General features: G+C 40.3%; 2 protein-coding genes and 1 non-coding gene across 9 annotated transcripts; 1 reads left to right on the forward strand and 2 right to left on the reverse strand.

Moving 5' to 3' along the window:
• Nucleotides 1–12,855: 12,855 nt before the first annotated feature.
• LOC132824423 (serine/threonine-protein phosphatase 6 regulatory subunit 3-like) lies at nucleotides 12,856–156,266 on the reverse strand. 6 transcript variants are annotated; one of them, XM_060838892.1, is made up of 24 exons: nucleotides 154,399–154,615; nucleotides 124,772–125,004; nucleotides 119,066–119,252; nucleotides 115,190–115,327; nucleotides 114,654–114,719; nucleotides 107,974–108,086; nucleotides 94,167–94,280; nucleotides 91,834–91,963; nucleotides 88,393–88,545; nucleotides 84,426–84,584; nucleotides 83,267–83,331; nucleotides 76,145–76,260; nucleotides 72,882–72,967; nucleotides 72,035–72,121; nucleotides 66,105–66,184; nucleotides 53,822–53,876; nucleotides 50,915–51,045; nucleotides 49,678–49,802; nucleotides 47,842–47,992; nucleotides 44,996–45,090; nucleotides 33,301–33,496; nucleotides 26,357–26,455; nucleotides 25,113–25,202; nucleotides 12,856–14,979 (listed from the first exon to the last, which is right to left on the reverse strand). In XM_060838892.1, the coding sequence occupies exons 2-24, from the start codon at nucleotides 124,996–124,998 to the stop codon at nucleotides 14,928–14,930; spliced, it is 2,715 nt and encodes a 904-aa protein (XP_060694875.1). In that variant the 5' UTR covers nucleotides 124,999–125,004; nucleotides 154,399–154,615; the 3' UTR covers nucleotides 12,856–14,927. The 6 variants fall into 6 exon arrangements, with proteins under 6 accessions (XP_060694875.1, XP_060694874.1, XP_060694873.1 ...); XM_060838891.1 differs by lacking the exon at nucleotides 154,399–154,615 and adding an exon at nucleotides 156,250–156,266 and having other exon boundaries at nucleotides 12,857–14,979; nucleotides 66,105–66,202; XM_060838890.1 differs by having other exon boundaries at nucleotides 12,857–14,979; nucleotides 66,105–66,202; nucleotides 154,561–154,644.
• On the reverse strand, nucleotides 134,640–134,712 carry trnav-aac (transfer RNA valine (anticodon AAC)). Its single transcript has one exon. It is a non-coding gene; the product is annotated as a tRNA-Val (tRNA).
• Nucleotides 156,267–195,278: 39,012 nt separating the features above from the next.
• On the forward strand, nucleotides 195,279–273,316 carry syt19 (synaptotagmin XIX). 2 transcript variants are annotated; one of them, XM_060838483.1, is made up of 7 exons: nucleotides 195,279–195,453; nucleotides 226,410–226,597; nucleotides 229,533–229,672; nucleotides 229,775–230,170; nucleotides 234,007–234,123; nucleotides 243,712–243,823; nucleotides 272,548–273,316. In XM_060838483.1, exons 2-7 carry the CDS (start codon nucleotides 226,462–226,464, stop codon nucleotides 272,853–272,855), a joined length of 1,209 nt encoding a protein of 402 aa, XP_060694466.1. In that variant the 5' UTR covers nucleotides 195,279–195,453; nucleotides 226,410–226,461; the 3' UTR covers nucleotides 272,856–273,316. The 2 variants fall into 2 exon arrangements, with proteins under 2 accessions (XP_060694466.1, XP_060694465.1); XM_060838482.1 differs by lacking the exon at nucleotides 195,279–195,453 and adding an exon at nucleotides 199,726–199,768.
• Nucleotides 273,317–288,358: the final 15,042 nt, after the last annotated feature.

Genomic DNA, 288,358 nt, shown 5'->3' on the forward strand with positions numbered 1-288,358 from the left:
TCTTCTCCTGAATCATCCTCACAATACTTTCCTCTACTTCTCTCGGACTATTAGGAGGCCTGTAGAAAACTCCTAACAGGGTGACCTCACCTTTCCTATTTCTAACCTCAGCCCAAACTACCTCAAATGGCAAGTCTTCCTCCATCGTCCTTTCCACCGCTGTAATACTATCCTTGACAAGCAATGCCACACCTCCCCCTCTTTTACCCCCATCTCTGACCCTGTTAAAACATTTAAACCCTGGAACCTGCAACAGCCATTCCTGTCCCTGTTCTACTCACGTCTCTGTAATGGCCACAACATCGAAGTCCCAGGTACCAACCCACGCCGCAAGTTCACCTACCTTATTTCTTATACTTCTGGCATTGAAGTATACACACTTCAAGCCACCTTCCTGTTTACAGGCACCTTCCTTCGAGATCGATGCCTTGTTCCTAACCTCCCTACACTCAAGGTCCTGTACCCTAAAGCTACAGTCCAGGTTCCCATGCCCCTGCAGAGTTAGTTTAAACCCTCCCAAAGAACACGAGCAAACCTCCCCCCAAGGATACTGGTGCCCCTCAGGTTCAGGTGTAGACCATCCTATTTATAGAGGTCCCACCTTCCCCAGAAAGAACCCCAGTTGTCCAAAAACGGGAATCCCTCCCTCCTGCACCATCCCTGTAGCCACGCATTTAACTGTTCTCTCTCCCTATTCCTCAACTCTCTATCACGTGGCACGGGTAACAAACCAGAGACAATCACTCTGTTCGCTCTAGCTCTGAGCTTCCAACCTAGCTCCCTGAAAGCCTGCCTAACATCCTCACCCCTCTTCCTACCTATGTCGTTGGTTCCAACGTGGACCACGATCTGGGGCTGCTCCCTCTCCACCTTAAGGACCCGGAAAACACGATCAGAGACATCATGTACCCTTGCACCTGGGAGGCAACATACCAATCGTGAGTCTCTGTCGCCCCCGCAAAACCGCCTATCTGTGCCCTTCACTATTGAGTCCCCAATAACTATCGCTCTACCTTTCTCCATCCTTCCCTTCTGAGCAACGGGGACAGGCTCTGTGCCAGAGGCCTGAACCTCGTTGCTTACCCCTGGTAAGTCATCCCCCCCCACAAGTATCCAAAACAGTATACATGTTCTTGAGGGGAATGACCGCAGGGGGTCCCTGCACTGGCTGCTTCCTCCCACTCCCCCTCACTGTCACCCATCTCTCTATAACTTTCGGAGTAACTACTTCCCTAAAGCTCTGATCTATGACCACCTCTGCCTCCCGAATGATCCGCAGTTCATCCAACTCCAGCTCCGGTTCCCTAACATGGTCTTGGAGGAGCTGGAGATGGGTGCACTTCTTGCAAGTGTAATCAGCAGGGACGCTAATGCCTTCCCTCACCTCATACATGTTGCAAGAGGAACATTGCACTGCCTTCGCTGCCATCCCTCTAAAAGGTAAACTTTAAAAAACTAGATCTAAAGAAACAAACAAGCAAAATGCAGCACTTACCTGCTTACCACAACGGGTCTTATTATTAGGTTAGAGGAGGGGGGCGGGTGGGAGACTCTACCCTGTAGTGCCTCGGGTTCTTCGCCTGCGTGCTTATATAAGAATAAAAAACCTTCCCAGGTAAGCTAGCGCGACACCAGCTTCCGGGTCCACTAGGCGCTTAAAAAAAACTAAATTTTAGCCGTTAAAAAACAAAAACTGGACTATACGTGCGACTTAACAAAAACACCACCAGACAGCCATTACCTGCTCCGCCGAGAGTGTGAGCAATATATGTTATTTATTTCTATGAAGGTAGCTTTGCTTAGGTAAGCTGGTGTTTTATCCTGTCCTATCCCAATTAAGTGAATTGTTTTGTTTGTGTGGTAAGGGTAGGTTTATGATGGATATAGCGGCTCCTATGTCTATTAGCATCTCACATTTCCTCCCTCCTATTACTGCAGGTATGTAAATTCTCCCCTCTCCCTTACGCTCATGAATGGGGCAGCTGGTTTTCAGCTCTGCTGACCTCAGGACTTCCAGTGTTCCAGGTGGTGTTTGGGGGTGCCCCATACTTTTCCCACCACATTGCTTGTGTGTGCCCTGTTCTTTTGCAGTGGCTGCAGTATTTTACAGTGTTCCCTGGTCTATCTCCTGCTCGTGGGACCCTACACTCTCTTGCAAAGAGTCCCTGCCAGCCACAGTTGTGGCAGGATTGGTTTATTCTACACTTGCCTCCATTCTGGTAGGCTGCTTTGTCAGGTCTTGCCTTTATTGAGAGAGTTTCTGCATCCTGCACCCTGCTAACCCACTCGACTAGGTCATCATACTCCCAGGACATTATTACTCCCATTTTCAGGATAGCTTTGTGGGCGCTAGAGAGCCCATCTTTAAAAGCTCAGACGAATGCCTGGTCCCCCCGATCTGGGTTTGCTTGTCCTGAGCATTCTTGACAGATTCTAAATCATTATTCCCCATAGTCAAAGGCTCCTTCCCCTTGATCCTGCTCCAGTTTGTGGGAGCATTTTCTAACACCCCCTGGGTTTCTTCTTTAGAGTCAGTGAAGGGGACCTGCTGGGCATCTGTCTCTGCTGTGAGGGCAACGCCATGTGTCTACCATCCTCCTCTAAAGTCTCAGGCTGCTGTGGCATGGGGCCTGCCAGCTGCCTGCCTGCACTTGTCCGCTGGGCAAGTTGCCCAGAGCAGCTGGTGTATGTCCCTCAGGTGCAGTTGGTGCCCTACCCATACATATCCAGCTCTTCCCAGAAGTGGGTGTTTGTAGTGCAGGGCTGTAATTTGCCCAAGGAGGTCATTATCTGCTGCCTCTCCCCTAGGGTGAAGAGTTTATAATTCGCTTTAGATTTCGACTGTGGTGCTAAGTTATACTCCTACCCAGTTTGTCCAACAGAGGGAGGAGTTGGCTCCTGCTGGACAGTTTCATAAGAAGGGAGGCAGTCAATTTCTCTCTCTCCTCTCGCATTTTTTTTAAATCGAGTCCTAGAGTCAGAGAGATGTACAGCGTGGAAACAGACCTTTCAGTCCAACCTGTCCATGCCGACCAGATATCCCCACCCAATCCAGTCCCACCTGCCAGCACCTTGCCCATATCCCTCCAAACCCTTCCTATTCATATACCCATCCAGATGCCTTTTAAAATGTTTCAATTGTACTAGCCACCACCATTTCCTCTGGCAGCTTCCATACATATAGCACTCTGAGTGAAAAAGTTGCCCCTTAGGTCTCCTTTATATCTTTCCCCTCTCCCCCTAAACCTATGTCCTCTAGTTCTGGACTCGCTCACCCCAGGGAAAAAAAACTTTGTCCATTTACCCTATCCATGCCCCTCATGATTTTGTAAACCTCTATAAGGTCACCACTCAGACTTTGATGCTCCAGGGAAAACAGCCACAGCTTGTTCAACCTCTCACTATAGCTCAAATCCTCCAACCCTGGCAACATCCTTACAAATCTTTTCTGAACCCTTTCAAGTTTCACAGCATCTTTCCAATAGGAAGGAGACCAGAACTGCACACAGTATTCCAACAGTGGCCTAACCAATGTCCTGTACAGCTGCAACTCCTGTACTCAATATTCTGACCGATAAAGGAAAGCATACTAAACACCTTCTTCACTATCCTACCTGCGACTCCACTTTCAAGAAGCTATGAACCCTGCTCTCCAAGGTTTCTTTGTTCAGCAACACTAGGACCTTACCATTAAGTGTACAAGTCCTGCTAAGATTTGCTTTCCCAAAATGCAGCACCTCATGTTTATCTAAATTATACTCCCATCTGCCGCTTCTCAGCCCATTGGCCCATCTGGTCAAAATCCCATGGTAATCTGAGATAACCTTCTTCACTGTCTACTACACCTCCAATTTTGGTGTCATCTGCAAACTTACTAACTATACCTCTTATGCTCACATCCAAAACATTTATATAAATATGACTCACCGATCCTTGTGGCACTCCACTAGGGGACTGGTCACAGATCTCCAGTCTGAAAAAGAATCCCCCACCACCATCTGTCTTCTACCTTTGAGCCAGTTCTGTATCCAACTGGCTAGTTCTCCCTGTATTCCACGAGATCTAACTTTGCTCACCAGTCCCCAATGGGGAACCTTGTCTAACACCTTACTGATCACATATAGATCACATCGATCACTCAGACCTCATCAATCCTCTTTGTTACTTTGTCAAAAAACTCAATCAAGTTTGTGAAACATGATTTCCCACACATAAAGCTATATTGACTATGCTTAATCCATAACATATATATCCTGTCCCTCAGGATTCCCTCCAACCTTTTCTAAGGAGAATTCTAAATTTTTTATTCTGCCCTCCAGTTCTCTAACTTGCTCCTGGTCCTTTCTCCACTTACTCATAGAGGTACTCACTTGTTCAATTAGGCCTACTAATTGGTGTATTAACATTATCCCTACCTTTTTAGTTTTATACCATTTCTGCATATCTATCCATTCTCTCTGTTGTACTAATGTCTGGGATGGGTCCCAACCACGTTTCTTCTTTTGCTCTGTCAGCCCTTGCCTGTACTGCTCTATAAGGGAACCTGCAGTATCTCCCTTAGAACTTTGATCTGCCATTTAGCAGATTGTTAGTAGTGTTTGGGGGTATACAAAGTGTTCCTAATCCAGTGGGGACTTCTCTACCCCCAGCACTGTCTGTATGGCTGTAGTAGCCTCCCAGCAACCACTTCTAGTCAGTACCCACCAGTCAGCTGGCAATGCTGATTCAATAGGCTGTGCTCTCTACCGTTGGGACTAGTTATCCTGCTGGCCACCTCTACTGACCCAAAGCCTCCAGATAGGCCTAGAAATCTACCTGCAGCCCAGTGTGCTCTCTACTGGTGGGACTCTTTACCCTCCCAGCCACCACCACTATTCAAGCTCTGTCGTTCTATTATTTACTGACAGGATATCGTGATTATTCAGTGTCCATGCTCCCAACCTCGATTACGTGCGCTCCACTGAGATTTGGCTCTTGGTCAGAGGGATCAGCTCCTCTTCCTCACCACATTGGAAGTTACAAGTACAGACAGCACTCAACTTTTAACTTCAGTTCTAACTGGACTGTGTTGTTCATCCCTACCGCATCCAATATTACCTGACTTTGCCACTTGTGCGTCAGAGCTCCTAGTACCCTTGGCGCCTCAATTCCCACTTCAAAACACAACCTTCGCATTGACGGGGGTGGGGGGAGTTCCCCTCTTAACAACCGGATTAGGGCAGGGCTTTTGAGACAGGCCTTTTGGGAGCACTACCTTGTCCTCTGACTGTTTCAGCACAAGCAGCAGGTTCTTACAGCAGTTAATACAGTTAAACACTTATTTTCCACAAATATGCACTTAAAATTTTTTTAACTCAGTACCTTTTAAACTGCATCCTTGGCCTGGTCTGACTCTTCCCATTTGCACGTACAAATTGGTTCTTACCATGATTTCCCGATCGTGGCCTTTGACCAAGGCACCAGGAATAAGAACCCTGCTCGCAGCACCAATTGTTATGGGGAAAATCAATAGCCTTAGAGTCAGGGCTCAACAACAGAGTTTATTTGAACAAGGAAATACCAGAGCTCTGGGAAGAGAAAGATACTAACACTGGTCAGTTATGAGTCTTCTCTCGACCTGAAGCACGTCAAGAAACTTTCATACATTTTGTGATACAATGGGTCAGTGATGAGATTATTGTCTTTGTAACATGGTTTGTTTATGGCAATCATTGCAGAAGCATTGATAGTTTTGATATAGTCTTTGCCCATTCCAGTGCAACCTTTGTTGATTTCCACGTGGTCACTGTCAATTTCTATGCAGACATAGTTTCAACAACTGCACGGAAATCCATTGGTGATAATTGGCGCTAATCCTGAGAAGGATGACTACTGCAGTCTTGGCTACTAGCATTTCATATTGAGTCTGTATCAAGCTGTTTGCATTTCTATAAGTGCTGGCTGGACCCAGACACTTCGGCAGGCAGCGTTCGTTACTCGTGTGTATTCTCTTCCCCCATCCACCTTCTTCAACTGGGTTGTGAGTGCATTATGCTGGCATTCTGGTGGCCCCAGGCAGTGTCTGTATCTAGGTAACAACAATGACTGCAGATGCTGGAAACCAGATTCTGGATTAGTGGTGCTGGAAGAGCACAGCAGTTCAGGCAGCATCTGAGGATTTTTCTGCTCCTCGGATGCTGCCTGAACTGCTATGCTCTTCCAGCACCACAAATCCAGTGTCTGTATCTATTTTGCGGTTTCTCTCCATATTGTGCTCTGGTGGCCACCTTGTGTCAAGCTGGCCAACTGATGGCTCAGCAGCCACGTTGTGTGCCCATGTACCTAGTGTCACCCTGCCCAGTTTCATCTTCCTCTTCACCACCCTCTGAAATAGTTGCCCCTCATGGTCCCCTTCATAACTTTGTCCTCTCATATTTAAAATATGCCCCCTAATTATGAACTCCCCCACGTTCGGGAAAAGACCTTCGTTATTCACCTTCTTTATATCCCTCACGATTTTATAAACATCAAAAAGGTCACCATTCGCCACCTCTACTCCAGTGAAAAATGTTACAGCCTATCCTTAAAATTCAAACCATCATCCTTCCTAGAGCAGGGCGACCAGAACTATACACTAATCTAATAGTGGCCTTGCCAACATCCTATACAGCTTCATCATGACGCCCAACTCGTATACTCAAAAGGTCTAAGCAATGAAGGCAAGCTGCTAAATGCCTTCTTAATCACCTATGTACCTGTGATGCAACTTTCAAAGAACTATGAATTAACTCTGAACCCCTAAAGGTCTCTGGTTGAGAGCACTACATAGGACGCTACTATTAACGAGTCCAGGGGTTAAGAAGAGGAGGCACTGGACCCAAAATATTTACTTTGTTGGGCCGAAAGGCCTGTTTCCACATTGTAGGGAATCTAATCTAATTTCCACATATTGTGCCACACCTGCTGAGTTTCTTCAGCTATGTGTTTGTTTCTTAAATAATTATTTTGCTTCAGTACTTGACCACAGATCCCTGAAGATGGTTGGACAGATAATAGGATGTAAAAGATTGAGAGGCATGGGAAGTGTGATTAGGAAGCAGCTGTACTCCTTAATTAAAGGGTCAATAACAAGGGGCACTCTTAAAATGGAAATCAGGATATTTAGAAGGGATTTGAACCAAAAAAAAATGGTTTTTACTCAGTGTGGGTAGTTGAGGCAGGTAAATTTTTAACCTTAAATAATAGGATTAACACTTAAAATGTCATAACATTCAAAGCTACAGGCCTAGTATAGTTGTAGTGTACTTCTGGGCAGGTAGGACAGATTCAATGGGCCAAAGGTCCTCTTCTGTACTGTATGATTCTGTAAGTCACCATGAAGATAGAACAGAGACATGACATTGGATAGGTATTGAGATAATTGCATTCAAAAAGGGACAAATTCAATTGGCTAATCAAGATGATTAGAAAGTTCTTGTCCAGACAGGTCACCTCCGTAAACCTTAGAATTTAAGGAAAAGGTAAGAGGGTTACTACTCACATGGTTGATTATGTGTTGGACAAAAAAAAAGTACAATTCTAGGATACTGGTGGATAGTTAATGCAATTAGATTAAGGCTCCCTGAGCTCTCATTTCATTTGAAAAGATGCAAATCTCTTATTGATTACAGAGAACAGGTATGAATGTGTGTCACATCTAACAGGTTTGGTGAACAATATCAAGAGTTTTAATTGATTGTACTAATAACCATACCGACAATTCAACACTCAGGACTGTTCGCCAAACTGTTGCCCAAAAATGCGATTGCACTTCACATGAGGGTGTTTGCGGGTTTGGCAAATGCAGACTGGTTATAATAATCTGTAACAAATCATAGAAGGATCACGCTGTCTGATTTGATCAGCTAATCATTAGCACATACAGCACACTTACCTGGTATTTCTCAGGCCCTGAAATTCACACATCTGCTGTTCAATTGTAGCACACAATTTCATATTGAACTGACGGCAACATCCTGGTTCGTGCAAAATATCACTGTATTGTGACATTGTTTAATGGTTTGCTCAACAGATTTAAATTTCTCAATTGGGTACCACTTAAATAATCCAGAATGTGCTAATCACTACAACAATGTCGGGTAATGGTCAAGATTGTAATATACTTCATTTATGCTATTTCGAACTGACATACATTAACAGGGACACATTCTTTATGAACATCCAAGCCTTGCACTGCTTTTTTGAAATATCTAGGAGTTGGGGAGCTAATTGTTCCCTTCAGTTTTCTGTATGCCAGCATTTCAACCAGAATTGACTTGCAAACCAATCACCAGGCTGTAATACAAATTGTTGTAATTGATTAAAATTTGACATTTCTGATACATGCAATACAAAAAGCTTTAGCAACTCATCTCTCTTTTCAGCAATATTTAAATTTGTTTCCTGTCAACTAATTGGTATAGGTCAGATTGGAGAAGTGATCCCCGTTCAATCTACTTTTTTCTGAGAAAATAGAAGATTGGACTTGGGTCTAGGAAACACAACTGAGGTTTACTGACAATGCACAAGTAAACTGGGCAAACAAGTTTAGAAGGAGTCTAATTAATAGATTGTGGTTGTTCAGTAGCGGTTCAGTGCAATACACAACTTATGTACTTGTTTCTTTCCTTTGACATTTCGGAATCCCTTGACCAAAATTAAAGTGAATGATTAAGCATCTTAAAGAGAAAAGCCATATTGACATTTCATTCTATCAACTTTCAGAACTGCGATTTTGCATTTTCTATTCAGCAACAGGTATTACTTGCAGGTTTCCTTTTCTTTTTGCCATATGAAACCTTTCCTTCGGCTTATCATTACAACATAATCCGGGGAATAGATGACTTTAGTTATCTAACTTGTCTATCTTCTTTTTACTGTTTTGAAGTTTATAATATACTCCCTTCTTATTGCTGACCAAATTCTTTTGGTCTCTGTGCCATTCCCATGATACTGCCAAATGGAACTTTGATCAGTCACCTTACTTCCATCTCATAATATTTGATTCCTCCTGAATATTTAATCTCATGTCTTGCCCGAACCTAAATCTAATTATAAATTATCCTCATGTCATTTTACCCCTCCAGCTCACTAATGCTAATACCTGTACTTTTAATTACAAAGTTAGCAGTTTGCCAACTGTTTTTGTACCTGTTTTTGATCTGTTCTTTATAATTACCCTTCAGCCTTGCTTTGCTTTCTTTTTAGTTTTTGTCTTTCCATTCACTAATTTATTTGATTTATACCTGCCATCACAGCACTAGCCGCTTCACCAGCAATGATACCGATTGTAGCTTATTTGCTTGAAACCTGGAAAGATCACTGCTGTTCGCACTCATCCAACATGCAGTGAATTAGAACACCTCCTGCCAGCCTCAAATTAAATTCATTTGCCAATTGTAATAGGTACGGATGCAATTGAAATACTCCTCAGATTATTATACCCAAAACCTTGCTATCTTTTTCTTGCTGTGCTCCCTTTGAGGGGCCTCCAATATAACTGATTCCAATTTCAACAACTCTTGGCTAGTGCAATTTCCTCTCCAAAATTTATTTTACCCATTCTGTGATATAACTCATTCTTAAACTTGATAAGCAAAACAACCATTGAGGACTCTTGCTGAGGATGTCAGTCTATTCTCAAATTGGGAATTTCTGTTACAACTGTGCCTCTGCACTTCAACAGTCACTAAAGCTTGGCTTTAGCTGATAGTTTAGTTTGTTGTCTGATTGTACAGGACAAAGTAATCAATTTGACTGGCACCCAAACAGTCAGCTTAAATAATCACTTTGTCCACCACTAAAACAGTGACAGCAGTGTGTACCACCTAAAAGATGCACTGCAGCAACTCATCAAACTCCTTTGGTAGCAGCTTCCAAACATGCAACCTCTACTACCTCCAAGGAGAAGGGAATACCATCAAGATCCTATCAGCAAGTCCACAATGACTCTTATCAATTGTTATATAAACACCATAGGAAACATCCTATCCGGATGCAGCACAGCTTGGTATTGCTCTGTTCAAGACTGCAAAAAATTACAGATGATTTGTGAATGTAGCCCATCCATCATGCAAACCAACCTTCCATCCACTGACTCTATCCACACTTCCCACTGCCTGGAGAAAGCAGCCAACATAATCAAAGACCATTCCCACCTCAGTTATGCTCTCTTCCACCAGACAGAAGATACAAGTTTGAAAACACATACGAACAGATTCTTCTCCACTGTTATCAGACATTTGAACAGACATCTCATGTTAAAACTGATCATTCCCTGCAGCTTATCTGTAGCTGTAACACTATATTCTACACCAGTTCCATTACTCTGATGTACTTATGCAAGTTATGATTTGCCTGGATAGCACACAAAACAATACTCTTCACTGCGTGTCAGTACATGTAACAATAATGAATCAAATCAAATCACACCGGCCTGACGTGGAACTACACTGTCGCTAATTCACATTCACAGAGTTAAAACCCTGGAAGAGCCTTCCTGACATCACTGTGGGTCTTCTTAGAGCTCCATGAGCTGTAATGGTTCAAAAGCCATCTCACTAATACTTTCCCAAGAGGAATTAGGAATGGGCACAAAAAGACCAGCGATACCCACATTGTGTGAAAATTTTTTAAAATTGATGTCACATACTCAGTCGAGTATCCTTGCCAAATTAACACTTGAGGGAGCCCCAGATTACTGATTATCTTGTTCCGACATGTTCGACTCAGTACTGTGGGATGATCCATCCCTTGTTACGGTCACCACCAAATTTCCAGGGGCAAGTAGTAATGGGCAACACCCAGACCCCATGAATAAAATGGGTAAATAAAAAACCCTTTAACCTCCAAATGTTATAGAATATCACCAATGCTTACAAACTGCTCAAATTCAAGCATTCAGGAGACAGTAATGGCAGATATCTCTGGCCTTTTTCAAAAACAAATTACAACTAGCCCAGATGCTGGACTGCCTACCATTTCACAAATAAGTTATCAAATGAACTTTAAATCCACTCCTTCCAAGACCAGATTTGCATTGAAGCTGAACTCTAGACTTGCTCCATTTTACATTGGACTGGTCTTTTACAGGAGAGATCTGGGTGTTAAGGTCCATTGTTCTCTGAAGGTGGCAACACAGACCAGTAGAGTGGTCAAGAAAGCATACTGCATGCTTTCCTTCATCAGATGGGGTACTGAGTACAAGAGTTGGCAGGTCATGTTACAGTTGTATAAGACTTTGGTTCGGCAACATTTGGAATACTGCTTACAGTTCTGGTCGTCACATTACCAAAAGGATGTGGATGCTTTGGAGAGGATGCAGAGGTTCACCAGGATGTTGCCTGGTATGGAGAGTGTTACCTATGAGGAGAGGATGAGCAGATTTGGATTATTTTCATTGGAAAGGAGGTTGAGTGGGGAACCTGATTTAGACCTACAAAATCATGACAGGTGTAGACATGTTGGATAGCAAGAAAACTTTTCTCCCAGAATGGAGAACTCAATTACTGGGGGTCACGAGTTCAAAGTGAGAGGGGAAAAGTTCTTCATGCAGAGGATGGTGAGTGCCTGGAATGCATTGCCAGCAGAGGTGGTAGGGGCAGGAACGATACCGCCATTTAAGATGTATCTAGACAAATACATGAATGGGCATGGAGCAAAGGGATACAGATCCTTAGAAAATAGGCAGCAGATTTAGATAGAGGATATGGATAGGCGCAGGCTTGGAGGGCCGAAAGGCCTGTCCCTGTGCTGTAATGTTCTTTGTTCTTTTCTTTTATTCATTCATAAGATGAGGCCAGTATTTATTATCCATCTCTAATTACCCAGTCAACCACATTGCTATGGATCTGGAGTCATATGTATGCCCGACCATGTAAAGATGGTAGTTTCCATCCCTTTTCTTCACAATAGTAAAACCAGATGGGCTTTACCTGACAATGTATTCATGACCATCACTAGATTCTTAATTCCAGATTTTTCTTGAATTCAAATTCTATTTGCCGTGGAAGGTTTCGAACCTGGGTCCTCAGATTAACAGTCCAGCGAAAATACCACAAGGCTATCCTCTCTACTTGCTTAAGAGTAACTTCTAACTATTAAAAATCAAATATGTATGGATTCAAGTTACATTGTCAGTATTTTTAGTATCACACTAAAATAAACTCTTTATCCCACCACTTACGTAACCAATTAATTAGCTTGCTCAAGCATGTAATATCTTACTCTGAAGTACAGGAATTTATAAAGGCAACTGCATGGACCATTCAAGCTGATAATTCTCAGTCTGTGTATGCAAATCAAAGCTCCCCAGATCCCACTGAACAATCAAATCCATTTAATAGTTTTTTTAATTTAGCAACCCAACATTTGTATCAAACCATTATACATCTTATAAAATGTACCAAGTTATTGAAGGTTATTTTTGTTTGTTTTATGCATGAATTTGTTTTAAATAAAACAGGATTGTAGCCACTTCCATAATAAATTTCAAATAATAAGCTCAAGAATGGTGCTAGCATTTCACAAATTCTGAAACAGCATAATCAACTCAAAACATTAAGTGCTTCCCTTTCCACAAAGGCTGCCAGAATCCGAGTATCGCCAGCAGTTACGGTTCTTATTTCAGATGTTCAGATCTGCAATATTTTGTTTCTGCAATTATGGGAGAGTTTGCTTTGGTACATCCAGGCATTATGGAAGTTTTAGGAAGATACTTGCATCACTGAACATCTGTCTAATAACTATTGGACCGCCATGATCATACAACTTAAACAATTCACTGTTGTACAACTTAAGCAATTCACTTTATTGCAAATTTTAACTAATGGCATATTAATTTTAACAAGGTATATTTACATTGTATATTGGATGTACATCTGAAATAGGACAAATGCAAAATGTATCATACAACCAGAATAATCTGACAGTAAGAATCCAATACTTTTTACACTTTGTATTTGCTTGCGTGAGTGGTTAATGTCCATCTTAACGCAGTATTAAAAAAATAGTTGCCATGTTTTCATGCAACTAGACACACAAACATTGCAAGTGAAGATTGTCAAGACAGAACTTGGTTATTTCTTTTTCCTATTTAGCAGCCAAACACCATTACTATTCTCAACGTTTTGGTTCGGAATCATTTCCTCCCCTCCTCCTATCTTTTAAGATACTTAAAATAAAAAGTATACTACAATCCTATCAATTTTAACTGATTGCTACTGATAAAGATATCTCAACATCCCAATCTTCAAGTATCTGTGATCAGCTTTTTCAGAAGTTTAAGTGGTGAATCAAGACTTGGCAGCTGAATGTAATTGTTCCAAAGCAGTTAGTAAGATCACATAAAATTGCATTGCTTCGTTTGGCGATTTCTTTTCTCAAATACAGACGTGTAGAACTAGAAACTCAAACTGTCTTTTTAAAACCAGTGATGAAGTTGACATAAAATATTCCATTGACTCAATGTATTAAGGTGCTTAGAGGGTCCAACAATATATAGTTAGTATAGATGCTGCAAAGAATAAGCACACAAATAGATGAACGGACATCTCATTTTCCTGGAACAGATATTATTTTCTAATGTGAAAGGTATCTTCCACAAATTTATCATGCATCATCACCATAGTCTCTTCTGACTTAAACCAGTACCATAGGCACTTTAATCAAATGACTTCATCAAAATTATCTTAGCTTAAACCAGTACGAGCTGCCACTTCCATTAACAGTACACTAAGGTCCCAATGAATAAGAGTCAACCTGTCATACATAACACTTCAAATCCCTGAATTTAAAAGTTGGAGCTAACTTTAGTTATTGTCATATTCTATCAAAGTATGGCTCTTTGCCATTCTTTAGAGATTCATACCAATACAGCCACCTTTAGCAAACTAATGTTACATTAAGTGCTCAGTTATTAGTTCACCCTGATTAAGTTCTATTGCCCTGTCAACTGAAATAAAGGAGTTATATTAAAAATAAATCAGTTAGTTGGTTCAACTGAAGTTTAAAAAATTAAATTAAGATAGGTTAAATCATTTAGGCAGTGAAGACCTTTAGCAAAGAGGAACACCGAAGCCACATGCAATTCAAGGCTAATCACGTGGTCTTCACCTTTGATTTGAAAACCTGGTCTGAAAATGCAAAATACAGAGGGGCGAACATGCTTATGGCTGTTCAGTGGCACACTAAACAACCGATTAGTCCTCAGTAACAAATATGTTTAAACTCCATATCAAAGAGCTTTCAATACCAATGTTCCAGAATTCAAGAAATGTTTACAAATAAAACCTGAAGCAAAGAGCCACTAGTGAACATTTACAATTAGAATTTTCTCTAGCAATTAGTTTAATATAGGCAACTCAATCAAAATAACACTTTTACATTTGCATTTCACTTCTACAATGTACTCTGCCCACTTGGAAGAAACACAAAGTTAAAATTTTATACAGGATGAAAAAAAGTATGAAAATTTCTAAACACTTTGGTCACACTATGTGTTCCAATTGGTATACTTCAATTACATGTGTCAGATTTAAGTATACACATTTTTATAAAATATTCTACTCTTATAACCATTTAACTATGGCAACAATACTAATTATCACGTGAGTGGCAAGATATTTAATGGACTGATCATCCCGTTTATAAGAACATGTATTTGATACAAATGCACACAAGAGTTCTTTGTATCTGCCAACATGTAATACCCTCTTTTATACATTTCATTCGAACTTTTCTTTGCACATCCATCTTAAAAATCAGATAATATTGCTGGTCCTGATCCCATTTGAAATTAGTGCAGCAGTGACTGGCTTTGATGGCCGAAGCCCAGTGCCTCCAGTGAACCCCACTGATACCCCTGGATAGTAGCTGGTCAGGCCGGAGTAGACAACAGCAGACAGAATTAATCATGCAGGGCCATTAACCGAAGCTTCAGGTGACAGAACTTGCTGATTTGTCCTTTTAAAAAAAAAAGGAAATTTTATCTGAGAAAAAAATTGTCAAGGTACTGTTCAACAGTTTATAAATACTTCAGTAGTTAAAAGAAAAAGAAAAAAGATCCATATAGTTAGAAATCTGTGACATTTCCCCCCACACATGGTGCATTTATTAAAAAGCAGAGGTAGCAGGACTATTCATAACAAATAGAAAATGAAGAATTATACAGCTTTAGAATTGTGCAAGAGATTATTAAATGGTCCAGGCACTGTTAGCTTTTCAACCACAGGTTTTGGAACTCGTTTCACAGAAGGATGAACATTAAACTGAATCCACTTATCTCTAAACACGTGGTCAGTTCTTGTTAGGAGGGACTGAAATGCACTACAGATAAACTCGATTACCTAAACCTCAATTATCCGAAGTTCGGATTATCCAAACAAGATCTCAAGGTCCCGTAAAAACGGCATTAGGCATCGCAGCATTCAGTTATTAGTTAAACGGCATTATGGTATACATTGCCAGATAATCAAGAAATGTTGGATAAACGGCACTCGAATTACTGCTTGTTTATGATCAGATCGATTATCCGAATGATCAATTATCCGAACAAAATACTCCTTGCCAGTCTCATTCGGATATTCGAGGTTCTACTGTATTTGGGCCATCTGATTTGCATACAATTTGTATGACAGAAACAGGTCATTTGGCTGAACTGGTTTATACTGATGCTTATTTTCCATACAATCCTCTTGCCAAGCAAGCTGCCTATTCTAGTCACACTTGCACCTGGAATCATTCTATTCTCTTCTCGCCTTATATGTATGTAAGTGGCAGTTATTTCAGGGATTTGACAGGGCCAACTCTGAGATGCTTTGTCCCTCAGTGAGGAAATCTTGAACAAGGTGGCATAATTTCAGTGGCTGATGACTTAAGGCTGAGATGGCAAAAGTGCTTCATTCAGTGTTGCAAATGTTTTGGAATTTTCTGTCACAAAGTGTTATTAAAGTCATAACATTGAGAATATTCAAGACAGATTTTTTGGCCTTTCAGGGAATCACAGGATATGGAAAGCAGGCAGGAAATGGAGGTGAAGCCTAAGATCAGACACAACCATATTGTGGTGTAGATTTGGACTTACAATTTTCTGTACCTAGTTCTCATGGTCCTTATGAGAAGATTAGCACAGATCTATTTAAGAGTAAGCTTGATACATATATGAAAAGAGGTGGGAATAAAAAGACAGATATGTCGATAGTAAAGATAGGAAGAGGTGCATAAACACAGACACAAACCTCTTAGGCAGAATGGATTGTTTTTGTGTTGTAGAATCTGAGACTTAATGTAGTGATGGTAAAAATCACCAAACTTCCTAATGGATGCTTTCAAAAAGAGAAGCATAATCTATTTGTAAAAATCAAGAAAATAAATTATGCTTTAATTCTTTACTCATTTAACAGACCATTATCCATATGTTGAATTAGGCAGCAAATTTCTTTCAGAGTTATTGCAAAATTATTGTTTAGCACAAACTCCAATTTCCACCTTCCCCTACCGTAGGTTATAAGGAAGGCAAACAGAATTTTGGCATGGAGTGCTAAAAAAAAGGGAATAAAAGGAGGAATGTATTGCTGCAACTGTACAAGGAATTAGTGAGATGGCACTGGAGTACTGCATACAATTTTGGCCCAATTATTTGACGGGGATGTAGTTGCATAGGAGGCAGTTCAGAGGACGTTCACTCGATTGATTTCAGAGATGAGGGTTTTGACTTGAGAGAGATTGAGAAGTTTATGGCCTATACTCTCCAAAGTTTAGAAGAATGAGACAAGATCTAATTGAGGTATATAAGATACTAAAGGGGATTAGCAATATAGATATAGATAGGGTGTTTCCTCATGTGCAGCAATCTAGAACAAGAGTTTTAGGATAAGGGGTAGAAGATTTAAAACACAGAATAGGAGAAATTACTTCCCTCAAAAGGGTCGTGAATCTGTCAAATTCACTACCCCAGAATGAGACGCATGCCAGGGCATTTCAGAAGATAGACAGACAGATTTTTATATAGTAATGCATTGAAGGGTTATGGGCGGCAGTCAAAAAGAAAGGGGAGTTGAGGCCATGATTAAATCAGGCATGATGATATTAAAGTGACAGAGCAGGCTCTAGAGACTGAATTACCCACTTCCACTCCTTGTTCTTATGTTCAGGATCTCCCAGTGGGTATAAACACAGCGCTGTATAGGACGACCAGATTAGTCTGGCCCCTAGGCATCATGGTAGCCCACAAACCTACCATCACACAAACAACTCCTCGAATTTAAAAAGACCCCATACCAACAATCAGCAGAATGAATGTCAAATACAAAATACAAATACAAGGACTGCAACAAACGTTACACTGGACAAATGGGCAGGAATCACAGAATCACTGAATAAAAGCAAATTACTGCGGATGCTGGAATCTGAAACCAAAAGAGACAATGCTGGAAATCTCAGCAGGTCTGGCAGCAGTGGTGAGGAGAGAAAAGAGCTGATGTTGAGTCTAACTGACCCTTTGTCATATACAAAATACCCTGCAGAGACTGCACCAAACCTCCAAACAAAATCACGCCCAAACCCACCTGCTAAACAAAAATAAAAAGCAGGTGTTCTTTGTAATTCATTTCTTGAGAAGATATAATAGGTCACTTGATTGTCAGTCTTTTATTTAAAAAAGCTTTGATCCTCCAAAGAGTAACCCACCCAGACCCACGTCCTTAACCTATTATTCTACATTTACCCATGACAAATGCACCTAACCCACACATCCCTGAACACTTCGGGCAATTTAGCCGATTCACCTAACCTGCACATCTTTGGACTGTGGGAGGAAATCCATGCAAACATGGGGAGAACATGCAAACTCCACATAAACAGTTGCCCAAGACTGGAATTGAACCCAGGTCCCTGGCACTGTGAGGCAGCAGTGTAACTACTGAGCCACTGTGCTGCCAACAGGATACATGAGTACCAACTAGCCACCAAAACTCACGACCAACTTTCAGTGGTATCCATAGACACAGACAAAGAGGGATACCAGTTTGCCTGAGTCAATACGTCCATCCTTGGACAAGCCAAACAGAGACATGCACAAGAACTCCTTTAGGCCTGGCATTCAAACTGGAACTCCATTAACATACATATCAATTTGGACCCCATTTACCAACCTCTCAAAAACAGAACTGGAAATGTATCACCTACCACAACAAACAGAGACAGCTAAGAGCAAATAGGACAGAACACCAACGCTTCACCAGAGGCTCACTGATTATGTTATCGAGCATGGTGACAAAATGTCTAAGAACAAAGCTACCAGCTCAGTGAGCAAACTTACAACCAGAGTGAGTGTGTGGGTTTGCGAGAGTGCGCATGTTTTCTTCTTTTAGAGAATTCCAAATTTTAACCTTTATTTGTTGTGCATATACGCTGATGACTTATATCAAGGAAGCCAGTGGGGTAGTTCCCACTGAGGCTTTGGAGTAGTCCCCTCATGGAATCCATTCCTGAATCTGCAATGTACCTTCAGGTGCTTCATGTAACCTGAACCAGTTGTGTCTCTCCTTCTGGCATTTGCACTCCAGTTATGCTTCCTCTTTCTCTTGGCAGGGTAGGCACATTTGTCACAGGATGACTTCTGCAGATGATATGCCTTGAGAGTAATATTGCCAAAGTGTGTGAGTCTTGCTCTGGCTAGAACCCTAGCTCATTTGAAATATATTCGCTTTTCAATTTGTTCAGCTATGTTGTTACACTGCTCTGGAACATGTGAGACTTAAACTCAGGCCTCCGGGGTTCATAACTAGGGAACTATCACTGCACCACAAGATCTCTCCATTATCAAAGTTCCTTTTTATCTAATATCAAGAATTATCATACAAAACCAAACAAAATTTCCCCTACTGCCTGTGGTACTTCACATTTATTATCAACCAACAATAATCACTAATGTTACTAATGAATCAAATTACATGCAATGTTCAGCAAAGTGCTAACCATAATTAACTTTTTGTAATATTGGGAAGAGCTATCACACATAATCAAATGTTTTTTTCCAATCAAATTAGCCATGAGATTTTTAAAAATCTATTAACCATCACCTGAAATAACCCTAGATCTTTTAAAAAACATCCAAAAGTGCTCTCTCACACAAAACTACCTGAGCTGGTACGGAGTCCATCATTGAGTTGACTTACTCAACCAGGATCCCCTGACCAAGGCCATCTCCCTTGACATGACTGAGGTCTATTGACAACCTCGATAAGTTTCTTGGTTTTGTGTGCGCACTAAATGGCACAGCAATACAATATTAATATGAGACAATGTCTGGAAAGGCAAGTTCAGAATGATGGGAGCATATAGGAAGTGTCGAAGTGTGGGAGTGGTGAGACAGCAAGTGAACAGACACAGATTGGTGTAGTCCATAATTGGGTGCATCCTGCTGATCACAAAATGCCCGTGCTGCAGCATTACAATGGAGCATACCTAGTATCAATCTAGTAAATCTATGCATTGCCATCTCCATGACAAATCTTTAATTCCTCAGATATGGAGGCCGAAACTGCAAGCTCTTTCATTTGCTGTCACCATAGCCAAAGTGAGTTTGTCAGCATCATCCTGTTGTCATAGCTAATCTAACATGAATTACAACCATAAGTGAAATCTTTTATATAAATACTTTTATCAGGAAGCTTTCTGTCTCACAGCGCCTGAGACCCGGGTTCAATTCCCGACTCAGGCGACTGACTGTGTGGAGTTTGCACATTCTCCCCGTGTCTGCATGGGTTTCCTCCGGGTGCTCCGGTTTCCTCCCACAGTCCAAAGATGTGCGGGCCAGGTGAATTGGCCATGCTAAATTGCCCATAGTGTTAGGTAAGGGGTGAATGTAGGGGTATGGGTGGGTTGCGCTTTGGCGGATTGGTGTGGACTTGTTGGGCCGAAGGGCCTGTTTCCACACTGTAAGTAATCTAATCTAATCTTTTCAAATCTTTTACAAAACATCTATATACAAAAAAAGACTAATATCAAAATACAGATAGATGCAGTACAACGTCATGTCAGGATACTATTAATAATGAACTACCATCTATTTTACCAGAATAAACGTATCTACTTAAACTAAATTACAAACAAATTAAATGAAAATTTAATTTAACTGTATGCAAATTAAATTAAATTAAATTAAAATCTCACTACTTTCTTCTATTACACTTATCATACCTCCACTGAAGCTCCCATTCCTGGGAGCACCATTGTACCCCTATTCTCTTCCTCCAGCCTCCCCCTCCCAGGGCCCCACAGGTGCCCAGACTGATTCCCACCGCTATACCACGGCCCTAATTAATATTGCTGATAAGTCTATGTTCATATAATTTAAAAAGGCTGTCATGTCTTGTAAAACTGCTCCATTTTTGTGAGGTAATCTTGGGGGAGATGCTCCATGCCAACCTTAAGACCTGGTGATTTTTCCAACATCCAATTCATTAAAATGCTCTTCCTCACAGTGAGTAAGAATATTACACAATCTCTTCCCGTGTTCCCCCAGTGAGGGCAAATTTGATAACCCCAGAAGAAATACCGGGTCCACTTTAACTTCAATCTCCAGGATGTCCTTCAACTCCCTTACTATAGCTCTCCAGTATGTCTGGATCTTGCATGACCACTAGCAGTGTGAGAGTGAGAGTGCCTATACTAATGTTACATTTGGGACACCCTGGTGACGCTTCTCTCTTGAACTTCGCTAGCTTCTCTGGCGTCATATGAGCCCGGTGTAAAATCTTCAATGGTATGGCCGGCACTCTGTTACATATTGAAATTTTCCTTATATTTTCCCATATATCTTCCCATACCTCCAATGAAATATCCTTTCCTAGGTCTTGATTCCATGCCCTAAAGAGTCCCTCCACGTCTCCTAAGGCACATCCCTTCTGTAAATGATACAAAGTACTAACTGAGAGCATGCCCGTACACTGAAGCACTCTTTTCTCCATGTCTGACTCGTAAAACTGAGCCAGGAGTGTGGTCTTCCTCTGTATATAATCCCTAATCTGAAAGTACCGGAAAAGGTCCCTGTTAGACAATCTGTATTTCCAACTTAGCTGGCTAAATGAAATCAAGACCTGCCCCTCGAATAAATCTCCCAAACAAGAGATTCTCTTATTCTCTCATATCTCACAGCCGGAGTCCATTACCCCAGGTTTAAATCCTTGAGCTCCTACCAACAGGGAAAACAGCAAGGTCTTAAGCCAATTGCCCTTGTCTTGCCTCATTATCCCACAGGCCTTCACCTTATTTAAAATTATTGGACTCTTAACACTGCTTAGTCATGGATTTCATCTTATCCATAAATAATAGATTAACTAGGGGACATCTCGACTGACAGGCTTCAATGTCAAGTCAAATCGACTCCAAATCCCCCTGTACCCAGTCACCCACATATGCCAACAGGGCATTTTTATTAGAAATCTTTTCAAATCCGGAAGATCCAACCCTCCCTCACCCTGCGAAAGCTGCAATTTAGTAAATTTAATTGGGGGGCGCCTGTGGCACCAAATAAAGGACCCTAGCCAACCAATGAGCCTCTGTAACACTTGTCTGGGTAGCAACGGGAGCATTCTCATGGGGTGCAACAGATGAGGAAGAACATTCATTTTGATCAGGGCTACTTGGCCAAACCATGATAACGGTGATCCCTCCCACCATTGTAAATGCTGTTTTATCCTCTCCTGTAGTTGTACATAGTTAACTTTATACAGTGGCGGAAGGCAAGGGTAATAAAAATTCCTAAATACAGAAAACCTGTTGACTTCCATCTAAACGGGAACTGCATGCCATCCTTCAAACCAGGCACCTCCACTACCCCCCACTCTGACCAGCATGGCTTCTAATTTTGTAAAGTTAATCCTGTAGCCTGAAAAACTATCAAATAAATTAATTGTCTGAATCAAATCGAGGAACGGATTCCTTCGGATTGGCCTAGAACAAAAGGACGTCATCAGCATATAGGGTGATCTTATGCTTCCCCCATTCCCACCCCCGGTGCCACTACTTCAGGATCCCTTCTGGTAGCCTCAGTTAACGGCTCAATTGTCAAGGTAAATAACAGCAGTGACAGAGACACCCCCGTCGACTACTTCTCCCAATATTAAAGTTATTTAACTTAATACCGTTTGTGATAACTGCTGCCTTTGGATCATTATACAACATTGCCATCCAGCTAGCAAAGGCTCCCTGAAGACCAAAACACTTTAGGACCCCAAACAGGTACAGCCATCCTACCCAGTCAAAATGTCTTTTCTGTGTCTAGGGAGATCACCAATCCCGGGATCAATCTTTGTTGGCATACTTGCATTATGTTCAGTACCCTTTTGATATTGTTGGAGCAGCTACAGCCCTCGACAAAACCCCATCTGATCATCTTTCACAGATAGGGCAATACCTTTTCCAACCTCAGGGCCAGTACCTTGGATAGAATTTTAAAATCTACATTAAACAGTGAAGTTGGTCTGTACGAAGCACATTCTTTGGGGTCTTTCTCCTTCTTTGAAAGGAGGGTGATATTCGCCTCCCTGAGAGAGGGCAATAGACAATCCTGTGCATATGAATAGCTACACATCCCCAGAAGTGGCTCCACCAACACATTTATGAATTCCTTATAGAATTCACTTGGGAATCCATCTGGCCCTGGTGCTTTGCCACCCTGGAGATGCCTTATTGCTTCCTGCACCATCATAGGCGCATTCAACAGGGAAACGTGCTTTGCGTTTATACTGGGGAAGTCCAGATTCTCAAAAAAGGACTGCATTCTCACTGCACTGTGTTCGCCTCCCTCCGACCGACATAACTCTGCGAAGTATTCCCTAAATCTAACATTGATCTTCTTCAACTCACAGGTAGCAGTGTCAGCCTTCTCTCTAACAGACATAATAGATTGGGAAGCATTTTTCTTTCTAGCCAGAGATGCCAGATATCTACCTGGCTTATCACCAAATTCAAACAGTCTTTGTTTCGTGAAGGAAACCTTTTTTTTGCTACCTGTGTGTGCAATGAATCAAGAGCCACCAGGAGGGCTGTAACCTGCAGTAGCTTGACCAATGAAGGCCTATTGTAATATACTTCCTCAGCTATCTGCAGCCAGGTTTCCAGCATCCATTGTTGCTCTTCCCACTGTCTTCTAGGTCGTTGAATATGAAATAATCAGGCTTCGTAGACATGGCTTTGTGGCCTCCCAAAGTATTGCCAGATCACTGGCCATACCTTAGGTGACATCCAAGAAGGCCCTGAACTCTTGTGATGTACTTAACGAATTTGCTCTCCCTTAACAGAAATGGGTTCATGCGCCAGTGCCATGCATCCATTCCACCACTCTTGATTTTAACATCTAAATACACTGGCGCATGGTCCGAGACAGCCATACTCCTAATGTTGCACATCAATGTTCTGTCCAAACAATCCAATGGCATAAAAAATGTCAATTTGCGTATGGCACTTGTGAGAATTGGAATAGAAACTAAAGTCTCTTCCATTCGGGTGGAGTTGCCTCTACACATCCACTAATCCCAACTTCTCACACAAGTCCACCAACTGCTTAGATTGTGCAGGCATGCCTGCTGGGCCCCATTGCACCCACAGAATCTATTAGGCGATTAAAATCCCCTCCTATGATCATGCGGCGCACCCCAAGACTCATTAATTCAGCAACTGCAACAATTAGAAAGTTAAGAGAAACCAACGAGGTCTTCGCCATCCTCGTGTTCCAGTAGACCCACGAGCCATAAGTTTTTTCTTCTACTTTTATTTTCCAGGTTGTCCACTTGCTCCTGAAGAACCTGAACCTGGTCTTCCAGCGTTTGATCCTTCCTCCCGAGAGCTCCTCCACGGTCTCTGATGTCGTGGTCCTCTCCTCCACTGCCTCTACTCTTCAGTCCAACAATTGAAATTCCTGTTCATGCTTTTTCAGCATGGCAGATAGTGGCTCCACCCCGCTTCAAAAATTTTCTTGTAATTTGGCAAACTCCGAGAGTAATTGCTGATGACCCATTAAATCCAAAGGGGCTGCCCCAGCAGTTTGCGCAATGGCTACAGGCACCCCTGATGCAGGAGGGAAGTGCCCTGCCTGCTGTGCTCCTTTAGGCCCCTTTTCTTTATTTGTTTTCATTCTGGTCTTAAAGCTGTCACATCACAATTTTAGCAGCTCCAGATGTTCAGTAAGTTTATATTAGCATTTCTTTCTCCTTGGGATGGTTGATGAGGGCATTAAAGGTCCACCTTGCCCGGGGGTATGGCACAGAGCCCAGCACAGCAGACCACTCCGACCGCCGCCATTTGGATCTCCTATGGTTGCAATCTTAAGGTGAAGTATAAAACTGGCAACTATGACAAATGTCAGATTAATACTGCAACTTAGAATCAGGCTATTTTTGGCTCAGAGAAAATTAGAAATGCAAATAAGAGAAACAAAATGAGAATATGAAAAGAGATGAACAGTTAACATAAAAAGGCAAACCAAAAGTACTTCACAGGCAAATAAACTGCAAAAGGGTAGTAGTGAAAGGAGGACGGGGTCAATTATCGACAAAACAGGGAGGTGGAGGCATGATTGGCGGGGGGAAGAACTAGAAGCATTGGCCATAATCTTTCAATCTCCCTTAGGTACAAGGACATTATTGGAGGATTGCAGAATTTTACAAAAACTATACAAGTTTTTACAAACAATAACTCAGGACAATACTGCTGTTAGCTTGTTTGTTACAGTAAAGTTTTAAAAACATTCAAATCTTGTCATGTTTACCTGGGAATTCGAAGCTATTTGTCTCTATAGGGATCTTAACAATTTTCTCAAAGGCAGCAATATCATGCTCCAAATGGTTTAGGTTTCAGTATTATCTGTACATAACTGTTGTTGCATAACTCAAGTATTCAAAGTAGTCACCAAAGAATGAAAGTTAAATAGTGCCACAGCAGCCATTTACACATTTACGTAATCTATACAAAATGTGCCACAGCATATTTCAATACAAAATATGCTATCAAACCACTGGAAAAATAAAGTGTGCTAAAGTTAGACACTATACAACACAAAGTGATATAATGCATAGGATCCAACGAAAACTTACTTGACTTCTTCCATTGATGTCACATTATCAACAGGCCCATTCAAGGTATCTTTTGCTTGAGATTTCATATTCCCTTCAGAAGGCTTCAAGCTATTGACAAACATTTTGTGTTAAAGATAGATTACAATTCATACCTCCTTTTAGTTACTGTTATGGACCAGGCCAGGCGACCTCAAAATATTTTAAGAAAATAGCCCAGACCCTAATCTCTTCTTAGTGATGCAGCTGGTCAAACCATTTGGTTTTAAGCAAAACGGAAATTATTTTAAAACTACAGTTGAAACATGAACTGAAAACAGAATTTAGAATAATTTAACTATTTGAAAACCCAACCAACTCGATATAGCAACTTAACTAATGAGCTGTTCCAATGCCTGCAATATCCCATAAACACATCCATTGGTGAAAAGTAAATTCAAACTCAAGAAAACAACTTCCAAAGAGATTTCAGAGGGAAAGACAGCCAGGCACCATCTGCTGAAGCTTAGAACCTGCCATTGTTAAACTAAGCTCTTGCCCAGACATTTCAGCACCTCTGCCTTTACAATCTTTCTTGATTAAAAAATACCCAAAGACAAAATAATTTTGTTAACATCATAGCATCATCACAGTTACCAACTGATATATTTGTATACCTAATCTGAGCTTACCTTTATACATACCAGGTGCAAGAACCATATCAAAGCTAGAATTAAAACAATTATTCCAATAACAAATGTATGGAGCAAAATGTAAACTGGTACAATTCATGGTATAGTATAATCAGTGATTTCTATCTAAAGCAAATCTAATGTTTCGTCTTTGCTGCTGTAGTTATGTCTCTTGTAACTGGTCAGATCAGAAAAACTCTGGATTTAAAACAACAGCACCCACGCCACTCAATGAAGTGCTGTTTGCATATAAAACAAAACCTGTGAGCAGTCAACTGTATTGAAACTATTGCTCCCATGTCAGTGAAGAGGAATTTCATTAGATCAGGGTGGAAATTCTTCTCATAATTCCTGCAGCTGAATTAACTAAAATCTCATGCTTATCATGTGAAATAAGACTTCAATAACAGCTTTAAATCAAAACTGACATTATAGTAGTAACAAAGATAAGTAGCAAATAATCTGAGATTCAAATCTCCATGTACATTCCATTTATAAATATTGCAACTTGTATAATCAAACCAGTACATTACAGGTTAAATCTGAAAGAATACAGAGCACAGTTGAAATCATCATTATGTGAAATGCACATACCCAGGCTGTGATGGTGAAGTCAGTTTTGGAGTTTCCAAGTTTTCTGATAACACATATTTTGAAGAAAGATCTTCAGAGGTAGACAACTTAACTTCCTCACTAAACAGATAAAAAGCAACTTGGTCAAATATCTGTCCAAGTTTTTCAAACAACACAATGTGCCCTTTCACAGAGGTGTTATGGAATTCACTTTCCAGTCATGCAGGATATGAAAACCTTCACATGCAAACGGACACAAAGCATGAATTTATGACAATCAGCTTGCAGGCTCTTTAAATTTTAATGTAATAGTTTGAATACTGTCTCAAAATCATGCCAAAATATGAAGAACAGAAATCTAAAAATCACATAAGGCTGTTTATTCGCGCACACAATATTATAATACATACCAATAGGATTTCAACACTCTGAAGCCACAAGCACGAAAGAAAGAGAAAGGAAGCTTAAATTGTGAAACACTCAACTGAACTAATATGTTCTAGTTTATAATTTTGAAAAGTTTCACAATCAAATTCTATTGAATATTGCTCCATTAAAAGGTCTGTTATAGCATAAGAAATCACTACCTAAATATTTCAAAACACTTTTAACTGGAGTAAACAACAGCAAAAATTAAGATTCTAAACTATAACTGGATCATAAATACAGAAAGATTAATAAGTGACAGATCTTCAAACATTATACAACATCATAGAAAGATCCAACTTCAGTTCATTTTGTGAAGCATGTATGAAACATACATTATTTTAAGTTTATTCAATTAAATACCAACGATATTTAAAAGCTACCAAAGTATGCAGTCATGTGGGTAAGGGACACCTTCTTCTACATCAGAGCAACGATTTGGAGCTATCAATATTTGCTTCAAAAGCATTAGCTTCGGAAATCATATGCAGGAGAAAATTTCAAATGATAAACTTCAAGCTATTCCTTTTCTAAAATATTCAAGTCAATTATATGAAATTGTAAAATCAGCTCTTTATAAAGTGAACAATACTAAATAGGATTTAAAAACCTAACCTCAAATCCAGTCATTTCATAAATGGAGAGGCTGTAGTGGAAATGTAATGAAACAAATTCATATGGAATAAAATGACTATTCTGGGAAGTGACTTGACCTGTTCATTAAGGATGGTGGAACAACCAATGGAACTAAGAGAAACTAAAGTTACGACAGGAACATCCTAGACTGTGTTGTGACCAGATCTATTTCTAAGATCAGGGAGACAATTTGGAAAATGTAGTCAACAAATTCAAATTTTTAAGAATTAACTCAAAAAGATGGGGGCAAAGGGAATGAGGCTGATAACGCTTAGCCCATCCTCTGTAACAAATACCACAAATGGATTTGAAATTGAAGTTATACCATACTGCCTACTCAGAGGCAGAATCAGAAAAAAACACCTGCATGCTAATATTGTGAAGACAGACTCTTAAATGAGGAAATGGGGACCATCCCAATACCTGCTGATGAGGAATACAGAGTAACCCATCAGGTGATAGTACCTGTATTATCTGATCATTGTAAGGAAATTTTATGAGTCTTTCACAAAGTTCCAATGGCAGGTTGCTTAGATATTAGGAAAGCGTAGATGAAAATATGAAAACTTCTTGTTGGGCCAGATTACATTAAGATATTGTCAAATTTTGCCAGCATTTTGGGAAAGCACATCTTAGCAGGACTTGTACACTTACTGGTAAGGTCCTAGGGAGTGCTGCTGAACAAAGAGACCTTGGAGTGCTCCTTGAAAGTGAAGTCACAGGTAGGTAGGATAGTGCAGGTTTGGTATGCTTTCCTTTATTGGTCAGAGTATTGAGTACAGAAATTGGGAGGTCATGTTGCGGCTTTACATGTTTCAATATTGCACACTGTTGGAATATTGCGTGCAATTCTGGCCTCCTTCCTAGCGGAAAGATGTTGTGAAACTTGAAAGGGTTCAGAAAAGATTTACAAGGATGTTGCCAGGGTTGGAGGATCTGAGCTACAGGGCGAGGTTGAACAGGTTGGGGCTATTTTCCCTGGAGCATCGGAGGCTGAGGGGTGATCTTATAGAGGTTAACAAAATTATGAGGGACACAGATAGGATAAATAGGCAAAGTCTTTTCCCTGGGGTCAGGGAGTCCAGAACTAGACAGCATAGGTTTAGGGTGAGAGGGGAAAGATGTAAAAGAGACCTAAGGGGCAACTTTTTCAAGCAGAGGGTGGTACGTGTACGGAATGTGCTGCCAGAGGATGTGGTGGAGGCTGGTACAATTTTAAGAGGCATTTGGACAGGTATATGAATAAGAAGGGTTTGAAGGAATATGGGCCACGTGCTGGCAGGTGGGACTAGATTGGGTTGGGACATCTGGTCGGCATGGATGTGTTGGACTAAAGAGTCTGCTTCCGTGCTGTACATCTCTATGACTCTTTGTGTCACATAGGTCAGCTAGTGGGGAAATCTCAAAGAACTGTTTTGCAGGGTTTAAATAGATTACGAAAGATCCACACTTCAAATCAAAAATGGGATCCAGAATCTTTTAAAACTTTTAGATTACAACTCCTTTTTAGGTAAAATTATTGCAAAAACTATAGTGGAGAAATGAAATCCTTTTTTTTAAAAAACAAGATTATGGATTACTCATTCTGATCAAAGCTCAAATTTTATGCTGCAATATTCAAAGAAATTACTAATCTGGAAATAAAATATCTTCTGCTCATCACCCACATTCTCGAGGTGCATTAGAAAGAGGGCATTAAATTTTGAAGATCTATGATTACAATTCATTGCCACAAACATAGAACATAGAAAAATACAGCGTAGCACAGGCCCTTCGGTCCTCGATGTTGCGCCGATCCAAGCCCACCTAACCTACACTAGCCCACTATCCTCCATATGCCGATCCAATGCCCGTTTAAATGCCCATAAAGAGGGAGAGTCCACCACTGTTACTGGCAGGGCATTCCATGAACTCACAACTTGCTGAGTAAAGAATCTAACATCAGTCCTATACCTACCACCCCTTAATTTAAAGCTATGCCCCCTCGTAATATCTGACTCCATACGTGGAAAAAGGTTCTCCTGGTCAACCCTATCTAAACCCCAAATCATCTTGTACACCTCTATCAAGTCACCCCTAAACCTTATTTTCTCCAATGAAAACAGCCCCAAGTGCCTCAGCCTTTCCTCATATGATCTTCCTACCATACCAGGCAACATCCTGGTAAACCTCCTTTGCACCCATTCCAGTGCCTCCACATCCTTCCTATAGTATGGCGACCAAAACTGCACACAATACTCCAGATGCGGCCGCACCAGAGTCTCATACAACTGCAACATGACCTCAGGACTCCGGAACTCAATTCCTCTACCAATAAAAGCCAGTACGCCATATGCCTTCTTCACAGCACTATTTACCTGGGTGGCAACTTTCAGAGATGAAACGTCCAAATGATTGGGATAAGGCAATTCCTTTGTTACTATTTTCCATTAGTATGTGCCTGATGAGCCCATAGAATATTATATTTTTGAACTAATGAGATGAGAGTACCAATTAAAACTAATTAAAGAGAAACTAATAAGTCAATGTTCTGAAATTATACTTCCAAGCCATGTTTCAACTCTTATAAGGACAATTTACCAATGCCTTTGGGTTGACTGACAAGCATTTAAAGAATGTGCAACAAATGTTGAAAGCTACAGCAGCTACTGTCAAAGTTCCCAATTTTGTTGTCAAAGACAAAATGTTAGTGTTGCTACCAAGGTTTACTGGAGTTTACCACATAAAAAACGGAACTCAATGTAAATTATGCAGTGGATGTTCAAGACAGGGAAAAGAATCAGCGAAAGTGCCATGACAACACACTGTTGAAAAGATAAGAAGTGTACTTACATCATTTGAAGAAATAAGGAGTGAAACAGAAATTGGAAAATGGGGAATCAAACAGATAATTCAAAAGCTGACCCTCCAACAATCAGATCAGAAAACAGAGAAGTTTTACATCAGTTTATCTTTCAAGAGACTATCAAAGCATCATAGAATTTTAAGTCAATTTGTGGGACGTGGCCAGGAACAATGGCTTTGGCTATTTATGACATTCATGTGAGAAATGCGTAGCCTTTAAAACATCTTGATAGACTCAATCCAGACAGTGTCAGAAAAATCAACTTGCTAAAGATTCTGTTCTGAGACAGACAAATAAATATTAGCTTTTTTTAAAAACCAGCTGGACTTCTTCAGTGCAAGTCACACCTCTCAGAATGAAATGTGCACCAGCATCATTTCAGCAATTAACCAATAATATCACTGAAGAACTATGTAACTACACTGTTCACATCTACGATGCTACTGGTTTTCGTCAAACCTGACACGATTGTTTACACCATCTGACTGAACTCCGTACCATTTACAAAAAGGCAATTTGTTATAAGCTTGGCTAGAAGTAACTTTGCCAAAGCAAAGGTAACTTATTTGGGCCAAACTGCATGACCAGACCAAGTTGCACTTAAAAACGTGAACAGATAGGTTATTTTGGAATTTCTAAGATAAAAAAAAAAGAAATTTTATGTTCTGTTGGCATGAATGAATTGTATTGTAAGTTTGTTTTGAACTTCAGAATCATCAGTGCACCTTTAACAGACTTGTCAAAAAATGCAGAAGATTTGAATGGAAACAAAAATGTCAAAGTGCCTTTGAAAACATGAAAGCTTGCTGACAACTGCACCAGTTTGAGCTGCACCTAATAACTGGTTGTAGATACCAGCAACATCAATTTGAAAGTGGTTTTACTGCATGACAACAAGATAGAGATTGTCCAAGAAACTTACCACATGTCAGCAAAAATATTCCACACTGGAAAAATAGACCTTTAGTCTTGAGAGATTATTTGGTTCCATGATATAAGGTGTGCGATTGACACATATCTCAACATGATTTATTTTCTGACTATGAATCAGTGACATATAGGTTTTAAAGTGATTTATGATCTATTTGCAAGAATTTCTGTAGCCATAGCATTACGAAGTTGAAGGCACATACTGTACCTTTAAAAGAGAGAGAAAGCTGTTCAGAACAAAGTGACTACAAGCACCTGTGTATATGACTAGATGGCAGTCCCAGAGTGTACTGGAAAATTAAAAGTACGTAACATTTGACTGTGAAATGGACACCTGACTTTTGATTAAATTCAAATTGTTGTCAAAACAGCAAGCAATCAGTTTAAATTATGCCCCAAGATACTAAAACCCAACAGAGTTTGAATTTATTGTTTTGCCAACATCAAACCAATGAAACAATCTGATATTGAGGGTATAAAATGTAAATACTTTGAAAACCGGTCAGACAGCAGCTGCCGCAGAGAGAGAAACTCATGGAGAGCCAATTATCCATCTAACATCTTACTCTCAAAGATATTTTAAAAACGTTGTCTATCAAAGGTATCTTTTCACGTGAAACATACTTTCAGAAGAGGAGACCCAGATAGATATCTATCCACTCCCCTTGTCCTCTTCCTGAGAAACCCAAAGCAGACTAGGACTGAAAAATTTAAGTTGAAAGACAACAATTTTCTGATTACCACTATAAACTGCCTTTGGGGAATTCAGAGTATGGGCTAACAGAGCTGAAAATGTATTACTGGAAAAGCGCAGGTCAGGCAGCATCCAAAGGAACAGGAGGATCGACGTTTCGGGCATGAGCCCTTCTTCAGGAAGCCCGAAACGTTATGCCCAAAACGTTGATTCTCCTGCTCCTTGGATGATGCCTGACCTGCTGTGCTTTTCCAGCAACACATTTTCAGCTCTGATCTCCAGCATCTGCAGTCCTCACTTTCTCCTATGTGCTAACAAAGGTAAACACAAGATCAGTGTTATCTCAACTCCATAGCTTTGTGCCCATCCCTATCCCCTTGCCTTGTGATCTGTACTTGGGGTCTAGCCTGTCTTTCATAGTTCTGCTTAACCAAGATAGTTAAAAAAAACTCAGATTTGCTGTTAGATATCTCATCAATTATTTGTTAATTTAAATGATACATTATTTCAGATTTTTCAAAAATTTATGCTTACTGTTATGCCAAACCTCACCACACCAGCCCCTCCAGAGCAAGACAAGAATTGAAAGCCTACATTTTTGTCACAGAAATCCGATTCGTTGATAGTTAATGGCAATGTACAGAGGGATCTTGGTGTTCAAGTCAATAGCTCCCTGAAAGAGGCCACACAAATAGATAGGGTGGTAAAGGTGGCGTATGGCATGTTTGCCTTTACTAGTTGGAGAAATGAATACCAAGAGTCAGGGTTTCATCTTGCAGCTTTGATAAGAATTTGGTTAGGCCACACTTAGAGCATTGCGTTCAATTCCCGTTGCCACATTATAGGAAGGACAGGGGGGCTTTAGAGGGGGTGCAGAAAATGTTTATTATAGGATGTTGCCTGGTTTAGAGGGTACAAGCTCCAAGGACAGAATAGAAAAACCCAGATTGTTTGCTCTGGACCATGGAGACTCAAGGGAGACTTGATAGAAATCTATAAAATTAGGAGATGCATAAATAGGATTAATTGTAAACTAGAAGACCTGAAGGAATGAGGACATCAAGAAAATGAAAGACAAACAAACCATGTGTTTAAGAGCTGAAAAACACTATGCATTGAAATATTCTATTATGCCACATGCTTCTGAAACATTACAATCTTTAAATCTTCAAACCTCTCCTCATATAATCTAACTGCTCCCTCATTTTCAGTCAAAATAAAACTAGGAAAGAATTAATTGGCATTATGTCATGCCAGTAACTTTGAGCCCAAATATTATTATCAATGAAGTGCATCAACCATCACTGAGAATCCAAACAAGTCACAAAATACCCCAAACCATAATGCTGGAATGGAATTCAGCTACATTGTTTAAAAAAAGCTAGAAAAAAAAGATTGAACTATCAATTTTCTGATGGAATTTGGTCAACCTACCTTTTAAACACAGCAGTTTCAGTTTTGGCATCTACAGTAAGGCTGACTGTTTCTTTCATAGAGCCATTTGTAACTGTCTCTGTTATTTGGTCTGTAACCACCTCTTCTTCTTCTCCAAACAAGGTGGATTCTACATTTAATGCAGTTGACACTGCTGTTTGCTCCTTGCAGACAAGCTGAGAGGTGGCAACAAAATCTGCAATTTGAAGATGGAATCAGTTAAAAACATTCCACAACTAGGAAAGTTAGGTAGACATCATATTTAAAAACTTAATTGACTTTTATCTCAAGATATTCCAAAACATTGTAAGGTTTCATGTTATTTTTTTTCTAAACAGTATCTACGCTGTCAAATTAGCCAAGCTTTTACTGAAAGAACATGCTGAAGAGTAAATGTATTGAAAAAAAACAGCCTAATAATGCAAATGTTAACATTTGTTTTAAGTTTTAGATTTCCTTCCTCCAAATAATCAAATTTGCTTTCACTTAAAAACAAAAAAAAAATCATGATTAATCAAATTTAAGATAAATGCCATGGTCCAGAAGGATTATAGGCAAGCATAAAAAGTAGTCAGGGAAGAGACTGTAGAGGCACTACTACATTATACAAAAAATACAAATAAAAAAGGGAGTCATGCCAGAGGGATATAGTGTCAAAAGCAGAAATTGCTGGAAACATTCAGCAGGTCTGGCAGCATCTGTGGAAATAAATCAGAGTCAACGTTTTGGGTCCAGTGACCGTTCCTCGGTTCTGCTGAACTTTTCCAGCAATTTTTGTTTTTGTTTCGGATTTCCAGCATCCACAGTTCTTTCAGTTTTTGTTTAGGTAGTTATGATAATTCCCTAACTTAAGGCAGATAAGAGTAATGCAAATATAATGTACTTGGCTTTCTAAAATGGCCTTAAATAATAGATTCACGATGATGAATGACAAGTGAAAGGGGAGGGTGATAAGTCAGAGGTCATTGTATACGATATAGATAGAACGAATGATGGCATATGCATCAAGAACTCTCAGGCAGTCAACTAAAAGACAGGACCTCCAAGGTTGTAACCGCTGGGTTACTCCAGGTGCCATGTGCTAGTGAATACAGAAATAGCAGAATATGGCAGATGCATGGCTTGGTGCAGGAGGGAGAATCTTACATTTTCTGGATTACGGAGTCTATTTCTGGGCAAGGTAGAACCTGTACACACGGGGCAGCCTGCAACTAAATCAAATGGGATAATTATGTTTTCAGATAGATTTGCAAGTGCTGTTGGAAGGAGTTTAAACAAGTTTGGCAATGGGACGGGTCACAGAGCATTAGTACAATAGGGATTTAGCATAATAAAGGTAGAGGAATGGGGCAGACAGAGTTCAGCCATGATGCGATTCAAAGATGGGAAGGTTAGATGGCCTTCCTTTAATGCTAGGTAAAACAGACGAATTAAGGATTTGAATGACACTGTTGCCAGAACAGAGACGTGGCTGAGGGAGGAGCAAGGGTGGCAACTCAACATTCTAGGTGACAGGGTCTTCAGGCGAGACAGGAGGGTGTAAAAGAGGTGGTGTTACAATATTAAGGAGTTAGTAACTACAGTAAAGAGGGATGTAATCCTGAAAAGATCTTTAAAGGAGTAGACATTAGAGAAAGTGGGCTTACTCTCTTTGGAGCAGAGAAGATTTAGAGGTGACCTTGTTGAGGTCTTCAAAATTATTAACAATTTTGATAGGGAGGATTTCCAGTTTCCACGAGTTGGGAGGTCAATAACTAGAGGTCACAATTTCAAGACTGTCAGCAATAGAGCTAAGAGTGAGACAAGGAGAAATTTCTTTACTCAGAATAGTTAGGATTTGGTATGCATTGCCTGGAACAGCGGTACAGGCAATATCATATGAAGTTTCAAAAGAGAGCTAGATATATATCTGAAAGTAATGAATTTAGAAGGCTGCATAGAGTTGCAGAATGGGACTAACTGGGTAGATCTTTGGGAGTTGATACAGACATGATGGTTCGAATGGCCTCCTGTACTGTAAAATTCTATGATTCCATTAAGAATAAAAAGGGGCCAGTCATATTGGTGGGAGTGTATTCTTGATAATGATGACAACAACAATGATATTAAATTAGGAATTTCAACACCCCCAACAATAATTAGGCTAGTCCGTGTAAAAGGTTTAGAGGGGGCAGATTGCTTGAATACATTCAGACCTTTTTACATCAACATGAAGGAAGTCCAACAAGAGGTGCTGCATTTAATTCTGGGGCCAAAGCTGTACAGATGATCAAGGTGACTGTGGGGAATTTGTCAGTGATAACAATCGTAACAGTTCAATTCAAGCTCGATAGGGACTGCAAAAATAAAAAATGGTTACTGGATTGGGGGGAGGCAGATGTTTTTTAGTTAAGGCACCCATGGGAAAATCTACAGAAGAACATTGGCAGGCTATTCAAAACAGAACATACAGGCCCAACACATTCCCTTTAGGGTGACACACAGGAGTGAAAAAGCTGAAAATGTGTTGCTGGTTAAAGCGCAGCAGGTCAGGCAGCATCAACCAGCAACACATTTTCAGCTCTGATCTCCAGCATCTGCAGACCTCACTTTTCACTGACACACAGGAGTCACGAGTACAGAGATCCCTGGCCATACAAAAATATTTAGGCTTGGGTAAGGTAAAAAGAGAGTGCATAGAAAGCAAATCAAGGGAGGCCCTAATGGAATATAGAAAATGTGGGGAGGGAGGTGGGAGGAGCATTGTGGAGGAATCTGTAAGTAGCAAATCAGGAGTGCACTTCACATGCAAAAATGCTCAATCATGTTGAGAACCAGATTATGGCAGTTGAAAAGCTGAATGTGGCCAAAGTGATGCAATAAAGCAGGACAAAACTTCTTGATCCCAAAGACAACACCAAAATTGGGCAAAGAAATAAAATGTTGGTGAGTATAATGAATGAAGAATTCCATGAGAATAGTGAGAACAGTGAGAACAGAAAAAGCAACTGACAATTTATTAACAAGTAAAAGATCGGCTGAATGTACAAAATAAGGGACAGCTGGTAATATCGATGGATTGGCCAAATTGGGTAATACAGAAGAGAAATTATAGATATTTAATATGTGTTAATGCTCTGAATGATGCAGCGAGGGTCTATATTTCTCAGTTAGGCCAGTCTTGCTGAAATTAGGCTGCATTAACTTAAAGTCGAGTGTGGGGTGCTGGAAAAGCACAGGAGGTCAGGCAGCATCTGAGGAGCAGGAGAATTGGTGCTTCTGGCATAAACTGATGAAGGACTTATATCTGAAACATCGATTCTCCTGCTCCTAGGATGCTGCCTGACCTGCTGTGCTTTTCCAGCACCACACTCTCAACTCTGATCTCCACCATCTCCAGTCCTCACTTGCTCTTGCATCAACTTAAAACAGACCAAGCAATGATACCAGGGATAAAAAATTTGCAAGTATCTTTATGATGCACATCAATAATCTTCTGTGAGGAGATTCTATGGCATTTGAACAAGTATAATACAGAAAGAGAAAATTTAAAGATTCAAAGTTAGGCTTCTGTGACCTTTAAACATAGCAGGTTAGACCTTCAGCAGAATAAGTCAGGAGCAAATTTGGACTAATATTTTTAACTGGAAAATGTTAATCACATCCCAATTATTTGGGCCAAGTCCTGAAGGTAAAAAAAACTGACCAGTTAAGAGTTTGTGACAGTTAAACTGATTATGCACTCAGACTTGACCAGATGCCAAGTAAGGATATATTGGTGAAATGCAAGACACCATAGTCCCAGAGGACCAGAGGCTGCTCTCCCTTTAGATTGAAAGAGAACCGGTGATAAGTATAACCTCAGGGTCACCACATCTTACGCAAAGAGAGAGGTTGGACTGTGATGAAACATGCTATCATTGAGGAAGTCTGGACGAAAAGAAATGAAACATCAAAGGAATTAAATACAGAAAAATACAAACAGGTTTTCAGCCTTCAGTGTCCCAAAAGACAATGGTAAAATAGGTTTGTCTCATGTTTCAGATGTCAATCTTCTAGATGGCTATTAGAATATGACAGTTTGTGTCATATTCTGGATGAGAAAGCAAAATGTTTTTCACTAGCCTGGAAGCCAAGAAAATAAAATGGATTGTCAAAAGTATCTTGGCTAATGAAACATTGCGCTATAGGTACAGGGGCATATTTATCCAATATTCCAAAGGAAATCTTTAATAGGCAATCTCAGAAAGGTTTATCTTTCGAATGTAGTGGATAACCACTCTCTTTGGGTCAACATACATTTAACAAAGAGGGTTTCTGATAGAGCTGGTGTAAAGAAAATTGAACCATTGCAGAAGTTATGACACAGAGTGACCACTTAGCCCATCGTATCTATGGTAGTAAGAGTCAAAATCAATTAGCAGCCCATTCTAATCCTAGCTTCTAGCATCTTGCTCATAGACTTGCAGGTTACAGCATTTCAATGCAGATTCAGCTAACGTTTAAGTAAGTTGGAGGTTTCTGCCTCCACTACCAAACCTCACAATAAATTACAGATACTCACCATCTCCAGATGAAAAAGCTTTCCCTGACCTCTTTAATCCTTCTACTTATCACCTTATATATGTACCCCAATAGTTGACCTCTCTGCTAAGGGAAAGAGTCTTTCCTAATTATTCTATTCAGGTCCCCAGTTTTGTGTATCTCAACCAAGTCACCTTTTAGCTTCCTCTGTTCTTAAGAAAGCAGCTTTTGCTTAAGCAATTTTTGTCTTTGTTTCAATTTAGACCAATTATTTCTTTCCAATAATGCAGAACAGTACACAAAATTCCAGCTGTGGCCTATTAAGTGTTTTATACATTTCCAGCATTATATCCCTGCTTTTGGATTCACTATCTTGCTCAACAAAAGAAGGCGTTTCATAAGCTTGCCCGATCACCTTATCTCCTTGTCCTGCTATTAAATGGCGATGGAGTAGCAGCGCAGCAGCAGGCTCCTGCCCAGATCTCATCCGTCTGCCTTTACTTTTTTTCTTCTTTCATTGCTTTTTTCTACCCTTACTTTAAATTTACTTATCTTCTGTGGAGAGTGGGTTTATGCAGGATGGAGAAGATCAAGTCAACATGGTGGCAAGAGAGGTGCCCCAGTATCTGTGGCAGTGGTGAGAACAGGCAGCCTGAGATGGCAGCAAGAACAGGCAAACTGAGGTCTCCCAGAATTTGCAGGGAAGATCAAGCCAGCACAAGGAGAGGGAGCCCATTGCGGTGGAGGAGTCTAGCGTGGAGGAAAATCGAGTCCTTGAGGGGATTGCAAGGCCTGTATGGCTAAGCATTTAACAAGGACTATAATTTTGAACTTGTAACTTTATTTTTGTTTTTCTACTTCTTACCTAAGATTTTGCACCAAGTACCTTTGTACCTAAGATGGTGCCAGAAATGACAACTTTGTACAGTTTGTACTCTTGTATCCCTGTACTTAAGTACATATAACAATAAAACCTAATTCTAACTCTTCAGGGACCTGTAGGCATGCGTCCAAAGTGTCTCACTTTTTCTATCCTCTCTACATCCTCCCTGTGTATCTTGTGAATTCCCTAGCTTAGTTTGCTACGTCCTTATGCATTACATCTCACTTCTCGGGACTGAACTACATTTGTCACCTTTTTCACCTACTCAACAACTGAGATCATTTTATAGCCCAGAGCTGTCCCCTTCCATAATCAATTACAAGCCGATATTTGTGTCATTTGCAAATTTCATGCACCCCATGTTAAGTCCAAACATTAATTCATACAACAGCAAGGAACACAACACTGGAGAATACTATAAGAAACCACTTTTCATTTGTTAAAAAAAATCCATCAATTCTGACACTGTTTCCTATTGCTCAGCTGATTTTAGATTCAAATCGCCACTCACCTGTATCAAATGGGATTTTTTTTTTACGTTTTTGATCATTCTATGCAGATGGTATCTTGACAAATGCCACTACAATACCCTCACTGATCATCCTGATTACCTCCTTTAAGAAAATGCAATTAAAACATGACCTTCCCGCAACAAAACCAAGCTCACTGTCCCGGATTAATCCATGCCTTTCCAAATGAAAGTTCATTCTGTCTCAGAATTGATTCTAATAATTTGTCCATTGAAGTCAGATTGATCAGCCTATAAATTATTCTGTCTATCCTCACACCATTTCTAAACAATGGTACAGCACTCGTTGACCTCTAATCCTTTGGTATCTTACTGGTATTTAGTGAGGATTGGAAAACGATCCTCAGTGCATCCATTACTTTCTCCCTGGTTTCTTTTAACAACCTGGTGTACAATCTATCTGACCCCAGTGATTGATCCACCTTCAAGGATGCCAGTCCTGCTGGCATTTCCTTTTACATTATTGTGTGTATCATTTCACAGGCCTCTAACTAGAAAGTTGATATAATTCTTGTTGGTGAAGATAGTGTACAATTTCAATTACTTATTTCTCCTACTTCTATGCTCACTAAGTGGGAAAGGCAGCAATCCTGACTGCAATTACTCCCAAGGAGGTCCTACAATTCATCTCCTACCTAGCTCCCTAAAACCTGCTTTCAGGATCTCATCCCTATTCCTACCCATCAGTCAATGGAACTAACATTAATCACAATTTCTTGCTGTTCACCCACCACCTGAAGAATGCCTTGCAACTACTCTGATATCCTTGACCCTGGCACTGGAGAGGCAACATTCCATCTTAGAGTTTAAATGGCTGCAGACATGACTCCATCTGTTCTGCTAATTAACAAATTCCCTAACATTACTTTTCTCCTTTGCTGCTTCTTCCTGTATTGCAGAGCAACTTTTGGTGCTACAAATGTGTCACTGCCTGAAAAAGTCAATATCCTCTTCAATACCAAAACTATAAACTGATTAGCAAGCAGCACCACAGAGTAGTCCTGCGCCATCTGTCTGATTCTCTTAGACTGTGCAGCAGTCTCCCATTCTCTTCCTGCTTCCAACGTACTCAAACTGCGGTGTGAACAACTGAGTGCGCGAGTCAACGACCTTCAACCTTGCAGGTATGCCACAGCGACTCCAGCTGTCACTCGAAACTCTAAAACCTGGAACTCAGGTTTCTGCAGTCAATGTCACTTCCTGTATAAGGAGACTTCTAGGTCACTGCTAGAGTTCACAACTTCCCACATATTATAGAACATACAAGTGAGCTACTCAACACATCTTAGTTTTAGTTTACCTATAAGTTTAGATTAGAACACAGAACATTCCAGTGTAGTACAGGCCCTGTGGCCCTCGATGTTGCGCTGATCTGTGGAACCAATCTGAAACCAATTTATCCTGCACTATTCCATTTTCATCCACGTGGTTATCCAATTACCATTTAAATGCCCTTTAAGTTGGCAAGTCTACTACTGTTCCAAGCTCCTACTATTCTCAGAGTGAAAAATTGCCTCCAAATACCTGTCCTACATCTATCACCCCTCAATTTAAAGATATGTCCACTAGTACCAGCCATCACCATCCAAGGAAAAAGGCTCTCACTGTCCAACCTATCCAACCCTCTGATGATCTTCTATGTCTCAAGTCACCTCTCAACCTTCTTCTAACCAAAACAGCCTAAAGTCCCTCAGCCTTTCCTCGTAAGATCTTCCCTCCACACTAGGCGACATCCCAGTAAATCTCCTCTGAACACATTCCAAAGCTTCCACATCCTTCCTATAATGCAGTGACCAAAACTATATGCAATACTAGAAGTGCGGCTGCACCAGAGTTTTGTACAGCTGCAGCATGACCTCTTGGCTCTGAAAATCAATCCCTGTACCAATAAAAGCTAACACACTACATACCTTCTTAAAAATCTTTTCAACCTGGGTGGCAACTTTCAGGGATCGATGTACATGGACAGAGATCTCTCTGCTCATCTACACGACCAAGAATCTTAATATTAGCCAAGTATTCTGCATTCCCGTTGCTCCTTCCGAAGAGAATCACTTCACATTTTTCCACATTAGACCCCATTTGCCATCTTCAGCCCAGCTCTGCAGCTTATCACAAAACTGTGTTGACCATCTCTAATCAACTTATTCCTCCCTCGATGATTATAAATCCTCTCTTGCATCCTTTTCCAACACTTTACCCAAAACTAAAGTAAGGCTCATTGGTTTATAATTACCAGGGTTCTCTCTACTCCCTTCTTGAACAAAGGGACAACATTCGCTATCCTCCAGTCTTCTGGCACTATTCTGATAGACAATGATAACACAAAGATCAAAGTCAAAGGCTTTGCAATCTTCTCCCTGGCTTCCCAGAGAATCCTGGGATAAATCCCATCTGGCCCAGGGGACTTGCCTATCTTCACACACTCCAGAATTACTAACACGTCCTCGTAAACCTCAATCCCATCTTGTCTAATAGCATGTATTGCAGTATTCTCCTCACTATTTTCTTTTTGAGTTAAAAGACCACATAACACAACTACCCTTATTTCTTTTACTCTTATCCAAAATCATCTTTGTGATCCTTTTCTGTACATCGCGAACTATTCGGAGATCTACACAGAACCCCCCAACAGGGTGACCTCTCCTTTCCTGTTTCTAACCTCAGCCCATACAACCTCAGTATTCAAATCCTCAAACGCCCTTTCTGCCACCATAATACTGTCCTTGATTAACAATGCTACACCTCCCCTCTTTTACCATCTTCTCAGTTCTTCCTGAAACATTTAAAATCATTCCTGCCCCTACTCGATCCATGTCTCTGAAATGGCCACAACATTGAAATCCCAGATATCAAACCTTGCTGCAAGTTCGACCACCTTATTCCAGATGCTCCTGGTGTTGAAGTAGACACACTTCAATCCACCTTCCTGCTTGCCGGTGAACTCTTGTGACCTTGAAACCTCATTTCTGACCTTACTACTCAACCTCCTGAACAGTGGAACAACAATTTAGGTTCCAATCTCCCTGCTGAATTAGTTAAAAACCCTCGCGAAGAGCAGTAGCAAATTCCAGCCCAGGATATTCGTACCCTTCTGGTTCAGTTGTAGACCATCCTGTTTATAGAGGTCCCATCTACGCCAGAATGAGTCCCAATTATCCAGGTATCTGAAACACTCCCTCCTGCACCATCCCTATAGCCATGTGTTCAACAGGAGGAAACATCTTTTTCAAATCCACTTTGTCATGATAACTCAGGATCTTGTTGTTTTGATCAAGTCATTTCTTCTAAACTGCAGTAAATACAATAGGCTCGATCAATTGATATAGAAATTGATAAAGAGGTGTATTGGATAGGCTGCCTTGAGTTCAAAGTTGATAAACCACTAAGACTGCAAGAGATAAGCAATCATAGCACAGTTCACTTAATCTTGCTGGTGGGTAATGTTCTTTGTATATACTTTCCTTTAGGAATCTTCACCTTTAAAGACTCCAGGTGCTGCCTATATCCAAGGATGGAACTCTGCCTACCAATCAGGCTGGGTGTGCAGACACCACACCAATGAAAGCAGTTGTTCTGCTGTAGTATTCGTTTTATAACTTATAATATATTTCACTGCTTTAAACATGCTAAGACAACAGTAATGAATTTCCCAAGGAGTGATTGATTCTTAGAACAATATCAACAATATAACAGAGGAGCTTTTAAATGATATTTGGGACAACACTGAAAGTCACATGGAAAATGGAGAAAATCCAGCATGAATTGAGTTAGGGCAAACAATGCTTAATTAATTTGACGAGTCTTTTTATGATATAACAAAGAGTGGATGACAGTTAATTATTTGATCTGCTATATGTGGACTTCCAAAATAAATTTAAATGATGTGCCATAAAGCAGACTTGCTAGTAAAGTTACAGCTCATGGTATTAGGCAGGAATTGGAGTTGATGGAGTGACAGCAAATGAGTGGTGGTGAACATTTGTTTCTCAAAATGAAGGAAGCTGAATGGGGTGAGGGGGGGGTGGGGAATCTCTCAAGAGTCTATTTGGTCAACTGCTTTTCCTGATACACATTACTGATCTGGACCTGTGTGTTCAAGGCACAACGTGCAAATGAGAAATCTGGAAATACCACAAATTGTGAGGAGGACGATGTTAAACTTCAAAAAGGCATATGTGGGATGGACAGACAAGCAGATGAATTTTCAAGAGGGTGAATTAATTTATTTCAGCTGGAAAGATGAAGAGAGGATGTTGTAAAGAGAATTTTTTTTTAAAATTGTAAACTAATTGGGAAAAGGACTGTTTTTAAAAAAAAATCAAGGTTTATATAAAGGATTACTGCATTTTTTAAAAGGTTACTGACACAGACTAAATGCTGTTTGCTCAAGCAGAGGAGGCTTAGTTGCAAATGCACCGAAACCAGGGAGTGAGCATAAAATTAGATTCAACCAGCAAGTAGCAGCTGATTTGTCTGTGCAGTGATGACCAATTCTCAAAGACAATGACCTTCGCCCTGGCAAAAAACTTTGATTCTCTAAGTAGGTAAACACATTGGGGATGTGAATGCTTGGTCAGAAGCTACCGAACCTCTACAAGGTGCTGCCATATAAAAAAAAAGCTGAAAAGAGTGTTGCTGGAAAAGCGCAGCAGGTCAGGCAGCATCAAAGGAGCAGAATTGACGTTTCGGGCATAAGCCCTTCTTATGCCCGAAACGTCGATTCTCCTGCTCCTTGGATGCTGCCTGACCTACTGTGCTTTTCCAGCAACACATTTTTCAGCTCTGATCTCCAGCATCTGCAGTCCTCACTTTCTCCATATAAAAACAAAGCTCAAGAATGAAGAAAACCAGTTAATTTATCATCAGTTGCTGAAGGCAATGGCTTTTGTCCATTAAATCAGAGAATTTCTAAGTGAAAACCAGTCAGTCAATCTGTGAAAGTGAGTTCCAGCACCAGAGAAGGAAGATCAAGGAGCACGGAATCCTGACAAGCCAAAATGATCATTTCAGTAAGCCTCCCCAGTTGTGTTCTCTGCCCATAACATTCCTTTTGTGTACTTTTATAAAATCTTTGCCTTTTATGATGACTCAAAATAGCGAAATCAGATTTCCAGAGGGCTATTCCAAAATAATTTAGAAAAACATGGAGGTACAGATACTGTTGTTGGACTAGTAATTTAGAACTCCAGACTAATGCCATGTTCCAGTACAACCGTGACAACTAGAATTTAAACTCAATTAATAATGATATAGAATGTAAAGCTAGGCCTAGTGATAGTTGGAAAAAAACACGTCTGGTTCAGTAACATCCTTTATGGAAGGAAATTTGCTCTACATTCCTGGTCTGGCCCTACATTTTGATTCTTAACATCCCTCTCAAATGGCCAAGCAAACCATTAATTTCAAATGCAAGTAAGGATGAGCAACAAATGTTGGCCTTGTCAGCAATCCCCAAATTCCAAAGAATCAACAAAATAAAGGATATAACGCAGGAGCAGAGGGACTTGAAATCACTAAAGATGGTGAGGCAGGTTGACTCTGTGGTTAATAAAGCTTACAGGGCCCTAGGCTTTATAAATAAGAACAGAGTATGAAAGCAAATAAATTATGATAAATTTGCAAAAACAATTATGCCTTTATAACACAACCATCTCCAAATCATTCTATGATTACTTACTAACAACACATTTTCAGTTTACTTTATACATAGAATTTTCTCTTATTTTTAAAAATGTTTTAAAATTTCTTAGCAATTCAACACCTGCAAGAAGAATTACCTTCAGGATGTGTTAGATTATTGTGATGGGGATCCACTGGATCTGCACTGGTTTCCATTTCAACAGGGGAACTACTTCTCAAAGGATCCTTTGAGCTGAATCAAAAAAATGTTTAGTTTATTTCAATTTACAGGCATCATAGTGCACTATTTACTCATTGCATACACCTTTACACAACTTGTGATATTACAAACATGAATCTGTATTTGTATATTGGGCTCGACAACATTTGGACTGCATGGTATAGGAATCCATCCTGGCCCCTGTCCTTGAGAATTCTTGGTGCAATTTTCCTTTGGAGGGATGCAGTTTCTAACTTCTCACCTACATGAATGTCTCTAACAGCAAATAAAAATCAAAACACTCCCGTAAAGTAGGATTTGATCAGCAAAGGAATGCAACAGAAGCTGAATCCACACCATCAGTTTTGCAACTCAGGGCATGCGGAGATATTTCCCAATAGCACTACTCTGACTTGCTGTAGCTATATACAAATTGCAGATGGAGGTTCAGAACCCTAGCATTGCCAACCTGGAGAGTGGAGGAGGAATGCTTTTGTTTATTCCTGCTCTTGGAAGAAACATTACTTCCTGGTTATGCACCCAAGAAAACAAAATCATGGGCAGAACTTTGGGGACAGCAGTAGTGACAATATTTACTGCTGATCAAGAACAAAAAAGTTAACAAAGATCAAGTAATCCATTTGCATGGATTTTCCTGATGTGATATTAGTTGGAGTCTGATGCAAAATCAAGGCTGTGCCCAGGTGAAGGAGCCTTTTGAGGTACTTTAGGTACTCTCAAAATGGATAAGTATTAATTATCCTTCAGATGTTAATTAGGAAATTATTTTAATCTCAATAAAACAATTAAGCTAGCAGAAATAAACAAAATTTAACTGTTTATGATTAAAAAACTGTTTACTTTTAAAGAAAATTAACACTATGCAAACATAAAAATATTGTTACAAGATTAGAGTTTTTTTTGACAGTAATCAAACTTATTGCATCACTAAAGCCTCTTTACACCTCTTTAAAGCATATATATTTTTCAATGGATTTACAGTGAGACAAATAGTATAAAATGAACAAGTTCTCAAGTTTAGAGATTTCTAAAGATAGAGCTTTACTGCAAAGAGTTAACATTTGAGAATTATGATGGCTCTCAGGTCTTGAAACGTTAACTCTGTTTCCCTCTGCACAGGTAGTGCCTGACCTGCTGAGTTTCACCAGCAATTTTTGTTTTTGTTTGTTTCGTATCTTCAGCTGTGTTTTATTTTATTGCCTTGGAAGAAACCTGTGACCCCTTAATGGACCAATGAAGCAGAGAGTGAGACCAAAGAAACTCACATATAGTATTTGCTTGGAGCCATTCACCAAGCTCAGAGCTTGAAGAAATGCTGGACTAGTACCAGCTTGTGAAGCTAGCCATATGGAGCCAAGCTGAAATTAAGACTGAGTAGTGGTGGAGTGTAGTCTCCAAAATCCAGGATCACAGTACTGATTAGAAGTGTAAACCACAGTATATGAGCAGTTATTGAGGCACTGCCCCACTGTGGCTTTTGAGACAGTTCTAATGCCAGGTCTTCAAGAGAAATGAACTGGAAAGCCCTTGTAAAATTTTAATGAGATTTAGTGACCCACTGTGCCACCAACACCTTGCTTAGAAATCCAAAAGATCTCTCATGACTACATCTGTTATCTGACATATGTTCCGTGGGGTTTGACACCACAATTTATCTGTTATCCAGGTTTAACATTTAGAATCCGTAGACTGTGGAAACAAGCCATTTGGTCCAGCAAGTCCACACCGACCCTCTGAAGAGTAACCCACCTAGATCCGTTCCCCTTCTACCTACATTTCCCCCGAACCTACACATCCCGGAATACTGTAGGCAATTTAGCATGGCCAATTCACCTAACCTGCACACAGACACAGGGAGAATGTGCAAACTCCATAAAGACAGATTCCATCTGAGGCTGGAATCGAACCCGGGTCCTTGATGCTGTGAGGCAGCAGTGGTAACCACTAAACTACCGTGCTGCCCCCAATTAATCTGAGGTTTATCTCAGATTAATTCTGGATGTTCAAATAAAATGTAAATTGTACTATTGTTCTAAGTTTGCCTAATAGTTTATAATCGTTTGTTCAAACCTGTCAAATCTTGTGGTTTTGTTTTCTTTTAAGATCTAGGCGTCTCACATTCTGACTGCTTTTAACAAAAAATAGAACTGGTCTCATGTCAAACTATAAGATAATTTTGTGGTCTGGTCTGGTCTCGTAAGAGATTGCACTTTTGCTATCATTTTCATTTCATAACCTACCTCCAAAGAGAAACAGTGCAAAATGGTCCCCTGACAACACCTGGATTGTTACATCAATTAAGGGACAGATTCTTTTACAACTGGCCTTGGATTGTAACTGGAGTTTGTAAGTACTTTCAAACATCTGCATCTTCATGTAGTTAATTTAAATAAATTATCTTCTTTTATTCTAACGTTCTCCAGAAACTTTCTGAAATTTTCTCTAACAGTACCAGCAGAGAAATGTAGCACAAATCATGTTTATCACAATGGTACAAGGCAGGTTAGACAGAGTCTTGGCAAATGAAGTTGAATTTCTTTCAATAAATATTACAGCACACAGTAAAGGAGCAGGAATTGGTAAAAGAACAAAACCAAAATCAAAAGTAATTTCAGAAGATTATACAAGCATGCTAGAAGTTTAATTGTAAAATACTACAGAAGGGCCTGACATTTTATGCTTATAACTGACCTCCAAAAGTAGATTGAAGCAAAGCATTAATACAACTCACTGCAGAATTTTTAGATATTCAGAACTAATTACCTTAACGGAGATGAAAAATCAGAAAACATAGCCCATCCAGTTTCTTGTGGCACTGAGTCACCCGAACTCCACAAGGTAGTTTCATTAGAATTTGCTGTAGTTATATTTGCTGTTTCCATAGGCACTTCAAAGTTTGCAGTCCATCCTGGGGCTGTAAAATCAATTCAACATTTACCAATCTTTTGCTTTCAACAATCCAAGGCAATCATTACTTGAATTCATACAAAAAGATGTTTCCAAGACTTTCTAAATAAAGCCTTTGGGTAGCAGTTTTTGGAATTAACAACTACTCAGTTAAAGATATTAAAGTCAAGTCACCATAGTACCAGAGGACCAGGCTGCTCTCTCATTAGAGACAGAGGATTAGTGTCATTGTGCCTCAGGCAAGGGAAGAGGTTGAGGAGGGTTCTTCATGGTAACCCCAGGCAGTACGGGAATTGAACCAGTGTTGATGGCATCACTCTGCATTTCAAACTAGCTAAGTGAGGTAACCAGACCACAATTTTTTTAAAATTCATATAACAAATAATTGGTTTATAATCTAAACCAAATTTCTTAGCTCATATTTTCCACTACTTTCGTTGGACACGCACCATTCGCAACTCAAGCCAGATACTTAACAGAAATAGGAAGATCAACAATTTCAAAGTATTGTTACAAAGACTTGTTTCGGGACTGAGATTTCTTGGGCTTCCAGCAAGATTGTTTCTTCAAATCTCTCCAACAATCTAACAGGTTTAGACTTTGAATTTAATACAGGATTCACCACCATCTCAAGTACAACTATTTCAGGTCAGAACTTTCCTATTTCTAGTATTCTTTAATACTATGGAGTCTTGCATCTACACATCTCTCTATCTTTCTCCACTGCCCTTCAAACTCGTCTCCATATACCACTAACAAAACAAAACAGGTAACTGTGCCGGAGATCTCTTAACAATGCCATGTTGACACAAACAGTCAATTCACTTAGTTCTTTATTTAACGGGGAAAAACAAAGTTTCCAGTATTGTACCTAAGTGTCAAATGCTTATCATGTAATTTAGCAGGTTTATGATTACAGAAAATGATGGAGTCAAATTTAATCTTGTCCTCATTTGTGTGTTTCCAACAAGGGGCATAAGACTCAAAATAGAACTAAAGATTTTTAAAAAACAACTGTACCACCTCTATCATCATCCAAGATTTGCTAATATGGTATAGATTATGCACCAGACCTGGAATGTTTCTAATGAAGAGTGTGTGATATAACATTCAAGCTAATCTGTTCATTGTCACTATTCAACAGTTCAACAGCAACAAATTTGATCCAACATCTCAGTGACACTGGCGTCAGTCCAATCCATGTTTATTTTTCTTCATTATGTTGTTTCCTAGATCTAGAACTTGACAGAAATAAAGCTATGTTCCAGCTCACACAAATTTATGCAATCAGATTGTAAACATGAAAGGCCCATAGGGAGAATAGAAATAAATACTTTCACTTAATATCAACAATGAAGTTATCTAGCATCCCAGAGGTTCCAAAGTATGTATAACTAGTCCACCAGGGAATGGTTGCTACAGATATTGACAAAATAAAACAGTTCCCTCAACTAATAAAACCTTGTCATATGAGTAAAAACAAGAAAACAGTTTTATTTCACAACAAGTTCCTCACACAGTTCAAATTCACTGAGGTAATATTGTATATTAAAGCATCTCCATGGTAAAAAGTAAGAATCTTTATGATTTACCAAAGTGATTTTGTAACCAGAAACGCTAATGTCAAATATTTAAGCTCACAACTCCCAGATCATTTTAAAATCAATCATAATTAAAGTGTTTGTTACTTGCCATCATTTGTGTCCACTTCCATTCTATCGTCTGGACAGGCACCAGGTGCAAATGAATTATTCCGTTTATCCGCATCTTCATCTTCAGAATCTGTACTTTCTTCACTGTCTGTACTTCCTGAACTTCTGCACAAAACAGAAAATGGAGGGATTGTCAATTATAACAACAGTTATAACTACTTCAGTTTTTTTTTGGAAACTAACTTGGGAAAGGTTGGGTAGGGGGAAAATAGAGAAGCAGTAGCTCGGGGAAGGGGAAAAAGCTAGAAATGCAACAGCTGGGGGCTTGAGAGGCAATGGCTACTAGAAAGACAGCGTCTGGTAGTGGGTGTCTGCTATGCTGGTTACAAAGGTATGTTTGGGGTGGGGGTGGGGAGGGATGAAGAGCGAGAACCAGAAAAGCAGTTGGGGCAGTTGTGAAGGGGGCAGTGGCTGTTTTGGGGGGAGACGAGAGGAGAGGCAACATGCAGAAACATGGGAAAGAGCCAGAGAGGCATCAGCCAGGGGAAGCCAGAAGAGCCAGAGAGGCAGCAGCTGGGCGAAGGGGGTAGAGTCCAAGAGCCAGCAGCCGGGGGAGGCAGGAAGAGCCCGAGAGGCAGCAGTCGGGGGAAGTCAGAACAGCCAGCAGCTGGGGGAGGCAGGAAGAGTCCAAGAGGCAGCGTCCGGGGGGAGCGGGAAGAGCCCGAGAGGCAGCAGTCGGGGGGAGCGGGAAGAGCCCGAGAGGCAGTGCAGGTGGCGCGGGGGAACTAGAAAGACAGTAGCTGGAGTTTGAGGGTGGTGATGAACTAGGAAAAACAGCAGCTGAGGGAAGGCAAAAGAGCTAGAAAGACAACAGGTGGGGCTGGTGGGAGAAGGGCTAGAAAGGCAGCGGTTAGGGGCAGGGGAAAAGCTAGAAAAGCAACGGGTTGGGCGGAGGACAAACAGCTAGAAAGGCAGCAGTGAGGGGAAGTGGAAGGTGCTAGAAAGGCAGCAGCTGGGGTTTGGGGATGAAGAGCTAGAAAGGGAGAGGCTGGGTCAGTGGCTACAGGAAGGACAGAGAGAGCTAGAAAAGGCAGCAGTTGGAGAGAAGGAGAAGGAACTAGAAAAGCAGTGGCGAGAGGAAAGGGGAAACAGCTGGAAAGGCACCAGCAGAGGAGAAGGAGGAAGAGCAAGAAAGGCAGTAGCTGGGGTGGGGCAGATATTTGAAAGAGAGGTTGAGCGAGGGAGAAGTGAATCACTGTGTAGCCCTGTTAACATACCTGTGTCGATTTTGTGCATCTTGAGAAAATGTTATATCCTTTTCGTCCCAAATATCTTCTTCATCAGAACCACTATCATCAAATTGTTGAATCCTCTCTTTACAGCATGCCTCAAATAGAGCTACATTTGCCTGGACCAAGATGGCAAAATGTCAAAGGTTTCCAACAAAGACACCAAAATGCTTTCAAGCAACTTCCATTTCTCAGATTGATATTCTCCCATTTCTGTTCTCAAGATAAACTCAAACTGAATTTGTCATAAAAGTATAAAAATGTAGCGACATAACTGGACATTTTGGGGAGGGAGTGGATCTGATGATAAATCATTACTAGAACATAATTGTTTCAGTGGAACTGAAAGTGTCTTTGAAAACTGTGTGGCAGGCACTTGCAAATATTATCACACTCATACGAATTCACAGCTTCCAAAGGGAGTACGTTTAAATTTCAGAAAATATATCAATATAGCGGAATGAAACTGGGTAAGTCATCAAATACAAAATAAACATATATAAATTGTCCTAGTGAACAACCTATGAAGATATTCTAGTGAGTTTAACCTAAGCTTAGCCAAGTAGGAATACAGCTCTATTACAATGAAGGTTTTAGCAAGTTTTCATTTCAAGCACATCACTGAAATATGGCACAATGAACACTTAAAATTTTCAAACTCTATATTTGCAATCTTATAAAAATACCTGCAGCACTGATGCTTTGTGAAGGCCCACACATGCCAGAGATTGTTCATTCTATGGATACCTCAAAGTAATTTCTCCTTGATGACAGATTATTTTTGTTAAATGACTAACTTGCCTATAAAACCCAGTGAAACAATTTCAGAGATTGATTATGTTCATAACTTCTGAAATACTTATTTTGACTAACTGCTTATTGTAGCCAACATAAATTCAAACAATATCCTTTCATTTAGAAACCTAATTTACAACATACCCAACCTCACTTCATGATCGTGGTGAGGAACAAAGAATTTATTCTTGTTTGTTTGTTCTTGAATATACCCAATTTGCTCCAAGACATGGAATCATCTGTCACCGAGTAACTAAATTAGGAATAGCAGTCAAGGTGGCCTCACAACGGAGACACTTCTGTTTAGATTCCATTGAATCTTACAACCAAGATCTCATACCTTACCAGAATGCACTATTTAGTTAAGGATTTAAATACTACCAAACTAATTTACTTAGTCAATTTAAAGACATAGTTAATTATCAGTTATGGGAAGGTAGAAGCTGCAACCAAGAATAAAAATGCCCATTTGGAGTAAGCTAATGACAATAAATTGAAGAGGGATCTGACCTGGGTAAACTGGAGCAAAAGACTTGATGCAAATATAATGGAGCAACTGTTAGCCTTGAAGGAGGAGATGCTATGTAGTCTATGTACATGACCACAAGGGGAGTAGAGGTGGGGATGATGGAGGGAAGCAGAAACGGAGACAAATAGCATGTCAGCTGGACAAATGGAAGATCAGGCTAAATGTAAAAGGTACAGAGAACAATTGAAAAAGGAAATCAGTGGGGAAAATAAAGGAAATTTAAAAGTATTTTATAGACAGTCATTTTCCTGTTAAAATGCCAAAGGAGTGATGAGTGTCAGCCAGCAAGCTGAAGAGCGAGTGCAAACAAGAGAATTATAGTATTGTTGTAAATTGGCACTTGAACATTCTGAATAACAACAGCACAAAGGGCAAGCGGCAGAAATGGGCAAACATTTTCAAATGTGTTAAAGATAATTTTCTATGTTTTTGGTCCAATGAGGAAGCACTACGAGAGCTGATTCTTTGGAATGAGGTGAGTCATAGATTAAGTGTCAGTATGCGAACATCTAGGGGATGGTATCACGATCATAAAAGGTTTAGGTTGAGTATAAAAAATGACAAGGAACAATCCACAGCAAGAATACTTCACTGGAAGAGAAGACAATTTCAATGGAATGCAAATGAATCGGACCCACATAAACTGGAATCCAATGTGCAGACAAACAAAAATTGAACAATGGACTTCCTCTAAACTGAGATGGTTTACATACAACCAAGGTGTATTCCCACAAAGGGAAAGGAAGGGCAAATAATCCAGACCTCAGTGGATGACAAAGGACAAACTGATTAAGAAGAAAAAATGCACTTATGACAAATGTTAAGTATATAGTACATCAGAAATCTATGCTGATTATAGAAGGTTCAGTGGAGAATTGAAAAAGAAAACAAAGGACATGAGAAGTTAACAGGCAGCTAACATGAAAGGGAATCCAAAAATCTTCTAAAAGCTTATAGATTACCAACAAGTGTTAAAAGAGATGGACCTGAATAAGCACAAATTGGAGATCTGAACATGGAATAAAGTAGCATGGCAGAGGTAATGAAATTAACATTGTTCAACTTTTTGACCAAGATATTGCTGCACAGCTCACAGCGAAACAGGAGGTTGTTCAGTCCAACAAAGAACTTAAAGCAAACGTGGATTGGGTAATGCATAGACTGTCTGTACTTAAATTTGGTAAGATATCAGAATTGAAATATGCATCCTCAGATTTGGACAAATGAGTGTGGAAATTGTCCAAGTACTGGCTTTAATTTTTCAGCTGTAATTCAAATGGGGAACTGTGCAGGAGAACTGGAAAATTGCAAATTTTACAACTCAGTTTAAAAAAAAGTCAAAGTTCAGTCACAGGGAGTCAACTTAATCTCAGCATTACTGAACACAGTCATACTGAACATGAAACATTAAAACAAATTTGGGATCTTTCTGGTCTGCATGGGTCTGCTATTCATTGGATAGGAGTTGACACAAATAAATTGATAACTGAATTGCAATTTCTTCATGTCCAACTAATTATAAGTTGATTGTCCACAAACCCTCCCAAATATTAGAAAAATGAAATACTTACACTCTCATTTGTATTCAGTGAGAAGTTGATATCAGCAATTCTTTCAAAGGGAACACTGCAAATGATTCAAAATGTTTTCTATGGTTATAATACTCCAAGTTTCAAATCGACTTTAAGCAATATGAGCTGTAGTTTTATAAAGATATGATTGCCATACACAAATGATCTATTTCACACTATTTGAGAAGTTATTCAAGTTTAAGTTAATCGAGGAAGAAAATCCATAATTGATCCATGTCAATTCATGCAAACATTAAAGTAATTCTTTACCAGAACTTGCATTTTGCATTGTACACAAGAGAAAATTGAAGTAAAATATTTTGCACCCATTTCAAGATTCATCAGATAAAAAAATTAAACAAGTGTTATTTAATAACTGATATTGGAGTTGATGGTGAATAATACAACATCTAAATTAAATTACCTACCTTGTGATCAAGCTTATTCTTTCAATGTACTTTTTCTACCAAATATGATAGGATACCAACTGGCCACAAGTTAGAAGATTAACTGCATTCATCAATGATTTTCTGCCCTGTAGACATCACCTCTTTTCCACTAACAGGTCTACCAGGAGACCAAACCCAAGTTCCTACCAAAGGGAGCCTGCAGTGGAAGTTACCTCCATTTAGTGCCTTTAATTTGGTTAAATATTCCAAGAGACTTCACAGGTGAAGTCAGATCCAAATATGAACACGATGGAGACGAGTCAGAAGTTAAAGCAGTCAAACTAAAGAAGACAAATTTACTCCCAGTCAGAAATGGTGAAGAAGTAGGGCAAGTAGACCTTGAATACGACTTATCTTTTAAGTAGAAAAGGAGAAAGTGGTCAACCTAAGGACATTTTAACAAATAATATTGATGCATGCAGAAAATATGTTCAATCAATGATAGAAGCAATTAGTTCAGGCCTTTCAAAAATCAGGTCCATTGCAGGGATTGACCAAGAAAAGATTTTCCTTTGAAAGGCATGTCCAGTAAAGTATTCAAAAAGGTGTGGGAATTGCTCCACACAACGAAATAAATGCTGATATACCATGGTGAAATAAATATCATAAAATATACAAAACAAGCATGAAACAACCTCTTGCTGACCAATTACCAATTTGCCAAAGAAGATATGCTATGGCTCATTTGGCACAATGTGTAACTGAAATATGGGGTATCATAATGCCTTCAAATATAATTGATACAATTTAAACATTTTAGGTTCACCAAGAAAATTATTTTTTTAAAATTAAACCACTTTTGAGTAAAAGCAACATTAAAGAATGGTTCAATCCAGATGTGACAAAATATGGTGGCTTTAACACTAGAGTTTGAAGCTCAACAATGCAACATGCCGAAACTAAGCAAGCTCTCAGCAGTGCTTGCCATTGAGTGCAGGTGGAAGGTTGTCACTCCAGGATGAATTCCCATGAAGCACATGTTATGACTGTAAGTAAATGAAATTAAAGAAAGAAAGTCACAACAAATGATTATATAGACTCTGTTTGGAAACTACTATGGACACCATTTGTTCACTTGCTTTAAGTGAATATATTTGGTGTGAAAGATATCCACCACTGAAGTTTAAAGAGCTTCAGTTAAAACTCTGCCCCTTGTAAAAGCACCACCATCCATAGAAAGTCATGAAAGAAAGTATATCAATCAATCAAAGGGAGGAGATTCAGCTGTAAAATTATCCAGCTCTAAAAGAGCTGAGAAATTTAATCTTCATTGAGTAGAAGAAATTGCAGTTTTCCTTAGGTACACAAGAATAACAGCCCTTCACAGGTTCTAGATTACTTAATTTTGGACTTGTAAGTCTTCTTTTCTTCTAAAATAAATGCTTTCCCTCAAGATATGATAGAGATACTAATTGTTTGGCTGTCTTTTTAAAGGTTTGGCTGACAGTCAAATCATAAATGCAATGATGCATCACCGCATCAAGGATCATAGTGAAAAAACGTTTTTTTTAATGTAGATCTGCATTTGCAAAATCCACAAGATATACTTCTTTTTATTTAAGTAATGGGACAACAACAGAATTTATGCACTGGATGTCTTGTAAGTAATAATATTGGTTCTTCCTAAATTTATCTTTAACATCAAGTCAGAGTTTACAATGAGCTAAGACTTGAGAAATGTCCATTTCTCAACATTGCCAGAGATATTCTTCCAACCTTACTTAATATGTTGCGTATGTCTATTAGGCTTCCTCTTCCCATCTTAACAAGCGGTATCAGTATTCCCTGAGAAACCCACTCAACACATGGTTTTCATTTTTCCTGAACTTAACAAGTCTCCTCTCCCTTTCGTCTAATGGGTAAGGTCTATTCCGTTCTGGTGCCTATTTCTGGCTACCTGTCTTAATCTTTCGAAAGAATTCCTTTAGAAAGGAAATCCAATTCCCACCTTTCCTCAAGGTCACTTCATTATTCCCCATCAAGTCTCCCTTTAGTGATTCTTTCTCGTCGGGAAAAAAAACCTCTAATCTCACCCTTTCCTCCACCATAATCAAGTTGCATTGTTGAAATAAACCTCATTGATCAGAAACTTACTTGTCTTCACATGCAAAGCAGAATTAATGTAGATTTTTAGCAGCTGTCAATTTTTCAGGCCAGTCAAAGATTTTCAGGTTTGTATATCATTCTTACAGCCAATATCAATATTTGTATGACTATTAAGGAAAATCTCCCCTCAAATTTTTAGTGTTTTCCCTTTCTCTTCAAAAGCATTTCTTGTTTGCTTGGTGTTTAAATGTGCTGTTTTACATTCATGTAGGATGACTCCTTACTCAAATACACCAGTTTTTTCATGAATGGCTTGGATTCAACTGTGCAAGACCCATCAGTAGACAAATAAGAAAATACACCAAACTCCAGGTTGGCACACCAACTTGGACATCATGAGCAAATGAGTTTGCAGCTGCATGTAAATGACGTACCCAGTAATTTAGTTTCTCGCAGGCCTTGACTATCGTATATACTAGAGTAAAAGTCAAGTAAAAGTTCACCCCTATTTTTGACCAAATAATCTGGGATTTTCCATATATTTCGTGTAAAAGTCAACTCTAGTTCTTCTTAGATAATATATCAACATTTGAGAGTCAAGGTATTATGCTGTACATAAATGTTACAATGAGGAAATTAACTTTTCCTGTGCTATTATGCGATTTGATGTATAATTCATATCAATTTGGCAAGAAAGTTTAAGATGCATCAGGCCAGAGTCAGGTGACAACCAACCTCATGTAAAACAGTTACATATCTCGTTGAGGTTTTGAAATTTCTTCACTTCGTGTAAAAACGTCCTCCAGATAAAACAAAAAATATATCAGAATTTAAACTGAAAGTTATTGAAGCTGCAGAGAAGACAAATAACCGCGTAGCAGCAAGAGAATTTTGTGTTTCAGAAACTTGAGAGAGACTGGAGAAAAATATCAAACCAACTTCAGACAATGCTAAAATGAAACCTTGCCAACAGAGGTAAACCTAGCAAGTGACCACAATTGGAGAAAAAAGTTGCTAAGCGGGCAGAGTCATAGAGATGTACAGCACAAAAACAGACACTTCGGTCCAACTAGTCCATGCCGACCAGATACCCCAACCCAATCTAGTTCTATTTGCCAGCACCAGGCCCATATCCCTCTAAACCCTTCCTAATCAAGTGCCCATTGTCAGAGAAATTTGCCAATAAAGTAGAGACCACACAAACCAGATCGGGTGAAATTGGCATGCTGTTTATTACAAGAAATATGGCTGGAAGAGAAACTGACTATGCTGACACAGATCAGGATTTCTCTTCCTCAAGCTGAGGATGAAGTCAATTAACAATCCTGTACAATAAGGCTAATTAGAAACGGGGAAAATGCAATGTGTCTGGAGATGGAGTAACCTAGTTACAATGATGCTAACTGGAAAACAGTTGTTATCAGAGGAATGTCCTAATTCTCTACACAAAGCAACATCCTGACAGTATCAATGCATCCGGAGCTTCCATTCCTCTTCACAGGTAGGTGCTAATGTCTCCTCTGCAGAGCTGAGGTGCTTCCATTGCCTTGGCCTGGGAATAATGCTCTTGCTGATAGCTCTCTGTCTGACCTGCCCTTTGTGTGGTTTTGGTATTGCTGGGTTGTGAAACTGCCCTCGGGGCTGTGGGATAGCTGTGGTGCTCTGCCATTGTTAGTGGTAGCTGGAAGTGTACTCCCTTGTCTGCAAGTATTGTCTGGTTTGCTTGTCAGCCTGTTGGGTCCCTGCTGAGGCATTCTGGGTGTTTTAGTATGTTTTGGCCAATTTTGCTTTTGTGGGCCTATTATGGGTTGGCAAGGTGGCAGATCTTTTCCCACACCCATCCAGATACCTTTTAAATGTTGCAATTGTACCAGTCTCCACCACTTTCTCTGGCAGCACTTTCCATTCGTGCACCACCTCCTGCATGAAAACGTTGCCTCTTAGGTCCCTTTTATATCTTTCCAGTCTCATCCTGAACTGATCCCCTCCAGTTCTGGACTCATCCATCCCAGGGAAATGCCTTTGTCTATTTATCCTATCACCGCCCCTCATGATTTTATAAACCTCTTTGAGCTGACCCCTCAGCCTCCGATGCTCCAGGGAAATCACCACCAGCATGGGCGGCACAGTGGTTAGCACTGTTGCCTCACAGCACCAGGGACCTAGGTTCAATTTGCAGTTTGCACATTCTCGATGTGTCTGCGTGGGTTTCCTCCGGGTGCTCCAGTTCCCTCCACAGTCCAAAGATGTGCAGGTCAGGTGAATTGCCCATAGCGTTATGTGGCTAGGTCAGGGGTAAATATACTGCAAGGAACTGGGTCTAGGTGTGTTACTCTTCGGAAGGGTGATGTGGACTTGTTGGGCTGAAGCGCCTATTTCCGTATTGTAGGGAATCTAATCTATTCAGACTCTCCCTGTAGCTCAAAACCTCCAAACTTGGCAACATCCTTTTAAATCTTTTCTGAGCCCTTTCAAGTTTCACAACATCTTTCCGATAGGAAGAAGACCAGAACTGCACGCAATATTCCAACAGTGGCCTAACCAATGTCCTGTACAGCCACAACATGATCTCGCAACTCCTGTACTCAATGCTCTGACCAATAAAAGAAAGCATACCAAACGCCTTCTTCACTATCCTATCTACCTGCGACTCCACTTTCAAGGGGCTATGAACCTGCACTCCAAGGTCTCTTTGTTTAGCAACACTCCCTAGGACCTTACCATTAAGTGTATACGTCCTGCTAGGATTTGCTTTCCCAAAATGCAGCACCTCGCATTTATCTGAATTAAACTCCATCTCCCATTCCTCAGCCCATTGGTCCATCTGATCAAGATCCCTTTGTAATCTGAAGTAATCTTCTTTGTTGTTCACTACACCTCCAGTTTTGGTGTCATCTGCAAACTTACTAACTGTACCTCTTATGCTCACATGCAAATCGCTTCTATAAATGACAGAAAGTAGTGGACCCAGCATCGATCCCTTGAGGGCACCAATCCATTGATCACAGGCCTCCAGTCTGAAAAACAACCCTCCACCACCACCCTTTGCCTTCTACCTTTGAGCCAGTTCCATATCCAAACGGCTAATTCTCCCTGTATTCCAGGAGATCTAACCTTGCTTACCAGTTTCTGACAGGGAACCTTGTACTTGAAAATCGTCAAAATGGAAAATGTGTTAGCCGTGAAGCCATCCGAATCCATATATGAAACAAATCAAAGAAGGATGGAATTTCAGATTTTAAGGCAAGTGCTGGATGGTGCACAATGTTCATGAGAAGGCATGACGTAGTAGTTCAGCACAGAATTAAGATTTCACAAAAGTTGCCTGCTGAACTAAAGAGAAGATATTACACTTTCATCAGTTTCTAATCAAAAACTGGCAGACGGAAGGCTCCAAGTTATGCACCGGAAACATGGACATAATTGCCTATTACTCTCGACAAGCCAGAGAATCCAACTGTGAAACAATCTGGAGAAACAGCAATTCTGGTGAAAACCACTGGCATAAGAAAAGTAGATTCACTTTAGATTTTTCTTGTATAGCTGATGGGACTAAGTTAAAATCAAAAGGTTGTTTTTAAGAGAAAACTTTGCCAAAGGAGAAATTTTCAAAAGGAACTGTTATCCATATACATTCACAAGGTTGGGTGGATGAAGGTTAATGTAGAAAATGGATAAAGGAAGTTTAGAATTTACAACCTGGTGGACTAAACAAGGAAAAGTTTGCACGTCTGGGACCAGTTTAAATCACATCTACTGAAAAATGTTGTAGATAAAATCTGATCACATAACACTGACGTAGCTGTAATTCTCTGTGGACTTAGAAATGTTTCACAACCAATAGATGTTGGTATCAATAAGCCATTTAAGGACATGATGAGAATGAAGTGGAATAACTGGATGCATGGTGGAGACAAAAAATATTCACAAAAGGAAGCAGTGAGCGGGCTCCATCACTGCCATTGATCTGTGAATGGATCGTTGATTCATGGAAGGAAATAAAAGCTGACACTATTTTCAAATCACTCAAGAGATATGGAATTTTGAATGAATTGGGCGGTACAGAGGATAACTTTCTATGGGATAACAGATGAAAGAAGCAGCTGATGACGTACTAACTCTAACCACAAACAGCGAAGATGAAAGGAATCCATATGATAGAATTATTCATCCTGATGGTTATGAAGCTTTATTTGATGCTGAAGATGTTGAACCATGTGATTTTGCACGATTTTAATGAACTTTTGTATTTGACACGTTATATGCATTAATAAAAGCTCACTAATTAATTTGTTTCTATTATCTTTGTCCAGTAATTACTGTAATGCATTGTGTTTCTTCCTTTATTCATTGGAGATTAATTAGGCTACCCCTAGCGATACAGTAGTTTGGACTGTAGCATGAATTTCAGGCCCTCAGTAGTATCCATATAATAGTCGACCCCATAAATTTAACCTTAAAATTGGTCCAAAAAATTTGACTTTTACACAAGTATATACAAGCATATAAAAGACTCCAGAGTTGCAACTTTGATAAAAATGGAGTAGAAAGGGGCCTGCAAAACTATTATTTGTTTTACTTTGAGGAGTTGGAAATGGATAGTCAGTTGGTCAAATGAAAGAGAGAGAGTGTGAGAGCGCAAGGAGGGGGAAAGGGAGGCCTTTAATCAGAAATGCTTTCAAAATAACAAAATCAACACAATCCAGATTACAGATCTGATTTGAGAAACTGAAGAAATATTATAATGTGCATTGAGTCTAACAGAATTACAGTCAAAAGTGTGAGATGCTGGAAAAGCATAGGCGGTCAGGCAACATCTGAGGAGCAGGAGAATCGATGTTTCAGGTAAAAAGCTGAAATCATTCCTGATGAATGGCTTTTGCCCGAAACATCGGTTCTCCTGCTCCTCGGATGCTGCCTGACCAGCACCACACCCCCGATTCTAAGCTCTGGCATCTGCAGTCCTCACTTTCGTCTAATAGGATTATTGCCTACAGATCTTTCAACGTTTGGCAAATTACTTTCATAAAATTGCATAACATCTTCCGATTTCAGAAGGCACATCAAATCTTTTAACATGCGTAAGTGCATGCATTTTGCTGAATCATTATTAACTCCATTCAAGAATTAATTTGCACCTAATTTTCTTGTTATTCAGTTTTGATATTGTTAAATCAACAGAAAGTCCATCATTAACAGATTAAAGAAAATATGATTTATAAGATATTTTTTCACTAAGGATGAGATCAGTGTTTTCCAAACAGGTTTTAAGGTGAGGTACTTTAATGAGATTGGAAGATTCATAACAAGATATTCCCAAGAACACATGACATCCACGTTGTTCAGATCACTCCAGGCAAAACAGGTAGATCTTGTACTTGTGCTTAAATTCTGATTTGCTGGTTTCATTTTACAAAATTCAGTTGAAGTAGATTTTTGGATTAGGCTATATAAAGTAATTTACAAAACAGAACACAAAATTTATTCAAATTTGTGAATGGAGATGAAAATCTAATTTCAATAATTCAAAATTCAGCAATTTAAATCACATTAATTCAAATTGAAATTGGGCAATAAACGGGTCCTGAGCCAGTTTATTTAAACGGCTGTGTTCAAGTTAAGAAAAATCAATTAGTAATATGCTGCATACACAAATGAAAGTGTAAAGTTATTAAAACTTTGAGTCTTTCAAGCTCTTGCAGATTCAATGAAATGTCAAGTATAGATTTAAACAAACAAAAGAATAATTCCCCAAGCCTGTTAGATGCAGACTTGTGGCAAGATATAGTAACTTGATAAGTTTTTAAAAGATTCTGAATCCAGGTTAAAAACGATAATCTTTTATTCTATTTACTTCATTTTGATAGCTCATACCTGACTTTGCAAATACTTTAGTTTGCAAGCATTTGAGTTTGTGTGGCAATATTCAATTTTCTGAGGCAATAGAAAAAAATCGTAGAACAAGTCCACGTAAAGAGCAATATGGAATTTACCTCAATTGAGCTAATTGTTAGACCCGGGCTGCGTTAAACCTCTGCATGGGCAGAAGACGCAAGATGTACCCTTCCATTCACAGGAAGCACTGTACAACTGTGGGAAAAGAAAATTATACTTTAAAGGCCCGAACTATAACAAGAATCACCAGTACATTGCTGAAATAGTTCACCCAATCATTTATTATCTGTCAACGGAAACATCTTTTCATAAGGGCTTAGATTCTCATCGTCATTGAATATTTTTATGCCCACCTTCTTGTTCCAATTATCCAATTTCCTCTCTGGTATAAGGTCCTTCCCTTTAAAGGGAATATATAATTTCTTTGTAATTGGATCACCATTGAGAAGTCTGCAAAAGTAAAAAGGGCTCTAAATTTTGTCCACTGCTGGAGAATATTTACTTGGGATCCTCTAAACAAAATGTATGGCAAACTGTTGCATAGATGGAAGTTAAAAGATCCTGGAGGTAAATAACTTGAATATCTCCAAGAAAGGCCCAACAACAAATCTTCAGAGACAGTAAGTTAGAAGACACATCCAGAAAGAATGTCATATGAACATTACATTCTTTGAGAATTTGATGCATAATGCAGGAATGCCAAAATGCATATATCATCAGCTTTGCTTTCCCATATTTCATTTAAAATTCAGCAAGGCTCCAGCCAAGTCGGCTGAAAAATACAATAAATTGGTCTGTGTAGTAAAGGTTGTCAGCAAAGGTTGTCAGCAAAGGTTGCGAGCTGGGCACAGACCAAGACTACTCCATAGGCAAACCCAAACCCAATAATTTCTCTAAATTGGGTTAAAATGGTTATGAGTGATGCCAACTGGAAAGACAGCAAGACGATTTCTGACAAGAATAAAGATTTTATTGGGGCCGAGGGGACAGCACCCTTGCTGATGAATCATCCAAAGTCAATTCCAGTTCCTTGCCCTTTGAGAGCTATTATGCAAATTAGTCCTTTAGCCATGGTCCGTGGAAGAATGTTTTCTCTTGCAACTGATGTTTGAGCTTCTATGTAGTCAGGATTTGATGTCAGTCATCAATCAAGCACTCTTGAAAGACCGTGGTCAATTTAATGGAGAGACCACTAATCAAAAACTAAAAATATTAACATTTCCACTTTTTGACTAGTAAAAATTCACCTCATTAATTAGGAAGGGAATTTCCATTGGCACTATCTGACTTTATTTGTTCGTCCTATCGTTTCAGACATTATACTCCTGGCCTTGATAATCATGTGGAAGATCAAAAGAGGACAGAATCACATATAATCTTCTGTTCCAAGATAAGCCATGGAGAACAAATTCCTATATTACTAAACAATGAACCGCATGTCTAATTTTACTTGTCATGAAGGCAAAATATGATTTGTACAAACGATACCTACACTAGATGTACTGACTGGGTTCAGTCATTTTTAAGTAGAAATATTTGAATGGCAAATTTCCCACCTCCCAAAACGATGGATATTTTCAATCAGCTTGTCACATATTGACTCTTCATTTTAGAAACATTTTGGGGCAAGTGAGTAATTGCAAGGAAGAAACCTAGCATACCTGTTGTGACAGGCTCAAGGATAGTAGTGAGAGAATTCTGGAAACGTTAACCTTCCTGGCCAGGAAACAATGCACAGTGCAGGTAAACAAGTCAAGCAAGGTTAAAGTGGCACTGTAAGCTTAGCACTAATACAAGTTATTAAAGTGGGATATGATTGAGATTTAATACATGGATTCACCAACATATAACACAAGAGGATGCCAAGCACAGGTCTGATATTACCCCAATAGGCAAGGGAAAGAAAGTAAAAACTACAGCTACATCCAGCATTTCTGTTGAACAGTCATTAAGCACACATCTACATAAAATAATCATGGACTGAAGTTATAAAATATATTCCAGGCTCTAAACTGGAAAGAAAGAAAGAAGCTATGCATTATGCATTAAATCGTTCACAACTGCATACGAGTACAAAACTCAGACAGGGTCTCATATTCACGGAAGCATTGTGGTTTTATGCCAAGTTAAATTTTGTTTCAATTTTTCCACTCATCTGTCTTAATCATAGAATCTAAGGCACAAAGCAACAGGCAGAGGAAACTCTTCAATAGTTCTTTTGAGTTATCCTACAAAGGTATGGACTTTGACATCTATGACCAGCTGAATAACAGGGAAACAGTTAAAACATTTCAGTACATTTGGAGGGTCAGGTTTTTGATAGGACTAGTAAAAATGCAATACGTTAATACCAGAAGTTACCTTCAACTTAGCAGCCATTATGAGATCAGTCTAAAGAAGTAATGTGGAGGTGCCAGCGCTGGACTGGGTTGGACAAGGTCAAAAGTCACATGGTACCAGGTTCTAGTCCAACAGGTTTATTTAAAAACATAAGCTTTCAGAGCCTCACACCTCCTTCAGGTGCTAGCTAACCTAGTGTCATGTGATTTTTGACCCAATCTTAAGATGGCCTTGGAAGATTGCAACTTAAAATGACAAAATATGGTAACTGAAATGTACAGAATAAATTTTCACAAAGGCATAAAAATCTCAATAAAGAAATCCAGTGACCACAGTGAGAATTAGAAATAATTAAAACAATTAAAAATAAAATCTGCTGTGATGGTCAAGATGTATTTTGATGTACAGAAAGAACAGAGCTGTGTAAAGCTCCATGGTGAAGTGGAGAAAGGGAACATGAAGCCACCTCAAGGTCCAGTTATCAGAGAGGGGCTATGAATTGGACTACGTCCTACACTTAATGGAGAAACTCCTTTGTATTAAAACTATGAAAATGTTAATTATTTTAATGAAAATTAAGGGTTCACTACAGTTACACAGTTGGCTTTATTAGCCAAAAATTATGCAGATTTACATAACTACAAGATATTATGAAAATAGAGGTGGTATCAGTAGTAAAATGGCTAGAATTCATGAATAGTTGAGCAATGTTTCCTTTTGGATGAATTAAGAACAGACTTTAAAATACAACAATTGATAATGATGTAAAAGGGTTATACAGCACACAAATTTCTTTAATTAGCCCACTGCTGATCCATTTCATCTTTATTAGCAATAGTGGTTCCCAATTTCAGCCGAACCCCCCAAACATGGAACATGAGGATCTGCAAAAAGGTCACCAAACCTATCTAAATCAACAAACAACGAACATCATTTTCCAATAACTAGGAAAGATGATTTAAAATCTTGAGCAGAGAAAAAGAGAAGGCACCAGAAATCCCCAGTTTTCAATTTAATGGGAAAGATGGTCTTTCAGTGTGTGGGGTAGAAGGGTAAGAAGGAAATATTATAATTCTGTAAAGGAATGAAATCTTTTCAAATGGAGTGTTCTCATTTTCTGTGCATGGGGGCTCCCTTGTTTGTGAAATCAACACAGCCTAGTTACTGGTTTGAACATGCATTCCAGCTCTGAAAAGCAGTATTCCTCTCACCTTAGTCAATCAAATGCACAGAGATCCAGGATTTAAAATTTCAAGCTGAAGACTAAAATTTCCTTTGCATGATAGACAGAATTAAATTTGATTGCTAAAGGAGAAGAAAAAGACCCAAAGCATCAAAGCAGTTCAAAAACACCATGGGGCAGTTTAACAAAACAATTCAATATACCCACTGAAACATTGCTATTTAAGCAGAAAAATAGGGAAAAAAGGATAGCACCAATCTCACCCAATTAGTAATACAAATTCATTTCAAGAAATTGCATGCTGTGTAAATATCTAGAGATAGCCACCCAAATCAAAGATTTAAACCAGTTTCAGAAAGTTCATACTTACTTCACTATGTCCTCCTGATCAGCAAACTCCTCATCGTTGAAGCCGAACTGGTCAATAAAATTGGACGTCATTTGTTGCATCTGATAATCAGAAAAGGCCTGGCAAACCCAGGACCAATGACAGGGATATAATCTTGATACTCAATCATATAACGAGGTTCACTTAAAGGGGACCCAAACCTTCATTTCAAAAAATTAAATTTTAATAAGTCTCCGTAGCTGTAAATTTGAGAATTACAAAGCATAACATTTAAATTTTGAAAAAAGTACCTCTTGAAGGCAGTGTTTTGAGTCAAATGACTATACTTATTTGAACTTTTAACTTCAATGTGACAAACAATCCAAACTGAGTTGTATTACATTAGGCCTAAGTTATGTCACCATCCTACACCCAATAAAGAAACTGATCTTTTGCTGATTTTTCTCACTCCCATCCGATCTCTTCCAGTTACAGAAGCCAACATTCCATAAAAACAATTCAATTAATGACCCGCTACTGATTCGAGAAATGCTGATTGAGGAAGTAATGCTAAAAACACCAGCAGAAAATTCAAACAGTGCTGTGGAATCTTCAATGTCCACTTGAACAGTGAAAGTAGGTAAAAAGTCTTTGTTTTATATAGATAATTTGGAGACCATTTCTCCACTTTCAACACCTTCAGTGCTACAGTGACAATTACTATTTGCTCAGGATCATGTCTGACTTTATGGTGAGGGGTGATACTGGGCCAAAATGGACATATGAGTGGTTTAGTACTTTAACAATGCAATAGCTAACTCATTTTATTTTTCCACCCATATTGCAAATAAGTTGTTTAAACAATATTTCTCCAACTTTTTTAATTGAAAGATTCCTTTGAAAGTGGATTAGTAAGCATGGACTTCCTACCATGTTAATTATCATTCTCATACTAAACAGATGTTTACCGATTCATTAGATAACCTGTGAATATATAATTTACAATGGTAACTCTAAAAAAGATCATGCACCAAGTATCAACAGAAAGTTAAATCTCAAAACAACGCCTCAAAACAGGATTATCCATTCTACTCTTTTCTTAAACAATGCATTGGGTGGCACTTTAAAGGTTTTTTTAAAATTCGCTCACAACAGGTGGATGCATTTATTGTATGTACCGAGTTGCCTTTCAGAAGGTAGTGGTGAGCTGCTTTCTTGAGCTGCTGCATGCTGTGGGTTGACCCACCTTACTCTTTGGGGAGGGAATTGCAGGATTTTGGAAGGTGCTGTTTCAGCATCTTTGGTGAATTTCTGCAATGCATCTTGTAGACAGTACACTGTTGCTCGTGAGCATCAGGGGGAAGAGAGTGTTGCCAATCAAGCAGACGGCTTTTTCCTGGATGGTGTCAAGCTTCTGAAGTTGTTGGAGCTACACCCACCCAAGTAAGTGGGGGAGTATTCAATCACATTCCAGACTTGTGCCTTGTAGATTGTGGACAGGATTTGGGAAGTCAAGTGGCGAGTTATTCACCGCAGTATTGAGCCTCTGATCTGCTCTCAGAGCCACTGCGTTTATGTAGCAAGTCCAGTTGAGTTTCTGGTCAATGGAAACCCAAAGAATGTTGACAGAGGGGGATTCAGTGGTGGTAACACTGTTGAATATCAAGGGCAGTGGTTAGATTGTTTCTATTCAAAAACCTTTTCTTAGACATTTCCAATATTATTGCAGAGTGCAGTAAACATGAATCAGTAGAGCATGTATCCTATTCCATTGTATTTTGAGCAATGAAATTGAGGAAAGGATGAAAAAACTGAAAGCAGAAGTAATGTTGTATATTATTAAATTTTAATGAAAAATTAAAAAAGAAATGTTTAAAAATAACCTTCTGGCTGCGTCTGAGAACCTTGTAGCTGCGTCTGGGCAAATAGACAATAGAGAAATCCGTTGAAACAGTTACATTCCTAAGACACTCCCTTTGCTTAGCTGCTTCCCGTTGTTTACTATTAACTTGTAATCAGGAAATAACCATGCCAGAATACTGTTTAACACTTGTTCAGACCTTTGAGCAAGGGTGTCACAATGAGGAAGGTATTGTCCTCTGCATGAGATGGTAAAGCAAAAGACTCCTTAGTTGGTCATAAAGTAATCTGATTGCACTGTTTTGAGGATTTTCAAAATGTACCATCAATATCTATCTCCCAAACAAATTATCAAGCAAATAATTTAATCATTTCTCAGATTGTTGTTTGTGGCATCTTGCCATGCAGCAATTAGTTGCCATATCACCTACATCAGAACAATTACTACACTTCCAAAGTACTAAATGCACTGAAAAGCATTTTGAAATATCTTGAGGTTGTGAAAGCTGCTATGCAAGGCCTTCATTTTTGAGTGCATAAGGGGTTTGCAGACTGGACAAAGTAAAATTAAAATCAATTTTGTATTTTCTAATCTACCTGTTCAGCGTTGTTATTGCATATCTCTGGAACAGGTCAGATTTGAACGCAGAAATCCTGGTTCAGGGGAGGGACACTATCACTGCACCAAAACAGTCCCGATTAAATTCATTTGTTAATATCCAGAAGTGCTCTTACATACAACTGAACCATTTTTGTTTTGCCCATCATCAAATCACTTGTGGTATTTTTTCACCTATTAACTATCAGCAATAAATCACCCATATTCTCCAATTGATTAATATATGTGCAAAGGGGCAAGACTGATCATCAAAAGTGAAGGGGATGTAGGGAGAAGGGGGGCCTAATTAAGTTCTTCAAGAATAATTTCAATACTGCTCACCTGGCAATAGTTAGTTCAAGTAGTTGCAGCAGCTTCCATTTCCCATCTGCTGCTTTCTCTTGAATTCTAAGCATTAGCAGTGGTTCCAAGTCAACAGACTTCAAATGCTAACTGTTTTGATCCCCACAGATGCTGCAAGACCTGTTGTTTTTCACCAGTGCTTTGTTTTCATACTCAGATCTCCAGCATTTGTATTTATTTTGCTTTTGCATCAACAGTGTTCATAGCACTTTTACTGAATTGCGTCACAAGGTTCTGTGTTCAAATCCCATGCCAGTACTCAGCACAAAAAGAGTGTTGATGGAATGTTGCCACATTAGAGGTCATTTTTTTCAAAATAAAATGTCAAAATAAGACCCCATCTGTCCATTCAAGTGAATGTGAACCATCCTAAGGCACTTTTTGAAACTGCAAATGAGTTACCCTAATCATTATTCATCCCTCAATCACAACAATAATTACCTGATCATGATCAAATTGCTATGTGCAATTTGGCTGTCTCATTTCCTATATAATTTGCCATTAAACACTTTGAAATCTCTGGTGGTCATGAACAGTATCACGTAAAACGCAAGTTTTTCCTTCTTCTTAAAACGGTTCTTTTGAAGATAAAGGGTCATCTGCTGCAATATTGCAGCACATTCTCTTCGTATCTAGATTGGATTGTGATGATGCAGATAAGATTCAACTTCAATTTAAAGCAGAGGCTTGAGTTGTTGAGGAAAAATTGCTACTGCACAGCTCAGCCAACTGCTGCAATGTGCCAGGTAAGAGGCCCTTTTATTTCATATATTCTTTTATTCATACTTTAATTCACTTCCCCCGCACAAAAGTAATTAGTTTACAATGTGTTCCACAGCAACTAAATGGGACAAGTTTAAGAATTTATATTCTCAACATTTACAGCCACAGATTTCTTTTCTAAAATTGCTTTTGATCAAGTTTGAGCTCTCTTAAGCATTTCTTAAAAAGCACACCAATTGAATCAAGTAAACAAAGCTATTTATCAACAACTAGGACAAAATCAATAACTTAATGTTTCCACACCAACAATGAAAACTAATTAATGAATTGACCAAATTTTCAGCAGTTTGCTGCAAGGTACTACTGCTTTTATTTGCCAAGATGATCTTAAAAAGTACACATCACCTGCTCAACCTATCACCTCAATTTCAAATGGAACATAGAACAAAGAACTGTAAGGAACAGAAACAGCCCCTTCAGTCTGCGATGTTGTGCTGAACATGACGCCAAATTAAATTAATCCCTTCTGCCTGTCCTTGGTCCATATCCCCCAATTCCTTGCATATACATGTGATTATCTAAAATTCTCAAACTCCCTTTTGTAGCTGCCTCCACCACCATTTCTGCCCCTCACATCTCCTTTGAACTTCCCCTCTCACTTTAAGTGCATACCTCCTAGTTTTAGACATTTCAACACTGACCCTATCTATCTACGCATCTCCTAATTTTAAAGACTTCTATCAAGTCTTCCCTCAGCCTCCACCGTTCCAGAATTTTTCTAGCTTCTCTTTAGAGCACATAGCCTCTAACCCAGGCAGCATCCTGAAAAACCTCTTTGCACCCTTTTTAAAGCCTCCACATCCTTCCTGTAATGTGGCAATATTCTAAGTGTAGCCGAACCAAAGTCTTATAAAGCTGCACAATGGCATCACAACTCTTGTACTCCATTCTCCAACCAATAAAAATGTGCACCTTCTTTACCACTGTATCTACTTATATGGCTGCTTTCAGGAAGCTATGGACCTGAACTCCAGGATCCCTTTGTACATCAATGCTGTTCATGGTCCTGTCATAAGTGTATTCATTTCCGTAGCATTTGATCTCCCAAAGTACAGCACCTCAAACTTATCTGGATTAAACTCTGCCATTTCTCCACCCAAATCTGCAACTGATCTATATCCCACTGCATCCTTTGACAACCTTCTACACTAGACACAACTCCACCAATCTCTGTAAAGTATGCAAACTTACTAACCCACACATCTACATTTTCATCTATATCATTTGTAAAGATGTTTATATCACAATCAGCAGAGGTCACAGTATGGAACCCTGTGGAACATCACTAGTCATCGACCTCCAGACTAAAAAATACCTTTCCACCCTACCCTCTGCCTTCTATGGGCAAGCCAATTCTGAATCCACACAGCCAAGCCATGGTGGATCCCAAGCACCTGAATCTTCTGAAGAGCATACCATGAGGGACCTTGTCGAAAGTCTTAGTAAAATCCACGCAGACAACATCCACTGCTCTACACACTTATTGATCACCTTTGTCACCCCCATGAAAGATTCAATCAAGTTAGTAAGACAAGACCTGTCCAGCACAAACTTATGCTGACTGTCCCTAATTAAGCCATGCTTTTCCAAATGCATGTAAAATTCTATCCTTAAGAATTCTCTCCAATAACTTTCCAATCACTGATGCGAGATTCACCAGTCTATAGCACTCTGGATCATCCCTATTTCTTTTCTTGAACAGAGGAAAAGCATTAGCTATATACTAGTCCTCTGGAACCACTCCAGTGGCTAATCAGGATACAAAGAACTTAGTCAAGGCCTCAGAAATCTCCTCTTTTTCTTCTCTCAATAACCTAGAGTAGATACCATCAAACCTGGAGGACCTATCCATCTTAAATGTTCAAGAGACTCAATACCACGTTTTTAAAAAAAATTGACCTCAAAATACCCAAGTATATTAGTATGGTCCACACAAATTTCATTCAGAGTCCTGCATATCCTTTTAGTTGAAGGGATATTATTCGTAACTAACCTCCCAAATTGGGAGTAGCCCTATCATCTTCACACATCACAAACTATATGTGCAAAATCTATAACAAAGGTAAAGCAAAGTATACACACAGGATCTTGGTACACAATGGGTTTAACAGATCCATGATTGTCCTAGATCTACAATGAAGTTCTAACAGTACAGAATATGCTGGAAACTTGAATGAAAACTTATGAGGCACATACTGCACTTAGAAAGGAAAAAATTCTCTTAAGTCTTGATATTTAATATAATCAGATTGGTAAAACACTAATTTTATAATTTCTCATTTTTATTTAAGTTCACATGCAAACCAGGTACTTTATCTGTTAAAACTGAAGTAGCATTAAGTGGTTACTCAGTAAAGAAAATACTTACTTGCTGTAACCCCGAGTCTGGAGCAAATCCTGGTTCTTTAAAATCAACTTCATCATCACTTGATGAATGTATATTGTGCGCGCTAACCTGGAATATAATTTATAGGATAAAGTGATACCACAACAAACCCAATTGATTCCACAGCAGAATATGTACTTTTCACCCTTGGTCTCCCCATCAAACAACCCTGCTCCCTTCAGGAAAAAAAAATTATTTTCAATAAGCTAAGTATTATTTTCAGAGTGTTCCTCCATATTTCAAATTTTAAATTACAACCTCACTTAAGGAAAGCTAAAGTCGTTTTCCCTTCTTTGAAATAAAAGGCACACATAATCCAATTTTAAAGCTGTGTAACAGCCAACAGAATAAACTGAAGACAATATCTTCATACATTCAGAACACTACAAAATAGTCCTAAATGTCCATTCACAATTCAAAGAATGGGATAAATCTGCATAAGCTTCTTAAAAACAATGGGGAAACTGATAAAAATAAACTTTTTGACCATAATTTCAACGTACACATAGCTATTTTTAATGCAACATGCCTGAACCAATATTTTAATCTAAATAGCAATGTAAAACATTATAAGATTGGAATCAGTGCCTTCAAACTTTCTGTAAATGCTGCATGCTTGACACTTACTATTTCATTCCTTGGCTACTGTTTCATACTATAGCCAATTTTTCACAACAGTCGTGCCCGACTGGTTATTCAACTTTCTACCTTCAAAAGGTTGCCTATTTTCATCTCCATAATATCAAAGTTTCATGCTTATTTAAATTTATTTACATTTTTTTCCTTCTAAATATCTTTCAGTATGTGCACCATGTTTTCAGAGACCTACCAGATCGATTGCATTCTTCTTATTCGTTTCTGCCAATGAACCTGTTGTAAATGTCTCCCATCTTTCCCTGTAATCCTCACTAAGATCTGAAAAAGTTGGAAAGACTTCTTTTAAACAAAATCCTGATCATTCTAAAAGCACAATATAATATATTCACTGCCAATAATCAGTCCAACCAAAAAAAAAATTGCTCCTCGTTAATTTATTTGCATAAAATGGCACATGCTTTCAAAGGAAACTAAAATGTTAATGTGTAATTTCAACTTTATATTGGAATTGTTTTTTTAAAAAGAGTATCAAGATGTACAGACATTAAAATTTTGTCCTTAAGTATGGTTTGATTACTACCTCCTACTACATTTGTAGTTTTGTTTTGTTTATTCATTCATGGGATGAGGGCATTTTTGGCTAGGCCAGTGTTTACTGCCATCCCCAATTGCCCAAACAGCAGTTTGGGTCTGGGATCACACATAGACAGACTATGTAAGGATGTCAGTTTCCTTCCATAAAGGACAGATGGGGGTTTTTTCTGACAACCAACAATAGATTCACAGTCATCATTAGACTCTTAATTCCAGATGTTTATCGAATTTGAATTCAACCACCAGCCGTGTTGAGATTCAAACCCAGGTCCTCACAACATCATCTGGGTCTTTGGATTAAGAGTCAAGTGATAATACCATGAGGCCATCACCTCCCTATTTGATAAGATTTGTGCTGTACATGTCTAAGTAAGTTGTCTATGTTAAAGACATTCCATGGCCTTCCTTGGAGTCCTCAATGTTGCACTATATGGAGGATTAATCTAAATTGTCATTTATCTGTAGTGTGAATACTGAATATTGACATCACTACAAACCTTCTGTTTCGGATAGTCTTCATGCAGGCTCATCATGACCAAAAGATTCAGCCATAGCAGGGGTTACTGTGTACATGGCCACAGTGTTACAGAGCTTCACAGAAAATCAGGAATAACAAATGCATCAGCAAGTACAGGAGCAGCAACCTTCAGCATCTGCTAAACAATGCCCACATGAAGACAATGAAGCTGAAGATCCCTTCAAGACATCGAGGCTCAGAGTCCAGCATCCACGATGCTATTTCCTCCAATGTTTGCAGTGTTGCTGCAGACTGATGTCCCCAGATGCCAATTGCTGAAGTGGGATTTGTGACGTTAGAGGGTGGGTGGCCATCACGGTGACAGTTGCACCAAATTTATACATGACTGACTGTTTCCATGGATCCACTGGGGACCCAAGTCAGATATCACAACCCTTAAGGCGTCACAGCTCGGTGGTTAGCACTGCTGCCTCACAGCGCCAGGGTCCCAGGTTCGATTCCAGCCTCAGGTGACCGTGTGTGGAGTTTGCACATTCTCCCCATGCCTGCATGGGTTTTCTCCGGGTGCTCCGGTTTCCTCCCATAGTCCAAAGATGTGCGGGTCAGGTGAATTGGCCATGCTGAAGTGCCCATAGCATTAGGTGCATTAGTCAGAGGGAAATGGGTCTGGGTGGGATACTCTTCAGAGGGTCAATGTGGACTGGTTGGCCGAAGGGACTTGTTTCCACACTATAGGTAATCTAATCTAATCAACCCACTATTACAAATATAATTTATATCAGATCACACCACTTCATATCATTTCCCCATGATAAAGGCCACAGCTGCAAACCAGACCATCAGTTTTACCAACATAGTTGACTTCCCCGAGGTGCAATGCACTATAGACCATACACAAATGTTAAAACTGCCTTATCATGACAGCTCACTTCAGCTACAGAAAAGGATTGTATTCCATTAATGTACAGGTGTTGTGTGATCATCAGTACCACCGATATGCCAAGTATCTGGGAGCTTTCATGATGGCTATATTCTTGATAATTCTCATGTTCTTGCTTATTTCATGGGAAGATTGCCTTACAAGGAGAGTTTCTGAAAGACAAGGAGTACCTTCTGCATCTGTAGCTGATGATTCGGAGGTTGAGTCTAAAAACAATGCTGAAGAGCTGACCAAGCAGCAACAGTGCTCCAAGGAGAAAGACTGCGCAGGCAGAACATCACTTCCAGTTGTAGCATCAGGCTCAACAAATAAGACAGGAGTTAATTGATATCCGGTTCCACAGTTGTGAACTAGATACAGTGATCATTCATTGATTGTAAATTTGTTGCTGCTGAAAAGGCAAGCGGCTGCTGTTTGTTCCTAGAAGTAAATACAATTTTGCCTTTGCTTTTGTGGAAAAAAAGGTTAAACTTTTACAACCATTTGACGATTTTCCATTAATGCTCTCACACTGAATAATGATAAGATGTTATGCTCTACTGGATGTAAAGGACAGGGTACTAAGATGGTATTGTGTCGAGGACAGTTAATCCGTGCTGCTTATTCCTGTAGCTGCAGTTACAATGACAGTTGATCAGCAAGTGAAAATTTTAAAACATATTTATGAATGTGAGCTTGTATTTTCATCCATGTCACTTGTGTCCTTAGAAGCAGTTCTTTTTCATTCCCTCCCATAACGTGCACCGTGAAGGGAAGCTCCTGGTGTCTGCACTTTAAACATGCTACTCGCACCAGTAATCAAGGCAGGTCCTGACAGTGGTAAGTACTTTCACCACTGCTGAGTGCACCATAATGTAACAGGGTGCTTTAGAGGCATGGTGCATACATAATGAGACAAACTGTAGAGAACGGAGAGAGACAACACACTAGCACTCATGAACAGAAACACTCCATGCAATTCCCCAAAGTTGGCACAGCTGACTTTTGGTAAAATTTAGCCCTTTGTCTATCTTCACATTTATCTCTGTGAATAACTAGCTGTAAATAATGTTCATGAACAGTTCAGCCAGCAGTGGTTGAGCACAACGCTATTTTCTTCTGCCACACTTAGAGAAGATACTGTGAGCATAAATTTATTCACTATAACATCAATTGGTATTTAATAGAACTGGGCTAAACCAAGACAGTGTAGAAAGTAAGAAAACACAGCCTGCTTAAGAAATCTGTCATCAGATTGTTTATGAGGAGAAGGAGTAAAGACTGTGCCCAATCTTCATACAGAGCACAGTTAAATACAGTTCATTTATTTTCTATCTCTCTGAAAATAAAGTTTTTAATTTAAATGTCATGCACAAGTTCAATTCATTGCAGTATGGAAAAATGTAGAATAAAAAAGTATACTTTAGGAGAAATAGTAAAGGATGTGTTGTAGCTATACTGAATGACATGTTTAAAACAGAAACAAATATGTAGAGCATTATACCTTTAAGCAGCTGATTAATGAGTACACTGTTTGGTCCCTTCTCAGCATTGTGCACAATAGCATTAGCTATCCGTGTTAAGTGACCCATGTACCCCCTCCGTCTTCCACCTGATGATCTGAAAAACAAGTTCATCCACTTATTCCGAAACAACAAAGCATAGTTATTGATACTGGGGGCGAAGAGACACAGACACAGAGAGAGAGGGGGGAGGGAGAGAGGCAGAGGAGAGAGGCAGAGGGGAGAGGGAGGGGGGAGGGAGGGTCGGGAGAGAGAGGGGAACGCAAGGAGGGGGTAAGAGAGCGAGAAATGCGGGGAGAGCGAGGGCGGTGGACAGCGAGAGGGGGGAGAGACAGAGCGCGAGAGGGGGGGAGAGACAGAGCGCGGGGGGGGGGGGAGAGACAGAGCGCGGGGGGGGGGGAGAGACAGAGCGGGGGGGGGGAGAGACAGAGCGCGAGGGGGGGGGAGAGACAGAGCGCGAGGGGGGGAGAGACAGAGCGCGAGGGGGGGGAAGAGAGAGAGCGCGCGGGGGGGAAGAGAGAGAGCGCGCGGGGGGGAGAGAGCGAGCGCGGGGGGAGAGAGAGCGCGCGAGGGGGGGAAGAGGCAGGGGGGGGGAAGAGACGAGGGGGGGGAAGAGGCGAGGGGGGGGCGAGAGAGGGCGGGAGAGACAGAGAGAACGCGGGAGAGACAGAGAGAACGAGGAGTGGAGTTGTGGAGAGAAAAAGAAAAGGATTGATGAGAGAGGAGGGAAAATAATACTTGTAGAAATGTTTTTTAACCAAAAGAAATGTTGCTAAAAAAGACATACACTATTAAAGATTTTCATCTTGAGGACATCTTGACAATTTTGAAAATGTCAATTCAAGGAGAAAGTTAACTTTTAAACTGCACAAGGTGCTGATTAGTTGATAAATGAACTATGATTGGTAGAGGCCTTGTCATAAAGATTGCACTAGTGATTTTTCTTTCATTAATTTTCAAGAAGCACAATCTTCTCAGTGTAAATTGGGTTAATATTCAGAGGCAGAAAATAATTGGCACCACCAATTTATTAACGCTCTCTTTCTGATAAGATCAGAATTTAATTAAAAATATCCATTACTACTTGCACTGGCAAGTTGGGTTTTTTTTGGTGCCAGGATCTAAAGTATTGCAAGTTTTCAGTTTAATTGGCATAAGCATCAAGGGAAGAATAAACAATGATACAATGACTCAACCACAGTGGTTAGCATTTCTGAGACAACTTAATCTTTTTGGTTTTATTATAGCAACACAAAACTAGATTACCTTTCTCATAAGTGAAGCAGAAAAATGATTATTCAGCAGCAAACTCTCAACAGTGAACCTACCTGTCACTGGCCTGAAAAGACTTTAAATAGTCCAGAGAATATTCAGACATTGAGTTTTCATAAGATTAAGGAAACAAAGGAAGAACACTATCCTAATTTGCCAATCTAGAGAAAATGCAATTCCCTTCAAAATTCAACCATACCATGCGACTCTTCAAATGAATCCAAGATTTTTGTTCAACGTTTCTATATGAAGAGATCTTTGCTCTTGTGGATAATTGCTGAAAATTGCTGAATTGACGTTTCGGGCATGAGCCCTTCGATTCTCCTGCTCTTTGGATGCGCCTGACCTGCTGCGCTTTTCCAGCAACATGTTTTCAGCTCTGATCTCCAGCATCTGCAGTCCTCACTTTCTCCTCTTGTGGATAATTTCCTAGTATCAGTCCCAAATCTGTCCTTTGCCAATTCAAATCTGTATCTTTAGCACTAGAATTTTGGTTAAAGTATTCCAGATTTACCTTCGCAACATCATTTACTGTTTCATGAGTGTTATATGATTCTCTGTCGCTGAGGAGTGTCAAATATTTGCCAGCCTTATCACAACATAGCTGAGTGATCAGGCTCGTGTTTCTATATAGCAGCATGTTGAGGTCTTGAATATCTCAAACCTCCGTAACAATATGGTCTTTTGCAATTATATAAAGGATTTCTTATGGTATGGAAGCAGGCCATTTGGCCCATTCAGTCCACACCAATCCTCCAAAGAGCATTCCATTCAAACACCACCACCGCCTCCCACCCCCCCCCAAGCCCCCGCCTTCTTTGTAATATAAGGAAAGTGGAAAAATTAGGATTTTAAGACAGTGTAAAAAGGTGGAGAGGATCACGTATCAGCAGGGAAGTTGAAGAGATCAGAGACCAAAGGTGTCACGGAACAAAAGGCAAACGGATTGGCAAAGTTTGTACAGAGGTGACACAGGTACACAATGTGTGTTAACAGCAGAACATTAGTCGGTTATGCTAAAAGCCAAAGTATGAAAGCAAGTCAAGGGGTGAGAGGTGCAAAATGGAGGACTGAGTTTATGAAATAAAGTTGTTGAACTCAATGCTGAATCCAGAAAAGCAGAAGGTGAAGCGCTTTCTTCCAGCTTGTGCTGGGATTCACTGGAACACTGCAGTAGTCCTTGGACAGAAATGTGACGGTGAAAGCAAGATGCTGTATTAAAATGGTAAGTGACTGGAAGATCAGATCATGTTTGGGACCAAATGGATGTGTTTGTCAATCCATGCTTGGACTCCCCAAGATAGAAAAGAACATTCTGTCAGCAGCAAATACAGTAGACTAGATTAAAAGAATTACAAGTAAACAGAATCATTTGGAAGGTGGAGTGCTTGTGACCTTGGACAGCGAGGAAGGAGGTAATAAAAGGCCCAGAGTTACACCACCAGTAACTACCTAGGAAGATCTTGTGGGAGGCATTAAGGTATCAGGGTAATAGAGGAGTGGATCAAAACGCAGTGGAGGGAATGGTCAGATTAGAATGCTGACATGGGAGGGAAAAATGCATTTGGGATGGGATCATTGTGGAGGTGGCAGAAATGGCACAAAATGATCCTTTGAATACAGAGGCTGGAGGGGAGGGGTGTAAAGTGAGAACAGGAGGCTCTCTTTCACATTTCTACAAAGGATGGGGAAGGGCAAGGGCGGAAGTGTAAAAAATGATTGGATATGATTGAGATCCCTGTCCATCACAATGATTTTTGGACAGCTGCATCTGGAACTGTCATGAGGGCTTCCCACTTTTCCACTAAGTACAGGTTACAACATCAAAAAATGTTATTGTTGAATAATTTAGTTAAAATATATCTTATTACTTTCTTTATTATTGAAGAGTAGCAGGCTGTTCTGTATCACTGCATATTTTCAACATAGCATAAAGGCAAATTATTTCACGAGAATCCAGAGAAAGTATATTCAGTCAGGGTGAAAGGAAAGGCTGGTAGGTATAGGGAATGCTGGATGACTAAAGAAATTGAGGGTTTGGTTAAGAAAAAGCAGCATATGTAAGGTATAGACAGGATAGATCGAGTGAATCCTTAGAAGAGTATAAAGGCAGTAGGAGTATATGTAAGAGGGAAATCAGGAGGGGAAAAAGGGGACATGAGATAGCTTTGGCAAACAGAATTAAAGGAGAATCCAAACGGTTTTTACAAATACATTAAGGACATAAGGGTAACTAGGGAGAGAATAGGGCCACTCAAAGATCAGCAAGGCAGCCTTTGTGTGGAGCCACAGAAAGTGGGGGAAGATACTCAGCGAGTATTTTGCATCAGTATTTACTGTGGAAAAGGATATGGAAGATATAGAATGTAGGGAAATAGATGGTGATATCTTGCAAAATGTCCATATTACAGGAGGAGGAAGTGCTGGATGTCACGAAACACAAAGGTGGATAAATCCCCAAGACCTGATCAGGTGTATCCTAGAGCTCGATGTGAAGCTAGAGAAGTGATTGCTGGGCCTCTTGCTGAGACATTTGTATCATCGATTGTCACAGGTGAGGTACCGGAATACTGGAGGTTGGCAAACGTGGTGCCACCGTTTAAGAAAGGAGGTAAGGACAAGCCAGGGAATTATAGTCCAGTGAGCCTGACATTGGTGGTGGGCAAGTTGTTGGAGGTACAGGATGTACATGTATTTGGAAAGGCAAGGACTGATTAGGGATAGTCAACATGGCTTTGTGCGTGGGAAATCATGTCTCATGAACTTGATTGAGTTTTTTGAAGAAGTAACAAAAAGGATTGATGAGGGCAGAGCAGTAGATGTGATCCATATGGACTTCAGTAAGGCGTTCGACAAGGTTCCCCATTGGAGACCGATTAGCATGGTTAGATCTCACGGAATACAGGAAGAACTAGCATTTGGATACAGAACTGGCTCAAAGGTAGAAGACAAGAGGGTGGGTGGTGGAGGGTTGTTTTTCAGTCTGGAGGCCTGTGACCAATGGAGTGCCACAAGGATTGGCATTGGGTCCACTACTTTTTGTCATCTATATCAATGATTTGGATGCGAGCATAAAAGGTACAGTTAGTAAGTTTGCGGGTGACATCAAAATTAGAGGTGTAGTGGACAACAAGTAGGGTTACCTCAGATTACCGCAGGATCTTGACCAGAAGGGCCAATGGGCTGAGAAGTGGCAGATGGAATTTAATTCAGATAAATGCGAGGTGCTGCATTTTGGGAAAGCAAATCTTAGCAGGATTTATACACTTAATGGTAAGGTCCTAGGGAGTGTTGCTGAACAAAGACCTTGGAGTGCAGGTTCATAGCTTTTTGAAAGTAGAGTCGCAGGCAGATAGGATAGTGAAGGTGGTGTTTGGTATGCTTTCTTTTATTCATCAGAGTATTGAGTACAGGAGTTGGGAGGTCATGTTGCAGCTGTACAGGACAATGGTTATTCCATGGAATATTGCATGGAGTTCTGGTCGTCTCCTTATTGGAAAGATGTTGTGAAATCTGAAAGGGTTCAGAAAAGATTTACAAGAATGTTACCAGGGTTGGAGGATTTGAGCTATGGGGAGAGGCTGAACAGGCTGGGGATGGTTTCCCTGGAGCGTCAGAGGCTGAGGGATGACCTTATAGAGGTTTACAAAATCATGAGGGGCATGGATAGGATAAATAGACAAAGTCTTTTCCCTGGGGTCGGGGAGTCCAGAACTAGAGGGCATAGGTTTAGGGTGAGAGGGGAAAGATATAAAACAGACCTAAGGAGCAACTTTTTCACGCAGAGGGTGGTACGTGTATGGAATGAGCTGCCAGAGGATGTGGTGGAGGCTGGTACAATTGCAACATTTAAGAGGCATTTGGATGGGTATATGAATAGGAAGGAATTGGAGGGATGTGGGCTGGGTGCTGGCAGGTGGGACTAGATTGGGTTGAGATATCTGGTTGGCATGGTTGGACCGAAGAGTCTGTTTTCATGCTGTACACCTCTATAACTCGATGTCTTTGTTTACAAAGAATTGTAACTGAGTGGTCAATACAGATGATACCAAACTTTATTTATACTTTGACAGCAATAAAAAGCCATTATCTTGAACACATTTTTGTACTCTGAGGTGAATGTTGTCAATGCAGAGAGGTAGTGTTTTTTTTGCAAATCCCATGTGAGGTGTACTGTTGTAACCTTGAGGGAGACCAGTCACTTTGGAAAGGAAACTTGAACACTCAGTACCTGAAAGAATTACACCACAAGGTATCATTTTTAAATTAAAACTTAAACTGCATAATAATCAAGGACATACTTCATAAACCTGGAAATCCGAACATGACACATTCTGTGTTATTTTGGTTTCTCCCCCCCCCCCAGCCACCAAAACATCCCTTCTATGTTCAGAATTTTAGGGTTCCTTCGCTCCTTCTGTGACCAAAACAAGACATGACAGAGCTCTCAGGAATTCACTTTATTTTCCGAAGCTTTCCTGCTATTCCGCAAAGTTTGAGATTTCCTGCAATCCTTCTAATGGGATAGGCAATTCTCCAACCTAGGAATCTCTTGGCTGTGGACACTTCAACTTAATAAGAGACCATACAGCTTTGTTTAATGATTCAAAAATGAGAAAAAAACAGTTTCTAATAGCCCCCAAATATTGGTCTGGCAGAGACATACCATGTTCTTCCAAGCTGCTTCCAGAGCTCCAACCACACTGTCCTTAGACATATTATAGATAAACCCAAAATGAAAAACAAACCTCCCTTCAGTCCCTGCAGCAACATGCTACTGCTTTTAAAAATTAACTTTACCTTCAAAACCTCTCCGATTCTGGTACCCATTTGAAGAATTTATATCCCAAAAGAGATAACTACAATCTTATCAGACTTGCTGGTTCCATTAGAAAAGTAAGACTACATTGTTTATTGCTTGTCCATTTTCAATTTGAACCTCAACAAATAATATGCAATGCACCACAATGGACTGGTAGTTTTACAGCTAGACTATTAATCCAGAGAACCAGGTAGTGTTCGGAGGTCCTGGGTTTGAATCCTACGATGGCAGATGGTGGAATTTGAATTTGATAAAAATCTGGAATTAAGAATTTAATGATGACCAAGAATCAATTGTTGGAAAGACCGATGTGGTTCATTACTGTCTTTTCGGGTGGAAATCTGACGTCTGACCATGGTCTGACGTAGGGGGGACTCAAGGCACTTGGCAATGTGACTGACCCTTAACTGCACCTTGTACAATTAGGGATGGACAATAAATTGCTGGCACAGTCAGCAATGGTCACATCCAATGAACGAACTAAAAAAAATAAAGAGGCTACTAGTTACTTCAGATCTCTTTACCAGCCTCACACTAGGTATTCTCATTTATCTTCCATTTAACCAAAACTCTAACTAAAATAATATTGTCTATATAATTGGACATTTTTGCAACAGTACAACCAAAATGTAGACCACCTCCTTCTAGTATACCCAAACATATTTTGCAATATGAAAACACCCTTTCTGCCATAGTTTTTTCATTTCAATCATTCCAATGGAATCTCAAGAAAAGTGTGCTAATTTGCACTATTAATGAACTTAGAGTTGTTCGAGATTTGCCAACCTCTTTTTGGTAGAATTGCTGTTTTGAAGAGAAAGCTCCATTCATCAGTTGAGCTTGCATTCGAATTACAGTCCCAAAACAGAGTAGGTCACCACAAATTTCAGGTTATTCTGATACTGCCTAACTCCCATATAAGATGGTTATAATTTTTTTTAAAATTATTATTGATCTTAAATATGTACATTTGAAACAGTTTGATAATCAAAACAAATTGTTTACTTACTGTTCCTTTTCATTATTTTCCCACGCATCGAGTATTCTCTGAATTAATCGGCACTTCGTAAATAGCTGGATAATGGAAAACTGAGTCAATATACATAGTGATTAAAACCAAAAATGTTTTTTAATGGCTTCACAGAGTTTGAGACAATAGATCAGTACGTCAAATCATATTCAATTGTCATCAGATATGGAGGTCTGCTGAAAGCAGATTATAAACAAGCAACTAAACAATAAAGCAAAAGTTATTTTAGCACAAACACCATTATTTCAAAATTCACACAAGGAAGTTTTCATGGCTGTGTTATTTTGCAAACCGTAAACCATACCTTTATTTATAACACCTAAAGACACACTCCCATCTTTGTATTCTAAAAGGGGATTTTTGGTTTTAATTCAGAATCCCAAGTGTATCGTGTTCAAAAGCACCTAAAGATATTCAGTAACAAAAAACAATCCTCTACTCCATAAAAAACATTCACTTAAAAGTCAAAGTTTTAACTCCGACAATTTCACAAACTGATGACAAGGAAAGACTTTCAAAAGCATTGCAAAGCTACATTTAGCATGACGAACAAATAACTAAAAACTACAGACAGAGTGGCAGGAGAATCCAAGAGTGGTTAAAGCATGGGGAATACCGATTCCTACAGGAGGCCTGTGCAATAAAAATAAAAAAAAGCAGCAGTATACAATTCTGGTTATCCAGAAGTGCATTGAAGAAATACTGAAGATGAGGTCAATAATATACTGGCAAGTAAGTATGACTTATCTGCTCATGTTTAAACAGGAAAATTGCATGACCTCAGAGGACTGAAATTTTCTTTGCAGCATTAATGGGATTTCATAATAAAGAAACGTAAACATATACTGACTAAATTATAAAGATACTGCAATTAATTCCTATTTGGACATCTAATTGTTTGCTTCATAATGGTGAACCAATCAATGACATAAATGAACTAACAATCAAACAGTGAATAAGCTTACTCAAGATAGCTCAGATATTACACACTTTTTCAGTACAACAGCAATACATTGCTTTACGATAATCACAATCAACTCAGGAAAAACATATACTAGCATGTGAATGTACACCAAGTAGCATTCACAAGCCAATATTAACCATGCAATACCAAATTATACAAGGTAAAGGCTCTTACATGTTTTATTAATATATTTTCTCTGGCAGCATTGGAATTATCCTCGATGTTGTTTTCTGTGCAGTTATCATGAGGTGGAGGGCTTCCTAAGATTGTTGCAATGCAAATTTCTACTTGTACATGAAGAAAATTATTCCAAATGTATCTGAAGTACATTTCCTGTGATTAAAAAAATAAAATTTTGGATTTCATTACACAATAAAAATGTTTTGTTACAAAGAATCAGCTTTAAGCTCAAAATATTCCAACCAATTAAAAATTAGTGGATAACACTATAGACGATGGTTAACACAAGTGATTCAGAGAATCATACACACGAAACAGCCACTTAGTCCACAATGACTGCCAACTTTGAAAGAATATCCAATCATTCCCACTTCCAGATCTTTTTCTAGAACACTAAAGTTTTATTTTCAAATAAATATCCAACTTCTTCACATTCTCCTAACATTTACAGCAAGTCTCCCCAGAATTTGATACATCTTAGTAAGGTTACTAGTTCACCTGAACTCCAGGAAGGGCCCAATCTGCTCAACCTTTCCTATTATGATAAACCTTTTTGTCCCAGGAATTAATCTAGTGAACTTTCTCAGAACAGCCACTAATGCAAGCATGTTCCCCCTTAAATAAGGGGAACAAATACTGTACAGAGTACTCCAGGTATGGTCTTTTCAACAAAAACAGAAATTGCTGGAGTAACTTAGCAGGTCTGGCAACATCTGAGAAGAAAACAGAGTTAATGTTTTGAGTCCAATGACTCTTCAGACTCAAAACATTAACTTCAGATGCTGCCAGATCTGCTGTGTTTCTCCAGCAATTTTTGTTTCTGTTTCAGATCTCCAGCATCTACAGTTCTTTGATTTATTATGGTTTTACCAATATCCTGTCTAGGTGTAGCTAGATTTCCCTATCTTTATACTCCATTCGCCTTGCCTCAGGTCATAATTGAAACTGAATTGTCAAATAAAATGTTGGTAATAGGTAAGATGATCAGCCAAAATATGAAAAAAAGGCAAAATCTTACTGGAAGATCCTGGAGGGTAATTAACAAAACCCCATTATTTAAACAAGTGGTTAAAGAGAAAACAGGGAATTATAGACCAGTTAGTCTGACATTAGTTGTAGGGACAATGTCAAGAGTCCATTATAAAAGATTTAATAGCAGAACATTTGGAAACAGTAACAGGATTAGACAGAGTTAACATGGATTTATGAAAGTGAAATCATGTTTGAGCTGCTGAGATTTTGAGAATGTAACAGGTAGAGTTGATCAGGGGAAGTCAATGGATGTGGCTAATAGTTTCTAAAAGTTTTCTATAGGGTCCCACATAAGAGATTAATACACAAAGTTAAAATACACGGGAATCAGGGTAGCGTACTAACGTGGATAGAGAACGAATTAGTAGACAGGCACCAGAGTCGGAATAAATGGATCTTTTTCTGAACGATAGTACCACAGGATCAGTGCTTGGACCCCAGCTATTTACAAATAGATTAATGATTTAGATAGGGGAATATCTAAGTATTACGTTATCTCAATATAATGACATGTGACACAAAGCTGGGTGGAAGGGCTGAACTGTGAGGAAGATGCAGAAATGCTTAAGTGTGATTTTGATAACTTGAGTGAGTGAGCACATGATGGCAGACCAAGTATAATGTGGATTAATTGGAAGGTTATTCATTTTAGTAGCTAAAACAGGAAGGTAGACTATATTTTGAGCTTTGCTTGAGAAGGAGATGCATCAAGGCCTGTGTACTGTCATATACCAATTGTTGAAAACAAGCATTCGGGTGCAGATTGCAAAGGTGCAAATAGAATGCTGGCCTTTACAGCAAGAGGATTCATGTCCAGAACCAGAGGTCACAGTGTATGGATATTGGGCTGGCCATTTAAGATCAAGATGAGGAGAATTTTCTTCATGCAGGGAGTAGAGACACTGTGGAATTCTCTGACAAAGAAATCAATGGATGCCAAAACAATGAATGTTTAATAAAGAGTTAACTATAGTTCTATTGGTAAAGGGATGAAAAGTATTTGGGGAAAAGGCAGGAACAGTGTACAGGGTTTGAAAATCTCAATGGTCTTGGGACATCTGAATTTAATTAGACAGCTTCAACAGGTTTTAATTTATGAGCATTCTTTCAGGATATAACAATCAATGAAAATGAAGGGATCCTGTAGAGGTGGTATACTCAAATTTCCAGAAGACATTTGACAAGATATCACATCAAAGATTGCGAAGTAAAAATTTGTGGTCTGGGGGTAATAAATTAACACAGATTCAGGGTTGGTTCTGTAACAGAAACCACAGTAGGCATAAATACATAATTTTTTGATTGGGTTTATGTTACAAGTCATGTGCCAAAAACTGAGTACTGGGGTTGCAACAACTTAGAAGCAACAATTAGTGACTTGGATGAGGGGACTGTGTATGATTGCTAAGTTTAATAATGACTCAAAGACAGGCAGGCAAATAAGGTGTGAGCAGTACACAAGGAATCTTAAAAGGGATATGAACAATGAAATTAGTAGGCAAAATGGAATATAATATGTGAAATTGTTCACTTTAGCAAGAAGCATATAATTTAAATGGAAAGTGACTGCAGAACTCTATGTGCAGAAGGATCTGGTTGCCCTGATGTATATATCACAAAAGATAGAATAGAGGTACAAAAAATGATTAGGAAAGCAAATGAAATATTGTCATTTATCACAAGGGGTACAGAATATATAAGAATAGAGATGTTTCGTTACAGTTGTACAAGGCTTTGGTGGGATATCTAGAATAGAATATATGTTTTTGGTCACCTTATTTGAGAGATCACAATTACATCTGACTGATTCCTGGAATGATGGATTATCTCACAAGGAAAAGTTGGACAGATTGATCTATGTCCATTGGAGTTTAGAAGAATGAAAAGTGATCTTATTGTAACATGCACGATCTGAGGGGACTTTACAAAGGTGGAGAGTGAGAGAATGATTCACTTTGTCAGAAAGACTAAAACCAAGGAACAGTTTGAACTAACAAATGATTCAAAAGTTAACAGGAGTAGGCAGGCAAGTAGAGAGACAGTCATGATCTTATCCAATGGTCAAGCAAGCTGAATGGGCTAAATGGCCTACTCCTGATTCATATGCTCATAACCCTCTAACAGCTTCTGTCTCCATCTAAATAATACTTTGATTCTCTATTTTTCCTTTCAAAGTGGATAGGCTCATTTTCGTCCCCCACATTCTATTCTTATCTGCCAAACTTTTGCCCATTCACTCAACACATTTATTGCTCTTTGCAGATGTATGCTCCTCATAATTTGCTTTCCATTTATCTTTGTATCATCAGGAACTCTGGCTTCGATACAACTGGTCCCTTTATCCAAGCCATTAATATAAATCAAATAGTTGAGGCAGCACTGATTCCTTCAGCACACAACAAATTATGGTTTTCCAATCAAAATATCATCCATTTACCCTGACTGTCTATTTTCTATAAGTTAGGCAATCCTATACATTAGTCCCAAAACTGTAACCTCATATCTTGTGCAGTGATATTCTGCAGCATAAACCAACCACACAATTTCCCACCCCCTCCCAAAAGTTTTAAACCACTCAGAATCATAGATTGGCTACAGCACAGAAGGTTACTCAATTTATTGTCTATATGCTGGCTTTCTGAAGATCCAAATTTACCACATGCTGATTTAACTCCTCCTCCCCAAACAGCCCAAACAAGCCTTTACTTCGTACATTTCTATTAATTTTCCTCTGCACATTTCCTTAGTCTTGACATCTTTACTCTCCTCGGGACATTATCCACAGAGTTTTCTAACCTCTGTTAGGTCCACAGAGTTACTTCCATAATTGTTAAAAGCAAATTATTAACAGTATAATCTGTTCCCATTATTCAGAATTTTAATAGTCTCTAAATGAAACTTAAAACACCAACATTCAGTGGATCCTCACCAACAACACATCCATAGTGTTAAGTTCTACCAATTCTTCATTAATACTGAGTGTATTTGTTTGTAGAAGGCTCGCTACAAGTCTGACCACATTCAGCCGTGTATTCCCCACTGGTGTTTCTAATATTCCCCACGTAGTTTTCATTGCACTTTTCTAGAAATAAAGTGACACAGTAAATTTTAAATCAAAGTTTATCAAGCAAAATCAAAACTGTCACATATACATGCAAAGTTCTTTAAACAAGTACGATAGAACATCTTGAAAGATATTTTGCTACACTTTATAGACATTTCCTTGCTTCTGAGATTTTTCACCCTTTTCAAAATCATCCTGAGATTATCAATTCATTACATCTATAGTAGTAGTCACCGTTGAGCCAGTGGACCATAGGACTGCTCCTTCATTACAGAAAGATGGTGAGTTTAACACTAGAGTCAGTACACCTCATGTGATGTTGAAAAAGCAGAACCTTCAAAGTAACCTCAATACAAAGTTGCCCATTTGCTCAGTTTGCTGGACAGCTAGTTTGCAATGTGGAGTGATACCAACAATGCAGGTTCAATTCCTGCACTGGCTAAGGTTACTTTGAAGGTCCTGCCTTCTCAACCTGCTCCTCACCCCAGATGTGGTGGTCCTCAGGTTTCCCCACTAGCTGTCTCTCCCTAATGAGAGTGCAGCCCTATGGTCCTTTTGGACTATGGTGACATTTATCTTTACCTCGATTGTGTTAAGCATTTTATAGTACTGTAATTCTGATTGGTACCAACATTAACAAAAAGCCCCAGTTATCCTTGATGCAAGGATCCTATATCTAATCGCCATTTAAATGCACAGAACTTGAGCACAGCTGGAAAATAAAAATGTGGAGGTGCCGGTGTTGCACTAGAGAGGACACAGTTCAAAAATCACAACATCAGGTTATAGTCCAACAGGTTTATTTGGAAGTACAAGCTTTCCAAGTGCTGCTCCTACGTCAGGTAGGTAAATAAAAAGACATTTGTCAAAATTTCTTGGTTTTGCACTCATCTGCTCAACTCAGTAAAAAAAAAGGAAAAATTATCTTTTCACACTGTATGAAAAAAAAGTGGTGACCAGTTATTAATGGACTCTGAATGACAGATGTATTGCTACGGGAAAAGCAGTTAAATGATAACTGACATTTAGCTATCAAATTCTCTACAAATTTAAACCAGGCAGGTTGACTTTGGTCAAGGCATTTCCCTGAAATATGAATCAAAGAATGGCAGTTACCTATTTTGTTGAATTGAAACAGGTGGAGCATACAAGTTCATTTTATCTACAAAAAATGCCTGTGTATTCAGAGATGGAGCTTTCCTAGAGATCATTAGTGCACCACACTGCAAGGATGGTTGACAACCTTAAATTTATAAAGCTTTACTTTTTAAAATAAGATTATGCCTTTCAGGTTTGTGAAGTGAACTCAACAGTGGGGATATTTATTTATTTCTTTGAATTAAACCACAGTCGTGCTAAATATAACAAATATGTTACCCATTCTCTCGTATGACACTAAGACTTGAACTTTCACAAAGATAAAGAGCCTCAATATCAATGACAACAATGATGAACCAGGTTTGAATTTGGAAGTCCCACCCCCAAACATAGAACATACCATTTTCCCAGTTTTTCTGTGTGTGGGTAGGAAAGGAGATGGGAGGAGGCTAGAAGGAAGATTGGGGTGGTCTCTAAATTGCAGACTTGTGGCTCACAGAGGCAACTGAAGGATATCAGGGTGACCAGACTTTCAAAAATGGGAGGTCCAAAGTTTTGCATTTTAGAAGTGATAGTGAGAGAGGATTGAGAGCTCTTTTGGTTTAATTATCATTTTTACATTGCTTTCACAAAGTGCCATAGCACCAAGGCTGGTCTTCCATATCCAGTAGATTTCACACTATTTTGGGAAGATGTCATCTTGCCCATAAAATTCATCTCCCCATCAAAACTTCCCAGTGAGATTTATACAGCAGGGAATTGTCTAGACTCTGCATTTCTGGCATAGGAGGAAGAATTCAGGCCCAAATCTACATACTATTAAAGAATCTGTTAGCGTTCTTTTAAGACTTGAGACACCGTTTCAGAGGCAGCACCTTTCATGAATGCCCTTGGGGTAATTAAAAGTAGACATGATTGCGTGCAAAAAGTGAACAGCTCTTTAGGACTATCATTCTGGATTAGTGGTGCTGGAAGAGTACAGCAGTTCAGGCAGCATCCGACAAGCAGTAAAATCGACGTTTCGGGCAAAAGCTCTCATCAGTTTCCTGATGAAGGGCTTTTGCCCAAAACGTCAATTTCACTGCTCCTCGGATGCTGCCTGAACTGCTGTGCTCTTCCAGCACCACTAATCCAGAATCTGGTTTCCAGCAACTGCAGTCACTGCTTTTAGCTTTAGGACTATCTGCAAAGCTGTCAAGCCATCTATAACAACCAGTCTCAATATTTAAAAGTATGTGTCTCAAGTTGGTAAAAATAAGTATTATTTCTTTCTGTCTGTTAAATATTAACCTTTTAGATTTATATCAAACGATCAGTGCTATAGCACTAATTTAACAACCTTTCATTACCACACTGGAATGCTAGTCTCTTCACATTTTGACTCCAAATGGTTAGAAACTCTCAGGTAGAACTATAAACTTCAGAGATTGTTTTTATCAGAGATTAAAGGAAATGACATGCGATGAAATTTAAGTTTGTACTGAGAGTGATTTTCTTTGACGTGGCGAATTCATCCACAGACACTTGAACTGATTCAATCTCAGCAATGGACTGGAAGGTTGCTCATAGTTGAGCACTGGATGAGTTGGCATGCTAGGTGTGAGGGATAAAGGGTTGTCACTAAGTTGGCACAAGGACTATAAATACCCAAAGGGCTAGGAAAGGAGTTAGATTGGCATGCAGGTGAGTGGTCAGGGTGGGGGGGTGCAGCAGAAGAGCATATGTTGAGATAGACAGCATGAGAAGTCATCACTTGGCATTGATGGAAAATGGATAGTGAGAGAGGATTGAGAGCTTTTTTGGTTTAATTATCATTTTTATATTGCTTTCACAAAGTGCCATAGCACCAAGGCTGGTCTTCCACATCCAGCAGATTTCACACTATTTTGGGAAGATGTCATCTTGCCCATAAAATTCATCTCTCAATCAAAACTTCCCATTGAGGTTTATACAGCAGGGAATTGCCTAGACTCTGCAATCCTGGCATAGGAGCAAGAATTCAGGCCCAAATCTACATACTATTAAAGAATAGCTGATGAATGTCAAATTACTATGAAAACCTAACAATTAAAAGTCTTGCATTTCAAGGAACAAAATCTTGAACTGGTTTAGTGATATAGCAAAACGGCCTGTTTGAAAAGGGAAAGAGTAAACACCTAAAATAAATTAGCATATATCCAAGTATTCAAAGCCATTAATCCATTTTACCTTAGGAGGCTCAAGTAGTATCTGATGGAAGTCTTTAAGTCTTTGTCTAATGGCTTGCAATGTGCTATTACTCACAGAAAAGGCTGCATGGTTCATACCAGTTGGACAAATCTCTAGCTGACCTTCAAAACTTGAAAAACAAATGAAAATCAATTTTAAATGTTACACAGACTATACAAAGGAGAAAGGGAATGATCACACAAGTATTGAAGCCACCCCAAATAGACAAGGAACTTTTAATTCAGCTACATCCTTATCCCTGCAGTTAGTTTATGAAAAGGGCAAAAATATCTCAAACTCCAAAACAAATAAAGCAAGCCCTTGAAGATTAGAGCAATTCACAACTGAAGCTCTTACCGCGCAATATATATTTAAGAACTTGAATGCCCTTCTCTCAAGCCCATTCATGTCATCAAAATCTTGCATGTTTCAATAAGATTGCCTCTCATTATTCTAAAATCTTCAATAAACCAACTGAATTTTATGATTCAGCAAGTCAACCCCTGCATTCCAGAAAATCGCCTGGTGAACCCATTCAATTTTTTCCAATGCAAGTATATCCCTTCTAAGGAGACCCGCCAATTCCTTGTCTAGTTGTAGTGAGATTTCACCATTTTTAGACTCCAAAGTGGTGATGCATTACAGTTAAAATTCATGTTTCTGCAGCAACTTGATGTGCATGTTGTCATCTGGCTCTATAGATCTCGATGGAGATGACTCAACTGTGTTTCCATCATATGGCGGATAAGGTATCTCTCCCATTCTTATCATGTGCCATTGGCATGAGTCGAAGGGGAGTGCAGGTTAATATTCAACGTGTTATGAATGCTCCTCCCTGGCAATTTGATTTTTGGAGTGAAGGCTGGAGCTCATCATTACATACTGTCCTGCTCTTTTCAAAATAGGGCCCACATTCATATGGATTTCAACAAAGCATCCAACAATATTCTGCATGGTAGACTGGAAAGGTTAGACCACATCAGATCAAGGGGTAACTAGCCAACTGGATGCAAAATTGGCTTGACAATACGAGACAGAGTGTGGTGGTTGAGAGTTGTTTTTTGGACAGGAGGTCTGTGACTAGTGGTGTGCCATAAGGCTCAGTGCTGAGTCCACTGCTTTTCATTATTTATATAAATTATTACGTTGAGAACACAGGGCATATGGTTAGTAAGGTTGCAGATGACACCAAAATTGGTGCTGTGGTGGACAATGAAGACTATCACATAGTACAACAGGACTTTGATCAGATGGGGTGACCTTACAGAAGTTTATGAAGTCATGAGGGACATAGATAGGGTGAATAGCCAAAGTACTTTCCCCGAGGGTCAAGGAGTCCAAAATTAGAGGGAATAGGTTTAAGAGCGGGGAAAGATTTAAGAAGGGCCTGAGGGATAACTTTCTCCACATAGAGGATGGTGCGTGTATGGAATGAGCTGCCAGATGAATTGGTGGAGACAGGTACAATTACGAAATTTAAAAGGCATCTGGATGGGTATACGAATAGGAAGGATACAGAGGAATAAGAACCAAATGTTAGCAATTGGGACTAGGTCAGATTGGAATGCCTGGTCAGCGCATACAATTTGGACTGAAGGGTTTGTTTTCATTCTAGCTTACTCTATGACTATTCCATTTTCCACCCTAACTACTTACTTTATTTGAATGCTAACATCATGATTCTTGATACCCAGATCCCTCTGTGCCCAAAATCATAGCGTCTCTTCATTTCAAAGCCATTCTGCTTTTCTATTCTTCTTGCCAGCTTTTCCCACATTATTTTCCATATGTCAAATATCTGCCCATGCTTTTAACCTAAGTTTATTTATAGACTTATAATCCTCAAAACATGATTTCCTACCTATTATTGTAACAAATGGTCATCAAATCAGCTATTATTTTCACTGTCTTCTTCCAAAGTCTCAACATCCCTCATTTGATATTGTGATCAAAACCAAATACAACTCACTCCAAGTGCAGCCTAAGTAAAGCATATGTATTTTGTTATTTTAATAAATAATCCATCATCCGCAGTACTGAAAACTCTAAATGATTTTCCAATTCTTTGGCACACTGTTTATTGGCCTTCACTGATTTAATCACTACGGCCTCGCATCTTCTCTTCATCCGTCCATATTAGTGGGTAATCCTATACTGTATACATTAACCCAATGTAGAAACATGTTTCGTGTTATTTAACCCCACATGAATCACACTGCATTCATCCAGAGAACTGAGCCCTTGTACAACATAACTGAAGTAACAATTATTAAACAATTTATGAAATAATATGCAAGAGCTCCAAACTAACTGCAGAAATAATTTCAACTTACGCTGGTCTCCGAGTCTCCAATAAGGTCAAAAATATTTGAATGCAATTCACAATTGCTGATTCAGTTTTTTCCCTATCCAGAACACTGGCAAGTAAGTGTTCTAAAGTTTCTTGTCTGAAAGAAAGGACGGACATTTTAAGATTAAGCAGGTTTTTGTTTTAATCAATTATAACAGTAGAAACAAAACAATGACTGGGAATATAGCCTTATTATGGGAAAGGATTGGAATGGCAGCAAAAACTGCGATGCTGCAAAGCTAGAATCAGGAATGACTAAGACAACAGAATTGTCAGAAAAGCCCATTTGTTCACATCTGTCTTTCCGGACATACAGGGACACCAAGATTTCATGAAATCATTTATGTCAAACCAGTACTCTAACATTAGCACAACAATTAGTTTGAGTACAATACAATTCATATATACATTCCTGCATCTTTATGATGCATTGGATTTTACAGGGTTTTTGCTTCTGTGATTTACATTAATCAATACAAATTTAACAACAGTGTACAAGTTCATTTTTACAATATCGTCAAAATATTCAGGTTGTAGAGGGATTAATTTCAAAACGTCTGCTGGTGTTGTAAACAAAGTCCATATATTTGCATGTGAAAATATAAACACTGACATTTGGGAGTAGTAGAAGTCTTTTTTTTTGACATTACCCTCCAAACCAATGTTTCTTATCATTCTATTTTCCTCTTCTCCCTTATTTCCCACCACATTTCACTTATTTAGGGTCAAACAGAACACAAAGCTACAACCAGTTAGGTTCAACTGGTTAGTGGCCAAGGGGAGGAGTGAAGATAGGGACAAAAGTATCAAGCTTATAGTGGTTCCAGTCCTTTGAAGAACTGTGGTCCATTCAGGACAGAATCAGAGTTATATAGTACTGAAATAGACCCATCCAACCTGTCCATGCCCAAATTAAACTTGTCCCACTTGCCTGAATTTGACCCAAATCCCTCCAAACCTTCCCTAATCATATGCTTATCCAAACATCTTTTAAATATTGTTACAGTACTGCATCTACCACTTCTGAGAGTAGTTCATTCCACACACGAACCGCCTCTGCGTGAAAAAGAGTGCCCTGATAATTATTTCTCCTCTCACCTTAAAAATATGTCCCCAAGTTTTAAACTCACCCACCCTAGGGAAAACACCTTTCCTAATCACCTTATCTATGCCCCTCATGATTTTATAAACCTCTGTAAAGTCACCTCTCAATCTCCTACACTCTAGTGAAAAAACAATCCCAGCCTATCCAGCCTCTCCTCATAACTCAAACCTTCCAGTCCTGTCAACATCCTGTTATGTCTTTTCTGAACCCTCTCCAATTTAATAATATCTCTTCCTATAGTAGGGCAACCGGAACTGTAGACACTACTCCAAAAGTGGCCTCACCAACAATCTGAACAACCTCATCATGACATCCGGAGAATTTATCACTTATCAGAAACTGAACTGGTCTGGCCAAACAAATACTGTGGCTACAACAATACCTCAGACACTAGGAATTTTACAGCAAGTCATTCCCTGCCTATCACTCTCAATATCTGTTCACCACTGACAAGACACACCAGGAGTGTAATGGAACATTCTTCTTTGACCTGGATTCATCCCACTCAAACAACATTCAAGAGGTTTGTTGCCATGCAGAACAAAGCAACCCATGCGATTAGTGTCCCATCCACTACATTCACTTCCCTCATCGAGGCACAGTAGCAGTAGCATGTACCATCTACAAGATTGATTGCAGTAATGTAGCAAGGTTCCTCCAATAACATCTTCAAACCTGTGACCTGTACCACTTAGAACAATAAAGGCTGCAGATACATGGGCGTGAAAGCCACATGTTATTCTAACTTGGAGCTGGGTCAAAATCCTGGAACTCCTCGCACTGTGGGCACCCTGACACACAGAGTCACAGAGATGCACAGCATAGAAACAGACCTTTCGGTCCAACCCATCCATGCCGACCAGCTATACCAACCCAATCTAGTCCCACCTGACAGCACTTGGCCCATATTCCTCCAAACCCTTCCTATTCATATACCCATCCAAATGCCTTTTAAAATGTTGCAACTGTACCAGACTCCCACCACCTCCTCTGGCAGCTCATTCCATACACGTACCACCCTCTGCATGAAATAGTTGTCCCTTAAGTCTCTTTTATATCTTTCCCCTCTCACCTTAAACCCATGCCCTCTAACTATGGATGCCCTCACCCCAGGGACAATACTTTGCCTACTTACCCTATCCATGCCCCTCATAATTTTGTAAACCTCTATAAGGTCACCCTCAGCCTCTGACACTCCAGGGAAACCAGACCCAGACTGTTAAGCCTCTCGCTATAGCTCAAATCCTCCAACCCTGGCAACATCCTTATAAATCTTTTCTGAACCCTTTCAAGTTTCACAACACCTTTCCGATAGGAAGGAGACCAGAATTGCACGCAATATTCCAACACTGGCCTAACCAATGTCCTATACAGCTGCAACATGACCTCCCACCTCCTGTACTCAATACACTGACCAATAAAGAAAAGCATACCAAACGCCTCCTTCACTATCCTATCTACCTGCGACTCCACTTTCAAGGAGCTATGAACCTACACTCCAAGGTCTCTTTGTTTAGCAACACTCCCTAGGACCTTACCATTAAGTGTATAAGTCCTGCTAAGATTTGTTTTCCCAAAATGCAGCACTACACATTTATCTCAATTAAACTCCATCTACGACTTCTCAGCCCACTGGCCCATCTGATCAAGATCCTGTTGTAATCGGAGGTAACCTTCTTCACTGTCCATGACACCTCCAATTTTAGTGCTATCTGCAAACTTACTAACTGTACCTCTTATGCTTGCATCCAAATCATTTATATAAATGATGACCCAGCACCAATCCTTGTGGCACTCCACTGGTCACAGGCCTCCAGGCCAAAAAACAACCCTCCACCTCCACCCTCTGTCTTCTACCTCTGAGCCAGTTCTGTATCCAAATAGCTAGTTCTCCCTGTATTCCGTGAGATCTAACGTTGCTCACCAGTCTCCAATGGGGAACTTTGTTGAACGCCTTACTGAAGTCCAAATAGATCACATCTACCATTCTGTCCTCATCAACCCTCTTTGTTACTTCTTCAAAAAACTCAATCAAGTTTGTGAGACATGACTGCCCACGCACAGAGCCATGTTGACTATCCCTAATCAGTTCTTGACTTTCCAAATACATGTACATCCTGTCCCTCAGGATTCCCTCCAACAACTTGCCCACCACTGACGTCAGGTTCACCGGTTTATAGTTCCCTGGCTTATCCTTACCACCTTTCTGAAACAGTGGCACCATGTTAGCAACTTCCAGTCCTCCGGAACCTCACCTGTGACTATCGATGATACAAATACCTCAGTAAGAGGCCCAGCAATCACTTCTCTAGCTTCCCACAGAGTTCTAGGGTACATCTGATCAGGTCCTGGGGATTTATCTACCTTTATGTGTTTCTTGACATCCAGCACACCCTCCTCTGTAATATGGACATTTTTAAAAATGTCATCATCTATTTCACTACATTCTATATCTTCCATGTCCTTTTTCACAGTAAATACTGATGCAAAATACTCAGCAAAGTATCTCCTGTGGCTCCACACAAAGGCCACCTTGCTGATCTTCGATTGGCCCTATTCTCTCTCTAGTTACCCCTTTGTCCTTAATATATTTGTAAAAACCCTTTAGATTCTCCTCAACCCTATTTGCCAAAGCTATCTCATGTCCCCTTTTTGCCCTCTTAAATATACTCCCACTGCCTTTATACTCTAAGGATTTACTCGATTTATCCTGCCTGTACCCGACATATGCTTCCTTCTTTTTCTTAAACAATTACAGCATTCCCTATACCTACCAGCCTTCCCTTTCACACTAACAGGAACATACATTCTCTGGATTCTCGTTATCTCATTTCTGAAGGCATCCCATTTTCCATCTGTCCTTTTATCTGCTAACATCTGAGCCCAATCAGCTTTTGAAGGTTCTTGCCTAATAGTCAAAATTGGCCTTTCTCCAATTTAGAACTTCAACTTTTATATCTGGTTTATCCTTTTCCATTACTATTTTAAATCTAATAGAATTATTGTTGCTGGCCCCAGAGTGCTCCTCCATTGACACCTCAGTCACCTGCTCTGCCTTATTTCCCAAGAGTAGGTCAAGTCTTGCACCTTCTCTAGTAGGTACATCCACATACTGAAAGAAAAGTTTCTTGAACATGCTTAAATTCCTCTCCAGCTAAACCCTTAGACTGGGACTCCGTAGTGTATGTTTGGAAAGTTAAAATCCCCTACCATATCATCCTATTATACTTACAGATAGCTGAGATCTCCTTACAAGTTTGCTTCTCATTTTCCTCTATTAGGGGGTCTATAATACAATCCCAATAAGGTGATCATCCCTTTCTTATTTCTTAGTTCCACCCAAATGACTTCCCCGGATGTATTTCTGGGAATATCCTTCCTCAGCACAGCTGTAATGCTAAACCTTATCAAAAACACCACTCTCTCTCCGTTTCTGACCTTCCTGTAGCATTTGTATCCTAGAACATTAAGTTGCCAGTCCTGCCCATCGCTGAGCCATGTTTCTGTAACTGCTATGATAATCCAGTCCATGTTCCTAACCATGCCCTGAATTCATCTGCCTTCCCTGTTAGGTCCCTTGCATTGAAATAAATGCAGTTTAATTTATTAGTTCAAAGTTTGTGCGAAGATTTGTAGCTCGGGTGCTTGTTGTAGTGGTTCTGTTCGCCGAGCTGTAAGTTTTTGTTGCAAACGTTTCGTCCCCTGGCTAGGAGACATCAGCAGTGCTCTGGAGCCTCCTGCGAAGCGCTTCTTTGATGTTTCTTCCGGCATTTATAGTGGTCTGTCCTTGCCGCTTCCGGGTGTCAGTTTCAGCTGTCTGCTGTAGTGGTTGGTATATTGGGTCCAGGTCGATGTGTTTGTTGATGGAGTTTGTGGATGAATGCCATGTCTCTAGGAATTCCCTGGCTGTTCTCTGTCTGGCTTGCCTTATGATAGTAGTGTTTTCCCAGTCGAATTCATGTTGCTTGTTGTCTGAGTGTGTGGCTACTAGGGATAGCTGGTCGTGTCGTTTCGTGGCTAGTTGGTTTTCATGTATGCGGATTGTTAGCTGTCTTCCTGATGGTCCTATATAGTGTTTTGTGCAGTCCTTGCATGGTATTTTATAAACTACATTAGTTTTGCTCATGTTGGGTATTGGCTCCTTTGTTCTAGTAAGTTGTTGTCTGAGCGTGGCTGTTGGTTTGTGTGCCGTTATGAGTCCTAGGGGTCGCAGTAGTCTGGCTGTCAGTTCTGAAACGCTCCTGATGTATGGTAGCGTGGCTAGTCCTTTTGGTTGTGGCATGTCCTCGTTCCATGGTCTATCTCTTAGGCATCTGTTGATAAAGTTGCGCAGGTATCCGTTTTTGGCGAATACCTTGTATAGGTGTTCCTCTTCCTCTTTTCGCAGTTCTGGTGTACTGCAGTGTGTTGTAGCTCTTTTGAATAGTGTCCTGTAGCTCTTTTGAATAGTGTCCTGATGCAGCTTCGTTTGTGTGTGTTGGGGTGGTTACTTTCATAGTTTAGGACTTGGTCTGTGTGTGTTGTTTTCCTGTGTACCCTTGTGGTGAATTCTCCGTTCGGTGTTCTCTGTACTATCATGTCTAGGAATGGGAGTTGGCTATCCTTTTCTACTTCTCTCGTGACTCGGATGTCTGTGAGTGTGGCGTTGATGATCCGGTGTGTTTTTTCTATTTCCATGTTTTTGATGATTACGAAAGTGTCATCGACATATCTGACCCAGAGTTTGGGTTGAATTTGTGGTGGGCTGTTTGTTCTAACCTTTGCATAACTGCCTCTGCTATGAGTCCCGAGATTGGTGATCCCATGGGTGTTCCGTTGATTTGTTCGTATATCTGATTGTTGAATGTAAAGTGTGTAGTGAGGCACAAGTCCAGTAGTTTAAGTATGCCGTCTTTGTTGATAGGTTCCGCCTCCTGTTTTCTGTTATGTATGTCCAGTAGGTTGGCTATTGTTTCTCTGGCTAGGGTTTTGTCAATCGAAGTGAACAGTGCTGTCACGTCGAATGAGGTCATGGTTTCTTCTTTGTCTATGTGTGTATTCCTGATGGTGTCCAAGAATTCCTGTGTTGATTGTATGGAGTGTTTGGATCCGCTGACCAGGTGTTTCAGTTTCTGTTGTAGTTCTGGCAGAACGGACTCAGGATGATCCAGGTAATGATCACAGACGCTCACAACCGACTGCACAAATACAAACAAGAAATTGCGCGCCAAAAGTCGTTAATTTTAAAGACCGCTAATCATGAATGGACCCGGACCATAGAACAGGCTGTCACTATAGGACAGAACAGGACAACACATCGCAAAAAAACAGCACTAAAAGAAAAACTGGCCAAACTAACACACAAAAAAAAGAGGACACTACAACACACACCTGGGTTAAAAACCTCTCCCACAGACAGCTCACAGACATGGGAAGAACTATACTGACCAAGGGACTCAACTACAACCACAGGGACACCAAGACAGCAGACTTCCTAGCAGCACTGGAATGCACACTCAGGAACAATGGACTGACTGAAGAGACACAACAAACAGTGAGACAAACGGTCGTACCTATGATGATAAGAAAAAGACAAACACATAACCTCAACACCAAGGAGAGGGAAGCACTGAAAGCACTAAGAAATGATAAGAACATAATCATACTACCAGCAGATAAAGGCAGAATGACTGTCATCCTAGATAAATCAGACTACATCAAAAAAGCACAACACCTACTAGCAGACGCCAACACCTACCAAATGAAGGATTCAGACCCCACACCACAACTCACCAATAGAATAAATAACACTCTAAGGAATCTACAAAAAAACGGACAGATAACCAAAGCGGACCTACGAAGAATGAAACCGGAAAGCAACAACACCCCCAGTACACAAACCAGACATCCCACTCAGACCCATAGTATCACTACCAGGGACACCAGCATACAAACTGGCCAAAGAACTACAACAGAAACTGAAACACCTGGTCAGCGGATCCAAACACTCCATACAATCAACACAGGAATTCTTGGACACCATCAGGAATACACACATAGACAAAGAAGAAACCATGATCTCATTCGACGTGACTGCACTGTTCACTTCGATTGACAAAACCCTAGCCAGAGAAACAATAGCCAACCTACTGGACATACATAACAGAAAACAGGAGGCGGAACCTATCAACAAAGACGGCATACTTAAACTACTGGACTTGTGCCTCACTACACACTTTACATTCAACAATCAGATATACGAACAAATCAACGGAACACCCATGGGATCACCAATCTCGGGACTCATAGCAGAGGCAGTTATGCAAAGGTTAGAACAAACAGCCCTACCACAAATTCAACCCAAACTCTGGGTCAGATATGTCGATGACACTTTCGTAATCATCAAAAACACGGAAATAGAAAAAACACACCGGATCATCAACGCCACACTCACAGACATCCGAGTCACGAGGGAAGTAGAAAAGAATAGCCAACTCCCATTCCTAGACGTGATAGTACAGAGAACACTGAACGGAGAATTCACCACAAGGGTACACAGGAAAACAACACACACAGACCAAGTCCTAAACTATGAAAGTAACCACCCCAACACACACAAACGAAGCTGCATCAGGACACTATTCAAAAGAGCTACTACACACTGCAGTACACCAGAACTGCGAAAAGAGGAAGAGGAACACCTATACAAGGTATTCGCCAAAAACAGATACCCGCGCAACTTTATCAACAGATGCCTAAGAGATAGACCACGGAACGAGGACATGCCACAACCAAAAGGACTAGCCACACTACCATACATGAGGAGCGTTTCAGAACTGACAGCCAGACTACTGCGACCCCTAGGACTCATAACGGCACACAAACCAACAGCCACGCTCAGACAACAACTTACTAGAACAAAGGAGCCAATACCCAACATGAGCAAAACTAATGTAGTTTATAAAATACCATGCAAGGACTGCACAAAACACTATATAGGACCATCAGGAAGACAGCTAACAATCCGCATACATGAAAACCAACTAGCCATGAAACGACACGACCAGCTATCCCTAGTAGCCACACACTCGGACAACAAGCAACATGAATTCGACTGGGAAAACACTACTATCATAAGGCAAGCCAGACAGAGAACAGCCAGGGAATTCCTAGAGGCATGGCATTCATCCACAAACTCCACCAACAGACACATCGACCTGGACCCAATATACCAATCACTACAGCGGACAGCTGAAACTGACACCTGGAAGCGGCAAGGACAGACCACTATAAATGCCGGAAGAAACATCAAAGAAGCGCTTCGCAGGAGGCTCCAGAGCACTGATGTCTCCTAGCCAGGGGACGAAACGTTTGCAACAAAAACTTAATTTATTAGTCCTACCTTGTCCCTGCTTGCACTGACTGTTTGAGTCACCTCTGTTCTCAACTATACCAGTCTCAGACTGAAATCTTTCCTCACTATCTCCCTGGGTCCCACTCTCCCACTGTACGAGTTTAAATCCTCCTGAGCCACTCTAGCATATCTCCCTGCCAGTAGATTAGTCCACTTCCAATATAGGCCCAATTTGTCCTTCTTGTACAGGTCACTTCTACCCCAAAACAGATTCCAATGATCCAAAAAAATGTGAATCCTTCTCCCATACACCAGCTCCTCATCCATGCATTCATCTGCTCTATCCTCCTATTCCTACTCTCACGAGCTTGCAGCACCGGGAGTAATCCAGATATTACAACTCGAGAACCTTTTTTAAATTCCTGCCTAACTCTGTAATCTCCCTCCAGAATCTCAACCTTTTCCCTTCCTATGTTACTGGCTCCAATGTGGACAGTGTCCTCTTGCTTGCCCCTCTCCCACTTGAGAACATTCTGCATCCTCTCAGACATCCTTGATTCTGGAACCAGGGAAGCAACACACCATTCTGATTTTTCACTGCTGACTACAGAAATGTCTGTCCGTACCTCGGACTAGGAAGTCCCCTAACACAATTGATCTCTTGGAACCTGACATACCCTCTGTTGCATTAGAACCAGTCTCAACACCAGAAATTTGGTTGTTCGTGCTACATTCCCCTGAGAATCCATCAGCCTCGACATTTTCCAAAACAGTATACTCGTTTGAAATGGAGATAGCCACAGGCAATACCTGCCTATCTCTCTTACCTTTCCTGGATTAACACATCTATGACTGTACCTGAGACTTTCCCCCCTTCCTATGACTGCCATCCATCACATACCATTGCTGTTGCAAATTCTTCATTGCCTCTAACTGTCTCTCTAACCAATCCATTCAATCTGACAGAATTTGTAACCAACAGCATTTACTGCAGATATAATCCACAGTAACCCGTAAACTCTCCTTAAACTCCCACATCTGCCAAGAGTTGCTGCGGTTCAAGAAAATAGCTCACCATTACCTTCTACAAGGTAATTAGAGATGGGCAATAAATGGTGGCCTAGCCAAAAATACATATCACAGAAATACATTTTAAAAAGACATTCATCATCCTTCTATCTAGATCACACTAGATCCAGAGATAACATTCCAGTACTCATTCTAACAAACTGGAAGAATACAGCTACAACATTGTCAGATGGATGCCAATGTGGAAGATTGGTCAAGTGTATCTCGCATTCAAAAAGCTGGACTGTCTTGGTCCAATTAGTCTACTCTTGATAATCAGGAAAGCGATGAAAGATGTCATCAACAGTGCTATCAAGCAGCACTTGCTTAGCAATAATCTACTCATTATGCTCTGTCTGGATTCTACCAGGGCCACACAACTACTGAGCTCAATACAGCTTTAGTTCAAACATGGACAAAACAGCTGAATTTCAGAGGTGAGGAGAGAACAACTGCACTTGACATCAAGGCTGAATGCTTCCTTGGGTGTGATATCAAGGAGCCCTAACAAAACTAGAGTCAAAAGGGAGTAAAGAAACATGCCTTCACTGCTTGGAATCATACCAGGTAGAAACTATGATGGTTGTGGTTGTTAAAGGTCAATCATCCTGGCACCAGAACTTCTCTGCAGGTGTTGTTCAGGGTAGTGTTCTTGGTCCAACCATCTTCTGCCGCTTCAATGACCTTTCCTCCACCATACGGTGAGAAGTGGGGACGTCCACTGATGATTGCACAATGTTGAGCACCATCCCAATTTCATCTGAGACAGCATAACAGCAAGCAGTCCAGAAATATAGAGGTAGTGAAGAAATCAGGAAAGGTGTTGAAAAGTGAGAGCAGATGTCATTCAAAAACACAATGCCTTCTTCAGACAATGTCACGGAGGGCCAATATTTGTGCAGTGGAGAGGGGGTAAGGAATAGTCCTTTGAGAAACTCAATGTTATGTTACAAGGGCAGGAAGATGCTACATTTGATTTTTTTTTCACTCTGGAATGTGGGCGTCGGTGGCTGGCCAGCATTTACTGCCCATCCCTAGTTGCCTTTAAGAAGCTGGTGGTGAGCTGCCTTGTTGAAGCATTGTGCTCCACATGCTGTCAGCTGATCCACAATGCCCTTCTGGAGACACTTCTGAGATTTTGTCGCAGCAAGAGTGAAGGAATGGCAATATATTTCCAAGTCAGGATTGTGTGTAGCTTGGAGGGGAACTTACAAACTGTAGCGTTCCCAAGTATCTGCTGTCCTTTTAAATAGAAGTGGTCATGGGATTGAAAGGTGCTACTTAAGGATCTTTGGAGAATTTCTGCAGTGCATCTTGTCGATTGTAAACAATGTTGCTCATGAGTACCAGTGGTGGAGAGTATGGATGCAGTGCCAATTAAGTGGGCTGCTTTGTCCTGGATGGTGTAGAGCTTCTGGAGTTTTAAGAGCTGCAGCCATCCAAACAAGTGGAGAGTAATCCATCACAATCCAGACTGTGCCTCGTCAATGGAGGACAGGCTTTGGGAATTCAGGAGGAGAGCTATTTGCCTCATTATCTCTCACCTCTTGACCTGCTCTTGTAGTCGTGTTTATGTCCAGTTGAGTTTCTGGTCAATGGCAATTCCTAATACGTTTATAGTGGAGGATTCAGTGATGGAAATCAGAGGGAGGTGGATAGATTGTCTTTTGTTGGAGATGGTCATTACCCAGGATTTCTATGGCAGAAATATTACTTGGCGCTTGTCAACCCAAGCTTGGATACTGTCCAGATCTTGTTGGAATTGAACATATACTGTTTCAGTATCAGAGGAATCGTGAATGGTGCTGAACATTCTAGAATCATCGGTGGACATCCCCATTATGGAGGGGAGATCACTGATGAAGCAGCTGAAGGTGGTTGAGCCCAGGACACTATCCTGAGGAACGCCTGCAGAGATGCCCTCGGACTGAGATGACTGACCTCCAACAACTAAAACCATCTTCCTTGTGCAATTTTGCTCCCTGACTCCTATGGATTCCAGGTTTGCTTGAGCTTCTTCATGCCACACTCTGTTGAAAGCAGCCTTGAGGTCAAGGGTTGTCACTCTCACTTCACCCCTGGAGGTCAGTTCTTTTGTCTATATTTGATTCAAGGTTGCAGGGTAAACGAGGCTGCTTCTGCCATTGTATTTTCTGGTGCGTAGGTCAATGCCAGGTAGCCTATGTGGTTTCATTTTTTTGGTTGAGACTTCGTAGCAATTGGTACAACCGAGAGGCTTGCTTGCCCGATGTAAATGGCAGTTGAGAGTCAACCACATTGCTATGGGTCTGGAGGCAAGGCCAGGTAAGGAAGGCAGATTTCCTTCCCCAAAGGATGCTGTGAAACTTGAAAGGGTTCAGAAACGATTTAATAGAATGTTGCCAGAGTTGAGGGATTTGAAATACATGGAACGGTTGAATAGGCTGGGGCTGTTTTCCCTAGAGCATCGGAGGGATGATTATAAAATCATGAGGGGCATGGAAAGGGTAAATAGACAACGTCTGTTCCCTGAGGTGGGGAAGTCCAGAACTAGAGGTTTAGGGTGAGAGGGGAAAAATTTAACAGGAACCTAAGAGGCAACATTTTCACATAGAGGGTGGTGTGTGCTTGAAATGAGCTACCAGAGGAAATGGTGGAGGTTGGTACAATTACAGCATTTAAAAGGCATCAGGATGGGTATATGAATAGGAAAGCTTAGAGGGATATGGGCTAAGTGCGGGAAGATGGACTAGATTAGGTCAGGATACCTGGTCAGTATGGATGAGTTGGACTGGAGGGTCCGTTCCATGCAGTACATCTCTGACTCTACTAAGCCAGATGTGTTTTCCCATGATCTGACATGGCCGGATTTCAACTTGGATCCCCAGAATATTACCTGTGTTTCTGAATTAACAGTCTAGTGATAAAACCAAACCCCATCGCATGCCCATATATAGGCCAAGGCAGTCCCCTCAGCTGGATGACAAGGAGAGGGGTTGATGGGTGAGCATATCAGCAATTGCAAAGAACTGAGGAACATGAAGATGGATTATATATCAAGGTCACAGTCACAGAGAATGATAATTTGCACATTTGTATAGAATTATTTTAGTGCTATAATGCTGAAACCTTTGTGGAAAGAGTCAAGAATGGAGTTGCAAAAAAAAAGGGCATTTGAAAATGGGATGAAATGGGGACTAAGTGCCAGAAACTGACGTTTTACAGATCAAAGCCGAGGCAATTGTCATGTAACAGTACAAAAGGCCTTGATTGCCAAGTCAAAGGACTTTGGCAGTTAGAAAACAAAACAAAGGCACAAGTTGTATGGAACAGACTTCTTTCTATTCATAATACTTCCTCCTTCTCCATTCCCTTTAAAACTATATTCCTTAGGGACAATCTAATAGATGCAGGTCTTTAGTATTCTGATACGATTTTGCTGGAGTGGATACAGACAGAAGAAGATAACCATATAAGATAGCAATAAATTCAACAGGAAATTCAGGAAAAAAACTTTACCAAAACAAAAATGGTGAGAATGTGGAATTCCCTGAGTAAATTTTATAGATGCATTTAAGGGGTAACTAAACAAACCTACAAGGGAGAATGGAAGAGAGGGTTACAATGGTAAACTGAATAGGGAATGGGAGTAGGTTAAAGTTAAGCAGATATTGGTTGGGCTAAATAGTCTGTTTCTGCACTATGTATCTAATATATTCCTAAGCAAAAATAGATTTCCCTTCTGAAAAAGAAACTAAAACACTTCACAACTCCTGCTTCCCTCCAGGAATGCATACTCTAGAGCTCCATATACTTTATACTTAGCACAAATTTGAAGGCAAGTAGCACCTAGCCCAGAAACCAAATAGCCACTAGTTATTTTAGCCTCAGGCCTGTTTGAAGTGTCACTTCCACTGAAATATATAGAAGTACTCAGATCAAAAGTAACCCCATACGATCACTATAATCTTAAGGGGGGAAAATAGATTAGAAAGCCAAAATAGAGTAGAATAGTGAGAAGATAAACATACATAGCATGGACAAGACACCATGCACACTATTTTCTTAAGGTATGCTGCGGCGAAGTTTTCTTTTAGTAACAGTAATGATGTTTACTCCGAAGCATACATGAAGGATCCTATAATAAAGGTACTGCTCTTGTGTTCGAAAATGTTCCTTTTGAAATGATAATGTACAGCTTGAAATCAGTTTTTTTCACATTTGCTTTCATCATTAAGAACACTGATAATCAATTAAAAAAGCTTCTTCAGTAAGTGACTTAACAATTTGTATTAAAGTACATACTTCTCTAACGTTGATAAAAGTGGATCTGGCTCTGGAGAACTCTGCATTTGAATCATCTGGTCTCTGCTGAGGCGGATGATTTCACATAATGATTGTGATGCATTTGAGTGGCGCTAAAAAAAAAAGTATTAGATACTTAACGTCACTTATCTCTGATCACATCAAACATTCAGATGAATTAAGAATAAAGCTAAGCAATCACATTTTCACCTCCAAGCTTGAATAACAAACTTAGTGAATGGTTTTAATAGGATATCATCAAAACAAATTATAGGTAACTCATTCACTAGAAAGATCATTGACCTGAAACTTTAACTCTCTAATCTATCCATGAATGCTGCCTGACCTGAGTATTATCAGCATTTTCTGATTATTCTGATGATTTATTAATGGATTACAGTTGCCACTTCCATTTAGAAAAATTAAGATACATAATGAAGTATATAGCTATACCAAATTTTGAATAAATGAACGATAGATTAGTTGCCTTCAGTGTGATCTCCCTCTTCAAAAAGAAGTTCTAACTCCATATACAAATATGCTATTGCCATCAGCCCTCAGAGAAACAACTTACAACTCATAACTGTTGTACTCCTAATTCCTTTAAGACAACCCTTTCAAGCAGCTCAGGCTTCTGGTTGCTTTGTTAGATTTGATTGGGCAAATAGTCAGGATACTTATAAGCTGGTCGATACCCGAGGATTATGTCTTCTTCAGTCAAATAAGTATTGAGAATAATCTGGAGGGGGAGGAGAAATATGTACAGAAATCTTTTCTGCCAGTAGATTGACAGCCACTAACATGATATCTCAGAACTCCTGAGAGAAATCAGAGTTTTGTTCTGAAAGATGGCAATGGAACTTATTTCTAAGTAATTCCCTCCATCAAAAACAAAATCATCAAAATGATCTGCCACGGATTTTGTTCATTACCAAATTCAATCCAGACACTGGATTGCATAATTATCCATATGGCATCAGGTTGAAAGACAGTTGACTGATATGATTGATTATGATCACGTGATCGCTATTTTCATAACCATGATGTTTACTTTGAAGAAAGCAGAGGTTCTTTACTGTACTGAAAGCTAAATCTGTACAAATGGCGAGTGTTACAAAATTTACTTGCATCCAGATAGGCTTCAATCCTACAAGGGAAGCAGTGATCAGAGTATTATAGCTGCAATATACTTATGCCATAATCACTACTAAAGTATGTCAAATCCACGAACCTACAACAGTGGTACTGAACAGGACAGTAATACAAGACGTTCACTTGCATTGGACATGTAAAGAAACTAGGTGTATAATAAAATGAACATTGATGTCCTACTTCCATTTTAAAAATATTTTGTACAAAATGCTGATGATGCTTTCAGGGGTATCTTGCATTTGGAATTGCCAAACTTGTTTGTGGTAATGTTTGGTTTTTGTCTTTTCTGCTGTGCCAGAATACAGTGGCAATATTTTCCAATCAAAATCTCTTCCTGAATTACAGCATTGTAGGAGTAGAGTGCAACAAATGCAGTCATCTTGGTTGGAAGATAAGATATCCTAGATCATCTGTTAATAAGCTTCTCAAAATTATGGATCTCAGGTTGGCTGTAAATTGGGATTCGCCTCCACGGATCACCAATCCCAATGTATCAGAAGAAGGACCTGCTGAATTGCTATCTCCCTGAAGGGCAACAATATCAAATCAATATTCAACTACAAAGCATTACAGAAAAAGGCAATTTTTTAAAAAAAAAACTAACCATTTGGCAGGATCCATTAGGCTCCACACATTTTTGAATTAAAAAATATATTGTCATTCTTATGTAATACATGCACTGCAAACATATTGTCGAAGTCACTACAATCAGATCAAGTCTCAGCTCAACATCACATTAGTAAGGAATGATTCAAGAATTTGCAAAATGATCTCTCTAAACTGCAAAACTGAGAAACAAATTTTGAGATCCAAAAGATTTTCTTATATGTGAGATAGAAATCGCCTGTCAAGCTGACAAACTGCCTTATTATTCGCAACAGAAGATCGCCTGCCTAGACAGAATATGAATCCAGCTATCCTGCCTCAATTCAAGAGGAGCAATATCCTATTTGTATATGGAGGATGAACCAATAAAGTAGTACCTTGTAATATGACAAAGATCTGACAATCAGTTCATTGGAATGCTTCCAATCTAATCTGTTGTATAGCAAAATTATTTGTCAGCAACGCAGAGTGACTGGCATTCTCTATTTTTAAAGTTATCTCAGTAGTCCATCAGTTTGGTGATTTATCACTTCTACTTCCAAAGGCTTTAAAGACATACGCTTCATAGGATGAAACCACCCAATCTCACCAATACACTGGGAAGTGATTGTAATCCAGTACACAAAAAAGAGCTGTATAAATTTTTCATGCCAGTCAGATTAAATTAAGCAATCCTGCAACATACTGTGCACCCTCCAATTGCAACAGCCAGCTGTGCCATCAGGGTTAACATTCAGTGGAGAAAAAACAGCTACAATGCTAATTCATGGCTAGTGGGAATCTCCAAGGTAGATCAAAAATCAGTTGGGCAATAACTTAAAACTAGGTCATACAACTTTTCTAACCATTATATTCTGCTTGAAGCTTTTTATTAAATAAAAAAGAGCTAGCAGGGATGTAAGATGTACAGAATCATAAACTGAACAGATGACTTTTATAATAATAAATCAGTAGTCCTACACGAGACTAAGCTGAACAGTAGAGCTGTACAGCACGGAAACAGACCGTTCCATGCTGACAAACTATCCCTAATTAATTTTGTCCCATTTGCCAGCATTTGGCCCATATTGCTCTAAACCCTTCCTATTCATATACCCATCCAGATGCCTTTTAAATGTAATTGTAACAGCCTCCACCACTTCTCCGGCAGCTTATTCCATGCATGCACCATCCTCTGCATGAAAAAGATGCCAGTCATGGTCGCTTTTAAATCGTTCCCCTCTCACCTTAAGCTATGACCTTCTACAGAGGTCACCCCTCAGCCTCCGATACTCTGGGGAAAAATAACTCCAAGCCATTTAGCTGCCGCTGGTAGCTCAAACACCCTGGTAACATCCTTCTACGTCTTTTCCAAACCCTTTCAAGTTTTGCAATATCCTTTCTAATAGCAGGGAGACCAGAAGTAAACACAGTATTCCAAAAGTGGCCTAACCAATGCCCTGCATAGCAGCAACATTTCCCTCCAACTCCTACACTCTATATGATATGACCAATAAAGGAAACAAACCAAATGCCCTCTTCATTATCCTATCTGCCTGCGACTCCACTTTCTAAGAACAATGAACTTGCACTCTAAGGTCTCAGCAACACTCCCAAGACCTTACCATTAGGGTGTAATATTCCTGCCCGGATTTGCTTTTCCAAAATGCAGCACCTCACATTTATCTAAAATTAAACCACATCTGCCACTCCTCGGCCCACTGGCCTATCTGATCAAGATCCTGTTGCATTCTGAGGTAACATTCTCTACTATCCACTACATCACCAATTTTGGTGTTATGTGCAATAGTTTTAACCATACTTGCTATGCTCACATTCATACCCTTTATATAAATGACAAAACATTGTGGACCTAGCACCAATCCTTGTGGGACACTGCTGGCCAAAGGCCTCCAGTCTGAAAAGCAACCCTCCACTACCATCCTCTGTCTCCTACCTTTCAAGTCGGTTCTGCATCCAAACAGCTATTTTTTCCTATATTCCACGTGATCTAACCTTGCTAACCAGTCTACCATGTGGACCCTTGTCGAACACCTTACTGAAGTCCATTACTCTGCCTTCATCAATCCTCTTTGTCGCTTCTTCAATAAAAACTCAAGTTAGTGAGACATAAACTCCCATGTACAAAACCACGCTGACTATCCCTAATCAGTCCTTGCCTTTCCAAATACATGTAATTCCTATCCCTCAGGATCCCCTCCAACAACTTGCCCACCAGTCATATCAGGCTCACTGGTCTGTAGTTCCCACCTTTCTTAAATAGTGGCACCATGTTAGTCAACTTATAGCCTTCTGGCACTTCACCTGTAGCTATCAATGATATAAATATCTCAGCAAGGAGCCCAACAATCACCTCCCTCGCTTCCCATGGAGTTCCAGAGTACGCCTGATCAGGTCCTGGGGAGTTGTCCACCTTTATGCTTTTTAAGATATCCAGCACCACCTCCTCTGTAATATGGACATTTTTCAAAACATTGCTTTTTATTTCTCTAAGTTCTCTAGCTTCCATATCCTTCTCCACAGTAAACACTGAACCCAAATACTCATTTAGCATCTCCCCCATCTCCTCTGTTTCCAAAAGTAGGCGGCCTTGCTGATCTTAAAGGGGCCCTATTCTCTCCGTTGTTACTCTTTTGTCCTCAATATATTTGTTGAATCCTTTTGGATTCTCCTTAACCCTATTTGCCGAAGCTGTCTCATGGTACCTTTTTGCCGTCCTGATTTCTGTCTTAAGTAAATTTCTACTATCTTCATATTCTTCTAGGGATTCACTTAATTCCTGCTGTCTATACATGACATACGCTTCCATATCTTCACCAAAACCTCAATTTCTCTAATCAACCAGTATTCCCTACATGTACTAGCCTTGCCCATCACCCTAACAGGAATATATTGTCTCCGGACTCTCACTATCGCATTTTCGAAGACTTCCCAATCGTCACTTTACCTGCAAAGGTCAGCCCCCAAACAAGTTTTGCAAGCTCTTGCCTCATACCATCAAAATTGGTCTTCCTCCAATTTAGAACTTCAACTTTTAGATCCAACCTATCTTTTGCCATCACTATTTTGAAACTAGAAGATTTATGGCCACTGGCCCCAGAGTGCTCCCCCACTGATACCTCAGTCAGCTGCCCTGCCTTATTTCCCAAGAGAAGGTCAAGTTTTGCATCTTCTCTAGGAGGTACATCCACATACTGAATCAGAAAATGTTCTTGTACACACTTAAATTCCTCTCCATCTAAACCCTTAACACTATGGCAGTCCCTGTCTATGTTTGGAAAGTTAAAATCCCCTACCATTACCACCCTATTATTCTTACAGATAACAGATTTCCTCACAAATTTGCTTCTCAATTTCTTGCTATATGGGAATTGATAGTACAAGATGATCATCTCTTTATTTCTCAGTTCCACTCAAATAACTTTCCTGGACATACTCCCAGGACTATCCTGAGTACAACCGTAATGTTATCCCTAATCAAAAGTGCCACTCCACCTCCTCTTTTGTCCCCTTCCTGTAGCAACTATATGCTGAAACATTAAGCTGCCAGTGGTTTCTATCCCTGAGCTATGCTTCTGTAATTGCTATTGTATCCCAGTCCCCATGTTCCCACCCATGCCCTGGGTTCATCTCTCTTACCGGTCTAGCCTCTTGCACTTAAATAAATGCAGTTTAATTCATTAGTCCCACCTCATTCTCTGGTTTGTTCCTGCCTGTTTGACTCACTCCTTTTCCCAACTGCAACATTCTCAAAGATTGATCACTTTTCTCACTATCACCCTTCTTCCATGGAGAGTGAAAAGTATAGCTTTAGCTGAAATTCAGTCTCACCTGAAAGTTGAAACCCTAGAATCTGAATTGCAGGCATAACATCTGCAATCCAACCACCTTGCAATCAACACCATGCTGGGTTTCAGACACACAACCTGCACTGTGCCTGAACTCAAAGTCCCAAAGCCAGCCCTACAATGTTGGATTGTCCACAAAAGAAACACAATAAACAATCACATTTGAAGATAACCTAATCTCAATTACCAACCTCTCAGCATGGCTGATGCAGTTCAAGTCTGGGAAAATAGTCATAGAGACATTAAGCATGGAAACAGACCCTTCGGTCCAACCAGTCCATGCCAACCAGATATCCCAATCTAGTCCCACCTGTCAGCACCCAGCCCATATCCCTCCAAACCCTTTCTTTTATATACCCATTCAGATCCCTTTTAAAATGTTGCAATTGTACTAGCTTCACCACTTCCTCTGGCAGCTCATTCCATACACTTACCACCCTCTGAGTGAAAACGTTGCCCTTTAGGTCTCTTTTATCTTTCCCCTCTCACCCTAAACCTATGCCCTCTAGTTATGGACTCCCCACCCCAGGCAAAAGACTTTGTCTATTTATCTTATCCATGCCCCTCATGATTTTGTAAACCTCTTATAAAGGTCACCCCTCAGCCTCCAACGCTCCAGGGAAAACAGCGCAGCCTGTTCAGCCTCTCCCTATAGCTCAAATCTTCCAATCCTGGCAACATCCTTGTAAATCTTTTCTGAAGCCTTTCAAGTTTCACAACACCTTTCCAATAGGAAGGAAACCAGAACTGCAAGCAATATTCCAACAGTGGCCTAACCAATGTCCTGTACTCAATATTCTGACCAATATAAGAAAGCATACCTGTTTTTCAAACAGATAACACAAAGGTACCCACTTTTGAACAATTTCAGTTTGCAGCTCGCCAGAATTTTGTTATTTCACACACTGTACTCAAGATAGAGCCAAGGCAGTAATTATTGCTACTTATTTGGTACGTTCTGGCGACTGAGAGAATAAGGTATGCTGTAAGGCTATACTTCAGTACACAGCTATCCATTGAAGATTTTTTAAATATAGAATTAAGCAGAAATAACATACTTCTGCATCTACTTACATCTTCATCATTGGACGGGTGTACCATTTCTATTAGTTGCTGAATAATCTTTTCCTCATTCAGCCACTGCAAAAATTTTAAAAAGTAAAAGCAAAATATAATTAAATATATAGAGCTTAAGTTAATGCTGAATTAGAAACTACCTTTACCTTCAACTATCATTTAACTTCATAACCAATAAACAAGATATTCAAGTTAATCGCACTTTAAAACACATCTGCAGCTATTGCTGTTATTCACCATGCCATAGTTATTGAATTGACTTTCAACTATTTTTTGTTCCTGCATGTACACATTATTTCTCCTATCCTCATCAACCTGCAATGAAAAATCACTCTGTCAAGCCAACTTTGAAGGACTCTCTTTCAAGCTTTTCTTTGATTGTGGCTTTGCACATTACAGGAATATTGAATTAGGGCAAAGTGCTTAAAGTACTTGCCTACCAAGTAAACACTTTAGAAATACCAGTTCTTTAAGTAAGAATAGATCTGTGTTAATTGTTTAATACAACAAACACCAAATGGTCATCGACTTACATTTAAAACATCCTGTCTCAGTTGTGGTGGCTCAACACATGTCAATAGCCTGAGCAGTAAGTCCATGAGCGCAGAGGTTCCTATGTGTTTCAACAGTAAGCTTACAAATGCATCCCTCTTTCGTAAAAATGTGATAATCTGCAAAGAAAAAAAACACTTTAAACAATATGCGCCACAGTCAGTTATAATATGTGCAAACAGAAATTGTGGAATTCGCCACTTCCCCTGCCACCCATGGGCAAAACCAAAGCATCCATTTTGAGGCAGTCAGTAAAATGTCAATTTCCATGATCCTAAACATTCAAAAACATTTTGGTTTATAAATGTTTCAGTTTGTGTTTCCGGTAGGGTATTAAAATAAACTTTGAGAAACAGCTTTTCAAAACAGTTTCAAAAGATGCCCTGTGCTTCAGATTTCAAATAGTAATTTGCATTTTTGTAATACATTGAAATGGCAGAAAATTATACAAAGGGTGTCTCACAGAAGTGTAATCAGAAAACGGACACCAATCCTAAGGAGGAGATTATTCAAGAGGGATGGCGAAAGGAAGATCCAAAGAGTTTAAAAACACAAATCCAGAATTTAAGAACAAGAGCAAATCACTCACTCTCTCAAACTTTTAATTATGGATGATATATATCACATCTTGATTTACCTATCTTGGCTCCACATCGCTCTACACCCTTATTTAATTAAAAACTATGTCCCATCTTGATAGCTAAAAATATATCAGGCAGTGCAAGCAGTCCCTCAATTACAAATGAGCTCTGTTCCGGAGTTTGTTCAAAAGTCATTTTACACGCAAGGTGGAACACAACGTGCCTGTTAACATAAGAAATGCTTGTATGTCAGATCTTTAAAATTACACCTCTGTATGGAATCACATTCATCAAAATGAAAGTCCATTAGTCGGACATTCATAAATTGGGAACCCCCGGTAACATGATGCAGGAAGGAATTTGCACAGCTGGCCAGAGAAAGAGGGCATTCTTGGTGAGGGGTAATGAGGATGTGGTGGAGCGAATCCCACAGGTAAGGGAAAATCCATTCAAACATTATACCATAGGGAGATGACTATTTTAAATGAAAGGACACGTAGCCGGGAGAAACCAAGCACAGTTGGGTTAATGGTAGGAAGTGAAAATAGCTCAGCAAAGACAGGATTGGTAAGTAATAAACTTGAAGCAATATAACACACAGGCAACAAAGTTTTGGGTGAAGCAAGCCGAAAGCTAGAGGTGAAAGAAGAGAAGGCCGTCGGAATCACTGAGTCCAACAAGACTCAAAACATGCACAAGATGTGTTGAAGCAGGCAATGCTATGGAAGCAAGAGCAAATGATTTTTGTAATCTAGATCAGCCTGAGACAATAACTGAGGAGAATGAAGTTGGTGAGGCAGTTTTCTCAAATTTTGGCTGGAATTGGGAGTTTCAACCAGGATTGGATGTTGAACAATCAGACTGAGCACACAGAATAGATACTGAGTGCCATTAGCACGCATATGTAGATTTTCTTAAAAATCAACCTGTTCAAAGATCTCAAGCAATAGTGATTTGTAATCAGAACTCCTGGTTCAGAGGCAGGGACATTACCACTGCATCACAAAAGCCCGAGGCATCATACGTAAGCTGATCTCATGCCTAAGGATGTCATATGCAAACAATATTTGGAGATCAAGGGCATATGAAAGGGAAAGCATGAAGGTGCAGTTGCCTGTCAAAGTTTACATGGAGAAAGTGAGGTCTGCAGATGCTGGAGATCAAAGTCGAGAGTCTGTTACTGGGGAAGATACTAAACGAGTATTTTGCATCAGAATTTACTGTGGAGAAGGACATGGAAGATATAGAATATTGGGAAATAGATGGTGACATCTTCAAAAATGTCCATATTACAGTGGAGGAAATGCTGGATGTCTTGAAACACAAAGGCGGATAAATCCCCAGTACTTGATCAGGTGTACCCGAGAACTCTGTGGGAAGCTAGGGAAGTGAATGTTGGGGCTCTTACGGAGATATTTGTATCATCGATAGTCACAGGTTAGGTGCCGGAAGACTGGAGGTTGACTAATATGGTATTACTATTTAGGAAAGCTGGTAAGGAAATGCCAGGGAACTATAGTTCAGTCAGCCTGATGTTGGTAGTGGGCAAGTTGTTGGAGGGAATCCTGAGAGACAGGATGTACATGTATTTGGAAAGGCAAGGACTGATTAGGGATTGTCAACATGGCTTTATGCATGGGCAATCATGTCTCACAAACTTGACTGAGTTTTTTGAAATAACAAAGAGGATTGATGAGGACAGAGTAGTAGATGTGATCTATATGGGCTTCAGTAAGGCGATCAACAAGATTCTCCATGGGAGACTGGTGAGAAAGATTAGATCTCATGGAATACAGAACCATTTGGATCCAGAACTGGTTCAACGGTAGAAGACAGAGGGTAGTCGTGGAGGGTTTTATTCAGACTGGAGGCTGTGACCAGCGGAGTGCCACAAGGATCGGTGCTGGGTCCTCTACTGTTTGTCATTTATGTAAATTATTTGGACATGAGCATAACAGGTATAGTTCATAAGTTTGCAGATGACACCAAAATTGGAGGTGTCCTCCTAAAGTGGACAGCAAAGTAGGTTACGTCAGATTACAACGGGATCTTGATCAGATGGGCCAGTGGGCTGAGAACTGGCAGATGGAGTTTAGTTTAGATAAATGAGAGGTGCTGCATTTTGGGAAAACAAATCTTAGCAGGACTTATACACTTACCGGTAAGGTCCTCAGGAGTGTTGCTGAACAAAGAGACCTTGGAGTGCAGGTTCATAGCTCCTTGAAAGTGAATAGGATAGTGAAGGCGGCTTTTGGTATGCTTTCCTTTATTGGTCAGAGTATTGAGTACAGGAGTTGGGAGGTCATGTTGCCACTGTACAGGACATTGGTTCAGCCACTGTTGGAATACTGCGTGCAATTCCGGTCTCCTTCCTATCGGAAGGATGTTGTGAACCTTGAAATGGTTCAGAAAAGATTTACAAGGGTGGGGCCAGGGTTGAAAGATTTGCGCTATAGGGCGACGTTGAATAGGCAAGGGCTGCTTTCCCTGGAGCGTTGGAGGCTGAGAGGTGTACTTACAGAGGTTTATAAAACATGAAGGATAGGATAAATAGACAAACTCTTTTCCCTGGGATAGGGGAAGTCTACAACTAGAGGGCATAGGGTTAGGATGAGAGGGGAAAGATATAAAAGAGACCTAAGGGGCAACTTTTTCACTCAGAGGATGGTAAGTGTATGGAATGAGTTGCCAGAGGAAGTGGAGGAGGCTGATTCAATTGCAACATTTAAGAGGCATCTGGATGGGTATATGAAAAGGAAGGGTTTGGAGGGATATGGGCCAAGTGCCGGCTGGTGGGACTAGATTGGGTTGGGATATCTGGTCGGCTTGGACGAGTTGGATCGAAGGATCTGTTTCTGTGCTGTACATCTCTATAACACTGACTTTAAATGCCGACCGTCACAAATGCCTACTTCTTATGAATTCTTTTTAAAAATATATGGAATACTCTTTTCTCATGATAAATCTGAAACGCGGGCTCCACAGCACTGATGATGTCTCCTAGCCAGGGGACGAAACGTTTGCAACCAAAACTTCCAGCTCGGCGAACAGAACCACTACAACAAGCACCCGAGCTACAAATCTTCGCACAAACTTTAATTGATAAAACTCAGACAGCAGTACCAATGCTGAAGTCTACCAGTAATTTGGGATATGGAGTGGAGCTTCAGTCTCCACACTGTGTAGAGATTCTAAACGAAAGCAAAACTAACGCAGCCTGTATTAAATGGTTTTCTTTGGTATTAAATTATAAAACCGACATCCACATGTTCCTACCTGGTCAGGTTTTCTGCTGATAAGAATGCTTAGCACCTTACTAAAGAAACTGGCAAGCAAAGGATTAAGTGGTGGCTCATTTTGCAGAAAGCTGTAAAGTCGTGTCAACAAAGGTTCATCTTCTGCCAGTCGGTCATTCAGTTGTGCTACATCTGACGTAAGTAGTTCGCACGATATGTTGGGGTACCTTGAAGAAAAAGAATTTTAAACTAGGACAAATTAAGTTTCATTCCAGTTAGTCCTTTGCAAAAACCTGCAGTTGTTTAATAACACCATATCAGTTTAACAGCCCATTTTACTCTATCCTTAAAACATCACACTGCCTGCCACCAGACATGTCATTTTGGTCTCGCCATAAAAAAAGACTCAGCTGTTGTTTGACACAGGGGTCTCAGCAATAATGTAAAACAAAAACTGCAGGTGCTGGAGATTTGAAACAAAAACAGAAATTGCTGGCAAAACTCAACAGACCTGGCAACATTGGTGGGGAAAAAAAAGAGTGAATTAAAGTTTTAAGTCAAGTAACACTTCATCAGGACTAATAGCAGGAAGCAATGGTATTTATGCTGAAGGGGTGGTTGGGGAGATGTAGAAAGTGGGCGAAGAGATGAGCAGTTAGGTGGAGTTGCAGCAAAAGGGTGATAGAGACAGACAGAGAGGGACAGACAGAGAGGGACAGACAGAGAGGGACAGACAGAGAGGGACAGAGATAGATGATGAAAAGGACAGGCAAAAGAGGCAGTTACTGATTTTCATTTATAACATATATTTTAGTCATAAAAATTAACTTATTTACATATGGTCGCATATGACGAAACAAAACAAACATTGGAGTTTGACTCTATCTGCAAAAAAACTCAAGGCATTTGTTGGTTGGACAAGACTATATTTACATACATTGTGGCACAGGGAGTGCCTGATAATTGAATGGACCTCCATTTAAACTTCAGCAGAAAGACCTCAGACAGTTGTCTTTCCTCACTGCCCAAAGCTTTAATGCATCCCTCAGCACGTAGTCCTGCACCTTGGAATGTGCCAGTCTGCAACACTTGATCAAGGTCAACTCCTTGCTCTGGAAGACCAACAGGTTTTGGGCAGACCAATGACCTTCTTTCATTGGGTGGATAATCGTCCAAGTGCATCCAGGGAAACAGACACACTGACACCACAGAAAAAAACAGGTAGCTTGTTGGGATACAGAGTACCCAGGTGTACATGAAAGATCTCACAGGTAGTATCCTTCTCTCACTAGCCAAATGATGGCTTGGAGCTTGGAAAGTTCTGTGATGAGGCATGCTGCCAAATGACTTCAATCTGCTCAGGGGCCAACCTCCCTTTGCAACAGTTGTGACATGTGATTATTGATAGAAAGGAAACTGAGTATATGGTAGTGAGGGCCGAGTGTGGGAGAGAATCATGGATCCCTTATATAGTGCGGAAAGACACCAGCAAGTCCACACCAACCCTCCAAAGAGCATCCTACCCGGTTCCACCCCTCTGCCTTATCTCTATAACCCTGCATTTTCCATGGCTAATCCATTAACATGGCAAATCCTTATTAACGTGCAAATCTTTGGTCTGGTAGAGAAAACCAGAGTACCCAGAAGAAATCCACACAGAAGAACGTGCAAACTGCACACAGCTACCTGAGGCTGGAAACAAACCCTGCTCCCGGGTGCTGAAGGCAGCAATGCTAACTACTGAGCCACCATGCCACCCAAGGCTCTAGGCAATGTTGAAAGCGACCCTTATAATATGTCATAATAAGCCTGAGAGAGAGTGGAGGAGAATGGGTTGGCTGTGCTATAAATAATCCATATCAGGACAGGACTGGGTGCGATGATTGGGTTTTAAAAAAAAAAGACGGACAGAATCAGGCTCTAAAGTTAACGTTAATAATCTAGCTGTTGAGTCCGAGATACTGCAGGGCCCTCAAGTGAAAAATGAAATACTGTTCATTAAGCTTGTGCTGAGATTGGCTGGAACACTACAGCATGCTGTGATAGAAATGCTGGCCAGTAAACACAGTGATGCATTGAAGTGGCAGGAAACTGAAAGCTCAGGTTTAAAATCTGATTGAAGATTTGTAGCTCGGGTATCCGTTGTTGTGGTTCTGCTCGCCGAGCTGGAAGTTTTTGCTGCAAACGTTTCGTTCCCTGGCTAGGGAACATCATCAGTGCTGTTGGAGCCTCGTGTGAAGCGCTGCTTTGATGTTTCTTCTGGTATTTATATTGGTTTGTTCTTGCCGCTTCCGGGTGTCAGTTTCAGCTGTAGTGGTTTGTATATGGTGTCCAGGTCAATGTGTCTGTTGATGGAGTTTGGGGATGAATGCCATGCTTCTAGGAATTCTCTGGCTGTTCTGTCTGGCTTGTCCTATGATAGTGGTGTTTTCCCAGTCAAATTCATGTTGCTGGTTGTCTGAGTGTATGGCTACTAGAGATAGCTGGTCATGTCGTTTTGTGGCTAGCTGATGTTCATGGATGCGGATTGTTAGCTGTCTTCCTGTTTGTCCTATATAGTGTTTTGTGCAGTCCTTGCATGGTATTTTGTAAACTACGTTAGTTTGGCTCATGCTGGGTATTGGGTCCTTTGTTCTAGTGAGTTGTTGTCTGAGCGTGGATGTTGGCTTGTGTGCTGTTATGAGTCCTAAGGATCGCAGTAGTCTGGCTGTCAGTTCTGAGACGCTCCTGACGTATGGTAGAGTGGCTAGTCCTCTATCTCTAGTAGCCATACACTCAGACAACCAGCAACATGAATTTGACTGGGAAAACACCACTATCATAGGACAAGCCAGACAGAGAACAGCCAGAGAATTCCTAGAAGCATGGCATTCATCCCCAAACTCCATCAACAGACACATTGACCTGGACACCATATACAAACCACTACAGCTGAAACTGACACCCGGAAACGGCAAGAACATCCATCAACAGACACATCGACCTGGACCCCACATACAAATCACTGCAGCTGAAACTGACACCCGGAAGCGGCAAGAACAAACCAATATAAATACCGGAAGAAACATCAAAGCAGCGCTTCACACGAGGCTCCAACAGCACTGATGATGTTCCCTAGCCAGGGAACGAAACGTTTGCAGCAAAAACTTCCAGCTCGGCGAGCAGAACCACAACAATGAAAGCTCAGGGTCATTTTTATGGGTAGAATATAGGTGATCTTCAAGCAGTCACCCAGTCAGCATTTTGTCTCCCCAGGGCAGAGGAGACCACAGTGAACAGTGAATACAGTATTATAGAATGAATGAAGTGCAGATAAATCACTGCTTCACCTGGAAAGTGTGCCTGGTGTACTGGATAGTTAGGAGGGAGGAGATAAACAGCCAAGTGTCATACTTTCTGTGCTTGCATGGGAAGGTGCCATGGATATGTAGGGAAGCTGAGAATGGATGAGTAGTCCAGGGAACCCGTGCAGTCCTGCGGAATGCTTAGAAAGGATGAGAGGGAAACGTGTGCCTGATCATGGAATTCCACTGGAGGCAATGGAAATGGCAGCTTACAATCCTTTGGATGCAGAGGCTAGTGTTGTGCTGAGGATCAGGGAGACCAAATTGTTGTTGTGGCAGGGAAGAGAAGAGGTGAGGGCAGAAGTGTAGGAGATGGTCAGTCAACCTGAGCAGCAGGGAATCCTTAGTTGATGAAACGAGTGGACATTTCTGAGGTCCCCTATGGAAAGTGACATCATCAGAAAAGATGTGACTGAGACAGAGAAACTTGAAGAATGGGATGGAGTTTGTACTGGAAGCAAGGTACGAGGGTGTATTGTCTAGGTAACTTCTGGAGTCGGTGGGTTTGTAATGGATATCGCTGGCCAGTCTAGTCCCAGAAATGGAAACAGAGATGTCGAGGAAGGCAAGTGAGAAGGCAGAGATAGACCAGGTGAGGGTGAGGGTAGAATAGAATTCTAGAAGTGAAAGTGAAAAAGGTTTCCATTTCTTGACGAGAATTGGAAGTAGCACAGATGATGTTATCAATATGTTGAAGAAACAGTTGTGGTGAGGGGCCAAAATAGGACTGGAACAAGGAATGTCTCACGTACTCCACAAAGAGAGAGGCATTACTGGCGCTCATGCAGACAACCATGCTGCACCTTTGATCAGAAGAGGAGAGAGAGGAGTTAAAGGAGAAGTTGTTCAAAGTTCTCAACAATTATGTTATTTAGAAACTATTAATTTCACTTTGAGCTTAGCTCAATGATAAACTCTTTCTACCAGATGGTTGTGGCTTCAAGTTCCCGTTCAAGACTTTATACATAATTTGGATTGCAATGGTCTTGTTGTGCAGTAGTTCCCTACCTCTGAGCAAGGATACCTGGGTTTAAATCATATCTGTTCCAGAGGCAGTAATATCTCTGAACAGGCTGATTGGAAAATATCCATAATCTAGTTGACAGATCTGTGCAGTAGGAGTAAACAGCTACATTGTCTGAGATGACTATGTTCGGATCAGACATTTAAACAGTGGCCCTATCAATTCATTCAGCTGAAGACATAGGACACAACGACAGTATTTAAAGCAGAGTATGGAAGTTTTGCAGAATCCTAGTCAAAATTGCTCTTTGACTTAACAAGACTCATCTGGAAAAGAATCAGTACAGCAATACATTTTAGTTAATAAAAAAAATGAAGCAGACTGTTAATGAAAATTTGTGCTATAGATACTCCAGGTAAATAAACAGTGATCAGCATGAACACAAAGATGGTCATCAAAAGGCCATCTGCACATGCACATCAATTTCTGGAAACAGACATGACTAATCCAGAATGAAACAGAGACATGATGAAATTGTATCAAAAGAACACCGACTCTGAGAATATGCTTTCAGCAATGTCTTCAACCCAACCGTTATCTGGTACTTCAACCACACATGCTAAAAAGGTCCGGAGTGTAGTCATTTACTGATAGTTCTACAGTGTTCAGTTTTATTCAAATACCTGCGACAATAAAACAGTCAACACTACTCTAATGCATTAATAACTTTAACATCAGCTGACAAGCAAAATATTTGTACCTTTACAATGTTAGCTACCAGCTAATGGCCGGATGCCTGATTTTCTGTTCCACCCCTCCCTTACTACTCTCATAACATGTCTTGATTTTTCAGCACTGAAATGGAATCCCAGTGGAAAAAAGTTCAAGAATGCCTGAAATTGATTTTTGTCAAATTTATGCAAAAATCACAAGAATGAATGTATGAAAATTGATTAATAAAGACAGATGTCAAGACTTAAGGTACATCCCTTAAAATGTATCAGATTCATCATGGCATCATTAGTTTTCTAAAGTATGTTTTTTAGCAATGCTTTAGTGTCATGAATTTCCTTTTCTAAAACAAATAGTTAATCATCCAACATTCACCCATCTTTAACAAGAATTAAATAACAGTAGTCATTTCTAGGCTCCATATTAAAATCCATTAATCAAGTCTCATTTTTCAAAGGTCAAGTTATAGCTCAATATACTGTAAAATCACCAAAGTCCTACTAATCATTAAGCTACTCTTTTATTGGAGAGATGGCTGGTGGTAGTTTAACCTGAACGTCAAGTTGAGAAGGAGTCCTTCATGGTAGCCTTAGGATGGAAGAAGTGAATGCATACTGTTGGCATCACTCTGCATTGCTAACCAGCCATCAGCCAACTGAGCTAACCATCTCCTAAGTGTCCACTTTCAATAATAATATTTTCTTACTTGTATTTCATCTTCTCATCCATATCATCTGGTGGCTCTTGAGTGATGTATGTGACTAGATCTTCCATACTCTGTGATCGGACCAAAAAGTCCAAGAGCTTGCGGTTCTGAGCTTTACATTCCTGCAAAACATCTTCTTCGTCCATTAGTTCAGTCAGAGTCACATCTTCCTTCTCTAGAAGTGTATCTATATGGGACGACGTGTGAAGATCGAACTTCCAAAACATGGTTCACTAATATGGAAGATAAACAAGGTCACTCAGAATGCACATTTAGTTCAACAGGGGAGGGGGGAAAAAAAACTCCATGCTGTTTACATCAGAAAACAGGGTATGGTTCTCTGGTATCTCAGCAGGCAAATGTATCACCTTAACACAAGACAAATTTGAATGAACAGGAATCAAAAGTTCAAATCACTAATATATGCAAGTGTCGTTTGAAAACCCACACAAAAAAAAAAGAGGACAAGGAATACAACAAGATGAACAAGGAGTCAAACTACAAAGCAATAAAAGTACAGCAAACTTTGTTTTAACTGGCACCTTATGAAGTAGCACTCTCAATAAAGTGGTTAAAAAATACATCTGAAATACTGGAAATTTACTGTACTATCACAATCTTCAAGTCGTCAGTTAGGGTTTAAGTGAGAAGGCTTTCTGCCAATATGTTTTATTTAAATAATAATATAACTTTGCTTTGAGTTATGCTATAAATAAAGTACCACAATGATGTGTGTATCCCTGCAATACGTTTAATTTACTTCATGCAAACTTTTACACTGATTATGTGGACTTCTTGATCAATAGGAATATCTGATCAACAGACATACTCCTGGTCCCATTGATGTCAGTTAATAAGTTTGCTGTACTTTAAACACTGACATATGTATATGAAGGATGGAATGGTCAATGGTCAATTTTACAAGATTAATGTACTGCTGATATAAGCAAGCCTACAATATTCACTTCATGGTGAAAATTTGGCGAGCATCTGTATTTTGATGGATAAGTTAAATGCTAGGGAAACTGTGGTAATATTAGTCATGGAGGGAAAAGCAATAGGAAAATACTCAAAATTGCTCTATAACTAATTACCAATCTCAGAAGATTTCTGAGTATTCTGAAGATTTGTACAAGGGAATACTTGTTTGTAACAGTGCAAACAAGGTAGTGGAAAACGAGACAAAAGAGTGTGGAATTGCAGGCAAGGGAGTTAAGAAAAGCTTACTTAGTCTCACTATAAATGAGTCCAGTTCACCGATCCACAATTTCATAGTGAATAATTCCATGTTGCTCTCTGAAGCCATAATATCCTGCTACCTCAATTTTCGGCTTCAGTTTTCTTCAACGTAATCAGCCATTGGATGAATTTTTAAAACATTTGTTGTGCACATACTTTAGGTTGTTAGGTTACAAGCGATATACCTATTTCTTTTTTAACATTACGGTAGGACAGTTTATTCTCAATTTTGAGCTCAGCATTTATCTGGTCATATGAAATGAGACTTCAATACAGTCACAGATAGCCAGGTCGATTAACAGAATGTCAAGGGATCAACAGGGACCCACTACCATTTTACTTTGGCTGGCAGGCTTGGTTACATTTTAGCAAGGTAGTCGTTACACAAGACTGTACTTCCCCTTGAACACAATATAGTTTACTGTATTTGAGTAGTACTGACGACAACATAGATTTAACTTAACTTTCAGCAATTAGTAAACAAACACCTAACACCAAGTACTTCGCCTTTCACTTCCATCAGGCCTTTCAACCTGGCTGCGATCTTTGCAGACACAATACTTCAAAAAACATTCAATGCCATTAAAGAATGTAGTATGGCCTAAGGATTTGAACAGCATTTTGTACATCAATTTTCTTTGGTGCAATGCTAAATTATATTTTGGTAGATAGAATTTTCTTTTCTTTCTCATTGCCAGACCTGACTCTCAAAACCAGTCTTTGATTTTACTGTGCCTGCCTGATACGTTTTGAGAAAATTACCAGGATTAGGAGTGAGTAACAAAGATTGGCCTTGCCAGTGACACACGTCCTATAAAAGAATTTTTAAAAGTACATATCAACCCTTTTTAGTTATACCAATGACTATTTTAACAGTACATCTGTGCCTTGACTGAAGCTGTATACCATTTATCCACTGAAGAACCACCTGAAAGAGGAGTGGCACTCAGAGTTAGTGCCTCCAAATAAACCTGCTGGACTATAACGTAGTGTTGTGTCATTCTTAACTGTGCCCATCCAGTCCAACACCGGCACCTTATCCGTAATCAGTTATCAGTAGCCTAGCCATTATTTAGAAAGCACATTCAGTTCCAATGAAGAGTATTTCAAAATGAATTACAAATGGTAATACGTTCCTTTGATATGTCAGCAGGTACAACCATTTTGGGGAGGTACTGAATATAGTTGACAGCTTTTGCGAAAATTCCATTCTTTCAAGACAGCACCATTACAACTCACTTAATCCTGGAAGGATTTCAAAGTCTTCCAAAACAAACAACCAAGACTTTACTACCCTACTCATCTTGAAGGATATATCAAATGGTTATATACCTCAGAGCCAGAAGGTCTGTGCTCAAGTCCCACCTGTTCCAGAGGTATGTAATAACATCTCTGAACAGGTTGATGAAAAAGAATCTAAAACACTTACTCCTGCAGATACACTGTATATAATTAGTTACTTGCTGCAGGGTGCACATTTAATTTCCTGATTCCTCAAAGTCTGTTCACCAATTACAAGGCACAAGTCAGGAATGTGAAGGAAAGTTCTCCATTTGCCTGAATCAATGTGACTCTAACAATACTCATAGTATTCAATGCCATCTAGGACAAAGCATGTGATCTCTACCATGCTCTTTCCCCACCTAAAAGGACAAATGCAGCAGATATATGGGAACATCTGTACCTGCAAATTCCTAAGTTCATCACTTTCCCAACTTGGAACTATATGACTATTTCTACACTTTCCTTTGGTCAAATTCCTGGTATTCCCTCCCTGACAATGCTGAGGCTGTAGTTACACCATTTGGACTGCAATAGTTGAAGGGGGCAGCTCACTATCATTACCTCAAATGCAATTTGGAATGGGCAATAAACACAAGCTCAGCTAGCAACATCATATGCCATGAATGAGTACAGGTATCCAGTCAGAGATGAGTCCACAACATTGACTCCATACCCCATGAAGCCTTATGGCTTCAGGTTAAACATGAGCAAGGAAACCTTTTGCTGATTACCATGTATTGTCCTCCCTCAGCTAATGAATGAGTAATCATCTTCAGCAACATTTAGAGGAAGCACGGAGGGTGGCAAGAATGGGAAAAAAAAATGTACTGAAGTTGGGAATGTCATTGTGCACCGCCAAGAGTGGCTCAGTAACAGCATTACTGATTGAGGTGGTTGGATCCTAAAGGACACAGTTGCTAGGTGAGTCTGTGGCAGATGATGAGGAATCCAAAGAAGGGAAAAATGTACTTGACCTCATCCACACCAATCTGCTAGCTACAGGTGCAACTGCCCATGACAGTATCGGTAAGAGTGATCACCACACAGTCCTTGTGAAAACTAAGTCCCATCATCACATTGAGAATACCAGCATCATGCTATGTGGCACATATTCAAATCTAGTAACTGAAGACTCGGCGTCAGGAGATGCTGCTGGCCATGAACAGTAGCAGAATTGTACTCCAGCACAATCTGCAACTTCAAGACCCAAACCTCCACTCCACCATGACAATCAAATTTGCTTTAATGGAATGTGCAGTGGGCCATGCTTGGAGCAGCACCAGGTATATCCAAAACGGAGGGGTCAACCTGGAGAAGCTAACAAACAGGACTACAGCTCTGCCCTTCACTTGCTGCGTATGCTAAGTGACTCCATAACTAACAGACCAGATCTAAGCTCTGCAGTCCTGCCACATCCAGTAACAGAGGACAACTCACTGGAGGGGGCAGCTCTATAATGTGGAAGACCCGACCATCAGTGCAAAAAAGGCTGAAGCATTAAAGTAATTTAGTTCTTGTACCAAAAGTCTCTAAAACTTCCTCCAAGAGAAATGTTCAATTAAAATGACAGGCTCTATTGCCAAAAATGAAGTGGAAAACTAGAAAAATGACATTAATAACAAATCATATGTTTCAGTTTTTAGGCTTTTGAAAGTTGAAAGCAGCATTGATATTTTCAAGCAAGGTAATCTTTTTAGTCATTTTCTTTTCAAATGATAGTTTACTGATGTATGACATTTGAAGGCATTGCAGAATAACTCAGCTGTTCTGGGAACACCACTACACAATGGATGTTCTGGCAAGATTTAGGAGAGACTAATCCATAAGATTTATCTAAAATGCATACTGCAACCAAAAACATAAGGTCAATGTTTGGGCAGGAAATTAGCTCTAGTAACACAAATGACTAATTCTCTATAATTAATAACTTGGGGGTGGATTGGAGAACACAAATCAAAGCATTTTCCTATATTGCTTTCTCTTCTTTGACGGAGGTATTCAAAAATTAATTTGCATTCTACTAAATTCAGCAGTTAAAGTCTTATGTTGTGAAATTTAATGAAAACTTGGACAACAGCTGCACTCAAATAGTCACTATAAAACTTTTACCTGAAAACAGCTGGCGAACTAATGCCAGTTACACAACAAATGTCATAGCTGAACTCCTAAGAATTATTTTACAGCCCCGCCTGCACCTCCCCACCCCACCAGAGCTTTTTTAAACACTTTGCTGTCAAAGTTTATTTACCTTTGTCTTTAGATTAAGGTATCAGCTTCATTCATTAGAACTGCATATTAGACAAAGTGCCACAAATTATAGCAGCACCCAATTAAAATCTACACAGAACATGAACTCTTATGATTATTTGGCATGATTTTAAGTCCACAATTCAAATCAAAAGGTATTGTTTTCTCCCATAAAGCAGCAGAAAGAAGCATTTACAGGAATTCCCTATCTTTGATTAAGAGCACTCCCTTTCATATACAAGGAATTTATGTAAACCAAGATTTATTGATCTCAATAAACACAAAACTGTTTATAACTGAGTAATCTCTTTCAATAGAGACTTGGTTACAAGGGGGTCAGGACTGGCAGTTAAACCTCCAAGGATTTTCAACTTATCGAAAAGACAGGATGTCAGCAGAGGGGGTGGGGTTGCCTTGTTAGTTAAGAACAAAATTAAATCTATGGCACTGAATGACATAGCGTCAGATGATGTGGAGTCTGTGTGGGTGGAATTGAGGAACCACAAAGGCAAAAAAACCATAATTGGAGTTGTGTACAAATCTTCTAACAGTGGTCAGGACCAGAGGCACAACATGTACTGGGAAATAGAGAAGGCATGTCAGAAAGGCAAGGTCACAGTGATCATGGAAACTTCAATATGCAGGTGGACTGGGTAAATAATGTTGCCAGTGGATCCAAAGAAAGGGAATTCATGGAATGCTTACACAGGATGGCTTTTTGGAACAGCTTGTCACGGAGCCCACAAGGGAGCAGGCTATTCTGGACCTAGTGCTTTGCAATGAACCAGACTCTATAAAAGATCTTAAAGTAAAGGAACCCTTAGGAAGCAGTGATCATAATATGGTAGAGTTCAGTCTGAAGATTGAAAGAGAGAAGGCAAAATCAGATGTAATGGTGTTACAGTTAAATAAAAGGTAATTATGAGGGCATGAGAGAGGAACTGACAAAAATAGACTGGAAGCAGAGCCTAGCGGGGAAGACAGTAGAGCAAAAATGGCAGGAGTTTGTGAGTATAATTGAGGACACTGTACAGAGGTTCATCCCCAATAAGGAAGATTATCCAGGGAGGGATTAGACAGCCATGGCTGACAAAGGTAGTCAGGAAATGTATTAAAGAAAAAGAGAGATCCTGTAAAGTGGCCAAGAGCAGTGGGAAGGCTACAAAAACAAACAGAGGATAACAGAGAGTAATAAGAAAGGAGAGGAGCAAATATGAAGGTAGGCTAGCCAGTAATATTAGAAATGATAGTAAACGTTTCTTTCAATACATAAGAAACAAACGACAGGCAAAAGTAGACATTGGGCCACTTCAAACTGATGCAGGAAGCCTAGTGATGGGAGATAAGGAAATAGCAGGAGAGACTTAACAAGTACTTTGCGTCAGTCTTCACAGTGGAAGACATGAGTAATATCACAACAATTAAAGGGAGTCAGGGGGTTGAGTTGAGTATGGTTGCCATTACAAAAGAGATAGCGCTAGAAAAGCTAAAAAGGTCTTAAAATTGATAAATCTCCTGGCCCCGATGGGATACATACTAGAGTTCTGAGAAAGGTGGCTGAGGAAATAGCGGAGGCATTGGTTGAGATCTTTCAAGAGTCACTGGAGTCAGGGAAAGTCCCGAATGATTGGAAGATCGCTGTTGTAACCCCCTTTTTCAAGAAAGGATCAAGACAAAAGATGGAAAATTATAGGCCAATTAGCCCAGCCTCGGATGTTGGTAAAATTCTAGAATCCATCATTAAGGATGAGGTTTCTAAATTCTTGGAAGAGCAGAGTCTGATTAGAACAAGTCAACATGGATTTAATAAGGGGAGGTCATGTCTGACAAATCTGTTGGAATTCTTTGAAGAGGTGACAAGTAGGATAGACCAGGGAAACCCAGTGGATGTGGTCAATCTAGACTTCCAAAAGGCCTTTGATAAGGTGCCACACGGGAGGCTGCTGAGCAAGGTGAGGGCCCATGGTGTTCGAGGTAAGCTACTGGGATGGATTGAGGATTGGCTGTCTGACAGAAGGCAGAGAGTTGGGATAAAAGGTTCTTTTTTGGAATGGCAGCTGGTGACAAGCGATGTTCCGCAGGGTTCAGTGTTGGGGCTCCCAGCTGTTCGCATTACATATTAATGATCTGGATGAAGGGACTGGGAGCATTCTAGCGAAGTTTGCAGATGATACGAAGTTAGGTGGACAGGCAGGTAGTACTGAGGAAGTGGGGAAGCTGCAGAAGGATCTAGACAGTTTGGGACAGTGGTCCAGGAAATGGCTGATGGAATTCAACGTGAGCAAATGCGAGGTCTTACACTTTGGAAAAAAGAATAAAAGCATAGACTACTTTCTAAACAGTGAGAAAATTCATAAAGCCAAAGTACAAACGGATCTGGGAGTGCTAGTGGAGGATTCTCTAAAGGTAAACATGCAGGTTGAGTCCGTGATTAAGAAAGCGAATGCAATGTTGTCACTTATCTCAAGAGGGTTGGAATATAAAAGCACCATTGTCCTACTGAGACTTTATAAAGCTCTGGTTAGGCCCCATTTGGAGTACTGTGTCCAGTTTTGGTCCCCACACTTCAGGAAGGACATACTGGCACTGGAACGTGTCCAGCGGAGATTCACACGGATGATCCCTGGAATGGTTGGTCTAACATATGAGGAATGGCTGAGGATCCTGGGATTGTATTCATTGGAGTTTAGAAGATTAAGGGGAGACTTAGAGACGTACAAGATAATACATGGCTTGGAAAGGGTGGACGCTAGGAAATTGTTTCCGTTAGGCGAGGAAATTAGGACCCGTGGACACAGCCTTGAAATTAGAGGGGGTCAATTCAGAACAGAAATGCAGAGACATTTCTTCAGCCAGAGAGTGGTGGGCCTGTGGAATTCATTGCCGCAGAGTGCAGTGGAGACCGGGACGCTAAATGTCTTCAAGGCAGAAATTGATAGATTCATGATGTCTCGAGGAATTAAGGGCTACTGGGAGAATGCGGGTAAGTGGAGTTGAAATGCCCATTAGCCATGACTGAATGGCGGAGTGGACTCGATGGGCCAAATGGCCTTACTTCCACTCCTATGTCTTATGGTCTTACTACACATGGGGACACCTCCCACCACATACATGGCGGGCACTCATGTGGCTGCCAACATGGTCTATCTGAGATACTGCAGGCAAAGATGCCCTGAGGCATAGTATATTGATGAGACCAAGCAGAGGCTATGGCAATGGATGAATGGACACTGCACAGTAATCTACAGACAGGAGTGTTCCCTCGGAGGGCACTTCAGCGGTCCGGGACATTCAGCATCAGACCTTCAAGTGACTATCCTCCAAGCCGAACTTTGGGACAGGCAACAACACAAAGTGGCCAAGCAGAGGCTGATAGCTAAGTTTTGTACCTACGAGGATGGCCTCAACCAGGACTTGAGTTCATGTCACATACAAGTGACCCCACTGCACTACAGACACTTCGACAGACACGCACACTCATGCAGACTCTCTCATATGCTCATACATACACTCCCACACGCACCCTCCCACAGACTTAGACACCTTAACACACACACACACACACACGCGCGCGCTACCCGGCCCCATACGCACACACCCACATAAGTTTGTGGGGTGAATTTGTATTTACAGAATTACATTTTACTTTGCTCAAAAACTGCATGAGTCCATGTAACATTCTGTAAATCCCCTTTTTTTTGATGAGGATCAGTCTGAACATGGGCACAGACAGCCTCACAGATGGCACTTCACACCTTCAATGCATTATCTGGACCAACATGGGACCTATAGTTAAAATTTAACTTGAATGTAACTTGAAGAAAGTTCTGGAATTTACATATGAAAGAACTGAAACCAACATGTCCATTCTAAAAGATGAGAGACATCATATTGTAAACTTCTGCTATAAAGTCTGTGTGCTACGATCTTATACTCCACGACCACTTAATGAAGGAGCAGCACTCCAAAAGCTAGTGCTTCTAAATAAACCTATCGGACTATAACCTGGTGTTGCGTGACTTTTAACTTCCAACACCAACAGCTCCAAATCAGTGTACACAGTCAGTTCTAATATAGGGTCAATCTAAATTGTCAATTCCTCACATGGTCATACTAAACCATGTTGCAGAACTGCAAGAATTCCCTGTTCTCCCACAACTTTCAATTTATAATTCTCAATACTCAGGAACTTCTAAAAACTAAAGTATATTCAGCACCAAAATGTGCATGACTAGTAGTTAGTTATGTAGATCACTTGCATAATTAATTGAAACATACAATGTTAGAACTCTAAAATTTGTGTACTCTATTCAAAAATATTCACATTCTCTGCACAACTCTCCACTTCCTTTTGCCAAATCCATTGTAAGAATCAACTGCTTACCAATCAAAAAGGTGGCAACTTGGTCTTTTGCATCTGCTGTGACACAAGTTGAGCATCTCCATTATCTTCTTTGCCATCTTCACACATCCAAGCACTATAGGCTTCCCCTCTGAAGTGTATTCTATCAGTACATGTTCACTTTTATGCAGTTAATCAAGTAGAAAGAACCCCAAATAGCAGTCAACATTTTCATATTGGGAATTACAGTGCATCACACTCCTCATTTTCTGAAAATAAGGAACTGCTTTTTCAACCCTCCCTGATCATTCCAACTTGCAGCACACCTTGCTCCTTCTCTCTTAGAATCCACTCCCAAGCCCTCATTTACAGCAAGGGTCTAAAAAAAAACCTGCAAATAGGGGAGGTGTGAGCGGAAGAGAAGTTGAAACAATTAGTGCTAAGAGTAGCAAGAGATAGCAAGAGGATTTTGGGAGTTAGGTTTAAAGTAGCCAATAGGTTCTTCATGTAAAAATACTGGTCAGGACGTATCCCACCCATACCATTTGTTTTCTTGTTGGAAAATGATTTTAGTTTAGGAGGTTTTGTACAATGCTAAACAAACTAAGTGTACTTGACACTTCACAAGAAATTACATCAGTCGCACGTTTCCTTTCTGTCAACCTAAGCTTTCTTTACCACCTCCTCCTTATTGTTTGTCAAACATCCTGACTTTGTGCTAAAGTGTACTATATACATTACAAAAACATCTTAAAGCGTTTCCGCCCGGTTTCGAACCAGGGACCTTTCGCGTGTTAGGCAAACATGATAACCACTACACTACGGAAAGGGGCTTATGCCCGAAACGTCGAATTTCCTATTCCTTGGATGCTGCCTAACCTGCTGTGCTTTAACCAGCAACACATTTTCAACTGTAATTTCCAGCATCTGCAGACCTCATTTTTTACCCTATATACATTACAAACTCAGTTTAAGATACCTTAGTTACCAAAAGATCAAAAGGTACACAAACTTTAACAGACTCAACTTGGAAATAATTTGAGGTTTATAGAACGATGAATAAACTGTACAGTAGTGCCTCGAAATATGAACGACCCTGTTCACGAACAAATCGGTTTACGAATACGATTGTTCGTAAAATTTTGCTTCAATGTACATACGAAATTCAAGGTACGAATGCAAAAAGCCCGCGCACAACCCACGTGGTTTTATTGTTCTGCTTTGCTACGCGCGCTTTGAAAGCAAAAGCTCTCGGGTCCCGCATATCTCATTCAGTTCATCTTTGGCACGCGCACTGTGAACATCGTTTGTTGCTACGTCCAAGCATTCTTACGCTATCCGAACAACGGGAAAAGTGGATTCAGTTCGCAAACCGGGTCCCAGAACTGATTAAGTTCGTAAGTCGAGGCGCTACTGTACAGGCTTTAACTTGACCAATTACCTTAACTAAATAGATTAGGTAGGATCGGGGTTGTACATAATAGTCATACAAGGAAAAACCATTTTAAATGCGTATTTTCTGGATAGCAGTACATTTCAAACAGGTTTCTGGCTCAAGTGGTGAGTGATGATTTACTGAATGCTTTCCTAAACTAAAATCTGCTACTAGCTGGTACAGTGGTAATTTTACAATGCTAAAAGATGTGATTTTAAACTGGGAAAATAGATTGAAGAGCAATTTATCAGTTTCTTCCCCACCCCCCACTCCCCAACCTTGAGCTGGCCCAGAATTGCACTTTAACCTCTTCTAGGAGATGTCATGACTCATGTATACAAAGAAATTACTTAAGGTACTAAACAGTGATTTCAGTTGAGAGAAAGTGATCCTTTATTAAGTAGTCAGTATCTCAAATTAAGCAATATGTAACTTTGTTATCCTGTACAAGAACAAGAATTATACATAGCAGTAAATACTGTAGTTGCAACATTTCATGTTGTGAATATTGTTGATTTCATCATGCAGTGAACTGGAAAACACTTTCAAATATGTACAATCAAAATAGAGTGGAATAAAACAGAAAATATTGGTCTAGAACCAAGAGACACATACATAAAAGCAAATGCAAAAGGTTTAAGACAAAATAGAAATTTATTTTTGAACATAAGAGTCATTGTGAAATTAAACCCATTCTAACAGGTTAAAATATCATGAAAATAAAGGAACACAGAGGTGATGCAGCTCACGAAGAAGTCAAAATTTATGTCCTAACTTCTTGGTGAGTCTTTGTAATGTAGCAAAGAAGTTCAACGGTATGGTTCCCAACTCTCAACAAACCTTTGGGAAATTTTGACTCTTGTCCAGTTAAGAACAGATCATATTGGCTGAATTTTCTCAGTCTCACAATGTCAAGGTAGTTAGGAGAATGAGAGACATTCTTGATGACCAGAAAACAAAGTCTGATGTTCTGCATAAGGTTTTAGTAGCTAGATGGGAATCTTGCAACTGAGCAGCGAGGAGACCATTTGTTTGCATTAACAGCTCACTTCTCACTTACATGCACATTGCTATTTTCCCAGGCGGCAGAGTGAAATTCGCTGACACCAATTCCCATCTTGCAACTCAGAAGTTAACTGGCAACTCCAGCTCACATTGATCTTCTCCAGGCACCTATTCTGGCAAGCATTCCCCAACATCTTAAGGCTCACATTCATGCAACTTTAAAAAAATGTTCTTGGCCTGCAAGCATCACCAACAAGGTGTTACTCACTCCAAAAGTGCTTGAGGGGAGAGATACTAAATGAGGATTCTGCATCAGCATTTACTGTAGAAAAGGAGGTGTAAGATATAAAATGTAGGGAAAATAGATGGTGACATCTTGAAAAATGTCCACATTACAGAGGTGGGGGTGCTGGATGTCTTAAAACACATAGAAGTGGGTAAATCCCCTGAACCTGATCAGGTGGATCCTAGAACTCTGTGGGAAGCTAGGGAAGTGATTGCTGAGCCCCTTGCTGAGATATTTGGATCATCCATAGTCACACATGAGGTGCCAGAAGACTACAGGTTAGCTCATGTGGTGCCACTATTTAAGAAAAGTGGTAAAGAAAAGCCAGGGAAATAAAGACCGGTGAGCATGACATCAATAGTTGGCAAGTTATTGGAGGGAACCCTAAGAGACAGGATTTACATGCATTTGGATAGGCAAGGACTGATCAGTGATAGTCAACATGGCTTTATGTGTAGGAAATCACGTCTCACGAACGTGACTGAGTTTTTTGAAGTAATAACGGAGAGGATTGATGAGGGCAGAGCACCGGACTTGATCTATATGGACTTCAGTAAGACATTCAACACATTTTCTCATGGTTGACTGGTTAGCAAGGTTAATGTCATGGAATACAGGAAGACTAGCCATTTGGATACAGAACTGGCTTAAAGGTAGAAGGCAGAGGGTGGTGGTAGAGAGTTCCCTTTCAGACTGGAGGCCTGTGACCAGTGGTGTGCCACAAGGATCAGTGTTGAGTCCACTACTTTTCATCATTTATATAAATAATTTGGAAGTGAACATAGGAGGTACAGTTAGTAAGTTTTCAGATGACACCAAAATTGGAGGTGTAGTGGACAGTGAAGAAGGTTAACTCAGAATACAATGGGCTCACAATCAGATAGGCCAATAGGCTGAGGAGTAGCAGATGCAGTTTAATTTAGATAAACGCAAGGTCTTTTACCTGGGATGGAGGAATCCAGAACTAGGAGGTTGAGGGTGAGAAGGCAAAGATTTAAAAGGGACCTAAAGGGCAACCTTTCCATACAGAGAGTGGTGCATGTATGGAATGAGCTGCCAGAAATAGTGGAGGAGGCTGGTACAATTGCATCATTTAAAAGACACCTGGATAGGTATGTGAATAGGAAGGGTTTAAGAGGAATAATGGGCCAAGTGTTGACAAATGGAACTAGATTAATTTAAGATACCTGGTCAGCATGGGTGAGTTGGATTAAAGGGTCTGTTTCTGTGCTGTACATCTCTACAATGCCAAGTTTGTAGTGAGATGCCTTATTAAACTGCTGCTGTCCGTCGAGCATAGGCACACCACAGTGCTGTTAAGCAGGAGTTTTGGGTTTCTGACCCAGTAACAGTGAAGACACTGGTTTGCAATTCCAATGTATGGCTTGGAGGTGGTGGTGTTCCCATGCATCCGTTGCTCTCGTCCTTCAAGGTGGTACAGGTTGCATATTTGGAAGATGCTGTGTCAGGACCCTTGGTAGTGTTGTTACAGTGCATCTTGTAGATGGTACATATTACTGTTACTGTGTCTTGGTGGTGGACAGAGTGAATATTTGGTTGACAGATTCAGCAAACTGTTTTCTTTCAAGCTTCTTAAACTGGGGCTAAAGTTCCAGAAAAGTAGAGTATACTCCATCAAAATCCTGACTTATGCCTACAGCATAACACATTTTAAATTCCTGTTGGTGATATCTGTGCCTCTGATAAGCTAAGACTGTGTACTTGAGAAATGCCAATTTTCTCCGTTATGATTAAAGCCAAAAACGAAAGAACCATGGATGCTGAAAATCAGAAACAAAATCGGAATTGCTGGAAAAGTTCAGCAGATCTGGCAGCATCTGTGGACAGAAAGCAGAATCAATTTTTTGGGCCCAGTGACTCTTCTTCAGAACTGATTGCGGCTAGGTAAAGGTTGGTATTTCTGCTGAAGGTGGGATGAGGGTGGCTAGAGGGGGAAGGAGTAAACGATAAGTGGAGATGGAGCACAGAAAGAGAGAGATTAAAAAAAAAGAGTTGGGCAGGCAAAGAAGTGCTAAAGGTCAGCGTGGGAGAATGAATAGCTGCTAATGGGGACTGCTAGTGGCTGACAATGCATTAATTAATTAAAGCCATAGATTTCTTTAAAAAAAAATTTTCTATATTTCAGATTTACCATAAACCTATCTGTTCAAATTTTGTGATTTGTAAAGTGATTAAAAAACAAAGTATACTCAGTACTTTTAACTTTCTGCTTTGAAATGTGAGAATTTCTTAGTGTCATTGGTTCTTAGCTTTTTTTTTTTGAGTGCAGCACTTTTGAGAAATGCTAGAGATGCCTTTTAGCTTATAGAATGAAAACAATGCCAGCAAAGACAAAATCAACACCATGGAGACCACTGGATCTTTGCTGCCACCTTTCACAGAATCATCACCATAGGAAAGACTCAGCAACAACAGCAAAACATGGTGCACTATAGTTTAAAAAAGGGAGGAGAGGAAAGATCCATTTCTGATTTCACAGAAAGGACAGAGTTGATTGACTGGTATGTTAGTAGCTGTGTTTCTTTTATCTAAATGCAAGGAAATTAAAATGTTTGATTTTTAAAAGAGTAAAATAAACATTCAGTTGATTTCCCTATATTTAAGTGACATCAGAAGACAAGCAAGTAGCTGGTTAGTCTCTTCAAATAGTAAGGATTATGGGTTGTAATCAGTTATATTATTGAATAGATCAGGAACTGCCCTAGCATTTCTCAATCTCCAGAGTAAATATCAAGCGCTATGTGGTCCTGCAACCAGAATTTAAGAATCTAAGAAATTAGCAAGCAGGACCTCAAACATAAAACTTCTGGATTACTCCTGGTACTATACGTAAGTGAGCACAGAAACAGAAGAATAGAGCAGATCAACACGTGGTTGCAATATAGGAAAGAATTAAAATGAAGAAAAGTTGAAGACAAGACCATTACAGTGCTGGGGAAAGAAGGTCATCAGCATAGTCATAATGGGAACATTAGTTGTTTGAATACAGACTGGAATAGTAGTAAAAAGGGCAGAGACGGGCAAGAATTCCTAGAGTTTCCAGTCCAAAGAGAAAACAGACACTAAAAAAAATCTGGTTCTTGGGCATGTGGTGTAGATTACATACAGGAATAAAATTATTTTTAGATTAGAGTCATAACTTTTAGATTTCGCTATGGAGAAGAACAAGGAACAATCCAAAGAAGGAATAATTCAAGGAGAAAGCCAATTGGGATAAAAATGGACCTGACCTAAATAAGATGAAATCAAAAGTGATGATCACAAAACCAAAAGTGAACAAGGTTGCCTTTACAAACAGTTTGGGTCACACTCAAGGTATATTCCCACAAAGGGAAAAGGTAGGTCAAAAGTCCATAGTTCCTTGAATGATGGAAGAGATACAGATCAAGATAAAAAGTGTGCACTTTTGATATTATGGCCATGAACTATGCTGAATACACAAGGTCCACAGGGGAAGAGAAAAATTAAAGAGAAACAAAGGGTGTGTATGAAGGAAAACTGGTAGCTTACATAAAAATGAATCATCTTTTGGCATCTAAAAAGTAAGAACATTGAAAAAGGGAGTCGGAATGATAAGGGACCGAATAGGCAGTTCCGCATGGTACTACATTACAGCAAAGACAGTAAATGGATATTTTAAATCTGCGCTAGTTGAGAAAAAGAAGGAAGCATATGTCAGGATAGATCAAGTGAATCCTTAGAAGAGTTTAAGGGTAGTAGGTGTATACTTAAGGCGGCAAATCAGGAAGGCAAAAAGGGGACACGAGATAGCTTTGGCAAATAGAATTAAGGAGAATCCAAAGGGTTTTTACGAACACATTAAGGACAAAAGGGTAACTAGGGAGAGAATAGGGCCCCTCAAAGATCAGCAAGGCGACCTTTGTGTGGAGTCACAGAAAATGGGGGAGATACTAAATGAATATTTTCATCAGTATTTAAAGTGGAAAAGGATATGGAAGATGGTGGGAAATAGATGGTGACACCTTGAAAAGTGTCCATACTACAGAGGAGGAAGTGTAGGAGGTCTTGAAACACATAGGTGGATAAATCCCCAGGGCCTGATCAGGTGTACCTGAGAACTCTGTGGGAAGCTAGGGAAATGATTGCTGGGCCTCTTGCTGAGATATTTGTATCATCGATAGTCACAGGTGAGGTGCCGGAATACTGGAGGTTGGCAAACGTGGTGCCACTGTTTAAGAAGGGCGGTAAAGACAAGCCAGGGAATTATAGTCCAGTGAGCCTGACCTCAGTGGTGGACAAGTTGTTGGAGGGAATCCTGAGGGACAGGATGTACGTGTATTTGGAAAGGCAAGGACTGATTAGGGATAGTCAACATGGCTTTATGTGTGGGAAATCATGTCTCACAAACTTGATTGAGTTTTTTGAGGAAGGAATAAAGAGATTTGATGAGGGCAGTGCGGTAGATGTGATCTATAACGACTTCAGTAAGGTGTTCGACAAGGTTCCCCATGGGAGATTGGTTAGCAAGGTTAGATCTCATGGAATACAGAGAACTAGCCATTTGGATACAGAACAGGCTCAAAGATAGAAGACAGAGGGTGGCGGTAGAGGTTATTTTTCAGTCTGGAGACTGGAGAGCCACATGGATCGGTGCTGGGTCCTATAGGTTTTGTCATTTACATAAATGATTTGGATGCGAGCATAAGAGATACAGGTAGTTAGTTTGCAGATGACACCAAAGTTGGAAGTGTGGTGGATAACGAAGAAGGTTATCTCAGATTACAGCAGGATCTTGATCAGATGGGCCAATGGGCTGAGAAGTGGCAGATGGAGTTTAATTCAGGTAAATGCGAGGTGCTGCATTTTGGGAAAGCAATCTTAGCAGGATTTATACGCTTAATGGTGTAAGGTCCTAGGGAGTGCTGCTGAACAAAAAGACCCTGGAGTGCAGGTTCATAGCACCTTGAAAGTGAAGTCGCAGGTCGATAGGATAGTGAAGGCGGCATTTGGTATGCTTTGCTTTATTGGTCAGAGCATTGAGTACAGGAGTTGGGAGGTCATGTTGCGAATATACAGATCATTGGTTAGGCCACTGTTGGAGTATTGCGTACAATTCTGGTCTCCTTCCTATTGGAAAGATGTTTGAAACTTGAAAGGGTTCAGAAAAGATTTACAAGGATGTTGCCAGGGTTGGAGGTTTTTAGCTAGAGGGAGAGGCTGAACAGGCTGGGGATGTTTTCCCTGGAGCGTCAGAGGCTGAAGCGTGACCTTAGAGGTTTACAAAATTATGAGAGGCATGGATAGGGTAAATAGACAAGGCCTGTTCCCTGGTGTCAGGAGTCCAGAACTAGGAGGGCATAGGTTTAGGGTGAGAGGGAAAGATATGAAAGAGACCTAAGGGGCAACTTTTTTTTTTACAGAGGGTGGTACAGGTATGGAATGAGCTGCCAGAGGAAGTGGAGGAGGCTGGTACAATTGCAACATTTAAAAGACATTTGGATGGGTATATAAATAGGAAGGGTTTGGAGGGATGTGGGCCAGGTGGATTAGATTGGGTTGGGATATCTGGTCAGCATGGACGAGTTGGACCAAAAGGGTCTGTTTCCATGGTGCACATCTCTGTGACTCTAAGCAAGGAGACGCTGCGGAGGACATAGTGAAAGTGGAGGTTATTTAGTTACTTGAAGAGTTTAAAAATGGTGGGCAGTATCGGAAAGACTGCCTGTACATATAAAATTGATTTTTCAGTCTTTCCTCAACTTAGAGTAAACGAGAATTATAAGTGTCACACCCTTGTTCAAAAACAGACTCATTAAAAGGTAAACTCTGGAGTTATTGGCCAGTTAGTTAATTCACAGTAGTGGGTAAGTTTCTAGAAACAATCATTTGGAACAAAATTAAACTGTATTTGCCCCAAATGCCAACTAATTAAGGAAAGCCAATATGGAAGTACTGAGACCAAATTACGTTTGACCGACTTAGCCTTATTTTTCTTTGGAGGTGATAACAGAGAGGTCTGCGGAGAGTAGTGCTATTGATGTAGGATACACGAAATTCCAAAAACATTTGGCAAAATGCTGCACACCAGATCTCAGCGCATGGTCAGCACGCACAGTAAAAAGGACAGCAGCAACACTGATATGAAACTGGCCAAGTGAAAGTAAACAGTAACCATAATAATTGATAACTAGGTTGAAGAACATAAGAACTATGAGCACGAGTAGGCCATCTGGCCCTTCATATAGTGGAGCTCCCAGCAGCCAGGGGTTAGGTTAACTACATAAAACTCAATCATTGTGAATTAAGAGAAGGATAGCACAGAACTTCAAAAGGACACAGAATGGGAGCCAAGAGGCAAAATTAACTTAATGCAGAAGAGTGCAAAAGGATTAATGTTGGGAGAAATAATATAGAGTGACAAAATAAGAGAGAGTATAATTCTAAAGAGGTTTCAGAAGTAACAGGAGCTGGAGGTCATGTGCATAAGTCACTAAAAATAGCATAACAAGTGGAGAGGGCATTTAAACAAACCGCATCCCACGCATCAATTAAGCATACAGTACAAAAATCAAAGACACTATGATAAACTCACATAAACCACTGGTTCGGCCTCAACTGAATAGTGTGTCCAGTTCTGGGCACCACATCTAGGAAAGGTATGTAAAAGATTCATATGAATAATTCTAGAAATGTACTCACTTACATAGATAGGAGAAGTTGGGACTACATTCTTTTGGAAAAGGTTGAGATGAGATCTGATGAGGTACTCAAAACAATGATTGTTCTGGACGAAGTAGATAGGGAGAAACTGTTTATTGAGGAATGATCCAGTATCATTAGGGATAGACTTAAGATAATTAGCAAAAGTGAGAATGTGCATAAGGTATAAGCAGGTAGGGAAAGAGTTAAGTTCGGAGTTTTGTGAAACAAGAAGTTCAGCTGAGCATGACTCAGATCAGAGAAGAACTTACAGTTAACAATGGGGTGCTAGAGGTAAGGGTAATGGATTAATAAGGTGCAAAAGCAGGTAAAAACAAGGACTGCAGATGCTGGAAACCACAGTCTAGATTAGAGTGGTGCTGGAAAAGCACAGCAGATCAGGCAGCATGTGAGGAGCAGGAAAATCGACGTTTCAGGCAAAAGCTCTTCATCAGGAATAGAAGGTAGAAAAGCAGTCATTATGTTGAGCCATTTAACAATATTGGAATGGGGGGGGGGGGGGGGAGGAGGAGAAGGAAGAGATGATGGGACAACAAAAGAATCAATGTCAACATGAGGAAAATCTTCCTCACGTAGCAAGTGGCATGGATTTGGAATGAACTGTCCCACAGTGTGTACTGGAGGCAGGTTCAACTGAAGTACTAAAGACTAAATTTGTTATTATCTGAAAAGAACGAATGTCCTGCACAATAGGGAGAAGACCAGGAAGTGGTACAAGATGAACTGCCCCTTCAAAAGGTCATAACAGTCAGCGCGAGCCGAGAAGCTGTGCTGTGTGCATTCTATAAGTCAACAGTGAGAACTGCCACGTTATCACTAACTACAAAACATGGCCAATAGAAGTCAAGTATACATAAGCTATTCTCCTAAAATTACTTTTGCCCCGTACCATTCTCTTGTAAATCAGCATGGCATCTTTTCCATGGTCAATATAACAACTTGCAGTGATATACCATACATTAGAGCTTCCCAAGGCACTTTCAATGTTATAGAAAATAAAGAGATTCAGGCACATAAGAAGATACAGCATAGGTAACCATCTAAATAGGCAAATATGTGGATTTTAAACAACACCTTAAACATTGAGAAGACAGAGCATCATAATCTGTCACTCCTCCAAACTCTGTTTCCTTAGCTATGAACTCTAACCTTCTTCATGGAGAGAGTTTAGGATTATTTGTAATCTTGAGAGTCACATTTGACCCATTGTTGGGTCAACAATACTAAATTGACTTTAAAAATGCACAAAGAAAATTGTATACTGTTTCTATTTGTAAATAAAGTTCAAAAGAGAGAGATTATTACACAAGCAGAACAACAAAACAATTTTAAAACAATCAATTTTCCATTCCTCGAAATGTTCATTAGATTCCCAGAGATCAAATTCTACAAGCAGAATACACAGAGTTGGACTAATACTCGACATAAAGAATGATTTTTCACTCAAACTGCATCAAGGTCACTTAAGTAGACAGGTGAACTTTTATAAAACGAGAACAGTGCTATTGGTAAAAAGTTTCACTTTATATTTGAAAACAAATCAATACATTTTCCACACACTGATCCGGCAAATCTGTCAGTCATCGGATCCATATTTTAAACAAATAAATGGATTCAGCGTAAACAACTATGTATCAGTATTTTGTATTACAGATGGATTAAAACAAAGCAAGCAGCAGAATTTCCTTACGTAATTCGAGTACGGGTGGCATGAATAAAGTTGACTTCTTCAAACTTGTTGACAATTACATTTTTGCAAGAGAAATTTGGCACAAAAAGTCAGGAGGAAGAAGTAAAGACTGCAGATGCTGGAATCGAAAGTGTTTTGCTCGAAAAGAACAGCAGATCAGGCAGCATCCGAGGAGCAGAAGAATCAATGTTTCGGGAATAAGCCCTTCCTGATGAAGGGCTTGTGCCCGAAACATTGATTCTTCAGCTCCTCGGATGCTGCCTGACCTGCCGTGCTTTTCCAGCAACACACTCGACAATAAAAGGCCAGGAGCTTAACTTCAGAACTAACAGTGAAATATTCTAATACTGAGAAATTTGGTTTTTGCGAGGACATGAAATATAAATATAAAAAGGTGTAAAATTACCTAGTTGGTGTTAGTGTGTCTTCTAGTTCAATGAAATCCAACAGAAGTCATTAAAGTAGTGACCTGTACCTAGTCATATACATTAATGCTTTCAATAAAATACAACTTCTATCTTTACAGAGAGAGTCATTGAGAAGGAAAGCTCGGAAACAGATCCTTCGGTCCAACTCGTCCATGCCACCAGATATCCTAAATTAATCTAGTCCCACTTGCCAGCACTTGGCCTAGATCCCTCTAAACCCTTCCTATTCACATACCGTTCCAGGTGTCTTTTGAATGTTATAATTGTACCAGCCTACGCCACTTCCTCTGGCAGTTCACTCCATAAATGCAACACCCTGTGTGAAAATATTGCCTCTTGGATCCCTTTTAAATCTTTGCCCTTTCACCCTAAACCTATGTCCTCTTATTCGAGACTCCTCCACCCCAGGGAAAAGACCTTGCTTATTTACCGCATCCATGCTTCTCATGATTTTATAAACCTCTATAGGGTCACCCCTCTGTTCTGATGCTCCAGGGAAAACAGCCCCCAGCCTATTCAACCTCTCCCTGTAGCTCAAATCCTCCAACATCCTTGTAAATCCTTTCTGAACCCTTTCAAGTTTCACAAAGTCCTTCCGATAGGAGACAGAACAGAATTGCACACAATTTTCTAAAAGTGGCCTAACCAATGTTCTCTACAGCCGCAACGTGACCTCCCAACTCCTGTACTCAATACTCTGACTAATAAAGGAAAGCATACCAATCACCTTCTTCACTATCCTATCTACCTGCGACTCCACTTTCAAGAACCTGCACTCCAAGGACTCTTTGTTCAGAAATTCTCCCCAGGACATTATACTAAGTGTATACATCCTGCCATAATTTTCCTTTCCAAAATGCAGCACCTCACATTTACCTAAATTAAACTACATCTGCCATTCCTCTGCCCATTAGCCCATGTGATCAAGATTCCATTGTACTGCGATAACCTTCTTCACTTGTACAATGAATGTATTTTGTGCATAGTTAAAAGCTCTACCATCCATTAGCCAATGCAGTAAATCATTCACTAATCGAGATACTTGTTCTTACTGCTTACATTTTAGTAAATATAGTGTAATGAACATCAAAATTGCAATCCCAAAGGCATATACACATCAGTAAATTAATCAAATGATATCAACATTTAATGCTCGAATTACCAAAAATGCTAACTGTCATACCCATGTGGCTAGTAACTAATTAATTAAGCCAATGTCATCTTGGTTAAAAATGTTCTTTCATTTCCTTTAAAATTCCATTGAACCGGAGGACAACAAATCGAGAATACAGAAACACTTTTTTTTCAAATAACAGTTTTCGCTCAAGTGTAAAATTAAATCATGTGGTAAACTTTCAGAAATATTAGTTAGGATAGAGCAGCATTAAGGTTGGCAGCAAAACAAATGCAGAATAAGGAGTCTCCATCTAAAGTTATGCAAAACACTCCAAGGATTAGTTTCTTTATTTTGTTTATAAATACACAGCTCTCTGTAAACCTTACTCGCCCATTCCATACATGCAGTATTTTGGAACCAGAGTCATTTGGGTGAAATAAATAAAAATAACCCAGATGATAGCATTTAATATATAATAATGACATTTGATTTCCACTGAATCTCTAGTGCAGAAAGAGGCCATTCAGTGCATCAAGTCTCCAACAAACTCCTAGACTCAGAACCCTATACTATCCTTGTAACCCTGCATTTAGCATGGCTAACCTACCTTGCCTGCACACCATGGGGAAAATTTACTGTGAGTAAAAAATGAGGTCTGCAGATGCTGGAGATCACAGCTGCAAATGTGTTGCTGGTCAAAGCACAGCAGGTTAGGCAGCATCTCAGGAATAGAGAATTCAACGTTTCGAGCAATGATGAAGGGCTTATGCTCGAAACGTTGAATTCTCTATTCCTGAGATGCTGCCTAACCTGCTGTGCTTTGACCAGCAACACATTTGCAGCGAAAATTTACTGTGACCGATCCACCAAATTTGCACATTTTTGGACTGCGAGGGGAAACCAGAGCACACAGTGGAAGCCCACACAGATGCGGGTAGAACATGCAAACTTCAAACAAAGGCAGTCACTCAAGGCTAGAATCAAACTAGAGTCCCTGGCACTGTGAGGCAGCAGTGTTGACTACTGAGCTGTGCCTCCTCACCACCATCTGCCGCACAATGTCCATACTTCTGAGCTGAGCCAAGAGGCCTCGTTTCAAGTCCCACCTGTTCCAGAGGTATGCAATAATATCACTGAACATGCTGTTTATAAAATAGATACTATCCTTAGCAATCTTATTTAATCATGACACACTTAGCCCCACCAATGTCATATGAGGAGATTAGACAAACTGAGCCTATAGTCTCTAAAATTTTGAAGAATGAGAGGTTATCTCATGGAAGACTACAAAATAGTTGAAGGTATAGACAGGGTTAAAGCAGGTAAGATGTCTCGCTTAGTTTTGACGTCTATAACAGGAGACACAATTTAATAGCAAGGGTGATTCCAATTAGGGCCAAGATGAGGTGATATGTTCTTAATAAGAGGGTGGTAAATCTTTGGAATTGTCTACCATCAAGGATTGTGGAAGCTCAGGCTTGGAGTATCTAGAAGTGGTTGATAAATTTTTGATGATCAATGGCATAAAGGGTGACAACAGCACTGTGATTAAAAGGCAAAAGTGTTCGACCAGTCAAGCTCGATGGGCTGAATGGTCTACTTATGCTCTCATGTCCTAATCTCCCAGCACTATCAATTGGTTTCTAACTAACTTAGCATGAAATTAAGGATTTTGGGGAATGGAAAGGAAATAGAAGAAAACAACCTTAAAGCTTTACACCCCTTTCAACTTAACTCTCTTTACATATGATGTAAAGACAAATTTGTGGATTCACGTTTTGACAACCAAAGTTTCCAAATGTTAATCATCATTAGCTTTGGTTCATGCCATTTCAGTATTATAATAATTCAGGATGAAGCTGCAAATCAGGTGAGCTTAAGTAAAATGATGCATTCATGACTATGATCAGTATATAGACTCAGAGGTCTACAACTCAAAAAAGACACTTTAGCCAGTTAAGTGCCACAGCTTAGGCAAATCTGTGTCAGCCCAGAACAAGCACCTAAAAGTTGTATTCCTATTTTCTAACAGTTGATATTGTATTGAATTCCAGTTTTTCACCACACTCATTTACCACCCTCATATCCCCTCTAAACCTCTTGCCTTACATCTATGCCCCAGTTGTTGATTCCTCCACCAAGGGGAAAGCTCCCATTGTAATTTTATAATCTTAATCAGGTCCCCTCTCAATTTCCTCTGTTCTAAGGGAAACAATCCCTGTCTGTCCAATTTCTCTTCATAATAAACTTTCTAGCCCAGACGACATGTAAATCGCCTCTCTACCCTCTCCAGGCAAAACATCCTTCCTATAACGAGAATTCCAGAGCTGCACACAATATTCTAGTTGCAGCCTAACCAAAGTTTAGTACAATTCTAGCATATGAAGACAAGTTTTCCTATATGCATTAAGTGCTTTATCTACCCGTCCCTGTACCGTAAGGGACCAACAGCTATGCAGACGAAGATCCCTGATCCTTGGTGTTTCCCGGTAACCTACCATTCATCATGTATTCCATCTGTCCTGCCCAAGTGCATCACCTAACATTTATCTGGATTGAATTCCATTTGTAGGATTGTTGAACTTCAGTCGCTAGAAAACTCGTTCTATTAAATAATAAACTAATCCAAAGATTTGGAAATCCAAACAACCAATTCAAATTGCATTTGTTTACAGCAGAATTCAAATAGTTCTAAAATAATTTATTGAACATGACATTCACGTGTAGAAGTAGCAAGAGTATAATATTGAAAACAACTGTTTACAAACACATTCTCTAAACAGGTGAACAATAAGTTAAGTGCCTGAAAAGTATCTCTTACCACATTCAAATATAGAAATTCAGAAAGGAGTTTTTTTTTTAGATTAGATTACTTACAGTGTGGAAACAGGCCCTTCGGCCCAACAAGTCCACACCGACCCGCCGAAGCGCAACCCACCCATACCCCTACCCCTACATATACCCCTTACCTAACACTATGAGCAATTTAGAATGGCCAATTCACCTGACCCGCACATCTTTGGACTGTGGGAGGAAACCGGAGCACCCGGAGGAAACCCACGCAGACAAAGGGAGAACGTGCAAACTCCACACAGTCAGTCGCCTGAGGTGGGAATTGAACCCAGGTCCCTGGCGCTGTGAGGCAGCAGTGCTAACCACTGTGCCACCGTGCCGCCCTCTAAAAAAATCTTTTTGAAAAATCTGAAATAAAAACTGAAACTGTTTGAGGAACCTAGCAAATCTGACAGCATCTGTGCAGCCAGAAACATTACTCTTCTTCAGAGCTGATATCACATAAGTATCTTTGAACTTAAAATGTTAATTCTGTATCTCTCTCCAGATTTTCTGTTTTACTTCAGACTTCTGACAGCTGAAGTATTTTGCTTTTCTTAAAAAAAAACATGTTTTAGTTTGTCCAAAAGTAGTGTCATAACTGAGATATGACATGTTGAAAATCACTACAATAAAGTTGCAAGTCCAAAGGTCAGTGAGTTTGTTTTCACCCAATTCATAATTTGGAGATGGAAGCTTTGTTTACTACAATTAGTCAGACCAGAAGAATCAGAATGCTATACCAGATGAAAGCCAACTTTTTAACCTGAAAAAGTTGGGGATGAACAATTGAAAATTGTTCCTAGAATAATACTTAAAACCTATAAAATCTGATAGGTTACAATTTCACACATATATAATATATTGAAGTGCTTTAAGAAAACAAACGTGCGTTAAACTGCAGCAAATAAACCACAAGGGGTGAGCAACTCAACTCATAGCTGAAATTAAAACCACAAGTTCACAGGTTACTCTTTCCTTGTTAAATTTTGTAGAAATCAGCTCTAACCATAATGCATTATTGCCATTAAAGCAAAAAGCTGCAAGAGATCTTAAAGGTTAACTGTGATGCAAGATCCAGTGCTTCATTTATCACAGGTGGCTTTTACAGCAATGCAATTAAAAGGTTTGCTTAAGTCAGATTCCCTCACAATACCTCTTCCAGAAATGCTAATAAGAAGTATTCTACATTTTGTTATGCCATGCCAGATTATAGTGAGCACTCAGAATGCAAAAGAACATATCACGTAATGCCTACATTCTACTCACAGTTTAAAAGTTTAACAGATGGATTTTAACTGAAAACGTGTTGCTGGAAAAGCGCAGCAGGTCAGGTAGCATCCAAGGAGCAGGAGAATCGACGTTTCGGGCATGAGCCCTTCTTCAGGAAAGCCATCCCTGAAGAAGTGCTCATGCCCGAAACATCAATTCTCCTGCTCCTTGGATGCTGCCTGACCTGCTGCGCTTTTCCAGCAACACATTTTCAGCTCTGATCTCCAGCATCTGCAGTCCTCACTTTCTCCCAGATGGATTTTAACCCAGTCAAACCTCAACATATGATTTATGGCAAGGGGAGTGAAACAGGGGCGTAGAAAAGTTAAATTCAATAACCTAATGAAAACATAGCCCAAAATATTGATGTAGACCTGGTTCAAAATCCAATGAGGAAAAGCATTTCTTGAAAACAAGTGGTTGTGATCTGCATTATGTGAAAGGGTGGAGGAGATATTCATAATTGGTTTTCAAAAAGGAGCTGGATAAAGCACCTAAAGAAAAAAAAAGTCTATGAGGAAAGGTCAGGAAATAAGACTAGCGAAACTGTACTTGCAAAGAATTGGCACAGACTTGACAGGACAAATAGCCTCTTTCTAGACTGAAACTATGTTATGACTCATACCAGACCCAACATGTAACATAGAGATCACAACATTATGGGTGGGTCTCTACAGACTGTCAGAACTGCTTTGGTGCTAGTTGTCTTCACTAGGAATTTGAGGCTGAATTTTATAAGCATAAACATGGCACAAACAACAGTCTAAATCCAGGGTGTCTCTCATATTAAATATATTGAATTTAAGCATTTGCTTAATTATTAATTTATTTCCCCAGAACATTAGGTATAATGCAAGTTTCGGATTGTAGTAATAATGAATGCCTCTAAGATGGTCCACCACAAAATTAGGATGAGTCTTAAATCTTATTTTTGCCAATGAGTCAATGTCAATTTAATTACACATTCCTAATCTACATTTTGTTTAAGAATAAGTTACCAATTAAGTATAGAAGCCTTAGTTTAATAGATAAAATTGCATAATGGTAACTACTGAACATGCATTACAAGCACAAACAAAGTGCAGGTCCAGCAGCATCAGTGGAGAAAGAAGCAGAGTTAACATTGTGTCTAGTAACCCTTCTCCATTCAAAATCCTAAATTGTAAGTTTAACAGAGCCAATCTAAATCAAATCAAATAGGCTGGTGAATGGCAGATGGAATTTAATTTAGATAAATGTGAGGTGTTGTATTTTGGTAAGGCAAATCAGAGGAGGGCTTAATACATTTAATGGTAGCATCCTGGGATGTGTCGCCAAACAAAGATCTCGTGTGCAGGTGCATAGTTCCTTGAAAATGGAGTTACAGGTAGACAGGATGAAGATGATGACATTTGGCACACTTGCCTTCACTGATCAGAACATTGAGTTTAGGAGTTGAGATGTCATGATGCAACGCTGCAGGACATTGGTGAAGCCACTTTTCGAATATGGTGTACAGTTCTGGTTGCCCTTCTATAGGAAGCATGTTGTTAAATCTGACAAGGTGCAGAAACTATTTACAAGGATGTTGCCAGGACTGGAGGGTTTGAGTGACAGGAAGAGGCTGAATAAGCCATGGCTTTTTTCCCCTAGAACGTCAGAGGCAGAGGGTTGATCTTATAGAGGTTTATTAAATCATGGGGTCATGAATAGGGTGAATAGCCAGAGTCTTTGCCTAGTGTGGGGGAGTCCCAAACTAGAGAGCATAAGTTTAAGCTGAAAGGGAAAAGATTTTAAAATGCCCTGAGAAGTAACTTTTTTTACGCAGAGGGTGGTGTGTGTATGGAACGAGTTGCCAGAGGAAGTGGTGGAAGCTGGTAAAATTATAATGTTCAAAAGGCATCTGGATGGGTATATCAATAAGACGGGCTTAGAGGATATGGGCCAAATGCTGGCAAATGGGACTAACTTAGTTAGAGACTAAAAACACTGCAGATGCTGGAATTCAAAGTAGACAAGCAGGAGGCTGGAAAAACACAGCAAGCCAGTCAGCGTTAGGAGGTGGAGAAGTCAATGTTTCAGGTACAACCATTCTTCAGGACTGGGGGTAAAGGGAGCTGCAGAGTAGGGAGTGTTATGGGTTGGGAGAGGGGCAGAGTGGTGAAGTAGCGATAGGTGAACACAGGTAGAGGATACTGTTTGGATGGTCATGGGAGGAATGAATCCAGTTGATGACTAGAAAGAAGGGTCAGCAAGTGAAATGGAAAGGAGGTGGAGGGCCTGGAAAGAGAGTCGGGAATGGGAAGGGAGGTTATTTGAAACTGAAAAACTCAGTGTTGAGTCCTCCAGACTATAGGCTGCCCAACCTAGTTTACTGTATCCGGTACTCCCAACATGGCCTTCTCTACATCAGTAAGACAAAAGCTAACTGGGGGCACATTTCGCTGAATATCTCAGCTGGACCTGCAAGAGCCAACCTGACCTCCTAGTCACCATCCATTTCAATTCCCCTTCCCATTCCCTCTCAGGCACGACCATTCTTGGCATCCTCCATTACGACAGCAAATCAGATCACAGACTGGAGGAGCAATACCTCATCGTCCGCTTGGGCAGCCAACAATCCAGAGGAGAAAGTGAGGATTGCAAATGCTGGAGGTCAGAGCTGAAAATGTGTGGCTGGAAAAGTGCAGCAGGTCAGGCAGCATCCAAGGAGGAGGAGAATCGATGTTTCGGGCATGAGCTCTTCTTCGCTCATGCGCGAAACGTCGATTCTCCTGCTCCTTGGATGCTGCCTGACCTGCTGCGCTTTTCCAGCAACAATCCAGAGGACTCAACATTGAGTTCTCCAAGTTCAAATAACCTCCTTTCCCACGTCCAACTCCCTTTCCACCCCATCCCCTTTCATTCCTCTAACCAAACCTTCCTTCTAGCCACCAAACTGATTCATTCCTCCCATCAACCAACCAGACCGAACACTCTACCTGCATACACCTATTACTGCCTCACCACTCCACCCCTCTCCCCACCCATAACCCTCCACCCTACCCACAACCCTGAAGGGCGAGACCCAAAATGTTGACTTCATCTCCTAATACTACCTGGCTTGTTGTGTTCTTCCAGCCTCATGATTGGCAAATAAGACTAGGACAGATTAGGATATCTAGGAGTGCAGACAAATTGGACTGAAAGGTCTGTTTTCAAACTGTATAACTTTATGACTCTATAATCGAATATCCTATATCGTGATGTTCACATCATCACGCACACTTGAAAGGTTAAAGGTTTCCTAAGTACAAAACTAGTTATAATCTCAGAAAACAAAAAGATCTTCCATTTAAAATGGGAATAACTTGAAAAGTAAAATATAATACAAGGCTACGCAATTAAAGATAGTTATTCAATTAACTGTAAACATTATACGATCTTAAACCCGTGCGACTGTCACAAGCATGTCCTGACAATCGCAACCTTCCCTCCGAAAACAACTCAAATGAATCAATCTATAATTTTCCGAGAAACGTATTAAAAAGCAGATCGAATATATACTTTAAGAAAAATTAATTAACACGATTTATACGAGAGCTCGTTTATTAGGTTTCCCCAATAGAAGAGCGGGAGGGGGTGGGAAACACTAATGAGATAGCAACTATCTCCTCTACTTTGGCATTTACAGGAGGTAAGATACACAGTAAAAGGGCCAGGCCGCAATACAAACTCCCTTCCTTATCTCTGAAACAAAATACACAGAAAACATTATAGCGATACGTACCCAGCGGTTTCATATATCTATCATTCGTACTTATTAAAACGAAGAGAAAATATTGTTGTAAACAAAGTAAAAAGAGCACGGTGATATAAACTATTTACTTTGACTTCAAAATACGCTCTGTATGTGTAGATCTCGGCGGGAAATTACAGCAACAAGCCCTACTTTCCAAGATGGCGCCTCCGCCTGTACAGGTCAAATCTTCGAACCGACGGATGCGGCTTGTTTTGACAATCCCAAGACCCTCTGCGCCGCGTCTGTCAATCATTCAACAACTGCCCCTCCTGAATCAAACAAACCTTCCGACCACACCACGCCTTCACCCGGTTACAGACCAATCAGCTGGGGGGGTGTCCTGCTGTGGGGCACGTGATAGTGATGTCCAATCAGAACGCGTGATGTTCTTCATTCCCTCCCCCCCTCACTGTCTTTGCTGAAATGGCGGCGAAATGAGAAGGCCTGAGAGAGGTGGCGGAAGCAGGCAAGAAAAGTTAGGTGTGAAGCACAGTAGGTCAGGCAGTATATGTGGGGAGCGAAACAATGTTAACGTTTTGGGCTCAGTGGCCCCTCTTCATATTTCCACCTATTTCTGTTTTGTTTTCATTTTTACTTCCACACCTGCAGGGTTTTTTTTGTTTTAACTAAATGTTGTGAGTGGTAGGGAAGAATCGATGTTCAGGGTGAGAGATGATGCACCGGCAAACACAACTATCACTCTTCCAAGCTCTGTCAGTTCTGAAGAAATCACGGGTGAGCTGGAAAACCCCAGCAGGTCTGGCAGCATTAGTGGAGAGAGCAAGCGAGTTAATATCGAGTGTTCTGAAAAAAGGTCACCAGACCAGGAACATTAATTCTGATTTCTCTCCACAGATGCAGATATCAAAATTAATGTTTCTGATCTGTTGAACTTTTTGACAGAACACTCGATGTTAATTCTCTTTCTCTCTCCACAAATGCTGCCAGACCAACTGAGTTCCTAGTTAAAAATCACACAACACCAGGTTATAGTCCAACAGGTTTAATTGGAAGCACTGGCTTTCAAAGTGTTGTTCCTTCATTAGGTTGCCCACAACCACCTGATGAAGGAGCAGCGCTCCAAAATCTCGTGCTTCCAATTAAACCTGTTGGACTATAACCAGGTTACCTGGTGTTTTGTGATTTTTAAACTTTGTACAGCCAGTCCAACACCAGCATCTCCAAATCATGAGTTCCTAGTAAACTTCTGATCTGTCAAGCCCATTGTCACTGAAATGACTTGTTCAGTATTACTGTCAATTGGAGTCATAATATTGCCATCAATGCTATTACCCGACATTTACTTGGTAATAACTTGCTTGTTGCTTCTTAGTTTGTGTTCACTAGGAAACCTTGGCTTTGGCATCATTACAGCCCTGATCCAAATACAGATCAAAAAGAATTCCACAGGTGAGCTAAGTGAATTGCCTAGGTATAAAGACGTCATTTGACTGAAGTGTGCCATCAAGGAACTGTAGCAAAATTGAAGAATATGAAAATTGGGGCAACTCTTCATAATTTGAAGGCATATTCAGGAGAGAGTAAGATGGGCATGGATCTTAGAGGTCAACATCTCAGCTGCAGTATCACTGAGGGAGTGTCCTTGGCTGAAATATCTTCAACAGCTTCATCAATGCCTCCCCTCAATATTAGTTCAGATTTGTATGTCCATTGATTGTACTTGTTCAATATCACTTACAACATTTCAGAAATTGATATCTGCATGCAGGAAAATTTGAGCACTGTTCAGGCTTCGACCAATAACTCACAATTAACACTTATTCTACACAAACACTATGGAATGGCCGCCACCAAAAAGAGAAAATCTAACCATCTCACCTTAATATTGTGGTATTAATGCCACTGAATTTGCCACGATTAACAATCTGGGACCATCCATTGTCATGAAGATGTGGGTATACGGTAAGGAGAGTTAAAAGCTAGCAGAACTACCTGACAGCGTCAAGTGTTCTGAATAAGATACAATGTAACCTTTTGGTCCTGCAATTAGTGTTGCTGGTTGCCTGGAGACATAAAACACAAATTTGATTTAGGCCAATCAGATTAAATTATACCCTGAAAAATATCAAACTCCAATCACGTTTGAATTTAGTATATTGACAATAGTAAAAGACAATGCACAATCCAATGCTTTAGGGGTATCAGACAAGGAAAAATTGAACATTTGGGGGAGAACTGCCAAGCCACCAGCATGTACAGACTGCCTAAAAAATAGCTCTATTAAAGGTACCTTTATCAATCAGTGACCTGTGGAACAGAAATCCCGAAGAAAAAGAAAATCTACGGAGGAAGATACCAAGAGAAGATTTGACAGCTGCCCATTTTGAAATTTGCATTTTTGGCAAATTTAATTGGAGGTTTTATCGAATTAGTATTGTAAAAGAGGAAGGTAAAAGATAGGTTAGAGAAAGATGTTGTAAATAGTTGTTAATTATTCTCTGTTACACTTTAAGGAATAAACTTGTTAATTTTTACTTTAAATAGTGACCTTTGGCAGAGTCCATGGTTTCTCGAATTTTCGCAGATTACTGCACAGGATAAATCTTTTCTGTGTTGCTGGTTTTTAAATTAAGCGGGGGGGTTTGCCCATGTTGTAACAGTTTGGGGGCTCATCCGGGATTTGAACGGCTTAGGGGGCTTTAGTCTGCGATTTGAACAGTTGGGTCTTGGATTTGTGATTTGAACTGGTTTAGACAGATTTGAATACATTTGGGGATATAAAATAACCTAGCAGATTTAAACACTTGCAGGTTAGTGTCCTAGATCTTTAAATAAAACATAGGTGAGACAATTTGTTTAATTTCGGTGACTCGTGGTTGGTTAAATCAAAAGTGAAAGCAATGGCTCTTAAAATTGCTAAACAGGTTCTGGAATTTGAAGACGATTCTCAGATTTACCAAGAAAGCTTAGAAGGAAAGAAAAAGGCCATACTTTTAGAATTAGAAAATAAGTTAGATTTGGGTTTAACCAAGGACAGAAGTAAAACGGAAATTGTAAGGGATTAATCAAACACTTAGGTGTGTCAAAGAAACAGACGTGCAGTAGAGGTAGAAAAACTTAAATTACAATTGAGGAAAATGGAGTTAGAGGATAAAGGGAGAGAGAAGGAAAAAGAGAGAGAAGGTTCTTAGCTGAGCAAAGACAGAAAGGAAAAAGAAAGAAGGTTCTTAGCTGAGCAAAAAGAGAGAGAATTTGAACTTGAGAAGTTACGACTTAATCAGCAAAGTCAACTTAACAGGATGGAGATTAAAAGAGAAAGTAATCTTATATACAAATATGTCAAAATGTTGCCACATTTTGATGAGAAAGGTGTTGAAGCCTTTTTTATTTCATTTGAAAAATTGGCTTGGCAGATGGAGTCATCCGAGGATTTGTGGGTAATGCTAGTTCAAACTAAACTGGTAAGCAGTGCTGGTGAAGTATTTGCCGCGCTGTCAGTTCAGGAGTCAAGAGATTATGAAGAGATTAAACAGGCTATTTTAAGTGCTTATGAATTGGTACCAGAAGCATGTAGATAGCAGTTCAGAAACATAAAGAAGGAACCAGGTCAAACTTACGTTGAGTTCAAAAGAATTAAGCATAGTCATTTTAATAGATGGATGGTTGCTTTAAAAATAGATAAAACCATTGAGGGTCTATGAGAGATTATTCTGCTGGAGGAGTTTAAAAACTCACTTCCAGAGATGGTAAGAATTCACGCAGAGGAACAGAAAGTTCAGGAAGTGAGAAGGGCAGCAGAATTAGCAGATGAATACATGTTGGTGCATAAGACAAGCTTCTGGCCAGAATTTCATCCTGTGAGGCATAGAAGTTGGGAGAAGAGGAGATCCTACACTACGAAACAAAGAGTAGAGAACAGTGGTAAGAGTTTATCACAGGATAAAGAAGCCCAAGAGGGTGGAAAGTTAAAAGGCTTTAGGTATTTTCATTGTAATGGAGTGGGACACAGAAAATTACAGTGCCGGTGGTTTCAGAAGGGCACTGGAAAAAGGTGTTTTCACTGCCAGAAGGTGGGACAAGTAAAATCTCAGTGCTGGCCGTTAAAGAAAGGCACTGTGGGAAAAGATGTGGTGAAAGAAGCTAAGCCAATGGCATTAGTGAAGGTAGTAAAGGAGACCCCAAGAAGATCCAAGGAGCTGCAGGAGAGTGCACAGCCTAGGCAGGGCTGGATATGGAGTTAGTACCTGATCTCTACAAAGAACTTTCCTCTGTGAATAAAGTTTACTCAGAAAGAACAGGGGGAGAAGGACAAGAAGTTATAATTTTGAGATATACAGGATCTAACCAGTCACTGGTAGTAAGGGATGAGCAAATATGCACTCTTTCTGATCTGTTACCCAAGAGTGTGGTAATTTGTGGGATAGATGGACAGAAACGTAGCGTTCCCCTCTGTAAGACCAGGTTGGAGTGCCAACTTAAGAGTGGGGAAGTTAAAGTGGGAGTGATTGACAGTGTCAGTTCCAGGAATTCAATTTGTTCTTGGGAATGATTTGGCAGGATCCAAGGTGAGAGTGGCACTCCTTGTTGTGGAGAAGCTCAAGGAAAACCAAGAAATTGAGGACTTAAAACAGAAATGACCTGGTATTCTCCCAGCCTGTGGTAACCAGACTCCACAATCATAAGTCACAGCAAGAAGCAAAAAGTAAAAAGAAAGATGAAGGAGTTGAGGTTCTGTTAGCGGACACCTGTTTGACATAACAGTGCAGGAAAAACCTGAACAGGCAGAGGGTCAGACAGAAGTGTTTAGTCCTGAAGGGCTAAGGAATGTGCAACAGCAAGACAAGACAATAAAAGATATATATGTGGATGCATACTCCAAAAAGGAGGCAGGGAATATTATTGAGGGTTATTATCTGAAAGATAGAATCCTAAGGTGGAAATGGTGACCACAGCAGGTTAGTGCAGAGGAGAAATGGGCCAAAGTGCATTTGATTACGTTGCTGGTAGCATACAGACAGGAGGTGTTGTATGGTAGCACATGAACTACCTGTAGGAGGTCACCTAGGGGTACGAAAGGCTCAGGGTAAGGTACAAAAATATTTTTATTGGCCTGGAATGCACAAGGATGTGGTGAACGTTTGCTGAATGTGTCATACATATCAAATGGTAGGTAAACCACAGGCGGTAATAAAGCCAGCGCCTCTGTTGCCAATTCCTGCATGTGAAGAACCTTTCATGTGAGTTATAATTGATTGTGTAGGTCCCCACCTGAGAACTAAAAGTGGGAATTAGTACTTGTTAACCATAATGGATGTGTCGACCAGATTTCCGGAGGCAATTCCATTATGGAGTATCAAGGCAAAAAGTGTGGTAGGTCTACCCAGAGAGACTCAGTCGGACCAAATTTAACTGCTTGGATGTTTAAAGAGGTAATGGATAGTTTAGGTACATCGCACTTCAAATCTAGTGCGTACTATCCTGAATCCCAGGGAGCTTTAGAAAGGTGGTATCAGACCTTGAAGACCATGTTGAGAGCATACTGTCAGGATTACCTGAATGATTGGGATAAAGGTATCCCATTCATATTGTTTGCCATTAGATGATACCCCAAACAAATCTACTCAGTTCACTCTCTTCGAGTTAATATTTGGGAATGAAGTGAGAGGTTCCTTAATATTAATTAAAGAAAAATTGAAAGGACCAAAGCAGCAGATCTCACATTTGGATTATGTATTGGAGGTGAGGGAGAGATTAAATAGAATAGGTGAGTTAGCTAAACATCTCCTAAAGAGGGCACAGTATAGAATGCAGCAGGTGGCCGATAAAAGCTCTGAGACATGGATGTTTTCCCGAGGGGATGACATGTTAGTACTGTTACTAGTGATGGGCGATCCCTTCAAGGCCAGGTTTAGTGGTCCCTATGAAATTGAGAAAAAGTTGAGTCAGGTGAACTATCTATTAAAGATGCCTGATAGAAAGAAAAGGTATTGAGTATGGCATGTGAACATGTTGAAACTGTATTATATCAGAGAGAAAGAACTGGTGTTAATTACTGCCCTGCAGAGTAAGGATTCAAATCCAAATGATGTGGATTTTGATGTGCCTCAAAACAGATTAAAAAATGAAGAAGTCCTATCTGTCTCAGGAGCATGGAACGCAATTGAAAGATTTGTTACTGATGTATAATGACACATCTAAGAACCAGATTGGGTGGACTAATGCTATTGTACATGAAGTAAACGTAGGGATTACTGCTTCGATAAGACAACACCCCTATCAGCTTAATCCTTTCAAAGCCAGACGATCCAGATATAGGTGGAGGTCATGCTTGACGAGGACATCATCAAACCAAGCCAGAATGAGTGGAGTTCGCCGATCGTCTTAGTTCCCAAACCAGATGGGACTCAACAATTCTGTGTGGATTATCGGAAAGTCAATGCGGTTACAAAATCGGACTCATATCCAATTCCTAGATTGGAGAACTGTATCAAGAAATTTGGACAAGCCAGTTACATCACCAAAGTGGACTTAATGCATGGTTACTGGCAGGTACCATTATCAGAGATGGCAAAAGAAATATCCACATTTGTACTCCCAAGTGGGCTATATCAGTTTAGAGTGATGCCATTTGGAATGAAGATCCCACCTGTCACTTTCCAAAGACTCGTGAACACAGTTGTGGTTGGGTTGACGAACTGTGCAGTCTATGTTGTGATCTTTCTAAGTCCTGGAAAGAACACATGGTACAGTTTGCAGAGCTCCTTGAACAACTACAATAAGCAAAACTGGAGATAAATAAAACTGAATTTGCAAAAATAGAGGTGACGTTCCTGGGACATGATATTGGTCCTCGAAGGTTGACACCACGGAACACAAAGATGGAGGCCATTGAGGAATTTCCACGACTAACTTCGAAGAAAGAGGTGCTTTGATTCTAGGGACTCAGTTGGTTCTATCGGATGTTTGTTCCAAATTTCAGCAGTGTCGTGGCACCGTTAATCAATTTGCTGAAGAAGAACACAAAGCTTCAGTGGACAGAACAATGCCAGGAGGCATTCAACCATTTAAAATCAATATTAACCACCGAATCAGTGTGAGCTACTTCAAACTTCAAAACTTTTTAAAGTCGCCATCGATGCTCGTGATGTAGGAGTTGGAGATGTACTCCTACAGGAAGTTGAGGATGGGATGAACTGCCAGTTGGTTACTTTTCAAAGAAGATCAACACCCACCAGAGAAAATACTCCACAATCGAAAAAGAATGATTGATTTTAGTAGTGGCCTTACAACATTTTAATGTGTATGTCACAAACATTGTGTCAGAGACGGTTCACAATCCTCTTACATTCTTCGAATGCTTTAAAGACAAGAATATGAGACTATTTTGTTGGAGTCTTATGTTACAGACTTTTAATTTAAAAATCGTACATGTTACTGGTCATAAGAATATAACCACAGATGCGTTATCGCGAATTTATCTGATAAAGTTTAGGTGAGATTTGTATTTATTTGATGTTTTATATATAGGTATATGGGAAGAAGTTAAGGTGAACTTATATTAATCTGTGGGGGATCCAAGGTGGCAGTGATCTAGGTAGATCACGTAGCAGAGCTCCACACCGCAATACAAGCCCAATTGCGATATTCTGGGAAGGTCGTGGAATCCCATGAAGCTGTTAAAAATCAACTTATCTTGGTCCTCGCCATCCAGGTATGCCGAAGAAGGGGAGTAGGAGCATCTGAGGCCAGGCCCACGGCCCAACCTGCAGGATCCTCAGACTCAATATCCTACCAGGCCCTGGTGAAGGACCTCGTAATATTTCACAAGGTGTTGGGTAAGCAGATAGAGGAGAAGCTGGCCCTGATCTTTATCGTGCTGCAGAAGCATGAACAGCAGCTGGGAGACCTAGAGAAAAGGACAGATGAGTTGGAACACAGAGTTCCAGTGGTGGAAGCTGATACTGGTTCCTCCAAAGATAGGATCCAAACCCTGGAGTCACAGGTCCTTAAGTTGCTTGACCAAGTTGATGACAGGGGCAGGAGAAAACATATTCAGATCATCGGTCTGTCAGAGAGTAAGGAAGGTGAGCGACCAGCGGAATTTATTGAGGACTGGTTGCCGAAATTCCTTAACTTGGAGGTTGGAATGAGAGGCTTGAAGATTGAGAGGGCACACCGGGTCACGTCGCGGAGATCAGTTCTGGATATTGTCCTCGTCCTATCTTAGTGCAGTTTCATCATTACAGAGATAAGGAGAGAATCGGGGAAGCTTCCAGAATCCAGGGGACAGATCCAAAGGCCCTAGTTTACGAGAGCTCTAAGATCATGTTCTTCCAGGACTTGTTAGCGGCGGCGATCCAGAAAAGAAAATCCTATGACAGCATCAAGAGAAGACTGACAGAGCTCAGGATCCAGTACTCTCCGATGGTGCTTCAGATCACCTGAGATGGATCTGTACATCTGACACATCGGAGAAAGCAAGAGACTTTGTGGACAAACTAACTTAATCCTGAACAATTTACTATATACGAATAGTAGTATTGTTTGGGTATATCTCTGTTGCTCTTTTAAAAAAAGAGCAAGTCCAGGGGGTCGGGGCTTTCTTTTCCTTTTTTTTGTTGGTAATAATCTGGTCTAAACTATGTTTAGCAGTTAAAAATCACACAACACCAGGTTATAGTCCAACAGGTTTAATTGGAAGCACACTAGCTTTCGGAGCGACGCTCCATCAGGTGATAGTGGAGGGCTTGATTGTAACACAGAATTTATAGCAAAAATTTGCAGTGTGATGTAACTGAAATTATACATTGAAAAATTGATTGTCTGTTAAGCCTTTCATCTGTTAGAATACAGTGATAGTTTCACTTCTTTCATGTGTAAATCACAAAACCTTTTTTTTAAGTTGCATTCTCAGGTTAGCTGTTAACAATGGTGATAGCTAGACAATATGTTGAAGGTGTTAACCCCTGTGTTCTCTGTCTATGCCATGATGTTTAGATTGATTCTAATCTAAAAAGTGAGATAACAGAGTTTTACATAAATTCATGCATTTTTTGAGCTCAGAGTTCTACATGAATATATGCAGTTTTTGAGCAAAGTGCAATGTAACTCTGCATCCAGACACATGGAACAGTCATGGGGACCAAATTTGCACCCCAATATGCCAACATTTTTATGCACAGGTTCGAACAAGACTTCTTCTCTATGCAGGATCTCCAACCAACATTGTATACCAGGTACATTGATGACATTTTCTTCCTCTGGACCCATGGCGAGGAGTCACTGATAAAACTACACAGTGACATCAACAAGTTTCATCCCACCATCAAACTCACCATGGACTACTCTCGACTGTCTGTCTCATTCTTGGATACATGCATTTCCATCAAGGATGGGCACCTCAGCACCACACTCTACCGCAAACACACAGACAACCTCACAATGCTACACTTCTCCAGCTTCCACCCAAAACATATTAAAAGAGCCATTCCCTTTGGACAAACCCTATGCGTACACCGGATTTGCTCAGATGATGAGGAATGTGACGGACACCTGGAAGTACTTAAGGATGCCCTCACAAGAACGGGGTACGATGCTCAACTCATCGACCGCCAGTTCCGACGTGCCACAACAAGGAACCGTAATGACCTCCTCAGGAGATAGACATGTGCTGCAACTGACAGGGTACCCTTCGTTGTTCAGTACTTCCCAGGGGCTGAAAAATTACGCCATGCTCTTCGTGACCTGCAACACATTATCAGTGAGGATGAGCACCTCACCAAGACCTTCCCCACACCTCCACTACTTGCCTTTAAACAACCGCCAAACCTCAAACAGATCATTGTTCATAGCAAACTGCCCAGCTCTCAGGACAACTCCATACAACCCTATCACGGTAGGCACTGCAAGACATGTCAGATTGTGGACATAGATACCACTATTATGTGTGGGAACACCTCCCACCTTGTACATGGCAGGTACTCATGTGACTCAACCAACGTTGTCTATCTTATCCGTTGCCCGGAGGCATGGTACATTGGGGAAACCGAGCAAAGGCTACCACAACGGATGAATGGGCACCGCACAACAATCAACAGACAGGAGGGTTCCCTCCCAGTTGGGGAACACTTCAGTGGTCCAGGACTTTCAGCCTCGGACCTTTGGGTGACCATCCTCCAAGGTGGACTTCGGGACAGGCAGCAGAGAAAAGTGGCCGAGCAGAGGCTGATAGCTAAGTTCAGTACCCATAGGGAGGGCCTCAACTAGGACCTTGGGTTCATGTCACATTACAGGTGATCACCATTGCACTACACACACACACACACACACACACACACACTCTCACATACACACGGACACAGGTACACACAGACGCGCACATAGACACCCATACACACCCTTATAGACACACACACTCCCACGCTCACACATGCACCCCCTTACACACTTAAAACACTCTGCACTCACTACACACACACACACACACACACTTTCTCACAGTCACAACCCCCACCCCAGACAGACACACAGACAGACAAAGACCCACATGCACACATATATTTTGTGGGGTGAATTTGTACTTGCAGAGTTATATTGCACTTTGCTCAAAAACTGCATATATTCATGTAGAACTCTGAGCTCAAAAACTGCATGAATTTATGTAAAACTCTGTTATCTCACTTTTTAGATTAGAATCAATCTAAACATCATGGCATAGACAGAGAACGCCTTCAACATATTGTCTAGCTATCACCATTGTTAACAGCTAACCCGAGAATGGATCTTTTTTTTAAAAAAAATGTTTTGTGATTTACATATGAAAGAAGTGAAACTATCACTGTATTCTAACAGATGAAAGGCTTAACAGACAATCAATTTTTCAATGTATAATTTCAGTTACATCACACTGCAAATTTTTGCTATAAATTCTGTGTTACGATCGAGCCCTCCACTATCACCTGATGAAGGAGCGTCGCTCCGAAAGCTAGTGTGCTTCCAATTAAACCTGTTGGACTATAACCTGGTATTGTGTGATTTTTTTGTACATCCCAGTCCAACACCGGCATCTCCAAATCATGTTTAGCAGTGGTTGAGATGTGTACTTTCAATTTCTAAGTTAAATTATATTAAAGGATGGGTGGAGTGCTCACTTTTTTTTTCAAAGTTTCTTTATTCACATTGTTATTCTATGGTGTATTTCTTTTTCTTTTCTGCTTGTGTTTGCAGTGCAGTTCTAGCTAGGAGGAGGGAAAATGTTTGGGATGGCTAGATGCCTACTTATGGGCAGTTTATGCCCAGTTTAGGTATTTAAGTGCCTAGGCTGCAGTATTGGCAGCAGGATGGAAAAGTGGGTCGCAGGATGTGTAGATGACCCCTTTGGGCAGGGGGTGAGTTCCCCTATGCAGCACAGTTGGCGCTTTATCTGTTGGTTTGTTTTTTGGTTTTTGTAGTATGTAACCTTTGACGGCTTTGTAGGTTTGTTAACTGTAGTAGTTTTAGTTTATGTAGTTTTTTATGTTCGATGGATCTTGCAACACTAAGTTTGAGTTCCTCCTCTCTGGAATCTAAATGTTACTGCAGAAGGTTATGGCTAATGATTTGATTAAATAGTGTTTCTGAAACATCAAGGGGAATCACTCACCAATTAAGAGGAAGAAGGTACTTTCGAGTCTTAGAAAGAAAACGGTGGATATTACTTTGTTACAGGAGACACACTTGGATGACAGGGAGCATCTGAAACTACAGCAGAATAGCTTGGATGGGGTTTACTTTTCATCCTTTGAGACCAGAAGTAGGGGTGTGGCTATATTGATTAGGAGGAATTTCCCATTCAAGTTATTCGATTGTGTTAAAGACACACAGAGGAGATTTGTAATTCTCAAAGCCCTGACAAACAGGGAAGAATGTGGCGTTTTAAATGTTTATTGCCCTCTGGCCCATCCCCTCAAATTTCTGGTAGATGCGTTCTCCAAATTGATCAGTCTCGAGTCTCGGAATACCATTATAGGGGTATTGTATTGCCTCGTGGATCCCACAGCAGACAGATTGCCCACAGCAGACAGATTCCTGATATCCTCTGTATAAACTAAACAATTAGTGGATCTGTGTGTGGAGTTAGGGTCAGTGGATGTCTAGAGGCGTCTCCACTCTACAGACAGGGATCTAATGTTTTTTTCCAATCCACACAGATATCACACCAGGATTGATTTTTTTCTGACCCCCGGTGGCAACCCTGGATTTGGTGGCATCCTGTACAATTGGTAATATTACCATCTCCAATCACACTCCAGTGTACCTGTGGGTTAAGATTAAGGACACTATAGTGGGCCTGAGGCGCTGGCAAATGGATCCCTTTAGCCTTAAGGATAGTAAGTTTGTGGAGTACTTTTCTAGGGAATTTAGAGCATTCCTAGATATTAATTCAGGTTCGGTTAGTAGCCCATCCATCCTTTAGGAAACTGCTAAAGCCTGTGCCAGTGGCTTAGTTATTTCTTCATCTGTCAGTAGGAGACGGCAGAAAGGCGAGCAGCAACATCTCCTTGAAGACAGCTGAGAAGGCTTACTTTGACAGGCCCTCATTGGTCAAACTTACAGAGGATTACATTGCTGCAGTCTGCATTGAATTCTGTGTTTTTGCAGACAGCAAAGAAGGAGCTTACTTTCGCAAAGCATAGGTTATATGAGCATGGTGACAAGCCAGGCAAGTACCTAACATATCTTGCCAGGAAAAGAAGTACCCCTCAAGCAATTATGTTGATTAGGGAAGTGTGTGGGAACCTAACATGTGATCCCAAAAAGATTGTAATGTGGCATTCCAGAGATTTTACTCTAAATTATACCAATCTAAGGGTTGTGAGTAGGGGCGGGCCAAGATGGAGTCTTTTTTCAAGGATCAGGAGCTCCTGGGTGTGACCCCTGAACAAGAGTCTTTTCTCAATGCCCCCTTATCAGAGCAAGAGGTGCAGGAGACTATGAAGCAGCTTCAGAGTGGAAAGGCTCTCGGTCTTGATGGACTTCCCAGTTAATTTTGTAAGAAGTTTATAAGTATATTGTCAGGCCCAATGCTCAACACTTTCAATGACTCATACAGCCATGATTGTCTCCTGCCATCTGTAAGAGAGGCCAATATTTCACTTATTCTTAAAAAAAGGGAAGGTCCCAGTGGACTGTGCTTCGTACAGGCCCATTTCACTCTTAAATGTGGACTTCAAAATCCTCTCTAAGACTCTTGCTTTAAGGCTGGAGATTGTGTTACTTTCTATTGTTAAAGAGGACCACACGGGCTTCATTAGGGGCCGCAGATCCTCCAATAATGTTAGCAGGCTACTTAATGTAATTCAATCATGCTAATAACAGTCAATACAGGGATTGGTGGTTTTTCTAGATGCAGAGAAGGCATTTGACTGAGTTGAGTGGCCGTACCTTTTTTATACTCTGGAGAGATTTGGCTTGGGCGAAGCCTTTATAAGATGGGTGAAGGTTCTTTGCAGTGACCCTGTCGTGGTGGTCATCACCAATCAGGTACGATCAAACAATTTTAACATTTTTAGGGGCAGCTGACAGGGCTGTCCCCTTTCGCCATTGCTTTTTACATTGGTGATTGAACCATTGGCAAGGCCATTCATAGGGATCCTAATATATCGGCTCCAGACGTGGGGTCAAAATTACATAAGATTTCGTTGTACACGGACGATGTCCTCTTTGTCAAACCCAGCAGTTTCGGTGCCTTGCCTGATACAATGCATCAGCATGTTTGGCACCTTTTTGGGATTCAAGATTAATTTTGCAAAATCAGAGGCTGTGCCTGTGAGTGGTCTTACGAAGAAGCTAGCTCTTGAAGGCAAATATCGTTTCCCATTTAAGTGGTCACAGCGGGGTTTTGTGTATTTGGGCATATTCATCACTCCAGTTCTTGATCGGTTGTTTAAAGTGAATTTTGTTCAATTAAATCAAACAAGACCTTCAAAGATGGGAGGCATTTCTGGTCTCGTGGTTAGGTCAGATAGTGCTTATTAAGATGAGTATTCTCTCCCGTTTATTGTCATCCTGCAAGGTGCTCCCCCGATTTTCGATAAGCAAACTTTCAGGAGACTGAATGGCTGGTTCAGCTCATTAATTTGACATCGCAAATGACCTCTTATTAAATTACCTAGACTGCAATTTCCTCACAGACTCAGGGGAGTGGATCTTCCTGACATTAAAAACTATCAACTAAACTCTCTTCAATCTTATGTGAATGATTGTGCTTGTGAGGACCCTCTTTCATTATGATGAAATATCGAAACCTCTCAGGCAGAGAGTTAGGGAATATTGCCATCACCCAATAGTTATCAGTACTCTTAAAGCATGGAGGGCAATTCGACAGAGGGAAGGCAGTATTGACAAAACATCTTCTCTTACACCTCTCGTTTTCAACCAGGGATGAGAGATTCAGGATTCAAACATCGAGCAGTTAGGGGTGCATGGGTGATTTATTTGAGGGAGACACAGTGATGTCCTTTGATCAGTTAACACAGAAATATGAGCTATCTAACAAGGACCTCTTTCGTTTTTTTCAAGTTAGGGATTTTATTCAAAAAAAGAAGACACGTTTGATTGATCCCTACAAATCTGACATAGAGAGGAGGGTGCTCAGTGCTAAGACTGCACTTCCTGTCAGCACTTTATAATATCAATTGGGGTGGGCGCCCCCTCAGATAAGTTTAATCGACTCTGCAGGTTGTGAGAGAGAGCTAGGCGTTGAGGTTCTCCTCAAAGGCATGGGAAGATATTTGGAAAATGCAAGAAAGATATCAATTTGCAATTTACAGTTGAAGATTCTCCACAGGGTCCACTTGGCTCCAGATCATTTGTCAAAGTTTAAACCAGGAGTACCTTCAACACGTCCCAAGTGTGAAGTTGGTACGGGCACTCTTACCTATTGTCTCTGGTCCTGTGATAGGTGTCAAATATACTGGAGGGGATTTTGGGTGTAAGGGTGGAGAAGGACCCTTCTTCTTGACCTGCCCAGTGTGTTCTCTGTCGATGCACATAAGGAAAAAACTTTTCAACATCCTCACTTACTGCACAAGAATGAATATCTTGTTGGGTTGGATGTTCAAAAGTCTCCCAGGCCTGTCGGGTTGGTGGAAGATTGTTATGGAGCATATCCCCTTGGATTTTCTTACAAGTATGGTACACCACAAAACTGAGAATTTCTACAAGACGTGGCGGCCCTTTTTGGAATACCTGGACACAGATTTGTCTGCCACACTAATAAAGCCTTTCATATAGCTGTAACGATTGTACTTTGCAAGTCCAATATCCAAAGGGGAAACTGCGAACATATGAATATGTGAAAACTAATGCTCTCAATAGTCGAGAGTGAGTGTTTTGTTTGACTGAGCTGTGTTATTATTATTTATTAGTTTGTTATTAGTTATTATTTATTTAGTCAACTAGTTAGTTGGAGTTTTTTTTCTATACATATTTATACATTTGTACATGAGGGTGGTTTGGGTCTTTTACATTTTTTGGTGTTCTTTCTTTGTATTGTTTTGAATTGTATTGTTTTATATTAGTTGTAATATTAAAAAATCTATTTTTCAGTAAAAATATATATTTTTAAAAAGTTATCTGTAAATTAGGTAATGCATTTAAAGAATAGAAAAGAATGAAGCTATCTTTTCATTATGATGGCTCACTTTTTCTTAGGGGGAGGTGTTATGAGGATGTGGTTGTACTGTACCCTTAAGAAAGTTAAAAGCTAGCAAAACTACCTGATAGCACCAAGTGTTCTGAACAAAATACAATGTAACCTTTTGGTCCAGCAGCTACTGTTGCTGATTGCCTGGAGATAAAAAACACAAATTTGAATTAGGCCAATCAGTTTAAATTACACCCTGAAAAATACCAAACTCCAGTCAAGTTTGAATTTAATATATTGACAATATTAAATGTCAATGACACAATCTGATGCTTTGGGGGTATAAGAAGGGGAAAAATTGAACAGTTGGGGAAGAACTGCCAAAAGACCAACAGCATGTACAGACTGCCTGAAAAATAACTCTCTTAAAGGTACCTTTATCGATCAATGACCTGTGAAACAGAAATTCCTAATGAGAAGAAAATCTATGGAGGAAGATGTCAAGAAAAGATTTGACAGCTGCCTGGTTTTGAAATTTGAATTTTTGGTAAATTGTAATTGAGGGTTTATTGGACTAGTATTGTAGATAGGGAAGGTAAAAGATAGGTTAGAGAAAGGAGTTGTAAATAGTTGTTAGTTAATTATTTTCTATTATACTTTAAAAAATAAAGTTGTTAATTTTTTCTTTAAATATTTATCTTTGGGCTAGTTCTTGGTCTCTCGAACTTTCAGAGATTACAGCACGAGATAAATCTTTTTTGTGTTGCTGGTTTTAAATTAAGCAGGGAGGTTTACCTGTGTCATAACACCATTGACCTGAAAAGTTATTAAAATTGACATTTTAAATACTGTTGCTACATGAGCAAATCAAACATGAGAATTCTGTAGCATGTGTCCAACTACCTGACTCCCCAAATTCACTCTCTTATAATCTACAAAGCGCAAGTCAGGAGTTGAATACTTTTCACATGCTTGAATGACTGTTTCAGACAATCAAGATGCTCAAGAGAACACAACAATTTTCTTAACTATACCCCAACCTCCTTAAATGTTCATTTCCTCCACTACTGACAGACAGTGGCAGTGGCAGTGGTTACCACTGCTGCCTCACAGCGCCAGACACCCGGGTTCAATTCCCGCCTCAGGTGACTGTGTGGAGTTTGCACATTCTCCCCGTGTCTGCGTGGGTTTCTTCCGGGTGCTCCGGCTTCCTCCCACAGTTGCAAAAAAATGTGCAGGTTAAGTGAATTGGCCATGCTAAATTGCCCATAGTGTTAGGTGAAGGGTAAATGTAGGGGAATGGGTCTGGGTGGGTCACTTTTCGGTGGGTTGGTGTGGACTTGTTGGGTCAAAGGGCCTGTTTCCACACTGTAAGTAATCTAATCTAAAGTTAAATCTAATATGTGTTATCTGAAAAATGTACTGCAGCAATTCACCATGGTTCCTTCTAAAGCCACCATCTCTACCACCTGGATGAGCAAAGTTACCAGGTTTTTGAGAACACTATAACTTTGAAGCTCCTCTCCAATTACACTCCGCACTGATTTGGAACTGTTATTGACACTAAGTCAAAACTCTTCATAACAGCACCATTGGTGAACATATTGAAGATGGACCTACAATGGTTTAAAAAAAGAGGCTGTAGTCACTTCAATAGCAATTAGGAATCAGCAATAAATGTCAAACGTGATACTGACGCTCAAGCTCATGAATGAAACAGAGCTCTTTCTTTGCATTTCTTTTAAGGTGTGATGCTGAAAAATGAATGCAATATCTGATGTAAAGGGTCAGCATAACACATTGTTTTTGTACACTATTCATTTACTGTTAAAGATAGGGGTTCCATATGCTTTTTAAAAAGAGTTCTCAGCTCTTCTGCCACTTTCAAAGATTATGTATGTGCACCCTCAGATCTCTCTTTCTACATCCCGAGAAATTATTTAATTCATATAGCCTTTACTCTCATTTCCTCGAAAATGTGTCATTTCATACTTCATAATTTTTTTAAAAATCAGTTATGGGAATTGGATGGCACTGGCAGTGTCAGTATTTATTGACCATGCTCAGTTGCTCTTGAGAAGGTGCTGGTGAGCTGCTTTCTTGAACTGCTACAGACCATTTGGTGTCAGCACACCACAATACCCTTTGTGAGAACATGTTAAAATTTGAACCCAGTGACGCTGAAGGAATACAATATAATTAATTCCAAATTAGGATTGTGAATAGTTTGGAGAGGAACTTGTAGGTGGTTGTGCTCCTATGCCTACTGCCATTGTCCTTCTAGATGGAGGTTATGGCTTGGAATGCTGTCATAGATACCTTGGTGAATTTATGCAATGTGCCTTTAGGTGGCATGCACAAATGAGCAATAAGTATGCACTGCTGAAAATGTGTTGCTGGTCAAAGCACAGCAGGCCAGGCAGCATCTCAGGAATAGAGAATTCGACGTTTCGAGCATAAGCCCTTCATCAGGAATGCACTACTGAGTGACAGAGAAAGTGAATGTTTGTGGATTATAGTGGTTATCAAGCAATTGCTTTGTCCTGGGTGGTATCAGGAGAAAGTGAAGACTGCAGATGCTGGAGATCAGAGCTGAAAATGTGTTGCTGGAAAAGCGCAGCAGGTCGGGCAGCATCCAAGGAGCAGGAGAATCGATGTTTCGGGCTCATGCCATGAAATCATGAAACTTTATCTTCAGTTCTTTCTGTCAGTCATTGGAAAATTAATCTATATTCAAAAGTTGTTGATTTTCATGGAGGTAACAGAGAGCATGGAAATTTTCAGCAACATTCAGATGCCAGTATTCTGTTCACTATTCTTTAATGAGCTGGGCTTGATTATATAGCCATAATTTGAAAGATTATGAATGATATCAAACTTTAAAAATGTAGTAGTAGTCTTCAGGACAGCATGAATAGGTGAAATGGGCAGATGCATGACATATGACTTCGGGGTACATCTCCAGTTGCTTCACCAATGTCTTTCCTTCTATAAAGTCAGAGGGTATTTATTATGAAATTGAAAGAAAAAACATACATTATGGCAAAAGTCAGTGGCAAACTAAGGATTGGGAAAGTTTTAAAAGTAAACCAAAGATGACCAGAAAAAATGAGGGAGAAATTAATACAATAAATATCACTGGAGAAAATGAGCAAGAGAATTTCATGAAGCTGAAGATTGATAAGTCCTCTGGACCTGATGGGATATATCTAGGGATTTAGAGCAAGTAACTATAGAGACAGGGGTTGCATTGCTGGCAATCTTCCAAAAATCCTTTGATTTGGGAGAAGTCCCAGAAGATTGGGAAACTGCCAATTATTCAAAAAGGAGAGTGTTGATTCAAAAAAGGTATCTACAGGCCAATTAGTTTAATATCAGTCATTGGAATGTTAAAGTTAAAGGATGTAATGGCAGAAATAAATAATATAATCAAGTAGAGTAATCCAGAACTTCAGGCTAATTCTCTGGGAACATAAGTTCAAGTCCATCCATGGGAGGTGGTGAAATTTATAAAACTAGCCCAGTAGAGATCATGTAATCATTGTCAATTGTCATTTTAAAAAACTGGTTCACTAATGTGCTTTATGGAAGGAAACCTGCCATCCTTACCTGGTTTGGCCTACATAAACCTCCAGAGCAAGAAAATCAATGTTTCGGGCAAAAGCCCTTCATCAGGAATGGGCTTTTGCTCGAAACGTTGATTTTCCTGCTCCTCGGATGCTGATTGACCTGCTGTGCTTTTCCAGCGCCACTCTAATCTTTACTCTAATCTTCAGCATCTGCAGTACCCACTTCTGCCTACATGTGCCTCCAGACCCATAGTAATGTGACTGACTCATATCTACCTTCTGGGAAATTAGGGATGGGCAATTAATGCTTGCCGAGCCAGTAATGCCCAGCTCAAAAATGATTTTAAAAATGATTTGGATGACAGAGTGAATGTACAACTTTATGGATACAATTTTATGGATGATCTAAAATAGTTGGAAGAGGTGACAGAGGAATATAGTCAGGTCGTGTGAGTGGATAAAAATCTTGGAAAATGGAAGATAATGTGGGAAAAAGCAGTTATGCACTTGACAGGAGGAATAGAGGAGTTGATTATTATTTAAGTGATGAGAGACTGCAAAAAGCAGCACAGAGAAGTTTGTCAGTCCTGAGTAATGAATCACAAACAACTAGCATTCATGTTCATGGTGATAGGGAAGGCAAATGGAATGTTGCTCTTATATCACAAGGAATGGAACATAAATATAGAAAGTCGTGATAAAACTATGTAAGCACTAACCAGACCTTACCTGGAATACTGTGAACAGTTTCACTGGCCTTATTTAAAGAAAGATATATCATTAGAGACAGTCCAGAGAAGATACACTAGATTGATCCAGTCATGGAGGGATTTTCATATGTGGCGATATTCGCTAAGTAAAGTTTATATTCATTGGAGTTTAGAAGTGACCTTTTTGCTGAGGGAACTTTCCAGTTGTGGCAAAGTTGTTTTCCCCATGGAAGAGTCTTGGACCAGAGGGCATAATGTCAGAATATGGAGTCGTCCATTTAAGACAGAGAGGAATTTATTCACTCAGAACTAATGAATTTGTGTAATTCTTTACTGCAGAGGGACGTTGAGACTGATCATTAATGTTATTCAAAGCTGAATAGATGGATGTTTAATCAGTAAGGAAAGGTGTTTGAAGGAAACAACTCAAGACAAGGACTATCAGATCAGCCACGATCTTATTGAATGGCAGAGCAGACTTAATAGCCTACTTCTGCTCCTATATGTAGTGCTCTTAAACTAAAATCAACAATAAATGAAATACATTTTTACAGGCTATGAATACACAAAATTTGATTTTGTATTAGTCAACTAACATGACTAACATACGTTTTAGAACTCCTTGTTATGCTCACTGCGTTTCGGGCAGATGTGTACCATTACAAGAACAAGTCCCAAGTACTCCCAGCTCACCAGCAGACTCCCTGAAAAGTTGAAATGTCTAAGTTGGAAGTCATTTTTCTGAGCCTAAATCTTCCAATCCAACATGCATCAGGAAGGCTTACCTTTGCAACTCCTTGCTACTTAAAATTTTGTAAGTCCTGTTATTTATTTCCCGTACTTTTGAACAATAAATCAACTTCTAGAAGCATCTTACTTGGCCTTTAACATCAAAACAGTTCCCCCATTGATGACCTTGACTGGAAATAAAATAGTAACAAAGATTAATAAGATATTTTAAATGTGTGTGGAATCTGTAATTTTTTAAAAAAATGTTTGAAATGAATTTTAAGAGTTTACTTCAATTGTAATGGATAACAAATTGATCTCAAACACAAATAAAAAACATGAATAAATAGTATCAGTGGTACAAACACATACAATGTAATTTTCTAGTGATTGATTGATTCACAAAAATCATCCCAAGAGAGAGGAAAACCTTTCCATTGTTGCACCTACTAACTTCTTTTCATTAATTGATTATACTCTCATGACCAATATTTTTATCAATTGGATTTCACCTTTTTTACAGTAAAGTTTCAAGCTCTAGCCAGCTGTGGGCTCGCTCCCTTCCTGACAAATGTGCTGTAAATATTGCAACAAAATGTCTTCCAACACAACTATGTTCTTAATTTTTCAAGTGATGACTCAAATTATCACTGACAAATTGATTTACTCCAATGAATACTATACACCAGGTATATTGATGCCATTTTCGTCCTCTAGACCTATGGTGAGGAGTCGTTGAAACAACTACGTGATATCAACAAGTTTCATCCCAACATTCAACTTAGCATGGATTACTCTTTAATATATGTCTCATTCATGCACACATGCATCTCTATCAAAGATGGGCACCTCAGTACCTCACTCTACTGCAAACCCACAGATTACCGCACAATGCTACACTTCTCTAGCTTCCATCCGAAACATACTAAAACAGACAAGCCCTACGCATAAACAGGATCTGTTCAGATGAAGAGGAACGTTATGGACACGTGAAGGTGCTCAAGGATGCCTTCACAAGAACAGGGTGCGATGCTCAACTCATTGGTTGCCAGTTTTGACATGCCACAGCAAGAAACCATAATGACCTCCTCAGGAGACAGACACATACTGCAACCAACAGGGTACCCTTCATTGTCCAGTACTTTCTCAGAGCTGAAAAACTACACCATATTGTTCACACCCCACCAAGACCTTCCCTACACCTCCACATCACGCCTATAAACAAGCGCTAAATCTTAAACAGGCCATTGTTTGCAGCAAACTGCCAGCCTTCAGGACATTGAACAAAACACCGTACCACCCTGTCATGACAACGACTGCAAGATGTGTCAGAGTATCAATGCAGATACCACCATTACATGCAGGGACACCATCCACCATGTACGTAGCAAGTACTCATGAGTCAGCCAACATTCTCTATCTCATACACTGCAAGCAAGGATTCCCTGAGGCATGGTAAATTGGTGAGACTATGCAGATGCTACGGCAATGGATGAATGGACTCAGTGCAACAATCACCAGACAGGGGTGTTCCCGTCAGGTGGGGGAGCACTTCAGCTGTCAGGAACATTTGGCCTTAGATATTCAGGTGACCATTCTTCAAGGTGGACTTCAGGATAGGCAACAACGCAAAGTGACCGAGCAGAGGCTGGTGGCCAATTTCGGTACCTATGAGGATGGCCTCAACTGGGACCTTGGGTCCATGTCACACTACAGGTGACCCCACTATACTATACACTCTCTCACGCACAAACACACATATGAGCACACATACACACACACTCTTACACACTCACGCAGACCCTTTCTCAATTACACGCTCCTTGTCATTCACACACACATACACCCCCCACACTCACACATCCTCTCACAGGCTTATACTCCATCAGACTCACATACACATTTACCAAACTTACACAAACACACACTGTCTCACGTACACTCATGCTCACATGCACGCTCTCTCTCTTCTTGTTTAATGAAAGAGTTCACACATCAATGTTATTATAAATTGATGCTAAAATCTTTGGAAAATTGCTGTTAGCTTTCATTTTTAAGTTTAATATTCAAGATATATTTGGGAGGCATGGTGGCTCAGTGGTTAGCACTGCTGCCTCACAGCTTCAGGAACCTGAGTTTGATTCCAGCTTCAGGTGACTGTGTGAAGTTTACATGTTCTCCCCATATCTGTGTGGGTTTCTTCTGGCTGCTCTGGTTTCCTCCCACCGTGCAAAGATATTCAGGTTAGATTCTTTGACCATGGGTTAATTGATTGTGTTTATGATTGGTGCCATCCATCTCCAGGTGGAACCATCCATTTGTGCTGAAGTATGTACTAAGTAAAACTCAATATGCACAACATAGCTAGGTTCAGTTTGAAAGAAAAGGCATACTGGGATCGGAAACAATAACTTTATTTCTGTCTCCCAGGTGAAGCCAGACCTGCTGAGTTTCTCCGGCATTCTCTATTTATTTTAGCCAGATTCAAGGACAGATTCAAGAATGTCTGTGTGGAGCCAGAAGAGGTAGGTGAGATCCTAAAAGAATGCTTTGTGTTGGTATTCACCAAAAAGAAGGATCTGGTGGAGAATGATCTCAGGGAAGGAAGTGTCAAATTTCTAAGCCAAGTCACTACTAAAAAGGAAGAGGTGTTGCCCATCTTAAAAAGTATTAAATAAGTCCACGGGTCCGGATGGACCTATCCCAGAATATTGAGGGAGGCAAGAGAACAAATTGCTGGTGTATTGACAGAAACTTTTGTATTCTCTTTGGCCACAGATGAGATCCCATAGAACTGGAGAATAGTTAATGTTGTCCCATTGTTTAAAAGGGGCAACAAGGACATTCCAAGATATCAAAAGCCTGTGAGCCTCACATCAGTTGTAGGGAAATTTTTGGAAAAGATCCTCAAGGCCAAGACTTAGAAGCATATAGTAGCAAATGGACTGATTAATTATAAACAGCAAAGATTTGTGTGGGGGAGGTTATGCCTCTCTAACTTGATTGAGTTTTTTGAGGTGACGAAGATGATTGATGAGGAAAATGCAGTTGATATTGTATATACGGGCTTCAATAACGCCTTTGACAAGGTCCCTCATGGCAGACTGGTACAAAAGGTGAAGTCACATGGTAACAGGGGTGAGCTATCAAGATGGATACAGAACTGGTTTAATCATAGGAGACAGAGAGTAGTAGTGGAAGGATGTTTTTTTTTGGAATGGAGGGCTGTGACTAGTGGTGTTCCACAGGGATCAGTGCTGGGACCTCTGCTGTTCTTGATCTACATAAATGATTTAATCCAGACAAATGTAAGGTGTTACATTTTGGAGGGCCACGTACAGATGGAAATTATGCAGTGAATGGCAGAACCTTTAGGAGTATTGATATGCAGAGAGATCTGGGTGTACAGGTCCACAGATGAAGGTGGCAGCGCAGTTAGATAGGTTAGTTAAAAAGCTCTGTGGCATACTTGCCTTCATTGGAAGGGACATTGAGTATAAGGATAGACAAGTTAAGCTGCAACTTTATAGAACTTGGAATATTGCGTACAGTTCTAGTCACCACACATCAGAAGGATGTGGATGCTTTGGAGAGGGTACAGAAAATGTTTACAAGGATGTTGCTTGTTTTAGTGAATGTTGGCTCTGAAGAAAGGTTGGAAAGACTGTGTTTGACTTCACTGGAAGGCAGGAGGTTGAGGGGTGACCTGATAGAAATTTATAAGATTGTGAATGGTATAGTTAGAGTGGAGGCTTTTTTCCCAGGGTGGAAGCATCAATCACTAGGGTACACATGTTCATGGTGTGAGTTGGGAAGATTAAAAGAGACGTGTGAAGCATGTTTTTCACACAAAGGGTGGTGAGTGCATGAAAGCACTGCCAGTGGAGGTGGTGGAAGCAGACACAACAGCAGCATTTAAGAAATACCAGGAAAAGTATCAGGATATGTATCCTGGAAGCGAATACAGTTTTAAAATGGAAGGTGAAAATGTGTTGGTGTAGGCTTGAAGGGCCGAATGGCCTCTTCCTGTGCTGCATTGTTCTTTGTTCTTGTTCTTTGTTATTTTTGACACATTGACATTTTTGGAACCAAACAAAGAGAATGAGCTATAATATAAAAAAAGTATAAGTATTTTTAACATGGCTTCACCTGCGTATTGAGACCAGCTTTTTTGTAACAACAATTGTATTCAAAAATAGTTCCTGCACATGAAGCAGGGTTTAATGAAATGACTATTATTTTAAAAAAAATTCAGTTGACTGAATTAAACCACTAGATGGCACAATTTGATTTTAAATTTGTTCACTTTTCTTTGAAATTAGGAATCAAAATTCTGATCAATGGTCAGTTGAGTTTCCAAACAGATTGGATATAACAAAGGTCAGTTTGCCCAATTTGACAGCCACAAATTTCTTTTTAATAAATGTCATGATTGGAGAATTAACAGCAGTGCAAATAAGTTACTCTGACTTTAGTGTCTAGTCCTCCATTTCACACTTCCAACCCAGTGAGGTTTTGTACAGTAAGAACATGTTTGTATAAGGTGTGCTTATGTAAGGTGTGTTGCAGCATAAAATATATCTTTGTTACGTTTTCAATAAACTTAGGCCGATGTTGAACTGCAGCTGCCTTGGAGGCAGCAATGCAAAGACCAGAGAGTCTTGACTCATTACTGAGGGTTGTTGTGAGCAACGGACCTCAGACCTAGGCTCCACAAAGTCTCCACCCTCAATGATAACAAGTTCGCATATTTGCAGCCATTCTCAGAAAGAAGTGCCTTGTGGGTGATCTATCCTAGCGTCTTTCTGAGCAGCATTCACAGCCATCATCAATTTGATTCACTCCGTATGGTGACAAGAAATGCTGAAAGGATTGCAAAAGGCAAAGCAATGGGAGCTAACAACATACCAGCTATAATATTGAAGGTGTGTGCTCTAGAACAAGCCATGGATCTGGGACAGCTATTCTATTAGAGCAAAAACACCAGCAGCTATCCACAATATGGAAATATGCTGAGGTATGTTCTGTCCACAAAAGTCAAGACAAATCCAATCCAGCTGGCCCAACACTTTGCCTCAAAAGTAAAATGATGGAAGGTGTTGTCGACAGGGCTTGTGAGTGATTCTGACTTACACAATAACCTTTTCACTGATGCGCAGGTCAAGTTCTGCATGGAGCACTTTCCTCTAGGCCTCATTTCAACCTTAAGTTAAGCATGTACAAAATAATTGGATTGCAGAGATGAATTTAGACATTGAGACAGCTTTTGAGCTAAGATTGTATGAAAATTGAATGAATTAGAAGGAATGGGGTCATACTTAGCATAAAGGACAACATGGTTATGAGGCCAATCATTTCAGTCCTGGGCCATCTTACAGGAGCTCCTCAGGATAGATACTTTCTAATCAGCCTGTTCATAGATGTTATTATACACCTCTGGAGCAGGTGGGATTTGAATCCCGGCCACCTGGTTCAGAACAAGGGACATTATGTCTCTAACAGAAAAGTTCTCGAGTTCCTGTCCTGGGCCAACCATCTACAACTGTTCATCAATGAACTTTGCTTCAATGCAAGGTCAGAATTGTGGATGTTTACTGATGATTATGTGGTATTCAGTACCATTATTAAACCGTTAGATACTAAACCAGTCCATGCCTACATGCAACATGAAAACGCAACATTCAGATGAGCATATAATCATAAGAAGTAGGATCAGTTGTGGCCATTCAGCCCATTGAGAATGTTTCACCACTGAATAAACTCATGGCACATCTGAATTTGGCCTTAGCTCCAATTTTCTGCCTAGTCTTCAGAATCCTTACTCACATGTAGAACGAAGATCTGTCTAACTCAAAATATTTAATGAAAAAACCTCTCTTTCAAGAAAGCAATTCATCTTCATCTTAAATGGGTAACTCTCTTATTTATAAATGTTACTACTTATTTTTCGATGACTCTATGAGGGGAATCATCCTGTCAGCATTATGTGTTTCAGTAAGATCATCATTCATTCTTCCAGACTCCAATGAGCATAGGCCCAGCTTAGAGTCATAGAGTCGTACAGAGGAAACAGACCCTTTGGTCCAACCAGTCCAGCCGAACATAATCCCAAATTAAACTAGTCCCACCTGCCTGTTCCTAGCCCATATCCTCCCCCCAAACCTTTCCTATTCATGTATCTATCTAAATGTCTTTTAAACATTATAATTGTACCTGCATCCATCACTTCTTCAGGAAGGTCATTCCACACGCAAACCACCCTTTGTGTAAAAGGTTTGCCTCTTACGTCTTTTTAAAATCTCTCTCCTTTCGTCTTAAAAACATGCCCCATAGTCTTGAAATCCCCTATCCTCGGGAAAAGACAACTGTCACTAATTCTATTTATACCTCTCTTTAATTTTTACACTTCTATCATGTCGCCTCTCAACCTCCTATGTTCCAGTGAAAAAATGTCCCAGCCCTCTCAGAGAATGTTGCACTGACAGCCAGGTTTCTGGTGCCAAGACTAGCTCTAATTTAATAAGGGGTACACCAGGTTCCTAGCTATCGATTGTGATAGGGGGCTCTCTTGTTAGATGGACAGACAGAAGATTCTGCAGCCAACAGCGAGACATCAGAATGGTCAAGTTGTCTCCCTGGAGGCAAGATCATAGGTATCTCGGAGAAGGTGGAGAATATTTTCGAAGGGGAGTGGGACTAGCAGAAGGTCATTGTAGACATTGGAACTAGTGACATAGAAAAGGATGAGATTCTGAGGAGAAAATATAGGAAGTTAGTTACTCCAACTTATATCACAAGACAACCTTTCATCTTGGAATTGCCCTACAAACATCCTCTGGACTGATTCCAATGCAAGTATATCCTTCCTTGTATAAAGAATCCAATACTGCTTGAATTCTCTAGATGCAGTGTCCCCAATCTGTACTGTTGTAACAAGACTTCCCTGCTTTTATACTCCATCCTCCTTGCAATAAAGGAAACATTTGTCTTCCTACTTGCTATACCCTGCGTGCTAGCTTTTTCCGATTCATGTACGATGATGTTTAGATCCATCTGGGCTGTTGTATTCTGCATTATGTTTCTATTTAAATATTATTATGTATTCTATTCTTTCTGACAAAGTAAACAATTTTACATTTTCCCACAATATACTTCATCTGCTAATTTTTTGCCGACTAGAAACTGATCTATGTTCCTTCGTAAATTCTGTGTCCTTTTCACGACTTGCTTTTTAAGATCTTTTTAATCATCAGATTTTGCTGCAATACAGTCTCTTTATTGAATTAATTAATATAATTTGTAAATAGTTAGACTTCAACACTAATTTCTGTCCACTCCAATAGTTATAGCCTGACAATCTGAAAATGCCTAATTTCTCCCAGAGTGAAAAGATTGAATAATTCATTCCTGACTTCCCTAAACCTGTCCACTGTCAACAAGGAACAAGTCAGGATGGCTGGACGAGTGCATCTCTCAACAACAATCGAGAATCTTGATATCTACCAGGATAGAGCAGCCTGCTTAATGAGCGTCCATTCACCACCTTAAGCATTTAATCCCTGTGCCACTAATACAAAGTGGCAGTAGCGTGTACCATCTACAAGATGCATTCTAGCAATTTGCCAAGGCTCCTTCAAAAGCACCTTCCAAACAAAAGACCTGTACAGCTTAGAACAAGGACAATAGATGCACAAGAACACCTTGACCTGCAACTTCCTCATCCAGTTACACAGCATCCTGATGTATTTGTTCTTTATCGCTAAGCCAAAATCTTGGTACTCCCTCCTGCACAGCACCTACAGGGCATAAACTGCAGCAGTTCAAGAACATGCCTTACCACCATCTTTTCAAAGGCAAATAGGAGGAGTCAATGGACTTCACTAAACTTCAAAAAGGACGTAGAAAAGGTTGATGGAATGGGTAGGTAAATGGCAGACCAAATTTAATGCAGAGAACTATGAAGTGATTTATTTCACTGGAAAGAACAGAGAGGCAATACACAATAAAAGTAATAATTCTAAAATGGATACAAGAGAAAAGGAACTTTGAGGCATATGTGCACAAATCTTTGAAGATGGTAACGCAATTTCAAAAAGTGGTTAACCAAGCATATGCAATCCTGTCCTTCCCCTGCAACCGCAAGAAATGTAAAACTTGCGCCCACATCTCCCCCCTTACTTCCCTTCAAGGCCCCAAGGGATCCTTCCATATCTGCCACAAATGCACCTGCACCTCCACAGACATCATTTACTGCATCCGCTGCACCCGATGTGGCCTCCTTTATATTGGGGAGACAGGCCACCTACTTGCAGAACGTTTCAGAGAACACCTCTGGGACACCCGCACCAACCAACCCAACCACCCCATGGCTCAACACTTCAACTCCCCCTCCCACTCTACCAAGGACATGCAGGTCCTTGGACTCCACCATCGCCAGACATAGCAACACGACGGCTAGAGGAAGAGCGCCTCATCTTCCACCTGGGAACCCTCCAACCACAAGGGATGAACTCAGATTTCTCCAGGTTCCTCATTCCCCTCCCCCCATCTTGTCTCAGTCCCAACCCTTGAACCCTGCACCACCTTCCTAAGACAATGAAGGTGTCATATGGCCTTTTGTCTTTGAACGTCTGTGTGTTTAATGGAAGGTATCATGTCCTCTGGCCAAATAAACAAAAGCTCAAACTTGCTTTTACAGTTCAGCAGACAAACTCAGGCTAACAAATATTAAATCATTTCAAAGTGAAAACAGCTCTTTTATTCTATTTTCTATAATCCAAGATTGTAAATCTACAATGAGAGGTGTTGCTGTCAATCAACTTCCTAGAACTTTGGATATAAAAATTAAATATGAAGCAGAATGTTCAAAAGGCAATAAAGGAGAAAACTATCCTTTTTATGTGGTGCAAAGCTGAAACAGCAGTTCCGCCTAGGAACCCTTCAACCCTTCAACCTAGGAACTCCAGTTTCCTCATTCCCCTCCCCCCACCTTGTCTCAGTCCCAACCCTCAAACCCTGCACCACCTTCCTAACCTGCAACCTTCTTCCTGACCTCTCCGCCCCCACCCCCACTCTGGCCTATCACCCTCACCTTATCACCCTCACTTTAACCTCCTTCCACTTATCGCATTTCCAACACCCCTCCCCCAAGTCCCTCCTCCCTACCTTTTATCTTAGCCTGCTTGGCACACTTTCCTCATTCCTGAAGAAGGGCTCATGCCCGAAACGTCGATTCTCCTGCTCCTTGGATGCTGCCTGACCTGCTGCGCTTTTCCAGCAACACATTTTCAGCTCTATTATTAGGGGTATAAAGATTAGAAGCTAGGAAGTTATGATAAACATCCAGAAAACATTGGTTACACATTAGCTGCTGTATTGTGTCTAAGTCTGGGCACAACACTTAAGGAAGATTGTGAAAGCATGATGTGAGAGGTGAAGATAAGATGCGGAGATGAGAAACCTCTGGTAGATAGGTTAGCAAAGCAGGCACCCTCCTGACAGAAGAAAAGATTATGACACTTGAAAGAGATGTTCAAAATTATGAAGAATTTAGATAGAATAGGTAAGGATAATCTGTTGCCATCAATGAAAGGATCAAGAACCAGAAGACCTAATTTAAGGTAATTGGTAAAAGAAGTGACACAAGGAAGCTAGTTAGGCTCTGAAATGCACTGTAAGAAGTGTGAAGTCAATTCTGATTATGTGGAGGCAATATTTGCAGGGAAAAGGCAGGAAATTGGAACTACTTGAGTTGCTCCTGCAGAGAGTTAGCACAGTTGTGACCAGTTGATTGACCTTCTGTGTTGTAACCATTCTATGATTTTCAAATTATATATACAGTTCTTTCTAGGGATTGCACCATTTGTGTCTCATGAATACTGAACCAGTCCATGTCTAAATGCACCAAAACTTGGACAACATCCAAACTTTCTCTGAAACGTAGCAAGTAACATTCATGCCTTGAAAATGCTGGGAAATGACTATCTCCAACAAGAGCAATTTAACCATCATCTCCTGACATTCAATGACATTACTATTGCTGAATCCTACTATCAACATCCTGGAGGTTACAATTAATTAGAAACTGAAATGGGTTAGTCTATATATACTGTGCATAAAAGAGCAGGTCAGAGGCGAGGAATTCAGCAGCAAGCGCTAACCTCCCCCTGGGTCCCAAAAGCCTGCCCACCATCTTTGAAGGCTTAATGTCAAGATGGAATACTCCTCATCTATCCAGATGAGTGCAGTTCCAACATCACTGAAAGCATTTGACATTATCCAGGATAAAGCAGACCACTCGATTGGCACCTTGTCCACAAACGTCCATTCCCTCCACCAGAGGGCAGGAGCAGCAGTGTGTACTATCTATGAGATGCATTGCAGAAATTCATAAACACTCTTTAGACAACACTTTCCAAACACACAATTACCACCTTCTAGAAGAAAAAAAGGTTAGCAAATACATGGAAACACAAAACCTGCAAGTTGCCTCCTGCCACCAAGCTATTCAATATCTTGAATTTGGAAACTATTGCTGTTCCTTCAGTGTTTTTGGTCAAAATTCTGGAACATCCATCCCTAAAAGCATTGTGTGTGTATGTGCATCAAATGTATTGCAGCAGTTTAAGAAGGTAGCACCACTGTCTTACATGCAAGCAGACTAAGTTCTGGCCTAGCCAGTGCTGTTCACATTTGATAAATGAATGAAAACATCTGTATTTACCATCCTGTCAAGCAATTGATTGCAGTTACTAGTAAGTTGCTGCATAAAATAAATTCTCCTCATCTTTCCCAATTTTATTGCTAATAGTCTTAGAAATAATTCACATAATTCCAGTTTTAGAGTTAAATATTTGTGATGAAGAATGTCAATAGTAATCTTGCAGATTGTAAAACCAAAAACTGAGAGAGCCGTTTCAGGATATGCCACACCAGGAACAGATTTTTAGAAATGCTTGACCCTTACTGTGGCTCACTAGTTTTACTTGTTTCAGTGAGAAGCAAGTTATGGATTGCTGTTTTTTCGAAATAATTTAAGAACTTAAATACAGATATAAAACATTCAAAATTGTATAATAGAGAAGACTACTCTTCCATCAAACCCATTCTTTCCATTGGCCATATACAACAGGAAATAATTAACAAAATAATTTACAGAATCTGTCTGTACCATTTTGTGGAAAGACACTGAAGACAACAATTCCCAGCATGCCCTTGGACTTTGGCGATGCAAGACAGGCTCTGCATGCTCCACCCACCATTTTAGGTTATTTTTAGGCAGCTGCAGACAAGGTTGTGCTGGCATACAGCAATGGCATGGAAACTTGACCAAAGGACCTGTGTGGTGGGAAAAAATGGACTGGGATGTTCTGCAGCAAGAAAAGTTTCATTTAAAAAAAATGCTGTTGTAGGAGCTACAGACAGTTTGAGTTCACAGAAGCCTTGGTTCGGACTCGTAAGAAAAGTCATGGGAGTTGTCCAGACAATTTGGAGCTCAGGAAGGCCATGGAAGCCATGAATAGTTCAGTTCAGTTGTGAAGAAAGCCCATAGATGGTATTAGTGCAGCTGCTCAGAAAAGCCCTAGGGTATGGTGTCAGCTTAGTGAAGCTAGCCGTCCGCAACAGAGCTGGAATTGTTTTTGTAGCTCATGTATGGTCTCAGGAACCCTTGCAGTAGAATCCAAGGGAATGGATTGAGTTACCAAGACAGTAGCAGTCATTGAGGCAGCCTATGACAGATTGACCCTTGTGTGAGTTCTGAAGCCAGACTTTCAGAAGAGAAAAGTTGAAATTTGTTACAAAGAAGACAAAGCTTGAATGAGATTTGTCAGCCCACCCTGTCGCTACTGTTTAGGAGAAAGTGAGGATTGCAGATGCTGGAGATCAGAGTTGAGTGTGTGGTGCTGGATAAGCATGACAGGTCAAGCAGCATCTGAGGGGCAGGAGAATCAATGTTTTGGGCATAAGCCCTTCATCAGGTATTATTCCTGATGAAAGGCTTATGCCTGAAATGTTGATTCTCCTGCTTCTCGGATACTGCCTGACCTGCTGTGATTACCCAGCACCACACTCTTGTCACTACTGTTTGATTGTTGAGAAATCCATGGATCTTCTCCCGACTGCCTGTTTCCTCATACGTAGCCTGTGGGGTGGTTAACCACAGATTGGCTGCTGGCTATGTTTCACTCTTGTTAATTCTGGATGTGACAATACAAATTTTATACAGGTTGTTTGCTATAATGCGCATTCCATCAGCGTGAATTGACTATAATGTGAATTGATGAATTGTGGATGTTGTTTTGATAACGCAAACTTTCTACTGAACGGGTATAGCAATTTTTAAGTAGCACTCTTCTGCAGCGTGATTTTCTAAAGTGGTTTTTCATAGCATGATTTTCTATAGCACAAGCATGCAGAGGAACACTATTATGAAGGTGTAGGTGTGTCCTGTACCTTTAAGAGAGTGGAAGCTAGCACAGACTTAGAGAGGCACAGAGTATCCTGAAAGATTTTAAAATGTAACATTTGGTTGAAGCTAATAGCTGGAGTTGCACTGCCATGGAACAAAAGCAAAAACACATTCAAATTTGGCCAAGCAGGTTAAATTATGCCTCAGGTACCAAAATCCAATCGAATTTGAATTTTGTTGTTTTGGATGACATCAAAATAATGAAAAGATCTGATGTTTTGGGGTATAAAATCTAACATTTTGAGCAGTTGGGGGGGAACAGTAATGAGCACCAACAAACAGACTGCTAGCCAAACAGCTCTCTGAAAGGTACCTGTCTATAAGAAATTTGTGCAGCAGAACACCAAAGTCGAGGAACTGACAGAGGAAGTTCAACATCCAAAGACTATACCTGGGTTTGAAATTGATTTTGCCATAAATTTAAGAGGGAATTTATCAGGCCAGTATTGTAGAGTGCGATGTAAAAGATAGGTTTAAGAGAAAGGAGTTGTAAATAGTTGTTGTTTTAATGTTCTCTATTGGACTTAAAGAATAAAATAGTTAATGTTTATTTTAAATAGTGACCTCTGGGATAGTCCTTTGCCTCTTGAAATTTAATAGATTACTGCGCAACGTGAGCTTCTCTGTGTGTCGAGTTTAATTTAGCAGAGGGGTTTATCCTGTGTCGTAACAACACAACTATCGCATTATAGGTGAATAACCTGTATAGATTGTTTAATTTTTCTGACTGTGTAAAGTAAAGCTTAAATATGAAATCTTGTGGCTTTATTCTAAGATAGAAACATAGAGGTGCAGGAGTAGGCCCCATCCAGCTCCTCTTGAAGAAATCTAACAAACTGGCTCCAACAGCTTTCTGTGGTAGAGAATTCCACAGCTTCACAACTCTCTGAGTGAAGAAATTCTTCTTTGTCACCCAGGCCCTGCATAACAGCCCTTATTCTATACTCAAATCTTCTTGCTGTGAAAGACAGCTTTCCTCCCAACCCGTTGCATCTGCATGCCAACCATCAGCAACTGTTCCACCATGACACCCAGATCTCATTGCAACTTACCATTTCCTAAACTGCCACCATTCAGAAATTGCCTTCCTGTTTTTGCAACCAAAGTGGATAATCTCATATTTATCCACGTTATACTGCTTTTGCCAAGAATTTGCCCACTTAGCCAACCTGTCCAAGTCACCCTGCAGCCTTTTTGCATCCTCCTCACAGCACACACTGTCACCCAGCTTAGTGTCATCTGCAAATTTGGATATATTGCATTCAATTCCTTTATCCAAATCATGAATGTATGTTGTGAACAGCTGGACTCTCAATACTGAAACCTGCGGTACCCCCTCATCACTGCCTGCCACTCTGAAAAGATCCCATTTATTCTAACTTCCTAGCCATGTCAATGCATTACCTCTGATACCAATCTCTTATTATGTACCTAAAATCTGAAAAGTTTTCTACACTAAATTAAGAAAAAATAGCACCGGGCCCTACCATATCATTTAGCAGTCTCATTGAGAATTGTAATGGGGCTGTAGGATTAAAATTTTTAAATTAAATTTGACCTGATCAGCAAGTGAAGTTTTCAATTATATTCTGTTTAACTGTGCTCAATGAAAGACAATGAAGGTGTCATATGGCCTTTTGTCTTTGAACGTCTGTGTGTTTAATGGAAGGTATCATGTCCTCTGGCCAATAAACAAAAGCTCAAACTTGCTTTTACAGTTCAGCAGACAAACTCAGGCTAACAAATATTAAACCATTTCAAAGTGAAAACAGCTCTTTTATTCTATTTTCTATAATCCAAGATTGTAAATCTACAATGAGAGGTGTTGCTGTCAATCAACTTCCTAGAACTTTGGATATAAAAATTAAATATGAAACAGAATGTTCAAAAGGCAATAAAGGAGAAAACTATCCTTTTTATGTGGTGCAAAGCTGAAACAGCAGTTCCGCCTAGGAACCCTTCAACCCTTCAACCTAGGAACTCCAGTTTCCTCATTTCCCCTCCCCCCACCTTGTCTCAGTCTCAACCCTCGAACTCAGCACCACCTTCCTAACCTGCAATCTTCTTCCTGACCTCTCCACCCCCACCCCCACTCCGGCCTATCACCCTCACCTTTATCTCCTTCCACCTATCACATTTCCAACACCTCTCCCCCAAGTCCCTCCTCCCTACCTTTTATCTTAGCCTGCTTGGCACACCTTCCTCATTCCTGAAGAAGGGCTCATGCCCGAAACGTCAATTCTCCTGCTCCTTGGATGCTGCCTGACCTGCTGCGCTTTTCCAGCAACACATTTTCAGCTCTGAAACAGCAGTTGTGCCTATTTCTAAGAAATTACATACTGCACAAAGAAACCTCACATTTTCTGTGGGAAGATTAAAGATCAGATGTTTCAGCAGATTATTGGGAGCTGACTTAAAAAGCAATAACTTTTATCATGCATGAAATTCACAATTTAAAAGTCTTGAGTGTATGCATTCGTGTAGTGCCGACCTGAAGATTAATGTTGGAGAAGGTGCCACTGGCTGCTTCTTGTGTGGCCCACGCATGGGGCTGAGCCATATTTGCACTCAGGTGCATTCCCCACCCCATGCATCCAAAGTCACAGAGTATGCATGATCATATCATGCTATGCAAGACTTGCCTATGTACACAACTGATATTGGCATTACTAGATGAAAGATGAGACCCAAAGAAAGCAATTAAGTTACATTGGCCACTTGGGTGAAGCCAAATAACTTTATTGTTATATTTTAATGTTCCCTGTCTCTGTAAACTGCTCCAAATTTTGGTGTAAGTTTGCAGAAATATGGTGGAGAAAATTAAGCAAGGCAAATCCATAACATTTTCCCAAATCAAAGACCAATCAATTAATCGGTAGAAAATCCCGGTTGCATCATTTTTGTCATGAAAATTTGCAGCACAGCAGAGTAAATGGGCAGAGAAATTGAAGCTGCACATGTAGCCAACCACGTCTTATTTTAATTTCAAAAGAATGCATACCAGATCTCATGTCAAAGTTTCTGTTCTTCAATCAAATGCCACCCCCAATGCTAACTTCGACACTATCAAATGAGTGAATAAATGATGTGTAGACTTGCCCTGTAAAATCTGGACTTTTAAAATTGCTAGGTTGGAAAAGGTGATGAAATATTGACCTCGATGTATATTTTCCACATGCATTTGTTCCTGTTGCAAAAACTTATGTATGGTAACGTTTATCTCTCAATAATTGCCAACAGAATTGTAATTGATGCTGAAATTTTTGCAAGGGTTTTTATGGACTGCCCTGATTTAATTAAGGAAAGAAGAATGTTGAATGGATGCTGGGTGCAAATGCAGAGTTGCCTCATTTATTGTGTGTTAATAAATATCTTAGTGCCCTTCCACTTTATGAAAGAAACTACCATGTAGCTGTGGCGGTTCTCAGAAGTTGCCCAGCAGTTAACTAGTACCAGGGGAGGACCCTGAGAACAAGCAGGTGAATACGTAGCAGCACTCGTGATGTACTGAGTAAGAGTATCCACCCTTGGCATCAAGGCAGGACTTTTAAAAAGCTCCATACAGGAAAAGGGCATCATTGGCAAGTATTTAGGGCCTCATACTACTTGTCTCGGAGAGGGTAAGGTAAGTAACATGCTTCCTGAATAAAACTTGGTGGCTAACTAGGGTAATTTTTGTTGAGGCTCCAGCAATGTGTCCAGAAATAAAAGAATATCCAATCTAATCCAACCATACCGCTCAACAATCTGTACCAATCCATTGCACCCATTTTATTCTTCCCGCCGATCACCTCTCAGTACCTATCCTGAATGGTGCCTCATCCCCTATGCCAACCTTATCCCAATTCATGCGAGCAATTCTAATCTCAGGTCCTATCAGAAAGATGTTGTGAAAGGGTTTAGAAAAGATTTACAAGGATGTTGCCAGGGTTGGAGAATTTGAGCCAAAAGGAGAGGTTGAATAGGCTAAGGTTCTTTTGCCTACAGCAGCGGAGGCTGAGGGGTGACCTTATAGAGGTTTATAAAATCATGAGGGGCATAGATAGGATAAATAGACAAAGTCTTTTCCCTGGGATGGGGGAGTCCAGAACTAGAGGACATAGGTTTAGAGTGAGAGGGGAGAGATATAAAAGAGATCTCAGGGGCAACTTTTTCACACAGAGGTTGGCACATGTATAGAATGAGCTGCCAGGGGAAGTGGTGGAGACTGGTACAGTTGCAACATTTAAAAGGCATTTGGATGGGTATATGAATAGGAGGGGCCTGGAGGGATATGGGCCGGGTGCTGGCAGGTGGGAATAGATTGGGTTGGGATATCTGGTCAGCATGGATGAGCTGGACCGAAGAGTCTGTTTCCATGCTGTACATCTCTATGACTCTATGACTCTAATTGTTATAGGCCTGGAGTTAAATATAGGTGAGACCAAGTAATGGCAAGTGTTTTGCTCCCCTAAAGGATATTAGTGAACCAGATACATTTTAATGACAATCCAGCCAGTTCATAGTCATTGTTGTTCATGTTAGGTTTTTAAGTCCAGTTTTAGTTAATTAATTTAATTTAAATTCAAAATGTCATGGTGCATTTTCAATGTATATGTCTAGATTATTTGTCTAGGCTTCAGTATCACTGGGGTAAAAACAATGACTGCAGATGCTGGAAACCAGATTCTGGATTAGTGGTGCTGGAAGAGCACAGCAGTTCAGGCAGCATCCAAAGTGCAGTGAAATCGACATTTTGGGCAAAAGCCCTTCAGTATCACTGGTCAAATAGCATAACAACTATGCTAATATAATTATATTTGACCAAATATTGCATTAAAGAGTTGTAAATATGTACATTTGAGGTTAATGGGGATCAGATGGAAAACGTTTCACTGGTTGAAGTCATACCTAACATGGAGGAAGGTGCATATTTGAGGCTAACTATCACAGGTCCAGGACCATGGTGCAGACGTTTCTCAGTATAGATTAAAGCTCCAATTACCTTCAACCGTTTTACAAATGACCTTCCCTTTCTTTGTAAAGTCAGAAGTGGACATGTTTAATTGTTGCATAGAGTGTTGTGTAGTGATGTTGACTTTTAACATAAATATACCAAACACTGATTTAAACTAAGAGGATTTATTGAAGAATGATAAGATTCCAGGAGAACTCTTCATACTTGTATTATCTGCTGATCAATACAATGCCAACTAGCATATCACATATTAACTTCATCACTTACTGTAATATATACCATATTCACCAATATATTAATTTTTATGTTAAACTACATATACTATAAAGCAAAATCATAACATTCTCTGTAAATAAATAATTACATATTTTATAAACTATTTGCAAAATGGAATAGGATAATTGTGAAGTATATTTATGTGTTCAGCCACTGCCACATTAGTTGTTCAAATATCTCTGAAGCATGGAGATGGTATGCTGACATAAGATATGAACATATGTATTGGGATGATAATCAGGCCTTTCAGCTCTTCAGTTTGCTCTGCCATTCAATAAGACTATGGTGATCTGCTCATGTTTTGAATTCCTACCTACCTTGACAACCTCTGATTCCCCTGTTTGACAAGAATATATCTATCCTTGCTTTTCAATACCCAATGACTCAGTCTCTGCCATTTTCGGAGGGAGAAGAGTTTCAAAGTTACATAACCACGTGAGAGAAAATAACTCCTATCATCTCTGTCTTAAAAGGTGACCCCTCATTTTAAAACAGTGCAACCCAAGTTCTGGACTCACCCACAAGAGTAAACATCCTTTCTACATCCATTCTGGATCTTATAAACTTCAAACAAATCACCCTTCACTTCTCTAAACTCCAATAGAAACAAATCCAGCTTTCAATCTTTCCTTGTAAGACAACCTGCTCATTTAAATCAGATCTCGTATTAGAAAAACTTTATTGTAATCAGGTTTGGCCTCACCAAGACCTACTTTAAATGCAGTAAGACACTTACTGTTCACCTGAGTGATTCTGCAGCATGTTGAATTTCCAGCTTCAGACTTCCTGTTTGTTCTATGTACTTGGGTGTTCCATAGACTGTCTCCAGAGTTCATTGCTCTACTGTGGCCTTTCCTTTGGTTGACTAACTACTCTTGACTTTTGCTGTGGCCCTTCTGATGCAACCTTACCCTAGTCGATTGGTCTCGGTACCCTGCTGCTCTGCAAATCTTTTCTGTACACTTACTATGGGCTATCTATGGCAAGAGCTTGTCTTCCTGGGCCTGCTGTAGGCTTTCACGTCAAGAATCCTACCTGACAGATGTTTTGCCATTTTCCATGTCAGGAATTCTTCCAAAGGGTTCCTTGCCTCATGTTTCTTTTTTCTGTGTTCCTGCTTGCTCCCATGGATACCCAGGGTCTATAAACTGTGATAAGATCACATCTGCACTCAGGTGAGTGAACATGAACAGTTTTATTCCAACTAAACATAAGGACTGGTAACCGAAGACATCTCTGGAACCCTTTGGACTCAGGCCCAGTTTCATTTTATGCAGTCATCATCAATGACAGAGTTCCTTATACAAGTGCTCAGGAGCTATTATTAGAATAAAGGCATACATAACCCTTTACACTACAGACCGCAGTACCAAAATTCAAAATTGATTGTCATTTGAACAGTTCAAGTTCCATCACCATGTGATGGCAGATTCTTATTTTCCAAATTTCTTTAGCTGAACTCAGTTCAGTTCTAGTAGGTTGACGATTTTCCAAGTATGAAGCTTTATTTGTTGGCTAAGTAATTAGTTGCACTTATCATGTTTTTGAACACTGACACAGATCTGGTTTTCAGATTTTCAAGGTCTGTTCTAAGCCATTTTTAAAGTAACTATTATTTGACCCCTTCTGATTGTGCTGACATCTTTGTGAGAAGAGTAGTTTTTGAGAGACCCACAGTCCAACAAGCCTCAGCCAAAGCAGGCTCCAAATGCCCCAAGGTATGATGGCTTTATTCAGTCAAACTTAAGCATTTCAGATGTCACATCATGGTTCAATAACCTGCACAAATCTCAAAAAAGACTATGGTTTTTCGTTCCAAAGATTTCATACCCTTCAGTCATCTTTCATAAGAAATTTTCAAGTTTGATTGATTTTCCCTCAGGCATGGCCTCGTGACTGCTGAAGTTACTGGATGTTTAGAACTACTTCAGAATCCCAGTAACTTTAGCAGTAGTTTCACCTTGCATTTACTTTGAACCATGTTAGACAAGCACATTAAGTAATGAGATAAGCATATTTGCACTTGAAAAATGCAGGTGCATAAATAAGATTGCCCTTGAATTTCTGGTAAACCAAAAGCAATATTGTTCTCTAGCTCTCAAACTGCTATTTCAGAATTACATTACAGAAAACAATGAAAGATTGTACATACAAGTAAAATAGAAATGTGATCTAGTTTAGTTTTAACAAACTTAAATCAAAGGTGATATTGGAAAACATCCAAAGTGGGTAAGACTAACTGAACCATTGCATGTGATCAAATGGGAAGGAACATATTGTAGTAACATGTTGGCATTACTCCACATAAGTGACAAAATCTAGTATAATTTTCAGACAAATCATTTTGGTGCTAATAGCTAAATCAAATCCCAGAACATTTTTCATAAATAAAATAGATCTGAATCCTTTGCTTTCATTCTGGTTAACCACATATAATCAATCAACTCAACTATTGTTATTGTCAGCAAAATCCATCACATACCTAATTTGCATCTTGCTTCCGGATTCAGTTCACTAAAAAGTGGTGTCAAATAACTTTCAAAAAACCTTTTATTCTTGCTTAACTGGAATCTAAACACAAGACGAGTTAAAGGAGAGCAGTTTAAATATTAACCAAGGCGTTCACTGGCTGATTGAATATTGCCTCATTTGTTCCACTCGTGTCCATCTACGTTTGGTTCTCAGTAACAGAGGATGGCTGACAAGATCAGTGATGATTTTCTCTTCTAATACAGGTTAATTCACAGGTACAGTGAATGGTTTTTCTCTATTCCTAAACATAGCACAATTCTGAGTTTTATTGCACCTGTCAGAATCTAAACTAAGATTAATCAAACTTGTTACTGCAGACTTGACCATATGATGTTGATTTGCTGATCTGTTTACTTTTCACAGCAATGTAAAGTCCTATTATTTGTAAACCTCTGATCTGACAATTACAAGCTTATTTTGTTGAAATGTTAAAATTATTGCTTTTATGCTGATTTTCCTCTGGCCAGTCATTATTTCAATAGAGCTGAGAGTTGCAGACCCCCTACCTACCCCACAGTCCCCAATGACACCTCCCACAGACACCTTACAGCTCCCAGCCCTTGCCCTGGGCCACAAACTCACTTATTCTCCCCAGCTGTATGAACCACCCTGACCCCCTTACCCTCTCACTTCACTCCACTGCCATACCAGATCAGAGCCAACTCCTATCTCACTGGACTTGATAGTACACAGCAACTGCTGGACTCAACCTGACCCTTCTGTTGCCAGACACAATCCTGAGGCTCCATGCCCAGGGCTGGGCATAATCCTCCCCCATTCGGATCCAACACCTAACTCATCCCCTGGCCCTGCTCAACCCAATTTCTCCTGCTCTCCTGATCTACCCTATCTTGCCACCTTGCACCCCCAGAACCCGATCCCTTCTCACTTGGCATCATAATCACATGATATCCTACCTCCTACATATGTGGCATTCTATCTCTGGAACCCCAAACCTCCCAGCTGTCAGCCTTCCTGGCTGGCATCTTACTCACCTGGCAACTTACGTACCTAGATTCCTACTCCCAAACCATTTGGAATTCATCGGTTGCCACTCTACACCCTTCTCATCTGGCAGTCTTCCAAGCTGCCGTCCTCCCTACTTGGCATGCTGTCATCTGTCACCCTATCTCTCCTACCTTCTGGCACTCTAGCTGCCTAACATCCTCACCCCACACTTGCATTATAGACTTACAGTTTGACAGCAGCTGTTAAGTGGCTTAAATTTCAGAATGCACCAGATGACTGTCATGAAAAGAGGGCATGGTTTCCCCTTCTTTGACAGATCTCTGCTATGCGAGAACTGACAGAATGGAAGTTCAGTTCTGCATTTCTCAGGGGGTCCTGAGCAGAACCTTGCCTCAGAAATGTGGAACTCCCTCTTTGTGAAAAAAGTAGCCAATTGGTAATCTACATAAAATTGTCAATCCTCATAAAATATGGCCTAATAGATTCTCTAGGTTAATAATCTCGAACAAGTTTCTGAAAAGTTTCTGCGTAATAGCTAGAACAATCTGCTGTTCCAGATTTTCAAAATTGTTACCATAGCTATTTGCAATACCTGGCACTTTGAAACAATTATGATCTCAAATATTAAATAAGTGATTGTTTATTGGATAATTTTTTTCTCAGTTAATTTATTCAGCTGATTCCTACAGATCAAGAAATCTGAAGTTTATTCCTGATCAGTGTGATGTTAGAGTGTAATTTAAGAAGGATAAAGTCAGCACAGGTTTCCAATCTTGGCTGTAATCTAGCTCTTAGCACTGGAGTTTTAAGTGCAAATTCTACTACACCTGGATCAGGCTTGGCCAATGAATAATACTTTACTCTAGATGTGCAAATACTGATCATTTAGGGCAAGCACCAGAGGGTGACATCTATGTAACTGCACCCCAGTAAATAATCATTGTGATCAAAGGAGAGAATATTGTTGAATAGAGGAAAAAACGTAGCAAAAACTTATATATTACTGTTTTAATCTTTGATGTTGACTGTCAGCAGCTGCTGAAACTATGTTATTGCCACATTATTCTTAAATTTGGAAGGATGATTCTTAAACCTATCTGGTTCACTAATGTCGTTCAGAGAAGGAAATCTTCCACCGTCACCTGAGATACCCAAAACGTGACTCCAGAACCACAACAATGTGGTTAACCCCCATCAGGCCTCTGAAATGGTCGAGCAAGTCGATCAGTTGTAACAATCATTACCAAGACTCAACAAAGAAATGGAGGGGCTCCACAAATCTCCCCATCCTCAATGATGGAAGAGCCCAGCACATTAGTGCAAAAGATAAGGCTGAAACATTTACAGAAGTCTTCAGCCAGAAGTGCTGAGTAGATAATGCATCTCAGACTTCACCAGTGATTCTCAGTATTAGAGATGCCAGTCTTCAGCCGATTCGATTCAATCCACTTGATATCAAAAATTGGTTGGAGGCACAGGATACTAAAAGACTATGGGCCTGACAACATTCTGGAAGCAATACTGAAGCCTTGTGCTCCAGAACTTGCCACATTCCTAGCCAAGTGGTTCCATTATAGTTAGAACATTCATACCAATCTGACAATGTGCAAAGTTGCCCAGGTATGCCTTTATACAAAAAGCAGGACTAGTCTAACCCAGCCAATTACCACACCATTAGTTTACTCTTAGTCATAAGTAAAATGATGGAAGATATCATCAACAATGCTACCAAGCAACATCTGCTCAGCAATAAGCTGTTCAATAACACCCAGTTTAGGTCCTGCTAGGACCATTCAGCTCATGGTCTCATTACAGCCTAAGGTTCAAAAATGGATAAAAGAGCTTAATTCCTGAGGTGAGAGTGAAAGCCCTTGCTATCAAGGTTGCATTTGACTGAATATGGCATCAAGGAGTCCTAGCAAAATTGGAGTTAATGGTTATCAGGCGGCAAATTCTCCAGTGGTTGGTGTTATGTCTAAGACATGGGAAGATGGTTGTGATTGTTGGAAGTCAATCATCTCAGCCCCAGGACATCTCTGCGGGAGTTCCTCAGAGCGGTGTCCTAGGTCCAATCATCTTCAGCTGCTTCATCAATGATCTTCCCTCTATCATAAAGTCAGAAATGTGGATATTTGCTAATGATTGCACAACGTTCAGCACCATTCGCAATTCTTTAAATATGAAGTAGTCTTAGTTCAAATGCAACAAGATCTGGACAGTGTCCAAGCTTAGGCTAGCAAGAGGCAAGTAACATTTGCACCACACAAATGCCAGGCTATGATCATCTGGTCAGGCAGCATCAGACCTTTTCCAGCTTTTCCAGCAACACATTTTTAAGCTCTGACCTCCAGCATCTGCAGTCCTCACTTTCTCCAGGCTATGATCATCTCCAATAAGAGACAATCTAACTACTGCCCTTTGACATTCATTGTTGTTACCATCATTAAATCCCCCACTGTCAACATGCTGGGATTACCATTGACTCTGTAGGACTTGCCATATAAATACAATCCCTTCAAGAGCCAGGCAGAGAGTACTTACCTTCTAATTTCCCAAAGGCTGTTCATCATCTACAAGGCACAAGTCAGGCATGTGATGAAATACTCCCCACTTGTCTGAATGAGTGTAATCTTGACCACACGTAAACAGCTTGACACATCCAGCACAAAGTAGCTCCCTTGGTTGGCCCCACATTCACAAACCTCCCCTCTCTCCACCACCAATTGCAGTTACTGCAATGTGTAGTATGTACAATATGCAATGCACAAATTCAACGATGATCGTTTGAAAGAACCTTCCAAATTCACAACCATTTCCATCTAGAAAGACAAGGGCAGCATATACGTAGGAACGCCGATACCTGTAAGTTCCCCTCCAAGCCACTCACCATCCTGACTTGAAAACATATCACTGTTCCTTCATTGTCATGAGTTCAAAATCCTTGAATTCCCTTCCTGAGGGCATTGTGGTCAATCTACAGCACATGTACTGCAGTGTATCAAGAAGGCAGCTCACCACCAACTTCTCAAGGGAAGTAGGGAGAGGCAATAAATGCTGGCCAACCACCTATACCTACATTCCACAGGAGAATAAATAATAGGAAGTTTGGAGGTCTTGCTAATATTTGAGTTACGTCAAGCCACAGTTCAAAAAAGTAAAGTATTATTAATGTGACAAATTCTGTTATATGTTTTAACTTCATGTTCAGAGTCGAGGACTGCACCTCTTGTGGATTTTAAGGAAGTCAAATATTTAGCAAAGATTCTTGTCTTGGTACCAAAATATAAATGATCAGGTGAGCTGTACATTGTGTAAGCTGCTAAGTCAGATGTCTGATTGGTTGTATTATATTGTACTAAATAGGATTTGCTGAGTTAAATGAAAGCAAATCCTTTGAAAAAAAAAAGTATGATGAAGTTTGTAACTTCCAATAAATAGTCAAAATTATCCTTTCAACCATGTGATATTTTCTTATTTTGATCATAAAAAGGATGAAAATTTTAAAGGCAAGGTGTTGTTTGACCAGGCACCAATGTACAGGAGAACAGGACTTGCTTTGAGGTAAGACACGGGCAGCACAGAATTGGATGACGTCAAGTTTACAAAGGGTAGAACATGGGAACCCAGCCAGGAATGTGTTGGAATATTCAAATCTAGATGAAATAAAGGCAAAAATGAGCAGGGAAACAGAGACAGGCTGAAGTCAAGCAATGGAGCAAATATGAGTTTGAAAAGTCTTCTTGGGATCAAAATAAACACCCAGGGTGTGAGGAAGCTGTTTAATGTCAGACTGTGTTATCAGAGAGAGGGATGGAGTTGGGAGATAGGGAATGGAATTTGGAGCAATGACTGGAAATAATTATTTTAATTTGCTCAATACTTCCAAATATTCGAAATAAATATTTGCTCATCCAGTCGTGGATGTTCGTTAAGCAGTCTGATAAATAAACAGCTGTGGAGCTGTCAGGCAAGGTGATAGTGAATCAAAGCTTGGTATTGTCACCGCACAAGGGAAAACCGTCTCTGTATTTTTCAGTGATGTCACCGAGAGGGAGTATGGAGATGAGAAGTAAGAGATGAGGAAGGGGGCTCAGAGATAATGTTATATGGATAGGTTATATGGATGGAAACACCTGCATTACATGTGCGTCTCTACCGACAGTTAGATGGATAAGAGTGGAACCACAAAGGAGCTGGATGACAATGGAGAGGTGTTGGAGGAGGATGGTGCGCTTCAACCCAGTTCATGACAGATTTCGTGTCCGGGTTGCAAAGAGTGAGACAAGAATGTTTACCTGTGTTGCAGTCACGTAGGGCGTCATCTTACATACGAGCCACTTTGATTCCATTTAAATTAGTTTATTATGCCAGTTTATTTTAACCCAGAAAAGCAAGGTCGGTGTTAAATTCTAGAGATTGAGGTTGTCTTCTGCACTCGTTGCTCGTGAAATCTTTCATGAGCTGAATATAATGAACTCCTTTTCAATGCTGCAGTTAAAACTAAGAACGGATTGACCTTGTTACAAAGTGCTTCAAGTGCCAATATTGATCTTAGCGTCACCTGCAGCATATTCTTTCTGCCCACATAGCCTGACGAAGAGAAATTTTCATGCAAGCACTAGAGGAGGAAGTAAAATGTAGAAGCCTAAAGAGGATACAAAATATGACATTTTGCTATCTGCAGAAGGCATTTATGTCACTGTCCTGTTTGAGATCTTTTCTTCAATTCCATATCAATCAATTCATTAAGATTGACAAATGGTTTTACCCTGTTTCATTTACAAATAATCTACAAACCTATCCTGTCTGTAATACAACAATTTTCATTCATGGTACCTGATGAATACAATTCCCAAATTTTGCCAAGATCAATTAAACTTTCTTTTGCAGGTACTGAAAACAAAATTTGCAAATCTGCACCCATAGAGTGAAAGTGTGTGATGAGTGGTGGACAATGCAATTTTAGCTCAACTTCAGTTACGAATCAGCTATAGATACAGATAAAGCTTTTCTCGAGAGTTTGGTGAATAGCACATTTGATCAAAAAGTGCGCAAACACTGGTATGGTTTTGTTATCAATGTGAAACCAAATTCAATCTCTGTTTAATTCCAGCATTGCTTTAAGATTTTTCATACATTCAGTGGCATATCAGATAAAAGCTGTTAGCAAGGTCATATAGAGTAGAGTAGCTTTTTATGAACGTTTTATTACGTTTTTATTAAACTGTCAAAGTTTTGATACAATACACGTATAGAATCAGTTGAATGTGTTACGCTATATTATTCTTTTGGTACGGAATGCAACTGGCTTCCAATTATATATCTTTGTGTACATACCTGCTAGTTTTAGCATGGTGTGCACCACACATCAGCTCTACTTTTCTGGTTTGAAATGCACTAGTTTCAGTGAAAAATGGTCATCATACTTATTATTGTGTTTATAAAATAATAAAAAATATTATTATGACTTTTGTGATTACTACTAGGTGTAACACAAGCTTTCTGTACAGTGGCAATACAGTGAAAAAAAGGACAATTTGTCAGAATTTGTGTGAATATGTGTAAGGCAATATTCTCCACAAAGAATTGACCAGTTCACCTGTGGTCATTAATGGGGTTTTGACAAATGTTTCACTTAAGTGAGGGGACGTTAATGTGCTTATAAACTCCAAAGGAGGAAACCAGTTTACTGTGAGCTGCAGGTAACTGGCATTTAATGCTTAGAAGACTTTGGGAGTATAATGCATACGTTTTGCAAAATTAAACATATAAAAATGACATCTTTTTAATCTTTTATTTAATTCACATAAATATTCTCTAGTCTTTTATCTTTAACTAATTCTAATTGACATCATTCAGTACATTTGAATTAATCTCCAAATGTAGGTTGCTAGCACCCAATTCAACATTACTGCAGTCCAATTAATTCAATATTAATATATTCTAAGTTCCTTCAATTGAATCTTGAAATTACTAAAGCTGCTTACTCAAGTTGAACATGAAATGCTAGCCTTGCTGTCTCATTCAACCCAGATCTGACTTCAACACCACATCCTATACATCATTCTTCATTACCATTATCAATATATGCAATCAGGTACTAAGTGGTTGCTGACTATCTAATATTCAAATAAGCATATTTTCAGCATTGGTCATAGGACGATGGTATGACTACATACCCTATGTTATATACTCTTCCCTAATCAAGGGGTATTTTGATCTTCCTGGTCTGTATGCTTTTTTTCACTAGTTAGAATTATCCACAGAGATGTTAATTGCTCGGAACTGCTATACTGCTGCTTTTTGTTTTCCTTGTCAACTGCTATATTGAATCCACATCTGGTGGAATAAGAAACAAATAATAGAAAAGGTTATGTTGCAAATGTTCCTTCAACAAACCAGATATGAAACATGTTCTGGAGAAACGTTACATAGCCTTGCTTTTCCCTACCATATATGTTAAGGAGATAGGTAGTCACCTCAGCTATATGAAGTATATTATAATTTCACAATTGAAATTCCTCTATAGCTTTTCTTCATATCCTGCTTAGGACCATAAGTGTGCATCATTTCAAGATTTTTGATTCTCTGAGTGACCCATGATGGTTAAAGATTGAAAAGATTGAGTCATACTACTATCCTTTCCTGGCACGCAGACTTGGCAATTTGCAAATATTATATGAATGCAGCGTAACCAGTTATTTCTGCATTAAACTATCAGAAATGTTTTCTTGAAAAATCCTTTGTTTTTGGCGAATGTCAATGCCAATGGACATGATCTATTTGGATTTCCAGAAGGCCTTTAACAAAGTGCTGCACAGGAGGCTGCCATATAAGATGAGTCCATGGTATTAGGGAAAAGGTACTGGCATGAATAGAGGATTGGCTGTCTGGCAGAAAACAGAGACTCATGATAAAGAGATTTTTTCAGCATGGCAGCTGGTGACTAGTGGAGTTGCGCAGGGATCATTGCCCACAATTATTCAAGTTATATATTAATGATCTGGAAAAAGGAACTGAGAGCATTGTTGCTAGGTTCGCACATGACACAGAGATAGATAGAGGTCAAGGTAGTAATGGGAAGTGGGAAGGTTGCAGAAGGACTTGGACAGATTGGGAGAATAGGCAAAAAAGTCCCAGACGGAATACAATGTGAAGAAAATGTGAGGTTATGCAATTTTAGGAAGATTAGAGGCATTGACAGTTTTCTAAACAGGAAAAGGTGTTGAAAATCTGAAGCACAAAGCGAATTGGGAGTCCTTGTTCAGGTTTATCTTAAGGTTAACATGCAGGTGCATTTGGCAGTTAGGAAGACCAATGTAATATTAATATTCATTTAAGAGAGCTAGAGTACAAGAGCAGGGATGTAAAGCTGTGGCGGTATAAGGCTCTGGTCAAACCACATGTGGAATATGGTCAGCAGTTTTGAGCCTTGTCTGTTAGGAACAATATGTTAGAGTTGGAGGGGGCCCATAGACGGTTTAAGAGAATAATCCCAGGGATGAAGAGCTTATTCTATGGAGAGGTTGAGGACTGTGGGTCTGAAGTCTATGGAGTTTAGAAGGATGAGGGGGGATCTCTTTGAAACTTACAGAGTACGAGAGGCCTGGGTAGAGTGGATTTGGAGAATCCACTTGTTTCCACTGATGGAGAGACTAGGAGCTGATGGAATAGCTTCACAATGAAGGATTGACCTTTTAGAAGGGAGCTAAGGAGGAATTTCTTCGGTCAGACGATGGTAAATGTATGGAACTCATTGCTGCAGAAGGCTGTGGAGGCCAATTTATTGAATGTCTTTAAGACAGGAATAGATTGGTTTTTGATTAGTAACAGAATCAGGGTTAAGGGTAGAAGGCAGGAGAATGGAATTGAGAATTATGTTAGTCATGATCAAATATTGGAACTGACTCCATGTCTGAATGGCCTAATTTTACTACTATTTCTTATGATCTTATGGCCTTTTCCAAAATACACAAGGTGTCAAGTATATTAAAATTCAAAAAGCCTCAGGGACCATGGCACTTCAATATTTTTCTTTGCTTTTTTGGCATATGTTTATATTTGTTTCAATTTGCAATGGCCAACACAATATTCTCTTTGTAGTGTTTTACTGGAGGTAAAACTATTCAGGATATGTTGTTGTCCAAAGAACTTAAATCTGATAATTACTTAAAACATTTCCACTTTTAATAATTTTAGATCATAATATATTCATCCAGTTTTAAAAGTAGAAAGTAAACATAGCACTGTATAAAAGTGCTTGAGAAATTTGGCAGGCCTGGCAGCATCTGTGGAGAAAGAAACAAAGTTAACATTTTGAATCCAATATGACTCTTTTTCTAAACTGAGGGAGGGCTTAAAAATAATAGCTGGTGGGTTTGTAATGGACAAAGGAAGAGGAAGATTTAATGGAACAGATAGAAAGAGTATCCAAAGCAAAAGACAAAAGGAGTTCAAAGGGAAGTAGAGGAGGAATATAGATGAAAAATAGCTGTGAATTTGTTCATGATAGGTGTGAATACTGGAAGGTAGGTCAACTTTGTTGACAGCAAATCCATGAAAACAAAATACTGGAGGTGGAAGGGGTTGTAATAAAAATGGAGGTCTGCATTCATGCTATGAAGGTGTTGAACACAAGGTTGAGTCCTTAAGACTGCAGTGTATCTGAATCGAAAATGAGGTGCTTTGCTGGGCCATAGACTGGAGGACCAGTGACTTTGAGTTGCAAATACAGTGAAAGAAGTAAAAATAAATCGTTACTTCACCTGGAATATTTATGTAGGACCTCAGACAATAAGGAGGAGAGAAGAAGTAAAAGGACAAGTGTTACACCTTCTGTGGTTGTATGGGAAGATGCAATGGTGGGATTGAGGAAGTTATAAGCTGACAAAGGAGTAGACCAGGCTGGAACAGAGGGAATAGTGCCTATACAATGCTGAAAAGAAGGGAAGGGAGATGTGTTTTTGGTGATGGCATCCTGCTGGAGGTAATGAAAATGGTGCAAGATGATTCTCTGAAGCCTGAGGCTGGTAAGTGGAAAGTGAGGATGGGGGGAGCCCTATAATTATTCTAGGAGGGAAGAGAATGGATGAGGGCAGAATTGCAGGAAATGGGTTGGACATGACTGAGGGTCCTGTCAACTATAATGGCAAAGAGTTCTTGTTTGAAGAAAAAGGAGGTTTGTCAGGGAACCTCTGTGAAAGGTAACATCATCAGAACAGATGCAGTAGAGACAGAGGAACCCAGAAAATGGAATGGAGTCCTTACAGGAAATAGGGTGGAAGGAAGTGTAATCAAAGTAACTGTGGGAGTTGGTGGGTCTGTAATGGATATTAACAGGCAGTCTGTGCCCAGAAATGGAAACAGAAAATCAAGCAATGGAATGGAAGAATCGTAGGTGGACCAAGTGGAGGTGAGAAAAGAATGTAAATTGGCAGCAAAATTGATGTAGTTTTCCAATTTTGGATGAGACAAGGAGGTGGAATGAATAATATCATTGATATATTGGAGAAAGAGATTAGGTAAGGGTCCCGAACATGACTGGAGAAAGGAGTTTCCAATTACACCATAAAGACACAGGGATAACTGAGATGCACATTGGTATCCATAGCCACACCTTTGACGTGGAGGATGTTAGATGGGTGAAAAGAGAAATTTCAAAGTGAAGGCTTTCTTAATATCACTTGAGAAAATAGTGAAACAGGTCAATTAGCTGAAGGAAAACTGGACATTGCTCATGAAAAGCAAATTGACAGGTAGAACCCTTGAAATTTGTATTTCAATGAAAGAGGGGTTTCTTTGGATCATGACACTGTCAAAAATGCTATTCTGGGTGTACATGTGTTAGTTCCTAAAGCAGACAGGAAATAGCTTCAAAGTTTGAGGTAACACCCTGGACAAACCTACTTTGGATTTGAAAGGGTTAGACAAAGTAATTTTGATATGAAAGTAAAGAATTAAGGTCATATATAAAGCTCTCGGAGAATTTATAAACTCACTATCTTTTCTTCTAACAACATATGTTAAGGCTGGAAGGTTGCAATTGTGAGACAGGCACTAGAAACTGTTGATGATTATGAGTTGTTTCATAAAATTGAACCATTCTCCATCGCCTTCATAAATACAGAAGGGATAGAAAATGAAAAGAGTGAAAAGATAGCCTGTTGATGGAGTTGACTTACATCTGGAAAAGAATTTCAATGGAGTCAAGATCATTCATAGTCAAGAAAAATCCAAATGAGGTTAAAGAGACAGAAAGGTTGTGGAAACAACTTCCTGGTACTTTTCCATTGTATGCGGTGACCACAGCAAGAGCTAAATAAAGTCCATCACCAGAGGTCAAAGTTATACCACAGTTAGATATTATAGAGTAACCGAAACTTTATTTAATCAAAGGGATAATTCAAAAGAATTGTTTGGCATATCCTCACTGCTTAAGGCTCAGAAAGCAGATCCACAGTTAAACAGGTTGACACAGTCAGCTCACACTAAAGCTGAGGCTGAAGGAGTTCGAGAGTGACATTATATTAAACAGAGTGATGATGAACAAATGGAGAGATCCTCAATGAGGAATGGAATGTTGTTTATCAGATAGTAGTATCACCCTAACATCATGAAGAGATCTTACGATTAGCACATAAAGTTGCCAGAGCAGGACATATAGGAAAACCCAAAACTCAAGCATAAGTAAGTAGATATGTGGGGAAAAAGTTTCACCTTCATGTCTTAAGAATGATTTTCTTAAGCAGGAATGCTAGCGTATATATTTGGACACAGATGTTAAGAGTTTTTATCTTAAATTAACATTATTTTAATTTGGTTTAAAAGACTGGGTGCACAGATAACATAATTCTCTCTTTCTAAGAAATACTTTTTATTGAGAAAATAGCAGAAAAGTTTGAGTCAAATTATTGAGTGGAAAATTTTGTAAGCTTTATTTTATGCAGTTGTACATGTCTCATATGTAAAACATGTGAAAGTAGGATCACAGCTGATACATGTTGCAAAATGTAAAAACAAGAAAGTAAGTTAAGAATTTAAGAAAAAAAAATGAACAGAAGTTATTTGAATACTGCCTGATATACTGTGTGACATACTGGATGGACGTTTGATATTTTGTTGTCTATCTGTCACATATCTGGTCATGAAAAGTATTTAAAAATGGTGTTTTATTGCTTTCAAGGATAGAGGTGTTTAAGAGACTGCATCTTTTGTTTTTGAACGATCAACTGGAAATGAGAAAAACGGACGCAGCCTTTAAAAAGGACAGACTGTACAAAGATGTTTGTAGCTTGAAAAACCCAGTGAAGTTCATAGATGCAAGTGAAACAAAGTTACATTTTGGGGGCATTGAATACAGATAAATTGTCACCAGTTTGTCTTCAGGAAAGCTCAGCATAAAAACAATCTCCTGATCAGTCAGGTTGCAGTTTAACACATTCTGAGGGGAGTAAAATGGAGAGGAGCAAGCAGAGATCCAGAAGTCATCTGCACCAATCTTTCTCTTTCCTCTGTCTCTGTAAAGTTTCATTCAAAAGAACAGAAAAACCACATTTGCGGATGGTGAAAGAAATAATAATGAAACCCAAAGTCAGGAAGACTCCAGGTCCAACCAAACCATCAGTGAAGATAGACTGGTCTTCACTGTGGAGATGCCAGTCTCCAGCTAATTTGATTCTCTCTACATGATATCTAGCAATAGTTGGAGGCACTAGATGCCACAAAGGCTATGGATACTGACAACATTCAGGCAATAGTACTGAAGGCTTGCGCTCCAGATCCTGCCGCCTCTCCTAACCACGCTGTTCCAATACAGTTACAACACTGGCATCTACCCGACAGTGTGGAAAATTGCACATATTTGTCCTGCACACAAAAAGCGGGACAAATCCAACCTGACCACTTATCACCCCATCAGTCCACGCTTGATCATCAACAAAGTGATGGAAGGAATCATCAACAGTGCTATCAAGTAGCGCCTGCTCAGCAATACTCTGCTCAGTGACACCCAGTTTGGATTCTGCCTGGGACAATCAGCTCCTGACCTCATTTCTTGGATCAGACATAAATAAAAGTGCTAAATTTCTGAGGTGAGAGTGACAGCTCTAGACATCGAGGCTGCATTCAACTGAGTGTGACATCAAGGAGCCCTAGCAAAACTGGAATCAATGGGTCTAAGGGGGCAAACTCTCCAGTGGTTGGAGTCATATCTGGCACATAGGAAGATGGTCATGGTTGTTAGAGGTCAATCATTTCAACACCAGGACATCTCTGCAGGAGTTGCTCAGGGCTGTGTCCAAGGCCCTAATCATCTTTAGCTGTTTCATGAATAGCCTTCCCTCCATCATAAGGTCAAAAGTGAGGATGTTCGCCGGTGATTGCACAATGTTCAGCATCATTTGGGACTCCTCAGCCACTGAAGAAATCCATGTTCAAATGCAACAAGATCTGGACAATATCCAGATTTGGGCTGACAAGTGCCAAGCAACATTCACACTATCTCCAATAAGAGACAATCTAACCAATACCCCTTGATGTTACGATCACTGAATCCCTCCCACCCCTGCCCCATCAAAATCCTGAGGAGCTTATCATTAAACCAAAACTCAACTCGACATAAACAGAGTGGCTGCAAGAGCAGGTTAGAGGCTGAAAATAGTGTGGTGAGTAACTTATCTCCTGACTCCCCAAAGCCTATCCATCATCTACAAGACACAAGTCAGAAGTGTGATGGAATATTCCCTGTGTGCCTGAATGGATGCAACTCTAACAACACTCAAGAAGCTTCACACCATCCAGCACAAAGCAGCCTGTTTGATTGGCACCACATCCGCGAACATTCATTCCCTGAACCACCAATGCCCAGTAGCAGCAGTGTATAGTATATACTGCAGAAATTCACCAAAGATCCTTAGACAGCACCTTGCAAACAGACAACCACTTCCATCTAGAATGACAAGGACAGCAAATACATGGGAACATTGCCATCTGCAAGTTCCCCTTCAAACCACTCACCATCTTGACTTGGAAATATATTGCTAGTTCTTCACTGTCGCTGGGTTAAAATCCTGGATTTCTCTCCCTCAGGGCATTGTGGGTCAACCTACAGTATGTGGACCACAGTGCTTCAAAAAGACATCTCACCACTATCTTCTCAAGGGCAACTAGGGACAGGCAATAAATGCTGACCAGCCAGTGATGCCCACATTCCAAGAATGATCTTAAAAAATTAAAATCACTGAAAATTCAAGAGGATTTTGTGACCAGTTTTGTGCTTTGGTCTGGTGATGCAGAACTGTGTTATTCTGACTTTTTTTTTCCTTTATTGAGATTTTTGATAGTTTCATTAAATCTTCAGATCTGTGACGACTCCAGGAGTAGTGGGGTTTGATTTCAAGTGTATTGCCCCAGTGAGTTATGACACTTTTGCTATCATTCATACATGTGAACAAAACATCATCAGACTGACTGTCAGTAGGTATTATCAGAATGGAAATCCAACCATTACTCCAGTATGTAATTGGAGGTTGAATGTAATCTTTCAGTGTGCCTCTTTGGTATCGATTTCCAATTAAAATATATCCATTTGACCAGAAATTATTGTTGATTCTCACATTTGAAGTGACACATTTAATCAAAAAACGATAAACAAAATACTCACAGAAGTTTATGAATTAGGGACAGAAAAAGGCCAGTTCTCCCTCAAACCTGTCCTACCACCCAAGATCATTTGTATTCATTTGTATTCCAAATTCCACATTTCCATCTTTCACTGATAACAATTGATTCCTTGCCTAAAAAAATGTATATATCTCCTCCTCAAAAAGTATTCAAGGATCCCCACCTCCACTGCTTTCTGAGACAGAAAATTCCTAAGTTGCACAACGTTCTGAGATGAAAAGTACTACCCTCTTTGTTCTAAAAGGGTAACAACTAATTTTAAAACTGTGTAACTTGGTTCTGGACTCACCCATAAAAGGAAACATAAATTCCATGTCCACCCTGCCAAAACCAGACGGGACCTTATACATATCAATCAAACCAATTCTTGTTGTTCTGAAGTCAATTGAAAATAAGCCCAGTTTTTCAACCTTTCATCATTAGACAACTGGCTTATTCCAGGTTTTAATCTAGTAAACCTCCTCTGAACTGCCTTCAATGGCATTATATCCTTCCTTGATTAAGGTGACCGAAACTGTACATGTTGTTGAGATGTGTTCTCACTAATGTGAAATGTGAGGAAGAAAATTTGCAGTAATCTTTATTTAAAGAGGAATACATATAAATTCATGCAGAGTTGTAATATAGAATTTTGAAGCTACTGTACAGCATTAGTTAAGTCCAAATGTATAAGAAGCATTCATTCATATCACCGAACCTTAGTTTTAAAACACATTTATACTTCACTACCTATTTCTTACAATATTATCTTAACAGAATAACTCCAAAGGAAACAGTGTACTTATAAAATCCAGTTGTCTTCAGATTTGTGAAATACACATCTGCGTGTGGATTTAGTTACTGGGGTCCATAAATGCAGATTTTCTTTTATCTTCCACCAAAAGTTCAAGACCTACTCTCTCCATATATTAATAGGGTCTTGTCATCTTTGATGATTGGCTGCCATAATCTCTCATTTATCTTAATTAGCATTCATTTTTATATAAAATTAACCTTGATAATACAACAATTGATTGTTCAATCCTTTCCTTATTCTTATTTTGAACACACATACTCACGTAATTTGTTTCTAAATACTGTTAAAATCTTTATTTAAATACATTCCTTGCAACCATTTCATGCTTTCAAATGCTAAGTTTTGATTTCTAAATTAAAGAATTTAAGAAAGTTTAATATTAATTTTTAGAATAAACCACTTTATAAAAACATACCTAATGTAAACTTGTTTAAAATGGATATTTTATAATAGAGCCGTTGATCGTTGTTAATCTTTGAAATATATGTAAAATTGAACTGAAAGGTTGAATTGTTTATCTGTTTTAATGGCTGGTATCCAATTACATTGCTATGGCATACATATCTTTTATCATTAGTACATTGTGACCTTGGAATACATAGTTTCTAGATTTACCTTGAAACATAAAGTTTCTCTTTACACTAATCAAGGTCATACTTGCTATAATTAAAACAATTAGTAGGACGACAACTAATTTGTATAATATTGTCCTAACTTGTGATGGTGTCCCAGTTGTTTGGTGAACCTTGTACCAATGTCACATTACATTTTTAAGTTCTGCATTTTGTTGTTCCAGAATAAAAAGTGTGAATTGAAAGATTTAATCTTTTGAATTAAATCTCTCAGATCTTCAGCAATAAATGGAAATCATATCTAAATCTACAAAGATATTAGTATCATAAAGATGTACAACACAGAAACAGCTCCTTCGACCCAACTCGTCCATGCTGACCAGATATTGTAACTCAATTTAGTCCCATTTGCCAGCACTTTGCCCATATCCCTCTAAACCCTTCCTATTCATATACCCATCCAGATGCCTTTTAAAAGCTGTAATTATACCAGCCTCCACCACATCCTCTGGCAGCTCATTCCATACACATACCACCCTCCGTGTGAAAAAGTTGCCCCCTAGCTCCCTTTGATATTTTACACCTCTCACCCTAAACTTACGCTCTCTACCAGGGAAAAGACCTTATCTGTTTATTCTATCCATGCTCCTCATGACTTTATAAGCTTCTATATGGCCACCCCCTCAGCCGCCAATGCTCCAGGGAAAACAGCCTGGAAGGGAAAACACTCCAGCCTATTCAGCCTTTCATTGTAGCTCAAATACACCAACTCTGGCAACATCCTTGTAAATCTTTTCTGAACCCTTTCAAGTTTCACAACATGCCAGAGACTAGAATTGCATGCAATATTCCAAAAGTGGCCGAACCTATGTCCTGTACAGCCACAACATAGCTTCCCAACTCATATACTCAATACTTTGACCAATAAAGGAAAGCACCAAACATCTTTTTCACTGTCCTATCTACCTGTGACTCTACTTTCAAGGAACTATGAACCTGTACTTCGGCAACACTCCCTAGGACCTGACCATTAAGTGTATAAGTCCTGCTAAGATTTGCTTTTCCAAAATGCAGCACCTCACATTTATCAAAATAAATGTCCAACTGCCACTCCTTAGTCCATTGGCCCATCTGATCAAGATCCCATTGTAATCTGAGGTAACCTTCTTCACTATCCACAATGCCTCCAATTTTGGTATCATCCACCAACTTACTAAGTATACCTCCTATGTTCATACTGAAATCATTTATATAAATGACGAAGAGTAATGGCCCCAGCATCGATCCTTGTGGTAATCTAATTGATTCTTTAAATCATCTTAAACTCTGATGTTTAAAGACTGATGATTGGATATGTTATCCAAAACTTGTGTTCCTATCTGGAAAGATATGGCATGGGGTGAAATATAAAGTTCCTAAATTAATGGGACAGGTTAAATTACCATGTTTGAATTCCCGATGAGTGGTATTAACACTATCTTTGCCTTTCCTTGTGGAAGCAGAATATACAGAAAATTCGCTTCCTCTTGTTACCATTATTGTAGAACTAAATCCTTTTTAAACCCATGTAAACCCGAATGCTAAATTAAAAAAATAACAAACAGGCAAATAAAGGCATTTTTGCTTTATGTACAACATTTCAAATTAGGAGCAACCCAAGTAACTCCATTTATCGAGACTATTAAACATCGATGCTCTTGGTATTGGACAATATAACACCGTTAGGTGTTCTCTGTACCATCACGTCTAGGAATGAATTCACTAGAGAGGAAGAAAAGGACAACCAACTCCCATTCCTAGAAGTGATAGTACAGAGAACACCTAACGGAGAATTCACCACAAAGGTATACAGGAAAGCCACACACACAGACCAAGTCCTGAACTACAAAAGCAACCACCCCAACACACACAAAAGAAGTTGCATCAAGACACTATTCAAAAGGGCCACAACACACTGCAGCACACCAGAACTGCAAAAAGAGGAAGAAGAACACCTATACAATGTATTCACCAAAAATGGATACCTGCGCAATTTCATCAACAGATGCCTAAGGGAAAGACAATGGAACGAGGACATGCCACAACCCAAGGGACTAGCCACACTATCATACATCAAGAGCATTTCCGAACTGACAGCCAGACTACTGCGACCACTAGGACACTATAACAGCACACAAACCAACAGCCACTCTCAGACAACAACTCACCAGAACTAAGGACCCGATACCCAGCATGAGCAAAACCAATATAGTGTACAAAATCCCATGCAAGGACTGCACAAAACACTACATAGGACAAACAGGAAGGCAGCTAACGATCCGCATCCATGAACACCAACTAGCCACGAAACGACACGACCAGCTATCCTTAGTTGCCACACACGCAGATGACAAGCAACATGAGTTCAACTGGGGCAACACTACTATTATAGGACAAGCCAAACAGAGAACAGCCAGGGAATTCCTAGAGGCATGGCACCCATCCACAGATTCAATCAATAAGCACATCGACCTGGACCCAATATACCGACCACTGCAACAGACAGCTGGAACTGACAACTGGAAGCGGCAGATTCAAACCACTACAAATGCCGGAGGATAGATCACAGAAGCGCTTCACAGGAGGCTCCCAAGCACTGAGGATGTCACCTAGACAGGGGACGAAACGTCTGCAACACAAATTCCCAGCTCGGCGAACAGAACCACAACAACGAGCACCCGAGCTACAAATCTTCTCACAAACTTTGAATAATCTTCTATGGATATTCCCTCATGCATTTGAAGGATGATTGTGCTCGTTTTTTGGTAAAATTCCTGACAGCCTGCCTGTGTTTGTTTTGTTAGAGATTACAAACAAAATCTCAATAGCTGTTTTACAGGTTTTAGTGTTTATTGTGCTCTTAAATATTAAACCAGGTTGCTGCTTGTCATGATCAAAAACTGTGGCGCAGAAAAAATATAGCAGATCAGGCAGCATCTGAGGAGCTGGAGAATCGCATTTCGGGCAGAAGCCCTTCATCAGAAATGTGGGGTGGGGGGAGTGTAGAAGGAGACTGAGAGGTTAATAGGAGGGTGGGATTGGGGGTGGGGAGAAGGTAGCTGGGAAGGCAATGGGTTGATGCATGTGGGGGGTGATGGTGATAATTCAGAGGGGAGGGTCAAGCGGATAGGTGGGAAGGAAGATGGACAGGAGGACTGTCAAGATGGCAGTGCCAAGTTGGAGGGTTGGATCTGGGATGAGCTGGGGGAAGGGGAGATAAGGAAACTGGTGAGGTCGATGTTGATGCCAAGTGGTTGGAGGGTCCCAAAGCGGAAAATGAGGCGTTCTTCCTCCAGTCATCGGGTGGCTTGGATTTAGTGGTGGAGGAGGCCCAGGACTTGCATGTCCTTGGCGGAGTGGGAGGGGGAGTTGAAGTGGTCGGGTGGTAGGGTTGTTTGGTGCATTGTCCCAGAGATGTTCCCTGAAATATTCACCCCCACCCCCATCCTCCTATTTATCTCTCAGCCCCCTTCCCCAATCCACATTCCTGATGAAGGACTTATGCCCAAAATGTCAATTCTCCTGCTCCTCGGATGCTTCCTGACCTGCTGTGCTTTTCCAGCACCACACTTTTCAACTCTGATCTCCAGCATCTGCAGTCCCCACTTTCTCTCCTGCTTGTCATCATGAAAATGTTGATAAAAGTAACATATTCTCAAACAATAAACTGTCAAATGTTAACAAACTAATTAATAGGACTCAAGTGAATTGACCTAGATAAACACTCCTGTTCAGTGTATCATTGCACTTAAAAGTAAGAGGATTCCATACATTATGTTGATACTATAAATCTGTAGACTGAAACAATGGCGCAGATTGCACTTTGGCCAGACAGGCATTATTCCGGTGTAGCTGGGAGTTGAATAAAGTGATCTGGGTTAGCTTACAGATAACAACAAGGGCATTGGCAGAGCAGTAGAAATGAAAGGATGAATGCAGCCATCCTGAGAGAAGTCACCAACTTTGTGATCCATAGAGACATTGTTATTGCCTTGGGGTAGCACCTCATTCATCCAGTAACTTGTCATAGGACAAATCAGCAATCCTTTTGCACACTGATATTACTGTGTACACTACGTCATGCGAAGGCACGAAATGAATGCTTGAGGGGAATCAATTGCTTTTTAATGCAATTCTCCATGATTGAATTTCTAAGTTTGGTTTGAAATATTTATTCACTGATGCTTTCGCTTTTGTATTGTGGCCAAGTGACTATCATGTGAGTGGCAGAGGGACTGTTGGCCTGTCATCTTACACTTCAGGTGCTGATCCAAGTTCCTTTTAAATGATTTGAGGGTTTTTGCCTCAACTACCAAACTGGACACCATCCTCGGACTGAACAAAGCTTTTCCTCATGTCCCCTCTAATCCTTCCACAAATCACTTCAAATCTGTGCCATCTGCTGATTGACCACTCTGCTAATGGAAATAGGCTTTCCCTGTCCACTTCATGCAAGCTCCTTATTACTTTGTACAGCTTGATTAAATCATCCATCAGTCTCCTCTATTATAAGGAAAACAACATGAGCCGATCCAATTTTCTCTTCTACCTGCAATTTTCAAGCCATGACATCATTCTTCTAAATCTCCTTTGTATTCTCTCTACAGCAATTATATCCCTCCTGTCATGTGGTTACTAGAACTATACACAGAACTCTAGCTGTGGTCTAACCTGTGTCTTATATAGTTCCAGCATTCATTCCTCCTCTTGTACGCAATACCCTGTCCAATGAAGGAATGTATCCAACCTCATCTCCCCATCTTGCCAACTTCAGGGGACCTGTGGACATACATTCCAAAGGTTTCTCATTTCCTCTGTCTCTCTCAATAACTTCTGATTTATTATGTATCCTCTTGCTTTGTTGACCTCTTCCAAATATATAACCTTGCACATCTTTGAATTGAATTCTCATCCACACTTCCACTCTCACAACCAAACCATTGCTCTTGATATTGTCAGAAAACATTACATGAAGTAGTTTTTCTGTTCTGAAGAAGGGCCACCAGATCCAAAACGTTAACTCTGACTTCTCTTCACAGATGCTGCCAGATCTGCTGAGCTTTTCCAGCAATTTCTGTTTTTATTTCAAGTTTTGATCCCTTAACTGACTGCAATTTGAGTAATTGTAGCATAGCATTAATACGTGCATTCTCCATGGCAATGCTTTTACAAACCAGAGTTCACTTTCTAACCAAGCAGTATTCACCTCACCCACAGTATAAGTGTTATGTTATTCTTCCTTGTTTTGGTGTTTTGTGTGTTGTCCTGGTGAGTGCTGATGGGAGGCTTCGAGGGGTGAGGGCGAAGGTGCAATGGTTTCAGGACTCTGTGGAGATGGAAATAGACTGTGGAGATGCATGGGTTTCTTCTAACTGAACGGCAGATCTCAGGATGATGTAGTTGGTACCCAGGGCATCGGAGGGTTCGGTGTTTAATTCAGCGATAGTTAAACTCAAAGTCCCCTGATGGCAATGTTTGAAACTTAACTGTCACTGTCCTGTGACTTTGGGGAAAGTTCAGTCAAAACCTGCCTTCAGATCTGTTGAAACATTACTGCCCTCAAGTGGCTGTCTGGTCCTGGCTTTACTGCTCCTCAGGTTTTCAACCACGTGAGGCATCTCCCTGTGTTGTCTATTTGGGACAAGGCTCTCGTTAGCTTAACCTCTCACTCAGTTGGCGAGAACGTGAGGTTCTTCTCATCTCATCCTGCTCTCTGAACTTTCCTTGTAATTCTGGAGAGAACTCATCTGGCTACATTTTCACTGCGTCTACCTAAATTGCTGCAATCTCTTTCCCTGGCTATCTCTTGACCCTGACTGAGCGAGGCATCCTATTCACAATCTGCCCATTTGTGTTGGAACCCTCCAGGCTTCCATTTAACTCGGCTGTGAAGGGGTTTTCCAGTACAACCTCAGTTTCTATACAATCCACCATGACTCCTAATCTTTTTTGTGATCTGAGTTCAGCCTTTTTAATTTCTGAAATTTTAACCCAGGTTAAACAATTTTGGATGCTTTGTCCCCTGCAGGACCAATTAAACTTGTCCAACTTTCTGCAGAACGTTTCTGACGCACTTCTTTCTGAGTCATGCCAGTTCTGGAAGGTAGTCCTTGACAGGCTCCAGCTTGGCTACTTGACTTCCTTTGTGACCTGGACCCTTTCAGGTTACTATGACTCAATTGGTGGCCGGTGTATTCCTGAATGGGACAGTTATCACTGTCACGAGTATCTTTGGAAAGATATCTCTGATTCCAGGTCCTGAGACTAAACCACATATTGCAGGTAAACATGGTTACAAGGAACAGATATGCATTCTTCACTCACTTCCCTCAGCATGTCCTTGGCTTTCAGAGCAGGGGCAAGGTTTAAAATCCTCCCTGACATTAAGGATTGAGTAATCCCAGTTTCTCTGAGTAAAGCTTGTTTGTTTTTTGGGGAGGGATACAGGGACATTAATCTCACCAGGATAAAACTCCCCCAGCTTTCAGGGAGTTTCCTGAGCAAATCACGCGTAAGAAAATCTCTCACAAGTGGCTAGGTTATGCCCCCCCACTGCTGGGCTCTCTCTCTCAAGACTGGTTATTGGACTTCCACCATTCCATTTTAACCTGCAGCATTCCTGAAGGAATGGTCCCCTTTACTGCAGTGGAAACACATTAGTCTCTCAGGATTCTTCTTTCAGGTTTGGATGGACTTTGCATATCCTCATGTATACTCACTTTGCTGGTAGCTGTCTTTATTTCTGTCTTTGTCTTCTTATTAACCCACTGACTTTGGGAGTGGTTCTAAAAAGGTCAGCCTCAGCTCAAAACTATTACCAATGGCTGTGGTTTCTCTAGCTCTGAGAACTCTCTGCTCCTTCAAATGCATTCCTCAGTTATGAGGTAGTCAATTCTTAAATTCTTCTAGCTGCATCATTGCAAGTATTTCATGGACTCACCACTCCATAAAGAAATATGCTTTTGTCTTTTTGAATTCCAGACAGCTCTGCAGGGGTTTGTTTTGAATATTCCTGAATTGCTGATGATGTACCTCCAGGACCAACTGATACATAATAAGAATGGCAGCTTCTGTCTTCTGAGAGTCAGTGGGCATTTCAGGGGTCAACATGGAACAGAGCTCTTAAACCTTCCTTGCTAACTGACTCGGAATAACAAGGAGCCATATTACTTGCAACATCGCTACTACCATTCCATAAGTGTGGAAAAGAACTTCATATCACCATCTTCCAGTTTAGGAACATACTTAATGTAATTAAATGTATTGAATGTATTGCTCAGTTCTGGGTAGGGAGATATAGACTGTTATCACATGAATAGGGGTTTTCGTGAGCAGCTTCAGTCTGAGCCCATTCTTTCTGAGCCTGTTAATATTTTCCAGCTTTTGCAGGTGAAAAGCTCTTTCATTCTTCGTCTCCCTCTCTTCTTCCTCTCTCTCTTCCTGTCTCTCTCTTTCTTCTCCTCGTCTTTATTTAAACTCATAGAGTGATTAAGATATACAGCAAGGAAACAGATCCTTCCATGCCAGCCAGGCATCTTAAATTAATCCAGTCCCATTTGCCAGCATTTGCCCATATCCCTTTAAACCCTTCTTATTCATGTATCCTTCCAGATGCCTTTTAAATGTTGTAATTGTACCAGCCTCCACCACTTCGTCTGGCAGCTCATTCCATACTCTCATCACCCTCAGCATGAAAAAGTTGCCTCTTAGGTCCTTTTTAAATCTTGCCCCCTCACCCTAAACCTATGCCCTCTCACTTTAGATTCCCCCACCTCAGGGAAAAGACCTTGTTTATTTACCCTATCCATCCCCCTCATGATTTTATAAACCTCTGTAACCTCAGCCTCCAATGCTCCAGGGAAAATAGCCCCAGTTTATTCAGCCTCTCCCTATAGCTCAAACCCTCCAACCCTGGCAACATCCTTGTAAAACTTTTCTGAACTCTTTCAAGTTTCAAAACATCCTTCCTAAAGCAGGGAAACCAGAATTACACACAGTACTCCAATAATGGTCTAGCTAATGTCCTGTACAGCTGCAACATGACCTCCTAGTTTCTATACTCAAGCACTGACCAATAAAGGCAAGCAGACCAAACGCCTTCTTCACTATCATTTTCAAGGAACTATGAACCTGTACTCTAAGGTCTCTTTGTTCAGCAACGCTCTCGATGACCTCACCATTAAGTGTATAAGTCCTGCCCTGATTTGCCTTTCCAAAATGCAGCACCTCACATTTATCTAAATTAAACTCCATCTGCCACTCCTCAGCCCATTAGCCCATCTAATCAAGATCCCGTTGTATTCTGAGGTAATCTTCTTCCCTGTCCACTCCACCTCAATTTTGGTGTCATCTGCAAACTTACTAACCATTCATCCCATGTTGCAAGCTGTATTTGAAGTTTTTCCATGTCTAGTTGGTTGACAGGATGTTAATTAGCTTTTAGTTCTAACTCCTTATCTACTTGCTCTAATTATGGATTGCATCCTGGGTACTGAGCCAACATTTTAAGAATTCAATGCCATTTTGCCTTGTTGGACAGTTTCACTTAGAATCTTCACAGCAGGTCAGGAAGCATCCAAGGAGCAGGAGAATCAACGTTTCGGGCATGAGCCCTTCTTCAGGAATGAGGAGGGTGTGCCAAGCAGGCTAAGATAATAGGTAGGGAGGAGGGACTTGGGGGAGGGGTGTTGGAAATGTGATAGGTGAAAGGAGGCCGGAGTGGGGGTGGGGGTGGGGCGGAGAGGTCAGGAAGAAGATTGCAGGTTAGGAAAGTGGTGCTGAGTTCGAGGGTTGGGACTGAGACAAGGTGGGGGGAGGGGAAATGAGGAAACTGGAGAAATTTGAGTTCATCCCTTGTGGTTGGAGGGTTCCTAGGCGGAAGATGAGGCACTCTTCCTCCAGGCGTCGTGTTGCTATGGTCTGGCGATGGAGGAGTCCAAGGACCTGCATGTCCTCGGTGGAGTGGGAGGGGGAGTTGAAGTGTTGAGCCACGGGGTGGTTGGGTTGGTTGGTCCGGGTGTTCCAGAGGTGTTCTCTGAAACGTACCACAAATAGGCGGCCTATCTCCCCAATATAGAGGAGGCCATATTGGGTGCAGCAGATGCAGTAAATGATGTATGTGGAGGTGCAGGTGAATTTGTGGTGGATGTGGAAGGATCCCTTGGGGCCTTAGAGGGAAGTGAGGGGGAAGGTGTTGGCGCAGGTTTTGCATTTCTTGCGGTTGCAGGTGAAGGTGCTGGGAGTGGAGGTTGGGTTGGTGGGGGGTGTGGACCTGATGAGGGAGTCACGGAGGGAATGGTCTTTTTGAAACGCTGATAGGGGAGGGGAGGGAAATATATCCCTGGTGGTGGGGTCCGTTTGGAAGTGGCGGAAATGACGACGGATGATACGATGTATATGGAGGTTGGTGGGTTGGTAGGTGAGGACCAGTGAGGTTCTGTCCTCGTGGCGATTGGAGGGGCGGGGCTCAAGGGTGGAGGATCGGGAAGTGGAGGAGATGAGGTGGAGAGCATCGTCGATCATGTCTGGGGGGTATTTGCGGTCTTTGAAGAGGGAGGCCATCCGGGTTGTTCGGTATTAGAACTGGTCCTCCTGGGAGCAGATGCGGCAGAGACGTTTCAGAGAACACCTCTGGGACACCTGGACCAACCCACCCAACTACCCCGTGGATCAACACTTCAACTCCCCCTCCCACTCCACCAAGGACATGCAGGACCTTGGACTCCTCCATCTCCAGACCATAGCAACACGACGGCTGGAGGAAGAGCACCTCATCTTCAGCATAGGAACCCTCCAACCACAAGGGATGAATTCAGGTTTCTCCAGTTTCCTTACTTCCCCTCCCCCCCTTGTCTCAGTCCCAACCTTCGAACTCAGCACCACCTTCCTAACCTGCAATCTTCTTCCTGACCTCTCCGCCCCACCCCCACTCTGGCCTATCACCCTCACCTTAACCTCCTTCCACCTATCACATTTCCAACGCCCCTCCCCCCAGTCCCTCCTCCCTACCTTTTATCTTAGCCTGCTTGGCACACTTTCCTCATTCCTGAAGAAGGGCTCATGCCCGAAACGTCGATTCTCCTGCTCCTTGGATGCTGCCTGACCTGCTGCGCTTTTCCAGCAACACGTTTTCAGCTCTGATCTCCAGCATCTGCAGTCCTCACTTTCTCCTCACATATCGAGTCATAGCTTTCCAGATTTGTTGAGGTGAAGCCTGTTTGAACTTCTATTGCAGATGCTTTGAGACATTTGAAAATGAGGCTGTACACCTTGACAGCTGTGTCTGCTGTTCACAATACTATTGGGAACATCTCAAGTGAAACCCCTATCACTGTGTCCTGTAAAAGGCCCAGTTTTGACCTGAAACCTTGAAGTTTATCTGTGACAGTCAGGACTGTTTTGGTCTTCTCCTGCATATATCCAGCTCATTCAGGTGCTGAGAATGTCTGAGATGTGCAAGCTTAGCCTGCGAGTAATCATCAGGTAGTAATTTTTTATACAGTTCATGCATGTTGAAAAGTCTATCACTTCTCTCCGGAGCTCATTAACACAATAGAGAACCTTCACCACAATAATTATCGGTGTGATGTAAATCCTGATGCTTGGCTCCTGTCTCTGCACACAAAATAGTGAACAAACATGATTTCAATGCCATGGGTTTACATAATTCACAACTTTCATGGTTTACTTTAATGCCGTACCTAAATTTGGCGACGTTGTGTTGGCTATAAGAGCTTCAAGGTGCATGATGCAATGATTGACTTGAAAATCAGAATATTGCTCTTCTACCTTATGAACAGATCCTTTGACTTTCCCTGTCATGGAGGCTGCTCTGTCAGTGCATTGCTCCAACATATGACCCAAATGAGTCCCTTTTCCCTCAAGTTATCAAAAATCTGTTACAGGAAATGTTTCTTCATCAGTCACATGATTGGTAACTCCTTACAAATGAAAAACAAATTACCTGAATGGAATTCCCATCAATAGGTTTTACGTATAAGGATGTGATATGATAAGAAGTCTAGAACGTATTTTCCCTGCAGCATAGGAGGCTGAGTGGTGACTTTATGGAGATTTAAGGTCTTCTCCCCAGGATAGGTGAGTCCAAAACTAGAGGACATAGGTTTAAGGTATGAGGAGAAAGATTTAAAAAGAACTTGAGAGTCAACCTTTTCACTCAGCGAGTGGTGCACAAATGGATCAAGCTGCCAGTGTAAGTAGTAGATGCAGGTAAAGTTACAACATTTAAAAAACATTTGGACAGGTACATGGATAGGAAAGCTTTAGAGAGATATGGGTCAAATCCAGGACAAATGGGACTAGTTCAGTTTAGAAAACCTGGTCAGCATGGGCATGTTGGACCAAAGGGATTATGTAATGAGGAATCATTGGATAGGTTGTACCTGCATCCATTCAGCTTCAAAGAATGAGAGATAGTCTTATTGAAACATATAAGATCCTGAGGGGACTTGTCAACAAGGATTCTGGGAAGATGTTTCATCTTCTGTGGGAGACTACAAGAAAGACATGATTTGAAAATAAGAACTTTCACCTTTAAGATGGAGATGAGGAAACAAAATACTCTTCCAGGGGGCCATTATTCTGTGAAATTCTCTTCCCCAGGAAACAGTGGAGGCAGGATCATTGAAGTTATTTCAGGCTGAAACAGATAGATGTTTGGTAGACTAGAGAGAACAGGGTGATGAGGGGACAGACTGGAAAGCGGAGTTGAGACCACAACCAGATTGGCCATCATCTTATCGAATGGCAGAATAGGATTGAAGGCCGAATGGCCTGCTCCTCTTCCTAAACCTTATGTTCCCATGAAGAGCTACCATGTAAGTAAATAAAATACAATGTCATGCAATTGTTCACTATTAGCCTCCACATCAGATATTGGCCCTTTAAGAATTTTAGAGACAACTGTAATGTTGGGATCTGTATATGGTGAGTTGCCAGGCATGAGTGGCTGTAGCCAAACAGCGTTAAATGGTTTGTCAGCTGTTGGAGAATGAAGACTCAGATGAGGATGTTGCTGAGGGAAGCATACAGGAGACCACTGATAAACATGCACACTGAGCTGTTGGATGCATTGGTTAGCCTGTCAGAAATTTTCCTGCCATTGTTGAAGAACATGAGGATGGTGTGGCTCTAACATGACAGGGATATTGTGTACAGCCTGAATCTCATTCTTTTCAACATGACAGTGTGGAAAAATGCAAGACTGGGAGTTCTGTGCCCACTAACTTGTATGCTTGCATTACATTTATAAATGGAGGCAAGTTCCTCTATCTAAAGTAGCAACAATGCTGATATAGGTTGCCTTTTGAAAGGGTTAACATGACTGAATTGTACTATATGCTGCAAAATAGCCTGCAGTCAAAATGTATCTGCATGGTACTAGAAAACTAATAAATTAGGGTACAGTAAGATAGTGGATATGCTACCAGACTAGTAATCCATAAGACCATAAGACATAGGAGTGGTAGTAAGGCCATTTGGCCCATCGAGTCCACTCTGCCATTCAATCATGGCTGATGGGCATTTCAACTCCACTTCCCAGCATTCTCCCCGTAGCCCTTAATTCCTCGTGACATCAAGAATCTATCAATCTCTTCCTTGAAGACAGTTAGCGTCCCGGCCTCCACTGCACTCTGCGGCAATGAATTCCACAGGCCCACCACTCTCTGGCTGAAGAAATGTCTCCGCATTTCTGTTCTGAATTGACCCCCTCTAATTCTAAGGCTGTGTCCACGGGTCCTAATCTCCTCGCCTAATGGAAACAATTTCCTAGCGTCCACCCTTTCCAAGCCATGTATTATCTTGTAAGTTTCTATTAAGTCTCCCCTCAATCTTCTAAACTCCAATGAATACAATCCCAGGATCCTCAGCCGTTCCTCGTATGCTAGACCAACCATTTCAGGGATCTTCCGTGTGAATCTCCGCTGGACACGTTCCAGTGCCTGTATGACCTTCCTGAGGTGTGGGGACCAAAACTGGACACAGTACTCCAAATGGGGCCTAACCAAAGCTTTATAAAGTCTCAGTAGCACAATGGTGCTTTTATATTTCAACCCTCTTGAGATAAATGACAACGTTACATTCGCTTTCTTAATCACGGACTCAACCTGCATGTTTACCTTTTGAGAATCCTCGACTAGCACTCCCAGATCCCTTTGTACTTTGGCTTTACGTAGTAAAATTGAGGTCTGCAGATGCTGGAGATCAGAGCTGAAAATGTGTTGCTGGTTAAAGCGCAGCAGGTCAGGCAGCATCAAAGGAACAGGAAATTCGACGTTTGGCTTTACGAATTTTCTCACCGTTTAGAAAGTAGTCTATGCTTTTATTCTTTTTTCCAAAGTGCAAGACCTTGCATTTGCTCACATTGAATTCCATCAGCCATTTCCTGGACCACTCTCCCAAATTGTCTAGATTCTTCTGCAGCCTCCCCACTTCCTCAGTACTACATGCCTGTCCACCTAACTTCGTATCATCGGCAAACTTCGCTGGAATGTCCCCCAATCCCTTCATCCAGATCATTAATATATAATGTGAACAGCTGCGGCCCCAACACTGAACCCTGCGGGACACCACTTGTCACCAGCTACCATTCCAAAAAAAACCTTTTATCCCAACTCTCTGCCTTCTGTCAGACAGCCAATCCTCAAGCCATACCAGTAGCTCACCTCGAACACCATGGGCCCTCACCTTGCTCAGCAGCCTCCCATGTGGCACCTTATCAAAAGGCCTTTTGGAAGTCTAGATAGACCACATCCACTGGGTTTCCCGGATCTAACCTACTTGTCACCTCGCCAAAGAATTCCAACAGGTTTGTCAGACACGACCTCCCCTTACTAAATCCATGTTGACTTGTTCTAATCAGACTCTGCTCCTCCAAGAATTTAGAAACATAAATCCAGAGACCTGAACAATGATCTGATGACGACTTCAAATTCTACTTCGTCAGCTGGGGAATCCAAATTCACTTAATTAATTAAACCCGGAATAAAAAGTTGGTTTCAGTAAGGTGGCTATGTAACTACAAAATTGTTATAAAACTTATCTTGGTCACTGCACTATCCTTTGGGAAAGGAAATCTGTTGGCCTTAGCCAGACAGGTTTAAGCATAACTCTCGACCTACAGCAATGCGGTTGACTCTTAATTACTTTGTGAAATTGGTCTGCAGGTGCAACAGGTAATTAAAAGGCAAATGGATGCTTTTTTCTTTCATTGCTAAAGGGATTGAGTTTGAAAGCAGGGAGGTTATGTTGCAGCTGCACAAGGTGTTGGTGAGGTCACACCTGGAGTACTGTGTGCAGTTTTGGTCTCCTTACTTAAGAAGTGATGTACCGGCACTAGGGGGGGTGCAGAGGAGGTTCACTAGGTTGACTCTGGAGCTGAGGGGGTTGGTTTTTGAGGAGAGGCTGAATAGACTGGGATTATATTTATTAGAGTTTAAAAGAATGAAGGGGAATTCTTATAGAAACATATAAAATTATGAAGGGAATAGATAAGATAGAAGTAGAGAGGATGTTTTCATTGGCAGGTGAAACTAGGACAAGAGGTCCTAACTTCAAAATTAGGGGAAGCAGATTTAGGACAGAATTGAGAAGGAACTTCTTCACCTAGAGGGTTCTGAATCTATGGAATTCCCTGCCCAGTGAAGTAGTTGAGGTTTTCTCAGTAAATGTTTTCAAAGCTAAGATAGATAATTTTTTGAACTGTGAAGGAACTAAGGGTTATGGTGAGAAGGAGGGTAAGTAGAGCTGAGGACATGAAAAGATCAGCCACGATTTTATTGAATGGTAGAGTGGGCTTGAAGTGCCAGATGGCCTACTCTTGCTCCTAGTTCTTATATTCTTATGTAAATAGCCTAGTAAACCATTCTGTATTGGATAACTAATGATGACTGATAAGTGCTGGCCTTGTGAAAGATGCCTACATCTGTGAATTTTTTTTAAAAGAGCTCTTGACTTCCATGTTCCTGGACATATGTAAATGAGAGTTTAAAAATAATTGTGCAATATTATTTGTGTAGCCTATAAACCTATCAATAGAAACATACCAGTTGCAGTCACTAATGTTCTTTTTAATCAATTCTGTTTTATCTTACAGACACAGAAGGAGCATAGATTTTACCAGCAAATTCTTGGCTATTATTCAAAACATGAACATTAATCTGGGCAATACAATGAAAATGATTCTCTTGGGGGCAGCAGGCCTTTTCCTTTTGGTATCCATGATAATTCTAGGATGGCAGATCTACCTTTACTGTCAACATAGAAAAGCAAAGAAAATTAAAGGTGAGCCCAGTCTAAACTCTAGAAAAAAGATGTATAGCTTTCCTTAATAGGAATGGTGTATAGCATTCTTTTAAGACTTTTACTGTAGCAAACATACTAAAGTCAACATAGATGAAGCCTTATTTAACACCCAAATAATAGAAAAAAATTAGAGAAAAAAATATTCCTTATTAACATTTGAATACAACTGAAAACCTAATGCCCTGTTTATGCATTACAATGCACTCTCAGCAGATTTTGTTCTTAAAGTGTCAAACTCTTCTTAGCGTTAACAAGATGACTTTTCCCTGCCCTACCAGGGTGAGTTCTCCACCATCTATTTAAAAGAAAACTACTTCATTAAATCCTTTGTTCAATAACCAATGGGATTGTAATAACAAGATAGGTTTTGCTTATTTTGTGCTCTTCAACACTTCATGAGTCTTTTTCAAGCCAGATATTTGGTAGTTTTTAGATTAACCATCTTCCACATCTGCCTGGCATGGCAGCACCCAGTTTTAGCTTTCCTCTTCAGATCTCCCTTTCTGACTAAGAGCCCTATACTTGCAAAAAAGCCAACTGTCCATTATCTCTGTGTTACTGTGTCAAGCTGTTAAAGTATACATTTTATTTGCAATTAGCTTAAAACAGGATCTTTGTCCTGATTGAAACCTGGTCACATGGTCTTTACATAGGTCACTCCCCATTTCAAACGATTTCATTTTAGCTTAACATCTCATAGGCATAATATTTCCCCACTAAAAGTAAAAATTATTACCAGAATGACTTTTTTTGCAACATTGGTAATGCTCCAACAACTAATTCATTCATATTTTACAAGTAGTTGTTTTTTCATTTTATTTCACATTTCAGCATTTAACATTCTGACCTGGCAACATTTGAAATCTTAGGCTGTCGCAACAAATCTCATTTGACACTTGAGATTTAAAATCCAGTTTAAGTTCCAACTTTATTACAAACAAGAGTTTTCATACTATCGGTGGTTTTGCTTTCTGTCACTAATCCACAGAATGTCCATTTCCATTCTTATTTTGCATTGTCTTTACCATTTTCCCTTGTCTTTGATTAAAAGATTATCCCATTGTTTTGCAGCATTCAGGTTGCTTTTTAAAATCTGTTTTGCATTGCACACATTTTGGATCTTGTTGTGACATAATGAATAATCTCACAATTGTTTGGCTTGGTTAACTTTGACAATAATGACTTTGGCATCAAGGTGTTCACCTTTTATCATAGTCCGTGATCCATTCGGTTTAAATCCTGATCTCCATTTTGTTCTGGATTTGCAGATCTTTTAATGTCCAAGTTTGAGGAGAAAGGCTCTACTACATGTACATTTGAATTTCACTTATCCTATTTGAATTCAGGATAAGTTTTATTTAAGTTCATTTTCCACATTAAACCGTTCAATGTTCTTCCCTAGGATGCAACAATGATTACCATGTCCAAAATAACAATTGTTGTAAAATGTCCTTTAGGGAAGGAAATCTGCCATCTTTACCTAGTCTGGCTTACATGTGACACCAGAGTAGTGTGCTTGACTCTTAATGCTCTCTGGGCAATCTGGAATGAGCAATAAATGCTGACCTAGCCAGCGATGCCCACAACCCATGCATGAATTTTTTAAAGATGCAATTTTTAAGATTTTCCATTAGCATTATTTCCCTAAGGTTTTCAACGCCTTGTCTATTCCTTATTATTCCATACAGCCTTATGAATATCATCTCCATTCTCTTGCAAATTTCTCAGAGGTTTCACCCAGCTCTTCCTGAAATTCTAAATGTTTTGTTGCTAGGCCCTTGTATGGGCATTGAAGAGAGCAGTTTTAATTGTTACTTTTCTGTTTATCTGTAAGAAGGCATCTTTAACACCATGACTACGAACTAGCTCTGTTCAAAATACTATCCAAGCTTCTTTCAGCCATTGCAATTTCATGGCAATTTTCTCAAACAACACAAAATACATTTCAATTTCTTCCTGGTTGAATTTAGGCATGAAACAAATACTATTTTTATTTATACGAACAGTAGTTAAGTCAGTAATAGAAATCTTTTTCTTCTGCCACCACCTGTTTGTGTAATCCAAGTCGTTTTTTTTAGGTGAAAATCAGATTTCAACATGTCCTTTCCCCTCTGGAATTTGAGGTTTTCCCTTCATAATTTTTGTTTCTGTGTCTCTTTTAAATTCAAAACTTTGTACTTTCCTTCTTTGTAATTCCAATTAGAATTTTTGCATTCCCCTATTCCCCAATTCAGGGTCAAAGAGAAAGGATGAGACAATCTTTTATAGAGCTACAAAAGACAATGAACTGCAGAAAAAGAGTAAATCTGGAACACCATTTTGAATCAACTTCAAATGTCAATGGGGCAAGATTTAGAATAGCAAACGTCAAATTTAATGGTAATTCCAAGAAGTTCTCCTTGTGTAGTAAGATCAACATATAGTCTGTGATTCAAGGTTTCTCAGAAGAAATAATCTCTGGAATCATATCAGAAACTGCTCGATTTCAAGATAAGGTTCTGTATGTTCTTGTGGGTTTTGATGATGCAAAGGCTCTCCAGAACTATCATGTGATCTTACATAATATGGTGTAATGCAACACAAATATAATCTAGTTTTTGTACACCCAGGCCTAAGATATAAAGACTGGATATTAAAATTGTCTGTACTTATAGTAGGAGGGTCAATAATTCTTTTCATGCTACTGAACATTTCATGAAGGCATTGAAAAGCTGCCAACTATTCACATATTAAGTGTTAAAAAAAGCTTGTAAATTTTCTTCTTCAAAGGTACAATCAACCCTCCAACAGGTAGACCAGAGAGTGATGGGATCACTAGGTTTGAGACTGAATTTCACATGTAATGAGTATCTGCTTTTATTATTCCAATAATAAACTGTTTCTGTGTAATTTTCAATTAATATTGTGCTTCTAGCAAAAAATGCTGCGAGTTGGACTGATCCCAACAAACAGTATACAGAAAAAAGCAACTTATCAACACACAGTAATTCTGCAGATTTTCTGGGTTTGTCTGATGAAGATGAGTATTTAGATGTGAAAACGTATGATTACAAGGTATGTAACTCTCATGATTGTTGATATAATTATTCTTTTAAAACGTACACATTGCACAATGTTTACATACAATCTTCCTTTTTATCCATGTGTCTTTTCAAGGTGTACAAGCTCCAAGAGAGTTTACAAAAACTAAGCCTTTATCTTCAAAGTAGTAATCCTGTTGATTTGAAACTGATTCAATCAAACGATGATCTTGTCATTGACTCAAAAGTTGAGCTTTCTGGAGATTTGAAATTTTCCCTATTGTATGATAAAAAACAGTCAAAATTACAACTGACAGTTAAAGAAGCTTCTAATCTTCCTGCTCGACACTTCAATCAGCACAATGACTTTTTCATTCGGATCAAGTTATTTACTAGTTTACCTCGATACCAGTGTATCCTTCATCAATGGGACACAAAGATTGTGAAGAATACAATAAATCCCACTTTTGGAGACCAATACACCTGTTATATTGAGAAGACTGCCTATAGGAAAGCTACTCTAAAACTTGAGGTACTTATTTTAAATTATCTTGCTTTCTTGTTATGTTTATTCAAGAATGTTATTTTAATGTCAAAGCACTGTGTTTGATATTCAGGTTAACTGTTTTATTATATCATGGTCATAGTGTGCACTGTTCAACCATTGCTACAATTTGTTCACTGTCCTTTTCCTGTTAATGGATTCTAATTCGGTATGACGATCATGGTTTACTGCTACATGCCATTTACCAAAGGAGAGCTTAAAGTGTTTGAATGAACACTATGTTAGATCCAATTTGTTCATTGTATTACAAGTATTATAGTTTAGAACTTTGAATTGTTGTGAAGTTGTACTGCCTTTATACTTATTTACCTGAAACAACAGTTTGTCAGTATACATTATTTCAGGGCTTCTCTTAGTACAAAAACATTAAAACAAGCAATAGTAATGAAGAGTGATATAAATGAATTAAACTCACTTTTCATTTGAATAAACAGTTTGTTTTGATTGCATTAATCTGTAGTAACAGCAGTATTCCAGATTTTTCAGAATAATGACCAAATGTCTTGGGTCTCACCTTAGCTGCAACCAAATCATTGTCTCAAAGGCCCCTGGCTGGATTTGTTAATATAACACTGTTGTATCAATTCCTCTGCACATAACTGTTACTTCAGCTTTTTGTTGCTGTGTTTTTAAGATGATAAATAAAGTAGTCTACAAATAACTTGGATTGCTGTTAATGCTGACTTTACTTAAATATTTAATGCAGAGTCTTGCGACTCTAATTGATCTGTCACACCTTACCTAAACTCATTTGCTACCCTACCTTGTTGAGAGTCAATGTTTATTTCCAAATTATTAAATTCAATCTCTGCGTGAGAAGACCAGCTTTTCCATTTTGTTTGCAAACCTGACCAGCATCATGGCTAACATACTGATTTTAATAATTTGGAAATGAACATTGACTCTCAACAAGGTAGGGTAGCAAGTGAGTTTAGGTAAGGTGTGACAGGTCAATTAGAGTCGCAAGACTCTGCATTAAATATTTAACTAAAGTCAGCATTAACAGCAATCCAAGTTATTTGTAGACTACTTTATTTATCATTTTAAAAACACAGCAACAAAAAGCTGAAGTAACTGTTATGTGCAGAGGAATTGATACAACAATGTTATATTAACAAATCCAGCCAGGGGCCTTTGAGACAATGATTTGGTTGCAGCTAAGGTGAGACACAAGACACTTGGTCATTATTCTGAAAAATCTGGAATACTGCTGATACTACAGATTAATGCAATCAAAACAAACTGTTTATTCAAATGAAAAGTGAGTTTAATTCATTTATATCACTCTTCACTACTATTACTTGTTTTAATGTTTTTGTACTAAGAAAAGCTGAACTACACAACCCCAGATAATCACTGCAGGAGTTACACAGAAAAGAATTTTAGTTAGTCATCATTAGCTGCTTCAGCCATGACTCTTCATTCATTATAAACTCAACAGTGGAACTCTTTGCTATTCAGTTCCATTTACAACTCAAATAACAATCCCTTGCCTGAGGAGGTTTGAGAAAACAACTAGTAAAATTCATAAGCACCAGATGATAACCATTTCAAACAATACAAAATCCAGCCATCTCTCTTTGATCTTCAATAGAATCACCATTCTTATGCCCCTACCATGAATCATGAATTTGGATTTAATGGAGGGCTCGCCCACCAGCTGGAGAACTGAGAGGATCTCCATGTCACCCCTTTTAGGGAAGGCCCACTGAATTAAATATTTCTCAGACTCTCAGCTAGACAGCAACAAGCCTTCCCTGAGATCAGTGGGGATGCAAGTCCTGCCCCAGAGCTGGCAGTTCATGAAGGGCTTTTGCCCGAAACGTCGATTTCGCTGCTCCTTGGATGCTGCCTAAACTGCTGTGCTCTTCCAGCACCTCTAATCCAGAATCTGGTTTCCAGCATCTGCAGTCATTGTTTTTACCTCATTCATCAGATGTCAGCAACTTTGTTGACCAGCAGCACCATTGGAAGGTGGAGGCTGCTACTGCTATTATACCCTCCTATTAAAAACACTATTGCTCCATGACCGAGTTTGGGTTATTTACAACAAAGTGTTTACGTCTAACCACATCAAAGCCTAGCAATGTGTTCAAGGCTTAGCTTAAAAATGTGGTGGAATGCTTCTATACTGATGGACTGATACAACAACAATCAATAACCTCAGCAGAGCAAAGCACATGCTCAGCCCTGAAACATCCAGCCTGGTGGGATGAGTATTATATATCCTTGTGGGGTGTACTTTTGGCAGGGGAAGCATTTGGAAGAGGATATGTGCCAAGCCCACCACCTTACCGCCATTAAAAAAACCCAATTGACCCTAATGTCCCCCTTTCCACACCATAAAGCCGTTGGCATCAGCAGTTAGATCGAGTGGCAGCCCACTCCTTTTCACTAACTTTAAAAAATGCAGAAAGGAAGGAGGGTAATATCTTTTGAAGATGTCTTTTGCACACCAAAGGCACTGCCTCACCCCAGAAGAATGGAATCCATCTGCTTGCTTCCTTCTTGCATGGACTTTAACATCCACTCTTCCACCCACACCTCTAAGGTAGTTACACCCTCCTCAAGCAAAGCTTTGCACTTACCTGAGGCCTTTATGCAGGGACTGTCCTAGCAGTGTCCATATATGGCTGGGACCGCTGGAGCTGGTGGCCAATCAGTTGGATGGCAGCTCCAGCTGGTGGGACTTCCTATCCCTGAATAGCTGATGTCCTACTCTGCATTACTTTAGCTTACTACTGTGCACTATAATTGCAACGGTCTGAGGGCTAACCTTCCATATGGCATGGGAGAGCAGTGACGGATGTGAACTGCCTGACTTCTACCCATGTACATTTCTGCCCAATATCTCAATATTCACACCTGTTTCACTAATTGGCAACAGCAAGTAAGATCTAAGGGATGCAATACAACAACTTACAAATGTTCCTTCGGCAGCACCTGAATGGATACATGAATAGGAAGGGCTTACAGAGATATGTACCAAGTGCTGGCACACGGGACTAGATTAATTTAGGATATCTAGTCAGCATGGATGAGTTGGACCAAAGCTTCTGTTTCCGTGCTATACAACTCAATGACTCGATAAGCACGTCTTTTTTATTATTATTATTTAGGAACAGATAAATTCCTGTACTTGGACAAGTTGTACAAGGTCTGAAAAGTTTGAAGGAAACAGAAGTGGTAATTTTAATTGAACAGCATTTTCTCTCTTCCCCATCCTGCCTGACCCCTGGATTTAGCTACCCCAGCACAGCTCACCTTTCACTAGCGAAAAGATTGAACAGATTCCCAGAGTTCTGATACTGTTATCTAGCAGTGTGGACAGTAACAGAAGAGAACAGAAATCATTTGCTTCTCTACACTTATTATTTCTTTTGTCAAATTTCAAGGTGCATTGTGTAAATTTTAGTACTTCTGTATTTAGGTGTAATTCTCCAAAATGGGGCTCAGATCCAATGTTATTGGTGGCAATTTCTAAAAAAAAATTGAAGAAACTCACAGAACCAAGTGACATTTCTCACCATTCAAAGCATTCTCTGCCAGTGCTCAAAGTTCCTAATACATGAATAGCCTTGATATTTAATTCCCTTCCTCCACATAACATCAATCAGCTGATCACATAGTGCAAAACATTATTTCACAAGCTAAACTTCATATATCTAGCAAGACAAAAGTAAACACGTTTAGTTCACCAACAAGCAGAAATCAACAGTCTCTCTATATAGTTCTTATTGACAATCAATGGTTTGTCTTTAGTACTTTTACAATCTAATTTGGAGCAAATATTCTTTATCCAGGTTTGGGATTTTGACAAATATTCTCGGCGTGATGTTTTAGGAGAGGTGCGCTTGTCACTCAGCAACTTGGACTTATCTAACACAGAATTCTGTGAGAAGTTACAGAAGGTCCAAAAGGTACAAACTTAATCATTATCTTGTCATATAAATACTTAGTCAGCGCATTCAGCAGTGATTTGTTGATTAGCACAGTATTTGTATAAAAACCTTTGTCAATGGAATATTCTGGAAGTTTATACAGATATGAAGAGACACTGGTTTGTACCTGTGGTTTACCACAGGCTTGAATCATACCATAATAGGGTATTGAGAGTGTTGTGATGGAAATGCACAGCTGGTAAGGCAGCATCCAAGGATCAGGAGAGTCGACATTTCAAAAGAGGCTTGTTGGCCAGGGGGCTGACAGATAACTGGGAGGGTTTTGGGGCTGGGGGGAAGAAAGCTGAGGATGCAATAAGTAGATGAAGGTGATCGGTCGGAGAGGAAGGTGGAGCAGATAGATGGTCAAGAAGACGGTGCCAAGTTGGGATCAGGTGGGAAGGTGGGGGGGGTGGAGTGGTGGTAAATGAGGAAACTAATGAAATCTACATTGATCCCATGTGGTTGGAGGGTCCCAAGGCGGAAGATGAGGCGTTCTTCCTTCAGACGTCAGGTGGTTAGGGTTTGGCTATGGAGGAGGCCCAGGACCTGCATGTCCTTGGTAGAGTGGGAGTGGGAGGGGGAGGGGGGGGGAGTTGAAGTGTTCAACTATGAGATGGTGAGGTTGGTTGGTGCGCATGTCCCGGAGATGTTCTCTGAAATGTTCCGCAAGTAGGCGTCCAGTCTCCCAATGTAGAGGAGACCACACTGGGTGCAACGGATACAGTAGATGACCTTAGTGGAAGTCCAGTTAAATTTCTGTTGGATGTGGAATGATCTTTTGTGGCCTTGGATGGAAGTGAAGGGGAAGGTGTTGGGAGTGGGTGTGGGCTAGTGGGGGACGTGGATCTGACAAGGGAGTTGCAGAGGGAATGGTCTCTCCAGAATGCAAATAGGGGTGGGGAGGGAAATATATTTCTAGTAGTGAGATCTGTTTGTAGGTGGCAGAAGTGATGGAGGATGATGTGATATATATATGGAGGTTGGTGGGGTGGAAGGTGAGGACCGGGGAGTTCTGTCCTTGTTGCGTTGGGAGAGGTGGGGTTCAAGGGTGGAGGTGCAGGAAATGGAGGAAATGCGCTGGAGGGCATTGTCGACCACATGGGAGGAGAAATTGCGGTCTTTGAAGAAGGAGGCCATGTGGGATTTTCTATGGTGGAACTGGTCATCCGGGGAACAGATACAGTGGATGCAGAGGAATTGGGAATAAGGGATAGCGTTTTTACAGAAGGCAGGCTGGGAGGAGGTGTCGCCAGGTAGCTGTGGGAGTCGGTGGATTTGTAGAAGCTGTCCGAGGGTAATAGGATGTTGCTAGGTTGAAACATAGGACTTTTCCAGATGGAGAGAAAAGTTACAGGTATTATAATTCCATATCCTATAAATCCCATTGAGCTCTTTCATCTTGTTATGATTGGTATGAAAATGGACGTATAAGATTTATTTTGCACCATTTGACTTTAATACATGAAATTTTCATGAACTGAAAATTGCTGGAATTAATTGTTTACTGTGATAATCTGACACAAGCCAAGACAACATGTGTGGAACATACACAGTAAGCTGCCTCAGAATTACCATTTTTTAATCAAGAGGCTCTGAAATTCAGTGAGGTTTTAAGAAACTTGCATCTCTTGTTTTCCTCATGCTTGGATAATAACTCCACATGTTGAAAATGAAAGGTTACCTGTGGAGTACTCAGATTGGAAAAGACAGTGGAGTTTAAGTGGGAATAGAGTCGAGAGTGTGATGCTGGAAAAGCACAGCAGGTCAGGCAGCATCTGAGGAGCAGGACAATCGGTGTTTCAGGCATAAGCTCTTCATCAGGATGAACCATATTTTAGAAATTTGATTTCAGCAACAAACATGAGAGAAAGCAACATGGACTGAACACAACAAGAATACTGAAAGTTCCCTTCTCCCTTCGCTCTTTATCTCTTTGTCTTTAATCTTCAAATTCAAAAATCAACGGCTGTGGAAAAAAAACTAGGAAAATCTCCAATGATTGAGAAATGAAAAGTAGCTCCTAAGGAAACAGTATGACAGCTAAGCAGTTGGGACTCTGATTTCACTCAAAAAGCCTGAAAAGCCTTAAACTACAACTGCATTTGTTATCCTGTCTGTATCAAATACCTCACTTGCCCATCTCCTGTGCAAGTTCATTAGTGATGCTTTGTGTATGTATTTGTCTCAATTTATTATTTTTTCAGTGAATAAAACTCACTGCAAAAAGCAACCATGGAATTGGGTCACCTTCATTTTTGATCTGGTTAACTAAATTTAATTGAACTGTGATAGCTCTACACTCTAAACAAAATATGATATTGATTGCAACTTACTGAGAAAGGGTCAAAAAGAGGGGAACTCTCATCCCTATTCACCTGAGATTAGATTCCTTACAGTGTGGAAACAGACCCTTTGGCCTAACAAGTCCACACCAACCCTCCAAAGAGTAACCCACCCAGACCCATTTTCCTCTGACTAATGTACCTAACACTATGGGCAATTTAGAATAGCCAATTCACCTGACCAGCACTTCTTTGGACTGTGGGAGGAAACCAGAACAAACCCACACAGACACAGGGAGAATGTGCAAACTCCACACAGACAGGCAGCCAAGGCTGGAATCAAACCTGGGACCCTGGTGCTGTGAGGCAGCAGTGCTAAACGCTGAGCCATCATGCCGCCTGCTTTAATAAATTTGAGAGCTTGGTCCATAACAAACCAATGAAAGGAATGGAAAGGAAAACTGAACTGTTCCTTCAAAAGCTGTTTTAAAAAAAACTGCAAAAAGATTATTTGAATTTCTAAAGATCTAAAAGTACAAAGATGACCACATTTGATGTTATTCTTTCATAGAGCAGGAAAATAATCTCTGAGAAATTAAAAGCTTTTTACTTGGAAGAACTAAATGGGATAGCTCTGTTCTTAGAGGTGGCATTCTGCCAGAAAACTAGAAACAAGAATTTCAAAATAGGTAGCAAATAACCAGAGTTAGAAATTAGGGATAACGAAACAGAATAAATTAAAATTGGACCAAACAAGGATAAAATAGAATTCCAATTGAGTGAGGTCAAGCTGAGAATAGAGAATTGAGGCAGCTTTGGAAAGGAAAACAGATTTAAGAACTGAAGTATTCATTTTTCACATTTGGTGAGGAAGAGGTGGATGGGAGGGAATGCTGTCAGGGAGATAATTCTAGGATTTTGACTCTTCATGAGTGGATAAAAGAACTGAATTCCAGAGGTGAGAGGGATTACCAATGACATCAAGGCTACATTTGAATGAGTTGACCTCAAGGAACCCTATCAAAATGGGAGTCAATGGGAATTAGGTGAGCACTCTCCCCTGGCTAGAATCATAATGAATACCAAACGAATGATGACATATTTTCAAGTCAGTGTGCTGTGTGTCTTGAAGAGGCACCTGCACATTGGACTGTTCCCATACATCTTCTGCACTTATCATTCTAGATGCTAGTGGTTGTTAGTTTGGAAGGTGCAAATTTCTGCACTGCATCTTGTAGACAGTACACATTGCTGCTACTGAGCATTAGTGGTGAAGTGACTGAATGTTTGTGGATGTGCTGCTAGTCTAATAAGTTGCTTTGTCCTGATGGTGTCAAGCTTCCTGACAGTTCTCGAAGTTTCACTCATCCAGGAAAGGAAGGAATATTCCATCATACTCATTGTATGTGGTGGTCAGGCTTTAGGGAATCAGGAAGTGATTTACTTGCCACAGTATTCTTAGCCTCTTACCTGCTCTTGTAGCCACTGTACTTGTGTGGAGAATCCAGTTGAATTTCTGGTCAATGGTAACCTAGGATGTTGATAGTGGGGGATTCAGTTGACAATTGACTATCGAGGTGTGGTGGGTCGATTGTCTCTAATTGGAGATAGTCATTGCCTGACATTTATGTGGCATGAGTGTTACTTGCTATCTTTCAGCCCAAGCCTGGATATTGTCTGTCTTTTTGCATTTGAAAATGGACTGATTCAGTATCTCAGGAATCATGAATGTTGATGAACACTGTGAAATCATTGGCGAACATCCCCACTTCTCACCTTATGGTGGAGGGAAGATCATTGATGAGGCAACTGAAGCTGGTTGGGCCTAGGACACTACCCTGAGGAATCCTGCGGAGATGTCCTGGGGCTGAGATGATTGAGCTCTAACAACTACAAACATCTTCCTAAGTTCCAGGTATGACTTCAACCAGCAGAGAGTATGCCTCTAATACCCTATTGGTTCCAGTTTTGCGTGGGCTCCTTGATGCCACATTTGCTTAAATGAGCCTTGATGTCAAGGGCTGTCACAGTCAACTCACCTCTGAAAATCAGCTCTTTTTATCATGTTTGAACAACAGCTGTAATGAGGTTAGAAGCTGAGTTACGCTGGTAGAACCTAAACTGGGCATCAATGAGCAGATTATTGCTGAGCAAGTGCTGCTTGATAGCACCTTCCATTATTTTACTGATGGGGTGGTAATTGCCTGGGTTGGATTTGTCCTGCTTTTTATGTACAGGACATACTTGAGCAATTTTCCACATTGTCGGGTAGATATCAGTGAGTAGCAGTAATTTCTGAAGTACAAGGCTTTTGTACTATCAATTGAATGTTGTTCGGGCTCATAGCCTTTGCATTATCCAGTGCCTCCAGTTGTTTTTTGAGTGAATTGAGTTGGCTGAAGACTGGTGTCTTAATACTGGGGACTATTGCAGGAGGCCAAGATGGGTCATCTACTTCTGGCTAATGATTGTTGGAAATGTTTAAGCCTCATCTTTTGCACTGACATCCTGGGCTCTTCCATCATTGAGGATGGGGATATTTGTGGAGCCTTCTTCTCCAGTAAGTTGTTAATTTCTCACCACCATTCATGACTGGAGATGGCTAAACTGCAGAGGTAGGATCACTCAGCTCCGCATAGCTGCTTATGCTGTTTGCCATGCAAGTATTCCTGCTTGTAGCTTCAGCAGGTTGACCCATCATTTTTACATATGACTGATGCTGTTCCTGGCATTCCTTCCTGAACACTCCATTGAACCAGAGTTGATCCCTGGTGTGATGATAATGGTAGAATATGGGCTATACAAAGCCATGAGATTGCAGAGTGTGCAATTCTGCCCCTGGACATTGCTGTTATAGGGCAGGCAGAGCAAACAGTCAGGGAAAGCTCATGAGGTTTATTCCTCAGGGGAGTACCATTGACTATGAGGGGCTATTTCAAGTGCATACCGGAAAATACCATTGGCAAAAGTTCTTTACCTGCAAGAAACAGCCTGCGGAGATGTAACTCAAACACAAAGGGCTTTAAAAACTTGCTTTTCACCAGTGGGTATGGCATCTAATATTGAAGCCACCTATAAAAACTTCCATGAGGTAATTGAAAAACTCCCTTTTCAATTCAGACTCCTGTTGAGGAACAGAGGGTAGTAAGGCTGAGACAGGCAGTGATTCTGCCTGACAACTATAGGTTAACATGCAGATCCATAAACTCAGAGCAGCCAAGGTACAGAAGCTGTCACAGACCAGAGAGAGAAAGAGAACGGCAAGATAAGTGCCCTGGAGCAAACTGGAGAAATAAAGGATGCCAGAAAAGACAGATCTGTCATTGACCATTAAAAGGAGGGAATCAGCTGAGAGGTAAGTACTTTCACAGTGGAAAACCAAGACACACAAAGGAAAATTGTAAGTTTCAACATTCCCTAGAAATTCAAACTGCAAGACCTGAATCAGCATGAAGGATAGTCACTGTCAGGCAGCATCGTGAACCTGGATAGATGACAGGGCTTGGATTGAATGGAATGGTGAGCCCTAACTTCTAAACCATCTGCAAGAGAGATCAGCATTCTTCAAGACTTCAGGTACTCACAGAGCTTGCTAGACAGGAAAGTAAAAGATTTTCCACCTGGAATCAAAGCCAAAGGGTTCATGGGAAAGAATCCAGAGGTGTTGCGTGTTCGAGTTTATTCAGTGTGTCAGTGAGAACTATTGAACTATGAGTCTGGTAATAATGGGTGTCATTTCAAGCTTACCAATACCAGGCATAGATATTTTATTGGGAAAGGAATTGGTTGGTAGCAAAATATAACCCTCAAACATTGGAGGAGAGGGAAGCTGCAGGAAGCAAGCAGCAGGAAAGCTGGAAACTGAAAGGGACTCATAAGCCCTATAGGGGGCAGCAAAACTCATCAGTTTGGACTGCCTCGAGAACAGAAGTTACTGAACCAAAGACTGGAATTAAACCACTGGGAAGCTGCAAAGAGAACTACACAGGGCAGCAAATTTCACAAAATTTGAGGTAGTTCAGGAAGTGTTACTTGATGTAAACAGGGCTGAAATCAATCCAGACGTGTCACAAAGAGTTGGGATACATCCAAAGGGGTTACTAGGATCAGACCTAAGCTAACAGCTATAAATAAAGGCCAGAAAGGAGCAGGGAAAATAACGAAAGACAACAGATCAGAGGCAGAGCACTAGTTAATAGATAATGCTAAAACTGTAAGAGGGTCACTGGAGTTTTTAAACAAACCAGGAGAAAGTAAAGTTGAAGGCTCACTTTGTGGAAGAGTCGCAGAGCAATATAGTAGAAGCTGAACATTCAAGGAATACAAGGGAAATGGAAGAAGTTATGGAAAACCTACTGCTAAAACCAAGGAAAAGGGAAGGAAACATACCCTGCAGCAGAGAACACTGATGAAGGCTACCAAAGGCATAGCAATGAGTTAAACATAGAATTAGCCACTGGGAGATCCAACAAACAGAACAAGCATGAACCTTAAACCAGTTCAATCAGATTGATGGAAAGCTAAAATGAGAGTGAGATACTGGATGCAAGTCCTCAGATTACAACTAATCAATCTCCTAGAAATCAAATTGATCAAAATGTCTGAATCTCATGCAGAGATTACAGAACTGGACATCAAAGGGTTAAGTGGCACAGATCAGAAAACAGACCTGACTGCTAATGCCAAAGCAGGTTCAGAACCAAGTTTAAGTCAAAAAGTCTGAATGTGGAAAGTGGCACCTCATAATCAAACTGGAGAAATACCATTTGCATTCCATTCTTCCGGTTGGGAAGATGGGTTTGATCATGGGGAAAATGGACTATCGGTGTTCAGCTTTCATCACTTGACTTTAGTAACGGAGATTTTCATGGACGATAAAGGCTGTTTATCAAGTCATAGAGTCATAGAGATGTTTCAAAAATGTTGACTTAAAATGGCTGCTGTGATCACCTGATAAACCCCAATAACCTACCAGGAATATACAAAACTAGCTTCCTGGGAATTACCACATTTCAGTTATTCGCTTTGGAATCAAAGGAGAGAGAAAGTAACATGGACTGATCACAGCAAGGATACGGAAACATCGTCTCTCACTCTCCCTATGTTTCGTCTTCATACTCTGATATTGATGCCTATGAAAACCAACTTGAGAAAATGCCATTGACCGAATAATCAAGGATATCTGCTAACTTTGCAACTGCTGAGAAAATAGGATGACAGCGAAACAGTTGAGACTCTGGTTTCACCCTCACAATCAAAAAATTGTACAAAATTAAATTGTAACAAAATATTTTTTCAGATGCTGCCCTCTTCACTTCTCTGTAAACTCAATACGTATGTTACAATGTGTATGCATTTGATGTTTTTTTAGTAATAAAAAGTCACGCTCTTTCACTCAAAAAATATAACTGGTTCTCTTTGATTTTGATCTTGCAACTATATTTAATTGAAGAGTGGTAGCGATGGGCTAAAAAGGAAAATAAAATTATATTTGTAGCAACTATCAACAGGAGTTTAAAAAAGAGAAGAGCCATGACCCCCCGCCCCCCCCCTCACTTGGTTGTAACAAACTCCAAAATGGGATAGCTGTTATTCATATGACTTACATACTATAAGGAGTGGAAAATCAGTAACCCACAGCAAGTTAAAGGTAGTAAATACATTTGTAAGCTTCATATAAATTAGGGGTAAGACCTCACGTGACCAAAAACAGCATTAGAAAGGCCATTGCACTACAAAGTAAATTAGTGTGATTTCAGTCCTTAGAGCTAACAAGCTAAAAAGAAGTTATTGAAGACCCTACATTTCTATGACTCCAACAATTGTAATATGAAGACACAGCTTGCACACCATCAGAATCATAGAATTGCTACAGTGCAGGAGAAGGCCATTTGACCCATTGTGTTTGTGCTGGCTCTCCAAATGCACAGTTCATTAAATGTCATAGTCCTGCTTTCAGCCTGTAACACTGTACTTTTCACATAACAGTCTAAGTCATTTTTAAATGTTTCAGTTGCACTTGCTTCTACCACAATTATGGGCAGTGAATTCCACATCTTCATCATTCACTGCATGAAAAGGGTTTTTTCTTGTCTTGCTTTTATTGTTTATTTTCAGTCTGTATTTTATCATTCTTGGCACTTTTCATGAATGGTAGCAATTTCTCCATATTTAATCAGTCCTCATGATTTTGAATACCACAATCAAATCAAGATGCCTTTTAAACATTGTAATTCTACCAGTCTCTACCACTTCTTCTGGCAGCTCATTCCATACATGCACCATTCTCTGCATGAAAAAGTTGCCCTTTTAAATCTTTCACCTCTCACCTTAAACTTATGCACTCTACTTTTAGATGCCACTAGCTTAGGGAAAAGACCTTTGCTATTCACTCTATCCATGCCCCTCATGATTTTATAAACTTCTATACGGTCACCCCTCAGCCTCTGACCCTCTAGAGAAAACAGCCCCAGCCTATTCAGTCTCTCCCTATAGCTGAAACCTTCCAACCCTGGCAACATCTTTGTAAATCCTTTCTGATCTCTTTTGAGTTTCACAATATCCTTCATATAGCAGGGAGGCCAGAACTGAATGCTTCAATTTATTTTTATAAGTGAAGTTTCTCATACTTGGAACCATTCTTGTGAATCTTTTCTGCACTTTATCCAATGCCTCCACATCCTTCTCAAATGGCAATGTCTAGAATTAAATGTAAAAGGATCTGGTATACATGTTCAACATAACATATTTGTTGCCTTACTCTGTGCCCCTCTTACTAAAACCCATATGATACTATATGTTTTATTAACTGCTCTCTCAACTAATCCTGTCTCCTTTAGTGACTTATGCATCTATCCCATTTAGAATAATGTCTTTTATTTTGTTTTGTCTCTCCATGTTCTTCCTACCAAAATAAATTACTTCACAGTTTTCCACTCTGAAATTCATCTGCGACCAGTCTGCCCATTCCACCAATCATTCCATGTCCTTCTGAAGTTCCATTCAGTACTCACAATTTACAATGTTTCCAAGTTTCAGACAATCAGCAACTTTGAAACATGCCTATAGCCCGAAGTGTAGGTCAATATATATAAAGCACATCAATCAATCACAGATGTCTGGGCATCATCACTACAGTCCACCAGATTCTTTAACTGCTAAAGATTGACAAAAGGTGAACTGCATGCAAACAGCAACAAGAACATTACTTATATTTATATAGCATCTTTGCTGTAATAGCTTCAGTCCTACTGTAATTTTACTTGTTTTTTGCTTCCTTCAGGAGGTCATTGGGGAAATTTTTCTGTCTCTTAAATATCTTCCAACAGCCCGGAAATTGGAAGTTGTCTTGCTGAAGGTGACAACTGGCAGCTTGAACACTGGTCCAGATATAGGTATTAAAGGCTATATCATTTACATAATGTTGTTTCTTGGCCATTTGTGGATGATACCTAATGATAAAAGATTTAAGAAAAATGTTTTCATTTAAGTTTGAATTCAGTAAACTCTTTACCTCTTCAGTTATCATATCTTTAATGATCTTATAATACTAATGTTTTTGTAATGGGCATTGAAGCCTGAATTGTTAAACGTTCAATTTGAATGAGAGAGTTTTGAGCTCATGCATTGACGTTTCCATGCCATAGAATCATAGAAGCAAATAAAGGTAGGATTAGAATGTTATGATCTGGTCAGTAAGTTCCTGATTTTGGCTGTTACAGCTAAGATGTCACTTCAGAAAATATATGATGTTCCACTGAAAGGTTGATGGCAAATAATTAAAGATAACCTTGGATGCCATCTAGTTATTTTATCAGTAGTTACAGGGGTACAGACACATAGGGTTCTCCTAATAGAGTAGTAGGAGGCCTTCACTAATGATATAGGCACAAATGTCAAATCCCACCAAGCTTTTAGAGAATTGAAATTGAGTTAATTCAAGTAAAAGAAAATAAATGAAAAGCTGGTGTCAGTGACAAAGGATTGTCCTAAGAATCTATCTGGGCCGCTAATTCCTCTTAGGGAAGGAAATTGGCTCTTGCTGAATTCTGAATTTCTTTCACAAACCTTGACAAACACCAACTCAACACATTCTGTTGAAAGTAGTGAACAAACTGGACATTGTTGCACTGGGGAAGTGACAGTAAGGGAAGAGGATGTGGTGCTGGCAGAGGTGAAGTAAGAATCTCCTGGCTGGATATTAGCTGCGCTCTGGAGAAGTGTCACTGGATACAAAATGTTAACTCTGCTTTCTCTCCACAGATGCTGCAAGATCTGTTTGATATTTTCTGCAATTTGTTTTTGTTGTTGTGGATATTAGCTCGGCTGCCTGATACAGTATATGAGATACTGTTGGATACATTTTTGGGCAATGGTGAGACTGCATTTGCAGTTCATCTTTACACTTACCTAGATGGAGGTGGAACATTAAAGGTCCAGGATTTGGTACATTCACTACCAATTAAATGCCAACTTTATAGCTGCAATGTCCTGAAGCACAGAGGTGTCCAATCTTCATGCATGAGTTTGGTGGGAAAAGTCATATTTGATTTTTTTTTCACTCAGGGTGCTGATCAGCAAATTTCAGAAAGCTACAGTTTGTCACAGCGTAAATGTTTTTGTTGCTATGACGCTATTTAAGAAAGGTGGTAAGTTGTTGGAAGGAATCCTGAAGGACAGAATTTACATGTATTTGAAAAGGCAAGGACTGATTAGGGATAATCAACATGGCTTTGTGCGTGGGAAATCATGTCTCACAAACTTGATTGAGTTTTTTGAAGAAGTAGCAAAGCTGGACATGATCTCTTTGGATTTCAGTAAGGCACTCAAGCTTCCCCATGGGAGACTGGTTAGGAAGATTAGATCACGTGGAATACAGGGAGAACTAGCCATTTGGATACAGAACTGGCTCAGAGGTAGAAGACAGAGGGTGGTGGTGGAGGGTTGCCATTCAGACTGGAGGACTGTGACCAGTGGAGTGCCACAAGGATCAGTGGTGGGTCCTCTACTTTTTGTCCTTTACATAAATGATTTGGATGTGAAAATAGGAAGTATAGTTAGTAAGTTTGCAGATGACACCAAAATTGGTGATGTCAAGGTGAGCGAAGAAGGTTACCTCAGATTACAACGGGATCTTGATCAGATGGGCCAATGGGCTGAGGAGTGGCAGATGGAGTTTAATTTATATAAATTAATTAGGTGCTGCATTTTGGGAAAGCAAATCTTAGAACGACTTATACACTTAATGGTAAGGTACTAGGGAGTATTGCTGAACTAACAGGACCTTGGAGTGTAGGTTCATAGCTCCTTGAAAGTGGAGTGTCAGGTAGATAGGACAATGAAGAAGGCGTTTGGCATGTTTTTCTTTATTTGTCAGAGCACTGACTGTAGGAATAGAGAGGTTATGTTTTGGCCGTATCAGATGTTGGTTAGGCCACTTTTGGGATATTGTGTGTAATTCTGGTCTCCCTCCTATTGGAAGAATGTTATAAAACTTGAAAGGGTTCAGAAAAGATTTACAAGGATGTTGCCAGGGTTTGTGGGTTTGAGCTTTAGGGAGAGGCCGAGTAGGTTGGGGCTATTTTCCCTGGAGCATTGGAGGCTGAGGGGTTACCTTTGTAGAGGTTTTTAAAATCATGAGGGGCATGGGTAGGGTAAATAGACAAGGTCTTTTCTCTGGTGTGGATAGTCCAAAACTAGAGGGCAGAGATTTAAGGTGAGAGGGGCAAAATTTAAAAGGGAACTGAGGGGCAAAGTGTTCCACAGAGGGTGGTGTGTGTAAAGAATGAGCTGCCAGAGGAACATTTAAAAGGCATCTGGATGGGCATATGAAGAGGAAGGGTTTAGAGGGATATGGGCCAGATGCTGGCAAAGGGGACTTGATCAGGTTAAGATATCTGGTCTGCATGGACAAGTTTGTACCAAAAGGTCTGTTTCTGTGCTGTACATCTCTATGACTTTACGGCTGCTTGTGTCCTCCACATCTCCTCCTGCCCTCCCCAGCAGGAGTGGCCTCTATTACATTCCCTTTCCTCAGACTTCAGTACAACTCTCTATTCCACCACCACTCATTCCATGAGTCTTAATCCTCTTCTCGCCAAGATAGTGTCTCCTTGAAACCCTGTCTGGCTCTGACCAGCAGACTCATAGCTGTGAATTTAGGTCCTGAGCTGAGTGAAATCACTCATGTTGCATTGCCCACTGCTCCTCCAGTCATTGATGGAATCCTGCCTGTATTTGCTGCTGTTAGGCTCAGGACACAGGAGAGGAGTGATTGTGGATTAGAGCAGTAGATCCTACAAGATCTTCCAGTTACACTTTCCTGTATTTTGAACAAAGGCCAGTGGACTGTATTACCCGTCACCAAATTAGGCAGCTTATTGGTCAAGATTGCTGTAGCAGATGTGACAGTTTTATTCAAAGTATTCTTCTGACTCAGAAATGCATAGAATGTTCCAGATTAAAACATTACAGACACAATTCCTGCATAACAAGAGCTGTTTGGTTGCTTTGATGCCTGCTCAACTCTCCTGCATGCCCCCTTTTCTTGTATCACTTCAGCCATGAAATACTGGGTTGAACTTTTATTTACCTGATCCACAGGCTTGCTCAGATAGTCATAGAAATCCAGCGTTTGGACTTTCTCACATGTATTTGGGTTTTATTGAGTCCAGCGTCTCATTGGTTTCCACCAGAAAGTAAACTCAATGTATAGATGGACACTAGGAAGCTCAGAGGAACAGAAGGATCTTGAAGTTCTTGCCCACAAATCCCTGAAGGCAGCAGGACAGATTAATTGGGTAGTTGAGAGGGAATTGACTGCATCAGTTGAGGCACAGATTATAAGGGCAGGGAGATTATGTTGGAGCTGTACAGAGCTTTGGCTAGACCATAGCTGGAATTCTGTTATAGTTCTGGTCATCGCACTGTAGGAAGGGTGTGATTGTACACGAGGGGCATCAGGAGATCCACCAGGATGATGCCTGGTATGGAGCATTTTATCAATGAAAAGAAGCTGGATAAGCTCAGGTTGTTTTCTTTGGAGCAGAGAAGGATGAGAGGGAACCCAGTTGAGATGTATAAGATTATAAGGGGCATGGACAAGGTGGATAGAAAACAGTTGTTGCCTTTAGTCGAAAGTTAATAACGAAGGGGCATAGTTTTAAGTAGAATGGCAGGAGATTTAGAAGGGATTTGAGGGAAAGATTTTCCACACAGAAGATCGTTGGAATGCACTGTCAGGAAGGGTTGTTGAGTTACGTAATTTCACAACCTTTAAAAAGTAGCTGGATCAGCTGTTGAAACATTCAAGGCCACGAGACTAGCGTAGGAAGGTGGGACTAGCATAGATTCAATGTAGCTTTGGCAATACAGACTTGATGGGCCAAAGGGTCTCTCCTATAGTGTATGATTCTGTGGTTCTACAATGAGCTTGATTGATTGCCTCCAGTGAGCTGGGGAGGGCGGTGGGGAGTGCAGACAGTAAAGACTGGAGAACATATAAAGCAGGTTTACCTTGAGGGTGGCAGAGGTCAGGTGAGAGGAGGATTCAACCGTGGGGGCAGGAGATGGAGGGATTTCATTTAGTAGGAAGTGAAGTCTGGGGTGGGGTGCGGAGTCAATAATTTGTTCTATTTTAAATTGTAAGTTTGCAGATGACATGAAAATTAAGGGTGTTGTTGATATTAAGAAGGAAGTTCTGATTTTGAGCAGCTGGTAAACTAGGCAGAGTAATAGTGTTTAATCCAAATAAGTACATGATTTTGAGAGGTCAAAGAAGGGAAGGATATATACAATGAATGTTAGGTCCCTACTGAGGAATAAGGGGACTTTGGTATACAAGTCTACAGACCCCTGAAGATGTCAGCACAGGTAGACAGGGCAGCGAAGTCGGCATACAGGATGGGTGCCGCCTTGAGCCGGTTGTAGAATGTAGGAGTAGGGAAGTCTTGGTACAATTTATAAATGATTTTAAACATTGATAGCCACAAATGGAATACTGTGAGCAGTTGTGATAACCACACTACAGAAAGATGTGCTGATGAGGGTGCAGTGGAGATTCACTAGGATGTTGCCTGGGATGAAAAGTCTCAGTTATGAGGAAAGACGGGATATACTGGATTTGTTTTCCTTAGAGCAGATGAGTTTGAGGGAGAGATCTGACTGAGGTGTACAAAATTATGAGAGGCATAGACAGAGTAGATTGCGAGCATCTTTTCTTCATGGCAGGCATGTCAAAGATCAGAGGGCACACATTTAAGGGAGGAACAAGTGGTTTAGAAGAGATCTGAGAAAACAGATTTCTACTCAGAGGGTGGTAGAATGATAGAACGTGCTGCCTGTGAGCGTGGGGGAGGAAAGCACTTTTGCAACATTTAAGAAGCACCTGGATGAGCACCTTAAATGCCAAGGCATAGTTCATTCATTCATTCATTAGCGGTCCCTCCTAGACAAGAATGGCTCTCTTCCATTCTCAGGGTGAGTCTGGAGGTGGCTATGCAGACCAATGTGACAATTGCAGGCTCTGATGCATTTGGGACAGAAGATGATTATGAGAAGGGGTGGATGGGGTTCCTTGCACTGTTTTCACTTGGCTTCCACTTTTTCCCAATGGCACGTCTTGAGGTGCTGATGCCTGCCCAGATGCTCCTTCTCCACTCTGGACAGTGTTGCACCAGTGATTCCCAGGTGTCTGTCAGAATGCTGCACTTTGCCAGTGAAGCCTTGAGGGTATCTCTGATAGCTTACTCTGTCCATCAGGGACTCAACTGCCATTTCGGAGCTGGGAGTAAAGTGCCTGCTTAGGGAGCCTTGTGTTGGTCATGCAGACGACATGTCCGGCCCATCACAGCCAGTCAAAGGTGGGTCAGTGCCTTGATGCTGGGGATGTCCCTCCATTATAGCCTGGACAGAGGGTGCCACATCATCTTGGTATGCTATGCTCTGCACAATTGGAGCAGACAACGAGGTGATGTGATACACTTTGAGAATGGGAGCAATCTTTCAGGAGTATGATGAAGACACTGGGGGTCCTTGTCCATGACAGAGTTCAGATGTATCAGGGTTTACAAACCTGACAGGACCTGTTTAACACTCGGTTCCAGTACATGGCAGCTGGGTGCAGCAAATGTGAACTGTAAAATAGCTGTTGGTCAGCATGGCATTTGGTTTGTATCATGGGACTTAACTGCAGCTTCTGTTGGTTTTGTTTGTCATTGCTTTTGCTCCCTGCAAATCAAAGCTCACAATTGTCTTTGTCTAATTGCTAACATGATCCCCTCCTGAACAATTACAAGCTGGAGGTCTCCAGTGGGCATTGAACAAAGTCGCAGTGGCTGCATGAGGGTGTTTACATGGGATGTAGATAAGGACAGGTAAATTATGTGGCTTGTGGGTAATTAGTGACAAGGGTGAGAATGGGGTTGTATGTACAAGGGAGTGTTATGGATGCCATGAGCTGTGTAGCTGCTGTGCTATTACTTTGTTGGTGAACACCAATTGCCAACACATGTCTGGGGGCACGGAAGCCTTTTAAAGATGGCGTGGATGCCAGAGATGCTGGTCTTTTGGGGGATGTCCGAATATTGGTCAGATTTCTGGGAACAGCGAGTGATAGAAAGGAGCTAGAATCTGGGGAGAAGGGTGCTATTAGAGCAGGATAGTAGTTAATGAGAATAGGTTAGTAAGGTATTGGGAAAAATCCTTACTAGGCCTCGAGAGGAGAAACCTTCCATAAAGCATGATGAAACTGAGACTTAAACAAAAATCCATAAGATTCAACCCTATAGGCAAAATGGGCTTTATCTGTGCTGTAGCCATCTATTTAAAATGTAATGTTTTCTAAATATTAATGGTTTAGCAGACAATAGGCTTTTATTAGTTTGGCATTGGACCTAATTTACAGTTGTAGCAAAATAAACAATGAAATATAAACAAATTTCTTATTATTTTAATTAAATTGACAAAAAATCTTAATGAAACACTCAATGCTAAAAATATACTGTAAACAATAGAATTTTTTTAAAAAGTAGAAATCTACCCCTTAAGACATCTATTACACAGGAAGTTTTCATTAGACTCAAACAGCATTATTCCCAAGAGTTTGAAGCAAGCATGTACACCTTCATTCAGTTTAAATATCTTAAAATTATTTGGTACATCTTAATAAGGCTCATGTGCATGACAGAATTCTCAGGAAAAAGTACTTTACCAGAAACAAATATACGTTGAGAATTGTGTGTGAGAATCAGGCCTACTCTTAATTTCCTGATATTTTGACCTTTGTTCATATGATAAACAGAACCATAACTATTGAAGCAAGAATCAAGAGACAGAAATTCCTCCCATTCATAATTGATGGATGAGACATTGGCCCAAAGCAACCCAAAAGTGATAAATTAATGGATAATAAAATGCTAATGTGAAAAAGGAAATAAAGCTAGTCAAGGAACAGCAGAGAGGCAGAAGAAATTTGTGAAAGTAGAATTTCCTGAGACCTCATATCAAAATCTGAGGAAATTTGTTAAACATAATTTAAATCATTATCAGATTAAATGCTCATTGACAATAGAGCTAATTGTTCTCCTGCTTTACTGTATTGTTTCATTATTCCTGTGTGGAGCACTGGCGCCTATGCCTGAATGCTGATTAACAAATGAAATCTGAATATGGAATCTTAGCACACACTGTGAATCCGCTTTGAAGAACATTGATGGCCTAACAAAGATATTGGTATTGTTCAAGTTTAGTGTTTCTGTAGGGAACAGTGTAACAATCACACAGAATTACATATATAAAAAAACCCTGATCAGGTAAGGAGGGCAAGGAGGGAGGAATAGCATGTCTAACAGCTGGATTCATATATAAAATAGAAAGGTAAAATCACTTTAGTCCTACTTTACCATAGGGCTGCTCTATCATTAGAGAGAGATGACTGGTGGTGGTTTAATTAGAGAGTCATCACACCTCAAAGTGAAGGAAAAGCTAAGGAAGGAGAGTCCTTCATTGTGACCTCACACAAAATAATTCTTATTAGTGAACACTATCATACCAGGTATGCTAGAATTATTCACACACCCAAAGAGAAGCTAGATTAATCAGTGTTATATAACTGAAATTGTTATCAGGACAGAGATGAAGAGAAATTACTTCTTTGAAATGGTTGTGAATCTGAGGAATTTAGTACGCCAGAGTACAGTGTGTGCTGGGACATTGAGTACATTTGAGGAGGAGATTAACAGATTCATTAGAAATGGATTGAAGGGTTATGGAGAACAGGCAGGAAAGTGGAGTTGAGGCCAAGATGAGATCAGCCATGATCATATCAAATGGTGGAGCAGGCCTGAGAGGCTGAATTGCCTACTCCAGCTCCTAGCTTTTGTGTTAGTGGTTTTGCTATTTTCATTATATGAGAACAAACCCCTCAATAATCAGTTAGTGCAGTGATGCAGACTTTAAGCAAGGAAGCTACATCACTTCATGAATGTTACTTGCTTGCAAACTCAAAAATATGGGGAACTAATGATCAAATTTGGGGCCATGGATCAGGTTGACTTCCATTCTTAAAATTGTATGTTATCCTGAAAGAGTGAGGAAAATGAAAGGAACAAGTAAAAGAGAACGAAGAACAACTAAAGTCAATGATCAGACACGTCTGGATCCACCCAGAGGTTTCAGAAGGACAGGTAGCAGGGAACTAAATTGAGGGAAAGGCAAAGTTCAGTTTCTCAAAAGTGGGTTAAACATTTGGTATTACATTCTCTGAACCTTTCAGGCAGGTTGGTTTCCCTGACTTTGATGGTTGCAGTCCTTCTGTACAGCACATACACCTAATGATCACCTTAGCTTGTTGTGTTATATTCACTGGTGCAATCTGGTCAAGACAAAATAGGAAACACAAGTGTTCACAGAGCTAACTAGACAATATGCGTACTTGGTGGGGTATATTTCTTTCTTCAAGCTCTGTTGCGTGCAAAATTCTTCAGTAACTTGGCTACATTAAAATCAAGGTGTTTATTTGCACAAATATTTACAGAACTAGGGGTGAAGCCTGATTTGGTCAACAAATCTGCTCAAGTGAGACAGGCACACTGACTGTCTCCAGCAAACAGAGCACAACTCAAAAGGGAACTCAACTCAAAATGTTCAGATAAAAGTGCATTCGGTTGAAAGAATCATTAGAGAATGGAACTCATAAGACATGGTTGTCAGGGCTATTGGAAGGATTGTGAGAAACGGAGTGTGAAAATTGGGATACAGAGGGAGAGTCACAGTGATGGGGCAATATGCTCTATCAACTCCTAACACCAATATCTCAACCATGTTCGATAGTTTATTTAGATCTGAGATGAAGAGCACCTATGACTATTGGTTATACCTTGCGCAGCCACGCAGCAGCATTCATCAACCCATGTATCTGAAAGTTAAGGACATGGTGATAAAACTGTTATGCAGGCTGTAGATTCCAGTGTTATAGGGCTGAACATCAGGGGATAAGATAAAGGAAACCAAGAGGCAGATTGAGCTAATTGTTTCTTGTATGGAAAAAATTAGGCTAGCAAGATTTTGCACTTGGCAAAAACAAGAAGAGGAAAATAGTCATGGATCATTCCAAATGGACCTCATCATATAAATGTGGCTGTAGGGCAATACATGAGCAATACATAAGGGCCCAAAGGGTAGTTTAACTATTTCAAGATCTCAAATAGAAAATAACCATTTCATTCCAGATACTTCCTCATAGCTCAGTACTTCACAGAGGTTTGACCAGCTTAACCCAGCAGCTGTGCTGGTACTGCTGAGGTGAAGAAGGTGGCGATGTAAGTGGAATGCCAACAGAATCTGAAACATGAGGCTATGGATGAATGAGCAGCACATGAAGTGGGGTACCAATGCCTTCACTGCCATCAAGCAGTGTACTGAGAAAGTGTGTACCTGAAGATGAGTGAAAGCTGGAGATATTGCCATATGATCAGAAACACCATCACCTATATCTGCTACGTTCTATAGGCAGATTGGCAGCTGTACTACTTGAGAGACAGTGGTGTGCCTGAGGAGATGAAGGTCACAGCAACATTGAGCTTCCTTACCACCAGCTCCTTTAAAACCTCAGATCCCTGTGTTTGGCATCTTCTAGTCAGCAGCTCACAAGTACATTCAAGATTTCACAGATGCCCAGTTCATTAGTGAGCCAAGTTATCAGGCCATCAGATTTATGGCCATCTTAGGTACAAGGGATCATTACCCAGAATCATCACTGAGCAGTCAGTTGGTCTTCTGAAGGTGTACTTCATCCTGGACCAGTCAGGAAGATCTCTCTGACACGTCGAAGTCTCCAGAATAGCGATTGTTTGCTGCACTGTCCACAACCCACCTCCACAAAGGGAGTGGTAACTAAGAAGAGGGGGAGGTGGACCAATCTTCTGAGAGAAAGAAGAAGTTGAGTCAAATGGCAATGTTGAAGGAGTCAATGTTGCTGACAAGGATGTTGAAGAGGCCAGGGCCGTGCTGAATTGAGACAGACAAGCCCGAGAGAACCTGATAGCAGATTTGAGGGAGAATTACCTTACACTAACATAAAATATTTTAATCAACTTGTTCAGACATGTTGTGTGACATATTTCTGTGGCTGGTGGGACTTATACACAGACCTCCTAGTCTAGAGGTATGGAGAGTGCAACTATGCCACAAGGTGGGCGGCACGGTGGCACAGTGGTTAGCACTGCTGCCTCACAGCGCCTGAGACCCGGGTTCAATTCCCGACTCAGGCGATTGACTGTGTGGAGTTTGCACGTTCTCCCCGTGTCTGCGTGGGTTTGCTCCGGTTTCCTCCCACAATCCAAAGATGTGCGGGTCAGGTGAATTAGCCATGCTAAATTGCCCGTAGTGTTAGGTAAGGGGTGTATGTAGGGGTATGGGTGGGTGGCGGGTCGGTGTGGACTTTTTGGGCCGAAGGGCCTGTTTCCACACTGTAAGTAATCTAATCTAATCTAATCCCTTTCGCATTTGTGTATGTAGACAATCAGAATTATGAACAAATCATAGTGAAAAGATGTTCCTGCCCTCAAGAGAATGCTTGCTTTATACCTTTAAAACATTAAGATACTTAGCTGGCCATTAACTTAACATTATATTAATATAATTAACTTAAATTAACAGAGGGATTAATCCATGTTGATTGATTCCCAAACAATTAAGTTGTCTTCCCACTTCCCAGAGGTTACAGTCTTCTCACAGAACAACAGAGACTCATAGCCTCAACAGGTTTTGCACTGCTCCACAGGAAGTGCATGGGATTGTATATGATGGTCAGTACCTCGCAAGGTAGTCTACAAGAAAAACAAATGAATGGTCAGAAGCCTTAACAGATTTTAAAGAGACAAAGGATTAATAGTGTACAAAATGTCACAATTACAAACTGCTGAATTTGTGTCAAGCATAATGATGTACAGAAGGTTGATGCCTGTGAGCTTAAAGTGATATCAATGTTGTTTAATCTTTAAAATCTGATTGAAGATTTGTAGCTCGGGTATCCGTTGTTGTGGTTCTGCTCGCCGAGCTGGAAGTTTTTGCTGCAAACGTTTCGTTCCCTGGCTAGGGAACATCATCAGTGCTGTTGGAGCCTCGTGTGAAGCGCTGCTTTGATGTTTCTTCCGGTATTTATATTGGTTTGTTCTTGCCGCTTCCGGGTGTCAGTTTCAGTTGCAGTGATTTGTATGTGGGGTCCAGGTCGATGTGTCTGTTGATGGATGTTCTTGCCGTTTCCGGGTGTCAGTTTCAGCTGTAGTGGTTTGTATATGGTGTCCAGGTCAATGTGTCTGTTGATGGAGTTTGGGGATGAATGCCATGCTTCTAGGAATTCTCTGGCTGTTCTCTGTCTGGCTTGTCCTATGATAGTGGTGTTTTCCCAGTCAAATTCATGTTGCTGGTTGTCTGAGTGTATGGCTACTAGAGATAGCTGGTCGTGTCGTTTTGTGGCTAGCTGATGTTCATGGATGCGGATTGTTAGCTGTCTTCCTGTTTGTCCTATATAGTGTTTTGTGCAGTCCTTGCATGGTATTTTGTAAACTATGTTAGTTTGGCTCATGCTGGGTATTGGGTCCTTTGTTCTAGTGAGTTGTTGTCTGAGCGTGGATGTTGGCTTGTGTGCTGTTATGAGTCCTAAGGGTCGCAGTAGTCTGGCTGTCAGTTCTGAGACGCTCCTGACGTATGGTAGAGTGGCTAGTCCTTTTGGTTGTGGCATGTCCTCGTTCCTCGGTCTATCTCTTAGGCATCTGGTGATAAAGTTGCGTGGGTATCCGTTTTTGGCGAATACCTTGTATAGATGTTCCTCTTCCTCTTTTCGCAGTTCTGGTGTACTGCAGTGTGTTGTGGCCCTTTTGAATAGTGTCCTGATGCAGCTTCGTTTGTGTGTGTTGGGGTGGTTACTTTCATAGTTTAAGACTTGGTCTGTGTGTGTTGGTTTCCTGTGTACCCTTGTGGTGAATTCTCCGTTGGGTGTTCTCTCTACTAACACGTCTAGGAATGGGAGTTGGCTATCCTTTTCCTCTTCTCGTGTGAATCGGATTCCTGTGAGTGTGGTGTTGATGATCCGGTGTGTTTTTTCTATATCTGTGTTTTTGATGATTACAAAGGTGTTATCAACATATCTGATCAAGAGTTTGGGTTGGATTTGTGGTATGGCTGTATGTTCTAACCTTTGCATAACTGCCTCTGCTATGAGTCCCGAGATTGGTGATCCCATGGGTGTTCCGTTGATTTGTTCGTATATCTGATTGTTGAATGTAAAGTGTGTGGTGAGGCACAGGTCCAGTAGTTTAAGTATGCCGTCCTTGTTGATAGGTTCGGCCTCCTGTGTTCTGTTATGTATGTCAGTAGGTTGGCTATTGTTTCTCTGGCTAGGGTTTTGTCAATTGAAGTGAACAGTGCCGTCACGTCAAATGATACCATGGTTTCTTCTTTGTCTATGTGTGTCTACAAAGAACTACAACAAAAACTGAAACACCTAGTCAGCGGATCCAAACACTCCATACAATCAACACAGGAATTCTTGGACGTCATCAGGAATACACACATAGACAAAGAAGAAACCATGGTATCATTCGGCGTGACGGCACTGTTCACTTCAAAATCATCAAAAACACGGAAATAGAAAAAACACACCGGATCATCAACGCCACACTCACAGGAATCCGATTCACGAGAGAAGTAGAAAAGGATAGCCAACTCCCATTCCTAGACGTGATAGTACAGAGAACACCGAACGGAGAAATCACCACAAGGGTACACAGGAAAACAACACACACAGACCAAGTCCTAAACTATGAAAGTAACCACCCCAACACACACAAACGAAGCTGCATCAGGACACTATTCAAAAGGGCCACAACACACTGCAGTACACCAGAACTGCGAAAAGAGGAAGAGGAACATCTATACAAGGTATTCGCCAAAAATGGATACCCACGCAACTTTATCACCAGATGCCTAAGAGATAGACCGAGGAACGAGGACATGCCACAACCAAAAGGACTAGCCACTCTACCATACGTCAGGAGCGTCTCAGAACTGACAGCCAGACTACTGCGACCCTTAGGACTCATAACATCACACAAGCCAACATCCACGCTCAGACAACAACTCACTAGAATAAAGGACCCAATACCCAGCATGAGCCAAACTAACGTAGTTTACAAAATACCATGCAAGGACTGCACAAAACACTATATAGGACAAACAGGAAGACAGCTAACAATCCGCATCCATGAACATCAGCTAGCCACAAAACGACACAACCAGCTATCTCTAGTAGCCATACACTCAGACAACCAGCAACATGAATTTGACTGGGAAAACACCACTATCATAGGACAAGCCAGACAGAGAACAGCCAGAGAATTCCTAGAAGCATGGCATTCATCCCCAAACTCCATCAACAGACACATTGACCTGGACACCATATACAAACCACTACAGCTGAAACTGACACCCGGAAACGGCAAGAACATCCATCAACAGAGACATCGACCTGGACCCCACATACGAATCACTGCAGCTGAAACTGACACCCGGAAGCGGCAAGAACAAACCAATATAAATACCGGAAGAAACATCAAAGCAGCGCTTCACACGAGGCTCCAACAGCACTGATGATGTTCCCTAGCCAGGGAACGAAACATTTGCAGCAAAAACTTCCAGCTCGGCGAGCAGAACCACAACAGTTGTTTACTCTTCTTTTCCTACTATTACATCTTGGTGCCACCTTGGCAGCACAGCTGACCTTGAGGAAGCTTGCTGACCACTTTGGGGCCTGCCTTAGCAAACACCAAATGATGTCATGCAGAAGTTGCCCATCAGCCCATCTCTGCCATTCAATAAGATCATGGCTGATCTGATAATCCTCAAATCTAATTTCCTGGCTTTTCCCCACAACCTTTGATTCTCCTGACTTATTAAAAATCTGTCTGTCTCCACGTTGAATATACATTAAAGCCTCGATAACCCTCTTTGGCTAAGAATGCCACAGATTCTCTACCCTTTGACAGAACAATTCCTCCTCATCTTAGATGACCCTGGGGTTTTAGGGCCAAAGGGGCTCTGGCACGAGATGTGAAGGTGTAACCTTCTTGTCCTGAGCTGGCAGGGGTATCTGGGTGCCAAAAGGAGGATACCTGTGCTGAGATGTCAATTCCTGGATACCTGTTTTTCACTGCTGGCATCTGTGCAATGCCACCTCCCTCACCCCTTGAGAGTATAGGGCTCCAAAAGGAGGACATGGTCCCTCGACCTCCTATCATGAGCCAGTCACTAAATAGTTTCAAGTCTTGAGCGATGTTGTGAAGGTTCCAGTGAAAATCTAACATACTGATTGGACATGGCATTCCACAGAGCTGCCACCCAGTTCCATGGAGGGAGCGATGCTCAGTCATTCTGGAGAAATGGATCAGGTGAATTGGCCATGCTAAATTGCCTGTAGTGTTAGGTAAGGGGTATATGTAGGGGTATGGGTGGGTTGCGCTTCGGCGGGTCGGTGTGGACTTGTTGGGCCGAAGGGCCTGTTTCCACACTGTAAGTCTAATCTAAATGATATCAGACAGAATTTGGACAGATTTCCATGCCCTTTGCTCCAGTGAGTGCATGGTATCTCTACACAATGTTCCCCTGCATGTCTCTGCATCTCCACCAGCTCATCATTTATAATGGAGCCCTGGTGTGCAGCAGTCAGGAGTGTGTCAGAAACCTCAGAAATATCTTCATTGAGCTGTGGGCCCAGGTTAGTGCAGTGCTCATGATAAAGGGACATATTAATGTACTCAGTCTAGAGGTGAACTCTCTGTGTTGCTGGACAGTGGGAAAGAGCCTAGATGGTTCATCCTTGGAGGCTTGAGAGTGTTCCTCCTCATAGATATAATCGAGGGGCTGCTAGTGGAGTGCCTGAGAGTCAGGGCTTTTTTTTTGATGTTCCTGCTTTGGAGTAGTATCCAGAAGCTGCGTAGGAAAGTGTAGCAATTTGTCAGCGTTATGAGCTGCCATCCTTACCCAAGGTTTCACTAAAAAGTTTGTACTGGGTGTGTAGTTGGGAGTATCAGTTTGGAGGCTTTCTGACTAGATGGCCATAAGATATCCACATACCTTTCTGCACAGGCATGTCCCCAGCCAACTCAGTGGCCTGCTCCTCAAATGAGGTCAGGCTCTGGGCACATCCCAGTTTAATGGACATGATTTTTCTTCTGCAAAAGGAGATAAACATCAAGGGATATTTAGAGTGTATCTATGAGCAGTATGCCAACATCGATAGATACAGATGTCAATCCCCAGAGCTATGATTGTATGTGAGCATTGTTCTTACTAATAATGTGGTATTGGGAAGTTAGTTGTTAACATGTTCTGAATGAAAGTGTTTCAGCATCATCAGAATACTAAGTTGATGAAAAACAATAGAATATTATATGATGCATATGCTTGAAATATGTGTGAGAAGTACATCCAGATGCCATCTTTTGTGATATGTCCGTATCCCATGGAAGCCATTAGTGAACATCAAATGAGGGTATCTTAGCACTTTAATACCACAGACCCACAGATTCTTATATTGCTTTTCAGAGAATAATTTATCTTACTAACAAAAGATTTGTCTATGGAAACAATCCTGGAAAACTTCAACTATTTTACAACCAGGTGAGGAGTGGTGAATTGGAACCTCCCTTTTCAACTTTCTCAGTTGGCTGCAACAAACATTGGTGTTATTTTCGGCATGTAGCCGTATCTCTCTCTAATTAAAATGTTACTAACTACTTCATCATAAACAATAAGAAACCAATTACAAAGACCAGCATTTTTCCTTCCAGGATAAGGAGAGTGAGAGTGAGAGGTGGAGAGACGGGAAGTTAATGGGCAAGTTGCTCCTGGATAGATATTCACTCCCATCCTTCCACTTTACCAATTATGTTCTGGGTGAGAAAGTTCACTGGGGACTTCTTTTACCTGCCACCAATTATAGCCCTTAAGTGCTCACTTTATGGTAACACAGGGCTTGAACTCACCACCTCCCCAATTTCTTGCCTTTCCAGCCAGAGAAGAGTGGCTGGTTTCTGAAGTGCATAACTTGGGAGACTTGCTTGCCATTTTGGGGGATTGGAGGGGCCTGCAATTGCCCATTGAAGACATGGATTGGGGAAAGAGGTGAATCCTCAAAATCACTCCCCTCTCTTGCCTCCGACCCCCTCCATGACTCTTCCCACGATCCCCATCTTATAAGAAGCAAAGGGAAGAAACCTATCTGCTCGCCCTCTGACCCCCTGAGGGGTGGGTCTTTCGAACCCATAGCTTCAGGCCTCTGATTGTCTGACAGCTTCTGCAGAGCCCAGACATCCCCATCGAAGACTGAGATAGGCCAAGTTAATCACATAAGCTCACTGTTAGCAGCTAACAACCTGATTAGCATGCAATTGGTCAGGTTTTCTTCACAGTGGGCTTGGTGAGTTAGTTAACATTTAATACACTTACCCCCTATACTTCGACCCAAAAAGGGAAAATTGCAGCCAAGTTTTTATGAGAGAAGTAAAGAGCAATTTTATTATTTGCTATCCCTCAAGAAAAGTAATAAGGAAGTGATGTCCAGCATATACACATAAGTACAAAGATGAAAAATAAGTGTATCCATTTTCTAAATAAGATGAGTGAAATATTTAACTTATGTCATTATGGTGACCTAGAGATGTTTGCTTTTAACCTGACAGCACAATTGTTTAATTGATATCTTGTATCACAGTCATAGCAAATTATTCATTTGTACTTTGAATTCTCAGTGTTCCAGTATTTCTTTTTAAACGGGACACCTTTTCTTTGGAGAGGCTGAGAGAGAGAGAGAGCACCTTATCCAGCTAGTTCCTGTCCTAAATCCACCTTCCCAATTCTAACAAAAACTGCTCCTCAAAACACAGCTGCTTTGAGCATTCCAATGTCTGAGTTCATTGTTTCCAAGCTTCATAAGAACAGGTGATCTTTTAAAAAATCTCCAATACATGTGTGAAACCTAGCAATTTTGGACAAGATTTATAGCTCAGGTCGATGATAAATCTGTAAGTTAGCTATAAGGTTTGTTTTCAGACATTTCATGAACACCAACTGGCCGCCAAAAGACATGACCCACTATCACTAGTTTCCATACATGCAGACAAAGGACACCACTTTCACTGGAACAACACACACATCCTAGGACAGGCGAAACAAAGACATGCATGATAATTCTTAGAGGCATAGCATTCTAACCAGAATTCAATCAATAAACACATCGACTTATAACCTATCTACCTTCCCTAGAGAAAAAAAGAACCGGCAATGACATCACCCACCTTAAGAAACCCAGACTTATGAGTAGAGAGGCGGGACATACTGCCAGTGATGATGTTACCTTGTATGGTGAAGAAATGTCTGAAAACAAACCTTCAAACTCAGTGAGCTAACTTCCAGACTTATATGTGAAACCTATCATACAAATGTAGATCAAATCAGAAGATGTGGGTTTTGTTTCAGTAACTTTTGATGATAATGTTAACTTCAGTTCAGATTATATTTTTCATTCTACATTTATTTCACAAAGGCTGGCTAACTCAGGTGATCGCTCTGGCCATTCCAAAGTTAGTGTTTGTTTCTTTTGAAATCATTCCAGTCTGTGGAAGTTCCAGGTATTAATCAGATGATGAACTTGAAAATCAGTCGTCCTTTTTTTTAACCACTATCATGATAAACCAAAAGACAACGACCTAAAACTAGTCCAAACCAGTATTTTTCTCAATTACTTTCCATGAGTAATGCCTTGAGGAATAGCTTAAAACTTAGAATCCCTACAGTGTGGAAACAGGCCCTTCAGCCTAGCAAGTCCACACTGACCCTCTGATGAGGAACCCATCCTGACCCATTCCCTTGTTTCTCTACATTTTCCCTGACTAATGCACTGAACATTACAGACAATTTAGCATGGCCAATCCACTTAACTTGCACATCTTTGGATTGTGGGAGAAAACTGGAGCACCTGGAGGAAACCCACACAGACACAGGGAGAATGTGCAAATTCCACACACACAGTTGCCCGAGGCTGGAATCCAACCCGGGTCTGTAGCATTGTGAGGCTGCAGTGTTAATCGTTGAGCCACTGTGCTGCTCCAAAAGTGGTATGATCTAACTGCAATAATGATCACCAATTCAGGATTAATATTATACTGAGACAAGAGAATACACAAGGCAATTTAAGTTGGAATATTGCTGCTGGGGAAGTCTATGAAAATGAAGGATAATTCCTGTGCAGAGAACAAGTCCCTGGGAAATCTCAGATACTGAATTCTCAGGAAATTGTATCCATTTGAAAAACCAACATATCTCCTGCATTTGGAAACAAATGTAACAAGTTATCTAAATATAAGAAAATGCGAGAGCATAACTTCAGCTTTGGAAATTCAATAATCAATTACAATATATTCTTCAAGGTCTCGTTCTCCCTCAGCAGATGCATTGTGCAATTTTATGATGCACTTAAAATGTAACTCGTCATCCCATCATTTGAAGATACACTGGATGATTTAGTCCAATTAGTTCCACTTAGATTTAATCAACCAGTTCCTTTACTCTTGGATAAACAAGACTAAGATCCATACAGTGTGGCAACTACAACCACAAAAGTCTTTCCAATATCACTTTGATAGACATTGGGAAAATATACAGGTTTGAATGTTCACTTTACACAATTTCACTTTTACAAATGACATACACTTATACCTGCTTTCATGAATCCAAAGAGGATTTTTGCTTTTATGGAAAATGCCGATTATTTTCCCCCATATAAATCATGCACTTTCATCTTATGCCATTTTTGGCTTATGAAAGGTTTCTTGGGTGCGCTCTACTTTTGGATCGCAGGGGCCACCTGTATTCAAAATGTTATTGGGGATTGATTAAGTTGGATTTGTGAAAACAAAACTGTTGTTGAAACATTATACAGTGGGGAGGTGGGAATTCATGCTGGCTATGAGCAAATTTCAGACTTTGTTCATCAACAACCACAGATGTGGGGTTGGGGAGTTAGGTGAGAGAAAAACATCTCGGAAAATGTAGAGAAATTTGTGAATTTGTCAGAAGCAAGGCAATGCAAATGCTGGAGATGAAATTGCGTAAGTTTGGATCAGTTGGAAAATGCTGAAGCCTTTTACAATTCTGCTAACTTTATGTTTAGATTAAACCATGCCTTTATAAGTATCTGCTTTCCATTGCATGTGTACAACCATCAGTTAAACACCCAGATAGAAAGTGAGTAAGTTGCCAACCATGTCTGAAGTCACAAGGAGAGTTAATTGCAACATCTACTTGGATTAATAGACTTTTGTTTCATTCTTTGATATGCTTGTAAATGAATGCAAGCATTAGGAATGGATCATTTGCCAGTTGAAACTGCCAATACTTCCTTGGCTGGGTGTAGTATGGTTAAAAACAGAGGAACGAACCTTTACTATAACCTAAACAATGTGCCTCAAATCTAATCCTTGCTTATGTAATCTGACATTTTCACAAGCGACTTCTCACTGTGAGAACGCCAGTTTTTTTCTGAATTGTATGTATTTGTTCTGTGGTCCATGCCTACTAGGAACTGGACTGAACTTCCCAGAAAATGTTCATTTTCGAACAGAGTACTGGAGAAACTCAGCAAGTCTGGCATCCGTGGAGAGAGAAACAGAGTTAACATTTTTATTCCAATACAACTCTTCTTTGGAACATATTGGAGTCAAATTTTAACTGAAACTTTAAGATAAGATGTGATTAGATGGATCCTAATTTGTTAAATGCACCCAGAGAGGATTCTTGAAACAATAGGTAGATAGTCCAACTAGGGAAGCGGCTATGTTAGATCTTGTATTAGGTAATGAGCCTGGCCAGGAGATCGAAGTTTCAGTGGGGGAGCATTTTGGGAACATGGACCATAATTCTGTAAGTCTTAAGGTAGTTATGGATAAGGATAAGACTGGGCCTTATGTGAAAATGCTAAACTGGGGGAAGGCTAATTACAACAGTATTAGACAGAAACTGGAAACATTGGACTGGGGGCAGCTGTTTGAAGGTAAATCCACATTTGACATGTGGGAGTCTTTAAACAGCCAGTTGATTAGAGTTCAGGACCACCATGTTCCTGTGAGAATGAAAGATAAGGATGGCTAGATTTGGGAGTCTTAGTCAATGAGGAAGATCTTTTAAGTTTAGCTAAAAAGAAAAAGGAAGCAGATGTAAGGTTTAGGAAACAAATTAATTAAGTCCCTCAAGGAGTATAAAGAAAGCAGAAAAGTTGAAAAAAGAAATAAGGAAGGCTAGAAATGGCCATGACTGTCATAGGCAAGTAGGGATAAGGAGAATCCCAAGGCATTTTAGATGTATAATAGGAGCATATGGATAGCTAGGGAAAATGTAGGTCTATTCAAAGACAAAGGAGGGAATTTATGTGTGAAGCCAGAGGACATGCGTAAGGTCATTAATGAGTATTTCATATTGGTATTCACCAAGAATGATGGTACATTTAGACAGGGATTTGTTGATACTCTAGGTCAAGGGAAAACTTGTGACACCAAAAACTCAGATCTGGGACTGTTAAAGGATTTTCCTTTGCTGGAGTATTCAAGACAGCAATGTACAGCATGGAAACAAACCCTTCAGTCCAACCTGTCCATGCCGACCAGACATCCCAACCCAATCTAGTCCCACCTGCCAGCACCCAGTCCACATCCCTCCAAACCCTTCCTATTCATATACCCATCCAAATGCCTTTTAAATGTTGCAATTGTACCAGCCTCCACCACTTCCTCTGGCAACTCATTCCATACACATACCACCCTCTGAGTGGAAAAAGTTGCCCCTTAGGTCTCTTTTATATCTTTCCCCTCTCACCCGAAACCTATGCCCTCCAGTTCTGGATTCCCCCACCTCAGGGAAAAGACTTTGTCCAGTTACCCTATCCATGCCCCTCATAATTTTGTAAACCTTTATAAGGTCCTCCTTCAGCCTCTAACGCTCCAGGAAAAACAGCCCCAGCCTGTTCAGCCTCTCCCTGTAGCTCAGATCCTCCAACCCTGGCAACATCCTTATAAATCTTTTCCGAACCCTTTCAAGTTTCACAACATCTTTCCGATAGGAAGGAGACCAGAATTACATGCAATATTCCAACAGTGGCCTAACCAATGTTCTGTACAGCCACAACATGACCTCCCAACTCCTGTACTCAAAACTCTGACCAATAAAGGAAAGCATACCAAACGCCTTCTTCACTATCCTATCTACCTGCGACTCCACTTTAAAGCAGCTATAAACCTGCACTCCAAGGTCTCTTTGTTCAGCAACACTCCCTAGGACCTTACCATTCAGTGTACAAGTCCCGCTAAGATTTGCTTTCCCAAAATGCAGCATTTCACATTTATCTGAATTAAACTCCATCTGCCTCTTCTCAGCCCATTGGCCCATCTGGTCAAGATCCTGTTGTAATCTGAGGTAATCTTCATTGCTGTCCACTACACCTCCAATTTTGATGTCATCTACAAACTTACTAACTGTACCTCTTATGCTCGCATCCAAATCAATTATGTAAATGACAAAAAGTAGAGGACCCAGCACCGATCCTTGTGGCACTCCACTGGTCACAGGTCTCCAGTCTGAAAAACAACCCTCCACCACCACCCTCTGACTTCTATCTTTGAGCCAGTTCTGTATCCAAATGGCTAGTTCTCCCTGTATGCCGTGAGATCTAACCTTGCTAATCAGTCACCCATGGGGAACCTTGTCGAAAGCCTTTCTGAAGTTCATACAGATCACATCTACCGCTTTGCCCTCACCAATCCTCTTTGTTACCTTCTCAAAAAACTCAATCAAGTTTGTGAGACATGATTTCCCATGCACAAAGCCATGTTGACTATCCCTAATCAGTCCTTCCCTTTCCAAATACATGTACATCCTGTCCCTCAGGATTCCCTCCAACAACTTGGCCACCACCAAGGTCAGGCTCACTGGTCTATAGTTCCCTGGCTTGTCCTTACCACCCTTCTTAAACAGTGGCACCATGTTCGCCAACCTCCAGTCTTCTGACACCTCACCTGTGACTATCGATGGTACAAATAGTGCTTTGAATGTTGTGTTCTCTAGCTTCCCACAGAGTTCTCGGGTACACCTGATCAGGGCCTGGGGATTTATCCACTTTTATGTGTTTCAAGACATCCAGCACTTCCTCCTCTGTAATTTGGACATTTAGCAAGTTGTCACTATTTATTTCCCTACATTCTACATCTTCCGTATCCTTTTCCACAGTAAATACTGATGTAAATTCTCATTTAGTATCTCCCCCATTTTCTGCGGCTCCACATGAAAGCCACCTTGTTGGTCTTTGAGTGGCCATATTCTCTCCCGAGTTACGCTTTTGTCCTTAATGTATTTGTAAAAACCCTTTGGATTCTACTTAATTCTATTTGCCAAAGCTATCTTATGTCCCTATTTTGCCCTCCTGATTTCCCTCTTAAGTATACTCCTATTGCCTTTATACTCTTCTAAGGATTCACTTGATCTATCCTGTCTATACCTGACATATGCTTCCTTCATTTTCTTAACCAAACCCACAATTTCATTAGTCATCCAGCATTCCCTATACCCACCAGCCTTTCCTTTCACCCTAACAGGATTATACTTTCTCTGGACTCTTGTTATCTCATTTCTGAAGGCTTCCCATTTTCCAGCCGTCCCTTTACCTGCTAACATCTGCCCCCAATCAGCTTTTGAAATTTCTTGCCTAATACTGTCAAAATTGGCCTTTCTCCAATTTAGAACTTAAACTTTTAGATCCGGTCTATCCTTTCCCATCACTATTTTAAATCTAATAGAATTACGTTTGCTGGCCCCAAAGTTCTCCCCCACTGACACCTCAGTCACCTGCCCTGCTTTATTTCCCAAGAGTAGGTCAAGTTTTGCACCTTCTTTCGTAGGTACATCCATATACTGAATCAGAAAATTTTCTTGTACACACTTAACAAATTCCTCTCCATCTAAACTCTTAACACTATGGCAGTCCCAGTCTATGTTTGGAAAGTTAAAATCCCTTCCATAACCACCCTGTTATTCTTACAGATAGCTGAGATCTCCTTACAAGTTTGTTTCTCAATTTCCCTCTGACTATTAGGGGGACTGTAATACAATTCCAATAAGGTGATCATCATTTTCTTATTTCTCAGGTACAACCAAATAACTTCCCTGGATGTATTTCCAGGAATATCCTCCCTCAGCACAGCTGTAATGCTAAACCTTATCAAAAACACCACTCCCCCTCCCAACTTGCCTCCCTTTCTATCCTGGAACATTAACCTGCCAGTCCTGCCCATCCTTGAGCCATATTTCTGTAATTGCTATGATATTCCAGTCGATTGTTCGTAACCTTGCCCTGAGTTCATCTGCCTTCCCTGTTAGGCCCCTTGCATTGAAATAAATGTAGTTTAATTTATGAGTCCTACCTTGTCCCTGTCTGCCCTGACTGTTGAGTCACTTCTTTTCTCAACTATACCAGTCTCAGATTGATCTCTTTCCTCGCTATCTCCCTGCATATGTCCCATCTGCACCCTCTCTGAGACATCCTTGATCCTGGCACCAGGGAAGCAACACCCATTCTGATTTTTCGCTGCTGGCCACAGATATGTCTGTCTGTACCTCGGACTACAGAATCCTCTAACACAATTGATCTCTTGGAACCCGACGTATCCCTCTTTGCATTAGAGGCAGTCTCAATACCAGAAATTTGGCTGTTCATGTTATGTTCCCCTGAGAATCCATCATCCCCTACATTTTCCAAAACAGCACACTTGCTTGAAATGGGTATAGCCACAGAAGACCCCTGCACTAGCTACCTACCTCTCTTACCTTTCCTGGAGTTAACCCACCTACGTAACTGTATCTGAAACTTCCCCCCCTTCCTCTAACTACCATTCAACACATACTGTTGCTGTTGCAAATTCCTCACTGCTTCTAACCGTCTCTCCAACCGATTCATTCAATCTGATGTGATTCGCAACCAACAGCATTTATTGTAGATATAATCCACAGTAACCCTTAGACTCTCTTTAAATTCCCACATCTGACAAGAAGCACATATCACTCTACTAAGGGCCATTTTTGCTCCTTCAGAATCTACAGACCCAAAAAATAACACTATCTTATTCCTCTACAAAACACTGCCCCAGGTTAAATTAATAGTTATGGCTTATATTTTAAGTTTAGTCAAGAGACATATCTCAAAAAACATATAATCAAGAAAGAACCCATTCTATTCACTCATGCAGACTTTCTGTGGGCCAAACTTAAAACTATTTGCTTATCTGTTCCTGTGCTGTGAACTTTGCCCAAACAGATCCTCCAAGATCACTTGTGAATTTCACTGTTTATTCATTTTCCCAGACGGACTCCAATGTCCAGTGATACATGAATTCAAACAGCAAAGGCAGTAACTGTGCAGGTGGTCTCAGTTTCTTTCTCTCTCTCTCTCATGCACAGCCCTCACCATGTGCTTCATTTGTCTGTCCTTCTTCCTTTTAAAACTGCTGTTTTTTTGACTTCTTTTTCCCAAAGTTCCAAAACAATGCAATAGTATAAACAATATAAAACAGTAATTACTGCTCCTGGATTTCGATGAAATCACCTCCAGCACCTAAAATACCTCAAAAAAGGAGCAGCTGTTACAGCCAGAAATTGTTCCCGTCCTCCATCTTAGATTACCCAGAATCCTAGCAGGGCTATATTGGAGCCTTCTTCCCCCAGGCTCCTGATATATGTGATCTGACATCACTAATGATGCACTAAGACCAAGTCAAATAAGCATAATCAGGCCATTCAGCCCATCAAGTCTGCTTTGCCATTCATTAAGATCATGGCTAGTCTGATAATCCTTATCTCCACTTTCCTACCTTTTCCCTGTGACCCGTGATTCCTTACTGATTAAAAATCTCAGTTTAGATCAGAGTGGTGCTAGAAAAGCATAGCAGGTCAGGCAGCATCCGAGGAGCAGGAGCATGATGCTGCCTGACCTGCTGTGCTTTTCCAGCACCACTCTGATCTGAACTCTGGTTTCCAGCATCTGCAGTTATCACTTTTGCCTAAAACTCTATCTTAGCCTTGCATATACTTCACTTTTCAGCTTTTGCAGTGCGTTAGAGTAAAAAAAATCCCACAGATATTACCCACTGAGAGAAGAAATTCTTCCTCATCTTTGTCTGAAATATGCAACCCCTTATGCTGAGATTGTCCCTCCCTCCTAGACTCTCTCACAAAGCGAAAAAAACTTTTCCACATCTGCCCTGTCAAGTTCTATAAGAATATTTTATGTTTCAATAAGGGCGCCTCTCATTCTTCTAAATTCCAATGAGTGCTGGCCCAACTCACTCAATCTCTCCTCATAAGACAGTCCCCTCCATACCTGATATCAAGCGAGTGAACCTTCTCTGGACTGCCACTAATGCCAGTGTATCTTTCTTTGGATAAGAGACACAAAACTGTTCACAATATTCCTGCTGTAGTTTGAGGAGTGCTTTGCATCGTAAAATCATACACAAGACATCCCTACGTTTATTCCCCATTCCTCTTTAAATAAAGGCCATCCTCTATTTGCCTTCCCTATTACCTGCTGACCTTGGATACTAGGTTTTAGTGATTCATGCATGAAAATTCCCAAATCCAAATCCCTCTGTTCTGCACCTCCCTGCAAGCTTCCTCCTTTTTTTTGAAACTGGCTTTTAGCGTAATATTCACTAACCTTTTATGTTACATTTTAGACTACTTGCTGGCAATCCCAACTAGGTGCTACATGCAAAAGCTGAGAAGCGAATTTAGATTCTCAGAAGATTTTTTTAGTCTGTCTGCTTCTTTTACCTCTGCTCCATGAAAACACCCGAAGTAAGGGCAAAGGTAGTGGTCCCTTGCTTTCTCTTCTGCCACTCCAGCACCACCTTCTCCTCACAGTTGCTGAGGTCCTGCTGTCAGAAAAGTGACCCAACCCCGAGGAAAATGAGTCACTGTCAAGCAAGAAGACTCAGACCATTGTATTTGGGCCCAGAATTCAAAGTTGCATTTTAAGATGTAAGCAACCTACTTTTGATTAAAATTGAGAAAGAAAATGAATCATAGGAAAATCTAGCTAAGGTTTTAGAAAGCAAACTGACAATACCCATTTAACACAATCTCCCAATCCAATTTCACTAAGACATTTATGTTCTCTATAATTGAAGAACTATATTCAGAATTTGACAAGAATGCATTTCAGTATCCATCTCCTCCTTATTTAAAAAAGGCAAATCTCAGACAATTGATGGCGGTTGTGTGACTTTTCATCCTATTCCAGCATAATTGTTTCCAGAGGCTAGGATTAAGCTTTCAACAAACCAGTTGACCAACATACCAGAATGACAAATAAAAGAAAAATTAGTTAATTATTTGTAGAGCAAGTGAATGATTGTACTTACTGGGAAGAATTTAACTGTCACAAGATCATTAACCTTTCTTAGTTAATTATGTACAGTCTACAATGTATTACTCAATATACCGCAGGTATCTAATATTATTCTCCACAAATACTTTGACATGATGTGATGTCTGAGTTTTAACCTGTCCTGAATTTTATTTGTCCTCTTCCCATTTACCAAAAAAGTGCAGTACAAGTAACTGTCTGAAAACCTATATGAGCAATGTCTTTTTTCGCAAGAAACAATTTAATTTGATGAATTATGTTAATTAGTTCCTTTTCATGAAATACCTAAGAATTTCTAGATGTAATCAAACTAATAATAAGCCAGATGCACATGATAAATACAGGTAGTTCTTCTTTAATGCGATGGTTGCATATTTACGCAACTCTCTCTAATAGAAAGATTGCACATTAGAAAGAGCGCTTAAAGTGTTGGCGATGTAATTGCATTACAGCCAATACACATTTTAATAGTTTGCACTTTAGAAACAGCATCTCAATTTGTCAATCATGTTACAGCAAATTTGCTTTAATGAAACATGTGTTATAGCACAACAACCTGTAATGGTTTTAAAAAAACAATTCCAATCTACCTAGTTACACTATGTAATGGGATCAGTGTTCAAATGCTGCAAATCATTTACTCCATATATAAAATAAGACAGCACTTGAAGGTTAAGCTACTTCCAATAGTGTGGATTGATACGTATAATATGAAAAACAATAATGTTAAAGACATATCTTCAATTATATTTGAATATTACTAAGGCCTGAAAACATATAATACTATACTCTACCTCTATAAGATGTTTGTGACTTGGACAGTTTGTGCATTTAAGCCTGCATCATCAAATGTGCCAATTTACTTATGTATGCATGCAAATGTTTTTGTCGAGGTGCATGTTTATAACTGTAATAAGAATATATCCAGATATTCAAGTTATGTGAATAGGCATGCATTTGCCAATGTCTGCACATCTGGTGTTGCTGTACATGTATATTAATATCTGGATGTATATTTGGATTTATGCCCATGATCACTTCTGCAAGTGTGTCTGCATGTAACTGTGCATCGCTATTTAGTGTGCTCTGGTTTGCTCTTGCATGTGTCTCCATAAGTAGTTTAAGATCTCTCATCCTAATGTATTTCTGAGCTGAGCTATTGCTCCTGACCTCAAGTCTCTACATCATTAAGACTGCCTATTGCCATCTTCATAATAACACAAATCTCCTCTCTTGCCTCAGCTTCTCTATAACTAGAATCCTTATCTCTGATTATGCTCTCTTAGTTGGGTTCCTGAATTTGACCTCCATAAAGATCACCTCATTTAACATTCTACTTCCCTACCCTGACTCACAAAGTCGTGTTTACCCATCCCAGTGCTTGTTGACCTACATTGACTCCCAGTCCCTGAATGCCTCAATTTTAAAATTGTCATTCTTGTGTTTAAATTTCACCTGCCCCAGCCCTGGCTTCCCTATTTCTGTATCCTCTTCCAGCTCTAAAACTATCCGAGAGCTGCATCTTCCTTCTATTTAAGTCTCTGTGCACCCTCTCCTTTGTTTGTCATATCATTAGTAGCAGTGCATTTGACTGATTTGGTCCTAACGTCTAAATTCTTTTCCTGCCCCTCGCCATATTTCTACCTTCCATCCTTAAATGTTACCTCTTTGACCAAACTTTTGATTGTCTCTTCTTCTTTGCCCTGATGAAAGATTTTGACAGATTAACCTCATTCAGGGGGCTTGCGACACTTTACTACATTAAAGGTGCTATATAAATGCAAGGGATCTGTATGTGTGTATCTGCAATGTAATTTGAATTGAATAATATCTGAGACCAGTGAATTTGACTGGCTATTTTAAACTAAGCCTACATTAAAGTTGCAAATCAACCTATTAGAAATATTTCTATGAAGTTAACAAAATAGTTGCTCAAATAATTAATTACTTCGCTAACTGACTGAAGCTTGTGAATTCCCAGTTTAGAATATACATGCTAAAGCACTGGTGAGGCTTTAGTCTTCTCTACAGAGATTGGCAGTTGCCTGGTATAATTACAGCCAATTCACAATGACCTTGTTTACTTATTTTTCCTTTCAGGTATTTACACAAGAGTAGATTTCTATGTCAATCAACACAAAATTAAGCACCAGAAGACGCCAGCAAAGCTGAAGTCTGAAATAACTGTGTTTAATGAAGTTATGGTGTTCACTGTGGCAGATTCGGTTATTAATCAGTCCATGATTATAACCTCTGTTTATGAAACATCACTCTCCAAGGACAGTGCAAGGCATCTCTTAGGCCGTGCATATGTGGGAAGGAAGAAATCCAAAGAGGATGATCACTGGCTCTCTATGCTGCAGTGCTTACGGCAGCCTGTGTCAAAATGGCATCCACTCTTAATCTAAACATACCCTGTGGGATCTGTCTTACCATCACCATTAATTATCTGCTAACGACAGCAGAAATGTGACAGCAGGTGCCTAGAGCACAGAGCACAGTCTTTCCAAGCTCATTCAATTCTATTTTGCGCAAAACAATATTCTGCAAAAGCATTAACTGAACGTAGTAGAAATCATTAGAAATCTTCATGAATTCAAAAGGAAATATTCAATATAAAATGGAATCAGAAGATTGATTCTGAATCATAAAAGAAAGCTACCAAACCCTAATAATTCTACTATGCCTGCGTATTAGCTTGTACGGTTGACTAAATATATTTCAAAGATAATCCACCATTTATTTTCAATCGTCACTTTCTTACTAGTTACTGGAAATATTAGAAATTGCCAGATATGCAAGAAAAACACATAGCTAAGCACAGGAACAGCTAATTGAAAGCTTTACAATTATTAATGTGTCTAATGTATTTTCACAACAGGTTTCAATTAAATTTGAAGAACAAAATTTAGCCAGTCAGAAATTTGAGCTAATAATGTCATGTTACTTCATTTTTAAATTTATTAAATCAAATCACGAGATCCAATTTGCAGCTTTTAAGCTGAATAGCTAGATAGAGAATCGGTCAGATTTGAAGAGCACAAATTATGATTATTGTTAGATTAAACACAATGTCATGCAAACGTCAGCTCTCTTAAATTAATGGAAATAACAGTGAAACAAACTTATCTCAGAGGGGTTTCTCCTGGGACATCTCAACATTGTTTATTTTAGGTGAACAGATTATCACTTTTTCTAACTTCTTGACTTGAAATTCCATTATTCTCACAATCCAAAGAAATGACCAGCCAGACTCTTTGCATCTCTTAGTTTCCTACATGCTTTGGCCATCTGTTTTCTGTATGCCTTGACTGATTTTCATTGTCACTTTGACCTAAGGCTCCTAAAGCTCTGCCATGCAGATATCATATTTAAGTGAATCACACATTAGGGTTCCAGAAATGCATGGTTAAAGGCAGCAATGACTTAGAACATAATATTCAGCAGTTAGGCAGCATCTGCAGCAAGGGAAACAGAGTTAACTTTTCAGGTCAGCGATCATTCACCAAAGCCAAAGACTTCCAGATATTTGTAAGAATTCAATACAACTAGGAGAAAGTGAGGACTGCAGATGCTGGAGATCAGAGCTGAAAAATGTGCTGCTGGAAAAGCGCAGAGGTCTGCACCCGATGTGGCCTCCTCTACATTGGGGAGACAGGCTGCCTACTTGTGGAATGTTTCACAGAACACCTCTAGGACACCCGGACCAACCAACCCAACCGCCCTGTGGCTGAACACTTTAATTCCCCCTCCCACTCCGCCAAGGACGTGCAGGTCCTTGGACTCCTCCATCGCCAGACCATGGCAACATGACGCCTGGAGGAAGAGCGCCTCATCTTCCACCTTGGAACCCTCCAACCACAAGGGATGAATGCAGATTTCTCCACCTTCCTCATTTCCCCTCCCCCCATCCTTATCTTGGTCCCAACCCTCGGACTCAGCACCGCCTTCTTGACTTGCAATGTTCTTCCCAACCTCTCTGCCCCCACCCTCTCTCCAGCCTATCATCCTCATCTTAACCTCCTTCCACCTATCGCATTCCCAACGCCCCTCCCCCAAGTCCCTCCTCCCTACCTTTTATCTTAGCCTTCTTGGCACACCTTCCTCATTCCTGAAGAAGGGCTTATGCCCGAAATGTAGAATTTCCTGTTCCTTGGATGCTGCCTGACCTGCTGCGCTTTTCCAGCAACACATTTTTCAGCTCAAGAATGCAATACAACCAGACCAACAATTGAAAACAGATTATTCTTATTAATGATATTTGATGTCCCAGCTGAAATAGCAACACAAATAATGACCCAGCACTTGCTGAAGGAGGGCATCTAGTGCTGAATGTCTCATCTTTCAGCTCCAATCACTATGGTGTCACAAATTGCTGCAAATGCAACTTGATAAAATGAACAGGGCATCATGGTGAACAATGGCCCAGATAGTGAATTTCCATAACACAATTAAGAATACAGAAAGAAACAGTAAACCTGGAGAAGGAATATAGGGAACTCAAAAAAAATCAATCACTTCAGAGGGGGTTTGAAAAAGAAGAGAGAAGTTTGAAAAAGAAACAAACATTTCGAAAACTTCTTGGATTTATTTACAGGAGACTCTACAGCTTCAGTTTTTCCCTTTCTGTAACAGAATTGTCTGAATGGCATCGCAGGAACACACATTCCATTGTTAAAATGTTGCGAAGTGAAATACCAACTCTAAGTTTCAGTGGCAATTTACTGAAACTCATCTAATATAAGACCAAAAGAACTGCAAATGCTGGAAATCAGATTTCTCTCCACAGTTGCTGCCACACCTGCTGAGATTTTCCAGCAGTTTCTGTTTTGGTACTGAAACTCATCTGGTGATTTATAGAAAGCTGTCATTTTTGCAAGCCTACACAGAACAGCAGAAAATCATCCAGCGATTTGTCATGTTTTCCAACTCATGGTGTAACTTTGCCCTACCACAAGTTGATGGATTTTCCACATACTAATAACAACACGTGAAGTAATCTCACCACCTTTTGTTAGCAAGTCCTGATTCAATGTGATAACCTTGCTTCACGCCAACAGAAATAGTGTTCCTCTGAGAGATATTTAGAAAAACCAGCATCCAGTAGTGTCACTGAGTGATGTCATTACATGATAAATCATTGCTTGCCAGTGGAGTTTCATTCTGTATGCAGTCACTTGCAAACATTCTCTGACTGCAGGGTTGACCTCACCATCCCTTTGCTTTTGTTTTTAAATAGCCTCATTCTACTTTAAATATTTGTATTCCAACAGGGGGTTGGCTTGGTTGAAGGATTGAAGGGGAGGAACAATGGAGAGCATGATAGTGGCATCTTGCCCATGTTCCAAATGCCAACTACCCCCTGAGTATTTTACTCCTGAAAGGGAAGTCCTTGGATGGCCCCCTTACCCCTGGGCTAATTGAGAGTCTTATGTAGCCAACTAAGGACTCCTCCGGGAGTATTGGGATTTTGCATGCAATGAGGAGACCATCATCAAGTATCTAAGCCAGCAGGTGAAATCTGGCAGCATCTTGGCCAGGCTGGGAGTGATGTGTGGGGCGTTGGGGAAATGGGGGCATGTGCGTCCTGATTGACCACCCTCCATCCATCAGAAGGGCCTTCCAAATGTACTGTGAAGCTCTGGACTTCTCCCCTGCATTGAGCAGAGGACCTGGTTGTAAGTTGCCCACTCACTGCTGGGCTCACCCTCAACTTTGACATTGACAATGGACCCCTCTCCCAGCGTAAAATACAAATACTTACATTTGTTTATTTGTTTCACCTTTGGATTTTTTTTGTCAAAGACACACAACAATATGTGAAATTTCACTGCTCAAACACTCTCAAAGTCTGTAATTCTATTGCATTGGTTCTTTCCAACGGTTCAATGTCAAGCGCACCATACTGTGATGTTGAGCAGATAGCAGCCAGGTTTTGCAGCACTTGTGGTATAGTAGTAATGTCAGTGAACAAATAATCCAAGGGGATCAGAGTACTGTAATATTCTGGGGCCATGGGATCAAATCTCACATAACAGCAGATGGACTTCAAATTCAATTAAAATAAAGTCATGTGCTGATCATGGCAACTATCAATATTGATATAAAAACCCATCCGATTTACTAATCTCTTTTCAGGAAGGAAATCTGCCATTCTATGTGTGCTTTACTCTTAACCAGCCTCTGAAATGGCTGAGCAAGCCATTCCATTCAAAGGCAATTCGGGATGGGAACTGGCTGCTAACCTTGCCAGTGACACCCACATCCCAAGGAAGAATGAAGTTAAGAAAAGGTTTCATCCCCAGATCTCAGCTGGAGTAGAGATAGAGGTTCAGTACCATTGCCCTTCTTATTATTAGGAAAAGTAAACAAACACCTAAGGTTCCTGACTGACTGTGATGCAGGGATATGCCCATATTGATGTTGGGCATGTACAGGATTGAGTAGTGCACAGTACTTATGTCTACTGACCAGACTCAATGGTCCAAAGACAAATAATTTCTACTTCAGTGATGTATTGCAGGGCATCTAATGTTCAAAACTAAAATTTCAACATTTGTGCGTTTAAGAAAGTAGAAGAGACGTTCTAACAGACTTGTAGGGTGATGGTGAAGTTGGCATTATTGAAGCTCTTAAAAAAAATCACTCAAGTGCAATAAATAGACAATAGAGATTTAATGAATTTGAAAAGTTAATGTAACAAAGTGAACAACGTCATGAACAGATTACATAAACAGCTGCAAACATATCTATATATACCTTAAAACACATTAAACAGGTAAACAAAGATGGCTGCTGTAATCTATGATTGGACTTACCAGCAGTGTTCTAGAAGATTCTCAGAAGTCAATGTCAGCCAGACAATCTACACCTCATGTAACTCCTGATGAGTCTGGACTGTTAACTATTATAACCTGCTAACACATCTTGCACAGAAGAATAGCAAATGAGTAATCGTCCATTTAACCTCAGGAATGAACCATGGATATTTGTTCAACTGCAATGTAAGCCTTTGTCTTGATAGTAACCACTTCCTCACCACCTCTTCTCACCCCAAACTGAACCCTTTTAACCATAATTTTCAACATAGCAAACAGTTAAAGGGGTCAATGCCACTACACCAAACATGTACTGACAACATCAAAATCCCCAATTGTCACTGTTTGAAAAGTCTCTGGCCTGTAAATTTCAGCCAATGACCAGTATATGTGCTCTTGGCAACTTTTTGCTCATCAAATCAGTGGAGCAGAAGTCACATCTCAGCAAAAATAATTCTCGGTGGAGATATGAAGAGATTTTTAAAACAAAGAAATGGTCTACAACTGTTGAACTACTGGCGAGCCAACTAGCCAACAGCCCAGCACAGGAATTCAGACTTTTACCTCAGTTTTGGGTTTTGAACTTGATCTTAAAATCAAGGATAAGACAGTATCTTTAAGTTATTTTGTACTAAAATTGTTACTAACTGAATGATTCCACTATTCGTTCTAGTTTGATCTCTCTCCTTTTATGAGTCCACACATAGCTGTTTTGCAGAATATTCCCCTGTGCAAAAGAATGTATGAAATAAACCATACTTCTATTTCACCTTACAAGTGTTGTTGTGGTCCTTATAAGGTCAGAGCCCTCAAATAGAGGGAGCAGACATAATGGGGCTAATGTGGGGAGGTGGTGGAATGGTGGTATTATCACTGAACTGTTAATCCAGAGACCTAGGTAATGTTCTGGGGATCAGGGATGGAATCCGACGATGGTAGATACCAGAATTTTAATTTTTAAAACATCTGGAATTAAGCAATGAAAGATGACCACAAATCCAATGTTGATTGTTGGAAAATTCCATCTACATGGAGGGAAGCTATTATCCTTACCTGGTCTGGCCTACATGTGACTCCAGACTCATAGCAACCAACTTTTAACTGCCCTCTGCGTAATTAGGGATGAGAACAAATGTTGGCCTGCCACTGGTGCCCTCATCCCATGACTGAATGAAAAAAAATTGTATAAAAACAGGGAAAAGAATCTGCTTATGGCCAGGTCATATGAATAGAGATAGCAAAAACGACATTGTCGGTAAAAATGATTCAACACATTATTAATTTATGACTAACTTTATTAATTTGAAATAGAGTTATCAGTCTATAATCTTTCATAGTCACTCCTTTCCTCAACAAAGCTTAAAATAATGTTTCTGGTGTTTGTTATTGATACTATTATCATACAAATTCTATTTCTGCCATTTAAACTATTTGTGCTAAATCAGTGTAAAACAAGAAAAAGCTTTCATCCTAGCACCCAGTGGCTTTGATGTGAAGTTAGTTTGAATGTTTCAAATCAGGTTTAATTAGCAGAAACTAATTTGAGCAGTGAGGTGAGAATTTGACTGATGATGCCTATTTGCATGAATTAGCATTCCAGTCTAGCTAATCTCACATATAGTCCTCTCAACATCCTAGCAAGTTGCCTCCAAACCCCAGAATTGAGTTCCTCAGCTTCCCTTCCACAGCTATGGCACCTGTTAAATCACTTTGGCTTATAGTGGACAGACCCCAGGACTGAGTGTGGTACAACCCCTGACCAGCCACAAGAGACAGCCTTGGCTGATGATTGAATAAATCCCTAACTGATTTCTGTGATCTCCCTGACTACTCACTGTAAATTCCTGAACTGGTTGAATTAGATCTGTAAGACTGACCATGGCCCTCTCCCCAGACTGTAGAGTTATAGCCTCCCACACCCTGTCTGTTTCAAATGGCTAACTGATCATATCCAAGCCCCTGGATTGATGGTGGATGATGCATTTGATTGAAGTGCAGGTCAGTGTCAATGTCCAGCAGACTGTTGACTGTGCTGGACCTGACCATGGCAGCTGCCAACCTCTTTATGGAGGACACTCCCTTGCCAGAGGTGTCAGGATACAAACAGTGCAGGTGGAATCCTCCACCCTTTGAATCAATTTGCCCTGTGCCTCTAAATAAACCTAGCTGCTGCTCTTGCTTTTAACTGTGAATTTACATTAAGTCCCTGATGGTTGACTCCAAGCAGCCTTCTCCTGTGTGCGGCTGGTCAGATGCCTGAGCTCCAGCAGTACTCTGAGTGCTGGTGGCCTGGGGCATTTCTCCCTTGACCAACTGTGGAGTCTTGGCAGTGATGTGCTCACCTACACATGCCCTGACTCTAATCTAGCTACAGTACCCACAGAGTGGTCAGTATCTGAGCATGGGAAGGGTGCAGGAGGTAGAATTACCAGTACTGAGGGATCGATGTCTTCTTTCTCAATGCCTTGTGAGTCTACTCTTTCAAAGGAGGACACAGCGGATTCCACTGGTACCTGGAGTCAAAAGAGAGAATGAGTTGCAGAGTAAGGTAGCGATCTGAACATGGAAGGAATACATTCACAGTGGCAATGGCAGTAATGGGAGTGCAGTACAACAATGGACAAGATTTTTCTTTAGTTGCCTTGATATGGAGGTTTCAGCATCACCAGAGGCACAGACACAGTACAGTAGAAGATGAGGAGATGCATGTTAGGCGCCCAATCACCCATCTTGGTTATCTCCACCCAACTGTGGGCCTTTTCCTCCCTCAGTGAGACTAGGGCAGAGATGGAATGAGATGAAAATGGATGTGACAGCTTGAAGTGCAGGTGGAGGAAAAGTGTGCTGAGTGAGAGAAGGCAAGCAGTGCAGCAGACCTGCAGAATGAATAGTTTGGGGTTTAGTGTGAGTGAGAGAGAGTGAGGGAAGATGATCAGATGGGTCAATGGGCCGAGAAATGGGAAATGGAGTTTAATTTAGATAAATGCGTGGTGCTGCATTTTGGGAAAGCAAATCTTAGAAGGACTTGTACACTTAATAGTAAGGTACTAGGGAGTGTTGCTGAACAAAGATCTTGGAGTGCAGGTTCATAGCTCCTTGAAAGTGGATTCACAGGTAGATAGGATAGTGAAGAAGGCATTTGATATGCTTATTAATCAGAGTATTGAGTACAGGAGTTGGGAGGCCATGTTGCAGCTGTATAGGACATTGGTTAGGCCACGTTTTGAATATTGCATACATTTCTGGTCTCCTTTCTATTGCAAAGATGTTGTGAAACTTGAAAGGGTTCAGAAAAGATTTACAAGGATGTTGCCAGAGTTGGAGGATTTTAGCTACAGGGAGAGGTTCAATAGGCTGGGCTGTTTTCTCTGGAGTGTTGGAGGCTGAGGGATGACCTTATAGAGGTTTACAAAATCATGAGGGGCATGAATAGGATAAATAGACAAAATCTCTTCCCTGACGTGGGTGAGTCCAGAACTAGAGGAACTCTCACTAGGGTGAGAGAGGAAAAAATATAAAAGAGACCTAAGGGGCAACCTTTTACACAGAGGGTGGTACGTGTATGGAATGAGCTGCCAGGGGAAGTGGTGGAGGTTAGTACAATTGCAACATTTAAACGGCATCTGGATGGTTATATGAATAGGAAGGGTCTGGGGGGGATATGGGCCGGGTGCTGGCAGGTAGAACTAGATTGGGTTGGGATATTTGGTCGGCATGGACAAATTGGACTGAAGGGTCTGTTTCCGCGCTGTACATCTCTATGACTCTATGAGTCTAATATTGACAGTGTCAGATCATGAGCTATCAAAATAATGGTGATACTAATGATACCATCATTATTTATCTGCAATGGTACAGCAATTTCAGGCAAGAAGCAAATTTGCAATTAAACTTAGAACTTCAGAAGCTGCTGCCTAAGTTGCACATCCACTGCTGACTTTGTTAAAACACAAGCATTTAATCATCAGCCTCATTTAGGAAATTTGTCAAGTAAACATGAACTGAACAGGCCACTGTCAATTCTGAGTACCCTTTTCAAAACACGATGTGTTAATTGCTGTCAATCAACCTCAGAGGTATTGAAAATTAATGGTAAGTACATCAAGGGTTCTTGTGAAGTAGTGGTGGTGTCCCTATCTCAGAGCCAGGAGCCATGAGTTCAAGTCCTAACTGCTCCAGTAGTACGTACTAACATCTTTGAACAGGTTGATTAGAAAACGTTTACAAATATAAAGATTCACAATAACATTTTAACTGTTCGTGGAGATTTTTAAAAGTGAAAGCTTACTTTTACTTCCTTTCAGTCTCCTTTTTTCCTAATCTCCATTAATCAAATCTTTCTTCTACTCTTTTTACATTTCTTTCTGTAGCTGATTTGATATTGAATTCAGTTGTGAGAATTGATACATTTTTGTCAGTCGTTGCACTGTAAATTTCACAATCCTTCAGGTTGATGAAGTTAGTGCGTACATTTTCCTCTGTTCACTCAGTTTTGCTTTCAACTAATTAACTTATATTTTCAGCAATTTACCAGGCATATATGTAAAAACCTGAAGATGCAAAGATAAGTCTTAACAAATGCAGATACTATTAAATACCACAGCAAAATCAGGCATATTGTATAAACTTTAAATGAAGCATTAAGTATAATTTAGTAACTTCAATGTTCTAAGTTATCTTCCATTTAAAGTACATTTCCTCAAACGTATTATTCCTCATTACCTTATACAGTTTGGAGAGATACTGAAAAGCTTTCACTGCCTTGCGTGGAATCCACTTAAACTAGTAAATTCTTCCCTGCTGTTTAATCAGCAATTGGTAACAAATCAAAATTATATTGTACAATTCAAAAGTTTTCCAAGTTTTCAGTTTGTGTAATGACTTACTTTCCAGTTATTTCTGCTAGAAACACGAGTAGAACAAAAATTCTATCCCACTGGTACCTCGAGAACAACAATGAGCTGAATGACCAGTTATTCTGTTTTAGATGATGTTGAGTGGTTTCAATGGAAAAGAAACTCAGGTGGAGTATATGATCATCAACTGCTTCGCTACTGATTTTCTCCTTTGCTAAAATGGAAGATCAGCTCCATGTCCTTCAATATCAATCTGAAGCATTGTTTTAATAACTCATGAGAAAGACAGCACTACTGACAATGTGGAAGGCCCCAAATGGTGCTTTGAAATGACAGTTAGGATTCTGAAGTCGAGCTCTTAACTTTCTGATCCAGGAGGAGGAAGGCTACCAATTGAACCAAATTGCAATGATTGAGCTCTGCTGCAGCAAAGTGATTATTGGAATTAGCCACAAAAGTTCAGCATCTCAGAAACTGGAGAACATAAATTACAAATCCAGGGATCAATCTGTTGTGTGGCCCTACTCAATAATAAGTCAAACCAATTTAGCGTGGCCTCACTGTTGCACCCTGCAGCTAAGAAGCCTGCAAAAACATCTCATGTTATATGCATAATGACAGCAAATTGTAAACTGGTATAATGCTTAAAAAAATCTTTTTTCTCCATCCCTCTTACTGCTCCTCTTTTGTTACTGCATTTAAAAAAAAATATGAAAAAGAACTTGAATCAGAGTAAAATGTTTTTCGAAATTTTCAGGATACTTCAGATGCAAGAAAACATAGCAAGTTAAAGTTACTAAGTTGAACTTAATGCTTCATTAAATACATGCATCAGACTGCCTTTGCTGACCTTCATTGTACTCAGTTGCCTATTGCTCCAATTTCAAACTCTCATCTTATTGTTTAGGTCCTTTCTGGTCTAACCTCTCCCTAGCTCTGAAACATATTGTCCTGTAACCCTGTCAGACTCTGTGGTTCTCCAACTCTGCTTTCTTTTGTATCCTCTTAGACTCCTTGGTGTTTAAAGCACAAAAAGAGATCACTCAGTCCAGCATATTCACACCAGTCAGCAAAGATCTAACAACACAAATCCTACTACCCAGCTGTGGCCCAAAGCTCTACAGGCTATGTCAACACAAGTGAATGTCCAAAACATCTCTCCTCAACTCTATTCTTAGCTTTCCTCCTCATATCTTAAAATATGCTCCCTGGTTATTGACCCCTGTACTAATGGACAGAGTGCCTTCCTATCCACCCTTTCTATGCCCCTCAGAATATTAGATATCTCTCAGCTCTGAAGAAAACAACCCCAGCTATCCAAATCTTCTTCGTAGCTCAGACTGTCAAGACTTTAAGGACAATTTTTCAAGATATTTAAGAATACTTAGATGAACATTTGAAATGCTAGACCATACAAGACTATAGGCCAAAACTGGAAAATGGGATTAGGTAGATGGACGCTTGATGACAGGCATACACACAATGAGTTGAAGGGTTTCTTTCCTTGCTCTAAAAAACTTTACAATTCCACTGATATCTCCTCCTTGGTCTCCCTCAACACCCTGGTAAAAGTCTTGTCTAAGCTATGAAGAAAGGTTGAGTGGGTTAGGTTTATTTTCATTAGAAAAAAGGAGATTGAAGGGGGGCCTGATTGAAGTTTATAAAATCATGAAGGGTATAGACAGGGTGGATAAAGACAAGCTTTTTCCCAGGGTGAAGGATTCAATAGCGAGAGGTGGAAAGTTTAAAGGGGATACACGCAACAAGTACTTCACACAGAGGGTGGTGGGTGTTTGGAATATGTTGTCAGCAGAAGTGGTAGAGGTGGTAGAGGCAGGCACGGTAGATTAATTTAAGATGCGTCTGGATAAATACATGAGTAGGTGGGGAGTAGAGGGATACAGATGCTTAGGAATTGACCGACAGATTTAGACAATACATTTGGATCGGCTCAGGCTTGGAGGGCCGAAGGGCCTGTTCCTGGGCTGTAAATTTTCTTTGTTCTTTGTTCTAAGCATGTGGATTTGTCCAGCTTTATTACTGCTAAACTCACTGGTACCTCCTCTCTTTTATTTAATTTATTCTAATATTTCACTGTCCTCCACTCTGATTTCTATGCCTGTATTGCACTTTACTGTTGTTAAGACTGACAAAAAGTATTTATTAAGATCTGCCCATGTGCTTTTTGGGTTCGTATATAGATTATCTTTGTGGTCCTTCCTTCAACTCAGCCTTAGTACTGTGGTCTTTAAATGTTCAGGCCCTATAATGAAATTCTATCATTTATGCATTACTTCATCAAGTTCCAATATTAACAGGCCACATCAGTGAATTCCACTAATAACAATCGAGGAATTTGTTGTATAATTTCCAAGTTTATAAAGTAACTTGGGGAACAGGACTCCTCTACGTCTGTGTGTTGGAAAATCATGTAGTAATTTTTTACGTACACTAGGTGGAAGTGTTTACTATTTTGGTTACACTGACATTGCAATAAATAATTTGGCCTAGAAAAATATGCTGCAGCATACTAACAGTAGAACGTTTAGGCAAGTATCAAATTTCTTTCTGTTCATTTAAATGAGTCCAATTTCATTAAAGTTACTGAGAAACAAGGAAACAGGAAAATGCCATTTATTCTTCATGCTGGCTGCAGATACAGTGAGATCACAGCTGGTCTATATTCAACTCCATTTTCCTATCCTTGTTCCTTACACCTTAATACTGATACGAATCAAAGATCTAAATACCTAAGTCTTGAAAACCTAGACCAGCATTCTTTGCATTTGGAAGAATGGGTTTCACATTTCCTTTGTGTAATAGAGTGTTTCCTGATTTCACTTTCAAAAAGCAAAGACCTAAATTCAAGATTATGTCTTGTATTCTGAATTTTCCCAGCAGACAAAATTGTTTCTTTGTATATATCAAAAACTTTTATTATTTCCAACAGCATGGCTGGATTATTGAAATAACCATCAAACCTCAGGAGAATATGTGTTGGTTCCTTATCTAGTCCTTCTAATTTAATCTTGTAAATTCTGGCATCATTCTAATGAAACAGGCCTGGTGTCTTGCCAAGACCACCATGAAGCTGAAACTGAATCCAACGCTAGTTCCTCATTCTTGAGCTCCAGCCCACTTGATATGAAAGCCAACATTTCATTCCACTTCTTCATTACTTTATGTACATGTGCACTAACTTTTAATGATTCTGCTCCTCCATCCTCCAATCCCTCACCATTAAAAAAATTCCTTTGTAGTTTTCTCATATCTAGAATAGATGATTTAAAACCTCCCTGCATTGACTCTTTTTTTCCCATTTACTCAATTTATCTCTGTCCCTTTGTAACTCCCTGTCCAGACTCACTCTGCCTTTTAACTGGGAGTCATCAAGTAAGAAAGGAAACCATTCAACACATCAAGTCTGCGCCAACTCTTTTGAAGAGCAATATTGGTAGCCCCACACCCCTTTGTTTTTGTTTTTTCCCCATATTCCTGACATCTTTTCTCCTTTCTGTAGGTAACCATTTCATTTTGAAGATTGCTGTTGAATTAGTATCAGTCAGAGCATTCCAAATTCTAACCACCCACTGCATAAAACATTTTACCTCATGTCACTTCTAGTTCTTCTGCCAATCACATTGAATTTATGTCCTTTTGTTATCAACTCTTCCACCTTTAAAGATGTCAGCTCTTTATTGAGTCTATTTAAACCTTTCATGATTTTAAGCTCATTCATCAGATTTCTCTGTAACCTTTTCTATTCCAAAGAGAGGTAACCCAGTAGCTCCATTCTCTTCACATACTGCAATTCCTCAAGCTGGAAACCATTTGACTAACTCACATCAATATCTTGTAGGTCAATAGTAATGTCAAAAGTTGGAGACAACACTCCGAGTGAGGACAAAGTAATATTTTTATAGGTTTAGCTAAGCTTCCTGTCTTTTTTATTCTCATCTCCTATTCATAACATCCAGGATCCTGAATGCCTGTCCTTTGTTTAAATTTATCTATGGGATGTAGAAATTATTGGCTAGGTCAGCATTTATTATCAATCACCAATTGCTCAGAGCAGTTAAAAGTCAACCATATTGCTGTGGATGCAGAGTTACGTGTAGGCCGGATCAGTTTTCCTTTTTGTTTAATTAATGAAAAAGATCTTGATTTTTTTACAAAATTATAAAATTACAAAAGAGATAGTATAACAATCTTATGGCACAACGATAACGATAAATTAAGTACTACTCTACTTTATAAAACAAATCAAAAATACCAAAAGAAAAAGAACAATCTTCCTATACAAGAATTCAATAAATAATTAGACATAATAAGTTAAATTAAACCAGGTTGAATTGAGATAAACTGATCCAACTTACACCACTCAGCGCCACTCCATCAAGGCTCCCATCATCAGGAGCATCAGTTAGCATACCCATATTTATTTGGGATTCTTCCTCTCAGGGTCCCTGGCCTGCCAGATACAGTCCTAGTGGCTATACAAAGGCCCTAAGCAATATGGCTGACAAGTCTGTGTCTATGTGATTCATAGAAACTTGAATTGTTTTAAATAGAGCTTTGGAGGTTGTGGGGTGATTGATAGAAGAACATATAATTATGGGAGGCATGGATAGGGTGGATAGTTGTGTTTTTTTATTCCCCCAGGGTGAAGATGTCAAACAACAGAAAGAACTGCAGATACTTGAAATCAGAAACAATAACTGAAATTGCTGGAAAAACTCAACACGTCTGGCAGCATCTGTTGAGAGGAAGCAGAATTAACATTTGGGTCCAGTGACTCATCTTCAGAACTGTCAAATGTTAAATACTACAATAAGGCATTGGTTTAAGGTGACAGGAGAAAAGTTTAAGTGAGATGTGTGAGGTAAGTATTTTACACAGAGGATGATAGGTGCTTGGTATCTGCTGGCAGGGCAGGTGGTAGAAGCAGAAACAATAGTAAAGTTTAAGAGACATTTAGACAGACGCATGGATGGGCAGGGAATAGAGAGATACAGACCATAAGACAATAAGACATAGGAGCAGAAATTAGGCCATTCAGCCCATCGAGCCTGCTCTGCCTTTCAATCATGGCTGGTAAGTTTCACAAACCCATTCTCCCGCTTTCTCCCCATAACCCCTGATCTCCTTGAAAATCAAGAACCTATCTATCTCAGTCCTAAGTATAATCAATGAACTGTCCACCACAGCCTTCTGTGGCAGTGAATTTCACAGACTCACCACCCTCTGGCTGAAGTTTCTCTTTATCCCCATTCTAAAAAGTCTTCCCTTTACTATAAGGCGATGCCCTCAGTTCTTGGTCTCTTCCACCAATGGAAACATCTTCCTGACATCCATTCTGTCCAGGCCACTCAGTATTCTCTAAGTTTCAATTAGATCCCCCATCATTCTTCCAAACTCCATCAAGTATAGGCCCTGAGTCCTCAAATATTCCTCATATGTTAAATTGTTCATTCCTGGGACCACTCTCATGAACCTCCTCTGAACATGCTCCAGGGCCAGTGTATCCTTCCTGAGGTATGGGGCCCAAAACTGTGCACAATACTCCAAATGTGGCCTGACCAGAACCTTATAGAGCCTCAGAAGTACATCTTTGCTTTTATATTCAAGTCCTCTCAAAATAAATGCCATAATTGCATTTGTCTTCCTAACAACTGACTCAACCTGCAAGTTTACCTTGAGAGAATTCCGGATGAGAAACTCCCAAGTCTCTTTGCACTTTAGACTTCTGAATTTTCTCCCCATTTAAAAAATAGTCCATGCCTCTATTCTTCCTACCAAAGTGCATGACCTCACACTTTCCCACGCTGCACTCCATCTGCCACTTCTTTGCCCAATCTCCTAATCTGTCCAAATCCTTCTGCAGCCTCCCCACCTCCTCAATGCTACCTGCCCCTCTGCCTATCTTTGTAACATCTGCAAACTTAACTAGAATGCCCTCAGTTCCTTCACCTAGATCGTTAGTGTATAAAGGGAAACGTTGTCCCAACACTGAGCCTTGCAGAGCACCACCTGTCACTGGCTGCCACCCCGAGAAGGACCCTTTTATCCCCACTCTCTGCTTCCTGCCAGACAGCCAAGCTTCTATCCATGCTGGCACCTTGCCTCTAACACCATGGGCCCTTATCCTACTCAGTAGCCTTGTGTGTGGCTCCTTATTAAAGGTCTTCTTGAAGTCCAGGTAGGTAACATCCACTGGCTCTCCTTGGTCTAGCCTGC

Source organism: Hemiscyllium ocellatum, chromosome 18 (assembly GCF_020745735.1).
Source record: "Hemiscyllium ocellatum isolate sHemOce1 chromosome 18, sHemOce1.pat.X.cur, whole genome shotgun sequence".
NCBI lineage: Eukaryota > Metazoa > Chordata > Chondrichthyes > Orectolobiformes > Hemiscylliidae > Hemiscyllium > Hemiscyllium ocellatum.

Excerpts from the sequence above, each read along its gene's own strand:
- LOC132824423 (XM_060838891.1), bottom strand. The coding sequence starts at position 124,998 with ATGTTTTGGAAGTTCGATCTTCACACGTCGTCCCATATAGATACACTT. Across the intron at positions 91,964-94,166 it reads TTGGAGACTCGGAGACCAGC|TTTTGAAGGTCAGCTAGAGA; the intron begins GTAAGTTGAAAT and ends TTGTTTTTCAAG. Across the intron at positions 88,546-91,833 it reads TACTACTTGAGCCTCCTAAG|AAAAGTGCAATGAAAACTAC; the intron begins GTAAAATGGATT and ends CTTTATTTCTAG.
- syt19 (XM_060838482.1), top strand. The coding sequence starts at position 199,740 with ATGTACAGGAGAACAGGACTTGCTTTGAG. Across the intron at positions 229,673-229,774 it reads TGAAAACGTATGATTACAAG|GTGTACAAGCTCCAAGAGAG; the intron begins GTATGTAACTCT and ends TGTCTTTTCAAG. Across the intron at positions 230,171-234,006 it reads AAGCTACTCTAAAACTTGAG|GTTTGGGATTTTGACAAATA; the intron begins GTACTTATTTTA and ends TTCTTTATCCAG.